This window comes from Myxocyprinus asiaticus, chromosome 26 (genome assembly GCF_019703515.2).
Source record: "Myxocyprinus asiaticus isolate MX2 ecotype Aquarium Trade chromosome 26, UBuf_Myxa_2, whole genome shotgun sequence".
In the NCBI taxonomy this organism is placed as follows: domain Eukaryota; kingdom Metazoa; phylum Chordata; class Actinopteri; order Cypriniformes; family Catostomidae; genus Myxocyprinus; species Myxocyprinus asiaticus.
The window spans coordinates 25659389-25947746 of NC_059369.1; the positions used below are offsets into that span (position 1 = coordinate 25659389).

Sequence of the window (288358 nt, forward strand, 5' to 3'; positions counted from 1 at the left end):
AGGTTGGGCATAAGTCATAATTTTACAAAAATATACAACATAAACTTTGACATGTTACTTTTATCTACTGAATCCCATCTGGCTAAGCGGGAACATGATCGTGGTCAAGCTAAAACTAGAGTGAACATCGGCAGGGCATTTGATTCCTGGAGGGAATTTTGTTTGGTTTTGGGGATCAAAACTGACCCTGAATTGGCATTCTTATTGGACAGGTAAGCTTACATAACTGAAAAGCATGTGAAATATAGTGCCATAAAGATTGATTGGTGTAATTTTAGCTAACTTGATCTTGCCTGCTAACGCTGACGAATTGCAAGCTACCTTGCTTCGTAACTTTCAAATAATTTCAACAATCTTCTCTTTATACTAAAAGTCAGGCAAACAGGATAAATTTAAGCAAATACGCTGGTTTGTTGATCGTAGTACAACATATGACATACAAAACATACAATAGTGCAGCATAATAGTGCAGCATAACAGTGCAGTGCAACAGTAAACTGTCTGGTATAGTTCGGTAGTATGTAGCTGTATGTGTGTATCAGTATGCTATGTTAGCTGATATGTAGTTTTAGTTTAGTCTCAAAGTTTGTAGTAAAACAATCATAACTGTGTAATTTTAATTATGCTACTTCATCTGTCAGCATGATGCCGGTGAATCACGTTCAGCCTCTTTCTACGTTACGTCATTGTTTTGGCCGATGCTCGCTCGCGTCCCTATGGAGTGTGTGCACGAGTGCGAGCATGAGCAACAGGTAGTTGGCTGCAGTTCACTTAATGGCCACAGGTGTCATTAATAACAAGGGTTTCTGAATCTTCCATACTGCACCTTTAAATGCAAAGTTACTTTTTCTATACATATACCATCTCATGTTAAAATAATAGGATCAGCTGCCTTAGAGCGAGAACGAGTGAACGTCATATATTTGGTCTTTTTTGAATTTAGAATCAGTTTTAATTTTAACAGTGAAAGCTGCAGTGAACGAAAAGCATCTTGCAAGAGCTCTGTGGCTTGATTCAAAGAGGGTGCCACTGAATAAGTGATTGTGTCATCAGCATACAAATGTATCTTAGCTGGATTTATTCCATGACCTAAGTCATTTATAAAAATAGAAACTAAAATGGGGGCTAAAATAGATCCTTGCAGGACACCTTTATTTACTGTAAGTGAGGCTGAGGTATAGTTTTCAACCGAGACACACAGAGTTCTTTTGGATACATAATTTTTAAACCAATTCAGAACCATTTCACTAAGGCCTATACAGCTAAGTCTCTTTAACAACATTTCATGATCTACAGAGTCAAAAACTTTAGACAAATCAACAAATAGAGCTGCACAGTGCTGTTTACTGTCTAAAGATTTGATGATATCATTAGTAACTAGCAAAGCTGCTGTTATAGTACTATGGCCTGATCTAAAGCCTGACTGAAATTCACTAAGAATATTATTATCAGATAAAAACTGTTTTATTGGTTACTTACAAAAGATTCAAATACTTTAGCCATAATAGACAGTCTGGAAATGGGACGGTAATTATTCACGTCAGAGGGGTCTCCACCCTTTTATACAGAGAGAACCATAGCTGATTTCTGTCAAGGGTTGAAGTAGAGGCAGGACCCAAACGCAGAGTAAAAACCAAAAAGGATTTATTAATACAGAAATAAACAAAAACCAACCTAAAATACCCTGTAGGAGAGAAACATAAAGTCCAGCACTGAAAACCAACTGAAGCTGGGCTGGGGCAGACGTACAGGAAGCAGGACCGACCGGACGGACTAGGGACGGGAACCAGAGACGAGACCGACATGAACATGAAACAAGATGAACTGGCACTGGACAGCACAAGTAGAATAAAATAGGGAGATAAATCAAATGGGTTTACAAGCAGGGCAGGTGTGACTAATTAACTAATAATAAGCAAGCAAGGGGGCTGGGTATGACGCAAGACTGAGAGACACGCGGCAATACAGAAACAAATCTCAGACTGACAGAGTGACAGGACCGTAACAATTTCCAGGTACTGGGTATGACGTTAGAGGATAAGCTCAGATTGAAGGCTTTGCAATAATATCTGCAGACATTTTTAAAAAGTAAGGTTCTATCTTATCAGGTCCAAAAGGTTTTTTACAATCTAGGCTCAACAGAGCTTTGTGAAATTGTGTGGCTGAGATAGGAGTAAAAGTGAACAGCTGAGTACTAGGGCCACATAGGACAGGCTCTAAGTTTTCTATGGCAACACGTTCCCCTACTGGGATCAAAGATTGAACCAGCAGAAACAAAATGACTATTGAAGGTATCTGCAATATTGGTTCTACCCTTGATTACATTCTGATTCACTTTTAGAAGATCAGGTAGACTGGTTGTAATTAAACCAGAGAACGATTTGGCTAATTTCCAGAACTTAGTAGAGTCATTCAAATTTTTATTTATCACGGTAAGATAGTAATTACATTTGGAATTTTTTATCAAATTTTATACATTTATTTCTTACTGTTCTGTAAAGAGTCCAATCCAAAAGGTTATTTGTTTTCTTTTCTTTGGCCCAGGCAGCATCTCTTTGTCTAATACAGTGGTCCTCAACCTTTTTTTGATGAACGCCCCCCTACTTCATTCCCTTACCCCAGCCGCCACACAAACAGTAGGCCTACTCTAAACACACTGTAAAAAATGTCTGTAATTTTAAAAGACTGCAAAAAGGCTACAGTAAAAAAAATGTTAATTGGTAAACGGGCAGTTACCTTATACAATATAATATACGGTAAACAATTATAATATATTTAAAAAGACAATACGTATACAGTACAACGTTGTAAAAATTTAATTTTTTACATGTAAAAAGTATGATATTACCATATAATTAATGGTAAAAATGTTTTTATTATGTTTAACAAGAGAGTACATGTACTTTGTACGGTAAATTATTGTTAAAATTACGGTTAAAAAACAACAATAATCGGGCATTCCCAGAATTCCCTGCGTTACCCATCACATTTCATTATATTTTATGGGAATAGTTGTTTCTTCTTATTTTTAATATCACTTATCTACATTGGGGTGTTCTGTGTTATATTTGATGTAGTTTAGTTAATGTTTACTGCATTATTTAAATTTCACATGTGTTACCCTGATGGTTTTAAGTGTTTGTGTGAGTGACACCGAGCACTGTCTCTACATGTTAATTGGTCATTGTCATCATGTGCCTTTCTGTAAATACTACAGTGAGTAACAATACATTATAAAGTGAAAGCAGATTTTTACAGTTTCAGAAGTTTAAAGTATTAAGTTTATATCATTTAATAATATAAACAGTAATGCACCATAAAATATACAGGCATCAGAATTACATCCCGTAAAGCCTGAAATGCGGTTACTGTATTTTTTACAGTGAATTTCTGGCAACCACAGCTGCCAGTTTTTTACCGTAATTTTAACAGGTTTTTATTTACAGTGCATGTTAAAACAATAAATACAAAATATAAACATTTAAAAGTTGTAACAAAAATGTATTATATTCCCTCACTCCCCTAATGTAGCCTATGACAAATTTAATAGAGCTGAAGTAGTGATATGATCACACGACGGAGTGGTGGTAGCGTAGTTGGCTAAAGCACATAACTGGTAATCCCCACAGCCATCACCATTGTGTCCTTGAGCAAGGCACTTAACTCCAGGTTGCTCCAGGGGGATTGTCCCTGTAATAAGTACACTGTAAATCGCTTTGGATAAAAGTGTCTGCCAAATGCATAAATGTAAATGTAAATATGTATTATGAATTTATTTCTGCCTAAAATACAGATAGTGTTGCTATAGTAAATTCAAGGGTGGTCATGTAGAATTCTGTGCTGAATTCAAATGGTTTCCACATCTCGTGCTGCACGTCTCACAGTGCTGCAATGATCAAAGGTGGGCGTTTAAGAGCTCGAGACCAGTGTGTGAGTAAAAACACACCTGCTTTGTGCTTGTGCTGCTCTGTTCATTGAGCCGTATCCACCTATACAGGTGCATTAGCGGAGGTTGTGACTTCGCCTGTCTATTTGATGCTGCTAAACCAGATACTTCAGATGCCTCGCTAGACTTCAGAATCAGATGAACCGCAGTACAAATGCATACCAACCCATATAATGGAGTCTAGATAAACATTTTAATACAAATAGGAATTTGACAGTAGATTAACATGATTGATAAACGCCACCCATTTGTAACCTAACGCCCTCCTCTCTACTAATTTGCTCTCAGCACCCCCTGGCACCTCCCATCAGACAATCATTGTATCAATTCAAATGTGTTTACCTTTTCCTGTGGCGTTAGAGCAGCCTCAGAGACATGGGTTCTGGTCCCATCCCACAGAAACCAGGAAGTAATTGCATTCATGTAATCAATGATGAATAATTCGGTTAGGGTGAATTAGGGTTGCAGTTTGGGTAAGGGTGTATGGTTTAAAAATATGCAGTACTGTTGACTGTATTACTATATCATTTACAACTAAAAACAAATTTTTGGCACCACTCTATTGACATTTCACCTGGAAACTGAAGCTTGCACATGCCCATAAGTTGATGGGCACAGTCTGTTTTCTGCTGAAGAACTTTTGACCTACTGCCGTCAAATTCACAGTGAGATCAGTCTGCTGGGGGACCAAGGAAAAATAAATTGGTTGTGAATAAGGAAATCTCATTGAATTTTTGCACTCAGCCTTTCAAGCTAGCTCCACCCCATTACCACAGGTAATATCATGTCCTTGTAGACCTGAATACGGAGCCCCCTATTCTTCCTTGAATACCTGCTGGATTTCTGTCACCTAATCTCCCATAATTAGCCTTTGCCACTGGGTCCAGGTCATTAATCCCGTCCCCTACAGTGAGTGACAATAATCTCTGCTCACTGGGCAGGGAAGCCAGCTCCATTTGTCATTCTGTCACACAGTGGCTCTCACATGGGAGAGGACAAGGACCATTTATCTAAGGAATGTGCTTCAGAAACTGCAGGGCCGGCTTTCTCCAGGATTGTACAATAATATGGAACAAAGATAAAGGGCTACTTTCTGATCCTTACTTAGCTACTTTCTGAACCTAATCTCTGTCACTATCAATCTTGTTAGCAGTCAATGAGAACTACTGTAGTTTTGTATGATACAGCATGGTAACATTTGATACCGTGATTGGTTTTTGTGTCCAGTGACACTATTTGTATACCTGTGCGAGTAATTTGTGTCATTCAATAAACCTCAAAGAGTGTGTCATACCAGGAAACAAATCATTATAAGCGTGATTGACTCAAGAGGTGTGAGAAGAGATTGTTATTTCTCTCTCTCTCGCTCTCTCTCTCTCTTCTCTCTCTCACTCTTCCTACCTCCTCCATGTGCTATACCTGAAGCAACAGAGCCTTGGCAGACTTTCAGATGAATACATTTGTATATTTTATAGCATATCCCTCTGTGGCCAAGAATTCTCTAGAGGCCTCTTCCTCTTCGCCCGTCTTTTCTCCGAAGTTTGCCTCACACCCTATGGAGTCATTAGTCTCCTTGCCGTATTGAATCTTTAATCATCTGTGTTTGAGGGAGAAAAAAGAGGGAATATTGCTCCTCAAAATGCACTTTAGCCACTTTAGCTTTGTTTTTTAAGTGTGCAGGCTGGTTGATCTATATATTTTCTGCTTCCTCTGAATTCAACATCTGCAAGATTGAGAAGTTACGCAATTGGAGCTGAGATTGATGTGTTCCCAAAGGTGAGTGGTGGTCTAGTGTGGGCTTGTAGTTTTCCTCCATGTTCTGAACAGCCAAACCCTGTGCTGTTTTCTCCAGGGAACAGTCATTTATCCACAGCTTTATATTGCCAGTGCTTCTCCAAAAGGACAACTGGCAGCAATTGTTTAACTCCTCTGACCAGATACTGGATACAGTTGCACCTTTTCCAGTTCACCCTCATATCACCTTGGAATATGAAAGGTACAGTATAGCACAGCTTACCCAGAAACAGTCTTCAGCACAATGTGTTTTTGAAATGTTTTCACATTGCTTAATCTCCTGGAATACTGTACATATAGACATTTAGTAAAAATTCAAACTGTTGATCTACGTAATTCTTTTCTGTGTTAAAATTCTTTCTCGTATCCCCGTTTAATATGTAGAGTCAACTCAAAGTATAGAGTTTTAAATTCAATAGTTCATAGTTAAACCATTTTTAAGGTTGAAGTTAATGTGTAATGCTGTGGCCCAATAAAAACATTTCTCTGCTTGTTTGAGAGTCCCATTTGTTAGTAAAATATTTTTTATACGATTTAATTTACGCAGTTAGAATATGGTACATTTCATGAATAACTTATTTACAATAATACACGTTTTCTCGAGATATTCCCCATTAATTTTCTCCATTGTCATTTCAACATTTAACAGACTGGGTAATTACATGAGGATGCATTTCAGTAAGTTGTACCATATCTTTCAACATACCCTCAGATGTTCATTCATGGTTTTTTTTTGTGCTATAAGTTGGAGAGAGTGAGCGAGCATTGTGCCTCGCTCTGTTTGAATGACCAGCTACTGCAATCTGTCACAAGTACCATTAAAGAGTATAAATACAACATTTATTGTTTGAATTTCGAGATAAGTGACATCATTGGAAAACTGAGACTAAAATCGTGTTTCTCCAAAAAACTATATCTGACTTAAATGATGGAGCATGTCACAATTTGTGCATATGTGTTACCAACTATTTCTCATGGGAGGTCGCCAAAGGCTCACTGAAATGTTGCTAAAAGTAGCTAAATCACGTGATGACGTAATATATTAAGACATTACATTTACATATGTAAATGATTGGGGTAAAGAGCTATGGCAATTCTTAAGGTGTAGAACCATTTTTTATTATGGAACTAATGATTTAACAAGTAGTATTTAACTACTAATCATTTAGCTATCACTAATTGAACTAGTCGAACATTCAGACAGTGGGGGATTTCTATTTATTATTTTGTAGTTTGTTAAATAATGTTTTGCTAGAACACAGTTTAGACATCATTAACGATAGAGCTGATGTTTTGTGACGCCAGATGTGGAAGGATGTTGTTAAAGCTGTGACGAGGAATGAGGATCTAAATGCAGCTTTTAATGAAACAAGGTAACTCAGAATAAAAAGGAAACAAAACACAGGGACCCACACACAGAACATAACACCACATGTGAAGACTGACAAAGAAACCAGGGGAAACAAGGATTTAAATACACAAGGGAAAACAAGGGAATGAGGAACACCTGGGGAAACAATCAGTGGAAACCCAATCATAAAAAGAAACTACAAAACTAACAGGAAACAGGAACGGGGAACTAAACAAGGATTTCAAAATAAAAGTCTAAGCACAGAAACAGGGAATACATGACAAAAGCAGACTACAAAAGTTGCTAAAATTGTCGCTAGTCACTAGATGGCTCTTTTACTCGCTAAGGGGGTCAAAAAGTTGCCAAATCTAGCGACAAAGTCACTAAGTTGGCAACAACTGATGTTTTCTTTTGCTGTCAAAATAAAAGTCTCACATTGAACGAACTCATTTTAAAAGTAATACAAACATGAATTACAACACAGATTATTTTAGGATATCCTACAATATAGTGAAATAAAGTTTTATATTAATACGCTTTACAGAAAAATACAAATAATTAAAGATTAATTTTAATATCTGCTACATAACTGTACATATCAAACACAGTCTATATGCAATTGGGAACAAAAGACAACTATGTTTGTGATTTCTGGATAAAATATATTTGATATATTTTGGAAGCGTTTTCCAACACTGAGGAACAGAGTATGTGAACGAATTGAAAAGGTCTTGAAAAGTGTATTAAAAAGTATTTCATCTGAAATGCTGATATCTGCAGATACCCTGACTTAAAGAAATAGTTCACCTAAAAATGACAATTCTCTCATCATTTACTCACCCTTATGCAATCCCAGATGTGCATGACGTTCTTTCATTTGCTGAACTCAAATGAAGATTTTTAGATTAATTTCTCAGCTGTTTGGTCCATACAATGCAAGTTAATGGGTGCCAAAATTTTGAAGCTCTAAAAATCTCTTAAGTCGGCATAAAGTAATCCACAAGACTCCAGAAGTTAAATCAGTGTCTTCAGAAGCGATTTGATAGGTGTGGGTGAGAAACAGATCAATATTTAAAGGTGCATTCTGGAATTTTTTTTCCCCATTAAAAAAGTTTTACTCCTAAAGAAATGAATTTTAATTTTGAAACATATGTATAAAATCATTCACCATTCAAACCCATAAAATTACTTTTGTCATTTTAATGTAGTCAGGTTGATTTCATCATATTTACTAATTTTTTTGACTTAAATAAAAAGCATTTAATTTAGATGTTATCACAAAATATAACCTCAAATACTTCACTGCTTTTTTAACCACAGATGTCAGGGATACACAAGCATAATGTTTAACCTCATTTGAGCCTTATCTTACAAAACAATGGCACCACAGAGGCGCAATCTAGGCATTCCCATTCTACAGACTAGTCTTTTTGACCTGCCCTAAATGTCACACACAGTTGCAAACATAAAAAAGGCTCTGCACAAAAGGTTTGAGGTCAAGAGCAGGAGCTGTGACAGGGAATTCCCAGCATACAAGAATAACCTGTAGTCATTTGATTCAGTTTGAAGTGGTTCACGTTGTACGCTTGTTCATGACAATGCGAGATGTTTTGTTTACAGTGCCCTCCTCTGCCATATTCTTCTCCCTCATGATTAATATTCACAGTCTATTATGTATTCAGCATTGCAATACAATTGTTCATTGATTATTTATGAAAAATATACCTCATTAGTATTGTTACCTGGGTGGTCTGAGAGAAAAATTTTGTTTGGGGAGATTAACATTTGGAGCTATCTTGAATAAAAGCGAAAGGAGTCCATCAGAAGTTAAAGCTACCTCTTTGTTAAAAATAATTAAGGAAATTTAGCTCAATTATATATTTTTATATTATAATTTTTATATTGCAGAACTGAATCACATCACGCCGTGACATTATCTGATTCCGTAGGTTATTGTAGTTATTGCCATGGAGACCCCGGCCCCGTCTCTCAGCGCTGTCCCTGTGACAATCCTATTTCCCTTATCTGTGTAGTTCTGCTCTCCTCATTACACACAGTGAGAGAGGGAGACACAGAGAGAAAAACCAAGAGCACACAATCCATTTTCAACACTTGTGCCCTGAGCTTGTTGAGCTTCAGACATGACATTTCTACTCTTGAACAGAAATTTAAGCCCAATTTTATTTACCACAGCACATTTGCACAGTTTAAAAATCTGCTTAAGGGACACAAGATGGGGTGAACTATTTATAAATGGCTTGTATGCCATATAAACTGCACGCACAAGTTACAGAGATGTCGCAGAATGTAACAAAACAACTCACAAGGCTATAATTGTGTATGCGCGTCTCAAATACCCACATTAATAGGCCCATCTTAATGCAGAAGCGCGGTCTACCAAACAACCCTGCTGGCTAACTCAAGACCCCACTTGCCCTCTGTGATAGTCCTAATTTAGCTTCCGAGTTTGATATAGCACTGTAAATATTTGCTTGCGCACACATTAAAACTGTTTGCCTGGGATTTTTTGACAAACAAACCGCAATGGCATATTAAATGAAGTAAATGTTCAACAGTGCTCGCAACTATGTAGATAGAACATATATCTGACCCTCCTCTGTGAAAGAGTGTCTTTGTGTTCTCTGGTCTTGTTTGGACAGATGGTTATTCTTCCAGTCTTGATGTTATGATAGTTTTCCTTGCGATAAAAGCCCTATATGTTTTTTTTTATTTAAACCCTGTCACGCTAACCTGTACAAAAAAGATTCCTGCGTTTATATCAGGATATATTTTAAGTTCTTTGAACTGCTGCTTCGGTTTCTGCTGTGCTAAAGATGCTCATTTTAGGAGGGTTTTCAAGCCTTCACCTAGGCAGAAAATGAGTTTCCTACCATTGTCACAGATTTCCTTCCTGCTCATATTCATCTTTACCAATCTATATTCATTTATTTCCTGCTCAGGGGTCTGCTATCAAGAGTTTCCGTGAAGTTCCTGTCTTCACCACAGGACAAAAGATGTGCTAATGGAAGTACTGGAGTTACAATTCATTTAGACTTTGAGTAACATGAGTAAGCATTTTCATGGTTCTGGAGTTATCTGAAACATTATTGTAAGTATTTGGACTTTTGTGATGTATGTGATGTTGCCCTCAAAATTTTCATCAAATAATGTCTTTTAATTTTAAAGAAAGGATAGTTTGTAGGATTTATGCAGGACTGTGTGTGATGTCGGAAGGAACCTACAGTATAACAAGCATTTTGCAGTCTGTGCTGATTAGAGCAATTCATAATTGTAATCTTTAGCATTTTAAAATCCACACTCAAAAATATTATATATATTATAATAAATATAAAATATTATATTTATATCTATTTAAATAAAAAAATACCCTTAAGATTTTCGCATTAACATTTCATAACAAAATTCCATCAAACTGAGTTTTGTTAGTTTTAACAAAATTTAATGAATGAAACTTTAAATGTTTCAGCTTTTTAATCTTTATTTTTTAATTTTTTAAAGATTACTCAATTCATTTTGACGGAATTTTGTTATAAAATTTGAATGTGTAAACCTTAATTTTTGTTAAAAAAAAAATTTTGAGTGCAGAAATGACATTTGTAAACAGTTTTGCTAAGTTCAGCCACAAAGTGATTTGTTCCATCTGAATATATTACAGGGATAATTTGCAATAGAAGACAGGCATGAAAAGTGAGGTAACAGATTTAAAAAGTGAAGTATCCTTTTAATGAGAATATAATTGAATATTTTTTAACAAATGTCAGCTTAGAGGAATCTACTAATATAATATAATATAATATAATATAATATAATATAATATAATATAATGCAATGCAATGCAATGTAATGTAATATAGTATAATACAGTTTAAGTAGTAGCTACATTTATTGTTTCATAGAGCACATTTAGGCCATGATACATGCATAGTAATACAATGCAACAACCAATAGCATTTCCAACTCAAGTGAAAACATTATCACTTCCAGAATCAAGTGACCATCATCTTGCCTCCACAGCATTCCTCCTAAAGTTTCCATGGTCCAGGGACATTCATTGACTGGGAAATACAAAGAAATACAAGCTAATGTGGGTTGCCAAGAACTTTTAAGTAATAATTCACCCAAAAATGTAAATTCTGGCATCATTTACTTACCTTCTTGTTGTTGGAACACAAAAAGAGATGTTAGGCAGAATAATAGCCTCAGTCAACATTCACTTTCATTGCATATTTTTCTACACAATGAAATACACTCAGAGGACTGAGGTTGTCATTCGGCCTATGTGCAAAATTCATACAGGTTTGTATGAAAATGAGAGTGAGTAAATGATGATAGAATTTTCATTTTTGGATGAACTATCCCTTTAAATGCTTTGAAATTATAAACCTTTGGTATTAAATATGGACGGTTATGCTAGCTCTTTAAAATAAAAACAATGTTTTCTCTATGTTTACTTTATTATTATTATTATTATTATTATTATTATTATTATTTTATAATAATAATACAAATAATTACCCAATTTTGTTCCCACATTTTAGACAAACATTAATTAAAAACCTGTTAATTTAAAAATAAATCAAAATAAGTAACTGTCAATGCAACATTTACAGCACAACTTAAAAATAGTATGATTGCCTTGGCTCCAGAATGATATAACATTAAAGCTTGGTTTTGTTGAGGTTTCATTAGATACAGTGTGTTACACACGAATAAGTAAAAGTTGTTTGCCAGCCAAAGTGGGGAGGGGTGGGTGGTTTTAAAAGACATGCCATTCATTATATAAAAAGCATGCTCATATCATAGTCATATGATGTCTGCCTCCTTTGTGGATTATGAACAATGTCAGCCTCAAGGACACCCTTCCAGCGTTCAAATCTCAGAAAACATAAGAGGAAATCTCGAGACACTCTAGTCTGGAAATACAGGAGTGCCTGAAACAAAAATGGCACTCACAGGAGAACTGGATACCAACCCATAGCTATTGGCTGCAATTGGTCAAATTATCTGAGTTTAAATATGACATACCTTGTGCTGATAACTCCTGCTGAGGCATGAGTTTGAGGAGAGAGTTTATTATTTTAATCTTGTGAAGCCAGGAGTCCCCTCACTGATGGAAGGCATACTGTAGATGGGACAACATGATACATTTGTGGGCGGCAATGCAAGTGTAGGGTTACCAACAGTCCGATATAAGCCAGGACATCTCGTACTTTGGCTGAAATTTAAATGAATGTCCCACTGGGGATACCTATTGTCCCGTATTTTAGCAGCAAGACGCTCGAAGGGGGAACACTCCCTCCTGCCTCCCCGTATTGAAACAGCCTGTAATCGAAAGTTGGCAACCTTAGGCATGGGTTATTATAGATTAGAATTTTTTTATTTAGTTTTTATTTCTATTTTACTTTCCATTTGCCATTTAGTTTCAGTTTATTGTCCATTAATTTCACTCTAGGACTGTTAGTTTTAGTTTAGTTTAGTTTTTTCAATGTTCTTTAGATTCAGTTTAGCTTTAGTTTTTCTGTATGTTTATTTTTTTATTTTAGCTTTAGTATTTAGTTATAATAAAGCATAAAATGTAAGAGTATGCATGTAAACGCACTCATTGTGTATCATAATTAATTTGTGGTCCTTTTTATTTTATTTATAAATCATGAAAATGCATTTTTATTTATTTTCTGTCTTTCCAATTATGTCCATTTTTATTTCAGTTAAAGAAAATGTTTTCAAATAGTTTTCATTTACATTTTTGTATAACACCAATAACACTACAGGTGAGGTTAGAGAAAGACATGTCTCTGCCATCGGCCAATTTGAAATATGAATCTAAGAGGTGGCATTGATTGGATTAAATCATGGCTGATTAATTTTTCAGGCCTAATTTACTCTCCCACACTGAGTGACAAATACTGGCAGATATTCTGAAAGCCGCTGGGCTGCCGTGAGTTGGGGAAAGCCCAGCGGGAGAGACTAGACTAGAGGGGCAGCTCTCTCTTGGCCTTGCCTCATCTCTGTTATTCTTGCTTACCTGGTGTTTGGAGAGAAAATACCCTAACCATCTTTAGCCGCCCCATCATGAGGGAGCAGTAAAGGGCTCCCAAATGCCCAAGAGGGCGAGACCAGACTGAAGACTTTGTTGCAGTTTCCAGGCAACATGTAGAATGAGCCTATGGAGAAAAGGTGGAGGAGGTGCAACACGGGCCCGGAGGCTTTCGCGTGATTAATGGCAGAGGTATGTGCTACAGCAGTCATCCTCCGAGAACCTACAGATCAGTCTTCTTGTAATACAAATCCGACATTAGCTCCCCTCCCCTCTCTCTTCCCTACCCCATCTGCTCCTGCAACACCATCATCAAAACTTCAGCTCCTCACTGCCAAGTGCATCACATTAATAAATCATTCCCAAACAAAACACGCTTAATCTGTGACGCGCAGGCCTGACACACAAATTTATTACCTGTGTGAGATACACAACAACATGTCCCAAGCACCTTCTATTTGTCTGAAAAAAATAAATAAATGGATGGATGGAGTGGGGTGGGGTGGGGGACAATTGCTGTCTAAAACTTTTCTATTAGCATGTGCATGCTAGCCAAATACGAGAGACAAAGCATTTATAAAATTTGTTAATTTCAAGGGTTTATTACAGCACAGACAGCGCTTTCTTGTGCAGTCATTGCTCTAGCCAAAGGATTTTCCTCAAGCACATTTGTAAGACATGAATGCATAAGTCCTATTCATGGATTAGGTTGGCAATGAGATCAAATTCAAAATGAGACAAATTGCCTGATTGCAACCGGGTGTTTTAAATGGCACCATAGGAGGTTAATGAAACAATACTGTACCTATCTGTAATCCCAGAACAAGGAAACAACAAATGTAAACTTGCTCTATGAGCTTATCATTCATATTTGGCACGTTTAGCAGCAAGCACTTTTCCATAGGAGCACACTAAACAAAAATATCAGGGGGAAAAAATTACTTGGGGAGGAAAGCAGGAAAAGTGAGACAGTGTCTTATGCTGTCACAATGGTATGCAAAACATAAATAAATAAATAAAAAGAGATATTTTTTAAATCATCACAAATGATATTTTAAATACCGAAAAGATCAAAACTGTTATTCCAACACTAAAATGTTATACCTCCTGAGATTTTATGTATAACTTCAGGGTTTAACATTTGGAGTAGATAAACTGTTCCACAGATTTTTACTTTACCCCACAAGCAACCTGCAGACAAAGGCACACTGATTACAGTCAGATTATAAGACCATGTAAAAATTACCTCTCATCCCCCCTTCATTTCACTTTAATGTACCTGACATGGTGCTGATTTTTGTCATCAACAAACACCAGACAAGAATCTACATGAATAAGCAGAATTACTGAATTGTTAGTATACAGAATTGTTTGTATGCTTTGTACTCAGAGTTCAATATGGCAATAATAATGGTACTCACTGAATATAGAAAACAATTATAGTTCAAGACAGTTTTTCTGATAAAAACATTAAAAAGCCTTGTCATGCAGGGACATTAAAAAAATTCAAAACTAGTCACTGTATGAATAGTTACACACCTGCTGTGTTCTACTGGACTAAGACTGAGGAAGTTCAAAAACGTGAAGGAGACCTGTCTTAATTTACTGTAAGTGTTAAGACAGCCGAAAACATGTAGGTCCTGTATGCAAAAGGCAAACATAACCATTGTAGGACAACCAATACATTATTGAAAAGAAATACATAATTTGGTAACACTTTACAATAAGGTTCTGTTTGTTAACATTAGTAAATTCATTAAACGTTATGAACTAACAATGAACAATCATTATTTATAACATTTGTTAATCTTAGTTAATGTTAATAAAAAATATACAATTGTTCATTGTTAGTTCATGTTAGTTCATAATGCATTAATTAACGTTAACATATACATTTTTTAATTAAAAGCAATGAATAATTAAATGTTAAAATGAACCTAGATTAATATGTGCTGTTAAAGTACTGCTCATTGTTAGTTAATTAGTTACTAATGTTAACAAATACAGTGTTACCCAAAATTCTTACACAAAAAAGGATTCAAATCCAACTCTTCATTTAATCCAGAAAAAAACATGCACCTTTAAATTAAAAATGATTTAGGCTCCTTGAAGCAAAGTTTCAGTATCTTTTCCCCAATCTGATTAATGTTTAAAGGAGAGATAAATGAGTGAACATCCGAAGTAAAAAAACAAAAACATTACAACACATAAAACATGTTGCACTTTCTAAAGGCTTGTCATGCCTTTTGTTTGAACTCAGGCTGAATCTGAAAAGAGAACACCTGCTGGATTATCCAGCCTGATTTCATTAATATACATAGCTATATGTACGTTAATATTCGTAACATTTAAACATACATGTCTGTACGTTTGGATAGGCACTAAAACGTAGATTATGAATGTTTGAAAGCATCTAAAACGTAAATATTTCTGTGTATTTACAGCTTTAGAAACGTAAAATAGTGACAAATCCATTACAAATATATTTTAATACACAAATTGATTATAAATAGATTTGTATATTTTTACAGTTTTATAGATATTTTAGATCCCTTAACCCAACCCCAACCTCTAAACATAACCATATTTCAACAATATAAAAACATGTATCAAGTAGATCAGAATCAGAAACAGAATGAGCTTTATTGCCAAGTGTTCTTCCGTATACAAGGATTTTCTTTTTTTTTTTTTTTTTTTTTTTGGTGATAGGAGAAACAAGTGGACACAGAACATTACAGTGAGACACAGAATATAAAACAAGGTAAGAGTATAAATAGACATACAAACAGTAGGACATATAACATAGACTGGCATATGTACATGTGCAAGTGGTAATGTATGTGCAAGGTAGGGGTATGTACAGTTATTGAATTAAATCTGAGTGAATTTACATATGTACATGAGATATTTATTTACATTATTGCACTTTGGGGGAGTCCTGAGGCAGTTTAATTGTTCATGTGGAAAATGGCCCGAGGGTAGAAACTGTTCTTCGGCCTGGATGTCCTGGCGCTCGCTCTTTAGCACCGGCCAGAGTGCAACAGTTCAGAGAGGGAGTGGGCAGGGTGTGTGGGGTCCAGAGTGATTCTACCTGCACGTTTCCTCACTCTGGATACGTACAGGTCTTGGAGGGTGGGCAGGGGTGCACCAATAATCCTCTCAGCAGTCCTGACTGTCCGTTGTAGTTTCCTTCTGTCTGATTTGGTGGCTGAACCAAACCAGACAGTTATAGATGTACACAGGACAGACTCAATGACAGCCAAGTAGAACTGTGTCAGTAGCTCCTGTGGCAGGTTGAACTTTGTCTATGTGGGACATATCTCTCAGGTCCTGAGGGATGGTAGAGCCCAGAAACCTGAATGGCTCCGCTGCTGCCACAGTGCTGTTCAGGATGGTGCGGGGGGATTTCTCCTGAAGTCCACTATCATCTCCACTGTTCTGAGCGTGTTCAGCTCAAGGTTGTTGCCAGCTGATCAACCTCCCATCTGTATGCAGACTCGTCATTGTCACGGATGAGGCTGATGACCGTGGTGTCGTCTACAAATTTCAGGAGCTTGACAGTGGGGTCTTATATATTGCAGTCATTCGTGTACAGGGAGAAGAGCAGTGGAGAGAGAATGCATCCCTGAGGAGCACCAGTGATAATAATGAGGGTCCCGGATGTGAGTTTCCCCAGTCTCACTAGCTGCTGCCTATCTGTCAGAAAGCTGGTGATCCATCGACAGATCGGGGTGGGCACGGAGAGCTGACTCAGTTTGGTTGAGAGAAGATCAGGCATGTTGTTATTGAAGGCTGAAATGAAGTCCACAAATAGGGATCCTTGCATAAGACCCAGGTCTGTCGAGGTGTTGAAGGAAATAATGCAGTCTCATGTTGACAGCATCATCCACAGACCTGTTTGGCAGGTAAGCAAACTGAAGGGAGTCCAGCAGGGGTCCAGTGATGTCCTTCAGGTAGGCTAAAACCAGTCTCTCAAACAAATTCATGACCACAGATGCGAGAGCGACAGGTCTGTAGTCATTGAGTCTTGTGATTTTGGGTTTTTTGGGGACCGGAATGATGATGGAGCATTTGAAGCAGCAGGGAACTTCACACTCCTTCCGTGATCTATTGAAGACCTGCATGAAGATGGGGGCCAGTTGGTCAGAGCAGACTTTCAGACAGGCAGGTGAAACACCGTCTGGGCCTGAAGCTTTAGATTAATGTACAGTAGCAATAACTTTTGATACAATATATTAATTTATATATATTATACAGCAGCTAATCCCACACCTACTCCTAAACCTCTCACTGTCCTAAAATCACTGGTCATAATGTTTTTTGAGGCGGCAATGTTTTAATTTTGAAAACAAAACCAACGCATGTTGACGGTTACAATGGGTGCGACGGCGCTGCGGCAAATGGAGATGGAGATCGTTGAATAAAAGGCTTGAATTTGGGTCTGTTCTTCACTGACAGTAATCTGAAGATTTGGATTATAGCTAACACATTTATGGATTAATTTAATATTATATATATATATATATATATATATATATATATATATATATGTATATTATTATTTTTTTTTTTTTGGGGGGCATATTATGAAAACTCATATTGTGTCCCATGGAAAACAAAAATAAAATGAAATGCTTAATAAACGATTAAACAATTTTTTAATTCATTTTAACATTTTAAAGTTTATTCTTGGTTAAAGTGATATAATCCTTTAAAACATTGTACCGGGCTGCAGAAATCACACAGAACTGAATGAAACCGTTAAAATGTCATATTATAATGTCAACTACATTATATAAATGTGATGGCATTTAACTATTCTCATTGATTATAAATTAAATGTAATTAACTGATTAATTCTATGAATTATTCAATATTAATCAATTCAAACAGTACACGTAAACATTTGTACGTTTCTATAGGTGTTAATACGTAAAATGATGACGTTTAGATGCTGTCAATACGTCAATATTGTATGTTTCAGTGTCTGTGCAAACGTAAGAGAATGTGCGTTTGCTTGAACCAAACTTTACGGAAGAATACATACAAATTCTCATGAGATCACGTTGCATTATCAGAGCAAAAGCTTGTGAGCTGATACACAATGTTATTTTGCCTTCATGTGTCATTTAAATACCACAGCACTCAGTAATCTAGTACTCCAGGAAAAATTGTGAGATGTGAATTACTCTGTATGATCTCGTGTTAGTTTATTTGTTCTTGACAAGCTTTTCAAGTAGCTACGCAGCACCATCTTTATGAAGCAGATGTACTATAATCCTCTATTTCTGATGCCCTATTTTATTCTATATTCCAGTCTTATAACAAACTGGATGAATCTTTTAGACAATAGGTTGCCATTGTTTAGAGATGCTTTCTTTGCATTCATAAATGCTCTTGCACACATGTGCTCACTCTCCATATATCTAATGTTCATATGCAATGACAGTTGTGCTTAGGAGTGATGTGGTTAAGCAGTACTTTGTCAGGTGTTCAATGAACATCTCTTCTGCAAACTCTTTGGTCATAATAGGTGTGTTAATGATTTCAGTACAAGGTCTTTTTGGACAAGAGCTTCTGTGTTTTAGTTCTGTTTTTGGCCTTATTGATCAAATGCTTTTTATGGTTTCTACCTTACTGTCCTAATTTAAGGTAATGTAAAGTGCACAAGGATATTGATTATTCATATTACTTCTCTCTCTCTCTCTCTCTCTCTCTCTCTCTCTCTCTCTCTCTCTCTCTCTCTCTTTAAAAGGAAGGTGTTCAATATTTGGTTGGTAACAGACTGCATTAGAAAGGGGGCACTTTAAGACAAGCAGATCAGGTTACATCCAGGCAAACAAGAATGATTTATTAAGTGTAGATGTAGTACATTACAGATTAGATGAGATCTCAAAATAACATAAACAAACAGTTTTATAATCCAGAAGACTGGTGTTTCTGTGGAAGTATAATTATTAGGCCCCTTGCTTTCAGTGTTATTGGATAAACCAAAGTAAATACAGTACTAGCATTGTTTGACCAATTTTAAATGATGACAGAATTTCCATTTTTGGGTAAATTATTAATTTTACTATTTGATTCAGAGCCTTAGAGCAATGTGGGCATCAAAACATGAGATAAATTCTGGAACCCTAGTTTAATCAGAGAACATTTCTGTTGATGCTCCTCAGTTTCAATCTTATTTATCAAGTGGATCTCTACTCATGCCACCTGACAGCTACTTGTCAAAGTGAATTAATTTGAGGCCATTTTACAAGATTAATTAAATGATTCTTGATATTAAGGAACAAATGAAAAATGGGAGGAAAAGTTTCATTTCTGACCTTGCTCAATTTTTAATGAACTCGCTATGGTTCATGCAAAATGGCTCTCTCTTATAAATGGTGCTGAACAGTAACTTCAACAAATGGTGAATAAATTAAAGAGCTTTTATTGTCTGAAGGAAGCAGCTGTGTGTAAGCTGTTGAAATAGTGTAGACACATTGAAGATGCCATCCCAGACTTTCTTTCTTCTGCTGAACACAGAGATTTTTAGAAGAATATTTCAGCTTTGTAGGTCCACACAACGCAAGTCAACATGGTCCAAAACTTTGAAGCTCCAAAAATTGCATAAAGGCAGAATAAAAGTATTTAGTCCAGTGGTTAAAGGGTCCAGTTGTTAAATGAATGTCTTCTGAAGCGATATGATAGGTGTGGGTGAGAAACCGACCAACATTTAAGCCCTTTTGGACTATAAAAAATCCTTCCTGCCTAGTAAGTGGCGATATGAAGAACGAAGAGCACTTAGGAGGGCTGTTTGAAAGTGGAGATTTATAGTAAAAAATAAAATAAAATAAAAAATATCCTAACAATTTAGTGTAAGGTCTTGAAGTGTTTAATATTTTCTATCAGTTGAGCAGGGTTGTGTGAAGTTTTAATTATGTGATTATTACTTATGTTCAGATCAGACTAAAAGAAAATAAAGAATGGAAAACATAAAGTTGAGAGTGTGTCAGCTGTATGATTACAATCTCAGGAAGTATAAACTACTTTAGAGCGAACAAAAGGAGAAAAAGTAATAGCTTGAAACTTCTGAGGTTTTGATTAGAAATGTTACACAGATGCATGGGTATGTGACAGTTGTGTGCGGTGCTACGTAATTCAGGGCTGGCAGGGCATACTCAGTGTTAATTGCACACGGTAATGAGAGAACAGAGCCAAAGTGTGAGATACAGGGTATTTTTAGAGCCTCTGCAAAGTTATCTAATGGACAGGCTCAATCTGCAGAGAGACAAACTACCATGCCTTCGCACTATTCCAGTTTCCATTTACCATTCTTACCTTTAGGCTCTGCTGTGGTAAAGATGATTTTGGCAAGTCTTTGTGCAAGTTTTTATTTTATTTATTTATTTTTTTTTTGTAATAAACTTCCCCTTTAAAACAAATGCTTCGCAAATATATCAAAATTCACATGTATTGAAGACGTAAGTGCAACTTACCACTTCAATACATGTGAATTTTGACATATAAACTATAAACAGAATATAGTATATATAGGCCTTACACATACGAAATACCATACATTATGTAGATTTGTTTCTATTGTATTTTGCAAATTCTGTGTATGTATGTTATGTGGTATTTTGTATGTGTAAGGCCTATATATACTATATTCTGTTTATAGTTTATATATCAGAATTCACATGTATTGAAGAGGTAAGTTGCACTTACGTGGAATTTGACATATAAACTATAAACAGAATATAGTATATATAGGCCTTACACATACGAAATACCACATAACATACATACACAGAATTTGCAAAATACAATAGAAACAAATCTACATAATGTATAATACAAAAATATACAAAACAATGTACAGTATACACATCCAGTGCACATGTGTGGTGTCTAATGGTGTACATGGGGAGTGCAAATGTAATGAGCTGGATAAATAGAGTAGATTGCTGTAATAAATTAAGAATAAATGACTTAGTGTTCAAAAAGGCAATAAAAGCGACAAATTCAATGCACTACACAACAGGTGCATGTCTTTTCTGTGTGGTGCATTTAAATTTTTGATTACATTTTTAAAGAATTAAGTTATTCTTTTACTCTGATTGTAATACATGAATAACTTATTGGTTTCAATGTTTTTGGAAGGCCAGATCATACTCAACACCAGGCTGGATGACAGAATCTACCTATAAGGAAATGATTTGATGCTCTGGTCTGACAGCTGGAAACTGTAGAAGATGAGAGAGACATTTGAATGTGTTTGGCTGGCTCTAATTGGCCCATGATAATGATGCATTAATCAAGAATCTGCTGTCAAAACAATGACCTTAAATGTGTTTATGAGTGCCCATGAGCCTGTTGTTCAGTTAAGACTCCCTTCTCTAACAAAGTTCAGATTGGAAATCTAACTTGACAATGGTGCTCTTATAGTCTGTTATATGAGAGATATTATAAAATATTTTATTTAATTGGTGGCAAAGTATCTCAGCAGTCTGGAGCTATTTGTGGTCTAGTACAATGTTGAAAATGCCAGCTGTCTTCTATTTGAGTGTTTTATAAATCCTCTCTGGGTCTTTATGACCTATCAATACTAAACACGAACTTCAGCTGGCAGGAGCAAGTTATTTAACTCTTTTTTTTGACCGGTTTTTTATGTAATTATTCTATTAAACCTGAAACTTCATGGCAATATACAACACAAGAAAGTGAGAAGCATTGAAATTATTCAATAATGTTGGCATCATGTTTAGATAACTGCTATTGTCAATTAAAATGGTACTTAAGCTGGTTTGCTCTCTTACTGGTTTAAGCTGGTCTCCCAGCCTGGCCAAGCTGGTTTTCAGCTGATCTAACTAGTCTCCCAGCTTGGTGCCCAAAATAAGTGCAGAGTGCCCAAAACTCCGGAACAACCAGCAAATAGACCAGCCTGCCCAGTTTACCAGTTTAGGTTGGTTTAAGCTGTTTTTGTTTGTTTTTCCAGCAGGATTGGTTATTGGTGGAGGAGCTGACATAGCTTTATATGAGAAAACAAACTGAGAGCAAGTTTTCTGATTTTGCGTCCTTCTCTCATGCATCTCTTGTGAACAATCAGGCAATGTCGTTCTCCGATCAGCACAATTTCCCACTTTTATTAATGATCGTAACACAAAACAAATACACATCCAACACCCTCAGTACTGGTGAGTGACAGCTGCGGCTGTCCACCACTCCCCTGAGCCAAGCCCTGTCACATACACGCATGCCCAGAATGTCAGCGTCCATCTGGGATCCTACCCTTCAAACTTCTGTCGCCTAGCTCCCTTCCGGCAGAAAGACCCAGGGACGTGAGTGTGAAGTCAGGCCTCACAGGGGCAAGAAGAAAGCCATCCAAAGCCAGCTGGTCTGGCTTTGAGGAAAGCAAGAGAGATAGAAAAGCAAAGAGGAAGAGAGAGGACGTGTGTGAGAGATAGAAAGAACAGGAAAGTAATAAAAGGACAATTAAGAAAGTAACAGTTCCACACCTGAGAGAGATACTTGAGGAAGGCCTCAGCAGCAGGTTCTGTGAAGGTGATCGTACAGCTCAAGAAACAGGTGAGATACACAGCCATTTACAAAGTGGGAGGGGCAAGAGGGCACTTGTATATAAAATATTAACATCATAGCATGACCTGACTGCTTGTGGATGGTAAAAGTAATGGACTATTGCAAATGGAAAAATCATAGCAGAACATAAAATTGGATGTTAAGAAAAGTTTTCTGATAAAAAAAAAAAAGAAAAAGAAAAAAAAAAAAGCTTTTGACTTCTTTTGGTGGAGTATTTCAGTATACAAAAATATTTCTGTGCCATTTGTCTACTATGATATTAAATTCAAGTCTATTAGAGCTCTGATATCTGATGACAATACAATCACGGATTAATTCTACATTTCATAAAAACAAGTACAATCTACTTACTGGGCAAGTTTTCAGTTACAGCTGATTAAATACTAAATTGGTTGGGAGAAGAATAAAATGTTTTCTCATTCTAGCTAATCTCTAGACCACAGGTGGCTGGGCATGCAGTGTGGTTTGTTAGGGTTCTGGTGCCAATGGGTGTTTGCACAGTGGGTCCACAGTGGGTCCACAGTATGTGCCTAGCCCTGATAGGACTATTTTTATATACAGCTCCAGCTTTACAAAGCTTCAAATAGAATCTGAAAAAATGTGAAGTCACAGAGGGCACATAATTTCATCCATATCCATAGCAATTTTCCAGGGATTAGTTACTAAATTGTGATAGAACAGATTTGTAACTGTTCTACGGTATCTTCTTTTAGCTTATTTTAGATGTTGTAAATTGGCACGAGTGAATTTCTTAAACATGAGAAATAGATCATAAACATATTTTACTTAGATATATGAGCTAGATGTTGAAATTGACATGCCGTTGTTTTTTGATCATGCTGATGTAGCTAAATGCAATATAAGGTTTACCTTTTTATCACTTTGACCCTGGAAAGCATGTAACTTCACACCCCTAAAATGTGTATGTGTGTCAAAAAAAGCTCCTGGTGAAATCTATATGCTTATTCTTTACAAAACTACTTTATAATTTTATTTTTTCAAGGGAAATTAACTGTGATGATAATTTTATTGATACTTTCAAATTAATGGTTGATATATCCTTTATTCAGTTCTGAAGAGATTCATACACTTTAAAATAGAGTAGGAGTTTTGAGTGACAGTGAAAGAAGGCCTGTAAACAAACAGAAATATGGGCCATTTCCATGTTTCATGGTAAAATATGAAATGTCACAACAGCTCTACCCACACAAACACATACATACAGTATTAGTACAATGGACTAGGGTAAAATAGGATAATATTTGTCAAATGTCAACCTAATGTGCCCTAAATTGTTGTATGATACTGTTTTTCTATATTTATCTATGCAGCTATATTTGTTGTTCAGAGTGGTGAGGTGTACTAATGAAAGAAAAGCTGCAGGTTGAAACACTCTAAGAAGTGGTTTTAGGAGCTATTACCGTTGTGCTTTTGACGTGAACTAGGCACCTAACTTCAGATTGCTCCATGTGGACTGTCCCTGTAATAGTTATAATATCATGCACTTTTGATAAAAGCATCAACTGAATAACAACTTTGTACTTGCATGAACGTGAACATGGTATTTACCATAAATATAATTCAATAAAAAAATGGAAACTGAAAACAATCAATGTATTACAAGTGTTTTACCAGTGTTGAATGCATTGAATACCACAGAGTCATATATGATGCAAACTCTCATATAATAATAATAATAATAATTATTTATTATTATTATTATTATTATTATTATTATATACTAGAGTGGCAGATTAAAAGACCCCTTCATGTAAAAATTATGTCAACCTATATGTACTCTATTTTGGTGAATGACACTATATTTCTGTGCTTCTATATTTAGCTATATTTGTTTTTCAGAGTGGTGAGAGAAGTTGCAGATTAAAACATACTAAAAAGTGGTTTAGGAGCTATTAATTGTGCTTTTGCCGTAAACTAGACCTCTAACCTAGTTTAGGCACCATGTGGACTGTCCCTGTAATGGGTACACTACCGGTCAAAAGTTCTGAAACACTCAATCTTTATTATAATTTTTTTTAACATTTTAGAATAATAGTAAAGTCATCAAAACTATGGAATAACATAAATGGAACTATGGGAATGATGTTATGACTAAACATAATCCAAAATAAATCAAAACTGTGTTATATTTTAGCATCTTCAAAGTAGTCACCCTTTGCCTAGAATTTGCAGACATGTACTCTTGACATTTTCTCAACCAGCTTCTTGAGGTATCACCCTGGGATGCTTTTTAAACAGTATTGAAGGAGTTCCCATCTATGTTGGGCACTTATTGGCTGCTTTTCTTTATTATTTGGTCCAAGTCATCAATTTCAAAAACTTCTTTTTTTATTTATTTTTTATTACATTTTAGTTTTATAATGAAATAAATTAATATGGTGGCACAATTATATTTTTGTCTACAAAACTAATTTCAAACATTTAAGCATACACCTTCAGTTCAAAAGATGTTTAAGATCATGAGAAACATTTCAGTCAAGTGACTTTTGACCGGTAGTGTATACTGCCATGCACAATGTCATATTGAAAAGTAACTTTAATTTTAATTTATGGCAATGAAGATATAATAATATATCTAATATATCTATGCATAGGCCAGACTGTTCCACATCCTTCACAAAAACTACTAAATATTGTTTTAGTAAATATACCATCAAACTAAGCTAACTACAGTTATTATGTTATTAGCAATGATCAGGGAGGAAAAATCAGATTTTTTTTTATTTTTATTTTTGCTGTGCAGTCAAGATCTATATAATCAAAGCATCTGAAAAAATGTGTTTGTAGCCAAATCATTTCGAACATATATAGTGTCTACTGTAGGCTGACAATTTTAAATAAATATTTAGCCTGTTGTGACCATCCATCATTCATGTTGTATAGTAAAGAGTTGCTTGAAATACCTAAAATCACATTTGTGTCAAGTCAAATCAAGTCACTTTTATTTGTATAGCGCCTTTCACAACACACATAGTTTCAAAGCAGCTTTACAGAAAATCATGCATTAACAGAAAATGAAACTGTAATATCTATAATGTCTTAGAGTCATCACTGTGTAGCTTGATATAATACGATTGTGAATTGTGTTTAAAAACAAGTAATTAATAATAATTGTATTTAGAACCCCAGTGAGCAAGCCGAAGAAGACTGTGGCAAGGAACACAAAACTCCATAAGATGTTGGTTAATGGAGAAAAATAACCTTGGGAGAAACCAGGCTCACTGTGGAGGCCAGTTCCCCTCTGGCTAACATCATGAATATAATGCCAATATTACTTATGTATAGTGCAAGAAATGGTTTAAAATTATTAAATTAAGTAAGTGTTAAGGGTCAGTGTTTAAACAAAGATTTTGTATGAACTGTAAGATTAATGACTAATGTCTTTGAAGTCCATCCTGGATTAACTGCAGAAGTTCACATAGATGCAATTGTCCTTGTTAGTTGGTTTATGAGGGCTTTTGTTGGCAATTAATTGATAGTCTATGTATTCCATTTCAAGAGTGTAGTCCATCATTAGACCAAGGTGATGCAGGCAGAGATCAGTTAGGTGCATCGCAGTTAAACCTAGCCGGTGATTTCGGATAAGAGTCCCGACGTTGAGACAGGGAAACAAATAAACTAATATTAGCATAGATGCCATTCAATTTATATTGGCATAGAGTTATAGATCGCGATCAATGTTTCTGGTTTCTGGTTCCGGCAGACCTAACTAAAGCAGCCTAATTGTGAGTTGAAGGATAAATTAGGTGTATGCCTGGCTAAATAGATGAGTTTTTAGTCTAGACTTAAACTGAGTGAGTGTGTCTGCATCTCGAACAGTGTTAGGGAGACCATTCCATAGTTTAGGAGCTAAATATGAAAAGGATCAACTTACTTTTGTGGATTTTGATATTCTAGGAACTATTAACAGTGATGAACGTGATGGAATATAGCGTGATAGAAGGTCACTTAGGTACTGCGAAGCTAGACCATTCAAAGGTTTGTACGTAGTTAACAGACGTACACACGTCCAGTTGCAATTACATGTTGACAGTGAAAGGTGCATTTTCCGGTCAGTCCCAGTAATCAACTGGGGCCGGTTGCACCAGCTGTGCGTAAGTTAAAACTTAGCCTAGCTGTGGCGTAAATGGCCACTAAGTCACAATTTATGCACTACTAAATATTTGAGCGTTGCACCATTAAACTTAGGTAGGACGTAACACTACATATAAACTAAATATTTACGGAAGCCTCCGACCAGGAGAACCGAATGGAATAAAAAAGCAGACTGATATTTTATGACATCAATGAGCTCATGTTTTGCGTGACAGGCATCAATCATTTCGACATACAGTATGATTTTGACATTTACACTCGTTTACATTTAGGAGAGAGAGAAATAAACGTACTTTAAGCGACTCTTCAGCATGAAACTGATCAAACGGTGCAGTTTTCAGGATGCGTCGCCCGGTGTCAAGTTTCAACACATTCAAAATATATATAGGATATTAAAATGAATAAATGTCTATTTTTCCAGCCTGTTGCATTCGTATTTATTTATCACCCCTTATTTATTTAAGATACAGTTCCTATATATTGTTATTTACACAGGGCAAATATATATATCAAATCTACTTTTATTACGTATCGTATTTTAATGGGGATATAATTTATTACAGCTGACAGTTACGTGAGCAGACATGGTTTGAACATCAACCGTAACTAGATAAAATTCAAATTCACGGCTTTTTAATACTTCTGTGAATAAATATGAAGGCTGCTTATTGGATAAATACAGGTAAACGTCATATTATTCGATTACGCATCACTTTACGGAGAGCTTACGACCTACTAGTTAAGTCTTGCATTAAGAACAGGTGGTGCAACCAAAATAAGCACTGACTAACTAGTAGTTACTAAGCCCTTAGTGTAAACTTTACGTCCTAACTTACACTATATTGCCAAAAGTATTCGCTCATCTGCCTTTAGACGCATATGAACTTGAGTGACATCCCATTCTTAATCCATAGGGTTTAATATGACATCAGCCCACCCTTTGCAGCTATAACAGCTTCAACTCTTCTGGGAAGGCTTTCCACAAGGTTTAGGAGTGTGTTTATGGGAATTTTTGACCATTCTTCCAGAAGTGCATTTGTGAGGTCAGACACTGATGTTGGACGAGAAGACCTGGCTCGCAGTCTTCGCTCTAATTCATCCCAAAGGTGCTCTATCGGGTTGAGGTCAGGACTCTGTGCAGGCCAGTCAAGTTCTTCCACACCAAACTCGTTCATCCATGTCTTTATGGACCTTGCTTTGTGCACTGGTGCGCAGTCATGTTGGAACAGGAAGGGGCCATCCCCAAACTGTTCCCACAAAGTTGGGAGCATGGAATTGTCCAAAATCTCTTGGTATGCTTAAGCATTCAGAGTTCCTTTCACTGGAACTAAGGGGCCAAGCCCAGCTCCTGAAAAACAACCCCACACCATAATCCCCCCTCCACCAAACTTCACAGTTGGCACAACGCAGTCAGACAAGTACCGTTCTCCTGGCAACCGCCAAACCCAGACTCATCCATCAGATTGCCAGATGGAGAAGCGTGATTCATCACTCCAGAGAACGCGTCTCCACTGCTCTAGAGTCCAGTGGCGGCGTGCTTTACACCACTGCATCCGACGCTTTGCATTGCACTTGGTGATGTATGGCTTGGCTGCAGCTGCTTGGCCATGGAAACCCATTCCATGAAGCTCTCTACGCACTGTTCTTGAGCTAATCTGAAGGCCACATGAACTTTGGAGGTCTGTAGCGATTGACTCTGCAGAAAGTTGGCGACCTCTGCGCACTATGCGCCTCAGCATCCGCTGACCCCGCTCTGTCATTTTACATGGCCTACCACTTCGTGGCTGAGTTGCTGTCATTCCCAATCGCTTCCACTTTGTTATAATACCACTGACAGTTGACTGTGGAATATTTAGTAGCGAGGAAATTTCACGACTGGACTTGTTGCACAGGGGGCATCCTATCACAGTACCACGCTGGAATTCACTGAGCTCCTGAGAGCGGCCCATTCTTTCACAAATGTTTGTAGAAGCAGTCTGCATGCCTAGGTGCTTCATTTTATACACCTGTGGCCATGGAAGTGATTGGAACACCTGAATTCAATTATTTGGATGGGTGAGCGAATACTTTAGGCAATATAGTGTACGTGAGAACTTACGCACAGCTGGTGCAGCCCTACCCTAGAGAATACTCTGTACCATTACACCAATTTAGATGTTAAATTGTACTTCTGAACTGTGCTGCCGATCTTTCAGAAAGTTGTTATAATGGTCAGAGCTGTGGTGCAGATTGTAGCACATGTATTTGTGATATTTAAGAGCTGATAGCTCACAGAAACATTGGTATGAGTCTGACCTGTGTTATAATCCCTCACTTTTCCTGTCTGTCTCTTGACAGTTCTATTAGTAAAGGCTGAACGTTCATAAATAAAGTCACAATGTAGTTTAGAATAAAAATAGGCCTAATAAAAACACATTTCCAAAGTATTTTTTTAAATTTTTATAAATGTAAATAAAAAATGTATAAAGCACCACAAACGAGTTCCCATTTGTCTTTCTTTGATTTTGCCATGCATTGAAATCGGTGAAATGTTGTCATTCCTTTGATATCCTGCTTATCCCATTTCCAATGAATACAAAAGTGGCAAGACAATTTCCATTTAATTCCCGGCAAAAAACAACCCACGTTCAGCACCACACCTCTTCCACAGATCCTACAACTACACGTGACACTGACACATGCAACGTAATACGCAGTTGGCCCCCTTTCTCTGATTGGTCACTGGCAAACGGCCGAGGAAACCAATTGGATCCGGAACTTGTCACTTCAATATCACCGACCCTATTGTTACTGTGGTTTTATAGAATTTACGTCAATCGTATCTAGAGGTAGTGCAAGTCCAACGACCACAATAAATATTAAAGTACTGTTAGGGACTTTACACAACAGTGACATCTTTAAGAACTTTTCGCAACAGTGCTTTAAATATCACTTCCTTGATTCGATGAAAAGCACATAGAGGTGACAATTCAGAATGATTTTGTTTCCTCGCTTTCCTCTAAGTTAAACACGGTGATGTCATGATGTGGCAGTCACGGAACCGTTTCATCTCCTTCTCTCCTCAAGAACCGCGAGCTTACTTCCCTTACACACACACACACACACACACACACACACGCACTCACTCTCTATCAAACTTATTTCTTGTTTTCCATCCCATTTAAGTCGCATTTTTGTGTGTGTGTTTTTCTTCATTTGTTTTTAAACTGGAGATGAGGCACGAGCAGAGAGGAGGAGGAGGAGGTTGAGGAGGCGGTTTAGACTCCGTCTGGTGTTCGTTAGAAAGGAGGAGGAGCTTATGCCCAGACAAGAGCCACTGCTGCCTATTCTGAGTTTGTCAGCTCAGCTCCCGAAAATAGAAGCCGTGTGTCAATGTGACTGAAAATACATTTATGTCACAGTGTATCCACGGGAGTCACTGATACACAGTATCTATATACAGCAAGGGGGACCACGAAGAAAAAAGGTGAGTAGCAAAAATAGCAGCAATGTTACACAGTAGAGAGCGAGAGAGGGAGAAAGCGCAAGAGGGAGTCGTGGAGTGATAGGCGACTGGAGAAGCGCAAATTAAAAGCGTTACAGTTCATGGAAAAGCTGAAGATGTTTGCCATATGTGTGTCTCAATAGCCGGCAACATAGATGGAAGTGTTTGGTGTTGAGTCACGAGCTTCAGAGAGGAGGACAACAGTATTTTTCGTGCTCGCGAGGAGCTCGAGCGTGGTTTTGGGTTCAGTCCACTTTGACACTTGGCAAATGTTGAGCTGTAGTCTCGTACTGCATGTGTCGATGAAGTTGGTCGTTATTCAGTCCTTTCAGGGCGGTGTTGAATATTTATTTAGGGGCGTTTGAAAATGACTGATATAGTGAACTGATATAGTGAAGTTTTAAAGTAAGAATGTGTGGCTACTGAAGTTTCCTAACTGTTCAGTTTTTGCTTCTGAATATAGAGGCAGTTGAAGAGGACCACCTGTCCCCCTTCAGAGAACTTAAGTTCTCGCGTTTGGTCATTTGAAGTTCTGAGCCCGACGTGTGCTGTCTGCGTGACATAACATTTCTGGACACGAGTGACTTAAGACGCTGGTTAAAGTTGCACTATATTTATTCTACTAGCTGCCTTTTTCTGGACGGAACAGTTGTTTAAAGTTGCACAGGCGCCTGGATATAATCATTTATCACAATTTTGACTATTTAGTCGATATAATTTGGAATTAGAAAAGGTTGAGGTTTTCAGACTTATTATTACACGGTCATTAATCAGGGTTAAAAAGTAGGAAATTTTCCTCTACAGCCCACCAAATCACGTCCGACCTCTCATGTTATTTATTTAGCCTTTTGCTGTCGCACTGTTACATACGACTAACATAGGGAAAGTTATTGGCATTTCATTATGCCTAACTTTGAGAATGGTGACTTCGAAAAATCAGGTGAAAGTCTTTCCAAAGATCTAGTTGGTGCTGTTCTCTTATGGAGCTTTGGAGTGTTGACACCAGTAACAGTATATGGTTGTGTGACAATAAAAGTGATTTGATTTTGGTAAAGCGTCCGCGTGCTTTATTGCAATCCCTCATGCTATTAAATGGAAACAGTTTGACACAAGTGTAAATTGATGTCATCAATTACTCTGTAATAAGATTTCCATTTCACTTTTGATTTAATGTTATTCGTGATGTCATGCTGTCTTTTTGACAAGATAGTGAGATGTCTCGCTATTGTGTGGTACATAGTTGTGAAGGTGATGAGTCAATACTGCAATGGAGTTATTCAATTAAATATATATTGTTCCTGTCTTTAGAAAATATAAAATGTTATGCCATACAGTCTCACTTTATGCTATATAAATACTGATACATTTGGATGAATAATTTGGTATTTGTCTTTTTTAGAAATGCTAGTTTTAAACAGATATTATTTGAAACTATTTTAATAATCATATGTACTTTGCTTATGGCCTGTGCAGAAAAATGCAAGATCAGGTTAGCTTGTGCTTTAGAATAATACCTTGCAACAAGTGTTTTATTGTAAATTAATACACTGTACATTTTTTGCTGTTGTGCTATGTGTCCTCTCAGAGCAGAGCAGCTGACTTTGAAATACCCAGTAGGGAACAGCCTAATCGTACACCGGCAATTAGTGGAGTACTTGTGCTTGTAAGATTACACATGTCTGTGTAAATGGCCCTGTATCCCGCCATTTAGTTATCAGTATAATATGCCTTAGACTCGCCATGGCGACTCTCCTTAAAGCTGACATGTCATTTTGACCTTCCCAAAATGTGTCAGTTTTAAATATTTCACATTGATAAAGATAAATAAAAAGTATGCCATGTTGTCTTCACCTGTTGTCAAAGGCTGAATAAGGGCAGTGCTTGTGTCTGACAAGCTTTAGTAATTTCAAGCCACATGAAGCAGGCAATCAGGTCATAGAACATCATCATGAAAATGACCTCAGGAAGAATGTTTGTCTGTCCCACTGATTGTTTGAATTTTACAACCAATGGTCAGGGGTTCAGCACACATTAGTTACATTGATTGGTTCAATATTTCAAGCTGCTCTGAGAGATGGTGTAATAGACAATTAAGTTTTTTGTTTTGTTCCAAAATGGAAAAAAAGGGACAAAAACAACAGTTTTTATGCAGAAGTGCTGATTATTTGGGCTGGAGCAGATGTATTCGACCCAATAGCTTCCTATTGATACTCTGGACAATGAATTAGTCAGCGAAGGAATTCTTTTAACATTCTGAATGTTGCTGATCAAATCCAACAAAGTATGACACTTTTGAAATAGCGTCTTGTTGTGTTCTGTTAATAAAACATATTTTTAATAAAGCATCAAAACAGACTTTATATGATGTATCATTTCTTTATCACAAGGCATTATGCTGCATTGTTAGTTTTAGACAAGTAAATACACAGGGTGATTTATGAGTGCAACAATGCCATTTCTAGTGCAGGCATCCTGGTATAAGTTTAAAGGGGAGCCTGTGTATTGAGCATCTATTTCTGATCCTTTCACATTTTTTTGTTCCTTACGTAGATTGTATTCACATCTCTCTTATTTGGCCCCAGTCTCTGCTAATTCAGTTGAATAAAGTCCCCTGATTTTTCTATTAGGGGAATCTAATAGGATTTCCAGGTTGGACCTCAACAGCACTGGGCCATAATTGCCATTTCCACTATCATGTGAAAGCTTGTGTCTTGCAGCTTAAGTAGTGATATCTAAGAGCAAATAGGTTATATAAGCCTACTTAGGCTAGCATCTTTGTATTACTCCCCTATGCAGTCTTATCAAATATTAGACTGTAGTTTATTGGGTTTATCATGTGATTTATAGCATGTGCTATACAGTGCACTTGCACCTCACTGTCAGTATGCTTCCTCCCATGGGCATCTGTCCATGCCTGTGCCGTTCTCATAAAATAAAGTCAGCTGTGGAGAAGTGGAGCTCCAGAGGTGGTGATTGGTGTTGTGCAGGGTGGGGATTAGAGCGTCTCCCACTGTGCTGTTCATAGCACTCCAATCTCACAGCCTGCTCTCAGCTCCTTCCAGGAGAGAGTGAATAGAGAGAGTCTGGAGTGTGTGGGCGAGTCTGTTCTGCAATTAACGCTGGTTGTCAGAAAGAGAAGGCTGGCGTTTACACCATGCTTCTGAATCATTGAGCGAAACACTTTTCCTCCCCTCCCTTCCCCCTCTTACAGGGCATTTTACCCAAGGAGGAGAAAGCACCAGGAAGCTCCAAGTAGAGAGAAGCATTGAAAGCAAAAGAAGAAAGAACAAAACTAAGACTTGATCAGGATATTGTGGGTCAAAGACTGAGGATTTGTTAGGTAAGCCCATCTCTTCTTCTCTTCCCAATATTGCATACTGTTGTTTAAAAATCAGTAGAGACAGGCTCACATTCTTGTATTAAGAAAGGAATAGGAATTATATGGCAGAACTCTGACAAGTTGTTTTCATATTCCAAATAGGAGTTACACTGGCCATATGCAAGTTTTCAGTTTGAAATAACAGTCCTCGTGTTAGCTGAATTTAAAGTGAAACACCCTGTTCTTAAGTGTCTTATTTGAGTCAGCTGCAGCTGGCAAAGGATGCATCGTTCAGTCACAAAGTTAGCCAAAAATGTTATTTAACAAGTGGAGGGTGGACTTTTTCAAAACAAGAGTATGTAATTTTGGTCTCTGTAGTGTCATGAAATGAATTTTATTCATTCATTAATAATCATGGCCAATAATGTGATGTTGTCTATTATTTATGCATCTACACTGTGGAAGTCTGTAAAAGTTTCAGTGAACAAATTGCTATTTGGTAGATAATGTTACAGGGTTAATTGGGCTTAAGGTTTCTTAAGGGATCTTAAGTGCAGTGTTTGGCTTTGGATTTGCTTTCATCCATTAGCAATACAAACCAAAACAAGCAAACAAAAATACCACTCAGCCCATCATTTACAAACTTCCTTTAATGAAACATTTGTGCAATCCTTACTGGAAACAAGCCATTGTCAAGGGATGTAATTAACTCCACATTTGACGCGTCATGCTCATTACTTGTACGAACGCCATCCTTGATCCAGAGTTGAGTGTGAAGGCACTTTAGCAGTTCTGTTCTAAATATTTTTCAGATCAGCCCTTAGGAATATGCCATACTTCTGCACCATGTCCATGAAATCACACTCGGTTTTCTTTTTGTTCAACGGCTCTCTTTCACGCTTGCTCAGAGCAGCATGATTCATTGTTTATTGGAACCCTATCATTGAGTTGGAGATTCCAGCATTCTCCCGTGAGACCTGGAGGCAGGATGCAGAATCTTGAGCACAGTAGATAATGTTTGAGCCATAGTTTGCTTGTGGGCACCTCAAGCCTTTTCCCCTCTTCTGGGAACATGTCTGAAGATTTTTTATTCAATAAAAGGCTTAAATGGAATGCTTTTATCACCATAAAGGGCAGAGTTATGAATATGCATTTGCATGCATATATTCAGTTGATTTAGTCTGTGCTGACTTCCCTCTCTATTATCTGTGGTTTTTGGATCAGCTCACTAACCCAACGGAATGTATGATGTCCCAGCGGGGTCATCCAGCAATCAGCCATAAGTAGCAGCTCCAAAACCAGAAACCTCTGGCTGCCTCCTGTCCCACCACCGCGCCACATTGCCACACGTTTGATTCTAAATAAGTTACCAAAGGATATGAGGGACGTGTTAGGCAAACAGAAAAACCATCATTTAAAATGTGTATCAAAATATTAGCTCCTCATTTAACCCTCACGCACACACAACTGCGCCTGTTACCAGCCATAAATAGTTTTCCATAGCTCTTGCCAAATAAAACTATCTATCAAGTTCTTAGACTCCTCAGTTTTAACTTTATTAGGTAGCTCTTTAATATGTAGCGATGATGACTTCCAAACCATTGGCCTGAGGATTAGCGTCCAGGTTGGCACAGACCACATGAAATTACTACTCACTTTCTGACAGGAGGATAAGATTTCAAAGTTAATATTTGTTAAATCTCATTTAAACACTTATATCCTGTGTTCACAGCATTCATGAATGTAAGAAAAAAAAAAAAGAGCATGCAAAAAATTATAATTGAATAAGAACATGTGAGGTACTGAAAACTTTTTTATTTGGCTAGATACACATCAGCTAAATGTATTGTTCCTCATGTATACTTGTTCCTCTTCAAATCCTTAGCTTTCTATTTGTGAATGTGCCAAAAAAACTTTATTCACTTTGTCAATAGTCTGCATTAAACTTCTGTGATTCATTAAAGTGTATTAACATTAATGTATGTCAGAAGTCTAATGCAGATAATGTAGTCTCAGAGAGCCACACTGTTTTAAATGTATATTAAAACAGCATAACAAAATAAAATAAAATAAAAATCTCATGCATTTAAAATATAGAGTGAGTTTTTATGGGAAAGAAGCCAAAGTCTCCATAGCATAAAATAACAACATCTCTTTATGATTTTCATTAGGAGGTATTGTAGTAATAATAAAATGCTCCACCACCACCACCACCACCACCACCAAAATTTGTAATTTTGAACATGATTCTTAATTAATTGTGTCATAATTTCCCTGCTATAGTGCTATTGTAACAAAATGTTGGCCAATGTAACAGCACCCATGAAAGCATTTGATGTCTGCTGTAAATGATCTACCATGTTAGTGCTGTGTGGTGGGAAGGCTGCATCTGCGTTGTCTAAAGAAACCTTTAAACTGCCCTGTCCTTGGCTGCGACCTCTGGTGGTAAGCCACCCCATATGGTCCACTCAGCACCTGTGCTGCTGAGCAGAGCGGCTTATGGATTGACAGCCTATTTCCCATCTCCTTCGCCCTTCCTGGAGACACGGTCATGTGCGAGGCCCTGGCTTCAGGTGTCCTTACCCCCTTCGCTCTATTGGCTGTGGCTGGGAACTCGGCATCACGGGTGTGAGCCTGGAGCCAGAGCAGCAGCAACAAAGCTGCTAATCCTCTTTCCCTACTGATCCTCTGCCTCCTCACCCTGCCGCCATGCCGCCCACTCAGGGTTAAGAGGGCAGCTTAGGCAAGAGTTCTATGTTACTCAACACTACACCAAAACAAAACAAAACAAAACAAAAACCTTCAAGTGCTGAGCACTAATCCGTGTAGTCCGTGGAGGGTAATTTACCGCAGATTATCTTGTTTTGTGGGTCAGCAAATAGCCTTAACGTGAGCTTCATTATGAACTTGATGAGTTCAAGTTTATCTTGAAGTACCACTGTGTTCAGGATTTTGTCTTTTATCTCTTGCGCTTATCATCAGAGTGAAAATTAACAATTCTTTTAAATGCTACTGAATGTATAATGTTCTATTTGACTTTTGTAAGTTTTGATGGGAAATGTTTTGCACACTTTTATCTAATAAAAGAAGTTATTTTCTTTAAAGGAATAGTTCACACAAAAATTTAAATGCTGTCATCATTTACTCACCCTCATGTTGTTCCAAACCTGTATGACTTTCTTACATGGAACATAAAAGGAGATGATTAACACTTTACAATAAGGTTGTATTTGTTTATATTAGTTAACGCAAAATATAAATTAAATGGAAAAAATAATTTTACCACATTTATTAATATTGGTTAATATAATATTAACATGTACTAATACATTTTATTAAATTAATGGTTGTATATGTTGACATTAGTTCATGCATTATGAACTAACATGAACTGACAATGAACATTTGTATTTTCATAAATTAACTGATTAAAAAATAGATTATTAGGATTTTAAATGCTGTAAAAAATATTGTTCATCATTCATTGTAAATACATGATACCTGATGCACCTAGTAATGTTAATAAATACAACCTTATTGTAAAGTGTTACCAGAAAATGTTAGGCAGTATGTAAGTCACCATTCACTTTTTATTGCATATTTGTTTCCATACAATAAAAGTGAACAGACATTCTGTCTTTTAATGTTGAAATTAAATTAGAGTGAGCACATGATGACATAATTTTCTTTTTTGGCTGTACTAAACCCTACAAGAAAACTTTCCTCCGGCATCCTGGCCAGATAGTTACTCTGAAATACGATAACGTGAGACAGAGCACATAGGAAAGAACAACTTTAAAGTCTGTGAAACTCTTCTCTCAGACCCCCATACAATGTCATGTGACATCAGCGAGTGTGGCTTCTGAGGTGGGCTTGTGAGAACGTGTGGTGGAGGCAGGCATGGCTGATAGCTGATGGCTTGGAGGAGTGACGCAGTCTGCACCTGTGTTCCGCCGACCCCCCCACAGTCTCTAATTACCTCTGCTCTGTGGGCATTGATATGTTTGCTTCGAACCACAGCCGCGTGTTGCTCTGCATGCTCAGGGTATCAGCATTGAATGCTATCATGGACACACCTTTGATTATAACGTTGTGCTTGTATTGTTTTAAAGCTTGCAGCCCTTCTAGCTTGTTGTTTTTCCCTTGTATCATAGTGGGTGGGTTTTGAATATGATGTTGTTTTCATGCCATATTATTACTTTGTATCATCGCTGTGTTTGTAGTCTTAAGGAATTGTTATACAGTAAGCGTAATGGCACATCATCTGTCATGCGTGACATTGCTTTAATCCTACATTATTTGTAATGATTTCACCTTTAAGACTCGCACTTCTTTTAATACAACCATTTGTTCTATCACTATTACTAGTTCTACTTCCTTCGCAACATATCATGGGAAAACATAAACAAACAAACAAACAAATGGAACAAACCAAAAATTACCATACAATTTGTTTTGCAGTTGCACAGTGGACCACAGTGAGATTTTATCAGTTGTCGGTGCGAGCTGGTGAGCTCTTAGATATTCCTGAATTGCAGGCTTATGTCACATTAAGCTAAAAGCATGTTTGGCACATAAATCATAATGACAAAACCATCAACTTGTCCTGGGTGTGTCACTTTTGTTTAACAAGACTTCCCCTATTGCCAGAAGCACAATTCTCTCTTTAAACTCATTGAACCTGACAGTAATAGCCTATAAGGCCAAAAGTAAAGAAACACACCTTTGAAGTAGGACTAGAATTTACTATTAAAACCCAAGTACTGTTTTTCCTTGAAACAGAATGACAATATGATAATACTAGACAGACTAATGCATACAGAAATGAACGACAAAACTTCCATGATTAATTACAAAATCACAAAGGAATGTTGCATTTTGTCACACTGTATCAGTTGATCATTTGTAAGCCAGTAATTGTGACTCTTGTCAAGTCAGAACCTGTGGCACAGTAGGAAAAGATGCAACTGTTCTCCATAAACAGGAAAAAGAAGGGCATGCATCCATGCTTTCCCCATGTTTTCAAAGATTCCCTGTTCTGAACTAGAGTTTGTGGCTGTTAAAGGTTGTACAAGATATGATACATACCTTTTGACAACGAGAATGCCATTCTAAAAATTGTTATTGGTGGACTTTTAATTATTGTTAGACTTCCCTTTAAATTTATTTAAGATTGAGGTGTTAGCACTTAGAATGGGCAGGATGGTCGATCACTCGATTACTGAAGTCGACTAATTTATCTAGATATTCTTTTTTTTTTTTAAATAAAAAACTAAATATAATAATATTCCATTCTGTTGGGCTCCATCTAGCTGCTTTTAAATGCAGTAACATGTCCCGCTTGAGCACCCCTGGGGAAATGTTGATAATCTGGTTGATAAAATGTTGATATATCCTAATTATTTTTGGGGTTCCTTAAGGCCAACTAGTCAACTAATTGTTTAAACAACAATACGACTTGTCATTTTTGAAAATATTTAGTTTTGCACATCCCTAGTTAGCGCTGACTTATTCTGATCATGAGCATCTGAGAGAAAAAAAGAGAAGCATACAGGAACCCATGCTGGTGATGAGGCCATTATATCATTGTAATGACAGGAAGATCGGTTCGGAATATGAAATGCTAAATTACTGTCTTTTGTAAAGTGTGATTCCTCTTTAACCCTGGAATACTTTCCATCTTTCCACTGTCTGCAGCATGCTGATAGCAGGATGTCCATGTAAAAAGCTCCATACTGGATGTAAATGGAGCTCTTTGTCTTAACTGTGCTGAGAGGGAAATTACCCGTACTCTTAGATCCATATTCAGCACAACACCGTTTCAATGGGGGCTTTTATTTTACCAGTGTTCAGCTGAAGAATTCAGCCATAGCTGGGCCCTCTTCCATCTAGATTTTTAATCTGTTGAACAATCTTAAGCTTCAGAGAGACATCAGCCTGTTTTCTCTTGTTAAGAGCAATTCAGTCCTGTTCTATTCAGTTACCCTAGTTATGAAAGTTGAATTCAGCACATTTCATTGCTTTGCGATGCTATGTGATGTCATTACCAATGAAAATATAATAAGCATAAATGTAGTCCCTGATCCTTCAGGTGCATTGGCTGTTGTTGTAGATTTTTTTCACTATAGGATTTTGCTCTGGTCTGAGAGTATCTAACAAAGACATAACTGAGTATCTTGGATAGTTAACTGCAGTAAATCGATGTAGCATGTACACATGTTTTATTACATTTCCCCTTGGTGTTGCACACCATTGATTTTGCACACATCACACACTGGGGCAGAGGCAGCATTTTAAGGCATCATAGGCACACTTCCGATGCAAGTACTGTTCCAAAATGTTAAGTATCTTATTTTTCCTGCCTCCTAGGATAGTCTACCTCATTCCAAATTCTCAGGTACCATCATATGTTTGGCCTGAGTAGGCTGTCCTAGAATGCTCTCTGATGAGCTCGGTAAAAAAAAAAAAAAAAATCCAAGATGGCGTATGATGCGAGAGAAATGTTTATTACAAATTTACTTACAATCCAATCAGTTTTGAAAAGTATATATATATATATATATATATATATATATATATATATATATATATATATATAAAATAGTTTAAAGTAACAGAAAACTGTAATATTGATCATTAGAGTATTGTGTCGTTCCTCTTGATTGTCCCGTTTGCTGTGCGTGTGGAGTGCTATCTGAATGATGCGAGGAGTTGCTTCCTATGTAGAGCTTTCCAAATCGCTTTCTTATTAGCCTCCATTTCAGTTAGGATGCTTCCTTAGCAGGAGACAGCGAAGCAGTTTACTGAGCTTTGGAATCTACCCATTGATCAGAGTAGTGATCACAGGTCAGCTTCTGTCTATTTATCTATTGGCTTGCCATGCCGATTCCTCGAAATCATAATAAAGCAGAGGAAGTGTGGTAAGAATGTCTTGTACGTTCGGGAACTGATATGTAGTTGACCTCTGCCATGTAAGGAGAAAGAAGTGGAAGCCAGGACAGGGAGGTATCAGTTTTACAGGCATGACATCACCCTCCCTCTGGTGCTGGCACTTTTTCAGTAAGGGAAAACATGACACCACTCCCTCAGTAAAAGTCCAAGCAATTTAAACACAGTGATGTACACTGGACAAGATGCACATGTGAATACTTTGTTTCCGTGAAGTGTTTTACAATATATTATATATACAAATACAGCATATATTGGCCTATTTGTAAATGTAATATTGGATTACTTTGTTAATTTCACTTGCATTGATGGTAATAAATTAAACATTAGTGAAGGAAAAAGTCAGAAAGGTTCTTAACTGAGGGCAAATTAAACTACCACACAAAAGCAAAACACAGTAAATACACCAAAGCTGAAACTGAGAAAAATGTTTTCAAAGTTACTTGTTTTTGTGTGGATCTTCTTTCCACTCTCCGTTTTCTTTGAATCTATGAATTGTTGATCCAAACCTGTCTGTCACTGGGACAGTGACAGCCTTAGAGACCCAATTTCAGTCAACTAAATTTTGACCGAAAGTTTAGTTATTGCATTTTGCCTTTGCACGGCAGTATACAAAACTGTACATTTATTGTACACTATATTGTGTAGTATATTCCTTTATTTTCACAATGGTATAATCGTATTTTGTTGTGTCACTATGTTCTCAATTTCTTTGGTTGTACTACACCCATACACTTACACATACATTAAAACCACCTGCCTAATATTGTGTAGGTCCCCCTCATGCCACCAAAACAGTGCCAACCTGCATCTCAGAATAGCATTCAACAAGGCGTTTCTGTTCGCAGAACTGCCGCTCACTGGATGTTTTTGGCACCATTCTGAGTAAATTCTAGAGACTGTTGTGCGTGAAAATCCCAGGAGATCTGCAGTTACAGAAATACTCAAACCCAGCCCGTCTGACACCAACAATCATCCATGCGATTATCTAATCAGCCAATCATGTGGCAGCAGTGCAGTGCATGAAATCATGCAGATACGGGTCAGGAGCTTCAGTTAATGTTCACATCAACCATCAGAATGGGGAAAAAATGATCTCAGTGATTTGGACTGTGGCATGCTTGTTGCTGCCAGATGGGCTGGTTTGAGTATTTCTGTAACTGCTGATCTCCTGGGATTTTCACGCACAACAGTCTCTAGAATTTACTTTGAATGGTTCCAAAAACAAAAAACTTCCAGTGAGCGGCAGTTCTGTGGACGGAAATGCCTTGTTGATGAGAGAGGTCAACAGAGAATGGCCAGACTGGTTCGAACTGACAAAGTCTATGGTAACTCAGATAACTGCTCTGTACAATTGTGGTGAGAAGAATAGGATCTCAGAATGCTATTCTGAGATGCGGGTTGGCGCTGTTTTGGCGGTACGAGGGGGACCTACACAATATTAGGCAGGTGGTTTTAATGTTGTGGCTGATCGGTGTATGAGCAAGTGCGTAAAATCAGATTGTTGCCAGCCTCTCTTTCTCTCTGCTGATCCAAGTGAAACAGTACTCGGAGCCTGGTATTTCAGCAGTTCTGTGGCCATACTTGGCCGGCGTCTCTGACTCACGGGGTCTTATGTCTCACTCGGCCACCCCCTCCTCCCCTTCTTCACTGATCATCTGTCTGGCTTAGCTGCTAGCCTGCTTCCAAGCACACATGGAAGGAGAGCTGGTCTGCCTTTAACCACCCAGTCAGGCCACAGGCTATCAGAGAACAGTTGGGCTGAAAAGATTCCTGGGAAGGCAAACTGCAGGGCCTCAGTCTTGCAAGCAGTCTCTCATTCCTGTCACAATGTAACACTTGGTCCCTTTGTCTCTATATTTTATAACATTTCTTTTGGTTTAATAAAATATTCAGACCCCTTCATTTTTTCCACATTTTGTTACGTTGCAGCCTTATGTAAAAATGTTTTTTATTTATTTATTTTTTTTACATCAATCTACACTCCATACCCCGTAAAGACAAAGCAAAAGCCAGATTTTTGATAACTTTAAAGCAAATTTATTAAAAAGAAAAAAAAGAATTCAGACCCTTTGCTATGACACTTGAAATATAGCTCAGGTGCATCCCATTTTTCTGGATCATCTTTGAGATGTTTCTACACTTTGATTGGAGTCCACCTGTGGCACATTCAATTGATTGGACATGATTTGGAAACGCACACACCTGTCTAGATAAGGTCTCACAGCTGAAAATGCATATCAGAGCAAAAACCAAGCCATGAGGACAAAGGAAATGCCTGAAGAGCTCAGAAACAGGATTGTGTCGAGGCACAGGTCTGGGGAAGGCTACAAAACATTTCGGCTGCATTGAAGGTTCCCAAGAGCACAGTGGCCTCCATAATTCTTAAATGGAAGTAATTTGGAACAACCAGGACTCTTTCTAGAGATGGCCGCCTGGCCAAACTGAGCAACTGGGGGAGAAGGGCCTTAGAAAGAGAGGTGACCAAGAACCCAGTGGCCACTCTGGTTGAGCTCCAGAGATCATGTGTGGAGATGGGAGAAACTTGTAGAAGGACAACCATCACTGCATCACTCCACCGATCTGGGCTTTATGGCAGAGTGGCCAGACGGAAACCTCTCCTTAGTGCAAGACACATGAAAGCCTGCTTGGAATTTGCAACTAAAGGACTCTCAGACTATGAGAAACAAGATTCTCTGGTCTGATGAAACAAATATTGAACTGTTTGGCCTCAATTCTAAGCATCATGTCTGTAGGAAACCAAGCACCGCTCATCACCTGTGCAATACCATTCCAACAGTGAAGCATGGTGGGGGTAGCATCATGCTGTGGGGGTATTTTTCAGCCTCAGGGACTGGGGGATTGGTCAGGGTTGAAAGAAAGCTGAATGCAGCAAAATACAGAGATATCCTTAATGAAAACCTGGTCCAGAGCGCTCAGGACCTCAGACTGGGCTGAAAGTTTACCTTCCAGCAGGACAATGACCCTAAGCACACAGCCAAGACAACACAAGTGTGGCTTTGGGACAACTCTGTGAATGTCCTTGAGTGGCCCAGCCAGAGCCCGGACTTGAACCCAATCGAACATCTCTGGAGAGACCTGAAAATGGCTGACCACCGACGGTCCCCATGCAACCTGTCAGACCTTGAGAGGATCTGCAAAGAAGAATGGCAGAAAATCCCCAAATCCAGGTGTGCAAAGCTGGTCACATCATACCCAAAAAGACTTGAGGCTGTAATTGCTGCCAAAGGTGCTTCAACTAAGTACTGAGTTAAGTGTCTGAATACTTATGTCAATGTGATATTTCAGTTTTTTCTTTTGAATACATTTTCAAAGTTATCAAAAATCAGTTTTTTGCTTTGTCATAATGGGGTATGGACTGTAGATTGATGTGAATTTTTTTTTTTTTAAAGCATTTTAGCATAAGGCTGCAACATAACAAAATGTGAAAAAAAAAATAAAATAAAAAATTAAGGGGTCTGAATACTTTATGAATGCACTGTATATTTCCTGTTCATTGTCTCCATTTTCTCCAGTCTCCAGTTTATATGTTATTGTTAAAAATAAATTTCTCTGCGGAGAACATTAACTGGATTTTTTACTTTGGGAACCCTACTGTTGTGCTCTACTGATAGTGAAAGCAAAGAGGTGAAAGGAAAATATTTTGATAGAGAAAGACAAAGGGATTGTGACACATTGCATGTCAGATTCAAACCTATTTTCCTTTGTGATCATCAGCGCGCAACACGGTGTATTTGGTGCTTAACACTAGGGAGTTTTTGATGGTTAGATTACCATCTAAGAAAAAAAAAATGACTGTTAACCTGTTTAACGATTATTTGCAAATTTCCTTTTTATGTAACAGCACTGCTGCAAAAAGTCATATCATATCACAATTGAACGTTTTAGTAGACATGTTTCTTAGGGATATATGGATGCTTAGCACAGCCTTACAATAGGAAAACTGATAAATATACCACAAATAAATAGGAAGAGACGCTTCAACAAAGGGCACATCAGCGCTCCCCGGGCGCAGAATGTAGCGATTCAATGTAACCGGAATGCTTGGAGTCATAGGGTGATTCTCGCTCTGCATTTGAAGTATTTCACGGCATCCAACTGTTTCTTTATTCTAAAGCAGTTCATTAAAGCAACCCATTGTCTGTCAGACACCCTACCATAAAGAATCAGCAACAGGCTCTATAAAAATACAATACTTTAATCTGTCCACACCTCACAAATAAACCTCTAGTCTATGCATAATAACAGGAACATTGTTTATAGCAGGTGATTTAAAGTCTGATAATGAATAAAATGGAAATTTATTGTTGAATGCTTTGAATTTGTACACAAGCAATGCTTTAAATAAAGCATTTACCACAATGATTGTAACTAGACACAAAAGTACTGCACTGTCAGCACGCTTAAACTTTCATAGAAGTTGCATTTCTCAACTTATCTCTTTAAAAGCACCACAGATAAAAATATTAAGCTCAAAATTTGGTTGTTGGATGACTAGTGGAACATCCTGTCCCATTTGTAGGATGTGTACCTTTATATGAATTCTGTCTGCATGTTTTACAGCCATTGTCTTCATGAACCCTCAGTCATTCAAATGCTCCCAAACAGCCAATTTAAGTCACTGGGTGGTGGTTATGAGCCTGGTAGATCGAATTCCTCTGTTAAATTTTGGAGTTCGAGTGTAGCCCTAGTTTCACATGGAATGAAAGTTCACATTCAGTCTGTATTCCGCTGTCATGATGAATTGAGTCAGCCCATAAAATAGAGGTAACGTTGTAATGACTGATCCAAACCCTATTGCGTTATCGCAACGGCTTTGAAACGATGTGTTATGAAAAGCACTATACATATGAACATGATTTGACTGACTTCACATTAAAAATAAACACATTATTTAAAAAAATAAACTAATAATGTGTTGAAGACATGTTTTAGGAAAGAAATTAAATGTACTCAAACCTGCTCAGGACACAATTATTTTTGCATCACAATTGCTGTTGTGTATATAAGATTGTAAGGTGTGTTAATTTGTAAAATATTTTGTAACGTGGTTCAGTAATTCTGTAGCAGATAACTTACCAAATGTAAGCTAACTGAAAAACACACAGAGCAATAACTGTTTAATTTCATGATCTATAGCTGTGGTAATATACTATTATGTGTAACAAATAATTTAAAATGTTGTATTTACAAAGTTATATTGACATACATCATAAAAGGATTTTGTAGGATTTCTACTCAGGCAGTGAATATAGTACTCAATAAAGGTTCTATGAGCCAGTGGAATCGCTATAACGTCAGATGCAGACAAATTTTCACGGGCGGACTAATTTCATCACAACACCGCAATACCTGGCCAAGCACCATGCGGACACCGTCCGTAACCATAGTAACAGCTGAAAAACCAGTCTGTCACAAACACAAAGATTTCACATTTAGGCTTATACTGAAAAACCTTTTATATTATATTATATATTTCTATATTATATATGTTATAGTTTTGCCACGTGTAAATAAACATTTCATTTCGGACAAATTAACTGTGACATCTTTTATCGCAGTTAATAGTGAAACTGTTTAATGACGACATCTCTACTAACCACTATGCCACAGCTCAGATGCATTCTCTCTCTATCATCCTCCTTGTAGACTGAACTTCAAGTGGCACATGAAGTCAGCAGTATGTAAATTCTGTCATATTCAGTGATTAATTACTCTTGTCAGCTACTCCCAGGAACCACAGTATCACTTTATTAAACAAATATTTACACATTGTCTTTCTGCATATTTGAGATCTCATTATATGTTCAGATCGAGGCAACCAAATGATTTGCCTTACCTAAAGAACTCATTGTTTGTTTTGCCCCAAAAGACCAAAGAATTCTTTGCTAACTGAAACCCCCACAAATGCAGACAAGGAATATCTGTGCAATTCAAACATTAGTTCATTGTGTTGAGTTAAGAGAGACTGCATGTAGAGTCCATTAGTTAAAGAGCAGCATTTTCTAAAGAAGTGCCTCTATTGTACGGTGCATTGCATAAACACCAGTGCAGCTTCAAGCAGACATTTATATAAGAGCATATCTAAACAGTATTTTACTGTTTTTTTTTTTTTTTTTGCTGAATGGATTAAGAAAAAAACATCATGGCAGGCTTGTTCAGATCCTCTCTGGAGCAGCGATGCTATGGTGACTTTCTTGTCGCTCATGAGGAGGTCTTGTACTGCAGAACAAAGAGTCTGTGGTTTGAACCATCCGAAAACTTAACAACATACTCTAGCTAATGGACACTAAGTGGATTGTACTGTTTCAGCCCATAATGAAATTAAAAGAATGGTTTGACTTGCCAAATAGATGTTGTTGTTTTTTTTTTCTTTTTTTTTTGTGACAGACTCTTGAAATTGTAGGGTACTTTTGCAATTGCATTTTTCTTCAAGGGCTCCAAAGAGAGATACTGTATGGCTTATGGGTTCGGTTGCCATCATGACATTTTGAAAAATCACGAAAGGTGAGCATTTTTATCTCGAACGGCTTTTTGTTTTACATTTCAAGCAAGTGACATACAGCTCCCATGGTGCTGCTTTCTTTCTTTCAATGAATGCCTTTTTTTATCCGCTACGCTGTCAGAGATTATTGTGCATCAGTCTTTATATAAAAAAAATATAAAAAAATCTCATCAGAACCTTTCCCAGTTTATGAGTCATTGGCATCTATGCTGCACGGATTGCATAAACCTTTTATATAATGGAGTATTGTTGAACAGTGGGCCTGAAGAGGATTGAAATGTCATGGGGGAAGAGCATAGTATCAAATATTTATTGTAAGCTTTTCTAAAGTTTTCCTGTAAAAAGCAGAAGTATCTCACAGGTCAGGCAGAGGCAAGCATTCGTTGTCTGCCGTGACAGTTGGAGCATTACAGAGAGGGCTTTTTTGAGTGAAGAGATTACCTTAGTCATCATAGCTGGTTTGCCGCAGAAAATATCGCTTCTAGTTGTCTTAGAAAGTGGGGTTTATGTCAGAAGATATCTGTTGTATCTATGGCACTGATTTAAATTTTCAAACATGCCTATATTGCCAAAAAATCCTATCTAGGTATGCAGCTCACTTGGTTTTGAGGCACAATCATAGTCTCGTCTCAATTTTCACTGATTTGTTTATCTAAAGGATTGTGTGTGTGTGTGTGTTGTGTAGTAACATATTAATGCATGGGATCTTTGATACACTCATGCGCCACAGTTCCCTCAGGAGGAAAACCTCAATTCATCTCCACTGTTTATCATTTTTGAGTTGAGATCTGTGCAACATCAAAAGACTGTCATGCCAGTTAACACAGCTCGCAGGATGGCTCTGGGCAAAATGGGGGTAGTTCTGGCTAGGGGCTGGCATTTTTCTGTGCATCAGTGGGATTCGTTTTCTCTAATGATGACTCTCTTTCTTTCTCGCTGTGCTGATGGACTGCCATGCAAAGAGAGCCAAGAACACATGCAATCACTTCAGACAACAAGTCTAAGAGAATGCTTTCATGCAAACATCTAGAGATCACACCGAATGTGTGCGTGTATGAAGCTGTTAGCGTGTGTGAGAGCGGATGAGAAAGAGAGAGGAAAGTCTCGAGTAAATATTTATTTTAATCTTGCAATTTAAACAAATCGATCTTAAGCACGTACGATGAATTTATTGACAGATTCATAAAAGCACTTGAAAGACTTATACGACTGAATCTGTAAGTTTTTGTGCCAAAGGCAAAGATTAATATAACCCAGTGAACTTCTTTGGTAAATTCACAGTTTGTGACCTGTTTCAGAAAGAAAAGTACAATCAGAGCGCACGTTTATAAAGTTTAACAAAAACTAGTCTTAAAGAGCTCAACCCATGTGGAAAAACAAAAACCAAAGGCTGAATTTTGTGTCGAGGCACTACGTGGGTACATTGACATACTGTCATATTACATTTTGGTGATTATATTATTTTACAGACTAGCTCACAGTTCTTTCTTTTTGAATTATCTTTTGATGGAGATGTTGAGTGAGCTGGTGTGGCCTCTGCTGTAGATATGATGTCAAAGACGATCACACATCTATCTTAGACGCTGATATTTTGGGGCTGAGCTTGGCTTAAAGTTATCCACTTAAATTCAACATGACATAGCAGTTGCAATCCATTTTGCTTCTTTAATGTCACATAGCCTATTTCTGAGTGAAACAGAATATTCAGCTACACAACAATATAGAGCGTGACTTGATTTTATCCATCAGGAATTGATTGGATCATGAAAAGTGGGTGTTCCACAAAAACTGTGAAACATAGCCTGCACTAGGGATGTGCGGAACAACTAATTTCACCGACGTTTAAACGAAAATTTTGGAGTCGACTAGTCAACTAGTCTGAAAAGAAACCAACCTTCAGAAAACATAAAAAAAAAAAAAAAAAATGTTTATGTGACCCATTTAAAATACTTAATATAATCCAAATCTGATGATAAATTCTGCTGAAAAAGGGGCATTTATCTGTGACGTACTCACCTTTGCATTGTCATCATTGTACATTAGAGAACATGACACACATTCACCTTTAGCGAATACAGGTTTATTTATTGAAAACAATTGAATGAATAATGCAGGACCAATATCGCAACCCTAATAGTCTGTTCTAAATGGAATTCACCAAGTAGAAGTTACTTAACATATTAAAACAGTCAGGACATTATTGAAAATAATTAACAGGTAGGCTAAGGCAAATCTACGAGAGAATGAAAAAATACGCTGAAAAATGTGCAGTCGTGCATTAGCCATTGATCTAATATGACAGCTGTTCTGTAAAGAACTTTTAACCAATAACAGTTATGATGTAAAAAAATTAACTATAGATAGAAGAAAATTGGCCTATGATGTAGCCTACAATAAACCTAATGTATTCTAAACATGACGTGTTGTGCACACAGAATAAAAGAGAGTTTAACCGTTAAGCAGTCGGCACCTCGTTGAAAATAGCCTTCATAATCAGCAGAATAAAAAATGGCATTCCTTGCCTAAAACAGTAATTTTCTAGGCTACTTACTCAAAAGCATAATTTTTTTGATAAGCAAAATTAACATGTCGACATGGTCCGGTGAAAGACAGGACTTGACTCACCTGAGGCGACTATCCTGCGCTTGAAAAATCCTGCTCGGCGGGAAAATAACTTACAAGCACGCACAGATTTAAAGAAGACTCAAATGTGAAAACATCCGACTTTCAAGCCAGCATTTCGGAAATCCACTTGCCGCACCACCACCGAAGTGATTTCATAGCTACTTTGCTGAGTTTTCTTGTCTAGTGAGAGGACATTTTTCTGTGTGCAAGAGAGAGAGGGAAGAAGCATGTGCAGCCTGAGGTGAAATTAAACTTTGTATCTGCTCCATCCTCTTTTTTAAATAATATTTGTATTATTAATTATACTTGAAATCTGTAACATTAATATGACAGTAATTTAAGTGCAGTCTCTGTAAAAATATAAAGCCAAATGTAAATGTGGACAAATTTTGTACAGTTTAATGCGGAAAAACTTTAACCAACTAGTAATTCCAGTGTCAACTAGCAGCATCAGAACCGTTTAGTCGACTAGTCTCACACATCCCTTGCCAGCATACACTTGCCAGCTAAAGGTGAAGTTCACATTTGAGAGCATCTTGACATCTGAACGGTAGCGCTTCTTTATCAAATTGAACATTATTTGCTATTATTGCCATAACCTTTGTATTAAATTAGTACACTAACTTCCTGTGTGAACTATGTGCAAGATTTTAGAAAGCCTGCATTATGAAAGTAGGGTAAAATAATGCCTAAATTGCAATTTGGCTGTTGGTTAACATTATTTTCCAGCCTCTGTGACATAAGCAATAAAGGATTGTTGTTTTAGAGGTGGGGGGAGTTATTACATTTTGATGAAAGATTACAAGGTCAGAAAAATAATATTAACCAATGCTACTGCAGCCAACATGCTAACATGTTACCTCCCCCTCTCAAATCAGTCAAACTCCAGTGAAAAAATAAAGTCCTGTCATATTACAAAGGTTAAATGAGTTGTGAATACCATTTCATGTTGTCGTTAGATTATGTTAATGGTAACATAAAAAACTCTCTTACACCTATCACTAGATTTCAAAAGGTTGACCACTATAGTTAAACCTTGAACTTTTTCAATGACACTGTCTTTCAATTATTGAATTGTTCAGCTGATACTCTGGCAAAGGCATTTGGACTAAAGTGATTGCAAGGAGTTCCATCACTTCTATTATAGACACCAAAATCCCTGATTAGCCTCAATTAACATGAGCAAATGTTCACCCACCCAGCGCTGTGGTCTCCCTACATGAAATGGATCTAACTGTTCAGAGAGGGTCATCGCTTTATCCTTGAGAAACTGAGAATCCATTCATTGGCTTGGCTTGGAAACCTGACTGACGCAAATGGATCACTGGGAATATGAGTGTCCCTGCAGTAATTATGGTGAAGAGAATAGTGATACTTCTCTTGTTTCATTACAAGTTGTTTTTTTTCTCCTCTTTTGTCCTTTTCTTATTGCCTGTCATATTCACATACTCACAACCTGTGCTTGCTATACATCAGTCATGACATTTACCATGTGCTGAAGAATAAACTTCAAAAAGTCACGTCACACCTTACATGCAATCAAAGGGCAGTTTTAAGTGAGGCTGGTCGCACTTTTTCTGGTTGATCTTTTCTGCTCATGACTTTATACTTTTGTGGATTTCAACCCCCACACCCCCAAAAAATAAATAAAAAATTAGCTAGGGCTGAAAAAAAAAGATATAATGGATGATCAAAGAGTAGACAGTGATTAAAAAACAAGAACCATATTGAAGTTTCCACCATGGCTTTTGCAGCATGGCCCCCAAGGGATCTTCTCTTGTCAAAGTCATTTTGTGTAGTTCGCCCCCTCTCCCAGCCCTCGACCTTGATAAAATCCCTGATTGATTGTGAGTGATTGTCTATTGTGTGCTTGGTCTTCAATAGACATTCTAATTATCTCTGTATTGGTGTATTGGTCTTAAAGTCCTAGTGAAATTGCTTCACAAGTGCACTGTCCGGTGTTGACATATTTCAGCCTTTAATATATGTCACAGCCATGGACATGATTTGCTACGTGCTATCGCTAGTCAGAGACAGGTGTTATTGCGGGGTGGGCATTCTCGCATTTGATTGGACAAAATGAATCGGTGCTACTCGAATAAAAATTTGTTTGAATTTAGGCCTTGTTCAGACTGCCACAAAAAATTCGATTTTTTTGCATATCCAGATTGTATCCAAATGAGTTTTTGATAGTCTGGACAGCAAAAAATGAAATCGGATTTTTCCGAATCTGATTCATACCACATCGGGAGGTGGTTTCAAATGCGATTGACATCTGATTTTTTCAGATGCATCTCAGTCCGGACGCTCTGGCTGCTCAAATCGGATTTCAAATGGTCTTTTGCGTCACTCTTAACGCGACACACAACGATAACGTCAAAAATCGGTAACTACAGCACGGAACATCACAGTATTTACCAGTCTCCTCCGTTGCTGAGTTTTTCTTGTGCGACGGAGGAGTTCTGCACCGCGAATGGACAGGGCGCTTGTTTGGAGGGTGAGATGATGCATCTCCATTTTTCCCGCATCTGTTTTGAAAGCATCATCACGTGGGTACACCTACGTCGTTACCAAAGCAACCCATGCAGATAGGTTGGTTATGTCTGAACGTGCAAATCTGATTTGATCACTTGCAATTAATAGTGCTAACAGTCTGCCTGAAAAGATCTGATTTGAGAAAAAATCAGATTTGCCTGCAGTCTAAACATAGCCTTAGTCATCGTTTAGGAATACACTGGCAAATAGATGGCTTCAAAGTTAACAGACATGAACTAAAAGCCACAAAAGTTTGATTTTGATTTCATGGGGTCTTTAAAGGGTGTTCACTGCTGTGACAAAGTGACCTGTCAGTCATTCATTTTAATGAGAGCTTGTTTGTGTGTGTGTGTGTGTGTGTGTGTGTGTACATATATATATATATATATATATATATATATATATATATATATATATATATATATATATATATATATATATATATATATGTTTTTTGTTATTGCCCCCCTTTTCTCCTGTGCTATTATGACTACTGTGCAAGCCCGTCAGAGGTTGATCCTGGGAGAGTTTGGATGTGGTGATGGCATTTTGGAGGTGAGAAGTGGTTTCCCTCACCTTAACGGCAATGACACCAGGTGCAAGGAGATCGGAAGATCGTCTCTGCTGGCATTGGTCTGTCCAGGGAATATAGCACGGTCAGGGGAGAGTTGCTGGACGGAACGTGCAGTCATTAGCAGAGATTAACCACCCAGTGCCTGCCTGCTCAGCAGTATCAGAGAGTCGCCCATCAAACAAACAGTATATGAACATCCATGTCACATACGCACACTTAAATCCTAGCTTCTGGTAGCTCTACATTTCAGAGATGCAGAGTCTGATACAGTGATAATGATTAGAATGATAAGAGACAAAGCTAATTTAGTCTCGGTGAACACTGGCAGAGTTCAACTTCATTGGTTTCATTGAGTGTATTGATATATATATATATATATATATATATATATATATATATATATATATATATATATATATAGGTCATATGCTCAGAATAATCTATTTTTTTGCCACACAGTCCTTTGATTTTCATTATTTCACTGTGCTTCAAGTTTTTCTTTAGAACAGCACATCCTTGTATCCCAGAAATGTACATATGTGTCAGCTAAGGACAGACAGAAAGTGCTCATGTTACACATATATTTACCATAAGCTCTTGCCTTTAGAACATATTCACACATATAGAATAGTATATAAAGTATATCCCCTATGAGGAACTATTCACCTAACCAGTGACACTGTTTGTTACACTTCGTTTAGTCACACGAAACTTGGTCATTTTTAATCACATCCGTGACTTTTTTATTTATTTTTGCAGGTGTTAAGTTTCCTGATCCAAACATGACATCAGTTTTCTGAATGACAACAAGAGTTCTGACATAGTCACATGTTTAAGAATGTCAGTCATTGACATAGATATAGTGGAGAGATCAAACATGTTTCAGTGTGCAAATGTGACTTTTGATCTTTTTTTGTGAGCTGATAAATGGTGAAATCTTTCAGATTTATCCAGTTGCCAATATAAATAGATAATATTTCTCCCAGGCTGTACGAGATTTTATGTAGAATCATAAAATTTTTCTCCTTTAGAATCATCCACAGCCAGCCCTATTCTTGTATTCTGTTCTCTTATTATATTGTGCATAATGAAATGCTTAAATATGGATGGAAAAGTTCTCTAGTTCATGCCTTTGTAAGATTCCTCATATTTCAGTCTACCCTCTGGGGCTCTTTTTTTGTTGTTGACATGTACATATGTATCATTTTCCTGAAATAGTACTCCTATCCTGATCATCCCAACATGTGAGGAATGTGTTACGAAATAATTTTTCCCCGTGTGTAACATCACCTTAAGATATGAATTAAAAAGTAAGTTAACAAGGTGTGAAAAGTTTGTTATGAGCAAATGCAGGCAGCCTAATGCGCTGTTCCATCTGCGCTCGCACACGCTCCCTCTCCAAGCCTCATTTTCAGGCAATTTTACACGCGCATCTCTTTGCTAGATCTTATTAATTATATCTCATTAGTTGCCTTGGAAACAGAGGTGAGGGAATGAAGAGTGGAGAGAGGAAATGGAGAGACTTAACAAGCGAAAGAATGAGAAGATGAGAGAAAGGAAGCAAGAAAAAAGTGTGAACTTGGAGAGGAATTGAGAATGTGGCGTTGTCAGATTAGCATCAGGAGACATTAACAGCAGTGGAGCTGCCAGGGCTGGACTCTTAACCCTGGGCTGCTGGAGAGGAAGATAAGCACAAGCTCACAAAGGCCGTTGGGGTAGCGGCAGACACCAGCATGCCTCCTCCCCTTCCAGGCCAGAGCTGCTACATCTGCAGGTACACAGCCACCCTTGAGAGCACAAGAACAAAAGCACCAGCTCTCTACCATCCTCTTTTCCCCTGTGTTGCCAACGCTTCTCACAAATGAACCTTAAAGTCCTCCCACCAGCCCTCAACTGCAACACAACACTACATGGAGGCAACTGAGTTCTTTTGTCTTTGTACATTTGTGGTCAGTTCAGTCTATCCATTTGTATTTCAAAGATCTACAGTGCACACCTAATGTGGATCTGTCTGTTTTACGGCTTCTTCCTTCTTCGGTGTGTTATCGAGTGGTGATTCATAGTTATGTAAGCTGGGAAGGTTTGAGCTCCTTATCAGTGGAGGCCAAAAAAAGGGAAGACTGGTGCTGCTTGTTTAAAATAAGCTAAAAGAATGGAAGGAATAGAAAGTGAGTGAGATTTTGGAAGAGCAGGTTGGAATCTTCTGAGAAATGGCCCTGGTTGTAAATATAATAAACATGCTGCGAGAATACACAGGAGATTGACTTGTGTGGTTGTTTAGTCTCCAGCAGACAGGAATATAACAAGGGGAAGGATCAGAGCAGATGCTTGTCCCAGTGGCTCCTTTTTTCCCTTTTCCACTCTCTGTCTTTCACTTTCTCTTCCCCACCCTGTCTAGCTTTTTCTCTCATGTCTCTGCCTGGCTGCTATTGGTCATCTGAAGGGGTCTGAAAAACAGGAAGTTGAGGAGCAGGATGTAGGGAGTGCACTCTGCCCACGGCTTGTTCTGGGACGTTGAGCCTTAATGGCGGCTGTACACAGGAAGTGACACTGTCATGTTGGTGCCCGAGATTCTGGACGCAGCCTGAACTTTGAAATATAATGACTTTTTCTTCCTTTTCAAGTGCCGTCACTTGGCTTCACCTTACATCTAAAGAATATTTCAAGTAAGGTAGGGAGTGTATTATTTTAAATGTTGATATTGAGTTCATGTTGGCAGATGAATTTTAATCCATAAGTGAAGTGCCAGCTATTCCAAAAAGTAATTGATGTAATTCAGATATACAGTATGTGTATAAGTGATTGGATTAAACCAGGACTCAACAATGAGGATTTTTTTTTTGGCCCGGTAGATTTTTACTTGCTCCTTTTTTAGTGGCATCACCACAAAAAATCTATTTTTAGTGTGAAGACGGACAGCGGAAATTTTCTATGTAAACTTTCCTCACAATAATTAATAATAATAAAAATAATACATCTGAAAAAATTTTTTTTATGTTTTGAATTTGCTGGAAATTGTGTGTGTGTGTGTGTGTGTGTGTATGTGTATATAATGTACAGGTGCATCTCAATAAATTAGAATGTCGTGGAAAAGTTCATTTATTTCAGTAATTCAACTCAAATTGTGAAACTCGTGTATTAAATAAATTCAGTGCACACAGACTGAAGTAGTTTAAGTCTTTGGTTCTTTTAATTGTGATGATTTTGGCTTACATTTAACAAAAACCCACCAATTCACTATCTCAAAAAATTAGAATATGGTGACATGCCAATCAGCTAATCAACTCAAAACACCTGCAAAGGTTTCCTGAGCCTTCAAAATGGTCTCTCAGTTTGGTTCACTAGGCTACACAATCATGGGGAAGACTGCTGATCTGACAGTTGTCCAGAAGACAATCATTGACACCCTTCACAAGGAGGGTAAGCCACAAACATTCATTGTCAAAGAAGCTGGCTGTTCACAGAGTGCTGTATCCAAACATGTTAACAAAAAGTTAAGTGGAAGGAAAAAGTGTGGAAGAAAAAGATGCACAACCAACCGAGAGAACCGCAGCCTTATGATTGTCAAGCAAAATCGATTCAAGAATTTGGGTGAACTTCACAAGAAATGGACTGAGGCTGGGGTCAAGGCATCAAGAGCCACCACACACAGACATGTCAAGGAATTTGGCTACAGTTGTCGTATTCCTCTTGTCAAGCCACTCCTGAACCACAGACAACATCAGAGGCGTCTTACCTGGGCTAAGGAGAAGAAGAACTGGACTGTTGCCCAGTGTTCCAAAGTCCTCTTTTCAGATGAGAGCAAGTTTTGTATTTCATTTGGAAACCAAGGTCCTAGAGTCTGGAGGAAGGGTGGAGAAGCTCATAGCCCAAGTTGCTTGAAGTCCAGTGTTAAGTTTCCACAGTCTGTGATGATTTGGGGTGCAATGTCATCTGCTGGTGTTGGTCCATTGTGTTTTTTGAAAACCAAAGTCACTGCACCCATTTACCAAGAAATTTTGGAGCACTTCAGGCTTCCTTCTGCTGACCAGCTTTTTAAAGATGCTGATTTCATTTTCCAGCAGGATTTGGCACCTGCCCACACTGCCAAAAGCACCAAAAGTTGGTTAAATGACCATGGTGTTGGTGTGCTTGACTGGCCAGCAAACTCACCAGACCTGAACCCCATAGAGAATCTATGGGGTATTGTCAAGAGGAAAATGAGAAACAAGAGACCAAAAAATGCAGATGAGCCGAAGGCCACTGTCAAAGAAACCTGGGCTTCCATACCACCTCAGCAGTGCCACAAACTGATCACCTCCATGCCACGCCGAATTGAGGCAGTAATTAAAGCAAAAGGAGCCCCTACCAAGTATTGAGTACATATACAGTAAATGAACATACTTTCCAGAAGGCCAACAATTCACAAAAAAATTTTTTTTTATTGGTCTTATGATGTATTCTGATTTTTTGAGATAGTGAATTGGTGGGTTTTTGTTAAATGTGAGCCAAAATCATCACAATTAAAAGAACCAAAGACTTAAACTACTTCAGTCTGTGTGCATTGAATTTATTTAATACACGAGTTTCACAATTTGAGTTGAATTACTGAAATAAATGAACTTTTCCACGACATTCTAATTTATTGAGACGCACCTGTATATATATATATATATACACACACATACACACACACACACACACACACACACACACACAGTATAATTAGTTTATTGTTTTATTTCCAGCCCATTGTAATGGATGCTTCTAGGATTACCACAAGTCATTCGTGCAATTTTGAAAAAAATTTATCAGCTAGGAAGCTTTACCTTGGTGATACATTTACTGTTAATTGGCGGAATTGACCCTTCTCTAATCAATTTTTAAACAATTAAAAATATATATTTTTTTTAAATTATTAGCTAATAACTTAATGTTAAATTAATTTAAGGATTGATTTAGGTCATGTAAAAGGGGATAGTAAAAAAAAGTTCACAGCATCATAGTGAGTGTGTTATAGACACGATATGAGCAGTTCAGTTGACTTACACCAGTGTTCTCAGTGTGTAATCTAGGGCTGTCAAATCGATTACTCGATTTAATTTGATTACTCGATTAAAAAAATTCCTCAATTACAAAATTGCAGAAATCGTCAAATCGGAAATAAGGCAGAAGTCCACGGACAAGGGTCCGAACACGTAATGACAAGAGGGGGCCAACTGTGTGAGAGCACTTCACTTTAGATTTGAAATACAATTTTATTAGCATGGCCTGTTTTCCCTTTGAGTTCTAAACTGAAATGGGTAGATTGCGTTTAACTAGTTAAAGAAAAAGTAGATTTTGCATTTAAAAAAAGTAGTAGCCAATCTCTTTCAGCTTGAATTATATACATTTTTTTAAATTATAGACCTGCTTTGGGTGTCTGCTGGCTTTAGATGTTGTTTGCACAATTGTTTTGTTGTTGTTATTGAATCATAGAGTGCATCAAAACTACGTGACTTCACCTTGACAACTTTATGCTATCTAAGTTATTAAAAAAAAACAATGGCTATGCAGATGACCTACAGTTACATTTGTCATTGAATCCCAATGATCTGTCTAGTTTAAATGTTCTTCAAGTGTGTATAGCAGATATAAAAAATTGGATGGCATGTCATTTTCTGCAGTTAAATTCTGATAAAACAGAAAAAAGTCAGCACTTAATCAAGTGGTCCCAAACATTCAACAGGTGGTGAGAAATTTGGGCATCTATTTTGACACAAATATAAATTTTGAATATCATGTCAGGGAGTTCGTTTTTTTAGTTTTTTATCAGTTGAATATTTCCAAGGTGAGATATGTTTTTAGTCTTAGGGATACAGAGAAGCTTATTCATGCTTTTATTTTGTCTCGCCTTGATTATTGTAATGCCCTGTTTTCAACTTTAAATCAACACACTTTAGCATGACTACAATCAGTGCAAAATGCTGCAGCTAGACTGTTGACACAGACTAGGGGCTGGTTGCATAACATTTTTTAGACTAATCTTACTACTTAGTCGTCTAAAATTTTGGTCTTAACTTTTTCAGTCAGATGCATAAAAACTTAGATCGGTCTAATTTAAGACCAAAATGTAAGACAGCACAGCACACCCCTAACCTCTGTTTACATTCTATGTTGCCATGGAAAATAACTGTCAGCTGATCCAGCAGGGGCTTCAGTTGAGACTTTGTAGAAGACATTGACTTCTACGATGGTAACAAAATACCTTGTGTTTTTTTATTATCTGGGTTAAAATCACTAAATGTGTTCATTAGAATACATTTTGAAGCATTTTTTCCTCTAATAAGCAAATATTTTCAGCGAACAAAAACTGCATTTAGTGTTCTCAGTCGGCCATCTTAATTTTCCCACAATACAATGCGAATTAGACTGTCTTACTAAAGACAACTGTGAGCTTGTTTTATGCAACAGGCTTTCTATGGCATCTTTAGCTAGTCAGACTAATTGTTAGACAAAGTCTTAAGTTAATGGCTATGTTTATGCAACCGGCCCTAGTCTTTTAAGCATATTATTGCAGTTGAAGTGAGTGGAAGGACTCTTTGCATTGGTTACCAATTCATTTTAGAGTTGATTTTAAGATTTCATTGATCACATATAAGGCATTACATGGTTTGGCGGCAGATTATTTAGCAGAACTTTTAAGACCTTACGAAACAGTTAGACCTCTTAGATCATGTCATAAACTGTTAGCAAAATCCAGATACAAAACAAAAGGTGATAGAGCTTTTGTAGTGAATGCCCCACGATTATGGAACAGCCTGCCCTGGGATATTAGATCTGCTGAATCTGTGTCTGTATTTAAGTCTCATTTAAAACTCATTAGTATAACCCTTGCTTTTAAACTTTGTAAATGTTTTTGTGAGGCACTTTGTGCTTGTTTTACTAATTGTGTTTTATATTTTGTGAAGCACTTTGTGCTAAATTGCTAAAAGGTGATATATAAATAAAGTTATTATTAAAGTTATTATTAAGTAATTTTTCAGATTATTTGATTAATCGTCAGAATAATCATTACATTACTCAATTGCCAAAATAATCAATAGTGACAGCCCTAGTGTAATTGCTTTGAATGATGCTTTTCTCTTTTCAGGTGACTGTGATAATCGTTTGCCTCAGTTCTGATTCACAGTCTCCACAATTTTTAATCACATTACTGTGTAATTTAACAATTTCAAAATGCACTTCAAAAAGCAATGTCACTCTTTAGTCCAGCCCACGTAAGAATAATATCCTTTCAGTTTATTACAAATCTTACAAACAAAACTTCCATTCATTCTTATGGTAAGTAATAAGTAATTAATATTTTTGAGCCTTATACCGGTATATACAGTATATGCAGTTTTCCATGTTCAGCTCGATTTGTTAATATGTTTTCAGTACAGTTAAGGAAACCCCAATTTATATGGTTATGGGATAAGAGGAGCACTCTCCAAAATGATGGATTTGTGTAAAAGTGAGGTAGTAAATGTTTGGCGGGCAGATGAGGGAAGGTAGTGTGTGAGTGTGTATATGTGTGTGGTAATTATAGTTGCAGTAGGGCATGTTTTATTGAGTGTGAAAAGGCCTGACCCCAGCACCAGCCCTCCCACTCTCACAATGGCACGTTCCAAAGGGGGGAGAGAGAGAGAGAGAGAGAGAGAGAGAGTGAGTGAGAGAGAGAGAGGCCTACTTACAAACACAAGACCTGTTTTTCTCACACACTTACACACCCACTCACACATGCACACACACACACACACACACACACACACACACACACACACACTGCAATCATTTACATTTATATAGAACCTCTCATCATGGGATCACCTCAGTTACAATACACAATCCTCCCTAGTAGCGCAAAGGACATGGGAGTTAACTTGTTTATAAGACAAGGGAGTGTCAGCATGTCAGGTGGGGCCTCAAATCTTCACATCTTCAGCTGCATGAGATAAATGCATGTTTCATATCTCACATAGAAAACAAACCTACATTACATTACACAAGAAAACGTTCCTAGAAGTTTTTTCTCTGATCCACATTGGTGTGTGTGTGTGAATGTGTTTGCGCATGTATGTGCACCTGTGTCATGAGTGAATGACCTATGCACAGTGGGTTCAGGGTCAGCTCAGTGAGCACATGGACATGTCTCACTAGAGATCTGCTTGGTATGCACATTCTGTGGGTCATGTACTCCTATTGATTTTCATGTCAGGCCCCTGCAGCCTCTCCTATAGAGACATATTCACTGCTTATTGATCATAGTGACTTCAAATGTTTGGTAAGCACTTTTAAAAATGCTGGACTGGTTTAAATCAAAGATACTGTTGACCAAGTGCACTGAATCAAGCACCGCATGTGGTATGCATTATTGCAAAGGCAGTATTGCATATTTTACTGAACCACTGTATATACTGTAAACTCTGACATGTGGCATAATTTGTGGCATCAACAGTAGTTTTTTTAATGTTCACTTAGTTTTAAAATTTTCTGCCGCTTATTGTCTGGGTTAGTAGCATGCTATGAAAGATAGTATAATATTCAGGAGCCATGATGTAGTCGATGGTGGTCTTGGACTGCTGGCTCTGCTGCTCATGTCCTGGAGCACTAGAGTGGTCCAACAGGCTCTTGATACCACCCACTGCCAACAAGCCACACTGCATTCACCCTACTTTTCTTTTTTAGAGAGGAGAGCCTTACCCATTCTCATGTCCACTTGCGGTTTCTTTGTGATTTTACCTTTTGAATTCATGTTAGAGCTCTCTTGTTTCAAGGTAAAGTTGATCACAGTTACATGCCACTTCAATGATTGATTGGTAAATTAAGGTAAACAGATATTTCTTGTCTGCATGGAGCCCCTGTTTATTCTCCATTATTTGAAATAAAGGTGGAGTTAACGTGGTTGAGAGATGGATTGTCATATTTAAGCAGCAGTTAATATATCATTACCTTTGTGATTGATAGCATTAAATGGTCATGCTTTTATAGAAATTGTGTTCTGAAAAACCAACCTCCATATTTGTTTGAAAACTAAAAAAAACCTAGTGCTGGTTTGACACATTTTGCTAGGTCACTGTGAAGGCCAAAAAATACTTAACACAAGTATGTGAACGCAGACGGTTCTATCTACACAAGCTTGATTTTGTGTGTAGTTGCATTGCAAGATGTGTCAGACTAGTTCATAACACAACGCAAATGTGTGTTGCATTCTCAACATTGCCACAAGGGCCGCTTTAGTGAACATTATTGTGAGCTGTCCGTTTCTACGGTGAGTATTCTCTTCAAGTCAACTACTGTCAAGGTGGAGCAACAGTTCAAAGAGAACATAGCCGATCAATTATGGTAAAGTCAGTGTATTTATAGTAAATTATCTGAATAATAGTGCTGCACAATTAATCGAAAAACTAATCGCGATTGCGATTACGGCTGTCACGATTATGCAATCCTGAAAACTGTTGATTATTCAATTTAAGTCTACTTTTGCGTTAATTGTTTCTATTTAGAACGTGTTTTTGCAGCGGTTGAGTTTCTAACCAATCCCAGACGTGTGCGTTGAGCAATGAAATGACAATGGCCAATCAGAAATGCAGTCTACAGTCCAATCAGTCATGACTATCAATCCTTATGTGCAAGTTTTAAATAGTCTGACGGCTTGCTTACAGTATGTTTAATCTCTATTTGCGATGGCACATGAAAATTAGTGCTAAAGAAACATCATATGACACTCGAAAAGAAGATGTCGAACAAAGGTGAGCAATTTTGAATTCTTTTCAATTTGTTGCATGTCGCGCCATTTTATTTACCATAGGTAAAAACTAAAACGATCCTGACCGTTATAATCAAGGTACAGACAGGGTTGAAATAACAGATTTATTGTGTTGTTTAAACAGTTATATTAATTATGTGAGTGCAGAACTCTGTGTCGTTGAGCTCGTGCTGAACTGCAGTGCTCAAACAGTGAGTGACAGCTTCAGTCATTATAATTGGAGAGTTTGAATATTGTTGCATTGCTCAATTTTTGCGTACAATTTATTAAAAAAGAATAACAGTTGTATTTATGTATTAAACAGCTATAAAGTGGCTTGATTTGAAGTCAGCTTGTTTTGGATGTTTTGGAATCCAATGTCATATTTCATGGACCATCTTCTTTGCTATCACGTCTGCTCAGATAAATACCTATTTGACCTACAACTGCTGTTGGTAGATTTAATAATTTTAACGAATCACACAAACTAACAAACTGGCTGATTTTACCTTTCAAAGTGCAACCACTGTGACAGATTTGAGGCCAAATATGATCTAACTACGATCTTATGTGAACAAGATCACAATACGGGATTTTAAATGCAGTAAGTAACTTCAGTCTAAATCGTCTGTTCAGTTTGACTGTTGATTACATCAAATATTATTATTTACTGTATGTGGGCCAATAATTTAAGCAGTAAAAACACATATTGCACATATTTTTATGCCACATTTTTCAGTCTTTGGAAGTGCTAAATGTGTGACAATGTGAATACATCTACATGATACATGACACACAGGCATATTGACTGAAATTAAAAATGGCTTTGTCAATAGTTCAAAAAGAACCTAGAAATATATACTTTAAACCATATATATACATATAATATCCTTTAGTAACATTAACAAACATCATTACAGTATGTAATGCTTAAAAGAAACTGCAGCGCAGCCCATAACCTGCTGTTCTGTAGAACCCTGAAGAGCGGTTGCCTGCTTAGTGACGTCACAGTAATTTCATCAAATAATTGTCACAAATAATCGTGATTACAATGTCAAGGCCAATATTCGACAATTATGATTTTTGTCATTATCCTGCAGCCCTACTGAATAATCACAAATCCAGGTTAATGGCTCAGACTAGGGCTGTCACGATTATGAAATTTGGCTGACGATTAATTATCTGTTGTAGGGCTGTGACGATTAATTGTCACGTTAAGGGCTTTCAAGATTAATTGTCAAATAAATTGTCATATTTTTAAGGTGTGCTTTTTTCTGCATGTGTGCTTCATACACCTTAAGAACAAGAAGTCATTTTTACATATTTAACTTCAAATATATAAATCAAATAATAAAATAGGGATAAACTATGATTACCTTTTAAGGCTTTAAAAACATATAAATTACATGAAAAATAATGTTTTAAATATTAAAATATTTCTAAATACTTTAGGTCAACTTTAGTTTTGGTCAGTTTTACATTTACACTTGTTTTTTGAACTCATATATTATGAAAAAATTATATATATATTTATATCAACTTTTGTTTTATATTATACAATATTAAAATATTTATTTCCTAATGTCTTCACTTTCATGTGTTATTTTAATGCTCTGATTAATCCCAGACTCACAAGCCCCTTGTTTGTCATGAAGCAAAACCTTTCAGATTTAGTTTCATCATTTTATCACTCCACAGAAAAAGAGTAAGCATGCGTCTCCTCCTCTTTGTCACTGGGTGTCATTAACACAGCATGTATAAACCAGAAACATTTGCCGTTACACGATCATTGAAAATGAAACCGGAGCAATCTGTGTTCACTATCAAAGTTTATACTTGAAAGTTTGGCACAAGCCTCTGCTGACAGCACGCATAACAGAGCGGATCACGCGCTCTTCCGGAGTTGCTGGTTGACCTCCGCGGTGCGCCTCATTGACACTCGGACACGGAGTCCAACTGATTGACATACAGATGCGCCGTTCATGTGATTTATACGTTATATTTGCTTATAATTCCCTTATTTGGTCTTATAAATGCCCATTATAAATGAGTAAAGAAAACACTATATCTATTAGATACACCCAGATGCATCCTTTCAGTCAAATATGATGGTAATAGATAGGCCATGTGCAATATATATTATTAACCATGAGATAATAGGAGAACAACTGTTCACTATAAACCAGAATGCACTAGACATCCGACAGTCTAAGAACAGTTAGTTAGTTACTGCTCTGTTTTTAACATCTCTACATACAGTACATTATAATCTTTTCTTACTCAACCTGACCTTGACTATGGGGGAGTTGCATATTGGATACATACTGTGAGAGTTTTCATAAAATTTTTGTCTAAAGCTGTCCAAAGTTTTTTAAGGAGGTATGGATGGATTCTGTATAATGGCTTTTCAAGTTTAGTCCGAGTGAAATCTAGGACCAAATGACATCCTTTCTCCTGTGCCTCCCTACAAGACACTACCATTCCACCTGGGTGGCAGAACATCTCAGGAAAACGCATAGAGACTCACAACCAACCAAACACATCGGCACTGTAATAGAGTCCTGTTATGGCTTGCGTGACACAAGTCATTCAGAGCTTCACCCAGGATGTCTGCTATGCAGGACCGCAGCTTGTCTATGTCTGTTAACTTGACAGAAATGTCATGACACAATGCATTACGCTTCTGGACCTGCAGTCTCCGAGACGGCCATGACAGCTCACAAATGCGATTTAGCCTGGATACGTGTAATTATGTCCTGCTATGTTTGGATAAGAAGAACAGGATTGTTATATGCACACAAACACAGATAAAGCCCTCAACTTCAACCATGTACATTTTCAATCAATGATCTTGTAAGCTTCGGATGGCTAGTCCCAATGTTTTCATTTCAGTTTGAGTGATTAAAAAGCAATCAAAAACTGGTTGGTTTTAATCTCTAGGTTTGAAATTGTTCATCTGCAGTGAATACAGTATAATGTGCTAGTTGTGTGGGTTTGAAGCACTCAGCCAAATTCAGCATTCAATCTGATTTTAGAGCATATTTGCTGGGGTTGGATATTAGTGCATTCTATACATAATCCCCCTGTCGATCCATATTTTAGCAACTCTCCACATACAGTAGTTTTACCGCAACATAAATCACCCCACAACATGCATTATTCTCATTGTTTTACAGTATTTCAAAGGCAGATGTAGTTTTCAAAACATATTTCCGAGATAAGGGTTTGAATATGCCCAGCACTCGAAGTAGACAATACGTGTATGTCGTGAGGGTGAACCGTGAAGGAAGAGCAGAGCATTTTTCCTTCCTGCTGGGGGACATGGTGGCTGAGAAAGGACAGTGTCACTCTTACAGGCCAGCAGTGATGCGTTATAAGGAAATGTCTCATTTTTCCTGCCTGTTGTCAGAGTTTCCTACTGTGGACAGACAGCGTGATCTCACTACTAATAGAGACCTGCAGACACCTAAACACTCGTTACTCTTTAGCCAGTAATTATAGTATTTATTTCCTGTGGGTCACTCGCAGCCTCCTGGTCATCAAGTTCCACATGTGGTGTGAGTTGCTGTCTTTTTTGCTGGCATCGTATGGCTACAAAGTTTGTCGTGCTCTTTCTGGCTCTCTGGAGGGGAGAGTTTCTGCCCTCCCTCAGTGTCTCTCAGATGTGAGATGTGGTTACATAGGCATTTTCTATTTACGTGTTCATCTGTATCCATGCTGGATGGAGATGATGAATGCTTCCTCTGAGAGGGAGCTGGCTCTTTGTGGGCAGGTTAGCAGGGGGAGATAGGGACAGAAGAGACAGAGGGGGTGACTCATGAGCTCCCGGGGGCAAACTGTGCTCTGAACACTTTTGGCTTGGCTTCCACGCTCTCTCTCACGTGTGAATTGCCTCATCTGGCCCAGAGGATTTAAACTAATGTCAGCTCAAGTCTGGGTGCACTCTTAATCATCTTAGGAGCAAGAGCTGGCAGCAACCTGGGTTACGAAAGGGAGAATGAGGCCTGCTTACTGTCTCCTGAGACATAGTGCAGAGGCAGGGTGTGTGTGTCTTGTGTCCTAGGTTGTGTCAGAGAGAGATGCAGACTGAGAGATATGTGGGAAGGAGGGAAACAGATTAAGAAAACAGGACGAGATGACCGAAGAGACATTATGCACTGCTTGCATTCTGAAACCAGACAGATGACTTAATGAGCTGCTTATTGGTGTCATATAGACTTATCTGCTAAAGCTTGCTTTACTTTAAGCCTGAAGTCAGCAGTAAAGGCCAAAGTATACTTCGCGCGGACTCGCAGACTTTTCTCAACTCACGGACGCGGCATCGTCTGTGCGCATCGTCTGCACATGCGCCAGCCACTGACTCTACTAAAAGAGTATCACAAAGAAGTTGTAGCAGGCATGCGTCAAAAACGTTCGTATTAGCTCACGGTCAGAAGTGTAAACTCACAAAGGCGCGAGCCGATCCGGAACACGCAAAGTCTAAGCATGCCTGGGCCTTAACCCACAATCATCTTTAATTATTAGTCTAGTCACTTTCATTCTGTTAACTGTCTATTACAGAGTCATTAATCATCTTTAAACATATATGTAGCTATGATCCCATTTACACCTGGTATTAAGATGCGTTTTTGGTGATAGATAAAAACTGGGTCTAAAACTTTTTGTGATCGGATCACAAAAACCACATACAAATGTGGTCAAAAACGCATGTAACCGCAACACATTTGAGGTGTAAACGCTAATCCGTCCTGTATGCGTCCCGGCAACAGCGAAACGCCACCCCTAACCTGTCAATCAGCTGCTGTGCTAAAACAAGAGTTTTACCTTTGTCGGTTACGAGAGGCTTTAAAAGGAAAATTTTGAAAATTGGAAAATTGCTAATAAAGTGGATATAAACACAAACACGAGAACTTCACGGATCTTCTTCAGTAAATCAACATGCACGGACTCTTATGAAAAGCACAAACATCTGAAGCTCTGGTTAATATGGGTAATTCATTAAAATAATGAAAATTCTGCTCGAAATGTTGCATTTGTGATTACATTTCAGCTGTATCAGGGAGAAATAGCATGCCATTTTTTTTGCACTTTCTTTGTCTTTTCTGATTTTGTTGTGGTTTATTATCATGCAGTAACACACTGATATACTGTAGTGATTGATGTATGTCATCATGAAACAGAGAACCTCCCCTCCAAATCCAATTAGAAGTGGTGACAGGAGACGCATTTAAGCGACCAGGTGTAAACAGTGATGTGTCTCACCTCAGAGCGTGCTGCAGCAAAACTTTCATTTTTCTCAACATATGGTCGCATGATGGAGTGTCACTTTCTCAAACCCTTGCGTTTTTTCTTCTATGTCTTTGTGCGCATCATCCTAACAGAAAGCAATGGATCTGCTGTGTTCTCTGATGCAGCGTAAACTCTAGTGTGTTGATGCATGTAGTCGTGGCCTTGCGGTTAGGACATATGTTCACGTGAGAGAAATGGGTTCGGATCCGGCCTCCATCGTGTTTATATCCATTCAACCCTGCATTTCCTGTCATTCGTCATGTTTTTTATCAATTCAAATAGCAAAAATCCCCTCAAAAATTGTGAGCTGTTTTAGTTTTTGAGGCTGATAATGAATGTCACGAGTGTGAGTGTGCTGATCTCCAGCTGTTGAAGAGAAGCAGGTGGGAAGAAAATAAATCATTGTGGTTCTCAGTCTTGTATCCTTCCTGCATGTATCAGGCAGTGGAACACAACACATTATGTTACTTTCATCTGCATCAGACCTCCTCCTTTTTTCACATTTTTAACATGCTTTTTTTTTTCTTTTTGTCTCTGTCTGTCTCTTGCATCCTCTGTCTTTCTATTCTCTCTTTCTCTCACTCTTCCTCTTTTTTCCCACAGATCGTGGTTTGGACACCTCAGGAGAAAGACACTCAAAGAAAGAGAACGAGAAAGAAAGACTCGAGAAGGAAGAGTGGACTATAATGTGCTAGGGGAGTGTAAGGATACAAACTCTGGTGTTTTTCTGATATTCTCGGGGTGTCAGAGAGACCAAGTAGGACGCAAAGATGGGACGGAAGAAGATACAGATCACACGGATCATGGATGAGAGGAACCGGCAGGTCAGTAGCTTTCCTACAGGGGCTTATTAAAGGGACAGTTCACACAAAAATGAAAATTCTGTCATCATTTCTCACCCTCACATTGTTCAAATCCTGTATGACTTTGTTCTGTGGAACACATAAGGAGATGCTAGGCAGAATGTTAGCCTTAGTCACCATTCATGTTCATTGTATGGAAAAAAGATGCAATGAAATTGAATGGTGACTGAGGCTGTCATTCTGCATAATATCTCCTTTTGTGTTCCACGGAAGAAAGTCATACGGGTTTTGGAACAACATTTTTATTACAGAATTGTAATTTTTTGGTGAACTATTCCTTTTAAAGGCTACGTCTCAAAACGTAAAGAGCTAGCCTCCTTAGTCAGCATTTTTTAGCAATAAGGGCACGTCTGGAACATTTGAACCCCAATGTTCTTGTCAAGGTAGGCAGCTTACTTGGTATTAAGGGTAATTTGATACATTAAGAGACCTGTACCTTCCAGCAAATGTCCAGCAAATGCCCAACTACAGTTATGAATTTTTTTTCATAAATATTTGATTTTCAGAACTATGTTGTGTTTCTGATTTCAATAAAATATGTCTGTAACATTATGCCACAAATGCTGTCAACTGAGCTCAACTAATGAACTATTATATTTCTTTAAGGAAGGACTTTTTGAGTGATGAATGCTAGATGCTGTAGAATTTGAATCCCTTAATGATTTCACAGACCATGGCAAACACTATGGGCTTTAAAGACTATTTGATTGTTGCTTTGCTTGGGCCATCTGTTCATTGGCTAAACATGTTGTCCCAGCATTCTTGGATAGAGACACTCTAAAAGCCATAAAAAGGGACCGGGACACATATCCAGCCATATTTACAGACGCTGTTCCCACACACCACCCTGCAATTTTAGTCCGGATAAGGTGATGAGGCAATCAGAGCTGGTGCGAGCCAGTCAGTGGCAGCAACACAGAGCAAGGGGTGTCTGGGGTGAACTTTGGGGACTATGGCCTCTCTCTTTTTTCCTCTCTCTCTCTTCACACTGGTGGGCTTGTATTGGGGTCTGGCGGGGGCCGTTGCTCCCTGCGGTTGCAACTGCTTGGTAGTAATTAAGAGCAGCCACTCCACCACAGCACCCTCTCATTATAGGGAGGGACAGTGGGACACACTGTGCCCTTGTCCTCTCTCTCTCTCTCTCTCTCTCTCTCTCTCTCACACCCTGTTTCTGTCTCTCTCTTTAATTCCCTGTCCTTTGCCCAGAAAAGTGCCAGTGCTCTGACCAGCGATAGAGACAGGCTGGAATTCACCCTTGTCTACTCATACTAAATATAGCACAACACAGCCCAGTCTGGTCGCTTTATGTGACACAGACATTTTTTACTTTTACTGTACCTAACATGAGAATAAGATACATCTGTACGTTGATACCAATCTTAAAATTTGTACACAACTTAAAGGAATTGTTCACCCAAAAATTAATATTTTGTCATCATTTACTCACCCTTAACAGATTGTTTTAAACCTGTTTCACAGCAGATTGTTAGCCTCAGTCACCATTCACTTTAATTGCATCCTTTTTCCAAGCAATGAAAGTGAATGGTGAGTCATTCCCTAACATTCTCCTTTTGGGTTAATTTTTTTTGGGTTCATCACACAAATAGATGAACAAAACAGATGAGTATACATCAGTTATGCTTGAATGCACATGGCATGCATAATCTCTGTTTGTAAGGGGTAGTCACTCAGTCGTTTCATGTTTAAGGATTTGATAATGAAAATGTATGCATCAGTCCACGTCTCTCTAGCTAGACTGGATGCACCCATTCACACCCGCTCAAAATATAATTTGCACTGTCTCGCTGGTGAAATAACTTTCTTGCCATGCTCACAGAAAGCTAATTGAGGTTTTGCTCACTCTCCTGAGGGTGATAACATAACAGCCTATGCCCTCCTCCCTCCTTGCCCCCAGCTCTCCTCCCACCTCTCTGACAGTTACTGTGGAGGTAGCAGTTCATCCGAGTGAGAAACTCAAATTTACAGGACAGGCCAATTATCAGCATAACACCAGGTCCGGGGTGGGATCCAAATAGGAAGGCAGGTAAAGAGAAGATGTCTACTAGAAACATGACCATCTGCACTATCTGCTCTAGCCTACAACATCAGCACAAATTGGCAAAAAAAAAAGGCATGGAGAGAGAGGAAGAAGAATTAATAAAAAAATAAATAAAATATAAAAATAATAAAACACACAAGAAAGTTACTGTAAAATCACTGGCTGACTGTTGACTTAATCCAATTTGTTGATAGATGACTATCTTAACATTCATAAATGACTTAACTGAAAGAGGAAAAGACTGTGGGGAGAATTCACAAAGAATTAATTGCGCATACTAAAAGCTTTGTTTGGCTCTTTAAAATGCAGAAAGTGTGCTTGACTACACCGCACATCTGGATATATGCCCTGTTAAAAATGCTCCTCTACATTATTGGACGAGTTACTGATGCAATGAGCAATAGAAAATGTACACAACCAACTCTTTTGAATGTATGTACATTTTTAATTCTGTACATTTAATAACAACGGACAAATAATGCAGAATTTTGTGAATTAAGCGCAATCTATAAAGAGCCAAGTTTTACATCAGGGTTCCCATAGTCATGAAAAACCTGGAAATATCAGGGGATTTTAAAATTGGGATTTCCAGCCCTGTAATGTAAATTTATAAAATCTCAAAAGTCATGGAATAGTCATTGAAATTTTATATAGTGAATACCCATTTTTCTAATTTTTCTTTGCTCTAAAATATCTCATAAGGTAGATGTTGCTCTTGTGTAGAGTTAAACTTGCTCGTAAGCCGTAATGATGTGAGTAAATAATTATTTTGAGTGAGTTCTTTTCAATTAATTAGTTGAAATGGTTCACAGATCGGTTTAAAATGATTAATTATCAGATCTGTCTAAAAAAAAAAAAAGGATTGTAAAAAATTTTTATCCAGTAATCACAAACGTCTGGAAAGGTCATGGAAAAGTAATGGAAGTTCAGTGGTCCAAAACACGGTGGGAACCCTGTTACATGAAAAGAGGCATGTTTGCGATGAAAAGAATGATTGTGGGTGGTTAGTCAACACTGTGAAAGTGGCGCAACTGTTTAGTGAATTTGCCCCTGTGAGTCTCAACCTCAAACGTGTAGCAACACCACTATTTCAGAGCCTTTTCTGTTCTCTGTTGTTATTGCCGTAGCTCGAGAGACAATACACCGTCTTGTAATTAATAGTGTTCTTGTTCGTCAGAATCTGAATTTAACTGAGCTCATTGCAGAGAATGGTTATCAGTGGCACACAGGCTCGGGCATGAGTGTGGCTTGGCTTGCTCAGCAAAGAATTCTCAGCGACAAATGGAGAAAGATTTAAGACGTACACCCTCCTGACATTTGTGTGCATTCGCACAAAGTTCTTCCCCCACATGCGTGAACCCGGTCTCCTGCCTGCTCTAGGATACTCTCCTCACCCATGGGAGATGGTGATTAGCATACTGGGCCCGTTGAAAGAAGACAATTAAAATCCTTAGCTGCACGGCTGTGCCGGGAGCTATCTTTATTCATTGCATTAGAATGAGAGAATGCCTTAAGTGGCCTTATTAAATACAGTGGCAGTACCGCACCCTGCACAGGCTTCAGCAGGGGCATCTCGTGTCATAATGAAAAGGGTTCTGGAAAGTCTGTTGACCTATCAGGATTTATTGAGGAGACCATAGCAGGGGTTTGGAGGTACATTATTTATCAGAATAATGGCTTCAGAAGCAAGCCACAGGACATTCATTGTGCTGCTTCTTCACACATTTCTCAACATTTTTCAACCCGGAGGGCTATGGAAGAGCTTCTGCTCTACCATCGATTCACCAAGAAATTTGCCAAAATAAGACTGAAGGCACAATAGACATTGATTAAAGCATTGATTGAGAACCATCAGCGAAAAAAGGTGTTGAGGACACATGCATTATTTTATAAAAATGAAGTTAGAGCTTCTCAAGCTCTTACTCTGCTGTGCTTGCTCACTCTATGAAATATTGAGGAGCTGGAGGTCTTGTCATGCATGAAGCCCCATCCTTCTGGAGCTCTCCACCAACATCCCCTTAAGTGCGGCCTGTTGGAGACAGAGGGGAGGAGGAGGAAGGAATGACAGCAAAAGGAGAAGAAGAGCCGAGGATTCAGTGAGCCTCACTGAACAGCTCAGGCTGACATGCTAATTGCAAAGCTGTGTAAGCGGGACGACTGCCATAATAGCGCAGGAGGACAGAATGATCCTGAACCCCCCCTCCCTCTCATTCCCCACCTGTCCATCGTCCACTCAGAACAAGCTCTGATTTCCACAACGGCTCTCCAATCCTGTAATTATTTGTCCTGATGATGTCGTATACCTGTCTCATTTGCAGTGTGTATGATAGTGGTAGTAACACATTCGAATAACTCCCCCTAGTAAAATTTTTTTAAATTATGGTGGTAGACTCAAAGGACCCTAATGAGAGTTGCCTATCTGTGTGAAAACAGCATCACTCCATTGTGGCTCTGATTGTGTTGTGACAGCTCTTTGATTCATGGAAGATGGAAAGTATTATCATAAACACTAAAGTAAAGATCCAAGGGAACATTTCTGCTGAAGCATTCAGATGAAAACTCTCTTTGTTAAGGGGGAGAGAGAGAGAGAGAGAGAGAGAGAGAGAGAGAGAGAGAGAGAATTTGTTGAATGTGATTTCATCAGTTACCTTTTGGCTTTGTTTCCATACAGTCGACATGCTTTTTCACAGCTGTGATTTTGTGCGAGTGTGTCTGTTTGTGTGTGTTAGGACCTCTGTGTCTAACGACGTCCGCTGTACACCATTAAGCAGGCTCACTAGGGGTAATTACCCAAGTCATTAAAAGTTTGATGATTTCACTGCTGGGTGGAGTGCCGCCCCCCCCTTGATTTGGCTTACTTTTGCATCCACATGTCACATGTTCATGAGCACAGAGTCTCTCGCTCCTTTTTTCATCTCTCTTATTTTTTTCAGCCGTAAAACTCTAAAGCGCATCTCTCCATTTTTATCAGACCCCTCTTCTCTCTCTCTCTCTCTCTCTCTCTCTTAAAAGGTTTTAAGCCATCGCTATTATTATTTAATGATTGAAAACATGGTTTAAAAAACAGGTAGTGAAAAAAGATTTCAGTAGAAAAGATTTTCACTCAGTGTGGCCTTTCCAATATTTGCCGTCCTTAAATCATACATTGTAATGGCAGCTAAAGTAGATTACTAAAGGAAAGGGAGTTTTGTTTTTGGTTTAAATGCATTAGAGGAGAGCTGTAGGTTTGCAAGGGGAAATATTGGGGGTGGTTTTCTGTCTGTAATTCATGTTTGATGACAACAACAATGAAATGCTCTGAACAATGAAAACTCCACCCACCTCCCTGCAGTTATTCATCATGGTGGCGGAATATCAACAACACAGAACGAAAGATCTTAGTAATGCACTTTATCTTTATATCCAAAAAAATTTGGTCATTGCTTCTTTTCCTGTCAAGCTAGTTGACCTCATGATTCATTCAAGAAACCAAATATGGAGTCATAGATCAAGAGTATTTACTTCAAAATTATAAACAGATTTTTTTGCACGTTTTGTCTGAATTGCTTTGATAGCTGACTTTGAATAGAATATAAGAGGCCAATTATCACAGGTAAAATTTATGTCATGATTGAAAGAAAGAGATAGATGCATAGAGATCAGTCTAATCACAAGGTCACATCGGCTCAGCCCCAGCTGGCTGGCCCAACCCTCGGGGTCCATGAAAGCTCAGGACCCAGCAGTGAACTGTGGACCCAGGGCTTCTTGTGTGTGCTGTATAAGCTGATCCAGCCGGACACGAGGAGGGACCACTGCCTGTCTCCCAGGCCTGAGTGCTCTTTGCTGGGAAGCAGAAGCCAGGGGGCTTGGGCCACTCTGCCAGCTGGTGCAATGGCAGAGACACTCTCTGGACCATACAAACCTCCTGCTGCTTGTTATCGAGATGCCTGAGAACATTACAGGCCCACATGGCTCTTTTTTTATGTTGCCTCCTCACCCTAAGGACAGCCTGTGATGAAGCCCTTGACTGACAAGCCAGACCTTGTCATTTTTCCGAGGTGAAAGACACACACAAGCAAACGTGTAGATGTTCATATACGCTCAAAGTACGTGGGTGCACTTCCTTATGGTTTAGCATGTCTCACCATGATCCACAGCAGCGAAATCTCAACATTCTGGTCACGTAAATGCATTACTCAACACTTTTTACCCTCACATATTGCCCATTTCCTCTTTTGTGGGAGCAAGGATTTATTTTTACATAGTTTTAAGTTACACACATCTGCATTTGCTTTGATTCTTTGGTATCTTGACATTTTTAGAAGCCGCGACTCCCAGTGGTATGCAAGTCGGCCCAGTGCAGTGCTCTGTTAGTAGAAAGAAGCCAAACTCACATTTGCAAAGGTGCTGCCATTACATAAGTATTGCTAGTTGCTACATCCACCATTAATTACAATTGTTTTATTAAGCCAGTATTGGGGCCAGGTAACCCCGCCCCTTCCATTACGCAAAAGATCCCGTATTTTCAGTTGAAGTAGTACGTCATTTTGGGTACTCGTATCAGTCTTCTTCCCGTTGCATTTTTCATTGTGTAGATGCTACTCGCACTTCTTGCACTACAAAATGGCACAGAATAGTGCAGAAGTATGCAATTTGGTATTTGGCTTGAGAAAAGTAAGAGATAATGCATAGAAGAGATGATGGCTGAGCAGAATTAGTACCCCAGCTACTAACCTGATATGCTGAAAAAGTTGTGAAAAGGTCAGTGTTCTTATTCCTGCTGTACAATTAGATGAGAAATGCTAATATAATTACAGGATGGCTGGGTTAGAATGACCTTATCAGAGGTTGTCACAAGTTGGAGGGAACAAAGAGAAGTTTGGAGCACAAAACATGACTCATAATATCACCTCTTCATGCAAGAACTTACTGTAGTTACTCTTAATGCTCCATTGAAGTGCTCCCAAGATTTGTTTGTGCTGGTTGATTCAAGGATGAATGTTCTCGTTAATATACTGTTACGCTATTATGCTATTACCAGGTATAGGATGAAATTCTTTTGTTTATGACTCATATGACAATAACTTGATCTGTAAATTACTGTAATATTGAACTGGAACGAAGTCTGAAATCAGTCACCCTCCACCTCAAAACTCAGTTGTTCCCCAGCCCTTAATCCACAACTGCTGTGTATTTCTCGATGAACTAGTGGAAACAAAACCCAGCAACCTCCCACGTGAACTCAGATCTCTCTGTGGCTTTCCACTGTATCAACATTGACCTGGGAGGCTAGGTTTGTTGTTTGGGGATTCACCCCAATAGCCCTTGACACAATTAGAGAGCTTTTTTTGAGGCGTTTTGATACTGTAGCTGGTACACCATCCTTAACGTGCAGATGACGTACTGAATTTGTCATCAGTGCAGCCACAGACGTGCATAGGGGTGTAACGATCCATTGATCTGGATCGATGCATCGATCCATAAACCAACGAGGCAATGTCATCGATACAACACGTAAAGATCGATGTATATATTTTTTAAGAAGCACCTTTATATTAACGTTGTAATGCCAGCCATGCCTGTATGCATTTCTGTCATGCGATGCAACCTTATGATGATATTCATCTCGCTTTATAAGTGCTAAATATGCTTCTCATGTGGGACATGGATGTGCGCAGAGTGATTTAAGTTGCACTCTGCTCCATCCATGTGAGCGCACGTCAACAGGTCTACGAACTCTGGTGACAGAATAGCACATGCACAATTTAATTAGGCTTCCCTCAATATGGTGGCTCAGGCAACACATTTGAATTCTACAGGACAATTTTCACTTTTAAAGCGATTTGGAGCAATTCAGCCATGCCAAATGGCTAAAGAGCCCCAATATTCTGAACAGCGCTGACGAGGGAAAGAGAAAGTGCCTGCCCTGCTGCACAAACATCAATAACCAGACATTTCACATCTACACATCAACACCCTTACAAACATTTATCACAGTAAACTGTAACAGAATTTTTCAATACAACCGTGGAAGATGTAGCCAAGAAAAAAACACGGATAGCACATACTCTCCTGTCGTGGGTATGCAAGTATTTTGCATTGAAAGACTTTTTTGACTGTTGTAGAGATGACAAATTGTCACTGTAATGTTTATCTCATTCCACAGGATTGATGATAACTTGTATGTGATTGTATGACTTTATTTTTTATATAATTGTTTTCTGTGTTAACTGAAGTACCTTATTTTGTTGTGAATGTCCCAATATGGATACTGGATTTGCACTTTTCAGAGAGTTAAATGAAATATTGAAATAATATTTGAAATTGATTGTGTAAAATAGGCCCCTGAATCGAATTTAATCGAAATCATATTATGGCAGACTTCGAGATATCAGCAAACATTGCATCACTGGCTAAGAGAATCGATACAAGATTGTATTGTGATGAAACTAGCAAATTACACCCCTTGTGCATTATGCTAACCATTGCAGAGAAGAGTGTAATTGCTCTTTATGTGCTGAGTTATTAAGCTAAAATTGAGCTAAAGGGATAGTTCACCCCAAAATTAAAATTCAGGCATCATATACTCATGTTGTTCCAAACCTGTATGATGAGATATTAGGCAGAATGTTCAGGACTGACTGAATGGTTATATTTGTGTATATGTGAAAACATGCACACATACTGCACTTTTTAGCTCTGCAGCTGGAATAAATCGCTGCTCTTGGTCAGCAAACAACTGATCTGAGTGCCCTGAACAGCAGTGAGGTGGAACAGTGTCATAGCACACACCATTCAGCAGGGCCTATCCTGCACGAAAGGTGACATTTTCTCGTGCTGCCTCAGAGGTCAACTCTATATTAAACCATGACAAGTTCTTGGACTATGGCTCCTGTCTTGTTTTCCTCTAGTAAAGGGATAGTTCACCAAACATTTATATTCTTTCATCATTTACTGTTCCTCATGTTGTTTCAAACCCAAATTACATTCTTTCTTGTGTGGAACACAACAGGAGGTGTTAGGCAGAATGTTATCCTCACACACAATTCACTGTCTTCGTAAGGGAAAAAGATGCAATTAAAAAGTGAATGTTGATTGAAGCTCACATTTTGCCTAACCTCTCCTTTTGTATCCCTTTATGTTGCACAGTTTATGGTGGGAAGGAACATGGTATACCAAGTATACCAATAGGGATGGTATACTTGGAAAAGGTTTGTCAAAAGAGATTTTGGGCTGTGCTTCACCTTGTGTTTGCACTGCAAGAGAGGCAAGAGGAGTCTAATGACAGCTGTGAGGGAGCTTCTCTCTATGGCTCTGGGAATTCATACTGCTGCCTGAGCTCAGCTTACTACTCTCCCTGGACTGCTCAGGTATACAGTCATTTTCCACTGCCACACTCTATTTGCTTCCTGTTTATTGATAATGAGAGCTGCAGTGTCATTGCCCCATGTCATTTGAGTTTGTATGCATTAAGATGAATATCTGTGTCAACGTAACGTATGTCTTCTGCAGTTTGATTTGGCTCATCAGAGATCAACAGATATGAGGGACATATGATGGTAATCAGGATTTTCTTTGGTCTTTTGATATTAAATGATTCAGTCTACTTCTATGTAGACATAGTCTCCCAGAACATTTATGGAAGCTAAGCTGTAAAAATGGTTCATCCAGAAATTGCCGTCACATCCATGAGCACATTAACTTATGATTGCACATTTTCATATCAACACCTCTTCAGTCTTCAGCAACTTGTCCTTCTCTGATTAACAACATTGATAGTGTTCACATGCAAAGAGGTTAGCCAATCATAGCAGTGGTCATTTACAGGCAGATCTTAACATCTACATGAATCACTATTCAGAACCAATTTTACTTCCGTAACCTGATGTATTTTAGAGTGAGGATATACAATGAGAAAAAATACAGGGCAGGGCTTGATAGTATCCATCAGGAATTGATTGTGAAAAATGAATTGGATTGTGAAAAATGGTTGTTACATATCAGAATGAAGTCAGGTGGTTAAAGGGAGGGGTTGACAAGTAAGAGGTATTTGTTCCACTAGCCGAAATGGATTGAGCAATGAGCAAATGGAGGTTGAGCAAGTTATTACATATGGTGCCTCGTCCCAACCATGGAGCAAAAAAATCAAATAAAAAAATCAAATAACAATATTCTGATTTAATATCTCTCAATTGTAACTTTGTTTCTCGCAATTTGTGACTTTGTCTTATTATTGGTGAGCTATGTCTTGGAATTTTGAGTTTATATAAACTCACACTTGCGACTTTATTTCTTATAGTTGTGAGTTTACTGTATATGCAACTAAAGTCACAATTGTGAAACAAAAAGTCAGATTTAAATTGTATATGTAATGTCAGATTTTTTTTTATTTTTTATGAAATAACACCAATTAACCATGCACAATACGCCCAGGAATGTGCATTAATTAACTAAATGGGGTCAGTTTTTTTTTCTCTGCGTTCAATTTAAAAGGTACTGTCACTAAAACAGCCTGTTCAGAGAGATGATAGAACATATTAAAGTAAATGATGACTGCTTTGGTGCAAAAAACTTGTTGAAACAGTATAAGTGGACTGCTGGGAAAAATAAAATGCTTGAAAAGAGTACAATATGGCCCCTATTGGTTTCAATTTGATTGAACATGTATAGTATTCAGCTGAAAACACAATTAAGCTCTGTAATCACCTGTAATGTGAAACATGTGAAGCTCCCCCTGCACAGCTGGACAGAAGACAGTATGGATTCAGAGATACTGTGCTGCTCATTGGATTATATAGCATTATACCATTTGAAATGAGGGTCCCTGCAAGCTGTGACCAATTAAAGTTGAACAAAGCCAGCTCATCTGCTCAGCTCTGCTTAGTAGGTCAGTGAAATTGGCGGAAGTAATCATGCAGCCCTTTCTTGCTTTCTCTTTCTCTCCCTCTCTCTTGCGCATTCACATTCTCTCTGACTTCTTTTAGCCTCCAGCACAGCTTTCCATGGCATCGCTGTAAATTTTGCCATGTGCACAACACATCCTGCTCATCTTAAGTGTTCATTTGCTCATCCATGATGTTGTTCTGACACTCCTATATTATGAAAGTAAATCTGCTACTTGCTTACACTTGTTAAACATGAGAGCTGAACAAATGCAGAATTCGTTTTCAGGCTTTTGAAGGCTCTTGAATGAGCTTCTTTCGGATAATGGAGCACATGCTTGGCTCACTGTATAGTCACATCAGAAGCAAAGTCTCTGAGACGTACCATACAGCCAAGTCCAGTGCATAATAGCCAGCCATCTCTTGAAAAGTCTGGTTGTTATAGGTGTGTACGTATGACCTGCAGAAGTGTACAGCCCGGCTCGTGTTACAGCAGTGGCCCTGCAGGAAGAGGCTGTCAGAGGATGCAGGCAGGAGTGATGGAGCCCGCTGTCTCCTTAATGGGCTGATTGCACAGGCTGTGGAGCCGCTGTTGCGTTCCTCCTGCTGACCTTCTGTCTAACCTGCCATGACACCAGTGTGGCAACTCTGCCATCTGCCTGACTCATTATTTCTGTAACATGGCCCAGGATAGATAGAGACCACTCAAACAATTAGACTTTATCAGATCCTGATGGACAGTCACAAATCATTGTGATGGTCTAACTCTCTACAGTAGAAATATTATGATTTATGGGTACTAGATTCAAGGTATAGTTTAAATAAGATTTCCTTTCCTTAGAAAGAAGTGTTGAGCTAAAAAATTTGGGCAGTAGGAAGTTTCTATTGGTCATCTGTTGGCCTTCTTAAAAAGTAATATGAAGGCGATGATTCTAGTCTGTCTGTGTTACATTTTACCAAACATGTTGTCTTCTTGTTTCCCCTGTTTTCCCACAGGTTACCTTTACAAAGCGGAAGTTTGGCTTGATGAAGAAAGCTTACGAGCTGAGCGTATTGTGCGACTGTGAGATTGCCCTGATCATATTCAACAGCTCGAACAAACTTTTTCAGTACGCAAGCACTGACATGGACAAAGTCCTGCTTAAATACACAGAGTACAATGAGCCCCACGAGAGCAGAACCAATTCCGACATCGTAGAGGTGAGTGGGGGCTGCTTCATTGATGAATCAAAACAATGACTGCTTGACGCTTTGTGTCCATTGCAATTTATAATTATGTTTGAAATGGAATACAAGCTTGCTTACTGATTACTGAGTAGTATACACTGTACATTGCCTACAGTTTATTTATTTTTAAATGATAAGTGATACATAGGCATTATGCAGCAATAAAAGTGGAAAGCTGTTGTCACAAGACCACTCCATGTTTCAAGTGAGTGGTGTCCAGTTATCATCTTAGAAATAGATATAGTTAATTTGCATTTCTAATTCAATTTAGTGTAAAAATATCTTTAATTTTTGGTTGTTCGATCAAGTAATGACTGTAATTATTCCATGCATACTGAAAATGTGCATACTGTGTTTCATATACATACTATATACTGCAAAAATAGTAAAAGTATTATGCTATTCTGAACATAGCCTATGTTATGGGTTGATATAAATATAAGTTATATTTAATGTTTACACGTTGAATACCTCCCATCAAATATTTAGCCATTGTTCTTAGTAAATTAAAAATACTAATATACTAAACAGTTTATTAGTATATTGATAGCTGAAGCACAGAAATGATCAACACACAAATGTTCAGCAAGAGTGTTCCATAATTCCATAGGGGATAAGCTGATGTCTGGATGTCATGTAACAGTTTCCTTCTCATGCGAGCATAGATAGGGCTCAGTCTGTTGTCCCTGATAAGTCCAGTTGCACTTAAATACCGCAACTGAAAAAGGGGCACATATCATTGAACAGGCACATGGCACAGAGGATCCATTTTCTTTGTTCACCATTCATGTGTGGCTTAATTAATGAGTGTGTAAAAGTTTCCCTTTATACACTTTGCATAAAATTGTTTACTCATCATAAAGCCTCCCCAGATGGCCATATGAGTGCTCTGCAAAACACAACCATACCACTATAGTGCTCAACACACAGGAAGCAGGATTTGCCAGGCACGCACTGTCCTCATTTGTCAAAGCAACATTCCAGTTATATAGGCCAAGACCATCGGTGAGCAGAGAACAAGAATGGATTAAAAACTTTTGCTGAGACATTGTTTAGATTTATTTATGAATTCCTGCAGCTAGTGTGCATACTGACTGACTAGCTGACAAATAGAAAGCAAGCATGTTAGTCTGGAAATTCTGGCAATAGAAATTGTTTGCTAATACAAATTAGCACATAATGCATAAATAATTTTTTATTCTTTCCATTTTTCTCAGCTGCTGTATAGTTTCGTCTGCACTCCGGAAAGCATTCACATTTACATGCACTTCTTAAATCATTGTATGTTGTAAAGCCTGATTTGACAAAATAACTGACATAAGCTCTTGAGTGAGATGCACAAATTTTTGTGCCACTGCCTAAAAGTCTTTTACTAAAATGGTTAAAACTGCATAAAAGGAGTCAGCTGGGCCGAGTTATCTTTTATTCATGCTGTTAAGACTGCTGGTGAATTACCTCCATGGTAGAGCTGCAGAAGAATGCACAGCCATCCATGGGCCTGAGCTCTCCATCAGCATCCCATCTGCTCTGTTCCCTACACCTATAGGGCCCTCACCTGCATTAAAAATGAATGGACACATTCTCCTCTTATGTAACAAACACACTATGTCAGCTTTGCCTCATTTTAACAGCTTTTAAAGATGATGCTTTGCCCCCTCTCAAAGGCTTTGTGTCTTTCCCTCTGTGATTTAAAGAACTGGGAAATCGCAGTGTTCTGTGTTGCAAAACATTATCATGCTGTACTAAATAGCCTCTCTACTGCTGTAGTTCACCCAAATATGCAATTTCTGTCATCATTTACTCATCCTCATGTTTTTACAAACCACTGTGGTTTTCCTTTTTCTTTTGAAAAAGAGAAAAGACAGAATGACAGCCTCAGTCACCATTCACATTCATTGTAAAGAAAATGGAAAAGGAAGAAAGAAAGTCATATTGATTTGGAATAACATGAGAGATTAAATTACTGAATTTTCCTTTTTGGGTGAACTATCCCTTTAAGGAAAGCATAGCATCTTGAAGTGTGTTGTAGGACAACCACAAACACATGCAGAGACAAATACGTCCACGCAATCACCATGTTGCTGGTGTCAGCAGATATCCTTGTGTTGCTTACTGATATGGAGCGCAAGCCAGTGGCAATCTGCCGCTTTTCCCACGTCAGCCCTCCAGCCACTCTGGAGGAGTCTGACCCAGTGCATGAAGGGCCCCAACAAAGCAGCCATGTCCTTGCTCAGTGGGGCAGCATCTACTCTAGCTGCAGAGATTGCCCACAGTCAGCTTCTTTTTTTGTGGCCATGATTCTGAAGTAAAGAAGCAGAGCAGAAATAAGTTATACAAGCCTCTCACTCTCTTTTTCTTCCCAGCCACATCCAAACCAGTAGCAGAGAGATCAGCCCTGGACTTCCATCAGTAGGGCTGGAGACTTTGATTCTGGCTGAAGGCAGTATTGCAGTATGACTTCATTGAGACACAATGTAAAGATCTGTGTAGGAGTTATACAGTACACCAATATAGCCAAAGGATATCAGTATTCAGCAATATGATTTTATCCATAAAAACGCAGGCCTGTGTTCTCATATGATATAGTGTACCACTCTGAAAGAGGATACTATATTGAGATATTATTAATAAAAATCTATGTACAGAGAGGAAGTAACCCAAAGTCCCTTTAAGGCAAGACAGTCCATTAGCCGGCCATCTAGGGCTAGGCAGTGCTCCGTGCAGCTATTGTCTGTCTACACAATAGGCATGCAAGTACTATCAGGATCCTGTCATTTTCAGTCTGGGTTTTTGCTGTGACAGGATCCTGACACTCTTGTTCTGTGTCAGTGTTGTGATTAGTTTTTTATCTCTGTGTGAGCGCACTGCTTTGGGTTGTGGTTTCCCTGCTGTGCGCTCTTCGGTCGGTCTTGTGTTTCATGTTCGGAGCATGGTATCTGGATCCTGTCTCTCCTGTCTGGTTCGATTTCGGTTCTGGTGTCGGGATCTGGACACTCATACTCCATGTCTTATCTTTTATTGGCATGAGTGCATTGCTTTTATGTCGTCTTGGCAGCATGCACTCAAATCAGTTGTTTTTGTCAGTCACTCATGACCACAGGGGTGCGTTGCTCTCACTTTGCGCTGTGCGTCCGGGTCGCTAACCGTCTTCTTGTTGTGCTGGGGTTCGGTCACTTCTGTCTTAGATGTCAGTTTTATTTGTGGCCGAACTCTTGCACAGGTGTCTCGTTTTGATGCCTGTTGCGTGCATCGCATGGTGCTTGCCTTACGATGTACGCTCAGGCTTTGTTATTACCGCCCTTGACCTTGTTTTTTCCCCTACTGGGCAGTTTGTGATTTTTGCTTTTTTGGTATTAATAAACTCTTTTTTTCACTCTGCATTTGGGTCCTGCCTCTGCTAATCGTGACAATTACAGCTCCAATCTACTTGAATGGGGAAATACCGTAATATCCAAAACCTCAGATCACCAATAAAATCTGACAAAAATAGTATATTATTTAACCAGAATAACCTCTCTGAGATTAAAAATCTCTTTTACAGGAGTGTTCTGGCCAAGATGGACAGCAAATAAGTAAAAAAAGAAATACACAGCCTAATTTAAATTAAAAAACTACAAACAGAAAACAGACATTTACAATACTAAAAACACTTACAAATCATTGATTCATCTTCAAGCTGATGAATGCTAAATTTAAAATGTTCCATAGACACCAAGTTTTGTAATTTCAGTTTCATTTGAAGAGAATTCCAGTCAAACGGAGCTGCATACCTAAAAGCCTTTTTACCTAATTCAATTCGAACATGGGGAACAGAAAGAATAACATTTCTGAGAGCGAAGGGAATATTTCCCAACACTGTTCCGTTAACAGAGATACGAAGGCAAGAACCCCAAAATAGCCTTGTAAATATTTGTATATCAATGCATTTCTCTTCTAGTAGACAAAGGCCAAGCTACTCTATTATACTATGTACAATGATGTGTTGAGGGTTTGCAATTCCATATAAATCTTAAAGCACCATTCTTTCTTACATTAAATGAAAAACAGAGCTTGTTTCTGAAATAAAACCCTATCTTTGTTTTCAATTTTTTCTTTAGCTGAGTAATGTGAGAACTAAAAGATAGTGTATCATCGATAATAATACCAAGGTATTTATACTCTTGCACTAACTCAATCACATTTCGTTTCAAAGACTGAAGTAAGATTATTTACTATTTTCTTTGAACTTGAAAATAACGTTTAGATTTACCAACATTCAACCAAAGTTTTAAATTGTAAAGTAACTGAATGACATCAAAAGCTAATTGTAGATTATGCAAGGCTTGCTGCTTAGAGGAAGCACTACAATACATAATAGTAAATAAAAGGGGCCCCAACACAGATCCTTGGGGGACACTCTTAGCAATCTCTAATGACTCCAATTGTTTACCTTCTATCTGTACATATTGTATTCTTCCGCTTAAATCATTTAAAACCAAAATATAGCGTGATTTGATAAACCAACACTTTTAAGTCTATACAACAGTATTTCATGATCCACTGTGTCGAAACCTTTGATAGATCAATAAAAAGAGATGCACAGTAACCTCCCTTATCTAAAGATTACGCAGTATCGTTTAGAACATTCAAAACAACAGTTGTGGTACTATGTTTTTTGCAAAATCCTGATTGATTACTAGATAAAACTTTATTTGTATTAAGATAACATATCAGCTGTTCACTAATAAGGCTTTCTAGAATTTTTGATAGAACACAAAGCTTTGAAATTGGTCTATAATTATCTAAGATAGTAGGATCTCCCCCTTTCAATGAAGGAAATACAAAAGCTAATTTCCAAATTTCTGGGATGGCGTTAGTGTTTAATGAGAGATTAAAAAGATAAATTAAGGGAGATGAAATAATATCAGCTGCCATTTTTAAAAACACAGGTTCTACACAATCAGAGTCTGGTGATTTATTTATCTCAAGTGATTTGAGTGATTACTGACATCAGAACTCATTATCTGTCCAAAACTAAACTCCTCCTCCTTTAGATTACTTTCTGCATAAATAAAATCAGAGTTTGAACAAGTAACATTACATGATTCAAATAGTGACCCTGAAGCAATAAAATGCTTGTTAAAACAATTAAGCACATGCACTTTTTCAGAAATATTGATAGAATAGATAGTTATACATGAAGGAAAATTAGAAGTATTTTTATTACCAACCATAGACAATGTTCTTCCAAAATTTCTTTGGATTATTTATATTTGTTGATGTTTTAACAATAAAATAGTCAGCTTTTGCCTGTTCTAATTGCAACTGTGCCTTTATTCCAGAGCTGTCTAAAATAAATCCAGTCAGAGTTTAAATTAGATTGCCTGGCTTTTGCCCAAGCAACATCCCGCTCATGTATAAGGGCTGATAATGAGGCAGAAAACCAAGGATTGTCCCTGCCTTTAACTCTGAATTTTTTAAAAGGTGCATGCCTATTGATAATTGAGATAACCATCATAAAAATATTTCCATGCATACTCAACATCAGGTATAAGAGAAATCCTATCCCAATCGTATTGGGCGAGGTCACAAAGAAAACCTTGTTCACTAAAGTGTCTCATACACCATCTAGCAATAATACGGGGTTTCTGCTTAGGTAATTTAGTATTTCTAACTACGGCAACAACACAGTGATCACTAACATCATTTGCATATACAGAAGCCGATGAATACTTATGGGGAGCATTTGTAAAGATAAGATCAATTAATGTAGATTTTTTTTATTGTCTTTTAAATTGGGTCTAGTGGGTGTTTTCGACTAACTGAAAAAGATTAAGTGTATCACATTGTTTTAAATCCATCAGATGCCGACTGCAACCAGTTCAAATTAAAATCTCCCAGTAGGACGAGTTCCTTATAATTCAGGGATGTCAAAGTGCACATTAAGGATGGAAGAGCGTCATTGTTCGCTGATGGAGGTCTATAACAACCAACTATAGTAAAATGTAAAGTCTTAGACACAATTAGAATGCTAATAATTCATATTGTTTGACCATTGATTCAGAAAGCAACACAGTAACCTCAAATCTATCCTTAATATAAACTGCTACCCCGCCTCCCCTTTTTGGGCAATCGATCCTATAAACAGTATAACCATCAATACTTATGGCTTTGTCTGAGACCGTTTTATTGAGCCATGTCTCAGATATTACTATAACATCTGCATCAGTGTTGTTTGCCCAAATACGCACCATATCCAACTTAGGAAGCAAGCATCTGACATCTGGATTTGGTAAAATATTTCCAGATATCAATAACATAAGAACTATAAAACTCCGTCGCCTTACTGTTTTACTTGATAAGTCATTTCTAACAGGTGAATGAGCGAAAAGAGTAATTGACAATGTTGTAGTTTTCTTAGTTAACACAGACCTTATCCTCATGCACAAAATTAGGAAAATAACTTCAATCGATATTCATTAAAAACAAGAGTGTTTGTATATACCCCAATATATGTCTAGTTTGTCCACTTTGCAGCTGCAGGAATATCATGATGCAGTGGAAAAGAAACTGAATCATACCTGCCACTGATGTTTTCAAGGCTGAAAATCAAAAATAGTAATGCCACCAAAGTCATACGTTCAGAAGTTACATACAGCATTGTCAATTTGAGATCCACAACCGTAGAAATCAAGTAAATGCATAGGTCACAAGAAGGAGGACTCCGTAGATCCACAAGAAGGGAGACTCGGCGAGATCATTGAGCTGGAACTGATGGCCGAAAGAGCACGTGCAAATACTACAAAGATCACAACCGGAGTCCACCACACATGCCTGGCCCAACGAAACAGCCAGCCGAGTCAGCCAGAGCAGCCAGAAACAGCACAATCCGCAGAAGACTCCCACGCGATCCACCGAAACGCCGCAACACCGGCAGCAATCGCGCACACACTCAGCCCCAGTTAGAAGCCACAGCTGAAAAACAACTGCAGGACTTGGTCCACAGAACAAATCCAATTCCTAAATTGAACTCAAGGTCACAATGACTATGTCGTCAAAGTTTAGTTCACAAACATGCCCGAGTTTGGAAACATTAATGTCATAATGAGTGCAGCATCTCCGTCAGGCCGCAAACAAGCTCAAGTTGGAAAGCTCGAGTTCGATGACATTGTGGATACGGTGTTAATTTAATTCTAAATCATAAAATAAATAAACATTGGTGTCTGTCAAACTTCCTAATAGGTTTGATGTTGCAAAATGAGACGTAAAATGCACAAAGTGCTAAATCAATTAAAATAGACAAGACAAACACCAACAGAATTATGAGCAGCCATCTTGGATATATATTGTGTCTTTAGCTAAAACCAGGCAATTTTTTTTAGGTTGGTCCAGCTAATGAGCACACATGATCCAGAGCAATAAAAGATGCATTGCCTTTACATGTAAGGCAATTGGCTCATTTGACTGAAATTCTACAAGTGGTCTGTCTATTTTTTCTTACACTGTCTCTGTATTTAAATAACCTCAGCAGACTGTCTGTCTGGCTGTGTAAAAAGCTGCTTGCCTGTAGATCTAATGTTATTTGAATCCTTGCTTTTTTGCTTTTGCTCTGTACTTAACATAACTTGTCTTAAAAAGAGACAATTCCTGGTGAATTGTGCTTCACATGGGGACACCTTCACATGCACTTATCTAAATAAATTGTACTAAAGCAATATCTGCTCCACAAACAATTGCCCATTTTCTCACTTTCACCTTTCACCACCCTCTAGTAGATCAAACACATCCTATGCTGCTTTTTCATTGGGCAGCATAAATTTACGTTCCAAGTGAGAAGCCAAATCAAGTCACATTCCTACTTGCCACCACAATCTGTAGAGAAAGGCCCGGCCTTGCTGTTTCAGGGGAACAGATGTATTGCTTTCCACAGATGGATGTGCGACTGGGGCACAGTTTGATGACCAAGCTCAGGGCTATGGTCTTTGTCTCAAGTCTGGCCCACAGTCGGTACCAGTACACTAGACTGAGACCACTTCGCCTGAGCGAAGAGAAGCATGTGCACTTTTGGTGTGTGTGTGCCTGGTACTCATTGGTTCAACTTCAATAACACTCCAGGCGACAGGTGAAGCATTGCGTGAAATCTCCCTTTGTGGATCCTGTCCACTTCTCTGTCTGATTAAAAGTGGCTGAGATCCCATCTGTGTCTCTAATTTCAGAGGCTGTGGGTTTGAAGCAAGCCCTTTTATTTACCGAGTAGCAGCGCAGGATTGATGGAGCGTCTCCTCAATGGTTACTGCACGTCCATTCAGCAACTTGCAGGGGTCTTTAAGGACAACTGTTCCACAGTATCAGGTCTCCACCAGCACGCTTTGTCCTTTTCACCTTTTGCATTGCTCAAAGAATGTGAAAGTAGAGATGAAAAGCTTGTTCATGTATGATGGACCTCAGTTCAGGAATTGTGTGTAATGGCACAGCCACACACGTTTCAATTCTAATAGATTGTTATTAGTTCCAGTCTAGGGTTGGGAAAACCATAACAAGATTTTGGTTCCCCTTTTCCGTCCCAGCACTCAAATAGTCTAGTTTTTGGAAAGCAAAATAAGGCATTTATTTCATATTAAATGAGAAGGGAGGCAAAAAGGCTTCAGGAGGGAGCAAAGGCCAAAATAACAAACTCCTAATTGGGGAGTCAACTAACTTTCCTAGAAAAGAAAATTGAAATAAACAAACATACTTGAACTCTCTTTCTACCCAAAAACAAGAGAAAACATATTGAAACAAAAATAGCACCCACTTCCCTACAAATGCTCCCAATGTAATCAGTCCAAGGCACACTTGACTTAGTGTACATTGTACCTTTTAATGCCTTTTAACATCAGTTCACTCAATAGGCACGAGTGCAATCTCAAGCGATACACAACAAATTCACAAGAGACCATAACAACACATCTGAGCCAGGAAAAGGGAGATGGAGACTGAAGCTTTCCAGCAGCTTTTATCCTCCATCAGCTCACAGCCAGACCAATCAGGAGAACTCCTCATTAGTGCTCTCACCTGGTAGTGATTCGAGTGAGAGGGAGAACGAGAGAGAGGAGAAAAGACAGGGGAAAAACATGCAAAACTAAACATTCCCACCCCAAAATACACAACCAAAACAAATACAGTTACCACATTAAATACGTCTTACGACGTAACACCTCCCCAACAAAAAGATACAAACAAATGATCACAAATAAAAATACACTTAAAATACGTCCAGGGACGTAACAACTGAAAGTTCTCTCACTTTTTTCAAAAGCATAGGTTAGGATATAGATAGATTTTAAGGTGTATTTGCTGTGTTTATGTTTATACTGTTGGGAAAAAGTTGTTTAACGGAATGTTCAATGTACAAAACAAGTTAAGCTCTAATGACAGCATACAAAATGTGGTATGCTGTCTGATACCACTGACAATTTTTTTTAAAAATGAACAACAAAGTTTGTTTACAGTAAGCACTATATGCAGCTTGTATTTTTGTGCTTAATAATTTTTTTTTTTTTTACATTAGTATTTTTATTTTTGTTTTTATTAGAGCTTTAAAGTTGTCTAAATAATTTTTCAGAGATGGGACTTCTGTTCTAGGTGGATGAACTTTGGGTTATTTCCATTGGTCCATTGTTTAAACAGTCCCTTTCAGGTATCCTTGTGCATATCATGTGAAAGTTGCAGCATTTATTGGCTTTACATAGTTATGACAGGAGTTGAAAGATTATAACTTTGAATAGATAAGTAAGTGACGCTATTACACTAGTCTCATGTTAACATGTAGTTACTGTAATACTGTCATTTTATAAACTAAAGGACAGGTCTAAGGCATTTTCTGTGGTAATCGGCAACATGTCACAGATGCTAGAGCGATAGAGCTTAACTTGTATTGAACTCTGAGCATTCCTTTAATTCCTTTAAATTTGATTTGTTATGGCATTTCCTCTTGTACGTCAAAATCAATTAAAATAAAGGTAGACAAACAAAGGCAATAGTTTGGACGAATGAAGATCTGTATTTACAGTTGTCCTGCATGAAGAAAGTCCTAATAGTTCCTGTTGTGTTTCAAATTTAATTCTATTTGTGCTCAAAATGAAAAAGCTGCTGCAGGTAATTAAAATAATTAAATCATTCTTTCTCTTCTTCCTCTCCAACTGGAGGTAATGAAATCTTACAAAGTGACCCTACACTGGTGTTCTGAATACAGGCCTCTCAGTGTGCATGTAAGGATTCCTTGAAATCAGATATCACCTTCACAGCAGATATGTGGCATCCATTTGTCCCATACCCCCCGCCCCCGCCCCCGCCCCCGCCCCCCGCCCCCGTCTTAGATGCTCTCAACAGCATCACTCAGCCATGCTGATATCAGTCCATTCTCATTATCCCAAATTATCATGGTTTGAACTCATTAGCAGGCCCAGCTAACGGCTATTCTATTGAATGCTGGTAGAAGTGTTTAGGCTACAGACTTTCATTGACATGGCAAATACTTGCTTTAATTAGATTTACATGTATAATCTACACTCTCACTGTGTTGCAAATGACTGAACCGGTGAGTGTGCTGGTGTCAATGGCTGGCTGACCTTTTGCAATACACTGGTTGTTGTCTGATGTCATTTACCTGGCTCAAATATTAAGCAAATCAGGGAATGATTCAGGCAAATGTTGTCTGCTTTCAGGCCTCCATAAGAGGCTTGCATTGTTGTGTGTGTGGTTTTTAAAAGCAAATGATTTTTTCTTCCCTGAAAAAGTATTCAGAGGCATAACAGTGCAGTAGACAGAGCTCTGGAACCATAGGGACACCATAACTGGGGCAGGGGGTCCATTGCCACCTCTTTTACCTACTCAACTGTACTTGGTCTACTTTTATTAAAATATGTAATTCTTTTGACTTGCATTAAAAATGCATTTCTGATTTACATGATAATTCACTGTAGTTTTAGCACCTGATATTTCAAAGTAGCCTTTTTTCTTGACAAAATAAAAAATAGAGTTATCCATACATATATCCACTCAGTACGTTTCCATGCACTTTAAAAGTTAGATTTCATTTGGACTAAAACAAACATTTGTATTTTTAGAACGTCATGTAAATGCTTTAGTCTGAAGTCTGACTTCTATAGTCCAGTTTTTGCGAAGATAGATTAAAAGATCCAGATAATGCCATTGTAGCTTGGCTTTGTCCAGCATATACTCTATACACCAGGGCTAGTCAACTGGCGGCCCACGGGCCAAATCCGGCCCGGCAATCATCTTTGTCTGGCCCTCTAACTGATTTCTGATCAAATTGTCTCGCTATCTGAAATACCAGAGTGCTCTCTGTGCAAAACTCAGCATTCATAGGCGTGAGCCTCAGCAATCTGCGGTGAGTTTAACAATGCTTATTGGCATGTGCAACAGCGGCAACTAGGAGGCTCTCCGCTCCCCTGCAGTGCTCCGGCGAACATCACTCCGCCTCGCCACTTGACGCTTTTGCTGGTGAACGGGCCGCTGTTGCCCCAGTTATGGTGTCCCTATGGTTCACATTTCTGCCCAGCAAGTAGCAGGGTGTGGAACTCGCACCCCGTTCATCTTTCTAAGCCATGTTGACTAACGTCCGCACTGGCTGGAAGTGCATACTCAGCGGCGGGCCAAACTGGTTCAGCACTCCACGCGATGACAGTGCTCCAAGTTTTCCAAGCAAAGCTCCTCAAACAAATGGACGAGCAAGGAATGTGTTATGCAGGAAAAGCCACTCTATTTGATGCTCCAGTGTCTCCAGCTGGCCTTTTCGGAAGCTCTGTGAATAGAATTGCTGAGCGCTATGCCACGACTCAACAACAATCACAGGCTATGAGACATTTTATGCCAAAACGGAGCAGTACTTCATCACAACCGGCTTGCTCCTGCTCTGTCTTGGTCCAGCGCCGGGCTAAAAACCCTGCACCAGCTGCCTTAGCGCTGCCAAATGTTGCCACCGAGCTGCTGGTAAAGCCACGGAAGCTGTGGCCAAAACGAAGGCAGCTGCCTCAGCGCAAGCCCTGGACCGAAGGGAAAACCCCCTGTGCAGCAAAGCGCTCCTGACACACAGTGCTGTTCCCCTCTTACCCACTGCTGTTTGTCGGGAAAGATATATTGTTGTTCAAAATGTTGTTCAATATGTTGCTTTCTGTCTCACATTAATCACATGCAATAAAGTTTGCACATTATGCACAACCGCTTCCCAATGGTGAGCGGCCCATTATATCACATATGAACATACAAAGACTGTAAAAAAGAGCACAACGCTCGCACGAGACACTCACACTTTTCCAGTAAAGGGCTTTCCCACTTCAAAGCCCACATATATTGCACAACTGCATTATATCTTGTATTGAATTACAAAGATTGCAAAAAGAGTTCAGCGCTCATTGCACATTTTCGAGACGCTCACACTTTTTCAATAAAGAGCTTTCCCTCTTCAAAACCTCACATTATGCGCAACCACTTCCCAATGGTGAGTGGCTCATTATATCATGTTATGAACATACCAAATTACCCTCTGTCCCATTATGCAGATGCGTGGTGAGCTCTTACTGGCATTCCTACTGGGTGCTAAAAAACTATCGAACATGGTTTTATGATCCAATTTGCACGTCGGCCGCCCCGTTTCAATGTTGTTCTGTCTTCCATGGTTCTATCCGAAGACCCGCCAGTGTTATGAGCTGAAATACAATCTTGTCGCAAAGAACACGATAGAGGTTGTTTCATATGAATCAATAAACCTACTGTCCCGCATGGCAAGTCCTCACAGGCGTGTCAGAGCTGTCAAAAGATTAAAGTCTCCTCCCAATATTATATCATGAGGGTTGCCAGCGGCTTGCAGAATCCCTTCAAGATCTATAAAAAAAGCCCTGATCATCAGCGTTAGGTGCGTAAATATTAGCCAAAATCAACCTTTGCCCCTGAATTTCTGCTAAAACAATAATGACTCTTCCTAATTTATCTTTAATCTGTTTGAGACATTTGAATTGCAGATGCTTACTTATCAATGTAATGACTCCCCTGCTCTTACTTGAGCCAGCATTAAAGAAAATATGTCCACCCCATATCTTCCCAAATTTTTCAGCTTCCTGCGGGGAAAGATGTGTTTCTTAAAGAAACACTATATCATATTTCTTATGTTTAAGAAAAGAAATAACCTTCCTTCTTTTTATGGGGTGCCCCAACCCATTCACATTCCACATGGAGAGAGACAATCCACTCATATTAACATTTGACATTTTGACATATTAGAAAAAATATATTGTGTGGCAAAAACACAATTATAAAGACCACATTCCATCATTAGAGCAACAAACAAACCCTGAACTTCCCCCAGAAAAAAAAAAAAAAAAAAAAAAAAAAACAGAAAAAAGAAAAACGTGCGCCAACTGGCGTCCATCTCTCTAAACTCAAACAGTCCATGTATGCCTATGAGAGCCCCCGTGGCACTTTTGCCATTGGATTGCTCAAGTCTGGTGCTTCTATACAAATTTTGTGAGACAGAATTACACAACAGAAAATAATCTGTTAAACAAACTCCAGCCAATATGAGGCATAATCACAAAGAACGTGTAGATTCATCCAGTTTATGGCCTGTTATGTCGAGCAGACTCGGGAAGATTTCGTCTAGGAATTTCACCATATCTCGGCCTTCTTCGTTCTCCGAAATTCCAACAATTTGGACATTGTTTCGCCGGTTATGATTCTCAAGGTCTTCCAACTTTTCCCAAACGTGCTACAAGTCCGTCTTGGTCGCTAGCGGGTTAGCAGCTAATTCCCTCTCTGATGATTCCAGATAATGAATCCGTTTCTCGTAACCAACTCAGAGAATTTCTTCTCCATGGCAGTGATCGAACGACGTATTACAGCAAGATCCTCCAAGTCAGCAACGACATTCGCCAGCATTGCCGACATGCTCGACAGTTGATGCTGAATCTCTCCCACCGCACCGTCCAAACTGAGTGCCCGGTCTGCGGCTCTGTCAGGGGTATCAGCTTGAGCATGTAAGTGTCTTTTAATGTCTCCAGAGCCGGAGGATTTTGAATTCTTTGACATATTGTCTTCATAGAACATTTATGGAACAGGGTGTATCGAATCTCACTGATTTATGACACAAAAAGTATTAAAAACTAGCAAAGTGCGCAGAGCTCGCCGTTCACATGTCCAACCCTCGCATGGCACCATGTGACTCCCAATTTAAATGCATTCTTAAGTAAACATGACATTTTTATATCACCATTGTTTTCATATCTGGGTTGATACTGTGAGAGGGCTTTAGCAGGTCTAAATGTTTCTCCTCAGTTTTAATCATTTGTAAACAATAGCCCTAAAATGTTAAAATGATTATTATGTTTGTTTGTTTTTTTGTTTTGTTTTGTTTTTTAAAGTAAAGATCGAAAATTATTTGTTGGTTAAGAGTATAAGTCATGTTTGTTTTTCAGCCAGATCTAATGAAGGAATTTATGGCCAGACCTTAAAAAAATATCATTTAATATACAGGATACCCTGTGACTATTTTAATATGAATAAATGCACAGTATTAAGGGTGTTTTTTAAATAACATGTTACTTGCGATGAAAGTGTTAGTGAAGATAAATACGGAAAACATTTTGGCCCCTGCCAAGTTTTCATCTGAATAAGAAAGTAGTTGAAGAGCCCTGCTATATACGTTCGTCAGACCGCAACTTGCCTCAGCATTACAAGCTCTTTCTCAACTGATGTTTTTCCTTTATATAGTCAACTATGCATTGTGTCATGCATACTCGGACAGACAGATGAAGACAATTGCTCAAATACACAAAAACCTGCTGTAGCTCGACTATAACTGTGCTGAATTTCAAAATTCCCAGACTAACAGGCTGCCAGCTGGTCAGAAATGAATAAAAGAGCTGCCCACAGTTAACATACTGATGCCAACAATATAATTGAGTTTGCATATTCTGGAAGGTTTGATGTCACTCATGCCCTTGAATTGAGTAGAAATAGTTTTTGCTCATATACTTAAACAGAGTTTTAAGATATTATTCTCATAAAGAAACTCATAGCAGGTCTTGAGAAATTATTTTATGAATAATTTGCTGGCAAAGAAATAATCGACAGTTTGCTGGATATGTAAATCTTGACCATTCTGAAATGTCAGTCCTTCTTCAGTCCTTTTTCCATGAGATTCCTGTTTTGTTCCATGTGAATAACATCATTCTTATCACAAGCACAGGAAAAAAGCAGTTACTTTGCCTTTCATCTGAAACTTTGAAGCTTCACGCATATGAGCGCTTCCAAACAGCCGTGCAACTGTATTAGCTATGCTATGTATTTTCATGTTCATACAAAAGCACTTGTGCTCATAACAAGTGCTCGATCACAGTTTCTATTGGCCCTGAATGTGGAAGTAGTAAGGAGCTGGTGTCTGGGGTGGAGAGGAAGGAAATGAGGCTATGCTGTAGAACTGGGGGAGGGAGATATTTTTTGATAAGGGACTCTTATTCATCACTCTGGTTGAGGGGAAGGGGGGCAAGAGGGGACAGCTGATGTCATTTGGTCTGGGGATTTTTGGAACATTCACCACAATAAACTGCACACATCAATGTCTTATGTGTGTAATGTAGACAGTACTGTTAAAGAGATATTTCACCCAAAAGTTTAAAAAAAGATGCTTGGCAGAATGACCGCCTCAGTCACCATTCACTCTTATTGCATCTTTTTCCATATAGTGAAAGTGAATCATGTCTGAGGCTTTCATTCTGATCAACATCTTAATTTGTGCTCCACAGAAGAAAGTCATGTGGGTTTGGAACAACCTGCAAGCGAGCAAATGATGACAGAATTTAAATTTTGGGGTGAATTATCCTTTTAAATCACTCACTATTTTAAATGAGCACTTTGGTAGCAGTGCTTCAACACCTCTGCAAAACGTTTTGTATTTCAGTAAAAACAATGCACACCTTTTCTGAAGGTAATTGCATTTATTTTTATAGCTGTGAAGCTGAATTTTACTGTTTTGTTGGGAGGCTTTGCATTGAATTGTTTGTGCCGTCAATCAGTGATCGCTCAGTGATTAAGACCTGACTCTGTCTTAATGAATGCAAATTGGCACATCTGCTTGTGTGAGCTAGCTGGCCAGGCTATACAATTAGTGTGATTGATCAATTATCCTCCTCCTGATGATGCAAGGATAGAGGGAGAGCAGTGGAAACAAAGAAGAGCAACAGTGCGAGAAGGAATAGATGCTTCGGTCCAAATACCCCTTAGTCTTCCTAATAAAATATGTTTTTTAGATTTGGTTATACTAAACTGATAGTAATGGAATGATTTAAGTCATGCTTACACTTCAAATGGCACAGTTGACAAATAGACTTTGACATGAGCAATTGAAATCATGGCTGTTTTTCAGGAAAACTACTGTATGATCATTTTACACTGCAGGAAAAAACAAAAACAAACAAAAAAAAAACATATATATTGGCTTTCAGTGCCCAGATGTTGATGTAATTTCATTACATTGAACATGCCAATTTGTGAATGGAATTTGCATTTTTGGCTCATTTTAGAAATTAAAAACCTGTTGATGTGCATGCCAAAATGTTAAAATATACTGTTTACTCACTTTCCTGCAGCAATAAAAAACATGCAACTTGGAAATATTAATTCTTTGTATTGAGCAAAGAGGTCAGTGTGTGACGATTTGTTCTTCTTTTGGTCACACGACTTCTTGTCATCTGAGATTCGCTGGTCAGAGTTTACCAAACTGTCCTGTACACCAAACTTTCCTGTGCAGCGGAAGGCTAAATTTCTTCGTATGAGCTTGTTTTTCTGGTCTCCTGCATTTGGATGGGAGTGAAAGGAGTCTAGGGTGACTGCACCTTTACAGTAATTAGAATGGGGTGGGTGAAATGTGCTCAAGTGTCCCGAAATTAATGTCAAAATGCAAAACTAATTGTAGGCTTCATTTTCTTTAAGCAAGATATTATTTTATTTATTTATTTATTTTATTGATTTGGGGTTAAACATGACCAGGACATTTTCTTGACATGTTTTATGAGAATCACCCAAAGATGTTGTGAGGCAGCATTGATGTTAGTCCCTGACATCTAAATAATAATAGAACGTTATTCTGTGTGTGCTGTGCAGTGAAATACAAAGTAGCTAGGTGAGTAGGTGTTTCGTGGCATAGCTGTACTATATTGTGAATCCAGAACTGGAACCTTCATATTTTACATTGAAGTTTAAGAAGATTTGTTTACATTCTAGCCTGCTTCAACAAAGTGAATGCTCAGTTGTCTTCTATCTAGTATGTGCTATTAATACCATGAAAATGACAAATTTATCCCTCTCTTAGCAGGCTTAGGTGGCAGTCTAATGGGAGTATAATTTATATGGCTCTGTTGATTAAGACTTAGCTGCTAAGCTCATTTTTCCAAACATTAGCAGCAGCATGTCTCAGAGGGGGCCTGTCTGGGCTGTGTCAAAGACAGATCAGGGCTGGAGAGCAAGTATCTTTAACAGTGACATACCCAGATAAAAGAGCCCTGCTAACATGGTGTCAGGACAGGAACCATATTCAGCCCAGAGTGTTCTTCCTTATCACACTTTCACTTTATACTATTCACTTTCATTGTATTTTTTTTTCATACATTAAAATTGAATGGAGGCTGAGGCTTTCAAACCTTAACATTTAGTCTAGCAGGTTTGGAACAACATGAGTAAATGTTGACAAAATGTGTTTTTTCTACAGTACATTGATGGACACACTTTTGGGACCAAGGTGACAAGATGGTATCTCTTTTTATTATTTGAAAGACACACAAAACCTTATACACTATAACTAATCTTGTTTTGTCCTACTTTGACCTAGACCAGCTTTTTAATTTGATCATGCCATTGTTTCAGCAGTGTCATGTAAATGAGGTCACTTTCAGAGTTCGTGCTCATCTTAAATGCCATGATAGGGCAAAATCTCCAGCTGAAAGCAGTCCTTCCTTGAGGTTTTGGCAGGCTTTGAACTAGGGATCACTCACTCACGCATACTGACGCCACTCACCTCACTCTCTGGCATGGCCAACGACCCCTACAATTCTGGACTATTAACCTAGTCTGCGAGGATTAATCTAAAAGGGGTCAGGGGCTTAATTTGTGTTTGATATGCACAGACGACAACACCAAAGAAAACGATTGATTTTAATTGGAGTGTCCTTAATTTAGTGGCTTGACTTTGGGATGGCCAGGGGCCAGATAGACTGTGTGATCTGCTACAGCCGTGTTTGACATTTGAAAAGGCTGAAGGGGGGTGCATGATTAGTTACACTGCTTGGCTCATCCTGGGTGGCTCTTTAAAAGAAACAGACATCGTCCTCAGCTTTTCATGAAATACATTGCAAATGATGGCATTGATTTTTAAAACTGTTGGTTACTATTAAAGATTAGACTCTTGAGGTTTTTCAAAAATGCTATGTTCTTGTATCTCTCAATTTAAGCAGACTACTTTTTTTTTTTTTTTTTGGCAAGTTAGTAATTTTACTTCATTGTCCCTATTTAGCAGCTGTCAGTTCTGTTCAGATCTGATTTTTACTCTGTTTTCATAAACTACATATTAAATGTGGTCTAATTTCCCTCATTTCTTTTCATCAATCTCTGTTCCTCCATATTCTCAATTTCCATTGCTCGCTCTTTAATGTCTCATCTCTTGCCACTCTCTTTCTTCCCCTCATACTTTTTTATCTTTATACTTTCTTTTCATTATGCTGCTTGCTCTTAAGTTGAGCTGTCTTCATATTAAAGTGCTTATTAGGTCAAATCAAATGTCAGCAGTATTGACATAATAAAGGTGTCTTCTTTAGGATATTCTGATATATGTGAAGTATACCTCCAATAAGATTCTTAATATTGCGATGAAACCATACTTGTCTATTTTAACAGTCTGTCATTTTTGATTTTCTCATAATTTTCATACATCCTCAACATGATGCGGTCACCCCCAAACTTCATTGTTGATATGTTCTTTTTTGAGGTGTGAACAACCTCAAAGCTCTACCTTGGTCTCATCTGACCACAGCATATTTGCCGACATTGCATCTGGGTCGCTATCATGCTATTTAGCTAACTCTAGTTGTGTTTTGACACGGTTCTTTTTGAGTAATGGTCAGTGAGGTGCAGAGCTCTTGAGATAGTTGACAGATGCACCTTTAATCTGTTCTCAGCCACTGAACTGTGGAGGTCCTTCAGAATGATCATTGGTGCCATGTTGTTCATATAGAGCTTTAAAGGGGCATTTTCCAGGCAGCTTTAGGGTGGTTTGAAGTACTGTACTTTATACTTGCTGATAATTGAATCAACAGTTTTGTTTTGAACAATTTTTCCTTCAGTTTATTTAATCTACATTTTAACAGCTGTCCGTTAGATTCACAACCTGAATAATGGTTTAACTGTGTGTTTTGTCCCGATAATGTGGTATTTATTCTAATGTTTCACAGGTAGAGGCAACTGTAGGGCAATTTTTTCCATACGTGTAAATTGACAGCTTTTGTAACACAGGTATTGTATACTCATGCAAACAAATTATTTTTGGTTAAGAATGGTTTCTAACATGAAGCCACATTAAAATAACATTAAAATATGTCACATTTAGATAGAGAGATGATTTTTAATATAAGGTTTGTTATTAAAATCAGACAATCGGGTCAAATACGCAATATATAAATGTGCTGCTTCTATTTATTTCACATGGTAGTGTAGTTCTGCCTGCTATAGGCCTACTTCTGTCTGTGTAACAGCTGATTTATATACAGACCATTAGGTTATTATATATTTTTCAAAACAAGATATATTTTATAGTTGTGCATGCATTTCAACTGTTAGGTGTCTAACAATGATAGTAATGTACATATTCTTTAATGCATTAACATAGCATAAGTCTGTTCGTGACAAGGAATGCCTAATGCATTTTGACCTTGTAAATGAACATTTTATAAGCACTGTTTGCCCTCATCTTAAACAGACAGTTAACCTAAGAAATAGTACAAGTTGAATTGTTTCCTTATCGCTGGGGTAAATCAATGACCAAACTGTGGCAACAGTTAACCTCCTTCATTGCTCGTTTGAGTACCATATTTTGTCAATCTACACACTAAAAACAAACAATCCTCTGAGTAAGTTTTGGAGGAAAGTACAGTCATTTCTGCTAATTATAATAAAAGGAATCAGAACTGTAGATGCCAGAACAGAAACACTGTTTAAAATGTGCAATAATAATACCAGTGATCCTATGGATGTGTGTACCTCTACTGTGTGAAAATTTACTGTAAAGTTCAAAGTAAACATTTGATGCCTAAGAGTGATTGATTTCACCAGAGCAACATTTTTATTGAGTGTGATCATTATCTAAGGGTGCTTTCACTCTAGGACTTTTGGTGCACGCCCAGGTTCGAATGACGTCAAAGTTCGGGTTGTTTGGGTGATGTGAACGCTGTTTTCCAAACTTGGGTGCTCACCTGCAAACCACAACTGTTTAAAAAGGTGGTCTGGGGTTCATGACATGTTAACTCTAGTACGGTTTGCTGCTGATATGAGTGCAACCATACCAAATCGCAGAAGTGAACCGCTTGTGATGATGTTTAAATCACGGCTTTGCAGGCTCCCAGTCGCAGTTGTTATGGTATAATGCATTTCTCATTTCTGCTTGTGTCCAAATAAATCGACTTCAGAGAGCAGCTCACTTTCTTCATTTCTCTTGCCGTGCATCTGTGGGCTCGCAGCAGACAAACACTAACATTCATCACATTATTGCACATTTAATGCATCTGACATCTGTGCGTGTTAAGTTTTGGTGGTATATCCAAAGAGATGAATACTTTAAGAACACAGCAAAGCTGATATCTTCTTGACTTGTCACCTAGTTAAAGTGGTAAACAGTTGCCACTCGTACTCACATTTAGCACTCAGTCGGACCGCGGTTCGGACCCAAAATAATAGGATGTAAACAGAGAACAGCAGGGGGAGGGGGAAGAAACAAACTCTGGTTTGGTGCAAGCAATCGAACCAAGTGTGAAAGCACCCTAATAAAAAGAAGATTTATTCACTTAACAATTACATTTGTTCATTTGTCAGATGAATGAGAATAATACAATGAATTCAGAGAAAACAATGTATTGTAAAAATAGTGCTACCATACCAAAGTATCTTACCTATTATACAGTACCATACCAATAAGTGTCCTTCCAGCACTGTGTAATATGTATTTACCTAATTACCCTTGTCCGCAATGCTTTGTGTGAGTTTGTGCAAGTTTAAAATTGTATCATTATGCACATATTATATATGATCATTTATTCTTTGAATGCCTGGTGAAGAAGTCACATTTTGTAAATGAATGGACTATACTTGTTCTCTTGTTCCTGGGTGAAGTACATATGTCAGGTCTTAATATACCACACTGAGTGCTGCAACACTAATGGTGTAGAATCAAGCCTCCTGCAACTTTTCAAAGTGCCCTTTTTATAGGACAAGGACTCCCTTTCCTCTGGGCTTTCAGTCTAGAACAGGAGCACAGCCCCTCATTGGAACATGGCATTTTTTCTCATTTCTCTTCTTTCTGCTGAAACAAAGAGCTACATTTGATTCATTCTTTCAATAGCCACTTTATTAGACCTTGTATCTCTGACAGCTCTCTAGATGCAAGGTCTGAATTTGTGGTAATTGTTGTTCTTTTCTCTCTCACATGTTAAGTGTGACTGGGTTGCTGTGGAAACACTGTTTGGTGTTTACCTCACAACAGAGACCAGAAGGAATTGACAGAAACAGTATATTTTTATTTTACAAAGTATCACAGCAAAAAAATCCCTCCTAAAGGCTAATGTACAAGAAGCACAAAGGACGGACAGCATTAAAGGAGTTAAAGTATGTTGCGTGCTTGCAATGTCAGACCAAACTTTATGCTACCAAGCAACCACATAAGTGGAAAATGGACTGCACACAACCGTATTATCTATGACGCATCAGTTAGGAGAGTACATTTTAAAAGACCTTGGGCGGCACTTGGGGTCATGTGTGCGCTGTATGTGTTGATGAGCATGAAACATTGAAGCTTGTCTCTCTCGTAGCCACTCTTGCTGTGCTCTTTGAGAACGTCCCTGCTCCCTTTGAGAATGATGCTTGTTACCTGGTTACTGCCAAGAGATCCTTGTTTTCAGCACATGTCGTGCCTCATTGACGTCAGAACCTCTTTTTCACCCCCCGCACTTTCTCGCTCTTTGTCTGTCGCATTTTCTAGCAAGACTGATATTTTTAATTTCAAAACCAACTCTTCTTCAAGAGGCTGAAATAAAAAGGAGACAAAGCAACAAAAGGCCCAGAGCGAGGTGGGTCTTTGGTAAACATTAGCCTCCAATGAGACTAATGAGGCAGGCTCTAATCTCAAGTGCTTGAATATAGACGCGCTGACTCTGAGCAAATAACCCGGGTGCTCATTCACAGAGGAAACAAGAGGGGGACGATTCATACCACAAATGAATGACTAATTCTGAACTATAATTTTCGCTGGATAAATACACTTTTTCTCATCAGCATCTCAACATTTTCCAGTAAATTTGTGCCTCATGTATACACCTTTTACGAATGCTTGAAGTATCTGGGGCCAGATTCACGAAATGTTCTTAAGAAGAAATTTCTTCTTAACTACCATTTTCTTCTTAATTTCTAACTTAAGAAAAAAGTTAAGAATATTTTGTATTTCTGAAAAAAACTTCTTAAGAAAGTCTTTTTTCTTAAGATTGTTCTAGAAGAAATATTCAAATTCTCTCTCTAAAAATTTTTATTCTTAAAAATCATTGTAAATAACAACTTAAAGTTAGGATATCCTCACAGTTGTCTTAAATTCTAAATGGTAAGATATTTAATGAATTAAGTGGGTTGTTTTAAATGTGATACGTTATCATGTTGAGTCTGAAGTCGCAATGGGCTGTTTATGTAGCAATGTGATTTTAGACCAAAACACGTTTCTGACTGTTTTGTGATTAATGATATTTTAATTTTCAGCTTTCAAACAATGTAAAATGTTATCACCAAATTCAAACAATAAATGTTGTTTTGAAGCTTCTTAATGTGGTGACCAATCATGCTTATTCAAACGGATGTGCTGCATTTAGCGCGCTCTCTCTGCGATCTTTTGAGTTCATAGAAGCATAATAATTATAACATTAGAAAGCTGAGACTTTCTTTTTCTCCCCCTATCCACATCCCTATTGGAGTTGGCCACAGCAGAGACTGCCTCTGCCACCTTTAACATTTATTATGAATTTGTTGTAGGCTATTAGACAAGGCAACTCCATGAGCAGGCTGATCAGACAATGACAAAGCCGGTCTTTTTATTCTTAAGAAAACAATTAAGATGTTCTTAAGAAAATATTTGAGAACTTCTTAAGAATTTTTCAAGAATTGCACTTAGGAATGTACTTACGAACTTCTTATAATTTATCCTAAGAAATGTCTTCATTTTTTTCTTAAGAACATTTTCGTGAATCCGGCCCCAGGTGACTTTATCCCCTTTTGTTTACTGCGTTTACTGTCCCCACAAAGGTATAATTTATGTTACAATCCAAGAGGTCGGATTCTTCCAAAAAACATGTAGGTAGCCGAAAGCGTCTTTTAGGCTTTCAATAATATCGTCACCAAGGAACATTAAGCAAATTGGTGCCCACGATATTTCCGTCGCAGCAACATGAAAGCCGCAAGTGCCCAGTTGCCCACCTATGCTAACTACTGAACTGATTAAAAAGAGGTAAGCGGTATTACACTCATAACATGGAAACAATTTTAGGATTAATATCATTTCAAAATCGGAACAGAGCTCTTATCATTTATTAAAGGCCGATTTCTCAACTGAGCTAATTATTCACTTTAATCTGCTAATAGCTCAGTATAATGAACAAATCAATAGGGCCATGTTTCCAGTCTAGGGAAATTAACAGGCTACCAACCCTATATCTTAGTGGTTAATTCTTTATACACTGAAAGTGTTTTTCAGGAAAGTAAAATGCATATTTGAGTGAGTGTAAGGGAAAAAGATTATTGTTGTTCTTTGAGACAAATTTTCATTGGTTTATCAGATTTTGTGGTAGCACTTTACAATTAGGTTCCATTCGTTAACATTAGTTAATGCATTATGTATCTTAGGTATCAAATGCTGTAAAAGTATTGTTCATTATTAGTTCATGTTAACTAATGTTAACAAATGGAACCTTATTGTAAAGTGTTGCTGATTTTGTGTTTTGTCAAACCTCAGATGTCATGGTGTAGAATAGAAGAACTGTATGAGGGAGAGTGTTTGAATAGGCACATCTGGCTGCTGTCTTCACCCTTGTGATAGGTGTGCTCATGACAGATCACTGCCTGCCCTCTCCTCTCTAGGTCTTCTCCTGTGTTGGTCCAGACTGTTGCTGTATTGCTGAGGAAAAGTCTGGAGAAAAAGAACCATGCTGACTGATTGTATTTCTCATTCAAGACTTTGCCTTTGTTGTGAGAGAAATAGGCATTATGAAATTGTAAGATTCCAATGATAACAAGTAGAAATGGGAATTGTGAGGAATAGATTCTGTTTCAGATTCCACTTAATGATTTCAGTACCTTAATGGTTCTGTTAAATTTTCTTTACGTAATTTTGAGGAAGAAAAAATGGACAGTGTTTGGAACATTATTTTTATTGCATCACTATCTCTGAAGTCTGCTGACAAATTATGAGATAATTTCAGATTTCAACAAGACATTAATAACAAATTAGAAGACAAAAAAACGTTCCCATTTATTGTAAGCACATCACAACATTATCACTGTAGCAATCAATCACTCTTAGTGTCAAGTCTATGAAGTGGCATATATACCTCGGAAAGTTGTGTTTCCATAGACCTTTTAATTGCAAGAAACAATGAACAGAACTTGTACATGCTCCAAAGTTGATTGTTGATTCATGTGCACAACTGACAGAAAATAAGAAATGCGATAATTGTCATGACAACGGCTCTGATGCACATATTGCCTATTTTTTTGTGAATGCTAACATCCCACAACTGTTAACTGAACTGAATGTCATGACAATCATTTTATAAAAAAAAAAAGATATATATATTTTAATGGAACTGGTTCTTATTCAGAATTTCTGAACTCGATTTCCAACCCTTATAAAAAGCAACAATTCCCAAATATGGTACTTGCAGTGTTTCTCGACACTTTGAGAGCAAGGCTGTAATGGAATCGATAAAGCTTTGCATGGCATTGGTACTTGAGTCTCCCAACTGTCTCAAGGAAGAGCATTTCAGTTATTTTCAACACTTTGATACGGAGCATAGTAGTGTAATGGAAACAATAAAGGGCCCTGCTCCACACGCCATTCCACTTGAACTTAACAAACCTCTCTCCTTTCCTTTTCCTGGTTACCATCAGAACCAGTCCCTAGATAGCAGGCACAAAAGCTAATGGAAGTGTCCTCTTTGGCTATTGATTATACGCTCCAATGGGAGGGGGGAGCCTCACTGAGACAGGCAAACACGATTGAATGTAATTCAATAAGAGCAAGAACGGGGCCCTCTTCTCTCTCCTTCTTCTCTCTACCTCAGATACTATTTCACGGCTCCCTGCTCAGAGATCTGGCACATGTTTCAGACTTGAATTATTCTCAGATGACGTAAGCCCAAATAGCCTCTGTAATGATTTCAACACTGATTTAAAAGACCATGTTTACTTGCTCAGACTTGATTTGTAATATAGAGGCAACAGGGTTTGGTGAAATTATTATTCTGCCATTCATGAACTGGCACTTACAGCTACTTTATGCTTTCAATTAAAATTCTTTCACTTTCAACGATGCATTGTTTGTTCTTTGCAGGAGTGGGTTGAATTGATCTCAGTGGTAATGTGGACCGCCTGAGGAAGGATTTTAAATCAGTTGACACTGCTTATGGTTTGGTTTTTGCATATGCTTTGATTCACAGTGAAAACTTGGCAGCTCACCATGGACCTGACTTCAAAGAAAGTTTTATGTATAACACATACCCAAATGCCTCAAACATGTTAGGGTTATGTGTACCTAATTTTACAAACTAATTCACAATTGCAAAACAAGAAATGAGTTATGTGCATACAGGCACACTTGAGCAAAATAATTCACACTTGTGCACACCATTCATTTCCACTTGAATTTGTGCAGAACAGCAACAGAGTACAGAATAGAGGAGTTATCTCTCCCATTGAGCCCTCCCTTTTCATGGAAACCAAGAGTTTTTCTTTTTCTTAGTCATGTGTAGGAGGGCTTATCTTCTTCTTTCCATGAAAGACAACCATGCATTCAAAGTAAAGTTTCACTACAGTACTGGGCAAACTTCAGATTAGCCAAAACAATCATTACACACTTCAATTCAACACGCTTCACTTGTCACGACTTGTCAGGATCAGAAACACATGTACTTACATTATGCATATCTTTTAAATCAAATCAGGTGCATTTGATATTTTTGCATGTCAGCTTTCAAAGTCATTGCCAACCTAATTTGATTTTAAACCATAGTGGCAATCATTCATGTCCAAGCAATTATTCTTCATTGTGTTTATCTGCACAACAGTATGCTCATAACTATCAATGAAAACCCAACAGCTCAAGCAACCCATTGTGGTTTTGCTCTAGTTTTCTAAATGCAAACAGATATGCACACATTGAATAAGCCACCAGAATGCTGGAACATGCTTAAACAGTTTGTGACCTTTTCCCCGGAAAAAGAAAACTGTTTAAGGGGTTTGCATGGCCTTGCACGTCATAGGGTTATTAAGTATAATCATTGCAAGACTATGCATGTAAGCACATTTAATGTTGATATCCTGAAAAGGTAAAACCACCTAGCAATTTTATATGTATATGTGTGTGTGTGTGTATATATATATATATATATATATATATATATATATATATATATATATATATATATACACACACACACACACACACACACACACACACACACACACACACACACATACAGGGTTGGGGAGTAACGGAATACATGTAACGGGATTATGTATTTAAAATACAAAATATAAATAACTGTATTCCACTACAGTTACATTTTAAATAATTGGTAATTAGGATACAGTTACATTCAAAAAGTATTTTGATTACTGAAGAGATTACTTTGCATTTTATTGTCATTTGTTTCATTTAATATTTAGTCCTTTCAGGTGGAAAACATTTATACATATAAATGATGCGATCCAAAGTGCATTTGAACAGTGGTGAAACACTTTCTTGTGATGTGTTACATTCATACGAGCAGACAGAGAAGTACGTTTGAAGTAAGTTTGGAACAGAAGAAATAGAAATAAACCTTGTGTAAATTGTCAGCTTTACGCTAAGCTAAAATGCTATTTCTAGCCATTTTACATGCACACGTTACCAGGCACGATCATATTTTTTTAATCAAGAAAATTCACGTTGGATCATAATTTCTTCTTTTCTAGTAAAACTTTTGATATTAGAGCAAAAATCTTATTCTTGATAATCAATTTTGTATTGTTTTCCTGTAAAAATATCTTAAAATCCTTAAAACAAGATCAGTTTGATTAATCTTGTTATAGAAACAACTCTGCATAAGTTATTTAGGTTCTTCAGAGAATGTATTTTTAACATGAGTATTTTGTCTTAATGTACTGGCAGAGTTTTTATAGCAAAACAAGTGAATAAATCTACCAGTGTTGAAGAAGTAATCCAAAGTATTTAGAATACGTTACTGACCTTGAGTAATCTAACAGAATACGTTACAAATTATATTTTACAGCATGTATTCTGTAATCTGTAGTGGAATACATTTCAAAAGTAACCCTCCCAACGTTGTGTATATATATATATTTATGCAGTTGTGCTCAAAAGTTTGCATACCCTTGGAGAATTGGTAATATATGTACCATTTTTAAAGAAAACATGAGTGAGCAGGCAAAACACATTTCTTTTATTTCTTATGGGATTCATATTCAACTGTAGGTTATAACAGAATGGCACAATCATAAAACAAAACATGGCAAGAAAGAAAAAAATTAAATGACCCCTGTTCAAAAGTCTGCATACCCTTAGTTCTTAATGCTGTGTATTGCCCCCTTTAGCATCAGTGGCAGCGTGCAGACTTTTGAAATAGTTGTCTATGAGGCCCCAGATTCTTGCAGGTGGTATAGCTGTCTTGGCAAAATCCCTCCAGGTCATTGCAAAGTCTTTGGTCGTCTTGCATGAACCGCACGTTTGAGATCTCCCCAGAGTGGCTCGATGATATTAAGGTCAGGAGACTGTGATGGCCACTCCAGAACCTTCACCTTTTTCTGCTGTAACCACTGGAAGGTCAACTTGGCCTTGTGCTTAGGGTCATTGTCGTGCTGGAAAGTCCAAGAGCGTCCCATGCGCAGCTTTCGTGCAGAAGAATGCAAATTGTCTGCCAGTATTTTCTGATAACATGCTGCATTCATCTTGCCATCAATTTTCACAAGATTCCCCATGCCTTTAGAGCTCACACCCCCCCAAAACATCAGTGAGCCACCACCATGCTTCACAGTGGGGATGGTATTCTTTTCACTATAGGCCTTGTTGACCCTTCTCCAAACATAGCGCTTATGGTTGTGACCATAAAGCTCTATTTTGGTCTCGTCACTCCAAATTACAGTGTGCCAGAGGCCTGTCAAGGTGTTGTCGGGCATATTGTTACCGGGCTTTTTTGTGGCATTGGCGCAGTAAAGGCTTCTTTCTGGCAACTCGACCATGCAGCTCATTTTTGTTCAAGTATCGTTGTATCGTGCTCCTTGAAACAACCACACCGTCTTTTTCCAGAGCAGCCTGTATTTCTCCTGAGGTTACCTGTGGGTTTTTCTTTGTATACCGAACAATTCTTCTGGCAGTTGTGGCTGAAATCGTTCTTGGTCTACCTGACCTTGGCTTGGTATCAAGAGATCCCCGAATTTTACACTTCTTAATAAGTGATTGAACAGTACTGACTGGCATTTTCAAGGCTTTGGATATCTTTTTATATCCTTTTCCATCTTTATAAAGTTCCATTACCTTGTTACACAGGTCTTTTGACAGTTCTTTTCTGCTCCTCATGGCTCAGTATCTAGCCTGCTCAGTGCATCCACGTGAGAGCTAACAAACTCATTGACTAATTATACACAGGCACTAATTGCAATTTAAAAAGCCACAGGTGTGGGAAATTAACCTTTATTCGCCATTTAGACCTGCGTGTCACCTCGTGTGTCTGTAACAAGGCCAAACATTCAAGGGTATGTAAACTTTTGATCAGGGCCATTTTGGTGATTTCTGTTATCATCATGATTTAACAAGGAGCCAAACAACTATGTGATAATAAATGGCTTCATATGATCACTATCCTTAAATAAAAGACAGTTTTTTTTTTTGCATGATCAGTCATATTTTCAAAATCAATGCCAAAATGTCACAATTTCTGCCAGGGTATGCAAACTTTTGAGCACAACTGTATACACTGGTGGCCAAAAGTTTGGAATAATGTACAGATTTTGATCTTATGGAAATAAATTGTTACTTTTATTTACCAAAGTGGCATTCAACTGATCACAATGTATAGGCAGGACATTAATAATGTGAAAAATTACTATTACAATTTGGAAACTTCTTAAACTAGAGTTCTCATCAAAAAATCCTCCACATGCAGCAGTGACAGCTTTGCAGATCTCTGACATTCTAGCTGTCAGTTTGTCAAGATACTCAGGTGACATTTCACCCCATGCTTCCTGTAGCACTTGCCATAGATGTGGCTGTTTTGTTGGGCAATTCTCACGCACCTTACAGTCTAGCTGATCCCACAAATCCTCAATGGGGTTAAGATCCATAACACTCTTTTCCAGTTATCTGTTGCTCACTCTAATCTTTTCTTTTTGTTTTTCTGTTTCAAAAGTGGCTTTTTCTTTGGAATTCTTCCCATAATGCCTGCACCCCTGAGTCTTCTCTGTACTGTTGTACATGAAACTGGTGTTGAGTGGGTAGAATTCATTGAAGCTGTCAGCTGAGGACATGTGAGGCGTCTATTTCTCAAATTAGAGACTCTGATGTACTTATCCTCTTGTTTAGTTGTACATCTAGCCATTCACATCTCTTTCTGTCCTTGTTAGAGACAGTTGCCCTTTGTCTTTGAAGACTGTAGTGTACACCTTTGTATGAAATCTTCAGTTTTTTTTTGGCAATTTCAAGCACTGTGTAGCCTTCATTCCTCAAAACAATGATTGACTGATGAGTTTCTAGAGAAAGCTGTTTCTTTTTTTGCCATTTCTGACCTAATATTGACCTTAAGACATGCCAGTCTATTGCATATTGTGGCAACTCAAAAACAAACACAAAGACAATGTTAAGCTTCATTTAACGAACAAAATACCTTTTAGCAGTGTTTGATATAATGGCAAGTAATTTTCTAGTACCAAATTAGCAATTTAGCATGATTTCTCAAGGATAAGGTGTTGGAGTGATGGCTGCTGGAAATGGGGCCTGTCTAGATTTGATAAAAAATTACTTTTTTCAAATAGTGATGGTGCTGTTTTTTTAACATCAGTAATGTCCTGACTATACTTTGTGATTAGTTGAATGCCACTTTGGTGAATTAAAGTACAAATTTCCTTCCGAAATAGCAAAATCTTTGCATTATTCCAAACTTTTGGCCTCCATTTTGTGTGTGTGTGTGTGTATATATTTGTGTGTGTGTGTGTGTCTGTATATATATATATATTAGGGATGTGCGCTACGACTAATTTGACTGTCGTTTAAACTGATGTTTTGTAACCGACTAGTCGACTTGTCTAAAGAGAAACCAACCTTCAGAAAACAGTAAAAAAAAATATATGTTTTATGCGACCCATTTAAAATACTTAATCTATTCCAAATCCGACGCTAAATTCCACTGAAAAGGGGCATTTTCTGAGACGTGCTCGCCTTGAATTGTGATCATTGTACATTAAATATAGAACATGACATGCATTCACTTTGGATAAAAGCGTCTGCCAAATGAATAAATGTAAATGTAAATGTAAATCAATGTTAGCAAATATTTAATAGACATATTTATTGAAAAGAATTGAATGAATAGTGCAGGATCAGTGGAACAACCCTAAATGCCTGTTCTAAATGGAAATCACCAAGTAAAAGTTACTTAACATATTAAAACAGTCAGGACATTTTTGGAAATAATTAACAGGAAATAATTTGGCCACTAAGCCAAATCTATGAGAGAAAAAATATGCTGAAAAGTTGCGCGTATTTCACGACGTGCAGTCGAGCATTAACCTTTGAATGTTAACCAATATCAGTTACGATGTAAAAAAAAAAAAAAAAAGTAGCTATAGGATAGAAAAATAGGCCTGTGATGTAGCCCGCAATAAACCTAATGCATTCGAATCATGATGTGCACACAGAATAAAAGATAGTTTAACACGTTAAGCAGTAGGCACCTCGTTGAAAATAGCCTTCTTAAACAGCAGATTAAAAAAATGGCATACCTAGTCTAAAACAGTTATTTTCTAGGCTACTTACTCAAAAGCATACATTTTTTGATGAGTAAAATTAACACGTCGACATGGGCCGGTGAAAGACGGGACTTGACTCACCTGATGCGGCCATCCTGCGCTTGAAAAAACCTGCTCAGCGGAAAAATAACATCCAAGAATGCACAGATGTAAAGAAGACTCAAATGTGAAAACATCCTTAGGGACTTTCAAACAATTGGAAAGCCGATTCCCGCACCACCAAAGTGATTTCATAACTACTTTGCTGAGTTTGCTTGTCTAGCGAGAGGACATTTTCCTCTCAGTGAGAGAGGGAAGACGTGTGTGCAGCCTGAGGTGAAATTAAACTCTGTATCTGCTCCAGAAATCCTCTTTTTTTTAAATAATATTTGTATTATTAATTCTATTTAAAATATGTTACATTAATACTATAACAGTAATTTAAGTGCAGCCTCTGTAAAAATATAAAGCCAAACGTAAATGTGTAAAAATTATTATCAGTTTAATGGGGGGAAATATTAACCGACAAGTAATTCCAGTGTCGACTAGTAGCATCAGAACCGTTTATTCGACTAGTCGACTAGTCTCGCACATCCCTAATATATATATATATATATATATATATATATATATATATATATATATATATATATATATATACAGTTGTGGCCAAAAATATTGGCACCCTTGGTAAATATAAGCAAAGAAGGCTGTGAAAAAATATGTCTTTATTGTTTATCCTTTTGATCTTTCATTCAAAATATTCACAGAAATCTATCCTTTAATTGAAGTAAACTAATTGAAAGGGGGAAAAAAGCAAATAATTAAATAAATATTTTTCTCCAAAACATGTTTGCCACAATTATTGGCACCCAAAGAAATTCTTATGAGTAAAATATATCTGAAGTATATTCCAATTCACATTTTAAATTTCTTGGTACTCCTGGGTGAGTAGGAACATGAAATTGTTCAGCCATGGCTTCCTGTTTCACAGGTGTATAAATATGAGGTAACACACAAGCCAAATTCCCTTAGTCACACATAACAATGGGTAAGACCAAAGAATAAAGTTATGATGTGCGGCAAAATGTTGCTGAGCTTCACAAAATGGGAAGTGGCTGTAAGAAAATAGCTAAAGCATTGAAAATGCCCATTTCCGTTATCAGGGCAATAATTAAGAAGTTCTAATCAACTGGAGAATCGGCCTGGAAGAGGATGTGTGTCTATATTGCCTCCACGCATGGCAAGGAGGATGGTTCGATTGTCCAAAAATTCTCCAAGGATCACAGCTGGAGAATTGCAGAAATGAGTTGGGTCTTGGGGTCAGAAAGTCTCCAAAACTACAATCAGACATCACCTACATCACAGCAAGTTGTTTGGGAGGGTTTAAAGAAAAGCCTCTGCTCTCATCCAACAGCAAACTCAAGCGTCTTCAGTTTGCCAGACACTACTGGAATTTCAAATGGGGCCGGGTTCTATGGTCAAATAAAACAAAAATAGAAATTTGTGGCAGAAAACACCAGAGATGGGTTTGGCACACACAGAGAGGTAGCCATATGGAAAAGTACGTCATGCCCATAGTTGCATATGGTGGTGGATCTTTAACATTGTGGGGCTGTTTTTATGCCAGAGTTCCTGGACATCTTGTTCGTATACATGGCATCATGGACTCTATCAAACACCAACAAATAACAAATCAAATCCTGACTGGCTCTGCCCTGGTTTGATCTTCCAGCTGGACAATGATCCAAAACACACATCATAATCAACACAAAAATGGTTCACTGACCACAAAATCAACGCTCTGCCATGGCCATCCCAGTCCCCTCACCTGAACCCCATATAATACCTGCGGGGTGGACTGAAGAGGAGAGACCACCAGTGTGAACCTTGGAATTTGAAGGATCTGGAGAGATTCTGTATGGAGGAATGGTCTCAGATCCCTTGCCATGTGTTCTCCAACATCATTAGGCATTATAGGAGAAGACTCAAGAGCTGTTATCTTGGCAAAGGGAGGTTGCACAAAGTATTGAATAAAAGGGTGACAATATTTGTGTCACACATATATTTGACAAACATATATGTTTTTTGATAAAACTTTTGTTGTTTTAGTAATTATTTGATATCCATTAGAGGATAGATTTTTGTGAATATGTTGAATGAAAAATCAAAATGACAAACAATAAAGACAAATTTTTCACAGACTTCTTTGCTCATATTTACCAAGGGTGTCAATATTTTGGCCACAAAGATATATATATATATATATATATATATATATATATATATATATATATATATATATATATATATATATATATAATGCCCCTTTGAAGCAGTCCACCACAAGCCCATTGGGTTGTTTGTTAAATATGTTTTCCAACTTAGTTGCCACCTTTGTGTCTCATCCTTTGACCAAACACACCACACAGTGTGGGTATCAAGGCCATGGTCAAGGCACGTGGTTTTCAGGGTGGTTGGCAGGAGGCCGGAAGGCTGGCGAGGTGTGTGAGAAAAGATGCGCTCTCTCACAGATTGATGAGGTGTGCGCAGTGGCAGGGGTATAGTGTGTTACAGAACAGACGTCCTGCTGGCACGACCTACCCTCTCTGCTTTCTCCTCTTTGCCTTATCGGAACTCCTAATTGTCCTTATGAATATTTTAGAGGAGAGCAGGAATGGGGGGGTTCGGGGGGGGGGGTGCTATTGTTTCAAGGGCACTGATGGCTAATGATCCAGTCTCTGGGTCAAGATGGGTAGGAGTGAAAGACAGTTAGGAGGGCGAGAAAGACTAACGAGTCTGTGAGGAAATGGGTTTAGGGAAGAAGCATGTGAAAAACGATATATTTGTCTCATCTAAATATCCCACTTCTTCCTCCCTTTAAGGGATAGGTCGCCTAAATATGAAATTTCTGTCATCGTTTACTCCTTCAAATACCCTCATTCGTACCAAATAGGGATGGACATGAGTACTCGGGTACCCGGACGTGGCAGCAATGATCGATCATGAAAACGATGATCGATGATGATAATGCATGATGTGACTTATAACTTAATTCGAAATTCAGTGACAATTACCTGACAACTAAACACAAATGTGTCAAAGAGGGAGCGTATTTCTAATTTTGAGATTGATTTCGTTGTGATTATGAGGGGTACATTGATTGTCAGAGACGTCTCATAGCAACCAAACTGATATATGATGCTGCAATGCTATCGTTACGATCATCAAAAGAGAGTGTAATTTACCGTGTTTTAAACCCCTGTCTCTGCAAAACGTTTGCTAAACACGTTTTATTATCATTTAATGTAAGAACTTTGACTCGTTAATGGATATTACTGAATAAAAGTGAATGTTTGTCACTGACTGTAAACCTCCCTGCCCTGGGTGCCAACATGTTTGCATGAAGTTACACACCTGAATCTCGACGAAATGGGAGATGAAGATTTCCGCAGGAGTTTCCAAGTTAGAAGTCTGGCATAGTGTCATTTCATTGCACTTTCCCCTGTTGAAAGGTGGAAATTCCGACTCTCCGAATCGAATTGAATGCTTCATGAATCATCACAGAAACAACAATACGGAGCATCGCGGCTTTCCCCACAGGAGCGAACACTTGGGGAGACACACACACACCAGTCACGTGTGGCAGTGGACTCAACGCTCTGTGTTTCAAACAGCTAGACAGAGCACAGCTAAATGGAACAAAATGCAGCGTCTTTAAAATTGAACTTCAACTTAGTGACTCAGCATAGTGCATAGTGCTCAGCATAGTGACTCGCCTCAATCCGGGTGGCAGTGGATGAATCTCAGTTGCGTCAGCGTCTGAGACGTCAGTCCACGCGTCTTATGACATGGCTTGTTGAGCGCATTACCGCGGAGACCTAGCGCATGTGGAGGCTCATGCTATTCTCTGCGGCATCCACGCACAACTCACCATGCACCCCACCGAGAGCGAGAACCACATTATAGCGACCACGAGGAGGTTAACCCAACGTGACTCTACCCTCCCTAGCAACCGGGCCAATTGGTTGCTTAGGAAGCCTGACTGGTGTCACTCAGCATGCCCTGGATTTGAACTTGCGACTCCAGGTGTGGTATTCAGCGTCTTTACTTGCTGAGCTACCCAGGCCCCCAATTAACATACATATTAAAAACAGCTAGACAGCAGAGCACAGCTAAATGGAACAGAATGCAGCGTCTTCAAAACTGAACTTCAACTTACACACATTAAAAACGCGATGGTTATGGCATCTCCTGTTAAGACATCTGCGATTTGAAAATAGACAGTTCAAACAGTCACTAAAAAACTGGTGCGCGCTTACTAAGATTACTATGGTAACCTGAAGGAAGAACAGACAGACGCGCATTGTGCACATTCTTTCATTGAGTTGGGCGGCGAATCTTCACATAATGACAAAATATGTTGCATTATATTTTGATTATGCAATCTTTTGTACATCTTGTAACAGATTATTTTATAACAGCCTATAATAATGAATAGACGATACACTGGAACAATAAGACGCAATGCAGCAGCCAAAGTCATTTGTCAGACATGTTATTATATATACAATTATGTACACGTCATTGCCCCTCGAGAACTCGATGAGTACTTAGTCCGAGTACTCGAGTAGACAAAATGACCAAAATGCCCATACCTAGTACCAAACCTGTATGACTTTCTTCTGTGGAACCCAAAAGGAGATACTAGGCAGAATTACAACCTCCATTAATTTTCATTGTATTGAAAAAAGCTGCAATGAAAGTGAATTATGATTAAGGCTAACATTCTGCCTGACTTCTTGTGTTTCATAGAAGAAAGAAAGTCATGCAGGTTTGGAACAACATGACAGAGTGAGTAAATGATGACAGAATTTTCATTTATGGGTGAACTATACTTTAAACTGTAACAGCTTTACAGTAGATTTCAATGTTAATTATAATATTTAGGCCAGTGGGACTGGAGAGCAACATCAGTTCATTGGAAGGAAACTTTAGCGATGACTTTGAAATGCCTTCACCTCAATTTTAGTTTCAATTCCCAATCTGCTCTTGTGTCTCAAAATACCCTTGATTGTGAAAGCGTTCCTTCACTTGCTGTGACAGCTAATAGCTTGATCAAGCCCACCAGTGTACAGTCTGCAAACATCTGCCTGTCTTTGTGGGGAAACTATTGCTCCTGGATGTGTAACACACTCTTACCAGCTAGTATGAAATGTCACATTTATATAAAAGCAGCAATCTCAGCGGTCGACCAGTGGTAATTAACTGTGATACATGGCTAAACTGAGATGCATCCGGTGCTGAAACTACTGCCGTTGTTTACAGTTGAAGTCAGAAGTTTACATACACTTAGGTTGAAGTCATTAAAACACATTTTTTAACAACTCAACAAATTTAATATTAGCAAACTATAGTTTTGGCAAGTCGTTTAGGACATCTACTTTGTGCATGACACAAGTAATTTTTCCAACAATTGTTTACAGACAGATTGTTTCACTTTTAATTGAGTATATCACAATTCCAGTGGGTCAGAAGTTTACTCTTTAAGCAGCTTGGAAAATTCCAGAAAATCAAGCCTTTAGACAAATAGCCAATTAGCTTCTGATAGGAGGTGTACTGAATTGGAGGTGTACCTGTGGATGTATTTTAAGGCCTACCTTCAAACTCAGTGCCTCATTGCTTGACATCATGGGAAAATCAAAAGAAATCAGCCAAGACCTCAGAAAAAATGTCTGTTCATCCTTGGGAGCAATTTCCAAACGCCTGAAGGTACCACATTCATCTGTACAAACAATAGTACGCAAGTATAAACATCATGAGACCATGCAGCCATCATACCGCTCAGGAAGGAGATGCATTCTGTCTCCTAGAGATGAACGTAGTTTGGTGCGAAAAGTGCAAATCAATCCCAGAACAATAGCAAAGGACCTTGTGAAGATGCTGGAGAAAACAGGTAGACAAGTATGCATATCCACAGTAAAATGAGCCGTATATCAACATAACCTGAAAGGCTGCTCAGCAAGGAAGAAGCCACTGCTCCAAAACCGGCATAAAAAAGTCAGACTACAGTTTTCAAGTGCACATGGGGACAAAGCTCTTACTTTTTGGAGAAATGTCCTCTGGTTTAATGAAACAAAATTGAACTGTTTGGCCATAATGACCATCGTTATGTTCGGAGGAAAAAGGGTGAAGCTTGCAAGCCGAAGAACACCATACCAACTGTGAATCATGGGGGTGGCAGCATCATGTTGTGGGGGTCATTTGCTGCAGGAGGGACTGGTGCACTTCACAAAATAGATGGCATCATGAGGAAGGAAAGTTATGTGGATATATTGAAGCAACATCTCAAGACATCAACCAGGAAGTTAAAGCTTGGTCGCAAATTGGTCTTCCAAATGGACAATGACCCCAAGCATACCTCCAAAGTTGTGGCAAAATGGCTTAAGGACAACAAAGTCAAGGTATTGGAGTGGCCATCACAAAGCCCTGACCTCATTCCGATAGAAAATTTGTGGGCAGAACTGAAAAAGTGTATGCGAGCAAAGAGGCCTACAAACCTGCCTCAGTTACACCAGTTCTGTCTGGAGGAATGGGCCAAAATTCCAGCAACTTATTGTGAGAAGCTTGTGGAAGGCTACCCAAAATGTTTGACCCAAGTTAAACAATTTAAAAGCAATGCTTCCAAATACTAAAAAAGTGTATGTAAACTTCTGACCCACTTTATTCTCTACTGTTATTCTGAAATTTCACATTCTTAAAATAAAGTAGTGATCCTAACTGACCTAAGACAGGGAATGTTTTCTAAGATTAAATGTCAGGAATTGTGAAAAACTGAGATAAAATGTATTTGGCTACGGTGTATGTAAACTTCTGACTTCAAATCTATGTGGCCTGCATTGGTGGCAGCGTTTGTCTTGTTCGGGCGGGGGAGGGGTGGGGGCTTAGATTTCACTGTATATTGTTTTTCTAAAAAGCTGCACAAGTATCATAATTACCGAACGTTTAACCAGACTCATTTGCTGAAAACGAGCCCCTGCAGTCTAGCTTCCTCTGAGAGGAGCACTCAGACAATAGCACAGAGGCAGGAAGGACACGCATGAGGTCACATCCTGCTTTTTGGCTCAATAGACCATGGTATGAGATCTGAGAAAGAGCTAAAGAAAGTGTTAGAGTGAGCGATTTCTTAGTATAGCTACTTCCATAACGCATAGACATTTATGATATCGGCCATTGGTCAGCTTGAACTGGCATAAACAGCAGTCATTCATTTCTCTAAGAGCTAGTGAGGGAGTGAAAGAATGTTAGAAAGACAGAAAGAGGGAGAGGAGTGCCTTGAAATGTTGAAAAGCCATCTCTAAAATGTTATATAAGTGCAAATGTGGTCCTCAACAGATAAAAGTACTGCTCGTGCTCAAAAGCCCCTTTTTATAATCACACTAAACAGAATGCTCTGGACACAGTGATGATGTCATAAGGATTAGCACGCTGACTTACTCATTGTTGCAACTGGCACAGCAGCTGCCTCACAACTCTGCAGGGCCAGAGGAGATTCCTGCTGGAAATGAGGTTAGGACAGATTACAGCAGCCACCCAGAGAGGAAGCATGCCTCCATTTTGAACACAAGTACAGCAATGTGTGTTTGAATGCTTAAGCAGCTGCCTTGCTTACTGCCCCTCACTGCGCAGTCATACAAAGACTTCACAGCCAGCACTTGTGTATGAAGATGTCTCGCAGTTTCCATGTCTGGTACCTTGTGAGGTACTACCATAACACCATTCCAGTGAGCTTTAGAGAGAACCAATCAACGATATAGTAGCTTCAGTGCTGATTTCTTGGTAGAAATGGAGTCATAAGTTGAAAATATAGGAAAAACTGGAGATTTATAAACTATTTTACTGCTTTCTACTGCTCCATCAGATGCCATTTTTTTGTTAAAATAAAGTTTGATTTTGACGTTCCTTCCTCTGGATACAGCCTGCATTCTTCAGCTTTCTGACACATCCAATATATTGCTGAACATGCAAGCAATACAACATATAAATATTTCTACCTAGTTGCACAATTTTATGCAGCTTTATGACCTGGATCGGTATCGGCTCCGATACTGAAGCTTTTAGACAGATCGGGTATCGGTCCGACGAGCCAGATCCAAATTCGATACTGTGTGTTAGTCATGTTCGTTACTGTCAAGCTCAAAAAATGACATAAAAGAACTATAAAAACACAATTAAAGTAGTTCATATGACTCGTGCATTTTATTCAAAGCCACTTGAAGACGTGCAATAGTTCTGTGAATCACAAAAGGCTGTGTTTTATAAGTAAATATATAAAATGCACACGCAGCTCCAGCGCGTCAGTGAATGGCGCTGCTCTGTTTACACACACACGCTCGCAGCTATTTTAAGCCTTCACGTGGTGCGCAATATTTGAGCGCTCCTCACGAACAACATCTCAGATGTAGATGCTCAATAGTTCGGTTCACTTATAATATGCATTTAGAATGGCACTGGAGGTGCTTTTTTTTTTGCCTACAAACAGACACATACAGGACTTCCTGGAGAGTTCAGAATGTCAAAATAAAAGCATGAGGGTTTAAAAGTTAAAGGTGCAAAATTGAGATCTATTACTATATATTACTATTATAATATTATTATTATCATTTGTTTACAAATTATAATAAAATTTAAGTTGAATGGGTTCCAAAAAATAACTGTGTGAATGAAAAGTGGACTGATGTCTTACAATTAAATTGAACAAAAAAGAGATCTAAATCCTTTAAAGTCCAGATACAAGTTGAAAAAAATTTGCAAAAAAAACAAAACAAAAAACATGACTTCTTTTCTACTGATGACTTATACTGCAATTACTGTTACTTTTGCTGCTACATTATCCAGTAACTAGTTAACAATAAAGTTTTTCTTAATAAGCTATACATTTATATTGAAATAATGTGCAGTTAGAGGTTTGTGTTTCTTTACATATTAAAGAGCACACCCAATTAGTTCCACACAATAATGTAAACATATTCTAAACTGATTATGCAAAAACAACAACACTGGTATCGGATCGGGATCGGTATTGGCCGATACTGAGACTTCCGATATCGGAATCGGATCGGAAGAGACAAAGTGGTATTGGTGCACCCCTACTTTATGATAGCTAAATGAAAGCTAATCTTTCTTCTCCTTATTTGTTTTTATTTTCCTTTCTTCTCTCTCTCCACACACACACACACACACACACACACAGCTGCGTCACTGTACTATATAATTTAATCAGAAAAGGAGGACAAGCTCTCCACCCTCACTCCACCCATTACACAGCTCGCACTCTGTCATCATCCTCCATTCTTTCTTCTTCTTTTTTTTTTCAAGCTCCTGCTTTATTTTGAATGCTGGGCTTTTAGGCCTACAATTTTCCATTAATATTTGAATCTTCCTTTTATCCACATGCAGCACATGAATAAGTCAAATACAAAATACCTTTGACAGATTGGGGGGTATGAGTGAAATGTTGTTTTTTTTTTTTAGGTATACTGTAAAGTACTTGAGCCATTTCACTGTTGTGTACTTTGATTTGTAATGTGGAATAAGTAAGAAAACTTATGCAACTTATGTGTTTTTTTTATGTATTTTTTTTATTTTTTATATACCATACTTAGATAACTATCTGCGATAAACACTTTTTTTTTTGTTTTTTGCAGTCTTATATTCCTTATATATCAGGTCTGTTTTTATGTTTTGCATTCAATTACTCCAGTTCTGCATTCTTATGCAAGCTGTTGAATGTGTGTGTGTGTGTGTGTGTGTGTGTGTGTGTGTGTGAGCATATGAGTTGGTACTTAGCCATAAAAGAGCTACAATATACTTCGCTAAATGTGACTAAAAGTCTCCCTTCGGGGAAGTACTCTATTGCAATGTTGATTAAAAAAATACAGCAAATGCAGTTGTCTTTTTTTTTTTTTTTTTTTATCCTAAAATTGCAAAAAGCTTTTTTAGGGGTAAGATTACATTGTTAGTTAGGGTTAGTCTACAGTAAATCGTAATGAGCTTTATATGAAAACAAGGGAAGTCTATGGTATGTCTCCATTTCAATTTTCAGTAATCTAATTCTGTAATTCTCAGTAATATTGGCTGTTTGAGGGATTTCAAAGAGAGGGAAGTACTGTTCCATAGAAGAGGAGAATTTTTTTTTAAGCTGTCTGGTTTCTAAGTATTTGTCTCTCTATTCCTCTCTTACTCTTTCACATGTTATTCAGTTCTCATTTTATCTTACATACAAGCACTCAAATGCTCTCACTACACAGTTATGATGTGCTGGCTTGACGTCAGTCTCTCAGTTTTTGTGTGCAATGCCAAAGTTTTATCAATACAGGTCTGGCGAGCCTTCTTTTTTTAAAAAGTGAATATCAGCATGATTATTGGCAGCAGTCCCACTGTCCTGTCTCTGAGCCACACAGAGTATGCTGAACACATTACACAATATTAGTTTTTAGCTCCCTCTCCAGAACTGCTTATGCCAGCACTGCCCACTCTCCCTCTTTTACACACTTGCAATCCTGTCGCATGTAACACGGCCAACTCCACGCTCTGATAACAATAACACTCCATTTCCCTGATGACAAGTGAACTCACAATATTAGACCAGCAGTTATGGAAGAATGTTGAATCAAGAAAACATTCATTTAACCTGGACGTTTATGCAGCTGGGTTTATGAATTTTTAGTATTAGTTGTTTCAGTGTTTTCTTGTTACAGTTTAATTTTAGTTTTTCATATTTTAAAGCATCATCATCTACTATTAATTCAAATTTAGTATGTTTTAGAGTCATGAATACGTATTTTAGTTTCAGTTTTATTTTCTGGCAATATTTTAATTTTATTTTTATTTATTTTTAGTTTTAATTTTCTTTAACAATAATAACACTAGTTCAGACATTCTAAATGCACCTATGATGCCCAGAAATGCTGTCTAGGTAGGCTCAGGTTATGAGACACGGCCATCACCTTTTCTGATGTTGTCTTAACAACAAACCCTCAACATATAGTTCAGTTGAACAGAGGATGGATTCTTCAAACTCTACAGTTGCCACTGATGAGAAAGCATGACAGCCATGCACTTAAATGTGTAATTAAGAATGCAGTGGATCTGGTTTAATCAAACTTGTTGTAATCAACCTGATGCCCCCACCTGTGCTTGTATTTAAAGGATTCACATCCATCCAAGTACATGATGCATTGGTAATATTGTATAGGAATGCAGCATTTGCAAATTTGAACACACTGCATAACATGCCTTTCAATGGCCACGTTGATGTGCAGAGACTCCTTATTGGCTACTTTGTGAGGTGAAGGGGCTGACAGGTGTTGGAGACTGGGACACCTGTTTGGACATGTGCTGATTTAGTGATCCATTTACTAGAGCTGCGGGCAGTGTCTGTGGGACACCCAAAACATGCCAAGTCATTTAAGAAGGACTTACCAATGTGTCATCCTAGCCCTTCTTTATTTTAAAGCACTTTGGGGCATGGCACAGTCTGGGAATCTGCAAATGTTAACTATTTCCCAAGACAAAGGGCCACAATAATTTAATATACTGTACTGTATTTCCATCTCACAAATTATTTGTACATTCACACAGCTACAGACTTAGACTGACTACTTTGTTTGGGTATGTTATTGTGCTCATCAGCAGCAATGTGTGCCTAGGAGGAGGCCGTCCTGGCAGCCATGCTTTCCACAGGGGCCCCTCCCTGCCGACTCAGGCCCCAGCGGACGGGTGTGTCTCTGGGGTTACTGTGAAAGTCAGCAGCCCTGCCCTGCTCACACAGACCTCGCTGCCCAGCTCCAGCCACAGCACTTTCCACATAATGAGCAGGTTGGGACTATAATTTGCAGGTCCTGATGGAATCTATGGCACTCTGGGGGAGAAAGTGCATAGTTTCACTGGTAAACACAGTGTTTCAGAGAGCCACATAGGGCCCTGTAAACAGGAAATGACCCGGGAAGGCGTTGCTCAGAACGAGAGAGAGAGAGCCACCTTCAGCAGTGTATTAAAAAGCTTTATGGTTGTATAAGGTCCCAGAAAAGCCATATATCTGTAGCCATAATCTGGATCCAGCTTTTGCATGTGTTTCACTGAGACATTAAAAGATATTTGTTGAATACAGTGCAGAGCACTGTACATTTGATTGTTCCTGTGCACATGTGCGAATGTGTTATGATGGTAGAGTTCACAGACAAAGTGCAGAGCCCGGTTGCAGATGTTGTTAGATAAAGATCAACAAAGATCTCACTCTACAGCCTCAGAAATACCAGAGGACAGCAGCTGCATTGCAAATGCACTCTCACCTGCACCCACACTCATATCTACACACTCACACACATCATTATAGATACAGAGACTAAGGGTCTTATTAGTGTAGATGTGCTGTGCTTCACTTCTATCAAAACATGACTTTTTCATCTGTAAGAACATGTGACCTCTGCTGCCAAAGCACCCAGAGGTAGTCTTATTACAGGAGCTCCATAAAACAAATAAACAGACCAGCGCATCAAATGAAGATTTCCCATTTTCAAGCCCTGGCACCCTTTGCTGTCATCTTGTTAATACTGTCAGTCTGAAGGGTAATGAATAATATGAAAAATAAAAACTATGATAAATAACAATGAATAGGTAAGCATTGTTACTGTATGTATAACTGTGGTTTCAATGATTCCCAGGAACATACAACTGATTAAATAAGTGTATAATACAAAATTATTAATGTATTACAATGCATTAAGAATATCTCTATGGCTATAAGGTATATATAGGCTTTAAGTAAATTGTTACAAGGAAATCCCTTGTTTTCACAGACTGTATTTATTAAAAACTAAAATGGTTTTGCTCTTTTAGGGTAAAATATGGGTAATATTGCACTGGTTGATGTGCTCCTTGCCCTTTGCTCTTAAAATAACCAGTTCTCTCCACACTTAAATGAGCATTAATGACCGTTTATGATAATCCATTCAATTTGTACATTGCATCCTGTGAGTGGCAGGCGTGCTGAATTACAGTGAGAGAGCTTCAAAAGCACTGCACTGTGGGATCCTCTTATGTGTGTGTGTCTTCCAGCTGGGTGGCTTATGATAACTGAAAGATAATGAATTATACATTGCAACACACATGTTGAGGGAAATGTATGTTCTTAAGAAAAAGAGCAAAGAGGAGGGAGGGGAAAAACACACACACAGAGAGAAATATGTTTTGGTTTCTCCAAAGCCTAAAGTTTTTAAGGGAAAGGATAAGGAGTGACAATTCAATTTCCTCCCCAGGGACAAATGCAATAGGCATGCTGCAGCCATCAGTGTATTAGCTCTTAAGGTTTTGCCAAATTATCCATCGAACTGTTACCAGTGCAATTTCAACATCCAGATCGCAGCTCTATTGTGCTCTCTAAGCAGATGTCACAGCAACACACAATTACAGTAAATTGTTACAAAATTCAATATGTTCTTTAAGCTGTGTATGTACAGTATGTATGCATTTAATCAAAATGTAATTTTCTAGGTTATTTAGATGGTTAACAAGTTTTACTCATCAATCAATTGTCTGCTTTCTACCAGAGCCTGTGTCTTGTATTGCTAATTTACAGTAACTAGCTATTTGGGGTTTAGTTTAATCTATAGTGGGGTCCAAAAACCTAAGACCAATTTTAACATAAGGGATTCAAAATTATATTTAAAGAATAAACTGAAAGTAAAGCTAAGAAAAAAAAAAAAAAAAGTAAAACAAAGAATTGTAATTATGTAAAATAATAATAATAATAATTAAAAAAAAGTAAATCTTTAAGTTTCTGCACTATTTCTAGGTCAGTAATATGTAAGCAATATTTGTGACATTGAACATGTTAAAGTCAGATCTTTGCTTTTATTAAAGCACACAAGATGCTTTTTGGAAGCTTTTCTCAAATAATACTGGGATAATATGGTCAGGTCATCAGGTTTTACACATGTTTGTGGAGCACATGCAAAAGGGGCAAATATTAAAAAATAAGAAATTCTGCAATTAAAGTGAACATTTCAGTTCATCTTTTCACTCAAATTGTTATTCTGATTATATAATTTGTCATGCTTTTTTTTAATTTAATTAGTTAAGTGCAAAATTAAAGCAATTTGGACCCCACTGTATGTCTATGTATGTGTGAATTTTCCAATTTTATTTTCAGAAATTAAGAAACAAAGGCCATAATGACTGTGCCAGTCCTGATCCAGATGACTGTTTCGGTCACAGTCCCCTCATGGACGAGCGCTTCGGCAAACTAAATGAAGAGAGTGATTTAATGTACAAGCGCTGTGCTGTAAGTACTTCCTCCTCTCCCTGCCTCTTTGTGTTCATCCCTCTTTTTATGTTGATGTTCACTACAGGCGCTTAACAAGAAAGAGCACAGAGGCTGTGATAGCCCGGACCCTGACGCATCATATGTCCTCACCCCTCACACAGAAGAAAAATATAAAAAAATTAATGAAGAGTTTGATAATATGATGCGAAATCATAAAATCGTAAGTAAATGCAATGTTTTTGCTTGGCTTTGTGGCAGAAAGGACACCCCCCCACCCCCCACCCCCCCTCTCTATTTCATTGCCTCACCCTGCAAACTCTCTCAACAGTTAAGGACTTTTTTTTACAGCATAATCTTTGTTTTTTGTTTTTGTCTGTTTAAAGTGCATTTGTTTTTCTTTTTTATTAATTTTGCTACTTTTTCCTCTCTCAACCTAATAAGATCACATTGTTTAGGGGTATTAAACCTTTTTTTCAAAAACTGTTTCATGGCAGCATTAAATATTACATAATACAAAATTTCAGATCAGTTTCTCAAAGGAAAAGATAGCTCAAAAAGGACAACTCTGTCATAATTTACTCACCCTAATGTCACTCCAAACCCGTATTACATTCTTTCTTCTGTGGAACACAAAAGGTGCTTTTTTAAAAAGTCTAAAGAGTCTAAAGTCTAAAACATTTATATAGTTTATTTACCAAAGAATGCAAGTGAAAAGTGATTCTGTCAAACTTGAAAAATTACAAAAAACACTATAAAAGCACAGAAAAAGTAATCAATACAACTCATGCACGGTATTCCAAGTCTTCTGAGTGAATAATGACTTAAATTTCACTTTGATCGTGAGGCTTCAGAAGGCTTGGACTATACAGTACAATAGTGCATGAGTGGTACTGTGGTTTTAGTATTTTAGGAAGGGCTTTTATGGGTTTGTCAGTGCTGACTCACTATTCCCATGCATTATTTGGCAAATACACCCTGTGAAGTCTTACAATTCACCTTTTGAATTCCATGAAATAAAGTACAGGTTTTGAGCGACATTAGGGTGAATAAATAATGGCAGAATTTCCAGTTTTGGTTAAGCTATTTATTTAATTATGTGACAAAAAAAAAAAAAAGGAAAAAAGATTCTTCTGAGAGAATGCTTCCAGGTCCACCTACTGGCTGGAATACTGACAGATTCATTGGTTGAGGTAATTGATGTGTTCTTCCCAGCACTCACCTCAACCGATCTGGAAATTGAATCTTTTTTTCTCAGTGCTGCAATTTTACAGGTCATGTGATGAAAAAGATTTGCCGTTGTGTAAAGGCAGAGAGTCCCTCTCTCTCACCATTTCTCTTCTACTCATTAGAAAAAAAAAACACGAAAAAAAAAAACATTTTGTTTCCTTCTGGTGGGTGGTAACACCTGGGTTTGTTTGTTCATCTCCCTGGACAATTTCTTTAGTCTTTCCAGAGTCCAGAATCCCAGCACAATCAGACAAGTTAAAAAATGTTCAAGACAGAAGAGTAAAAAACAAAGCTGGAGGCTTTTAATCACACAATATCATAGCTAAATCTTTTTTTGTGTGTATTTTTATACCAAGACAATAGTGATCTTATTGGGTTATGACCATAACATTGTGCACCTGATAGCGGGTGCCAGGCGATTGTTTTCATTGCACCAAATGGACATGAACAATGCTCCAGTTCTTTATGTCATTAACACACTAATATTAACTTCTCACTAACTGGCACACCGCACTGTTACATGAATGGAGTGGCCTCTCACTGTCCTAACTCACACTCACTCTGTGGATAACTGTGTGGAAAGTCAGCAATGCACTGCCTGTTGATCTGATTAAGATGCTACTGATGCAGTCACATGAATACCTGAAGTTATTTCAACTTATTACACCAGAATGGGCTTTTTGTCCATATAGAAACATACATACATTGATTTGACTTGATAGGTAAACACTGCAAAGCTGTCTTCTTGATAAAAAAAAAAAAAAAAATTAAATTAAAAAACATCACCATTTTTTTTTTTTTTTTTTTTTTTTCATGTTTTGTTTGTTTTGTGAAAAGGGCCAAGTGCAGTGCTGGCTATAGCCATGCTTGACTGGAGAGCTGTTTCAAGATATTGCCCAGATTTGCATGCCTTTGTAATATATCTCATGTCATGTATCTCAGATGTTGTTTTATGTATTGAACCTGGGTCAAAATTGGTGTTTCCAGCACAATTAAAATGACTCCCAGTAGGAGAATTGTTTTCCAGGAGTATTTCTCACTTTATGCTGGGCTTTTTTTGGACAGCTCAAGGTGATCCGGAGATCTCCCTTCTGAGATTAAATTTTTCCACCTGGCAATCTATCTCCTGTTTTACTCCATTGTATGATAAAAGCACCAAAGCTCAGGGGTCATCTTTCACTCCTGTAAGAGACCTGAAGATATGTGCAACGCACCATTATGGGCCATTCAGCCTGAATATCCAGGCTAAATGAATTCGAGCACTGCAAAGAACCAACTCACCACCTTTTTATGATTGCGTTGTTTCTTTTATGTAGTCGTTGTCGAGTTTTTAATCAGTTGTCTGTGTGAATGTAAATTTTGATAATGGGATATTTTGATTAAAACATGGCCTCAAAAGGTATTTGGATAATTAAGCCACACTAAACATGTTTGGATGTCTTTGCATTATTTATCACAATATAAAGTGGCATTTATTTTAAAGAAATAGCACAAACACAGGTTTTAACCAAAATATTTCACAAAAAGTCATTTGTTAGGTTTTAAATAGCAGAATTAAGACACTTAAGACACTTTCTGGTTGTCAAACCTTAGTGCATATAGAGAGTAACTTATTTCATACATCCACTAAAAATGACCGTGCAGCCAGTTAAAAGTAATTGAAAAAATGGCCTGAAAAAATGGTAATTGAAAAGAAAGGTCTAGCATCATTTGTTTACTGATACCACTTGATTTTATATTTTGTATCTAATGCAATGAAATTAAATTGTTCAAAAGTGTATAAATACTTTCTGATGCCACTGTATATCAACATGATAATTTGCTTTAAGATTATTTGATCTCTCCTACATAAAGGTGTGTATGTGTTTTCTCTCTTCCAGCCTACAGGCTTGCCTCAGCAGAACTTCTCCATGCATGTGGCTGTGCCAGTGACAAACCCCAACGCCATGTCCTACAACCCCGGGGCCTCTCTGGGCAGCCAGAGTCTGTCGGTCGCCACTGCCTCTCTGAGTGATGGTGCCATGCTGTCTCCTCCTCAGGGTTCCCTGCACAGAAACGTTGTGCCTGCCGGGCCCCCACAGAGGCCTCCCAGTACAGGCAGTGCAGGTTAGTGTGATTCCCTTGATGTACTTAAAAGGGATAGTTCTCCAAAAAATTAAATTCTGACATAATTTACTTGCTGTCATGTTTTTCCAAACCCCTTATTACTTTATTTTCTCTGTGGAACACAAAAGGAGATGATAGGCAGAATTTCAGCCTCATGCAGGGAAAGTGAATGGTGACTGAAGCCAACATTCTACAATAAGAAGTGGGGCAGATTCAGTACTGTCACAGCCTGGAATATTTTAGTGGCTAATGTTATGTGTTCTCTGTCTTAATGCTCTGTTTTCAAAATTCAATACAGATGATGCTTTTCTGTCTCAAATTGAGAGATCTCTGTTAGAGGAAAAGAAACAATAGTGTCCCCCCCCCAGCTGCTGTGCACAGACATCTATATGTTGCTTGTTATGCTTTATGTTTCACACCTTCTCAGCACTGGCATGAGTTGAACGGAAGTGAGATCAATTAGTAGTCTCCTGGAAGTGGTCTCCATGACGACAGAAGGCTCTAATGCTGTCTGATCTGCTCTTTAAGCTGGTCTGACAGCAGTGGGCTACACCAGCTCTAGTGTGAAGTGTTAGACAGACAGACAGATATAACAGAATAACTGTTAAACAAATAGTGAATACATTTAAGTTTAAGTTCTTCGTTGTCACATGCATGTACTGTAGCAGGTTATACTGTAACCAGTTAGAAATATCAAAATGAATTTTAGAAAAAAGAACAGACATCTTCTAAAATTAGAAGAAAATGGAGAAAATGTAACTAAATGTATGTACATCTCCATTTTTGTTTGCTATACACAGGTGGTGAGGTAGTGTGGTGGTGTTTTTTAATGTGTGTTTCAACATTTTCTTATACAGTATAAATAAATTAATATGCAATGGGAAGATACAGAAAATTAAATCATTTTAGCTTCGTACTGAACTTTATATATAAAGTTCTATAAAGAACCTTGCAACCTTAAACCAAAAAATCCATAAATAGCTGATTTGAATTTGCCCCTTATGTGACTTATACATCTTCAAGTTATAACACGAATGTGTAATGCATGTTTTTCCTGCACTGGCACATTAGTCATCCTTTTATCTCTGTTGCTATGTAGGAGGGAGGCATGATCGTAGTAGAGTGCAAAAACGCTGCATTGCTGCAAAACAGCGTTTGATGTTCCAACGTTACCCATTACTGACCTCATCAATACCCGATGTTTACCCTTCACAGGCCTGCACATGCTCTGTGGAGTTTATACTCAGCAGTACAAATGCTGCTTGAAATTATGATGGCAAGATTCGAAGAAAGATGTGCAAGATTAAAGATGCGATTCAGATTGGATTGGATGTAAATTTTATACTTTGATGTTAGTTTGCTGTGATCACCTCCCTTTTGATTGATTAGGAGATAAACAAGATGTGAAATATATTTAATCTAACAAATGTTTATAGTGCAAAAACAAAAAACAAAAACAAAAAAAAAAATGCTATCTGCCTCAAAATAAGAAGTAAAACTAGATTTCTACATTTCAAGAAGAAAATGTGAATGGTGCATGCCCTTTGTCTTGCAAAAGTCTCTTCCACAGTGCAAGAGTGTTGTGGGTGGTTGCCAGGGCATTGCTGTGTGATTACTAAGATGTTCTGAGTGGTTTTAACACCTTGCGGTGCATCTTCTTGGGTTTTCTGGGCGATTGCAAGGTGGTTGCTTAATGGCCCAAGTCAAGACCTATCTCCAAACATCTGTGATGTTCTGGTCCCTAGATATGGCTCGGGTCCCTCCTTAGGTTAATGTTTATGGGTTTATTTCATCCATTTTTATTCCCACTTGGTAAAAAAGTCCAATCTTTTAAAAAAGGAACAGCATACCTCTCTCCGAAGAGTTCTGCATGGGCCTTAAAATGAAACCCGACCCATTCCCGAGACCGCGTGACCCGACCTGAATGGTACCATCAGATTTTAAGCTTGAACCCAAAGATTCAAAATGTAAAATCTTTGTGACACCTGCACTAAAAGGCAAGCTAGACACAACGCAACAAATTAAACAGAACGCCATTGTGATGAGGAGGAGGGCGGGGCCGGGCCGTGACTGCGCACGCCCGGCCCCCAATCGGGCTAATCAGCCGAGGAGAGGGATAAAGGCAGCCGGATGCGGCAGTTCAGGAGAGAGAGAGAGCCACACACAGCTGCAATGTGTGTGTTTATGTTTGTGTCTTTGTTTCATTAAATATTACTTTGACTGTTCAGCCGGTTCCCGCCTCCTCTTTTCCCATTTTAAACCTGTTACATTGGTTCCGAAACCCGGGAAGGAGGAGGGATGCGCTGTCATGGAGTCCTCGCCACTGCCGTCTGCCCAAAGGAGCAGCCGCTGCCGGGGGACGGAGGAGTCGCTGCTGGCCGCCTGGACGTGGAGGAAAGGCCGCCGTCCGCGAGGGGAGGAGGGGCTCGCTGCCGGCCGCCTGGAGCAGTGGGGCCACTGCCAGATCGCGGAGGGGCATTCCATCCGCCAGGGGTCAGAGGACTCGCAGCTGTCTGTCTGGGGAGGAGCAGCTGTCGTCTGCCAGGGTGTGGAGGAGTGGTCGAGGACCAGGCGACAGCGTGTCTGAGATCCGGCGAGCAATTTTTTCTCTCTCTCCTCTCTCTCTTAATGTCGCCCCACCTCGCCCTTTCCCTCCCTTCTTTTTTTTTTTCCCTCCCCTTGTCCCCCTCCCAAGCTCTAGAGAGGTGGGAAAAAGCCTGCCGGCAGGCACACCCAAAAGGGCAAAGCCGGAGGCAAAGGAAGGAGGAGTGTGATGAGGAGGAGATTATGCACACCCGGCCACCAATCGGGCTAATCAGCCGAGGAGAGGGATAAAGGCAGCCGGATGCGTCAGTTCAAGAGAGAGAGAGAGCCACACACAGCTGCCGTCTTTTTGTTTTAATTTTACATTAAATATTACTTTGAATGTTCAGCCGGTTCCCGCCTCCTCCTTTCGCATTTTAAACCCTGTTACAGCCATGTCTTAACATGCGGGTTTTAAACTTGAAGTTCTTTTTAACTTAAGACGGTGTCTCAAAAATGTGGCATTCCTACACGAGATGCTGAAGAAACAGCGAGATGAGGTGCAACATTCAAAGACATCTATCCAGCACGTGTTTGCATTGGAAAACAGTGGAAAAACATAGCAGAGCAGCAAAAATGCATTCTTTGTTAACTCATCCATTCGCGCGTCTGTGAGTAAGAGCACATGCTTGAAACAAGTTAGATAGACCTGTTTATTTTTTCATTAATTAGAAACCAGAACACAAAGTCATACTTGAACCTAAACTCGGCCCAAAACCTGCTGGTTTCTCTGGTTCCATCAGGCCCTGGTCGAGTTGCAGACCTCTACAAACCACATTATTTGAGGCGAAGAGTTTCGCGCCATAGTTTAATACATAAGTGTGTTCAAATCCCTAAGCGTGAGCAAAATTGCCTTATCAAACACCATTTATAATACAGGTTTATACTTAAAACAAGTGAAAAGAATCAACATAATAACTGTTTGTATTTTGTAACAAAACAGAATACCCTTGAAGATACTTTATCCAAAATCTAGTCTTAATACCTTAAGGCTTTTTGCAGTGTATACTGATTACACCGCACACATCAGGGCACCAACTTGAACTACTTGCTGGATTTGTTTTGTACAAATCAGAACTCCAAGGCTTATCATGTTTACTCCTAAAAATGCTGGAAAATTTACATTTGTTTGACACACTAAAGGGAGTACAGCGCTGCATGTGAGGGCTGGCATGTCGCACACATACTCTCACTCAGAGACGAAAGATGCAGATGGTTAATCATCTCATTTTGTGCATCTCATTTGGCAACACGCTGGGTACCCCAGAGCTCGCAGTGCCAAACGGTGTAGGCTCCAGCCCCGCGGGTAAGTCCTCTGGGGTGTCTGAACTCCTGTGTCAATAAATGTTGTGCTTTGGTGGGGTTTCTGGATCCAGTTTTGAAGTTTCTCTTTTAATGATTAAATGATTGATAGTTTGATTTGTAATAGGGACACCAGTCCCAAGACATAAACAGAGCACCACCATCTTTTCCCCTGCTTCTCATGTGATCATATATTCGAGTCTCTCCTGGTTTTTCTACTCTGCTTAAAGAATTCTGGTGTGTTACAGTAGAGCACACCACCCCCTCCTCTCTCTTGATATTTGGAAATCTAGGCCAAACTGTTATGAGCCAGTGATGGATGTTGAAGTGACTCTGCCCTTTATGAGGACATCAGAAGGATATTATCAAGGGTTTTTCTATGGCTTCTCATGGAAATAAAATAAAAAATGCATCCCAGCTGGAAAATCTATCTCAAGTTGGTAGCTGTTTTATGGAACATGGTAGCTGGTTTTTAGCTAATCCAAGCTGGTTATTAGCTTGTCTAGGTTATATGTGTTCCAAAACAACAAAAAAGCAGCTTAAATGGATAGTTCACCCAGAGCTGTAGCTAATGGGGAGAAAGGGAGTAAATGGGAGTAAGGAGGACCCACAACAAATTTAAAGTGTATTTTTAATGTGAAAGAGGCCCAGACTAATATACTGTTAGGGGACCAGAATTCCTTGCTATGGCCCTAAGTTCACCCAAAAATGTTGTTCCATAGCTGTATTTCTTTCTTTTTTTCATGAAACCCAAAAAAAGTCTCGGTCACCATTCACTTTCACTGGATCTTTTTTCTATAAAATGAAAATGAATGGTGAATGATGTTGAAGAAATAATGATGTTTTTTTTATTATTTTTTCCAGCAGTGATATTACGATTTTATTCAAAGAAAACGTCAGAAGTTGTGAAACAGGCCTCTGAGCTCCATTTCCAATGCAGATGGACGAGTTTTAAGCTGTTTTAGTGGTGTTGTGTCAGTACTGACTGGTTCGGGGGTGATGGGAGGCGTTTGATTGAGCGAGTGTAAACAGTCATGTGATGACGGAAAATGGCGGCAGCTGCAAGCGTCTCTGCCCTGCTGCTTGTGTGTACACACACTGTCAAGTCACCAAGGACACACAAGGTCATGTGTCCAACTGTTCCTCCCTGACAGTTACAAATATAAGGGTTGCCTCCATTCTCTAGTGGGCCGCTCTGTCTATGTCAGCAATGTAGCAGGGCTACTTTTTCAACATTACGAAGCACCCCAGCACAAGAGCATGACTGCTGGAACAACAGGCCATGCGATTCATGCTCTCTTACTCTCACTTGAACTTGAAGGCTCCTCCTGCCCTCACTTGCTGTTTTTTCCTGGAAAACTTAGAACATTTCTCCTGTGATTTGCATGTAGATGACTTGGTCTGTTTCACACCCAATGCGTAAGCGACGTACACCTATAGAGTTTCTGCTGCGTAACAGAGTAAAAAATAAGTGTCCTGGGATAACTTACTGGTCTCTGTGACAGCACTAAACTGTGAACACAGAAAAGAAAAATGTGACCGCGTGCTGTAGACACATTTTCTGATCAGCCAAGAAGTCTTTGATGTGTCAAGTCATTTTTATTTGTATAGCGCTTTTCACAACACACATTGTTTCAAAGCAGCTTTACAGAAAATCATGCATTAACAAAAAAATGAAACTGTAATATCTATCAAGTCTTAGAGTGATCATTATGTAGTTTGATTAAATATGATTGTAAATTGTGTATAAACTTAAAAAATTAAATAATAATTGTATTTACAAACCCTGTGAGCAAGCTGAAGGTTAATGGATGTTGGTTAATGGAGAAAAATAACCTTGGGAGAAACCAGGCTCACTGTGGGGGCCAGTTCCCCTCTGGCTAAACAACATGAATATAATGACAATATTAGTTATTTGTGTGCAGTGCAAGTCATGGTTTTAAATTTGTAAATTAAGTGCTTAATGTGCTTAAAAATATTTATTTTTTTATGAACTTTAAGATTAATGACTAATGTCTTTGAAGTCCATCCTGGATTAATTGCAGATTGACATGTGCTTTCTGCATGTCAATCATTTTGCACATTAGTAGTTGGATCATTCAGGTGTAATGCTATATCCAGATTCAAAACAGTTGTCAGCTGAGGGCGCTATTTTGCTACTGTTGTGTTTGACAACCGAGAGTCGACGCACTGCTGCTCACCTGTTTGATGATGGATCTTTGGAGGGCGGTGATTTGGAAATGGGGGCATGTCTATTTCAATGGTTCAGTCTCATGAAATTTCCAGAACGGCTAAAATCGTTTACAGCACCTTTAACAAAATAGCTAACCCAAAAATGACTGGAGACCCTAAACTGGTTATTATAAACTTTATCGTGAAATCTAATTTTGGAGGTCAGGAGGTCGATCAAATTTACATCCAATTAGTAATTAATACAGATTGTTCATCAGATTTCATACAGACTTACTGAATAGAAGGTGCTATTTGCATGTATAACTTGCATCAAGATCGACAGATGTCTTTTTTTACATTTACATTTAGTCACTTAGCAGACGCTTTTAAGTGACTTAGAAATTAGGAACATAAACAATTTGTCATACCCATATTTACAGTATTATGGAGTAGTTAACTCCATTTTTATGTTGTTTTACAAAAGCCTATAATGCATTAAAGCCTATAATGAATATTGATAAATAGGTTAATATTGCATTTTCTTAGTGTTTTACTCAGTTCAGAATGCTAAAAATGGGCTCAGAGCTCTTTTTACTTTACTATGATTCTGCTATGCATATGCACACAATGTGTATGCTCCAACCTGTAAATATGGGTGGTGAACTAAACATGTGTGGTATGAAACAGGCCTTAGTCTTAATGTAGGTGCAGATTTGAGTAGTTTTGTGCTACAAGCAGCTCAGCGAGAGGTTCCTTTGTGTCTCTGTATTTGAGTTGCCTGGTGTACGAAACAGTTAACTGTGTTCCAGCAGCTGATTCAGACAGGCAGGTAAATAAACTCAGCATTTCCTTTAAGACCTTGGCCCCCTGCCTCCATCCCTCCCACCCCCCTAGAGTTTCCTTCCCCCTATTGACAGGTGCATCTGTTTTCCTGGTACTGTGGTAGTCCTTATATGGCTGGTGTAAGCCTGCTAAATGCCTAACCCAGCAGAACCCTGGAAGCATTTGGACCATGACATCCCTCTAAGACTGTTGTGCACAATGACCAGGCAACCTGTCATAAGCATTCTGTGGTGGTGAGAGGCAGAAACAGGTGGGATTTAACCATCTTTTTGCCAGTTACACTTACACACACACATAGACATTTGGCTTACTGAGTGCGAAGTGACTGACTCACTTGATTGAATGCGCACCACGAGACACAATATTGGCTTTTGAGTCTCATGAGATAATGTATAAAGCTCTATGGTAATCCATACTGTACCTCAGTGTATATTTTCATAGGCACAGTAACATTGTGAATATTTTGCTGATTTTAATGGACTTTTTATTTGGCTATTAAGTTTCCTAAAGGAGGTGTCGTTAGACTATTTTCAAGACTGATATTAACAACAGTAGTAAAAATACAGTTAGAGTTGGTAATATAGATACATTTTCTTGAATCAGTTAAAACTGTTTCAGTTTTGAATGAATCTATTGTTATATTGTTGCATATAAAAATTGTTGTTGTTGTTGTGAAAAACAGTGGAAAACATTCCATGAGTATTTTAATAAGGTTTTTTATTAGGGATGCACAGATGTATTGGTACAGATGTATATATATATATATATATATATATATATATATATATATATATATATATATATATATATATATATATTTCTGGTTGTAATCTAAATAAATACCTACCAAAATAAATGAAATCTACAGTAAATCATGTCAAACATACACCAATCAGCCACAACATTAAAACCACCTGCCTAATATTGTGTAGGTTCCCCTCATGCTGCCAAAACAGCGCCAACCCGCATCTCAGAATAGCATTCTCTGAGCTGCTATTCTTCTCACCACAATTGTAAAGAGCGGTTATCTGAGTTACTGAAAACTTTGTCAGTTCGAACCAGTCTGGCCATTCTCTGTTGACCTCTCTCATCAACATGGCATTTCCATCCGCAGAACTGCCGCTCAATGGATGTTTTTTGTTTTTGGCGCCATTCTGAGTCAATTCTAGAGACTGTTGTGTGTGAAAATCCCAGGAGATCAGCAGTTACAGAAATACTCAAACCAGCCCGTTTGGCACCAACAATCGTCCATATGAATATCTAAACAGCCAATCGTGTGGCAGCAGTGCAGTGCATAAAATAATGCAGCTATGGGTCAGGAGCTTCAGTTAATGTTCACATCAACCATCAGAATGTGGAAAAATGTGGCCTCAGTGATTTTAACGTGGCATGATTGTTGGTGCCAGATGGACTGGTGTGAGTATTTCTGTAACAGCTGATCTCCTGGGATTTTCATGCACAACAGTCTCTAGAATTTACTCAGAATGGTGCCAAAAACAAAAAACATCCAGTGAGCGACAGTTCAGTAGACGGAAATGCCTTGTTGATGAGAGAGGTCAACAGAGAACGGCCAGACTGGTTTGAACTGACAAAGTCTACGGTAACTCAGATAACCGCTCTGTACAATTGCAGTGAGAAGAATATCATCTCAGAATGCTATTCTGATATGTGGGTTGGTGCTGTTTTGGTGGCACAAAGGGGACCTACACAATATTAGGCAGGTTGTTTTTATGTTGTGGCTGATCGGTGTATGCATGCAATATGAATTTGTAATGTTCTGTCATATTATGTAAAAAAGTTATTTTGCTTAGAACTGCAAAAACCTTTTAGAAGTGCAAAATAACCTCTTTTGTTTTTTAATCAATTGTAATGTTGTGATATTTGTATTTATTTAGCCACGCTTTCATTGTGGCTCTCTTAAAATTTGGCCTGTCACATGATCTACAGATCCAATATATCTTCAATTAAAATAATTTATTGTTAGAGCTATGAAATTATTCCTCTTTGTAATTTTTTTAAAACCATAATTCCTAAGCAAAACAGTTGTCCGATGACAAAATAAGATGAGTAAGTGGAAAAATATCAGTATCATATTGGCCTGTAGTTTTTGGTTAAAATTGGTACAAGGCAAAGAATTTCATTTCGGTGCATCCCTTGTTTTCACTTTGGGTGTTTGGTTGAAAGCATGGTTTCTCTAATTGGATAAAAAATAATAAAAAAAAAGATATTTATTCAATGTTGTGAAAAGGCTGAAAAATATCAAGAATTTTATTTTCTAGGTATATCTCCCAGCCCTATACAGTAGTGCATCTTTTTAGAATCAAAGTTTGGAGTGCTGGAATAAGAAGGCACATTAGCCTAGTGTGAGTGTGAATGGGGGTGGGGTGTATTTAAGGAAATGGATGTACAGTTCTTAGTTGACAGTGGTATTAAAGGGTATGGTCAGGAGCGTGTGCCCATGGGGTCTCAGGCCTTTGGCTCCCTGGTCACATAGTGCAGCTGTTGTTTGTTCCAAACAGCCAGGACCAGCGTGGCTGCCTTGGAGAGGAACCACTTCAGTGCTGCTGTCAGATGGCCATTCCTTGCATACCTCTGATTTTTCACAAGCAGAAGGCACTAGGAGAGCATGGACATCTCAGAGCAGAGCCGGTAGGAATGTAGCTTGCAGCACTCTTTTTCTGCTCTCTCCCCTGTGTACAGCGACCTCATACTGGCCTGTTCGATGGAATGCTCTGATCACCAGTTAAGCCAAAGGAATGGTGAAGAGCATCCAAGTGTTAATTCAAGCACACACCGGCTCTCCACTTCAGGGAAAGAACGATTCTTCTTCATGTTGACATGCCCAGCTGGGGTGCAAATGAATCTTTTTGTTCGTGAAATATTAGGCTCTTGTTGAAGCATGATTTGTTTCTCTTTCAAAGCAGTTCGGTGTGTTACCTAACCATGTACAGTTGCTGCAGGTCAAAATGAATCATCAGCACTCTGGAAAAAAATGGCTTAGTTCTCCTGATATGGTAGAACAGCACAGTTCCAACAGAATGTTTGGTTTTGGATCATCTTTGTTTCAGATTATATTTTGTTGAATTGTGTGGGGACCAGCAGGCCCAGTTTCTGTCAAATCAGTCAGATCCCATTGTTGAATAACAAATCATGGCACGGTAACAAAGTCTCCTCCCACATGATACATTTTTCAAACCAAACCTAGCCTTTAGCAGTGATTATACAAATTATAACACTTAAGTAGTCCAGATGCTTACAGCTGTACTTACATAGATACTAGCCCCAGCATTTGTTTGTATATTTGCTATGAAGTTGGATGAATGCCTTTCTGATATCTGAAAGGTTAAAAGTTTTGTACATACTAGGTCCGAATGAGGCACAAACTACTTATGGCTGAAGAGCTCACAGCTCCAGAATGTGAACCAGTCCTTGATGCTTTGTGTCTCAATCTCCTTTGATCCAAGATATTTTTTTCGATCATCTCTATCTTAACAGCACCACTTCTAAGGTCTGTCTCAGTGTTTGTACTTCAGGATTGTAGCATGTGAACGGTGGAGAAACTGTGGTGATGTAGGGCCTCAAAAATAATATTTTTATTTCTGTGGTCATTTTGGGACTTTTTAATTAAGCATTGAATAGGTCAGTTCCCATATACTGTATATGTTCAAGCAACAAATTTACTAGCTACTGTCTTTATTCAATTAAAATTGAAACAATGTCAAGTTTTGTAAACTTAGAGGTGGTTTTGTCATGGGATTGCTGAGGTGTGGCTGAAATCTTGGAAGAGTAGATCCCACACATTCAGTTAGTGAATTACAATAACATTGGCACTACAAGTTGACGTGAAAAGACACCTTATTCAAGCTGACAAGAGCAGACTCTAAACTTTGCAGATTACTCCAAAGTTTACAATGTGAGATCGTGCACAAAGAGGAAGTGATGCAAACTTAATTGTTCCAGAAATACATCATTTGTGTTTTGATGAGCATCAATTAGCACTCTAATGATCCAATCTTTCAAATTCAGTTTTGAGTATGATGCAGCGTGCACAGATGTGCTTTTTGGCTGTTCAGCACCTTCCCGATTTTGCATTAAAACGAGGGGATTGTTGGAGAGAGTTGTCGATCCGTTATGCAATGTGCCTAGAAGCTGCACAGCTTCCTTCTTTAATACTGAAGAATTATAGGATGTTGAGGAGCTATTACAAACCCTGTTTGTGTGTCAGAATTTTTGTTTTTGAAAGAGCATTTAAGTGCCAGTTACTTCACCATATGTTCAGGTCCATGCCATTCCCCTCCAGTGCTCCCAAAGGAGACTCCTTTTTTGAGTCCTCATAGAGGCATTATAAATTATATTTATTTTTTGTACAAAAGGGCTGTCCAAGTAAAATATGAATTGGAATTTCTTGGCACCAGCAGTTGGAACTCTCTTCCCAGCTCACATTGTTCCTGTTCATGGTTTACGAAGCCAAAACAATAGGGCTGCACCCGTTAAAGAGGTACTGTTGAGCCTCATTAATTAAGGCTATAATTAGAATTTGGACTCCGTTCCTCTTAATCTATTAGGGAGGCAAAGCTTTGATTTTGAAATCCATTAGTCTTTCCTCATTTATGCGTACCTAGCCTCGTCAAAGACACTACGGTTGCCCAAGGTAGCAATGACTTGTTAATCTTTGAGACTTATCTGGTGCTTTTTGTCAAAATAGCCTTCCTCTAAAAGAAAACATATATATATATATATTTTTTTTTTATTATTATTTTTTCATATAAGCAGGTCATTATGTAACAGAGCTCCCAAAGGATTATGTATTATTCTGAGGTAATATGGCATCAGTTTCAATTCTGTATTTTGATCATGTAGCAGTTTAGCACATTTTTATGCTTTTGTCATTTTGTCAGGTATGAAAAGATGTGGGACTTACACATGATCTTTCAAGTGCGAGAGGGTGGGGGGAGGCTGCTAACAGCTCAGAAACAGAACAGCTTATGTCTCAGTAGGGCCTCAGTTACACATTCCGGCTCAGAACAGGCACCTTTTTCAGAAGTAGGGAGCATTTCAACTTAATGATATCAAACCCACTCCTACATTAACATTATCAGAGTAATGTACTGCTGCTGTGCCTTTTTACAGTAATTAGAACATATTTCCTTCCCTCTCGCTAGTAGTGCACACTCCAGTGCTCACATTCATGTTATATTTCCTGTTAATCAAATAAACTTTTACAGTTCCAGTCAAAAGACACATCTACTCATTATTAATTATTACTTTATTCTATTGGAGTAAAGTCATCAAAACTATGAAATAGCACAATTGAAAATATTGGTATTTTGCAGTAACCAAAAAAAACAAAAAACAAAAAGAAAATTAAACACAAAACATATATTTTAGACACTTCAAACTAACCACTTTTTGATCATGCTCTTGGCATACTCTTAACTAACTTCATAAGATACTACTTGGAATACTTTTTTAGCTGCCTTGAAGGAGTTCCTATATTCAGTTGGCAATTTTCAGCTGCTTTTCTTTCATTATCTGGTGCAGCTCATCTACTGAAAAAAAAAAAAAAAAAAGAAAGATAAAAATGTTTTTAATTACAGCCCACAAACAGTTTGTTTTAATTTTTATGTGTTGATCCAAGTCATATGGATGAATGAAAGTTAGTTAACATGCACAACTACTACACTGAGATTTAGCTACAGCTGAGATGAAAATTTTGATTGTGTCAGAGACTTGGTCTGGTTGGTAGTGCACTTGCTTTGCCATGCTGTGCGGTGCGGTGGCACACTACAACTACTGTTCAACTACAACTACTCTAACAATATCTCTGTCCATTAAAAATGCATAATGGCCAAAAAAACAAAACAAGAAATAATAAAAAAATAGATAGTTTAACCTGAACTGTGAGAGTTACAGTACATGTATGTGGCACTCTCTGCAGAGGCATTTAGGCAGAAACACAGTAAGGGCAGCACTCTGATGATGGCCTTCTCTCTCTTTCTGTCCCACAGCAAGCCCCCACAGGAAATGAGCACTGGGTGGGGGGCAGAAAGAGCCCCATGACTAGCATTTAATCAAGCTGCTATTATGTAGAAAAACACACGGAAATGACATTGCACTTTCCTGTATGCACATTTCCAAGCAAATGGAAATGAAATAGACCTTTTTTCAAAACCAGAGCAGTTTGGACTAGAAAGCTACTTTTTGTTTGTTGCTCAGCATTTTTCATACTGACGAGAGAAAACATTGAAACCGAGACTTTAGGAGCGATCGTGCTTTCGGGTTTGAACACTGGCCAATTGTAATTCCTGTTTGTCTATGGAGGTTAAACCCGCTATACACTGTAGGATTTTTACAGTACTTTAAGATTGTTGCTTGTCAGACTGTACGATATGAATGCATTGATATTCCCATGGCACACCGTGCGGCATTATGTCAGACTTTATGATACACATCGTAGCCGACTGTGGTCACTGTTGCCAGATTTGTTCGACATTTTCCAGGCCAATTATTGCTCAAAACCCGCCCGAATGCATAAAAAAAAAAAAAAAAAAAAAAACGGCCAAATAGTGTATATGAAAATGAAATGTACATTAACCATAATACTACAGCATTGCCTTTACAACCTTGACAACAATTAAGCGATGCAAAGATAAAGTTTCCAAAAACCTTTCCATTAATTCATTTTTCTTTAATCACATGTATAAACAAACACACACGCACAGAAAATGAACAAATATGCTGCCCTGGTTTTTCAAGAAGCCAAATAATGAAAGTATGCCATTGTGCTATGATTGCAGTTATGTTTTTGCCATTCAGTAGGCCTATTTTTTAATTAATATGTCATATAAAGGTTAGATATAAATTGTCCTTTTTACGCTGTTATGGCTCATTCCAAATTCCAAGAAAACTGTAAATCTTTGTAGTCATTTAAGTAAGGAGAATTCACTAATACACAGAACAGTCAAAGTTCCTAGACAGCTGTCATCGTGGATGTAACACAGCTGATTTTCATTCATTCCGTGTTCCTGTGCGCACATCCATGAGTCAAGTAAGAGCAGCAAATTCAAGAGTCACTTTTAAGTCGTGTTACTTTATGATACTGCTGTGATCACCATGGGTGCCAACTTCACAATATATCCTGCAGTGTTCTCAACAGCATTAAACTTCTAGCCAAAAGACATCAGTGGCCTGGTCATTGGAGAAACTCAGAAGTGCAATTTCTCCAAGAAAAACTCCACAGAAAAGTTCTGGCATTAACCACCACTTGATATCAGGGTCATTTCCCCATTTTCGATATGTTCGCTTACATTTTTACCACTTTGTCATTGTTAAGATAATTTCTGCCTAATGCCTATTTTCTATCACAAACATCAACGAGCAACACCTGCAGATCGCTCACATTCAGAACTTACTGGTGTGGCAGCTCGTAGCTCCTCTGAACAGGATTAAACACATTTTCTGTCAATCAGTGTTCTGGCTATTTGAAAAATCTGGCTATTATTGTGTTTGGAGATGTTTTCTTTATTTTAGTTGCATGGGCAATGGAAATTCTTAATTTTATCATTTTAAAAACCCACCAAAATCATTCCAAAGTAGCCCAAATTTTGACCACACGCCCAAGCACATTTTTACCCACACAAATCTATTGAAAGTAGCCCAGTTTGGCGCGAACCATCCCTATCTGGCAACACTGACTGTGGTCTCAATCGTTTTGATCAGTGAACGTGACTCACGTTATGGGAGCATTGCAGAGTAGAAGCAAAACGGTGAGATTTGCCCGCCATGGAGGAACATTTTTTTCTGAAAGTCAGGACATCAGATTTCCGTTGCCCCAATACCACTCCATCAGGAGCAAAGGCTAACATGTATAAAGAAAGATGGATTTTGTCAAATAGGCCTATACAGCCTGATCACAAATACAAAAAATAACAGATGTTGAGAATGAACATGAGTGCGGTAGGTAGCTTTCAGTAATAATTATCTACCACAAGCAAAGATTCATTGTGGAAATAAAAAGACTTGTGGCCTGAAAAATGACAAACTTTTCTGTTCACATAGGGGAAAACAAACAAGGTGGGTTATATTATTTCTTTCTCCTCTTTTAGATTAGTAACCTGTAGGCCACGCAAAATTTTGAAAATTAATTTAGTCTAATAATGCACAAACATGACATAGATTTCTATAATTGTATCCAACTGTATCTGCTGATTTGGATTAAAACATCCCATAAATACTTACCAATATACAGTAAATTGTTCAAACTTTTTGTGAATCTTAACTAAAGAAGTTTACAGACGTTTAAAGTAAATTTATTAAAAGTAAAATAGTAATTTAAAGAAAGTTGTAAAGAAAATGCATGATAAATGTAAAGAAAAAAAGTGTTAAGAATATGCAATCATTTATTTATTTTCGTTTTGTAAGCTGTATATTTATTTAATTCAGGGAATAATGCTTTCATACTGCTGAAGTGTTACACTTTTCTCCAAGTATTTTCTGCTTATTTATTTGTTAAAACTTTTTATATAAAATGAAAAGAAGAAAAAACTTTGAAAGAGCTTGAGTAGAGTGATAACTGGGCACAAATGTAGGTGTCTCTCCAAGTGAATTGGGATGCAAGAGAGGAGCAGAATATCTCATCTGGCCGTCGTAATAGCAGTCACACTATATGGCTGTGATGCAAAATTTCTGACACAGCCAGAACTTCCTCGGAGGCTAAAGATCTTCACAAAGGCTATTAATCGGCTGTCGGTGAACATGTCACACTGAACGTTGTAAGATTGCCGATTTTACCCTACGATGACAGAAATCTTTTAGGATTCCTGAAATTTGTCTCAGATGGCAGAATCGTGGCCAAAATCGCACAGTGTGTACCGGGCTTTACACATTGTGTTGGTAAAAGACCCATGATTGTTTTAGAATATTTCAGATGGTTGTGTAAAGGAACTTGCTAACAGTATGCGGCAGCAGATGGTAGAAAGACCTCTTTGTAATCCGCTGGCGTTCACATGAAACCAGAGACCCACAATAAACAGTATATAATATACTGGTGTGAGGTCAGTCAGATGCAGTCTTGATGGATTGGTCTGTTCTTTCTCACATGATGACATCATTCTTACACACGCTTTTCAGAATTTGTTGTTGATGTTCTGCAGACTGATGTATAGATGTTTACAATACATTGTGTTCCTCTCGCTGAACGTTTTTGGGCCATTGCAGAAATTGCTAACATTTAGCATGCTGTTTTTTTAATGTTTTCTGTTTGCTCTATATTCAGTAAACCAAATTAAGTAAACCAGATGTTAACATACAATTGACACCCCACCAAAGTTTTTGGATTTGTTCCCCAAAATGGTAATTTAATTGTCTTTGATAGCAGTGAATGGCTGCACTCAGTTGTAATGACTTTAGCCATTCCCCTCTTAAAGAGCTCAAGTCACACTACATTTGTTAAACTGAATTGCTTTCCTCATCCTGGGACGCAGATAGACAGCTTTGATGCAACTGTACACCAACACAACCAAAGGCTCATCAATTTTAATATTTATGTTTTATTTTTGTCAGTGTGCGTGATGATTACCAGAGTCTTATTATAACTTTCCCAGAGGGTTGGGAACACTTAACGTTGCGTGCTATGAAATGCTATGACTGCTGCTGGGAAATGGCATGTCGTCAAATCGACTGATGGCTGTTGGGGATTGGTCGATTAGAGCGCAATCCCATGATGCTTTCTGCCTGTATGTGTGTCTCAGCAGGAAATGGCTTTGTTAATCCGAGGGGCTCACCGGGGCTTCTGGGTACACCCAGCGGGAATGGACTGGGTAAAGTCATGCCTGCCAAGTCACCACCACCACCGGGGGGCAACATGGGTATCGGCAGCCGCAAACCAGACTTGAGAGTTGTCATTCCCCCATCCAGCAAGGGCATGATGCCACCCCTGGTGAGTTTGAAAGACTACACCTTCATACACACATCCTTAGAAGACACATACACTCAAACACATCCTCATAAAACTGTCTCTAAATCATATTGATTATTCATTTGCCCCAAATCTACTAACACAGGTGAAATAATGGTCATTAGTTGTTTGGCAGTATATGAAGTGAAATTTGATGCCGATACCAAAGCAATATTCAATAGCAACTAATGTGCAATTGAACACACTCTTTATTAACAGAACAGTTTTTCAAGAAATAAGGTCTATTAGGCTGCGTTTATTCTGCAAAGCCTAAAGGCCAACACGTACTCTTCGTAAGTATGTGAACGTTGATTTTTCTTGTGACAGTCTCTTTTGTGCGTTCCAAAATGTGACAGCAATTCATAACACATCCCAAGTACTTGTTAATTTTTACCTTAACAATGTTGCCGCAAGGGGTGTTATAGTGAAATTTAGTGTGAACTGTCCACTTCTATGGGTAGTTTTCGCTCACATCTGCGTACACGTATTTGCATAATGTATGTTTCTGGCCTAATACACAGATTTTATACAAATCTGATTCTGCTTGCATTCACTTACATTCACATATCAATGGTGTTTACATAAATCCCTTGCCAAGATGGGCATTTTGGCCAAAATGTTGACATCCCTATTAGAGAAATTGATAACTGACAGTGAAATTAAGCTGAAAACAGTCAGTTACACAACAAGCAAAATAGTGAAGTGAAATATCTCAGAGATCTAGGTACCCTCACTCCCTCTATTATTCATATTGAAATTAGTGGGCCTCTCAAATGATTATAATTAAGGTGCAGAGGGCTCTGGCCACATTCAGCACCTCAGGCTACACCCAGCTGTCAGCCTCATAAATCACTAAAATATAAAACAGGTAGCAGAAAAAGGAATATTATTATTATATTTAAAAATAGTCAATAATTTGTTCATTTTAACTGTAGAGTCTGTTCACCTTCCACACTAGGGCCGTGTACAGTGCACAGACTGTCTTACTTTTTTGGTAAATAATGTTGGAGTTACACAGGTAATAATAATATTATACTGAGTATCAGAGTATGGAATACCATGCCAGCATCTGAAAGTGGTACACTTTCTTACCCATCATAAATCAAAACCAATTCCACATGACAAACTAGTGGCATCACCAGTAAGCCCCGAGGATTATTCTTTTGTGTATATTTGCATATAGCGAGTGTCCTTTTGTGTGTGTGCGTGTGTGAATGAACTGCCTCAGACAGACAGACTGAGGCAGAGCCTGTGAGTGTGCATGCAGACAGGCTGTCATTAGAACATAATGGTATTAAATTAATCACATCGCAGTGTGACAGAGTGGGGATGAAGGCTTAATCAGAAGCCCAGAATGTGAGCCAGATAATATCTTGTCGCCCTTGTCGTGTCTCCCCACTGTTATTGATTGAGTGCCGGTTTAAGGCAGCACTGGCCCAGCACCACTGAGAAGAGAACTTGCTGTCTTCAATATTGTACAACGCTGCACAGTCAGCTAGATATGAATGAAGCATATACTGTATGCTTATGATAAGAGACTATTAAGACCCTTAAAATCCAAATGATCAAATTTCTCTGACATCCAAATGATCTCATTTCTCTGAAATTGAAAGAAAACTGAGAACAGCTGGTTCTCTATGGAATTAGATTTGTGCCAAAAGTATTGCACATAACTTTTAGATATAGAACAAACATATAAACTGAGAGGGAATAAAGAGGAAAAAAAAAACTTTAAAAACTTTACACTTCTTCTAACAAAAAGTATCAATTTTTTTCTTTTTTTTTTTTTTTTACTTACAAATTTTTTGTTTGAAACACTGATAAAAAACTCATGTGGTGGCGCTTAGAGGCAAAAGTTAACATTGGTGAGTGCATTTTGGAGTGAGAGCTCAATGTCCTGGAAATAGGTAGTATATGTCCCTCAATTTAAATTTCTGTTTGATATTTGAAAAACGACCTAAATTTCACAACAACAACAAAAAAGTAACGTTATGCATAAATCTAATCCTAAAGTTCCTTGTTAAATTTTCAACCTCTCATAAAGTCTAGTGTTTACAATCCCCTTTTTTGTAAATAACCAATTAAAGCAGAAGGACTGTGCCAATGAAAGCAAAATGATTGATGGAGCTATTGGACACACAAGCTCATGATGAGTCTCTGTGGTTAAAGTTAAGCACTTCTTTGCTGTGAGGTCAAGCTCAATGATATAGAAATCTCAATATTATTCTCCTCTACTGTCAGTTTGTTTAACATTTTGCACTGGAAGTAGTTTAACATTTACCTAATTGCTGTGTGTCAGACAGAGCACATGGCCATGAGAAATGAAAATGGTGAGCGCATTTAGTGGCTGTGAATTTGACTTTTCATTTGAATTTGACTCTCTGAATTTGAATTTTCAATTTTGTTTCAAGTAACCTAAGGCAGCGTTTGGTTCACGCTTCAGTCTCTGAATTTGAATAAGTTAGTTTAAAGGCACGTTCTGGTGAGAATGGTGGATTGACCGCACTGAACTTTAGTTGTGCCACCTGGCTGTCTACTGACAGTGACATCATCATGTTTTTTTTTGTTTTTTGTTTTTTCTGTTGGAAGCAGTCAGAGGAGGAAGAGATGGAGTTGGTGAGTTTTAATAAATGCCTTTGAAAGGCAATGGCTGATAAGCTTTAAGTCTGGTTTTAAAATCACACTGCTTTTGACTAGCAGATGCGCACTAAGCTTACAGAGATGATTCTGAAGCAAGCCACCTCTTGAGCTGAAAATCGACTAAACCCAAGATGAACTAGATGAACTCATGAGTGTTGTGTGGAAGTCTGGTCTGACTTGAGTGTGACTCACACTGCATGTTCTAAACCTTTTTTTGGAGAAGTTCTAAAGAGCCACAGTGTGTTTCTACATGTGTGTTTGTAATAAAGAAAGAATAGTGTGGGTGTCTTTGATGAAGAAAAAGACAATGACAGAATCTCCAGAATCTCTCAGTAATTATGTAATACTTCCATGAGATCTCACTGATAAATCTGGTTTTAGGTTCTGGACTGTATACTAAGTGAAGTAACATAAATGTTTAGAACAATCAAAGCAGCATGTTCAGAAACAAAATCCACAGAAAACATCTAGTTTTGTCAGCATATTTGAGTATCTCTAAAATTCTTATCCTCTTTTTTTTTTTTTTTTTTTTTGGCCCATACAGGGATTATTTTGCTTATGGTGATGTCATTGAGCTACAGTTGAGTCCAGAATGATATCATTAGTTGAGGAGAATGGCCATTTACAGTGAGAGAGAATGTTGGAAAGTTTCTATTAGCAGAAAGAATCTAAAGAGATCTGAAGGAATTTAACAACGTTGAATCGAAGGGGGTAGCTCAGCAAGTAAAGACGCAGACTACCACACCTGGAGTCACGAGTTTGAATCCAGGGCATGCTGAGTGACTCCAGTCAGGCTTCCTTAGCAACCAATTGGCCCGGTGGCTAGGGTGGGTAGAGTCACGTTGGGTTAACCTCCTCGTGGTCGCTATAACATGTGGTTCTCGCTCTCGGTGTGGTGCATGGTGAGTTGTTTGTGGATGCTGCGGAGAATAACGTGAAGCCTCCACATGCGCTAGGTCTCCACGGTAATGCGCTCAACAAGCCACGTGATAAGATGCACGGATTGACGGCCTCAGACGCGGAGGCAACTAAGATCCGTCCTCTGCCACCTGGATTGAGGCGAGTCACTACGCCACCATGAGGAATTAGAGCGCATTGGGAATTGGGCATTCCAAATTGCGGAGAAAACAAACAAACAAACAAACAAACAAAAAAACAATGTTGAATCAAATCCAGGGATAAACTAGTACTTGAGAATGACCCACTGGTCTTCAATATAAGTATGAAGTTTATTTATTTAGATGTGTTTATTTATTACTATTTATTTATTTTTTATTTTAATGTATTTTTTTTTTTTTTTTAAAAGTACTTCAAATAGAGCAAATGTATTTCAAATGTTTTTGAATAATGAAAGTTTTATTTTATTTAATGGTTTAATTAATGCTCTTTAGTATAAACAGGGTTACACCCAACCTGATATTTGAGAGATTTGTAAATAATGTCCCTCTTGAACATAAGTGCTTTGAATTGAATTTTTTTATTTATTTTTTTTATGAATTAGCCTTTCTGAGAGTGTGTGCAAACGTGTGTGTATGTGTACTGCATGTACACCAGGCTTGACGTGACTATGTATTTGAACTGCATGCTGGTTGCTACAATGTTAAGAGATTTACCTAAATTAGTAAAGTTTTAATACAGTAGACAATGCTTAATCAGACTGTTTTATGGGAGTTTTATAGGTTAGGTTAGGTTTTACTTGTCTGTGTTTTGCTTGTCAACAGGTCAACAGGGTGTATTCCTTAACCGAAGATAACAGTGACATTATATGGACAATATTTCACTTACTGTATATGCCACTTATTTAGAAGGCATTCTGAAGTGTGCCAGTTTTAATTGTCGAAGAGCTTCAAAAAATTAAAGCTGTTACTCTCACGGCAACCTGCAAAGCAATGAGAATGAATCTAGAATGAATCTGCAGCACCCCTTATTGGTACTAAAATGGTATTACTGCACAATTTCTACCAAATCAGACTATTCTAATTGTAATGTTTCACGTGGTAGTGTGTATATGTGTGTTTGTGGTGGGATTTCTCTTTTATTAACTTGGAATTCGATCCTCTGTACAGAACCCCCATAGGATAAGCAGTTCCCAATCCACCCAGCCTCTGGCCACACCGGTGGTCTCTGTCACCACCCCCAGTCTGCCACCACAAAGCCTGGTCTACTCCGGCATGCCCACTGCCTACAATTCTGGTAAGTATAAAACAGACACTCATTAAGTAATTCATTTCATTATCATGTCATTCATTCATTTTTAGATTTCATTTTTTTACATGAGTGTCAAATTAGGAGGAAGATCTGACAGTTCATGGCACAATCCAGTTTACCAGACACTTAGACTCATATCAGATGTACTTTTTGACTCATAAACTCTTGTTGTTGTGTTGTTTTGCTCCAGAATACTCACTGAGCAGTGCTGAGCTCTCTTCTCTGCAAGGCTTTTGCTCTCCAGGCCTCTCCATTGGCTCAGTGTCGGCATGGCAACAGCATCAGCTGGGCCAGGCAGCTCTCAACTCGCTGGTGTGAGTAACAAAGATGTGTGCAGGCACACAAGCATGCATGTAAACACAGGTCTGCAGAACATTCAGGGTCATCTAAGCATTCTTAGTTGTCATACCGTTTCATTCTTTTATTTTGTAGTATGTGGTGAAAGATGCCTGAAACTCACAAAACCTGTCATGAACCTGCCCGGGTCATATTTCACCCCAAAAGTCAAAAGAAAGAAATTCAATTTTGGTTAAAGAAAATGAAACCTATTTTTGAACATTTTGATTATTTTTAATGATAGGTCATTTAAATTATAGTTTTTATTTAGTATTTATATGTATATCATGGTAGTACAAAAAAGTCGATTTGTTACAGTAATGAGAATCAACATCAAGAATATTCAGAATTACAAATGGGAGGGATTAATTGTTATGAGAATTATGCAAATGCAATGACAAAAATCTTATTGGCATAAATATGCTTTATTTCCTTTATCCAAAATGTATTTTATTTCATTTTATTTTTGGGGTGAAATGCAACCGAGACATTTTGTGAGATTCACCCAGCTGGATAGCTAGATTGATTTGATCTGGCAAAAGCAAGTTATAGAGCTCTGTATGTTCTTATAACTGTAACATGTTTGTATAAAAGCAGAGAACATATTGATTCTAAAAAAATAAAAAGATACTAAAAGGTTCTTTTTCCTGAGTCAGTCACCATTCCAGGGTTCGTACAAGGTGCTTGAAGTGCTTGAAGTACTTGAATTTGGCTTTTTGAAATTTAAGTCTTGTTTAAAAGTTCTTGAATTATAGAAAATCTTAAAATACTTTGCTTAAATTTTAATTTAATAAATTAAATGTATTTATTTATTTTCGGAAAAACACGACAACAGACCACTAGACCACTGCTAAAGCAGGCAGCGTATAGACGGCGCTGTCACGTGGCACCTGTTACTTTTGGCAGCGCTGTTCAGAATGGGCCAATCACAATTAAGTGTTACTGGAGGATTTAAATATATATATATATATATATATATATATATATATATATATATATATATATATATATTATAGATACTGCTGTTGCGGATTTAACAAGTATGAAACCTTGCAACTATCAGTTTTAATTACAATTTACTCTCCAGAGTGAAAAAATGATATGAGATGTAAAACGTTTTGAATGATTTGAATGCAGATCAATGGAGAATTCAGTTTTGTGAGTTGTCTAGTGCCCCCTTCTGTAAAGCAAGCTTTGGTTATTTGGGTCAATATCAAAATATGTTGACAAACATGTCCCTTGACTTTTTTAGTCATGAAAAAGCTTTCAAATAGTGAATATATATATATATATATATATATATATATATATATATATATATATATATATATATATATATATTTTTTATTTTTATATAACCTAACCTTTAATGATATGAAATGGCTTGACTCTGTTTTGCAAATGTTTAGAAAATATATTTAAAATTGTTAATTGCCTGAAAAAAAAACCTTGTTCCCTTTTTCTGGTACACCACTTATATGACATGTAAAGTTATTTGTGTATTTATTTTGTACTTATTTTTAATAAAAGCATTAGTGCAAGGCCAAACAAGTGTGCAAAAAAGCAAAACAAAATTATTATTAATAATTTTAATAATTTAAAAAGTTTGTTTGTCCCTTGATTTCAAAAAGTTGTAGAAAATAATTTTTAAGGTTTAAGTTCAGAGGCTGCTTAAATATGCATATAGTGATTTTTCCCAGCATGTTAAAAAGTTATTCACATTTTAACTAATATTTTCACACAAAAATATTTGCCGTTGTACCCCATTGAACCCTCAAAATGTGGTGTTGTAACCCATTTAACCCTCGTTAGTGTTAACTTAGTGCTAACTTGCTTCGTTCGTGAAACAAAATTAAATAATAAAAGAAAGAACAACAGCCAAGTTGTCCTTTATGAATAAAAATTAATGTCAACATGTTTACCCTCAGCATTTATAGGCAAAAACTGAACTAAATGGAAAATTTCAATATTTTGTAAGTTGGAAAGTCAGCATTTTTGAGAATGACCATTTGCAATTTTGGTCAGTTCCTCACATAAATCTGTTGTGTGACTTTAGAAAACATGGAACGCAGCACGAGTCATATGGACTACTGTTTACAGACCCAGTTATTCACTTTTGTTGGAAAGCGAAGTGTGTTTTAAGAGAGCACACAACAATTGCACATCAATTTCATCATGAATGAACCAAGAATTGTTACTGTGAGAATATGTAGTTAAAGATGCTCATTGTTGTACTCGTAATAAGTGGTGTTTTATAAAAATAAATTAACTGAATGGTTAAAATAGTTTTAATGACATCTCGAGCATAGTCCTTGAAAACAAATAAAAATGTGCTTGAAAAGTCCTTGAAAGTCCTTGAATTTAACTTTGAAGCATCTGTACAAACCCTGCTATTCACTTTCATTGTGTAGGGAAAAAAGATGCAATGAAAGTGAATTGTGATGCTTGTCTCTATGTTAGCATCACAACACAATCCGTGCATCTTATCGCTGCTGAGGTAGCGCTTTGGAATATTAGTGATCCATAAACACTTGTTCTTGTTAGTACTAATAGGGGCCGTTCACCCCAAATGCACCCTTGTGCTAAAATAAAAAAAAAAATTTAGGCACATCACCACGAATAGAGCATAACCAAAGTCTTTCTAGCAAGTCAGTCCACTGTCGGTCATCTTTGGAACGCTCCCGGGAGGCTATTTCCAGTCATGCCAATTCAGCTCCTATCTACTTGAATGGAGAAAGACCAAAATCTCAAAAATGGTTGGTCAAGATTACAATCAAAGTGCATATTTTAAATCAGCAGTAAAATCTGATAAAACTGGTATCATAAATTGTGCTTCTTTATCTCATATTACGCTAAAAATGTAATTTTCCCGGCTTGCATAGCTAATGCACATGCGTGTTCTCAAATTGACTGACAGGCAATGTCTGTATCTAAAAGATGATTGGCTTTTTTACCTGTAAGGTGGGACTTCCTTTCTACATCCGCTGGGCGCAAGCTCCTTGGTTGGGTGTTCCAATTTCTCCCATTTATTTTAACAAAAGTGGCCTGTCTCTGCTAAATAGTCTCTGGCATAACACAGGTGTCTCTAGACATGTTTTTAACAGTTGAAGTTCTTTTTAACTTAAGCCGATTAAGTAAAAACTAGCCGATTTTTTGAATGATTTTCAGGTGTGAGCTTCATTATCATAATCACCGGCCAGTAGGTGAGAGACAGAGCGCACATTAGCATCTCTAAGTGGGAGGATGGTATCCACTTGACCATCGGAACTCCCTGCTGAGTTAAAGGTGGAGTAAGCGATTCCTGAGAAAGACTGTTGATATTTGAGCTCAACAGCCAAATAAACACACTCCTCCCTTCAGTGCTCCTTCAGAAGCTCCACCCCCCAAATTCATGCACGGCACCTGCAATAGTGTTGTGTGTATCGGTCCAGTCCACTTTGTTTATTTTCCCATTTACAGAGTCAGGGCTGTGTACAAACACCGGATTTTTTTCAGCACACACACAGAACGGACAGCTAACGGACCGTGCAGAGATAAGTTTATTGGATTAAAATGACTTACTCCACCTTTAGTGGTTCCTGCAATGGAAAAGCACATCAAAACTGTTAGAAAAAATCGTTCTGTTGCCGAGGCCGACTCTTGTGTTCTCGTCAAGTGAAGAATGAGCTTCTTCTTTTACTGAAGAACTGACAGGACGTCAAGCTGATCTGAACGTTTTCATCGCACTCAGCTGCATATCATCACAAACACTGATTGTAATCCATAGTGATTATGTCACAAGCATTTGTTCTGCCTTTTTTCCTACACTAAAATTACATCAGAAAGCAGAGCCATAACAGTCTGTTTTTATTGAATGTATTTTCTTCACTCACTGAAAGCTGCACATGGACATACGCATTCTACGGCAAGCCTCGAGGGGATAAACACACAATCACGCACTTTTACAATAGGTTACTCCATGAATCGCTCACCTACTTTTAACACCATCACTTCTCTCTTGTAGATAGCGGCAGAACAGACACAGGTAGGACAGCGTCAGCAACTTTATGACAGAAATATACGTGGCTTCACTCTTTCAGTGTGTTTGTGTGTGTGCGTTTGTGTGTGTGCGAGATAGAGAGATTTCCATGACCACAGGTACTTTTCAGTGCAGAAATAATGCAAAAGCAACTAATGACAGATAAAAATAACCACAACGGAATTTTTACAACTCATACTCATTCGTGTGTCATATAATGTTTATTTGCAGTGCAACCTCTGACTGGAACACGCATTCTGTACCATGGCGTGAAGTTTTGCATAACCGTGACATAAACAATACCCAAGTATTTGTGCCTCGTGACACATTTTTACAGGTGTATCATTTTAACTGGTATATTGATGTATGAGCCAAATCTTCTAAATGAAGAAAGTGCAACATTGTAACTATTTTAGCCCGTTTCAGAACAACTCAAGCAAACTGCAGGTCTGAAAATGCCCTAAATCACTCTTTTACAATTGTTTATGCTCACGTGGTACTCCTATTGCTATTTTGGCGATCTCCACGTGACAGAGAATAAGACAGAGTTGCGGTGAGTTTGTATGTTTGTCACCCCTCCACCATTTTGCCCCAGCTGAAGAGAGCGAGATCTCAGCAAAACAGTCCGCTTGTGTGACACCCTTGGCCAAAATCGAATTGTTTTGAGTCTGCTAGCGTGGTGCCAGCTTTAGCAGCACATTGTCTAAAATCAGGGCACTCCTGCATGAGACACTAAAAACACAGCGAGATGTGGTGCAATGGTCAAAGATTTCAATTTAGTGCATGGTTACATAGGAAAACAGCTGAAAAACAGCCATATACTGTATTCATTTTTTACTTATAAATTAAATAACTGTATTTGGTGGAGCAGTGGTTAATGTCTCTCTTCCCTCTTCCTTTATCAGAAGTGGCGGTCACTTACCTCAGGGCTCGAATCTCTCTATCAACACCAACCAGAATGTCCACATTAAATCCGAGCCCATCTCTCCTCCACGCGAGCGCTTAACCCCATCTGGCTTCCCGCCCCAGCAGCAGCAGCCTTCCTCCGGCCGCCCAGATATGGGCCGCTCGCCTGTCGACAGCCTCAGCTCCTCCTGCTCCTCCTATGATGGCAGCGACCGAGAGGATCACCGGCCCGATTTCCACTCCCCCCTCGGCCTTGGTCGTCCCCCCACCACTGGGGCTGAAGAGAGAGAGAGCCCCACGGTCAAGCGCATGCGCATGGACACCTGGGTGACATAAAGCTCTTTGGAGCCCGACCGCCAGTCAGTCACTCGCAGGGCTGGGCAGGGGAAAAAGAGAGAGGAGAGACAGCAGGGAGGGTCATTATTGTTATTCTGTTGTTATTATTTAACATCAATTCACTTTTTTTGTAAGTAGGTGGATGTTGACAGAAATTTAAGATGTCCAGACATATTGAAATTAAGCAACTGAGTGGAGGGAGAGAAAAGTAATCTCAAGTCAAGCAGTCAGACTCAATGGTGTACACAAAACAGGTGTTATCAGGTACTTGATGCAAATTGCATTGTGTGAGAGTCCAGTGTTTTAAAGACGACAAGACTTTTGTAGATTAATGTAGTCACTGGTGCAGTTTGACAGTTGTAGCTGTTTCCTCTGTTCAATTTGCAAGTTTCAAACAATCAAAGAAAGATTAGGGGCGGCTTTCTGCTTGAAGGCTCCTGCCTACTGGGTTCATGTATTAACAATCTGTATCTGCACTCGCTCTTATGAAGTATGTCACTTATTAATTTATTTATGCTAATTGACCATAGACCGTAGGTTTGGAGCAGTTTTTATGAGGTAGGGCTTGTATCTACAGTAAATGAGAACACATTCCACCTCAGTTAAGACATTAAGTTAAAAAAAATGTCTCTAAATTTAATGTGTTCTTTTTAATCAAAGAATTGGAAGTTATTGGTGACAAATCAGAGTTTTTATTTAATGGGACTTGAAAAGGTAGCCCAGTCAATTTAGAGACGATAGCTGGTCATTGTATATTCATGCAGCTCCAACAACTCAATGGTAACGTAAGCCAAAGCCTCTCTGTCAATTTTCAGCATTTCTCTCTCGATGTTGGTTTGATATTAGTTCTGTCATAGTGTGCGTTGTTACAAACATTGGAAAACTATAAACATGCAAAGCAGATCTTGAAACAATATCTTAAGCCATGAACACTTGCTGTTCTGTTTGTAAATTAAAGATTTGAGCCAAACCTTTTCTTTTGTTATGTATATAGCAACTTTAATATATATCACTTTTGGTGTAAGTACTTATGTATTGTACCTTCACCAGATTCAAGAAAAAAAAAATATATTTTTGTGGATTACTGCCAAGTTTAAAAGGCGAGATCCTTATTAAGTAGAGTATTCACTGGTTAATATTTACTATTTTGTTAACTATACTGTACTTTCTTCAAATCTGACTTTTATTGGTAATAATCAAAGTGTTTTTTTTTTGTTTTTTTTTTCAAGAAGGTAGTTTTTTGGGTCGTTTTCCCTTTAATGGTGGTGAATGTCTGTCCATAAGAAATTGTAACAACAGAGCTGTATGATTCAAGCTCAAATGTCTTTTCTTTCTTGTTTTGTAAAATGATCGTCATGCTAAGAAAAGAAAAAAAGGTTGCTTCTCTTACAACTGTTTTGTGAGGGATTAGCCTGCAGCTGCTGAATACACTGCCTACTTTGAATCCCAGTTTAGATGCACTATTCATTCATTTCCAGTCAAAGACACATTTCTCTTTAGAGATATTGCCACAGATTGTGTAGAGTTAATTATGTCGAATCCCTATTACTAAATTAATTCTATTTGAATCCCTCTTCAAATGCACTCATGCACATGTTAATACAGATATTGTAAATATCATAACTTTAAGTAACCCTAATACATATATACATGCATACTACATATAGAACACCTCCCCTTACCACTTATTTTGTAAATTGACTCATCTACAGATTTCCTTATGTAAAGGAGAGACCTTTGGAGATATCAGTCGCAATTCTCTGTATTGCTGGACAGGGGAGGGCGCTATAGCTCTCTCTCTGCTGTTGCTTTTCTCTCTGTGTGTGCATCCCTCCATTGCTGGGCTGTTCATGTATGGCTGTTTGTGCAGCGCAAACGTCTGGTAGCAGCAGTGGCCTCCAGCTTGCATCACACCTAACCGCCCCTCAGGTGGCAAAGCTTCAGGGGATTCAGCAGCTAAATATGGAAATACTAGACAATGCAAACAAACTTGAACTTGATCTCTCTGCTGGATTGCACAAAAGTTTATATGTTCAAGTTTGCCATTGGAAAAAGGATGCTTTCCTCTTTAGATTTGTTATGTATTTGGTCGATGTGTACACCAGTCACTTTTAGATACCTCCTGGCCCTTTGAGCAACATAACAGCTGGTAATAAGCTGATATTAATCTATGCAGTCCCCAACCCACACATAGCCAGTAACACAAAGCATTCACATTGAGAGTTTCACTGATAAATTAAGTGAAAAAACATACATACATACTTTATCACGCAAATGTTGCCTAGTTCATGAGTAAAGTGCTCTTTATTGAGCAGGTGAGAAATTGACTGTTAACCCTTTGTCTTTAAATGCTTGCATATTAAGGATTTGTCCAAAGGCACTGACTAAATAGAGCCATGAAGACAATGCTTTAGGTATAGCTTTAGATTTAATCTCGGATGTGCAGGCTTTGTTGTCTCAGCTAAATTTTAAAACCTATAAGAAAGTTGTATGATGTCTGTTGAAAAGTGTTCATCATTTGAAGGTGATCACAATCAAAGCTTTTCAGGGTAGACAAAGCAATAATGCCAGCCCAGTGCTTTAATTGTGCTGTGGATGTAAGACATGCAGGATGTTCATACTGCAGTACACACACACACACACACACACACACAACAATAGTGCATGATTAGGAATCAGGGAATTTTTTGAGTTTCACTGCTACATGCACAATTAGAGCATTATTCCAAAGAGTTGCTGGTGTTCTAAATCAAATATGATATCATTCATCACATTTTGACCTCACTGAAATGAAATCACCCTCTCATCAGAAGTTGGATGAAGTGTAGCTTTGTCCATTGGCCTTTACAATGCACAGAAGAAATACATAGGAAATCTAAAGGGAGGGAGCTGTTCCTTTGATCCAGAGTGCTGTGTCTGAAATAACAAACTGTTGAATGTGAAAGGAAGGGATAAAAAGGTAACAACAATTATTTGTTGCGTACTTTCTTCACTTTGCTGCGCAATAGTACACTGCTTTGCTTTATGGCTTTTATAAACCAGAGTTATGTATTTGGTAATTGTTTGTAGTTACTAGTTCACTTCAAGAAGCTGTTTGCGGTTTGGATACTCGAACCGTTTGGCGGCACAAGCTGGACTTTGTTGCCATAAATGAAACGAGATATTTCAAAAAAGAAAAACATGAGATAGAAATTTAAGTTAATCTGCAGTATATTTCCCTTGAATGTGTTGTTTTATCTTGATTATACAATAAATATTCTAGTGAACTTTTTATTGAATGACTAAAATATTATGCTAGAGATTGTTGTACAAATTTGTATTCTGCATTCACTTAAGTAAAGATATTGGCTTTTATTGTGTAACATAGGTTCTCTCGCTTATTCTGTGCAAAGTGAAGTGAACAATTCTCTGAATTTGAGTAAACTTTGTCCTCATGTGAAGTCCCAAACATTAGAATCTGTCCACTTTATTAAAAACCTCAATGTACCCTGAAATACTCACTTTATGTGCCTTCATACTGCATCACTGAGAAACACCAGCATACACGAGACAGCATAGTTTAGATGTAGGTTATTTTTCACAGACCTTCTAGTTTGAACAGGGTATAATAGCATGTTATAAAAAAGGGTCCTATATATATATATATATATATATATATATATATATATATATATATATATATATATATATATATATATATATATAAACAGAACATGAGCTTACAGAGATTATAAATAATCATAATTATCTCATGTTTACCATATTTATTTTATAAAGTCACTTGTCACCGAGTAGGGAGTAACCAGAAAGAAGCTTCTGTAGGTTTGCAGGTTCATGCAATATGTAATGCTGCCGGCAGGTGGCACTGAATATGCATGTGAACGAAAGCCCTGATGGTTCAATTTTAGCAATACATTAGCAGTAAAAACAGTTCTGGTTGTATTGGTTAGGCTCTGGACAAATGATACCAACGTCTAATAAAATATTATATATATATATTGCAACATTTTATTGCAGTCTAATAAAAAAGCATTTGCTGATGACAGGTAACCTAGACAGTATTTTAACAATTAATTAGTCTATGGCCCGTTGTGAAAAGGTGCCTCAGTTTGTTCTTGGGAGGGAGCAGATGTCCTAATCCTAACCATACGAAGTTTGAGTAGCTTGCCAGGAACAACGGATAGCATCTTTCTGCCATCGCGGAAATTATGCCTTGAAAGGAAACTCCAACTGAAAAGTTAGAACAAAGAAAGTCAAACTACTCAGGAAGGTAAGTATAAAATAGCAGCATTCAGTTATAAAACTTAATACCGAGACAAATCCCAAAATATAGCCATAATATTTACATATAGACATTTAAGCAAAACTAAACTCATGCATCAAATTAATCACAAAAACTATTGCAGAGATGTGAACAGGTAAATGAGGGACCCTCCTTCATGACCAAAATGGTTTAGTCAAATTTCCTGTTGGAATGGTATAAATGTTTATTTATTTATTTATTTATTTATTATTATTATTATTATTATTAATGCTTTATTATAATAGTGTGCATAACAGAAGAATGGAAGGAAAAAAGAAATAAGCAAAGAAAGAGAAAAACAAAAACACATATATAACTATGTACAAAGGGGAACCACTACTTCCACATTTTTATCAATTATATCCGGGAATGCTGCACTCAGTCACGCTGTTTTGGACTCCAATAGCTAAACAGGTATAAAAAGAGAAGTGTGCACCCTTCAGTACTAGTTCTTAATAAACGCTGTTTAAATCTGCCTCGTCCTTTTTGATTATTTGAAACTGTTTCAAGTTACATATATTGACATAACTTTAAAGCTAAAATTAACAGAAGAAAACAGAAGCAGAGACAGTCTTTAACATTAAAAGGTCCGTCACGCACAGTGAAACTCTTGAAATTGTTTAACTGATGATACTCATTCTCACCCCGCCCAACAAAGACAAACCGGTCCAAGCAGAAAGATCTCGACAGGAATGACTAATGTTGCTTACAGGTGGAAGTAAAACGTTCACTGCAGTTGTCAGTCATCATGTCGTCTACAAGAAAAAACGTCCAGTAATTTGTTCGGAAAGAGGTAAGTCCACACTCTTGTCGTTGAATTCTTTGCTAGGTTGAGCTAAAGTTTCTGTCAAAATATCATATTATAGAATTTCTTAATTGTAAATGGGCTGTGTAACATTAGTGTACCAAGCACACACACACACACACACCCCTTGGGTGTTCATGTTTTATGAGGACTCTCCATAGATGGTAATCCATAATGGTTTTTATACTGTACAAACTTTATATTCCATCCCCTAACCCTCACAGAAAACTTTCTGCATTTTTACATTTTCAAAAAACATTATTTAGTATGATTTATTAAGCAGTTTTCCTCATGGGGACTGACTGATTGTCCCCACAACGTCAAACATTTCAGGTTTTACTATCCTTGTGGGGACATTTGGTCCACAAGGTAGGGAATACCTGGGAATCTCTCTCTCTCTCTCTCTCTCTCTCTCTCTCTCTCTCTCTCTCTCTCTCTCTCTCTCTCTCTCTTTTCAATTCAATTCAGCTTTATTGGCATGACAGTTGGAAAATAGTATTGCCAAGCATTTTAACTGTTTTAAATAAGATAATAATACAATAATAAATACAACAATTAGTAGTAATGGGAAAAAAATTTAAACATTTAAATTTAAGAATGATTAAATAGAATAAAGTTTTAGGCACTTGTGAAAAATGTTGCATAGTGAGGATGTCTTCAAAAATAATGACATAAATAGTTTTCATTTATCACTTAATGTCATACAAAGTCCAGTAAACATAAAAAAGCTAAATCAATATTCGGTGTGACCACCATTGCATTTAAAACGGCACCAGTTCTCCTAGGTACACCTGGATACAGTTTTTCTTGGTTGTTGGCAGATAGGATGTTCCAAGCTTCTTGGAGAATTTGCCACAGTTCTTCTATCTATTTAAGCTGTCTCAATTGCTTCTGTCTCTTTATTTAATCTCAGACTGACACGATGTTCAGTGGGGGGCTTTGTGGGGGCCATGACATCTGTTGCAGGGCTCCCTGTTCTTCTATTATAATCGTTTCTATTTGCAAAATAATGTTTGGGAGTCTAACATTTATATTTCCTATTGACACACTAAAGCTGAAGATATAAATAACCATCTCAGGACAAATGCTTTTGTGAAACATCTTATGTGCCTAAGACTTTTGCACTGTACTGTGTGTGTGTGTATATATATATATATGCCACACACATATATGCTATGTATATAGGTCGCAGTGTCTGCATATTCTCTGCCCTCTCGGTGTCCAGGCTTTCTTATGTCTTCCTCTCTCTATTCCTAGATCATGATCACTTAATCTGTATTTTGAGAGGATCTTTCTCTCTTTATATTGTTTAATTGATAAGCAGTTTGCCAATTTTGTGGTTCTATTTAGGGCCGAATAACACTGAAGTTTGTTTTGGAGGTTAAATTGAGTTCTTAATGTTTTATCATGAGCATCTTTTAGATTTTTCTCAATGTCTTTAATAATGATTTTAGAGTTGTACCTGGACTCAATCACAGGTTGAGTTTCATTAGCTAGTTTAAGAGCCAGTGTATTTAGAGGATGAGGCACTGGTGGGATCTCACTGGCGAGGAGGGCTTTATATTTTATACACTCGGGATCAGACTGATGGAGGTGTTGCCAGAATTGAACAGATCTCTTCTGTATTTCAGTGTTTAGGGGATATAAGCCTAATTCAGTCCTGCAGCCGGTATTGGAAGTGCCTCTATGTACCCCCAAAATATTCTTTGCAAATTCCAACTTTTTTTGTACTGCAGTTTTATCCCAATTTTGAAAATTTAAGACTGATCCCCAAATTTCACATCCATATAATAAAATTGCTTTAATGATTGAGGTGTATAATTTGATCCATATTTTAATTGGTAATTTCATATGGCCAAATCGTGATGTAACTGCATAAAATGCCCTCCGAGCCTTTTCACTCATGCATTTACAGCCAGACTGAAACCCCCAGATGCACTGATCTCAATGCCCAGATAACTGGCCCATTCCTGACAGTACTCCAGCAGGGACAAGCTCTGCTGTGGGAGACAGCAACACTAAATCATATGCATACAGCAGACATTTGACCTCAGTGTCATGCAGAGCAAGGCCAGGGATACAGGATTGCTCCAGATCTGCTGCAAAATCATGTATATAGATGTTAAATAGGGTTGGACTGCATCCCTGTCTCACTCCACATCCCTGCTGGAAGAATACTGTACTGTGATTTCTCATTTTGATTGCGCATTTACAGTTTGTGCACAGGGATTGTATAATATCAAATGTTTTTCTGCCAGTGCCAATTTGAAGAAGTTTTTAAAATAAACCATCATGCCAAATTGAATCGAATGCTTTTTTTAAAAAAATCTATAAAACGTGCAAATATTTTTCTTTGTTTGTCATTGATGTTTTTGTTAATTAGAGTATGAAGAGAATAAATGTGGTCAGATGTGCGCTGTTTTGGTAAAAAGCCAATTTGTTATTTATTTAGGATGTTGTGTTTTGAAATGAATATGACTATGCGGCTGTTTATTATACTGCAGAATAACTTCCCTAGGGCACTGCCCAGGCAAATGCCGTGATAATTATTGGGGTCAAATTTATCTCCTTTTTTAAATATGGGGTGTTCTGTCCTTCAGACCAGATCTCAGGGAAGATACCAGACCACAAAACCAGACTGAATATTTTGACTAAAGATTTGATTATGTTGGGGCTGCTGAGTTTAAGCATTTCGTTGCCAATGTTGTCTTGTCCACATGCTTTCTTTTATTTTAGATTTTTTATATGCTCTTTTATTTCTGACATTGTTATAAAGGTAAAGACACTAAATACACCTTTCTACTGACTCTGAAAAACACCAAAAGAAAGGTGCCCAAGGTCCCTGCTTATCTGCGTGAACGTGCCTTAGGCATGCTGCATGGAGGCATGAGGACTGCAGATGTGGCCAGGGCAATAAATTGCAATGTCCGTACTGTGAGACGCCTAAGACAGCGCTACAGGGAGACAGGAAGGACAGCTGATCATCCTCGCAGTGGCAGACCACGTGTAAAAACACCTGCACAGGATCGGTACATCCGTATATCACACCTGCGGGACAGGCACAGGATGTCAACAGCAACTGCCCGAGTTACACCAGGAACGCATAATCCCTCCATCAGTGCTCAGACTGTCCACAATAGGCTGAGAGAGGCTGGACTGAGGGCTTGTAGGCCTGTTGTAAGGCAGGTCCTTACCAGACATCACCGGCAACAACGTCGCCTATGGGCACAAACCCACCTTTGCTGGACCAGACAGGACTTGCAAAAAGTGCTCTTCACTGACGAGTCACGGTTTTGTCTCACCAGGGGTGATGGTCGGACTCGCGTTTATCGTCGAAGCAATGAGCATTACACCGAGGCCTGTACTCTGGATCGGATCGATTTGGAGGTGGAGGGTCATTGCAGGCAATCTCAATGCTGTGCGTTACAGGGAAGACATCCTCCTCCCTCATGTGGTACCCTTTCTGCAGGCTCATCCTGACAAGACCCTCCAGCATGACAATGCCACCAGCCATACTGCTCCTTCTGTGCATGATTTCCTGCAAGACAGGAATGTCAGTGTTCTGCCATGGCCAGCGAAGAGCCCGGATCTCAATCCCATTGAGCACATATGGGACCAGTTGGATCGTAGGGTGAGGGCTAGGGCCATTCCCCCCAGAAATGTCCGGGAACTTGCAAGTGCCTTGGTGGAAGAGTGGGCTAACATCTCACTGCAAGAACTGGCAAATCTGGTGCAGTCCATGAGGTGGAGATGCACTGCAGTACTTAATGCATCTGGTGGCCACACCAGATACTGACTGTCAGTTACTGACCCCCCCCCCTTTGTTCAGAGACACATTATTCCATTTCTGTTAGTCACATATCTGTGAAACTTGTTCAGTTTATGTCTTAGCTGTTGAATCTTTTTATGTTCATACAAATATTTACACGTTATGTTGAACAACTGCTGAAAATAAAAGCAGTTGAAAGTGAGAGGATGTTTTTTGTTTTTTTTTTGCTGAGTTTAGGTGTAAAGTGAGCAAGGCTTGATGGGATCTGTTGTCTGTTTGGTCTCCCTTTGTTTGATTTTGGAGCCGTTGTGTTATCAGGCTTTATGACTGTGTGTAGGCCTGCCTTTGTCTCCTATCTGAGCACATGAGACCCAGCAACTATTTGTATGGGAGAGGCATTAATATTCAAGTCTTTGTTGCCATCTCGAATGGGATCTTCATCAGACAGTGTCGGTGTTTTATTTGTTCAAAATCTTCTATGAAAACTTTTGAGAGCAGGACCATTATAGTGCCATTTTGATACAGTTTCAAAGTCAAAATTCTTGCTTCTTTTTTTTCTGCATCTTCAAATACCAAGATCTGTCTGCCTTTACAGATGCCTCTTTTCGTGGTAAAGGTGAAGTGTTGTCAGAAGGGGGTGTGTCATAAAGGACTTTTTTCAGTGTAAAAGAGCAGGTTGGTTAGGACACTGTGATCATGGCCAGCAAACAGTGTTTCAGGCTTTTCCTTCAACTGCTTCTGTCTGTGGAGCTGTCTGGAGTGTTCAGAGCTCTTCTGAGGGTAAACAAAGGGGCAGGGCCAAGCTGCTGCACTCGCCATAGTTGATTTTGGAATGTAAACAAACAACTGAATAAAATGCCTTTTTTTTAGTTTATTTTTGATAGTACACTCAGTGAGTGTACTGAATGTATAAAAAGGTATAAAAATGAATAAATAAGCCCAAATAGGAAAAAAAAGACCACTTTCACTGGCTTTGTTGCTTAAAAAATGTCCAGTTGTGTCCAAAATGACTCTCTATGCTGCTCCTTTCAAAGAGAAATATGATTCAGCACTGTCTGCTCCTGAAGCGAAGATCACTAACACTGATCTCTTTTCCTGTGAGTTTTTTCTTCTTAGTTGCTGTTGCTTGATGTTGTTTTCCAACATGAATATCCTCTTCTGCAGAGGTTATCCTGTGATTAGCTGATCTCAGACTTCACTCAGACTCAGTTGTGACAGGATAAAAAAAAAGAAAAAGAAAAAAAGAATAACAAATCTGTCGAATATCGACAAAAACTACTTCCTAGATGTTGTTTGGATGTGATCTATGCTAAATGTTCTCATTTTTATTGATATTTGTAGCAATTTATCTGGAGCTCATCTCAAGGATTACTGTTCAGTATCACCGGAACACACACTCTCTCTCTCTCTCTCTCTCTCTCTCTCTCTCTCTCTCTCTCATCAGTGCAATGCAATAAAATGCACCTGTCAGATTTCTCTCTCCGTGTTAATTCATAATAATATTTTATCAATATGATTTGTTATTTTTATTTTGAGTTGGAGTTCTTGCATTTGAAAATAAATTTGCAATGAAGAAAAAAAAAGTGATTGATAGGCAGTAATACACTACATTATCTCAAACTGAAACTACGATTCACTTGTATACGGGTTAGTATGAAAATATTTACTTTTGAATTATGAGGTAATTGGTAAACATGTTGTGTCATTAGATCTAACCACTAATCCTTTGAGCAGCCAAAAATTACAAAACCAGGAACCAGTCCAACACACCTCCTTGAAAAATGCACCTTGAGTCTGTAAACAGTAGCTTTTGTTGTAGTGGTGGTTTAATGGAGTTTGAATAGACATGATGCATTGAAATGTTTGCTATATTGCATGGCACAACAGAAGTCCACTGCTGCAGAGCAAGTGAAACTTATACTGACATACTGTATATGTAATTTCAGAACAAAAATACACATGGCTTTTTAAAAGCCAGTAATGTCTTGCTGTGGAATGGTATAGATTTTTATTCTGAAAGCAACAGTAGTCTGAATGGTCTTGTTTGGTAAGTTGCAAAGTATTTATATCTCAACTGCTCAAAACATATATGTTGTATTTGCTAGTTACATTGTGTTTGTGCTGAATTAGTAAATGTATTCAGCACACCAGAATAAATTCACTAGCGTTTTTGAGCAATATCACAGTTCCACCACAAAGACAAACACGTGGTCTAAAATGTGAAAATGTAACTAGCATTTTTCCTGCTTACTCTGCAGTCGATGTGTGCCGTTGTACTCAATGCATGCACTGTTACATATCAAAAGTGTAAACCCTTTGAAATGATCTGTGTTTTTGCTTGAATGGCTCCTAAATTGTAATACACATTTTGTCTAAATCATTACAATGCACACCTTTATTACATCAAACAAGCATCACACAAAAAAGACCTGTTTTGTGGCTTTTTTTTTTTTTCAAGATAAATTAGTCAAGAACAACAGAGATTCCATATGCTCAAAAAGAACTGCTGAATTTTATAGGACTAAAAGGGATTCTGTAAGATGGCTAAAGATGGTCTTAGATACAGCAATGCGACTTCTTTTGACCTTCAACAGATTTAAAACCTGACATTCTGTGGTCATTTTTCCTTATTTAAATTTGATGTCTGAAGAATTATACACAGTCTAGGTCTTTAGGCAGAAAATAAGTTTTAAAAACACAACTCATGTTCATGTGTATGTTTTTCTGACACTAATTAACACTGGTGTTAACACTTATGTTATCAGGCACAAGAGATATACACAGCCTTTAAAACAGTCATCCTAGTGTTTTGAGTCACTTTTTAAGATTTCTACACACTGATCTTGAAATGACACCCACTTTTCAGAAACAAATGTTATGTACACTTCTATAATGCCATATGTTGGACTAAGAGAGAAAAGCACAGTTATCAAAGAAAAAACAGTGGCTTCAGCAGAAGAGGTTTTGTAACTACGATGTAAAAATATGTGTCTGCATCGCAGTGCATTTATCTGACAATGAAAATTCTGTGCATTGATAACAGATGTTTAAAATCAATGAATGCATTTAATAATCAGTTAACCTTATGTAAAAATTAAGTAATACCAAAATAACTGAATCAAAACATTTCAGATGACATAAAATCATTCATAATATGTAATCATTTTCAGAGCACACATTTACACTGCTTCTCAGATTTAAGTAATTGGTCAAAAATGTCTCCTAACTGTTATGTAGGTCAGAAAGTTTTTGGAAATGTTCACTGTTTAACACAGTTTGTTTGCCTTTTGTTTGGCAGTTGTTTTAAATTCAGCTGAAGTTTAGCATCTTCTGCTATCACAATGGAACACAAGAAGAGAGTATGGCCCAAGCTGAAGATAGGGAAGATGGGTCTAGGGAAGAAGAAGAAGACTCCTTTAAAATACAGGAGGAGTATGTCGGTACCAGACCTCAGGTTCACTCCGCACAATATGCCAGCTTTGGAGGATGATTCCAGGACACCTGTTCAAGGCACCATTTTCTTTGGAAACCTGATAGTTCCTGATGATATAGATGGAATGTGTGCCTTTTCTGATCAGTTTACGGCCACTGACACACCATATTCATGCAGCCCAGCGCCATCAGAGAGATCAATGCCTGCAGACTTTCCAGTTTCAGTCGAGACTACAGTGGATAAAAACTCAGACCAGCCAAGAAACACCACATGGTACATAGAGGATTTAGATGCAGCTCCCACACCTACAAACTGGGCCTCTGTGCCAGCGGAGAGAACATCGCCTGCTCTAAGACCAAAAGATCCCAAACTGGTTGCAGCCTTTTGTAGAGCCAATGCAGGAAGACAAACACCTACTGCCCATGCCTCAGAGAGTGAAATCTCAGCACTGGCCTCCACAGAGTCAGTCAGCACTACTTCTGAGAAGCAGGTTTGGCATACTGACCAAGAGACATCTCCATCAGAAATGTTCATTATCGGGTCGGCTGAAGACATGGAAGATGTAAGTAATCACAAAGTTCTCTATTCATTCTGTAGTCAAAAATACCACATAGTTAAGCAGTTTTCTTTGAATATGGCATGGTGCCAAAGGTTTTAATTTAATAGCGTATCATTATCTGTTACATTGGACACACATGATGAAATAAAGGCAATGGTCTTACAGTTATTATATTCATCTCCAAGAAGTGGATTTGGGATTTGGGATAAAATGTTGACGCAGATAATGATGCCGATTAGGGTGATTTGGGCAAGGCTTTCTATTGTTTTTTTTTGTTTTGTTTGTTTTTTGTTGTTTTTTACCAATTTCATATGGCGGGAGACTTTGGGAAACCTGTTTAAAACAATCAGTATTTTTGCAATTCTGTTTGGTGCCTCTAAGGGCACAGAAATGACACACTTCACCTGTAATAATTCAAGAATACTCAACTCCATATTCAAAAGAAATCATAAAATATTCTATTATTAGGCATCAAAAATGCCTTCAGACCATCAATATTAATGCATGACTGATAAATGGTAAACATTACTTTGCCTCTGCTATACACAAAAGCAGTCCTACTATAGTGTGGACAGAGTGATGTAAAACTTTCTTATTCAAGGCATCTTAATCTCTCCCTTCAGGACATTCCTAATGAAACCAGTGACTTTGATACCCTTTCCCTTCCAGAAGAAGAACAGAATGTGAGTAAAGTATTATAAAAAAATAAAATAAATAAAATGTTGTCTTAATGTAGGGGGAAATGGGTTTGTCAGTTCTGTCTAAAGATTGATCAGTTTTTATGTTTTTATTTCCATCATGTACAGTAGTTTCTCCACAAGAACTTTACTCCTGAATAATATCCATCCAGCTTTACCCCAGTCTTTTCACCTGCCCTGTCTCTTGCTTTCTAGAATTTTGTCTCTCTCCCCCTTTTCTGTTGTTCTGTTTAATTCACATACTGTATATCATTATACAGTGTTCACACAGTCCCTCAAACACATGAACAAACTAAAGTCATTACACTACTTTTCAGATCATCTCAGGAGGATTAAGCGACAGTCAGATTTCTCTAGCACTGCAGAAGGTCCAGTATCTCCTCACTATCAAGCTAAAGGAAGGCAGGAACCTGGTTGTCAGAGACCGCTCAGGTATTGGCTTCTGAAACACTTTCTAATACAGATGATTGAACTATTGTAACACTGGGTGGTGTCATTTACTCAGTGGCATTTTAAGGTCATCTAGGCATTGAATACATTTCTCCTATTAAAGGCAGCAGTCATGCAATTAAAAAAATAAATAAGTAATGTTATTAGTAGATGGAAACTTTTAGTGTAGCATACACCTGATTCAACACTACACATCGTTTTAGAATTGTAGGTAACACTTTATTTTAAGGATCAGAAATTTGACAGTAATTAATGGCTAATAATTGGACTTGTAAGGGACAAGTTGCAGACTTGGAATTATAAGGTATATATTAGGCCTTTGTTCGTTGATTTTTTTTTTACCCTTGCCTAATAGCCTCTTTACATTTGTTTTTTTGTTTTTCTAACAATGAACTTATTAGGTAAAAACAAAAGATACCAATAGCTAGTAAGGTGCAAAATACAAATTGTGTTAGATGCTATTTGCACCCCTAATTAAGTACTACCTTACAGTATAGGGGCATCACTGCAGCACGTTTATTGTGTTTATTTAGAGTCCCACAAACACCCTACACCAATCCATACCCCTAAACCTAACCTTAACCTTCCCTGCTTTGTTGAAATACTATATGCATTCTACATGTATTTCATACTTATAAGCCGCACATTCACACAGAGTACTGAGAACCATTAAAGGATGTATTTTGCATCATACTAGCTATTGATATGTTTTGTAGTTAGTTCATTAAGAAATGAATTGTTATGACAAAAGCAAATATAAAGGGGCTATAAAGCAAGAATAAGAAATCAGCCAATAAAGGCATAATAATATTTTATAATGCCAAAAAAGTCCATAACTAGTCACTTACAAGTATAATTATTAGTCATGAATTACTGTCTAATTTCAGACCCCTAAACTAAAGTCTTACCAAATTGGATAGATTATTTTGACCACTGAGAACCAGATGTCTGATTTGTGATGGTTACTGTTGTTTGTTCTGGTAGATTAAAATGATTTACTCTTTGGGTCTTCTGCCAAAATGCATTAGTGTTAGGTGCTGAACCTCCCCCATGTATTGTTCAAGTATTGTTCCCCCATTCTCCCACCGAACCTAGTGCTACATTGACGTTTGCTACCACTAGCATACTGTGGCAAGTGGTAGCTAGTTGTCTGTAGATGTCAACTGCTACCATAAAAAAGTATGAAAAGTCATTACGATTTCCACATTTAGTACTCAACTGGGGGGCAAGTTGTAATTGCTGAATTTTGTCAAATAATTTTCTTTTGTCCATTGTGTTCCAGGTGTAAGCTAAGCATAACAGTATGCTGATGATCTTGTATAACAACATTCTTTTCGAAAAGTTTTTACAATCAGATAAAACCTTTCCAGGTATCACAGCTTATTCTATTTAAACTGTGATTACTGATTTGATTCTAGAATAAATTCAATTCTGCATGTGACTAAAACTAACTATTGTTCTGCTTCAAAACCATCGAACAAGAATCTCATCTAGGTTCAGGAACTAGTGTATTATAACCATCATAAACCATGTGAATGTAACTACTATATTGGAAGTAAGCAACACATTTGTTGAACAGATGAACACATTTATCTAGGTTTGGTATCCTTGTGAATTCTACATTCTTCAGATTGTAAAGGTTGTTCAAGTTGTTAATTCTTTAGTCTAAATTGAAAGAATTCACTAACATGACATGAGAAGTTATTAGCTTGTACAGAATGAAAGCTAAAATGTATCGTGACACAACACAATCACAGCAAATTATGACATATTTGATGTTTAATATACAGTTACATGAGAGAGATGTGGACAGCTACAGCTACGATAACAGCTTTATGTATGTGGACAGGGATCGAGAAGGTTTTGGTTTGAATTAGAATAATGCAGCATTAAATGAAAGACAATTTGACTCTATCCCTCACATGTGAGCTCATTCACAAAACAGATCACTAACACCTTCTTTGTTTGTGGTTCTTATGAATGGACTGAAGCGGGAAGAACTAAACCCATTAATATAGGAATGTTTCTGAGTTACTCCAGCTTGCCTGGTCTTACCAAAGCAGTAGAATGTGGTCAGACCAGAATGTCTTTCTTTCTCTGTAACATGTCTGACATACTCCTTTCCACAACATTGTAACGTTGAAGAAAACAGGAAGGTTTAATTTAGGAAGGATTGTTTGGATTCATCATTGCTGACATTTGCAATCTTCAATTCAAATGTTGTGGTAGTACCTAGATACAGTAGACACACAGACAATACTTCTATCACGCAAGCACTGAGAAACAAATGTGCTGTTGGTGTTTTTTTCCTACCATGGTGCCAATGCAAATAGAGTTGTAGTGAGGTGTTGTTTCCTAGAAGTTTTACAGAATTACTGATGTCATGTTGCACAATGACTTAATGGGTGTTTTCTGTTGTATTCCTTAACATTTGTTTGAGAGAGAGAGAGAGAGAGAGAGAGAGAGAGAGAAATTTAATCTACCAAGATTTTTCTGAAATCCTACAGGCAAATGGTTTTACTAAATTTCCATTTGATACCCAGAGAAGTTCTTTAGACGTAGTGCCAGTGTATTTGGCAGGCCTGAGGAAGCTGATTGGGCAGCTCATTCTGATGTTCAAAGTCACAGGTGTATGCCCAGAGGCTAATAATTACCATCTCTACCTCATTATTTTTCATAATTAGAATATATGCCGGTGATATTCCTTTCTGCCAACTGAATCTGATAAAATGTTCATGCACGATATAGACTGAGAAAGCCTGTTGGAGACAAAAAGCAGACCAGATATTGTGCATTGAATGCGAACATTTACTTTCTCAAAACCGTCAACATATCCAAGTCGCAAAACTCAACATTTCCAAGCCCATTGTCTTCAGCAGAAGTCATTTTTCCTCTTTAAAGTTTGTTTAAAATTGATTCTCTTTGCAATGCAGTTATCTTCGTAGAGTAAATGGAATATCTCGCCACCTGCTGGAATGAGCATCAAATAGCCTTCAAGTAGTGAATGTCAATGTGGTTGATTTTTAACTAGGTACTCCAGTACTCGGGTACTCAGACGTGGCAGCAATGATCTATCATGAAAACGATGATCGATGGTGATTATGCATGATGTGACAACTAAACACAAACGTGTCAAAGAGGGAGCTTATTTTTAATTTTGAGATTGATTACATTGTGATTTTGAGGGGTACATTGATTGTCAGAGACGTTTCTTAGCAACCAAACTGATGTACGACGCTACAATGCTATCATTACGATTATCAAAAGAGAGTGTAATTAACCGTGTTTTGAACACCTGTCCTGCAAAACGTTTGCTAAACACATTTTATTATCGTTTAATGTAAGAACTTTGACTCGTTAATGGATATTCTTTAATAAAAGTGAATGTTTGTCACTGACTGTAAACCTCCCTGCTCTGGGTGCTGAAATGTTTGCGTGACATAACACACACCTGTATCTCGACGAAATGGGAGTTGAAGATTTCCGCACAAGTTTCCAAGTTAGAAGTCTGACATAAATTGCTATTCCGTTACACTTTCCCCAGTTGAAAGGTGGAAATTCCGACTCTCTGAGTTGAATGGAACGCTTCATGAATCAACACAGCAACAACAGTATGGAGCATTGCGGCTTTCCCCACAGGAGCGAACACTTGGGGAGACACACACACACACACACACACACATACCAGGCGTGTGGCAGTGGACTCAAAGCGCTGAAGCAGAGCATATACAGCAGCCGAGTGTTTCAAACAGCTAGACAGAGCACAGCTAAATGGAACAGAATGCGAAGGCGCGATGAGAAAGTGCGAGCGTGAGGCGATCGACTGTGTTCCGTGAATGCTGCAGGGTCCTTGAATAATGTATCCACCTTTTTCCTGGGGGTCTTACTGGGGAAACGAATGTGGGTGGGATTTCCACCGGAAGCCGCTCTAAAGCATTCCCTAGGTCTGGCTGCAATCATTTTAGACCCTGTTTTTTACAGCTTGTAATAAGATGATACGATCGCAAATGGTCAGTGCTAAATATAGTTGTAATGGGGTGCAAAATGTTTTGTGATTGGATCACAAAAACACATACAGAGGTAGTCAAAAACCACATTTCATTTGAGGTTTAAATGCTGTCCTGATGCGTCCTGGATGGCAGCGAAGCACCACCTCTCACCTGTCAATCACCCGCCGAACAAAAGTTTAAACTTACGTGTGGATTTAAAAGGAAATAACCATCCCATTGGACAACTTGAAAAAGTGATTACATACACAAGGATGAGAACTTCACAGCTTTCCTCAGTGTGTCTGTCTGATTTGAACATGCAGGGTGACAAGATGACAAGCACACCCATCTGAAGCTGAACTAACACAGGTACTCCACTAAAACAACCGATAATTTTCTCAAAATGTTGCATTTGTGCTTAGCTTAAATCTCAGCTGCATCTGGGAGAAACAGCGCACTGGTTTTGTTTACGCTTTCTTTGTCTTTATGACTTTTTTTTCAGTTTATTATCATTCAGTAACACACTGATATAGTGACTGATGTATGTCCTCATGGAATCATACACGCTCTCCTCAAAATTCCAACAGGGCAATGAAAGAATGAATGGACGAACATCGCAACAACAGCTGTGTTTACTTGACAACGGAAGTAACGGCCACATTTAGTGCTAAGCATCACGGGACGTAGGAAATAGGTGGATAACATGTGAGTAAGGGCAGCCGGTGAAGTTTCTGGTGCACCCTAGGGTATGATGGTTGCCCCCCTAGGGAGTTGGTGCCCTACGCAGACTGCGTAATATGCTTTTAGGGAGCGGCGGTACTGTGGTATCCTAATGGTATTTTTCTGAAAGTGATTAGTCTAATGGCTTATTAGTTTCAACAAAACCAATCTGGCTATGGCTGAACGAGACAGCTCCTTCAGTTTATGTCAATATTCTGTAAATGACGAATTTAATTTATATCACTGAAAGCAATGCGACCGCTCCCATTATAATTAATAAATTAGGTCTTGGCTGATTTCTTTTGATTTTCGCATGATGTCAAGCAAAGAGTCACTGAGTTTGAAGGTAGGCCTTAAAATACATCCACAGGTACACCAAAAGGGCACCTTTAGATTTGTGAACGAAATGGGCAGGCTTGCATACCTGCTGCTCACGTTCTGTGCACGTCAGTGACACTCGGTCGATATTATAGTACAAAAGTAAGTATGGGGAAAAGCTACCATTATTAATAATATTATTTATGTGGGTGTGTGTATATTGTGTGGCTATTTGGAATGCCAAAATGAAAATATCTGAAGTTAATGTTGAGAAATATGAAAGGTTGGTGTTGATCTAAACTCCAATCAGAGCACATCACACTCTATCCACATGAAGTCTTGTTTATGCTGTGAGGTGTTACTGTATGTTACTGTACCTTGGCCAACTTAAGTGGAAACACTGTTTCAGGATAGATGCAAAAATTTAATGAATACATTTCTGAATAAAAATCACTGACAGACATCTGAATAGAAGCCCAAGCAAAGACTTAAAGAGCCATGTCAAGCCTTTGAACTATGTAGTCAAACAGTCTATCTTTGTGACTGTGTGGGGAAAACGTTTAATGATGTGGGTTAATATAATTGTAAGATAACTATTCAGAGTTCACATATCATTCATAAAGATATACAGTAGGCCTATATTATATATAGGGCTGCACAATTAATGAAAAATATATTGAGATTACAATTACAATTGCAACAATTAACTATTTGTGAAGAGTGTCAATTATAGCATTCTTTGTAGGTCTGCTCAAGTTGTATCACAGTGTATTATTTGTAATGTGATCTATTGAAGTGACTGAGCATTGGAACTAATCTTAGATTTCTGTGTATTATTCGTTCAGAATTTGAAGAACAGTTTATTTTTTTCCTGCTGCTAAAAGTACCAATGTGAAGTTGACTGATTAGGCAATGTCTTGATTTACTAATGTATATAAAAATAATAATAATAATAATAAAAAAAATAAATTCAGTAATTCAGTGACACTGTTCTAAGTTTGTTTTGTATGTGTAGTCTACATAAATAATATTTTAGCCTACAAATGCCCAAAACAAAAGAAGCATTTTAATGTAAATTCTATAAGCTAACTTAATGAATAACAATATGAAGTGGAATAATTGGCCATTCTTATTTTTCTCATAATCATGCAGCCCTACTAATGTGGCTCATCAATTTAAGGTGCACACTTCATGAGCTCTGTTTCTTTACCATGTCAAAAAAATAAATAAAAAAAATATTGATTTTATTTCGGAGAATTTGCGACCTGGTGTGGAGTTTATTGGATAATTACACATACCCTTTTCTGCAGCTCATCTGCAATGTGATATAGAGTGCTGCTCTATGCATTCAGAAATAAAATGAATACACCTTTTGAATAGTTTTTTTTTTTTATTAATCTATAGTCCGTTTTAAAGTGTGTGTGTATGTGTGTGTATATATATATATATATATATATATATATATGTAAAGTTGAAGTCAGAAGTTTACATACAGTGCATCCGGAAAGTATTCACAGCGCTTCACTTTTTCCACATTTTGTTATGTTACAGCCTTATTCCAAAATGGATTAAATTCATTATTTTCCTCAAAATTCTACAAATAATACCCCATAATGACAACGTGAAAGAAGTTTGTTTGAAGTCTTTGCAAATTTATCAAAAATAAAAATTGATGAAAAAAAAATCACATGTACATAAGTATTCACAGCCTTTGCTCAATACTTTGTTGAAGCACTTTTGGCACCAATTACAGCCACAAGTCTTTTTGAGTATGATGCTACAAGCTTGGCACACCTATTTTTGGGCAGTTTCTCCCATTCTTCTTTGCAGGACCTCTCAAGCTCCATCAGGTTGGATGGGGAGCATCGGTGCACAGCCATTTTCAGATCTCTCCAGAGATGTTCAATCGGGTTCAAGTCTGGGCTCTGGCTGGGCCACTCAAGGACATTCACAGAGTTGTCCCAGAGCCACTCCTTTGTTGTCTTGGCTGTGTGCTTAGGGTCGTTGTCCTGTTGGAAGATGAACCTTCGCCCCAGTCTGAGGTCCAGAGCGCTCTGTAGCAGGTTTTCATCAAGGATGTCTCTGTACATTGCTGCATTCATCTTTCCCTCGATCCTGACTAGTCTCCCAGTTCCTGCCACTGAAAAACATCCCCGCAGCATGATGCTCCCACCACCATGCTTCACTGTAGGGATGGTATTGGCCAGGTGATGAGCCGTGCCTGGTTTCCTCCAGACATGACGCTTGCCATTCAGGCCAAAGAGTTCAATCTTAGTTTCTCATGGTCTGAGAGTCCTTCAGGTGCCTTTTGACAAACTCCAGGTGGGCTGTCATGTGCCTTTAATTGAGGAGTGGCTTCCGTCTGGCCAATCTACCATACAGGTCTGATTGGTGGAGTGCTGCAGAGATGGTTGTTCTTCTGGAAGGTTCTCCTCTCTCCACAGAGAAATGCTGGAGCTCTGTCAGAGTGACCATCGGGTTCTTGGTCACCTCCCTGACTAAGGCCCTTCTCCCCCGATCGCTCAGTTTGGCCAGGCGGCCAGCTCTAGGAAGAGTCCTAGTGGTTCCAAACTTCTTCCATTTACGGATGATGGAGGCCACTTTGCTCATTGGGACCTTCAATCCTGCAGAAATTTTTCTGTACCCTTCCCCAGATCTGTGCCTTGATACAATCCTGTCTCTGAGTTCTACAGACAATTCCTTGGACTTCATGGCTTGGTTTGTGCTCTGACATGCACTGTTAACTGTGGGACCTTATATAGACAGGTGTGCGCTTTTCCAAATCATGTCCAATCAACTGAATTTACCACAGGTGGACTCCAATCAAGTTATAGAAACATCTCAAGGATGATCAGTGGAAACAGGATGCACCTGAGCTCAGTTTTGATTTCAAACAAACTCCTTTCATGTTGTCATTATGGGGTATTGTTTGTAGAATTTTGAGGAAAATAATGAATTTAATCAATTTTGGAATAAGGCTGTAACATAACAAAATGTGGAAAAAGTGAAGCGCTGTGAATACTTTAAATTTAAATTCAGTTTTTTACAATTCTTGACATTTAATCGTAGAAAACATTCCCTGTCTTAGGTCAGTTAGGATCACTACTTTATTTTAAGAGTGTGAAATGTCAGAAGAATTATTTATTTCAGCTTTTATTTCTTTCATCACATTCCCATTGGGTCAGAAGTTTACATACACTTGGTTAGTATTTGGTAGCATTGCCTTTAAATTGTTTAACTTGGGTCAAACATTTTGGGTAGCCTTCCACAAGCTTCTCACAATAAGTTACAAGAATTTTGGCCCATTCCTCCAGACAGAACTGGTGTAACTGAGTCAGGTTTGTAGGCCTCCTTGCTTGCACACACTTTTCAGTTCTGCCCGCAAATTTTCTATCAGATTGAGGTCAGGGCTTTGTGATGGCCACTCCAATACCTTGAATTTATTGTCCTTAAGCCATTTTGCCACAACTTTGGAGGTATGCTTGGGGTCATTGTCCATTTGGAAGACCAATTTGCAACCAAGCTTTAACTTCCTGACTGATGTCTTAAGATGTTGCTTCAATATATCTACATACTTTTCCTTCCTCATGATGCCATCTATTTTGTGAAGTGCACCAGTCCCTCCTGCAGCAAAGCACCCCCACAACATGATGCTGCCACCCCCATGCTTCTCGGTTTGGATGGTGTTCTTCGGCTTGAAAGCCTCACCATTTTTCCTGCAAACATAATGATGGTCATTATGGCCAAACAGTTTTAGTTTCATCAGACCAGAGGACATTTCACCAAAAACTAAGATCTTTGTCCCCATGTGCACTTGTCTGGCTTTTTTATGGCAGTTTTGGAGCATTGGCTTCTTCCTTGCTGAGCAGCCTTTCAGGTTATGTCGATGTAGGACTCGTTTTATTGTGGATATAGATACTTGTCTACCTGTTTCCTCCAACATCTTCACAAGGTCCTTTGCTGTTGTTCTGGGATTGATTTGCACTTTTTGCACCAAACTAAGTCTATCTCTAGGAGACAGAATGTGACAGTCTCCTTCCTGAGTGGTATGATGGCTGCGTGGTCCCATAGTGTTTACACTTGCGTACTATTGTTTGTACAAATGAACGTGGTACCTTCAGGTATTTGAAAATTGCTCCCAAGGATGAACCAGACTTGTGGAGAAAAACGAATAGTTTTTCTGAGGTCTTGGCTGATTTCTTTTGATTTTCCCATGATGTCAAGCAAAGAGGCACTGAGTTTGAAGGTAGGCCTTAAAATACATCCACAGGTCCAATTCAGTACACTTCCTATCAGAAGCTAATTGATTAATTGTCTAAAGGCTTGACATCGTTTTCTGGAATTTTCCAAGCTGCTTAAAAGCACAGTTAACTTTGTGTATGTAAACTTCTGACCCACTGGAATTGTGATATAGTCAGTTAAAAGTAAAACAATCTGTATATAAACAATTGCTGGAAAAATTACTCATGTCATGCACAAAGTACATGTCCTAAACTACTTGCCAAAACTATAGTTTACTAATACTAAATCTGTGGAGTGGTTAAAAAAAAAAAAAGAGTTTTAAAGATTTCAACCTAAGTGTATGTAAACTTCTGACTTCAACTGTGTATATGTGTGTGTGTGTGTGTGTGTGTATATATATATATAAACAAAATTAAAAAAGAACTTAATTTATTAAGCATGCTAGGATTTACTCTTTTATTCTCCCTATTTTCATCTGATATTGTCTGAATTAAAGGGATATTTCACCCAAATGTTGACAAATAATGTCATCATTTACAGTACTTGCCCTCTTGCTGTTCCAAACCTGGTGGAACACAAAAGGAGATTTGAGGAAGAATGATGGTCTCAGTCAACATTCACTTTTATTGTATGAAAAAAGATGCAAAGACAGTGAATGGTGACAAGTATTCCAAGGAAAAAGAATGTCATGGAACAGCATGAGGGTAAGTACATAATGACAGAATTTTAATTTTTGGGTGGACTATCCCTTTAAGTCCCCACTGGTCTGAAGCCATTTGCATTCTCCCTTCTTCTTACTAGTTGAATCCTCAATGTGTCTGACAGGACAGCATTATGGCGATGATGCAGTCCCCCTCTTGTGCCTGTTCCACCACCTATATTTGCCTAACAATTAACGCCCAGCCCGCTCCCTGACTGACACTACATCCGAAAATCTGCCGTAATTCCCTCCCTCCCGTTTTGCGCTATCCTCCATTTTCCTTCTGTTAATTTCCGCCGTCACCGTTCTCAGTCATGCCGGAGCTCTTCTCCTGGCTGCTTGAGCCCCTTTCCTCCTGTCAAGCTGCCTGGAGGTTTCCTTGTCAGCTGCTGGCAGGGAGGAGCTGCCTCCTGGAGATGTTCATTTGGAAAGGCGAGCTGACAGGCCTGACAGCCCGTCCCCACAGGGCTTTTGTCATGTGATTCCAGGCCCCCTGCAGGTTCTATCAAGCACTCCTTTATCCATCCAAACAAATGAAGCGATGGACTCTTTTTCTCTCATATGTTTTTTTCCTTCTTACCAGCCAATCTGCATACCACAGCATAGACAAAGACAGACCGCTCTCCCTCCCTCTCGCACAGACAGACACAAGGCAGACTTTCTTAACAGGCTTTGGAGATTAACACTGCTTGCTCTCGGTTTCTGGGGTTTTAATGCACCAGCTTTAAATTAACAGATTCACGCTGGCCATAATTTTTACTCTTTCACCATCAGCCAGCTTAAATCACTCTGTGTCTAAAGAAATGCGCTGGCCCTCCCTGTGCTCCCTACAAAGTTCCCTAAATTATGAGCATTTTAGATTATTCAGTGTCTGAAAGATGTGCACTGTGTTTTAATATATCTGTGTTCATACAGATTGGGTGAGAAGTTTTGATGATCTAAGCCAGTTTCTACTGCACACTTTGTCATTTGCAATGGCAATTTGATTTTCTTGAAATGTGTTGCACTGCAAAAAAAAAAAAAAAAAAAAAAAAAAAATTGCATCATTATTTTATAACAACATCTTTGTTTCCATTCATTTAATTTGTCACATTCATTTCTGTCATTTTTTTCTTGATTTTCTTATTCATCAGTTGTTGAATTCAAAGTGGTGCAGTGAACTTTAAATTTGGCACCACTTTGATTAAAGGCAGCAATTAAAATTGCGTTTTCAATTTTATTGGTTTGAAATTTGGTCATTAATGCTAGGTTTTTCAAATATGGACTTGAGGATTAACTTGCAGCACAGTAAAAATCTTTTCATAATCATATTATAACAGCTTGTTTGTTTCTATCCATTGAACTTGTCACAATAAATTCTGTAATTTTTATTCTTTCTTTCTTTCTTTCTTTCTTTATTCAACAGGAACAAGTGACCCATTTGTCAAATTTAAATTAGGTGGTAAGAACATCTACAAAAGCAAAGTTGTTAACAAGAATCTGAACCCCACCTGGAACGAATCATTTTCCTTTCCTGTCAGAGACCTTGATCAGACTGTTCATATCAAGGTTTGAGAAATATTTTAATAAATGATACAAATTATAAGATAAATAATACTAATTGTTTAATAATAAACTGTTAATAACAACAGCAACACTAATAGTCATCATCTCACAATTATGATTGATGCAGGTGTACGATCGTGACATAAGATCTAACGACTTTATGGGATCAAGCAGCTTTGCTCTCTATAAACTGGAATTGGACAAGTGAGAAAAGCTTTTAGTAAATAGTTTGCCATTTCATGGTTCCAATTGCATTGCACTATCTAATAACCCCCTCTTATAATCAAATCAATGTCTTTCTTCATTATTCAAAAGGTAACACTTTACAGTAATGTTGTATATGTTAAAACCTTTAACACAATAATTAACACGAATTAACAATGAACACTACTTTTCCAGCATTTTTTTTTTCTTGGTTCGTTTTAATTTCTACATATAACAATACATTATAAACAAAATGTTAACATATTAGTTAATGCAGTATGAACTAACATGAACAATAGTTTATGTATAAAATAACAAAGATTAAAAAAATAATGCTCTAAAAATATTGGTCATTATAAGTTAATTATAGCTATTGCATTATCTAATGTTAACATACACATTTATTGTAAAGTGTTACCATTCAAAGTTATTGCTTCGAAAACCAAAGTATTTTTGTGGATAAAAGGATTGTGAATTTTCTCTCTCTGCAGAACGATTCCATTGACACTGTGTTTGGAGGATCCCAACAGTGTAGAGGAAGATATGGGAGTGATCATTATAGAGGCCTCTCTGTCCATACGGGAGGAACCTGCCAAAAGAAATGTATGGCTCCTGAATACAAGCTTTTTAGTGGGAACATGCAATTAGACAATATATCAACATACAAGTCTTTTTTTTTTTTAACATAATTTCCATTTGGCACACATTTTTCAGAAATGGCTACTGAGGAGAAAGGGAAGCTTCAATAAGGTATGTCATTAAATTCTCTGCCTTTATATTTCCACGGACAAATAATTGATTGATTTAAAAAAAAAACAACATCAAAAAAAAAAAAAAAAAAAAAAAAAAACAGCCACACAGTACATACCCCATGTTATTGTTTTTTTTTTTCAAATGCACTATAATCCACAAAATTTGTGTATTTTTAATTATATAGTATATCGTAGCAATAACTTTATTCACGTATATCACGTATATGTCCATTGGAGGGCAGTAGATCCCCACCACCTTTCGCACATAGACACATATTATGTACAACATTTCTGCAAGTCTCTTGACTTTACCTTTATATCCACCTTCACTTATAGTGAGTAAATTCCAGAACTTTAACAGAGAGACTATCTTTTGTTTATGCCTGTGATTGTCTGATGTGATTCACCAATCCTTTAAATCATTATCTAACAAAGCATGCAGTCTTCCTTACATTCTGTGTAGGTCAATTTATAATTGAGTTTATATACCACCTTGTAGGAAATAGTTTTAATTCTTCAAGGCCGCAGAAGCTTATAATCTGTGCTTTCGAATAAAAGCTCTGTTGCTTAGTAGAGTGGCATGCCAGTACAGTGTAAATACGTTTTGTTTGATGTTATTAAGTTTGGCAATGAACTTCAAGTCAAAGTTAGAGTAAAGTAGTAAGAATGCAAGGCAAAGCTGCGTATTTAAGGTATAGCTGGTTTGGAACATCCATGTTGAGTAAAAAAAAATAAGTGGATAAAACTGAGATAAAATCATTAACAAGAACTCTTTTTACAAGTTTAGATATGGCTATTGTTATATTCGTAGATTGTCTTTAATGGGTGAATCTCTCAAAGAAATGTCTATGTCACTTTCACCTCAAAATCAAATGGAAAATGTATAGAATATACAGTAAAATGTATGTAAGAATATTTAAGAATTTATACATAAAGAAAAAGAAGCCTGTTTTATGACCATGGTGACATTATTTCAATGACAAGTAAGCACATTTTCACCTCAAAATTATCATTGTTGTAATAAATAAATATATTAAAAAAAAATTTAGTATATTTTTTTATTTTTTTTATGTAATATGGAAATAAAAATTATCCTCTCTGGGCACAATGTTTTTAATTATATATATAAAAAAAATAATCTAAGTTAATTACATTCAATACAACAATACCAGGATTTATACTTACAGTTGTATTTTACAAATGTGCTTAAAATATTGTAATCTTTTTTTTTTTTTTTTTTTTTTTTTTTTTTTTTACTACATTCATCTGTAATAAAAATGAGATTGTTTTCCTTAAAAATCCCTTTGTAATGAAAATAATGTCATAATGCAACAATCCTAGTTAGGCTTCATTTTCTTTTTGCAAAATATACATTTCTTTCTTTTGATTTTTGGAGTGAAATACAACCCGGACATTTCCTGACAGTTTTCTTGACACCCAAATAGACACCTGCTATATTATGTGATCAGGTATAGATCAGTATGTGTTTTTGGAGTGCTGGTGTTGGTGTTTACACTATAGTGTGTATCCACCACCCAAACAACTGAGACCTAGTTCTGATTGACACCTATCAGTAGAGGCAGAACATCTCCCAATTCTTACCTCTCCTCCTCTCTCACACTCCCTCCATCACAGCCATGATACTTCGTCTTTGAGATGGAGTTGGGCAGCAGTATTGGCACATAGCATGTGGTTCCTTTGCTTTCTTATGGAGTCTTACGTGTGTGTGTGTGTGTGTGTGTGTGTGCTCTTTGAGGCACTATGCCAGTGTAAGATGCTGAGGATATGTGCGATGGCTCATTCCCAGACATGGTGAGCTATAACCCAGATGTTAGGATGTAATATCACAGCTGTGGATGGACAGAACTGAAGATCTAGCCAAATAGGTACGGCTTTGGGCTCGTCCCTATGTCCCCATGCTGCTTCACCATATGGAGGCAATCCCCTAGCTCTTTTAGCACCAAGAATAGCCTCTCTTTAGGGGCCACTTACTCTTAAGCGGAATTGTTTTATTGGCCATGCTGATCACAAATTTGTCCAAAATAAACACTTGGGAGGATTTGGCTCAGATGAATATTATATGTCTCTCTCCACTCCCTCTGTAACTATCCCCCTTATCCCCCTCACTTTCTCTTTTTAAAGAGGCTTGTTTATGGAGATGTTGCCATTACATTAAATGTTAATGCTGGTTTGTCTGCTGTGCCGTGTGTGTGTGTGTGTGTGTATGTGTGTGTGTGTGTGTGTGTGTGTGTGTGTGTGTGAGATTCTAATGGAGCAAATGCTCACTCACACTCTCTGAGCAGCCAGGTGGGAAAACAGCTCTCTGGTCTGTGATTACTGGCAGAACAGACCAGCTTCTTCCTGATGCTGTGTTTTTTGAAAGTGCAGGGCTATCAACCCACAAGTCATATCTGTACTGTGTACTTATCCATCTGCAGTCTTGTTGTTGGACCTGTTTTCTCTCTCTGAGGTGCCAGAATCACCTGCACATTTCAACTGGTGTGTTTTGGAAGCTCTCCATTCCATAATATATTTTGTTACAAACACAGAAATAGACTTTTCATTTAAGATTTGAATTTCTTTTCTTAAAGGAGCCATATTCTTATATAATATATGAATTATATGATACTTTTATATTTTATAATATTGAATTATATATGATACTCACCAGCTTAACCAGCACTAACTAACAAAGACCAGGCTGGGCCAGCATGGGAATCTGGTTTAATCTAGTTACAGATAGTTCACCCAAAAGTGAAAATTTGTCATAATTTACTCACCCTCATGTTGTTCCAAACCCATATGACTTGAAAGTGAATGGTGACTGAAACTAGCATCTTGCCTAACATCTTCTTTTGTGTTCCACGTAAGAAAGAAAGTCATACAGGTTTGGAACAACATGATGGTGAGTAACTTTCACACCATCTCTCTGGCACTGCTTTGGTTTGATTGCTTGGTCTGAACTCAAGTTCGATTCCACCCTCTGCCCCTACAGGCCTCTTTTGACATAGTATATTTGATTCAACTGCTGTATGTATACATCGTGAACGTGAGTACTAAGCGGCAGCCACTGTAGCTAGGTGACGACTCTGGAAGAGAAGGCGCCACCTTCACTGTTTTATTCATGTTTTGTGCTTTTATACAATACCAAACACTTTACCTGTCTGTCACGGATGTATTGCAAGAGATACAAAGAATGTGTTTCTGAGGAGACGAGAAGTAATGAGAAAGGCATTATATAGGATCATTTTAGAGGTTCTCTTTCACAAGTTAGGCCATATTGCTTTTCTTACCAAAAGTGAACTGTACTGGAGTCCACATGAACCGTAGCCCAGAGCACCATTTCAAACATAAACAGGTGTGGTTTGTAGTATGCACCCAAGTTCAGAAAAAAACAGCTTCCCCACCAACCAAACAATCCGGATTCACTGTCAAACAGACACGGGGGTGCACCAAAACTTTAGTGTTTTGATACTGTAGATTTATATAGGTAAATGTGAAGGATCTCTGTTTTAATTGTTTAACCTCTTCACACACGAAAGTTGCTGAGTACTAGGTGTGAAAATGTAAACTTGAGGTGGCTTGGAAATATGTTAATCATGCTCAGCGTGTCACAATTTCGAATAACCCATTTTTAGAGCGGGTGCATTGACATTAGAGTATATGTACATATCGTGTACTCTCGCAGTCTCATTTCAAAAGTGCAAGTAAAATCATGGTATCTTTTACATGTCACAGCACTGTTTTTCTTCATCACACCAGCTTAGTTTATAAGTGAAAATAGTCATGCAACAATGTCTCATGCACAAATGTCTATGTTCCGGCTGTTCCAGGGTCAGCCGATAAGCCAGGCGCAGGTTGCGCGACTCATGGGAGGACAGAAGTGTCAGGTGTGGAGTGGAGTTTACTCTGTCATCCTGGTCGAAGGCCAAGACATGCCTGACTGTGGTCAGGGAGACATCTATGTACGCTTTAGAGTGGGAGACCAGAGAGTCAGGAGCAAGGTGAGATCATTACCCGGCATTCTTTTCTTACCATGCTTTCTCTATTTCATGTACTTATTACATCATCACAGATTCAACATTTTTTTTCTTTGTTTCTAAACCTCCGTCCTCTGTTTTTCACAGTACCTCATTATACCCCCCCCCCCCATACTATCTTTCTTTTATATATATATTTTTAATTAGTTGAAATGAAATTCTCTCATAATTTACTGACCCTCATGTCATCCCAGATGTGTATGACTTTCTTTCTTCTGCAGAACACAAATGACATTTTTATTTTAATATCTCAGCTCTGTAGGTCCATACAGCACAAGTGAACTGTGACCAGAACGCAGAAGGTCCAAAAATGACATAAAGGCAGCATAAAAGTAATCCATATGACTCCAGTGATTAAATCTATATCTTCTGTAGTGATATGATAGGTGTGGGTGAGAAACAAATCAATATTAAAGTACTTTTTTACTGTCAATCTCCACCTTTGACCAGCCCCAACCAGTAGGTGGCTGAATGTGAAAGTGAAAGTCACTTCAATATCAGAATGTGAAAGTGAAAGTGTAGATTTACATTTAAAAAAGGACTTAAATGTTGATCTGTTTCTCACCCACACCTATCATATCACTACAGAAGATATAGATTTAAATACTGTAGTCATATGGATTACTTTTATACTGCATTTTGGGCCTTAAAAGTTCTGGTCTTCATTCACTTGCATTTTATTGACATACAGACCTGAGAGATTCTTTTAAAAATCATAATTTGTGTTCTGCAGAAGAACAAATGTCATATACATCTGAGATGGCATGAGGGTGAGTAAATCTTGAGAGAATTTTCATTTTGGGGTGAACTATCCCTTTATGGGAGTTCTCATTTAAGTATGCACTTAATCTCATATGTTTCTCCTAAAATCCATTAGGAAAAATAAAAGACACAAAGTAGTCAATTGCTGAAATACAGTAACAGTTACAATCTATAAAATTAATGTGAATAACATAGCTCAGATAATTTGGTTTTGCAGAATTTGAGGAGAAACTCTACATTTTGAAATCTCTGACTTTTGATTGCAGACTTTGGGATCTAGTGTTGTCACGGTACCAAAATTCAGTAGTCGGTACCGATACCAGTGAAATTTCGATACCACAACAAAAATATGATAATATGATAATGTGCTACTGAACACACCAGTTTAGTTATTTATAATAATTTAATAATAATTTTAATAATTATAGTTTAATAATTATTATTATTTTCCAGAACTTATTTTCCAGTTTTATTTAATTTCATCATCAAAATGTTGTCTAATCAATAAATTCGTAAAAATTTTAACAAGTGAAAATTGAACTTTTCAACAGGTTATTGCATTTTATATTTATTTTTTTACTTTTATTCAACAGCCGTCTTGCTTTTGATATGTTGCTTGATTATTATTATTATTATTATTATTATTATTATTATTATTATTATTATTATAACAGTGAATTTTACATTTTACTATACAGTTGTTATATATTTATTTCACAATTTCTTCAAATTGAGGCATCTAGCTTTTATTTTGAATTGTGCTTTAATTATGACTTGTGTTTTTTGCCAGAAGATTCCAGATAAACAGTTCGTGTCTCGACGCAGTGCGATCATTGAAGACTTTTAAGTCACGTCTCTTTACACTGGCCTTTGAGTCTGACAAATGAAATTTAGGACACAGTTTTGGAGTGTTTGTATTTTAGATTACTGGTGTTTGTGTATGTGGTAATTTTGAAATGTGATGTTTAAAATGTTATTACTGTGAAGCACTTTGGTCAACTCTGTTGTTTTAAATGCCATATAAATAAAGTTTGAGTTGAGATTAAAGTGCAAATGATGTGATTTAATTACATAAATATGTAGTTTACATGTGCTGCGTGGTTCACAGTGGATAAGTGCTCTGCTCTGTCATCTGATACAACGTGGATGATTCTCAATGTCTGATGCGTTTCCAGTGTTTGAGCGGTCGGATTTATTTAAAGTACGCAGCTCTTCCACAGTAAGATTGCGGCCTTTGGCGGTTTAATAAATCACACTAGGACATGTCACGATTATAACTTGATTAATTGTCCATTTCAGTGTAAAAGGAGTAACAGAGCACACATTCAAAATAAGCCTGTGAGCATTTTAAAGCAGTCATGTGTCAGTCATACTGCACACTGGTACCGGATTGAGTTGGTGCTCAGTACTGCAGAAACACTGGTATCGTTACATCTTTTTATTTTAGTATCGAATTGGTACCGAAGGACCGGTACTTTTGACAACACTATTGGGATCTTAACAAGTCTGAGCACAGTGTGAGACATTGTTGAGATCTCTTTTAAAACTCTAGAGACCTGTGTGAGATTACTAGGGTGTATTTCACAGGAGACCATTCTGTAATCATTTAGTCACTCTCATGTTGTTCAAAACCTGTATGACTTACTTTCTTCTGAAAGACAAAGGTAGATACCAGGCAGAATTTTAGGAACTAACAGCCTCAGTCACCATTTACCTATTTTTTATTTTTTATTTTTATTTTTTTTTGGAGGGGGAAAAAGATACAATGAGATTGAATTTTGACTGAAGCTGTCAGTCCCTATCATTTTGTGTTCTCTTGTGTCCCATACATGAATGAAAGCCATACAGGTTTGGAACAACAAGAGGTTTTAATTTTTGGGTGAACAATCTGTTTAAGCAAAAGTCTCCATTTGCCCTCCATTTAATCTCATTGCTTTCTAGGGGAAACAATTGAGACTATAAAGAGAGCTCCTTTTGTGTCATCTTTTGCTTATGTGCTTACCTTTTCTCTCTTTCTCTCTTCTGCTTTAGATTTTCCTGTCCGCTTTATATACCTCTTTCCCCCACCTTGCTCTCTCCTCCCCCTCTCATAGATCACTTCTCTCAGGCTTCACTGCTCTGCTGACAGAAAAGGCTACTCATTAGATCGGCGGTGTCTGTCAGGGCGGCTCTCCTGATGCCTCTGTTACTGTGTCTTGTTCAGCTAATTTGCATACTCAGAATACCTTGCTCATCTACCTCTGTGAGCCACCCCCTCCTTCCCCCTCAACGGCTCCTTGCATTCTCATGTCATCTTTTTTATAGAGCCCCTCTGGCTCTGTTTGGGCATGTTTGCTTGTTGAACAAAACTAGTTCTAATTGGATGCTGTCAGAGTTTATAATCCCAGCGAGAAGAGACGATATGTTCTCCAGAAAGACAGTCACCCCTCCTCCAACACGTATTATTGAAGTCTTACTGAATAAGGCTTAATACACTTGTCATGTTAGCTGTCACTATTTTGAGATTCCTTTAAAACTGTCACGACTTACTCTTTCTCTTTCTGTCTCCTGTGTGACTGTCTCCTCTCTCTCTCTGTCTCAGAATCTGTGTATTAAGGCAAACCCGCAGTGGAAAGAGTCTTTCGACTTTAACCAGTTCCAAGATGCACATGAGAGTTTGGTGGTAGAAGTTTGTTGCAAGAGGGGTAGGAAGTCAGAGGAGTGCTGGGGAGTGTAAGTCTGCTTGAGTGACATCACATGCCATCCTAACTGAAACTAGGAAAAGTAATACAGTGATCTAGAGCAGTGGTTCTCAACTGGTTTTGCTTCAGGACTCAGATTTTACATTGGACATCAAGTAACGACCAATCACACTACCAAACTTATCATGTACAATGTTTTGTTCATGATTTACCTCTCCATATGGGCATCTGCTTAATTTAGCTAGTTTCTACAAAGTGACAGATTAAATTGCGGCAAAGTACTGTAGAGTTTGACTGGACACTTAGCTTTTCTTATCAACAACAAAAGATATGGGAAGTGTTTTCTCTTTGCTTTTAAAAGTTGATAAGCCTATTTATTTTGCTATCCTAGCTATGCTCAATTATATGATCATTTTAATTTTATTATTTACAGTATATTTTAGCATTGCTTTTTCCCTGCTGTCTGTGACCCAATCAGAACAGACCAGTGACCCATTTTGGGGCGTGAGTAACCCACCAGTTGAGAGCTACTGATCTACAGAACGTAACCTAAAGTTAGCAATGTTGCTCAATACCACAAATTAAAGTTGTGTTATAACTTCTACCATTCTTAGGCTGGAAATTGACCTGACCAAGCTTCCTGTTAATCAAAGGCAGTTATATACTCGTGTGCTGGACCCAGGCAAGGGCCGACTGGTTTTCTTGGTCACACTGACCCCCTGTTCTGGTGTGTCCATCTCAGACATGCAGTCTGCTCCATTAGAGAATCCCAGGACCTATGAGAAGATGCTGGAACAATATGTCAGTATGCCATTTTGCTTCTTCTTCTTTTTTGCTTGTTCTTTTGTTATTTGTTGTTACCCAACAGCACCCTGTGGATTACTAGTAATTTGTATGGCTTGTAATTTTTTTAATTAAATATTTGTATGAATTAGTATGGATTGTTGGTTTTATGATTTTGGCTTAGTTCACACCACAGTCCAAATAGCTAATCCACCCAAAATAGGTTTGACATAATTTTCTTATTTTTTGAGTAAATAATGTAAACTCAGAACTAACCTTTATATCTACAAATGTTTACAAGAAAAAAAAAAAGAAAAAAAAAGATTAAAAAAGTGATTTTTAATGCTTTTTATTGACCAAAAAAATATTACAATTATGTCTGGGTGGAGTATTCACAAAACAAAAACAAACCAAAAAAGCATTAATTTTGACATGACCTGGAGTTATATTGCAAAAAAAAAAAAAAAAAAAAAATCAGATATGTATCCAATGTATTTATACAAAGGAAAATGGCCCATATTAGAATTAAAAATGCCACACCGAACTGTGGTATGAATGTTGCTTTAGTTTCTAAAGATAGAAGATCTTATATTTGCAGAGACTGAGCAACTCTCTGGGAGACTTGAAGGAAGTCGGCTATCTTCAAATCAAGTTAATAAAGGCCACAGATCTTTCATCAGCAGATATAAGTGGTACATCAACCTTAAATCCAGCATGGTAATATATTGATAATAAATATCTATTCAGTAATATCAAACTATCTAATTTCAACAGGTAAAAGTGACCCCTTCTGTACACTTGAGCTTGGTAATAGCAAACTGCAAACCCACACAGTATCCAAAACCTTGAATCCTGAGTGGAAGACAGCCTTAACATTGTAAGTAACACAGATGAAGACAGATGTAGATGTCTCTGTCTAACACTATGCATGCTTGATATCACATTCATTTTGACATGTCTGTAGCCCCATTAAGGACATCCATGATGTCTTGGTGCTGACAGTCTATCACGATGATGGAGACAAAGCTCCTGACTTCTTGGGGAAAGTTGCCATTCCTTTACTGAGTGTAAGTACCACACAATGAATATACATTTTAATATATATGGGATGCCACTTGCCATTGGAGAGACCTGGAAATCCAAGAACTTTTGTGACTTCCAGGCCGGGAAAAATTATAGAGATTACTGAAATATTAAGATGAGCCATGGCTCATTTTAGTTAAGCTCTGCAAGTGTTTTTCATTGGCTAGAAATTGCTCTTGGTAATTGCATCTCTATAAAATGAATCACAGACTACTGGAATTCTCTATTCAATGAATCACAGACTACTGGAAAAACCATGGAAACTACTGGACTACTGGAACAATACTCATGCTATTGTTGTCTAGTTTTCATCAGTGCCAATTCAACTTTACCTTAGGTTTCCAATGGCCAGCAAATAACCAGAATGTTGAAGAATAATAACCTATCCAGGGCAGCTAAAGGAAGCATCACACTGGAGCTGGATGTGATCTACAACCCTGTAAGTGCACAGAGAGAATTGCATGAGAGACTGCTTACAATTTTTACAATGTGAATGATAAAGAATTTGGCAGATTCAACAACCTATTCAACTTAAGAGTCCTTCACTGAAAAAAAAAAAAAAAGAAAAAGATCAAATGAATACAAACCATATTGAACTTCATATTAGGACTACATGCATGTTCTTAAAAGCTTAAAAGTGTAAGTATAATCTGTGAGAGTGTTGATTTTTTTGTCTTTCTCAGATCAGAGCAAGCATCAAAACATTCCAACCTAAAGAAACAAAGTTTGCAGAGGACAACCCAAAGTTTAACAAAAAGGTGAGCTTTATTGACAACTATTACAGCATACTTTGGCACCCGTCTCCACGTTCTTTTAATATTAGGTTTGTTGTTGGCACCTTTAGAGACTCATTATGCTCCTCCAGCACCACCTAAAGCTCTTTAGACTTGTCTTATTAATATTTATCACCAATGAACCTTCAGTTTAAAAGCCTCTTTACACCTTAGTGAATGTCATGTTGTGAGCATTACGTCCTCAGGCACATCTTGCTAACTACTGCTTTGTCCCCATTAGCTCTTAGCATGTAATATCTATCGAGTGAGGAAGATCAGCATGGCCATCCTCTATACGCTGCAGTATATTAAAAGCTGCTTCCACTGGGAGAACACACAGAGGAGTATTACAGCTTTCCTGGTAAGTCTTTGTACTTTTGTTTACATGACTTCAACTCTGCGGCCCTTTTAGTAACCTGAGGTCAGCGAATGCCATCTGAATCTGTGCACTCCCTCTTTGAAGAAAACACTCTGCTCCTTAATTGCAACTTTTCACAAGATGGAAAACAGTTTGCGTTCATGTGGCTCTGCCCTGTCAAGGTGCAACTACAAGGTGTTGTGAGTCAATACATTTTTTTTTTTTTAAATCGATAAATATTGTTGAATACCCACCACGACTTAATCCACAAAATGATAATTGTTCGTCTTTTTTAAAGATTTCCTAAAAAATAGTCTGCTATACCACAATTATGTCCGTGTATTTGGAGCTGTCGCTTAGGGATCAGAGCTTGTGATTTACAAGTTAACCAGCCTAAAAAAGCAACAGGATACCAGTGACAATGAATTTTCTGTCTACATTCAAATTACAAATGTGATGTAAAAAAATCACAGCAAATCAAAACAGTGATGGCCAATTCTTTCTGCGCGTTCTCTCACACTCGAAATGCACTGCACAGCTGAATACCACAAAAACTAAGAATAGATACCTTGTATTTTTTTGACTTCCGTAGTGGTTCTCCAGACGGCATCGACTTTTATGGTTTTCCTTGACAAAATTTGTCATGTAATTTCCAGAGTTTGTGAAGTATGACATCTCTCATCCCTATTTGATCTTTATTACACATGAGGAGCAGGATTTTGGTCCAAAGAGTTTTTGGTGTTGGTGGGCAGTGTTGAGTAAGTTACTAAAAAGTAATCCATTACAAATTACTTCTGTAAAATTCTAATCAGATTACCGACTTTACTGTTTACTTCATTGAAAAGTAATCACATTACTAATTACTTCTACATTAACTTTTAACTTTCTAAAACACTTAACAGAAAAGGTTTTATTTTGAATTTATTAAGTGGAAAAAATCTGTATTTCCTCCACTGTCACACAAGTTACTGTACACTCAGCACATGTTTTTCAATTACAGTAAATCGTTATTGGGTGCACACTCTTCAGCTGTCACATAAATACAAACAGACATGCAAATGAACATAATAATAATTCCACATAAATAACATTATTTTAGATATGTGTAAAATATGCAAACCAAGTAATGTTCTTAGAAGTAATTAAGCTCCTTGAAAGCCAGTAAATAATTAATTACAAGAATTTAAAATGTAATATACTGTATTACACTACTTTTTGTAATAAAAAGCAACTGGATTACAGTAACTATTTACTTTGTAATCATATTACGCAAAACAATGTTGGCGGGGCAACCGACATGAAGCTGCAAAAATAGAATCGACTGACTGAAATGTCAAATCACTTGCTGTATGTTGCTGTTGTGGCTGGATGTGAAAGAAACTTGGATTAACTTGTATCGCTTATCGCTGTGGTGCTTGGGAGATGTGCTGTGGGAAATGCAGGCTCGGGTTTGGTCTGGGACATGTCGGAGTCCCATTTCTCAATCTCTCCAATCATTTCCTGTTTTTTTTTTTTTTCAATTGTCAATTAAAAAGTGACAAAAAGTCCAGAAAAGTTGATGATGTAGAATCAGTTTTGCTCATGCCTGTTTTCACTTGATGTTTGGTGAGTTTCATATACTATCTTGCACACCAGCAAAAAATTGCATAAACAAAAATACTTGAGCCCTTCCAGTGTGTGTTCCATTATACTGCGCTGTGTTTTATTGTAGCCAAGTAGAGTGCATTATAAGCTCTGCTGTATAACACAAGTAGTTATTTTTAGAGGTCGCACTTTCTGGGCGCCATAGCATAATACACAGTCTCCCGCACCACTGCGGCAATGAGCAGTGCCCCCTGAAAGGGAGGACTTGGAAGTGTGCACGGCCATCCACCTGAGAAGAAGAGGTGTCAGGCTGGGGAGAGGTGTAGGATGTCCTATTGCCGGCGCTAACGCTGTCTGCACATGCAGGGTCGAGAATGGAAAGAATAGCAGCTAGCATGTGGCCTGTTTACACACCACTGCATTGAGAACTGCGCAGGTGATGCTAAGATATGGATATGACAGGAGAAATGAAAATGGGGCACCTGTGTAAGTCGTGCAGGCTTTGAAACATAAGGCTGGTTGGGTGAATCTCAACCATAAAGTGTTGTTCTGTTTAATGGATTTTAAGACCAGCTGCATCCGTTCTTGTACAGTCTCATAATATGTAATTATCATACATGTTGCACAGCGTCTGTAAAACAGCATGTAACCCTCAAGGGTTTACAAACACATATCTCTCTCTCTCTTGCTTTCGGGGTGTAGGTATATCTGTAGGATGTGGTAATAAGGTAACCAAGTTAGAAATTGACAGATGCATGAAGAGCATCAGAAGAGCATAATTAGATGAGGCCATGCCTTCCTTTAAGTTTTCTTTACCGATTCATGTCATTGTAATCTTCTGTAATATGTCACCCATTTAATTTATAATGTAGGCCTGTGCACTTTGTATATGGTATATAAAGTAGAGCGTGGAGAGAGGATACTATTTACTTTACAAACATATGTCTAAAATACATTACTATACATTATTCATGGAGTTAGTGAAGTCTCCGTCCTTGAGCTTTTACACTTTGTGCAACTTATAATGCATTTTGTGGCGCTGCGGTTTCTTTGTCCAGGTCTGTAGGTTGCCCAGGCAGCGCCTGTTCCCGGAACGCACGCCCACCCCAGTGCTGGAAATCCCGGAGGTCAGAACCCTGACCTGCACAAAGCAGACTGCTTATACACTCTCTCTCTCTCTCTCTCTCTCTCTCTATCAAAACACAGCTTTTATCTGTAGAGAGAGGGAAATAAGTGTGTGGGTGCATATGTTTTAGTTTGTGTGCTCTGCTTTATGTGTATGCACAAAAACTTTTCTGTATTGTGTAGTCGTTTATGCCTTCTCACAAAACCTGTCAATAAAATCTTCTGGTCCTATTTTACTCCAAAACCAAAAGAAGTAAATAAGATATTTTATTTTGCATATAGAAAATGAAGGCTAATTTTATGGCCATTAAGGTTTAGTTTTACATACTGTATGTGAAATGATTTTATACAGTTATGCGCATTTTACCATCCATTTCTCATTACCGCAATGCAAAAAAAAAAAAAAAAGGTCATTATAATATTCCCTTTACCCCAATGTGAAAAAAAAAATATATTATTTAAATTGTTGTATAAAAATTATTTATACTGTACATCATAGTAGTACTCCCTTGGTACTGACATACATTTTCGCTGATTTTAATTTAAAACATCATTGTAAAACAGCATCTTTCTGTGAGGAAAAAAGTGTTATGGTAATAAGAATCATCATTGAAAACAATTGGAATAATAAAAGTAAAACTTCAAGATGCTTTAAGGAAATAAGTATTGGGAGGTAAAATGTGCTGAAGTGTCCTCAAAATAATGTAACAATGCAAAAAAATCTTAATGGTCCTAAATGTAAGCTTAATTTTCTTGCAAATTCAAACAAGAATTTCACATATTATAAATGTGAAATGTGGGGCTGGGGTTGGGGGTTAATATGACCAAGATATTTTCTTGACAAGTTTTGGGAGAAACACTGTGCTATATGAGGAACTATAATTGGTTGGACTATGAAAATACTTTTACAGCTTTATGTAAAGCTACACTATACTGTATTTGGATAAGTTCACCTGTAAAGTCAGCCTCAGTTGATTAATTGGTCTTAATTGGCATTTTTCTTTGGCACTTCCTTAGTTGGAGGTTGTCTTTGCACTGGACCATAATGTTCAAAATCACCAACCATGCATCAGCAAGCTGAAACTCAAAAGTTAAAAGTGGTGCGTCTTTGTTTCTCATTGCAAAATCTTCCCTATAAGTGGTTCTTTGAAGTTTCCATTCACATGCACACAAGGCACTGTTTTTAAGACCACCCCTCTTATTAGGGGGATCTTCATATGCATTTAAGGAGAAACTCATGATATATGTGCTTTTGTAACTAGCCTGAGAGCTTACATACTTGGATATTTTTTATTGCTTGTTTATGCAACAGTAATGAGGTCAGAAACAGCACTTACAAAGTCTTACAACTGCATTGCGTCCAAGAGAAGGGCTGCGACAGATAAAATCTTTATAAAATACCACCTTTTAGATGTGGCTTGCACTTAGACTGAGAAAGATGAATGTGATGTACATCAGTGGAGACTGCAGAAGGGGTCACACAAAGTTCTCTGCTGCATGTCTCGCTTCAACCTGTAGATGGAGCTATAGCACTGTCGAAACACACCTAAACACACACTCGGAGGGGCCGTGGACAAAAACAGGCATTTGTTGAGAGAAGACCAACAAAAAATCTTATGATAAGCATTTAAGCTAAAGTACTTTCTTACACTGCATTACACAGAACAAAACAGACTCCTAAAAGTTTCATAGGAGCATTACCTAGCCTCCTATTAACTGGCCAAAGTTACTGTGGTTCTGAACCCTGCAGTTTCAAGCATTTTCAATAAAGATGAAAGGGATTGAAGGGTGAGGAAAATAAGAGATGATTTACACATGAAAGCTGATTTGGAGCTTTGCTGTCGTTAGAGTGTTTTAAGTATTAAAGTAGAATTAATATTTTAGCATATGAATTTGCCTCGTCTGCCAGTAGTCTGGACTAAAAAGGAGAACCGGTGTGTGTTTGTGCGTGTGAGTGTGTGTGTTTGAGCTTTTTTCACCTCCTTTTTGACACTGCCAGGTAGCAAGCGGTTTCGACATCATTTGACAGCCTGTGAAATGCTGATTGCTTCACATCACAGACTGTAAAGATGGCATCTGATGAATGTTTGATGCTGTGCAGCTGTAAACACAGTTGGCAGCTGTGACGGAGTGTTCTCTGTCTCTCTCTCATTCTCTCTCTTCTCATTTCTGTCTAGCAGAATGGCCAGCACCACATGATAGCAGGACGGGGTCTGCGCTGGTTTCTGGGTCCTTGGGAAATGTTATAAAGTGTCGGACACAGTCTAAGCTATTAACTGGCTTACCTAGACTGATTATATGCATTCCCACTACCTGATTCGCTATTCTAGTTAACTTGTGTAATGTACTCTGGAAAACGTGATAACATTGATTCCCTTGATGTTTATTTTTTTTAATTTTTTTTTATTTATTTTTTTTTTATATTCCGGGTTCAATACAAGTTAAGCTAGATCAACAGCATTTGTAGCATAATGTTGTACCAGAAATGTTGTACCACAAAATGTACCAAAAATAATTTAGACTCATCCCTCATTTTAAAAAAAAAAAAAAAGAGGTAGAAATCAATATTATTACAATGAATTAATGTGAATGTGGCCAATAGAGGGTTTAAAGGCAGAAATGTGAAGCTTATAATTTTATAAAAGCACTTCATTTGAGCTGTAAAGTTGTTTAAATTGCCATTTACCGGGATGACAGGGTTTATGGCAATACAGTATATTGTCATGGCAACAAAGTTGTCAAATATTAACACACATTGTTTCCATCTTGTGGGTATACTTTTGAAACTTACATTGTAAGTGCCTCACTGTAACCCAGATTTTTTCTTTTTTTTAAATTAAGGATTTATTTATTTTGGGTAATAAACATTATGCCACAAATGCTATGTCGATTGAGCTTAACTTGTATTAAACCTAAAATACTCCTTTAATTTTTTATTAGATATTAGTTTACTGTTGAAACACTAGCATTGCTGGTCACCAACATATGTTGTGTTTTGGGTGCTTAGTCCCCGCATGCCATGCTGGTGTCCCTACTAAGCTTCTTAAAGGAATAGTCCACCCAAAAATGAAAATTCTGTCATTATTTAAATCACACTCATAATGTCATGTTGCACATCTGGTCATGAGACACAATGAGAATCAATGAGGGTTAATGTTATTGACATTTTTTATTTAAGCACTTTATTAATATGATTTAATTTGAGAGTGATTCACATCTTAAATTTCATTCTGAACATCACACAATTTGATTGTAACGCTTCAGAAGACTTGGAATATATTGCATGTGTCGTATCGATTAATTGTACTTTTACTGTGTGGTTTTTTGGTGTTTTTTTTTTTTTATTATTATTTTATCCTTTTTTAAGCTTGACAGACCAGAGTCAATATTCACTTACATTATTAGCAAATAAACACTCTGAAGACTTAAAAACCAACCATTTGTTTTCTACTGAATAAAGAAAGACATTTTACAGGTTTACAGCAACATTAGGGTGAGAAAATAATCAAAGAATTTTCATTTTAGGGTGAACTATTCCTTTATAATCTAGCTTCACCAGCAAGATTGCCTTGGTCAGCTAGCTTCACCAGAAGCTGGTTAACAAACATGTTTTTGTTTACTTTTACATCAGCACAGCTGTGCTGGTCTACAAGCAAAACCCCTTCCAAACCACCATGAACCACCAAACCAGCTTATAAATTCATATTGAGCTAGTCTTTTCAGTAGGGGTCTGAGTTTCTTTTGCCTCACCTTTATTTCACTTCAGTCTGAAAGTTTCCTTGGACAACTACATTGAAACCATTGTGTGTATGTGTGTGTGAGTCCCTCTGTTTACATTGTGGGCTTTAAGGAACTGTCAAGGAGATTTTGCTGTGAATATGACAGGAGGACGAACCCTTGAGAGTGATATATGTGCATGGGCTCTTCCTGGAACTCTTGAGGAAAGGATTAATAATTAAATAGGTGGATTTGAGCGGCCACTAACAGTGAAGTGATGGCTGGAGTTTTGATAGTGTCAATGTTGTTATTCAGATGTGTATGCTCTGTGTCATTGTAGCGCTCCTGAGGCTCAATGCTGAGTCTGCCGTGACCTTGCACAACGCCCTCTTATCCTTCACACTGACAGTACTGCCACTGACAGCTCCTCCATTCACACAATCCTCCCTTCACTCAGTGTCCATTTACCACTTAATATTTTCACATAAGCATACATGTGTTTTACATATATTTTGATCTCCCTTTATAAATGTATTGATATTAGAAATATATATTGTTTTTTATGGACAAAAACAATTATTTTTAAATACCAACATATCCAGTGTTGGCTGTAATTTAATTACAAAGTAATCTAATTACGTTTTTAGTACAAAAAGGAGTGTAGTGCATTGCATTTCAAGGTATTGTAATCAAAATACAGTTACTGACTTCCAATTAAGTTGATTAATTTTATTTAATTAATATTTCTAAAACAATATTATATATTATGTTCTATGAAGAATACATTTAAAACATAAAATATGTTAATATGCACATCTGTAAGCGTTTTATGACAGCTGAAGGGTGTGTGCCTCCTAACATGCCAATCAACAAGGAGAAAATAAAGACATTACGTTTAATTTGTTTAGTAGAAAAACAAAAGCTTTCTGTAAAAAGTGTTTTAGAAAGTAACTTAATAGTAATGAGTAATGTGATTACTTTTCTGATGAAGTAATCAGTAAAGTCAGTAATCTGATTACAATATTAGAGTAGTAATAAGTCATTTGAAATTAATTACTTTTGAGTCACTTACCCAACACGGAATATGCAAAAAACAATTATTTGTAGCACTTTCTAATTGTGGATAGTTTTAAACTACCAATTATTTTTATTTTTGATTGTCCGATAATCAATTTGCAGAATTTTAATTATTGTTTTATGTCTGCAATTTCTATAATATAAATATATATATATATAAAAAAAAAAAAAAAATGATATATTACTAAACCAACATGGTCTCATGAAATTTATGTGAACATTTTTCAAAACTGAAATTACATTCTTCATTCCACATTTGGCTGCAGTTTCAAAGTGAAATGTCCAGCGGAGGGCACCAAAACCGAGAGGAACGAGGTTGTAATCAGAAGAGGTTTTTAGGTTTTAATGAGTAAAATTTACCTGCCTGACCTAAAACTATACCCTAAACCTAACCAATAGTGTCCGAAAAGATAAATGAGAGTTTAACAAAACAGACATCCTTAACCAACAGCTACCCCTAACCGATAATGTTTTAAAATGTAAATTCAAAGAAAAAACAAACAAACCATGTAATTCCATTTTCCATGTCTTTGACTGGATTCGAACCATGGCTGTCAAGCTCAAAATTCAATGCTCTATCAGATGAGCTACCAAGCGAGCTAATAATATAAAAAATACGTGTGTATATGTAGGTGGGTCTGTAATACAAGTCTTAAAATATTTCGTTTTTCAAATCATGCATTAAAGGAAAAGTGTTCTGATATCATAACATAGTGGGGGGAGAGTAATAGAGTAAAAAATAAAGTTTTATAAAGTCATAATCAGCAATTTTACTTGTGATTTCTGTAAAACTTAATAAAACACACAGTTGTTGTAGTGCCTCTAGTGCTCATTTCACCAGGAAACTGCAGCGAAATGTAACGGCATGTAAAAGTCAGTTTGCAAAAATGTACTGTATATAATGTTCATTCTAAGAGACCAGGTTGCACTAAACTCTGAAGGTGAACAGCCTGCTGTGCAAAACCAATTTTGGGTTGAATAATTATAAAAAGTAATACATTAAAATAAAATAATTTAAGTAGATACATTTTAAAATATATAAAAAATATTTAACAAAAAGTTCATTAAAATAAAATAATTACAAGATCTGCAAGAGATACTTTAAAATATTACGTTTACCTGTGAGCACTGTTGTTTGATGCTAAGTACGCAGGAGTGTAATTCCGTTGTTGGGGGCTATTTACAGAAACCTACCAGATGGCGCTATTTCTCAGTAGGCTAAATATATATTTGAGAATTGATAACCGATTAAGTGCAAAAGAGTGACAATCAGTTAAAGTTTTTGGTCAGTGTGATTAACTGCCATACAGTACAGTACATATCGGTCAACCTGATTATCGGTAGCTTTCTAATGAATATATACAGTATGTACTGTTTGTATACAGTTTATTTCTTATTTGTGCAGTTCACATGTTTACATATGCATTGTTTTTTTCTTTTGCATATTTTGTATATATTTCAATATCCTTTTTCTATCAGTGCATAATTTGCTGTAAACATCCTTTTCCATAAACATCTTGCATTCCACTCTCGTTCTTTACCCATTACTTCCACTGAACAAACACACACTGCGTGGTTGTAATGACCAGCACTAACACGCTCACCACCTCCCCAGTCACAGTGGACAGCTCTCCCCGGGCACCCGTGGCCACAGCCTCGTCCACTGGCCGTGACGTATGTGTGTGTATGGGTGTTTGAGCGTCTGTGAGCTGAGCTGACACTCGGAGTGCTGCCTGCCTTGGGGGTGAAGGCTCGCATGGCAGATCTGTCACCCAGGAGGTCGCTGAATGTTAACGCTCCCAACATGGACTAAACACTGGTGGCCAGTGCGGCAGGGTGGGGTCGGTATGCCAGCCGCTGACAGGCACCACAGGGCTCAGTACACTGCCCTCGACACCGCCGGTGACAGAGAGAATTTTATCTCTCCCTCTCTCACTTTCTCTCTCTCTCTCTCTCCCTCCCTCTGGGTGCATAGTTCACTCTAGCATTGCTCTGATAAAAGACACATTACGCAGTTCTGCCGCTGAGAATCACAAACACAGATCATACACTCACAGCCTGCAGCTTCACAATCAGAAAACACATTCCAACACACACACACACACACACACACACACACACACACACACACACACACACACACACCAGCGACAGTTGATCTGTTTCAATAGGATCACATTGAGAATTATTAGTTTTAAGAAGCAATACAACAGAAAAAAAAAATCGTAATCAGTATTTTGTCTTGTTTCCCTGTAAAAATATCTTTTTATCTTCATTTAGAAGCTAAATGATACAATTTGAATTAAGTTTATATTTCTTAACCCAATGACAAATTGTTTTTTTCCTCTCTGTTTTAAGAATAAATCTAACTTAGTGAGGCTTATGCTTAAAACATATAGTTGTCTTTCAATTTTAGATTTTCTTCTTTTTATTCCTATTACAAATGTTACATTTGGCTTATACAATCCATTATCTAAAATGACAATTTTTAAATAATTTATTTAAAACATTCATTATCATGTTTAGGAGAGTTCACACATTCATAATGTGTTTATGAATTAATAAGCTATAATTTAATTAGTAAGATGCTAAACTATTCAGCATTGCAGTTAATCAACTTTAGAAAATAATTATAAAATGTAAAAAAGTTTAAATGTTAAAATAAAATAAATGCTTATATGAATAAATTAATTAATTAAAAATAAAACATTACTGACAGACTTTCAGTTTTTGAGGAATGTTATTTCTTGTGTCGAACCTGCAACGGTGTATATATCAGTGAATAATGGAGATATTCTTTAAATCTGATTTTACTTTGTTGCCTTTGCATCATTCGTATTTGCACTCTCTCTCTGTTCATTCAGCATTAGCCTGGTTGCCCACCTGCTCTACCTATACTTTTATAGGCTCTACCTATACCTATAAAAAAATTAAAAAAATAATATATATATATATATATATATATATATATATATATATATATATATATATATTATTTTTTTTATTTTTTGCCCACTCTGACCTTTTCTTTTTTTTTCTGTTTCAAAAGTGTCTTTTTCTTTGCAATTCTTCCCATAAGGCCTGCACCCCTGAGTCTTCTCTTTACTGTTGTACATGAAACTGGTGTTGAGCGGGTAGAATTCAATGAAGCTGTAAGCTGAGGACATGTGAGGCATCTAATTCTCAAACTAGAGACTCTGATGTACTTGTCCTCTTGTTTAGTTGTACATCTAGCCACTCACATCTCTTTCTGTCCTTGTTAGAGCAAGTTGTCCTTTGTCTTTGAAGACTGTAGTGTACACCTTTGTATGAAATCTTCAGTTTTTTTTTGGCAATTTCAAGCATTGTATAGCCTTCATTCCTGACATCTGTTGCAGGGCTCCCTGTTCTTCTATTCTAATCTTTTCTATTTGGAAAAATAATGTTTTGGAGTCTAACATTTATAATTCCTATTGACACACTAAAGCTGAAGATATAAATAACCATCTTAAGACAAATGCTTTTGTGAAACATCTTATGTGCCTAAGATTTTGCACAGTACTATATATATACTGTATATAAGCCTGACCCTCACACCCTCTAAACTTCTGAAAGCCTACAACTTGCAACATGTTTCATTGGTCTACATTTTCAACAGTTTTGAAGCATGACACTTCCAACCTTCCCCAATAAGCTCATGCTCTCTTTTTATCCCCATTTCTCTCTCTGTCTCTCGCTGTTGCCTATTACAGACATGCCTGATTGTAACATCCACTGGGGCCTTTGATTCACTATAAATATTGTGTCATTTTTTCTGTATTTTAATGAAGATACCAATGTAGGTTACTCACATTGCCCTCCATTTCACCTTGGAAAAAAGCCAGAGAAAGAGGGAAAAGTGTGGCAACGCTGTAAGGATCCTCCTCTTTTCATATTAAAGTTGCCCCGTTTCATCGAAACTCTCTCACACATACACATTAAGCCTGCAGCCAACAGTCAGTCTTGTTAGATTCGCACAGATATGTTCATGTAATCTGGCATCCATACACAGCTTCTGTCTGACCTTCATAAGGCAGACTGGCACTGCTGTCGCTGTTTGCGTCTCTCTGCAAGTGCTGCGGAAGATAAATGCATGTGAGGGACTCGAACTCCCCCTCATGGTCTAGTTAGTGCTTACATTCTCTGAGAGGGTATGCACACATAATAGATTTTCTTCTGTCAAAATGCACAAATCTGATATGTTAATGCTCTGAGTGGCATAACAAAGTTAACCATGTAAAGTGTTTCTTAAATATGTGTTCATCAGAGGAGATCACTTAATATGTTTTAATTTGCTTCAAATTCAAATTGTTGCAAAGCACAGTGAGATTTGGTCTGGCGTCATGATAAATCAAAACAGTGTTGCATTTTTAATGCATGTCTTCTTTCTGTGTCCCAGTCTTACACCAGTCCTTTTTCTTGAATGCTTAATGTTATCTCACTAATTCTCCCCTTCCAGCAGTGGTTCTCAAGTATTTATGGACTCCCGACTGCTTAATATTCAAACTCCTTTACAGGACATGCTCCCTACTCAGTTTGTCTTTCTCTCCATGTTTATTAACACACTGAATGAATTTATAGAGCTCTTATGAAAATGCTTTTAGCTAAACTAATCCCCCTTTATGAACTCTGGGTTATTTCAGCCTGTCAGCGTTGTGTCCTTTTGTATACGTAAGGTAGTTGATATACCGTACAGTGGGGTCCAAGAGTCTGAGACCACATTGAAAATCTGGGATTCAAAATCTAATATAACCTGGTAATATACAGGAAGTTTAGGATTTTAAACATTTCTAAAACAAAGAAACATTGTGATATAAAATTACTAAGTATATTATATTAAGTATATTAACTTGTGAATAATAAGTTATATAATAGAAATAATTATAAATAAAGTAAGATACTGCACCATTCTTGGTCACTAGTCAAATGTAAGCAAATTTGTTACATTTTTGGAACTAAATGATATGTACAGAATGTATGTTTGTAATGAAGATAAAGGGTGTGAGAAAAATATAAGCATTTTTAGCAGTAGTCTCACTTAAAGGTTTAGTTCACCCAAAAATTACAATTCTCTCATCATTTACACAACCTCATGTCATCCCAGATGTGTATGACTTTCTTTCATCTGCTGAACACAAAGATTTTAGCAGAATTTCTCAGCTCTGTAGGCCACACAATGCAAGTGAATGGGTGCCAAAATTTTGAAGCTCCAAAATCCACATAAAGGCAACATAAAAATACTCCAGATGACACTGGTGGTTAAATCCATATCTTCTGAAGCGATATGATAGGTGTAGGTGAGAAACAGATCAATATTTAAGTCCTTTTCCCCTCACTTTTTGGTGATTCACATTCTTCGTGCATATCGCCCCCTGCTTGGCAGGGAGGAGAATATATGACAAAAAAATGACTTAAATATTGATCTTTTTCTCACCCACATGTCATGTCAGAACACATGGATTTAACCACCGGAGTCATATGGATTACTTTTATGCTCCCTCTATGTGGTTTTTGGCACCCATTCACTTGCATTGTGAGGACTTACAGAGCTGAAATATTCTTCAAAAATCTTAATTTATGTTCTGCAGAATCAAGAAAGTCATACACATCTGGGATGGCATGAGGCACTCTTTTTATTATCTTGATTCTCACTTTTTATATGGATGGAGGTTATTGTACTCCCACAGTTAAGCATGTTTACATTTAGCAGTAGCTGTGGAGTGTTTTTTCCAGCCCTCCACACCACTTGTGTTTAGTCTGTCAGTAAGTAGTCTGGATTGGTAGCCTCTCTCCACCCCTTTGCCGTTTAATCAATTTGCAGGATTGTATAAACTCTTAGTGAGGGCGTCTTTGTCCTTTTGTTCCTTCTGTGGCTCTCCTCTCCCCCCTCACAGGAGAGCGTGGGTGGCGTACTGCTGCCAGCCTGGCTTCAGCTTCAGGACTTATTTTATTAACACTTTTAATCACTGAGTGCTTTATTATTAGGTATAGGAATTTCTGACATGGGGATCTTCTCGAGAAGCCTCAGAAATTAATTTAGTGGAATCATATTAGCTGCATGGTAAAACAAATCCATCAGGTAGTTCTTAACCCTGCTGGTGGAGTCACCCTGCTTAGGGCTGGGCTGGTCTTCTGATGATCCTTACAGGTGCCTGAGGAGAGTGTATGTCCATCACCTAGTCCACTCCATCACACACTGTTAGTTTTTATTAATACAAATCATCTTGCTAACACTTTAAAATAAGGCTCCATCTGTTACATTAGTAAATGCATTAGGTATCAGCATTTTTACAGCACTAGCTAATGTAAATTTTATCAAAATGTTGTATTGTTAGTTCATGTTAGTTCAACAGAATTAACTTTAATGCTGTGTATACAAGTTAATGTACACCGATCAGCCACAACATTAAAACCACCTGCCTAATATTGTGTAGGTCTCCCTCGTGCCGCCAATACAGTGCCAACCCGCATCTCAGAATAGCATTCTGAGATGCTATTCTTCTCACCAAAATTGTACAGAGTGGTTATCTGAGTTACCATAGACTTTGTCAGTTGAACCGGTCTGGCCATTCTCTGTTGACTTCTCTCATCAACAAGGCATTTCCGTCCACAGAACTGCTGCTCACTGGATGTTTTTTGGCACCATTCTGAGTAAATTCTAGAGACTGTTGTGTATGAAAATCCCAGGAGATCAGCAGTTACAGAAATATTCAAACCAGCCCATCATGGTATTCACAACAGTAAGGTTATCTGTAACATCTATAAAACAAAAGTTAACATAATTTATGTGGCTAAATTATTCTGACATGACTGAGTTTGAAGTCCTTTCATCAGGTTCTTGTTGATTTAAATTCAGTCATCTCTTGGAATTTCTGTAGGCAAACAAAACCAGTTATATTTTCTTACACTCCAAAAATATATTTTAGCTTAAATGTTTTTTAAGCTAAAGGACTGACACATTTAGGAATGACTTGATTTCTATTTCATCTTTAAAAAGGTGTATTTTGCATTTGCCCTTATGATAATTTAAATGTATGTATTCATAAATTAGTTTTAACAGTGGTGTTTGTAGACCATAGTAAGCACATGGAAGCATGGATTTTCACTACCATGGTTAGATGTAACATAATTTCTATAAAACAAACTATGGCAGTTTTGTAATTATAAACAGTAGGCCTACTCTAAACACATTTAAAAACAATTTATACAAAATATAAGTTGTAACAAAAATTTATTATGTTCTCTCACTGATACATTGTGTTTTAATGCACTTGATGAGCAGTAAAACATCACTGCTCACCTGTGATGTCTACAAGGAAAACCATTTTTATAGCTGGATTTACGTTTCAGTGTAAATTAACTCTAAGGTCTGGCAGGTTTCACTTTGTCCTCTGTGTCCTTTAATCACTGCGCTGCGCTAATAAACCATAAACCACTTAGCAAAGAATTAGTCAAGTCTGTTTAGCAGGAGCAGTGCTGTATATGAGGAGACAGAAAGGAAGAACGCTAACTCTGCTTATTACCATGCTGTCTGGAATACTGGAAGTCATTACACCATTCTGTACTCAAATCTTTTTGTGTAATGACTTCTTACTGTATATTTTAACTTTGTACCTGGCAACCAATCTCCTACACTGTGCTTGAATGAGACACATAACATGTGAGATAATAAAATAACTTCAACTCAACTCAATTCAGTATTCCATATCCATTTATTTACTTATTTGTTAGTAGCCATATACTGCAATAAGTGAGATAACGTACAGTCAGTCAATCATTATAGCAAAATAAACGTATGCATGACATAAGACCTCTTTGCTTCGCATTGGGATCCTGATCACCCTACAGCTGACTGTACATTTTCCTTGTTACTTATTAACTAGAGGCTATCGGAAGTCTTGGGAACCATCTTTATGTCTGAATGAAGGATTCAGAACAGCTTTCCAGGATGTACACTGTTACATTTTATTAGCACTGGGAAAAACGGCATTTACAGTAAACCCATCACACTTTGACACACTCTCACACACTGATGGGGACAAAGTGAAGACATTTCTGGCAGTGTTTTGTTTATCCAGTCATTTACTTGCTACATTTAGACAAAAGGCATTATATTTCCATGCACTTTTATCTTGTCCACCAAGCCTGTGAGCAGTTGAGCAGCAATTTGCATTAGTGGATGATAATGAATACCTGTGACAGATTCTCTCTCTAGACTCTGCAAATGAATGGTCCTACTGTTGACTCACATGGGAAGACAGAGACCAGGCAATTAGACTTTAGTAGTTAATGTAGAAGCTTCTGCAGGCAGGGCAAATGGGTTCAACATTCCTGCTGGGCTCTTGCCAGGTTTTCTAGTCTCTATCTCGTTCAGACTTACTCGCTCAATTTCTAACTCTTCTATTATTAAAAGGTAGGCTATCACTAATAACAGCTAACCTGTTGATGAGCCTGTAGAGTTTATCTGATGGTTAGTATGGAAAGGGGTAGTGGGCCCTCAGCAAGGGGTCCCAGAAGTGGAAGTGACAACAGTATAATGCCATTAACTCCCAGACAGAGTATTCATATTGGCTTTATTCACTCAGTCAGTGTTTGAGATTGACAGTTGGTATTTACTAATAGGTATGACTCTCAAATTGTCCTGTTCATACGAATAACCAAAGTCAAGACCCTGTTCTATTCTTGTGATAGCTTTGAACAACAACTAACCATAGAGTACATATCAAAGATCATAGCACCAGAAAGTCTTATTACAAAAGGCCAAAGGCTTATTGCAGCTTAAACTGGCAAAGAACCACCCACATAGACAGGAAGATCCATCTGACTGGCATGCAAAGCAATCAATCACAGTTCATTTTGTTACCATGTATCATTTAGGGGCAGGTTCTCTGAGATATTGTATACCTTAATATAAACCAGTGTGGAAAAATAAATAATTTAAATAATGGTGCGTCAACCTTCACGAGCAATTGCACAGATAACAAATGGTGGAAAATGTGTCTTGGTACAGTCATTTCAGACTCTTTCAGAGACAACTAAGAAAACAAAGCAGAATATGAAGTTCTGCATGTCGATATCGAATTGACTTGCTACTGTGTTCTGAATATCTGTAAAATATTGTCACTTACCAGCCAAATTTTGGCAAATGCAATGATTGTTTTATCCTCAAAAGTGCTCGTTGTATCAACCTGGTGCTTTATAAACACAACTCTGTTTCCAGGCATACTAATAAAAAGGTCCGGTATCCTTTTACTCTTGCATCAAACCAGCCAATCAGTTTAGTGTTTTTAATATTTGTGAGCGATATGCATCAGACAGTTAGTGCACAGACAGTGGGCAGACTTTATCACAATTGACACAATGTTATTTAATTTATTTAACTTGTCAAATTGAGCAACAGTTCATCTGTGTGCAGAATAGACACACTGTATGACATGCCGCAACTAGTTCTCCAGTGCGGTTCCGTACACATAGCACAGGCTAACCAAACTCACTCTTAAAATGTTTACATTTGTCACTTCGGTTATAGAAAGCGGTTGTCACTCTTGTTCATAACCGAATTGTATCTGAACAGAACTGTATTTAGCACTCTAAAACAGGAATGACAGCCTTATTCTGCTGCAGATTGTAAACATTCATATTTATCCTTCATGGGTGCTGGCTTGACTGTAAGTATTCACTTTGAATCTTTACACTTTTCACTTCGAATCTTTAATCTAGAACAGAATAAATAAGGAATTAAAGAGATTCAGCCATCTCCTTTTATAATACAGTGTGTCTAAATTTGTAATGAATTATTAAAGAAAGACCCAGATGTGTACACTGTTGTTGTTGTTCTGCCTAGGGGAGGTTGTTGTCCAAGTGCTCTGTGCATTAAGCACGATTCACATATCTCTGGTGGCTCTGTTTTGTGTGTGTGTGTGTGTGTGTTTGTGTGTGTGTGGGCAAGCATGTGTGAAAGTGAACCTAGCATGGAAGTGGTGGTAGGTAGACTGTCCCCAGAGCAGGATGTCTGGCCACTGGCTGATGTGACAAGGACATGCTGGTACTGTACTGGAGCTAAAGTAAGGCCTGCAGACCCAGTCTAATTTAAGCTTGTCACAGACTTAAGTCAAACATATTGTCTCAAACAAGCCTTTAGCTTGCCACGTAACGTTCTGAGTAGAGGTGCAATGGTACAAGTCCTTTTCTATGAGCTTATATTGACAAATTAAAATTAAAAAAGTTCTAGGATTTGGATTTATTTATTTATACTCTTGTTGCATACATGCTGTGCATTGAACCAGTATTTTATTATGGAAATACCCTAATGAAATGCAATCATATATTAATTGGTTGGCAGGTGATAGATACTGTTCAGATTACATTAGCCAGACCTACTAAATGGCTGATATTTGGCCATTTTGGGATTATTAAGCAGGCATGATAACAGTGCAGACTGTGTCAGTTCCAGTCTACTGGCAGCTTTGTCAGAGGATAATGCACATTTGTGTACATCACATTTCCTATTATTAAGTTGCCATTATAGCACCCATCCTGCTCTCTAGATATCGTCATCAGCCTTTGAGAAATAGAATACTTGTGCTAATAATTTATTTATTTATTTTTAGTTACAACACAAATTCAAAATATCTGACAAAAGTGATGAAGCACCAAGTACCTTTGGAATATCTACCTTTATTTCCTATTCCAGATGTTCCAGACAAAAAAATACAAATAAATGTATCAATTTAATAATAAGGTCTAAGGAACACTTTTATTCTGCCACTTAAGTATTTGCTGCAGTTTACTTTCCATAGCTTACAATACATTTGTCCAATGTAATTCATCTTTAGTGTGCCTATTTGTAATTAAATAATAATGCAACTTTCACATATATTTTACAGTTATTTAAACAAAACTATTTTATGCATAATTTTAATACTTATTATACATTTAAATGTTTATAGTTTTTAGAAAAAGAGAAATAGGCTACAGTATAGTACAGTAGGCATACAATAATAACTCATTGTGGGGGTGTATGTGGTCATTGGAAGGTTGTGTATGCACATGCAGCCTTTCTCCAGTTCTCAAACACCTCAGATAATGATACAATCTATTACATTTTCTACTCAGGGAGAGATCCTAATTTATTATAGCATGTTATAACAATGTCATAACTGTTCTGAACTGTAAAAGTTCATACAGTTGTAAGTTGTAAATTATAGTTTATGGTTTAAAAATAATTCAATTCGTGGCACAAAAGGAGACGGGAGTAAATGATGACAGAATTTTTATTTTTGGTACAGTTGACTAACCCAGAGTTTTTTTTTTTTTTTTTTTTTTAGAAATGCATGCTAGAGGAAATGCATACTGTATGTGTGTGTATGGGCAGCATTGCCAAGTGTGCTGTTTGTGATTCTCATACCCTGTTTGTTACCCTCTCTCTCTGTCTGTCTTTCTTAGATATTTGTGGTGACAGTATGGCTCTGGGAGCTGTTCATGTTGCCTCTCTTTCTCCTCCTGCTCATTGGCTGGAACTACTTCCACATCACACCAGGCATGGCCAGCTACAGTCAGGACCTGGTGAGTGCTGCAATCTCGCCCACTCAGCTGCACGGAAAATGGTCCCTTATAACTCACAGGATTTAGAAATGACAAGTGTCAGTTTTAAACCTCACAGATTCTTTTGAAGAATAATTGGGAATTATCAGATAGACAACAGTCTGCTGATATCTAATATAATTTCGATAAAAAAAAAAAAATTGAATAAATAAATGGCCATAACATAGTAATCTGAGTTGAAATAATTGCATTAGATGTAAGAGACCGCAGATTGAAAAAAACAGTACAGACATCTTTACTTTTTTTTAAAACAATATTTTAAGTTTATGTGGTTTAGGGTTGCAACAACTAATCCATAATAATCAGTAATTAAAACAATTGACTACAAATTTCATTCTCAGTTAGTTGGATATGCACTGTGGCACAGAGAACCTCCAAAAGTGACATCACAGTAGTGTAAAACACATTTGTATTATAAAACTTATTTGAAACATGGTGAAGGTGAGCTAAAGTGGAAAGAGCACAACTCAAATTGTCCAAAGCATGTGAGCACTTTATATTAAGTGCTTCAAAGAAGGTCTAAAGCATATAGTTTAAAGGGTTATTTCACCCAAAAATGAAAATTCTCTCATCATTTACTCACCCTCATGCCATCCCAGATGTGTCTGACTTTCTTTCTTCTGCAGAACACAAATTATGATTTTTAGATGAATATTTCAGCTCTGTAGGTCCATACAATGCAAGTGAATGATGCTCCAAAAAGCACATAAAGGCACCATAAAAGTAATCCATACGACTCCAGTGTTTTAATCCATATCTTCAGAAGTGATATGATAGGTGTGGTTGAGAAACAGATCAATATTTAAGCATTTTATTTTTTTTTTGCTTGAAATTCTTCTCCCTGCCCAGTAGGAGGCGACATGCATGAAGAATGTGAATTACCAAAAACACAAGAAGGAGAATGTGAAAGTGAAAGATAAAAAGGAGATTGACTGAGCATGGAGGAGAATTTAAAGTAAAAAAGGAATTAAATATTGATCTGTTTCTCACCCACACTTATTGCTTCTGAAGACATTAATTTAACCACTGGAGTCTTATGGATGACTTTTTTGCTGACTTATGTGACTTTTGGAGCTTTAAAATTTTGGCACCAATTCACTTGCATTGTCTGGACCAAAAGAGCTGAGATATTCTTCTAAAAATCTTCATTTGAGTTTAGCAGATGAAAGAAAGTCATACACATCTGGGATGGCATATGGGTGAGTGAATAATGAGAGAATTTTCATTTTTAGGTAAATTCATTCCTTTCATTTGGGTTGACCACAGAGTGATACGAGAGACATGAAAGCTATGTTGGAAATTGGTAGGACAACAGTCAATTATACAGTTTTGCATCATTATGCAAAAATATTTCACTGATGAATGTACGGATTGATCAGAATCAAGTATTCAAAAGAGCCATGTAATAAATTGATATAATGTATCCCACATCATCTATTTTACACAACCAAACACAGGTAATATCATAAAAGGGATAGTTCACCCAAAAATGAAAATTCTCTCATGATTTACTATTTTTACGATTTACCCTCATGCCATCCCTGATGTGAATGACTTTCTTTCTTCTGCAGAACACAAATTAATATATTTAGAAGAATATTTCAGCTCTGTAGGTCCTCATAATGCAAGTGAATGGGTGCCAAAATAATAAATAAATAAAATCCAAAATCCACATAAAAGCAGCATAAATGTAATCCAGTAGTTAAATCCATGTGTTCAGACATGATATGATAGGTGTGGGTGAGAAACAGATCAATATTTCAGTCATTTGTTATCATAAATTCTACTCTCTGCCCAGTAGGGGGTGATATGCACGAATAATTTGAATCACCAAAAACAGAAGAATTAAAATGGGAAAGTGAAAGTGAAGTTGAGATTGACTGAGCAGAGATGAGAATTTACTGTAAAAAAAAAAAAAGACTTAAATGTTGATCTGATTCTCACCCACACCTATCATATCGCTTCTGAAGACATTGATTTAACCACTGGAGTCTTATGGATTACTTTTTTGCTGACTTATGTGATTTTTGGAGCTTCCAAATTTTTGCACCCATTCACTTGCATTGTATGGACCTACAGAGCTGAGAAATTCTTGCAAAATTCTTCATTTGTGTTCAGCAGATGAAAGAAAGTCATACACATCTGGGAAGGCATGAGGGTAAGTAAACGATTAGAGAATTTTTCTTTTTGGGTGAACTAACCCTTTAATGTGCATTTTATGCACAAACTTTTTCTACAGTATTATTAAAGAGCATTAATTTGGTAATTAGATCCATATTGCCTATGAATTCAACATTTACAAAGATTAAAGTTTTGGTGATGCTCCTATCACCTCTTTTAGTGAAAGTTAACATTGCAGTCGCAGTTTGAGTGACCTCCATCTCTACTGGGTTTTATAAACCACATTTGTCGCCAAAGTCCTTACACAAAATACATCAGCTCTTTGTGCACCAATAGCATCTCACTGCCATGTTTCAGGCTTGGGGCGGGGCTGTTCTCTCTGGCAATTTTAAAGTTTGCATCACCTTGTGCTCACCCCATGGCCTAGCTAAAACAGAGTGCTGCTCCATGCCAGAGCTACAATCAATACCCAGAAAGGGTCATGGATGACTTGGTAGGAAGTGATCTAGGCACCCGAACAGCCGAGATTAAATGTTTTCCTTTGGTTTCAGGTGCATATGTAAGTGTGTGTTTGTGTTTATGTTGGGTAGAAATGAGATTGCTTGGTTGTGACATTGCTCTTGTGAGAAAGGCCCCTCTCATTCACCTCTTCTTTTTGTGCTAGGTCACCCGAGAGGCAGTTGCTACGGCAACAGGGCCTCTCCCAATGGGGGTGTATATGTACAAGTGAAGGTTTCATTACGAGGTGTTTGTTAAAAAAAACAAATGCTCCATTGCCCACGTGTGTCTCAATCTAACCCTCTCTCTAACTTTTGCAGGAGAGCATGTCCATGGTGGAGGACGAGGACGAGGATGAAAAGGTATTTTACTTTTATAGAGCTCCCTGTGCTGCAACTCAGGACTGCAACTTAAATACGTTCAAAATGAGGACAGACAATTCAGCAAGCACATCTTCCCCCTAGTACTTTCACACCAGTCCTGTGGGAATTCTCTCTCATACGACAAATTGATTTGGTTGCTTTGCTCTGGTCCTTTGAAAACAGAAATAAGCACAGAACGGCATCATTAATTGAAGTTTGCCTTCCACTGGGGAATAGAGGCATTGTAAGGATTTTGCAGCAGGCATTGCTAAATAGGGAGGATGGACTGTAGTTGAACTCCCACTTTTAGCTTTAAATTTTTTAATGCTTAAGATGAGTCATTAGACTAATTACAAATTCTCACAAATCTGCTTAGATCCATTTATTCAAAAAATATTCAGGCATTAGGAAAAAAAAAAAGCAGTACAGACATCTTTACTTTTTTTAAAACAATATTTTAAGTTTATGTGGTTTAGCGTTGCAACAACTAATCCATAATAATCAGTAATTAAAATAACTGACTACAGATTTCATTCTCAATTAGTTGGATATGCACTGTGGCACAGAGAACCTCCAAAAGTGACATCACAGTAGTGTAAAACACATTTGTATTATAAAACTTATTTGAAACATGGTGAAGGTGAGCTAAAGTGGAAAGAGCACAACTCAAGTTGTCCAAAGCATGTGAGCACTTTATATTAAGTGCTTCAAAGAAGGTCTAAAGCATATAGTTTAAAGGGTTATTTCACCCAAAAATGAAAATTCTCTCATCATTTACTCACCCTCATGCCATCCCAGATGTGTCTGACTTTCTTTCTTCTGCAGAACACAAATTATGATTTTTAGACGAATATTTCAGCTCTGTAGGTCCATACAATGCAAGTGAATGATGCTCCAAAAAGCACATAAAGGCATCATAAAAGTAATCCATATGACTCCAGTGTTTTAATCCATATCTTCAGAAGTGATATGATAGGTGTGGTTGAGAAACAGATCAATATTTAAGCATTTTTTTTTTTTTTTGCTTGAAATTCTTCTCCCTGCCCAGTAGGAGGCGACATGCATGAAGAATATGAATTACCAAAAACACAAGAAAGAGAATGTGAAAGTGAAAGATAAAAAGGAGATTGACTGAGCAGGGAGGAGAATTTAAAGTAAAAAAAGGACTTAAATATTGATCTGTTTCTCACCCACACTTATTGCTTCTGAAGACATTAATTTAACCACTGGAGTCTTATGGATGACTTTTTTGCTGACTTATGTGACTTTTGGAGCTTTAAAATTTTGGCACCCATTCACTTGCATTGTCTGGACCAAAAGAGCTGAGATATTCTTCTAAAAATCTTCATTTGAGTTTAGCAGATGAAAGAAAGTCATACACATCTGGGATGGCATACGGGTGAGTGAATTATGAGAGAATTTTCATTTTTAGGTGAATTCATTCCTTTCATTTGGGTCGATTGCCACATCAGGTGCTGATAGATTGCGTGTGCTGTTTTATGCACTCAAGATAGCAAATAACCCCAGCTTTCTCCCATTTATATTTGCTTTTTAATAATAAAATATTGATATTTTCTGGCAAATACAGGCCTTTTATTGGCCAATTAACTGATTTATCGAAGATGTGTGTGCATGTGCATGTGAATGGTTCCCTGACAGCAGTCACAATGGTCAAACACTGAATGCTGAGTGTTGAATAAATTTATAATGAGGCAGGACAGGCTCATAATCATTTTAGTCTACGCTGTCTGGTCCAGACAAGAATGGGTTAACAGGAAGATAATGTGATATTTCTTTCTGACTCGGATGTGCGGAAGTGCGGAGCTCTGAGCCTCAAAGCGCTGACCCCTGAGCTATATGGCAGGGCCTAGGATTCATATCCATAATGTGCTCAGTATATTCAGCGATGATGACCGCAGGCTAGCTTCATCTGTTGCGAGGAACCCCTCTGTTAAAAACAGCTCCCTCTTCCAAATCCTGTCCAAGCCAAGCACATAATTCATGGATGAAACACATGATATGTGTGTGCAAGCACATTAGCTTACGCCCAGCAGCTAAACAATTGTAATATATCTTGGAGGGAGAAAGAACTTCGAAGTCAAAGGAAATAAAAGCAATGATTAGACAATTACATATGAGTCTTATAAATATATGCATTGTGAATGCCTGCGATAAAATTAAGCTAATGTCATAAAAATTATATTTGTTTCATTTAAATAATTCTCCTGTATAATCAGTTGTATTTGTATAATTAGCTTGGAATTTTGAATTTTAAGCAGTAAGGTTGCAGTAAGCCCATTCTTGGACTGCGTGTGCATTTATTTTTTACTTTTATTTATTTTTATGATTATTATGATATAAATTTGATAATGAAAAATGTTATTAAAATGATTATGATAATATTTATTTTATAGTTTATTTCCATATAAACATATCACATTTGTATTTATTTATATTTTTTCACAAATAGAAATAACAATATATTTTATTACATGTATTTTGTTTTGAATTTCACGCCTCATGTAAATATCTCCTTTAATTTACTTAATTAACCAGATGTCCATGTTTATTTTAAGTTGTCAGCTCTAATTTAAAGTTGCTTGTTTCAAAGCCCTGCTATGTTTTTTCACTTTGACTTTAGAATTCGGTATCATGCAGACTGATCAAACGGTGTAGCTCTACACTTCCTATCAAAGTAATCTCGGCTAATGTTTTGGGTTTGAAGAATGATCTATGTTAAATATGATAACTTCAAAGGCTGTGTTATTTTCCTAGTCTTTGGTTAACATGAGGATAAAGGCTGCCCCCTCTGAGGAGGTTACCATTACTGCCCGTTTTCTGTGTATTTTCCCCTGGAGGAAGAGAATATGTAAACCTGTAGCTGAGCGGCGTGTATGCGATGGAATGAAGCTAAAGAAAGCCGATAGCAAGGCCGTGATACAGCAGAAATAATACACAACAGATCTGCTCTATGAGCACGAATCTGTCCTGAGGGAGAAAGAGAACTTTACAAATCATGCATTGCGATGTAATGTCCCATTGGCCTTCGGTTTCAATTGTGTCGAGCACAGACGCTGGTTTAATCACATCAGAAAAGGAGAAGATAGAATAGAGAAAACAACCCCCTGGAACTGTGTCCCATATGAACGGGAGGCCCTGTTCATTTGGCCCTGGACACAGGGTCACCTAACACTCTGGTTTGGAGAGAGACCTCATGCTATGGGTAAACATGCAGAGAGCTGACCCTCTCCTTTCACTGTACCCTAGGGTACCATCAGTGAAGTCCTCTAACCCTCAACTCTGTCCCCCCATATCAAACGTATAACGTGTCACCTTCAGCACATACCACAAGGACAGAGTGTTGATGTCATAATCATTTTGATATTCAAATTGCACAAACCCGTGACATATTCACTCAGGATCGTTGAATGTTTCACTTGTTTGTACTGCGCATTTGCTGCACATTTTGCCAATAACGCAGGTGTTTTATTTAAGTGCATTACTCTGGTTATGCTGTTGTGGAATAAGTGAGTCGCGAATGTTTGCACCAGCTTTGAATGAATATTCAAATTTGACGCAATTTACTGAATTAAAGGAATGTTAAATGAACTCTGCCATTGCAGAATTTTGATTGTGCCGAGCATCCCTGTGAAACTACATTTTCTGTTTACCTTTGTGCAATCTGTTCCCTATTATGCCAACATAAAAGTTAGGTGACAATTTCGTCTGAATTGAGAATATGATCTGACATGGGTTTCCTAATCAGTAGACATGTAGCTAGGACTGTTTATTTCTGCTAAAATTGGTTTCCACCTCAGAGGAGATGAATCGCAATAATCCAGAGAATGGCCATTTTTTTTATTTATTTTTTTTTATGCATGATATCAGAGTTTAAAGGAATATTACGGGTTCAATACAAGTTAAGCTCAATCGACTGAATTTGTGGCATAATACTGATTGCCACAAAAATGTACTTTGACTCGTCCCTCCTTTTAGTTAAAAAAAGCAAAAATCTTGGCCCTACAATGGAAGTGAATGGGGGCAAATTTTTTAACATTAAAATACTCACTTTTTCAAAAGTATAGCCACAAGATATAAAGGATATGCATGTTAACATGCTTTTAGTGTGATAAAATAATTTACTAACCTTTTCCGTGTAAAGTTATCGCCAAATTTTACAACTTTGTTACCATGACAATATAATGTCAACAAACCCTAAAACCCGTAAATGACTGTAAAAATGACAATTTAAACAATTTTACAGCTACAAGTTTTAACAGAAGAATTAATGCAAGTGCTCTTATAAAATTATAAGCTTCACATTTCTGTGTTTAAACCCTCCAAAAATTGGCCACATTCACCTTCATTGTCCCCATTCACTTCTGTTGTAAGTGCCCCACTGTAACCTCGATTTTTGCTTTTTTAAAGAAAAGAAGGGACGAGTCGAAATTAATTTTTGTGGTAATCAACATTATGCTGTCGATAGAGCTTAACTAGTATTGAACCCGGAATATTTCTTTAAGGAAGTTTACATAGAGATAAGATGGGTAATGAGGACGATAATTCTAATAATCCATTAAAAGTTCCCCAGCATACACACACACAGTTGGTAGGCAGTCACGCTGTTCATTGAACAAAGAAGCACTAAGGATATTTGAGCTAAAATCAAACACAGTTGATACACTGAAATAATCATTCTTCTTCTGTACTTTATCCTCCTTTGACACTTTCTTCTCAAAGCAGGGATTTGAACTGACTCATAACAGGAGGCATGTTGATTTTCGCTTGATTGATTTCCTAGTCTCTGTGTTAGGACATGCTGCACAGTGCTGGATTAGACAGGTTGTGCTGAGCGGAGGAATGACTGGTTTCCTATGGTTTCCTGTGTCTGGGGCCGAATGGAGAGTGACAGTGGGGAGTCTGGGCCGAGCTTTTCCAGGAGCAGACTCACCAGGGTCTCTCAGCCTGCCGTCTGGGGACGGTCGCTTACACAAACATATACACCACTCTATCACACATTTCTCTCTTTCTCTCCACCCCCCCCCCATACTGCCTTTCTGTCATTATTCCTGTCATTATTCCCTCATTTTGATGTAAGTGCTTCTTGTCTCTCTCTCTCTCTCTCCCTCTTTTTCTCTCTCTCCTCTTCCCCCTTTTGGAGAACTGTACTCCTGGGCTCTTATGCCGGAGGAATCTCTGATGTGATCATGTTGCTTTGGATGTTAGATTACCCTAGCAATCTTCTTTAAATAAAATGGAATAGAATATCTCTTTTTTTTTTTTTCATAGAATGTCCATTTAGCCCTTTTCTCTGAATTACAAGGCAAACTAATACTGTGTGATGCATCAAATACAAAAAGACAATGGGATTTCCCAACTCACAAGAAGTAAAAACATTGCTTGGCATAACATGATTACAGTCAGTAAATGCAAGATTTCTCCCACGAGCTTGGATATAGAAAATTATAAATCCAATGATTTCAAGCATGCACTCAATCTTGCCACAAGGTGGGCAACTCTTAGCTTTCATACGGCAAGAAGTGGTACTCAAAAAAGCTTGCACCCCAGGAAATGAGCCAAGACTCGTCCAGCACAGTTTTGCTGATCAGACGACCTCGCAACTTGCCGTCTCACATCATCTGTGTTCTCAAAGTCCTCAGTCCCCCTCTCTCTCTGTGCTTTCTGATTGCCATTTTTGCATCTTTTTCCCCCTCCGCTTAATCTTTGATTGTGATGCACCTTTATTGTTTGTGCCTGACAAATGCTGCAATATTCTAAGCTCTGTGACAGCTCTGGAGGAAAAGCTGACACATTTTGAAGTCTGGGGAGATGTTACAGAAGCTCATTACAGCCCATTGACTAGATGAAATACTGGTGATGGCACTCTGGAAATAAACTGCTCTTCCTTTGTCGTCTTCCAGCAGCTGTCTTCCCTCATTAGTCTCTGTCATTTTTTTTCCCCTCCCTTTTCTATTCAGGAATCAGAGAAAAGAGGACTGATGGAAAAAATCCACATGGTTCAGGAAATTGTGCTTACAGTTCAAAACACTTTAGATGAAGTGGCTTGCATTGGGGAAAGAGTAAAAAAGTAAGAGCAAAGCATTTTATACCTCTTGCCAAGCTACTCGTGTATACAATCTATATTCACATACAGTGGCCCCAAAAAGTAGTTGGACAATTTAGTGGGATTTTTATTGCATTAAATATACCAAGCAATAAACCAAGTGGAATCTGTATAATGCTAGACCTTTTCTGAGAACTAATTACATTTTCTGCCATTTTTTTAAATTACGTTTAACAAACTGGTCCCAATTGTATTTTTAACGGATTTATATAATCAGTTTCTTTTAAGTTTACATGGGTTTCCTAGCAGAGAAACCATGTAGTTGCATTAACTATGTTTCACTATGTTTGACAGCCAAAAAGTGTCCAAAAACTTTTTTGTCTTAATTTTGAATAATATCTGTTGTTTTATCATTTAAAACCTTATTTTTATGAAATGTTTTGTTTGAAATGTGTGCTTGTGCTATCTTTCTTTAAAATTAAAGTCACTTGGTTTGATATTTTGTTATATAATGCAAAGACATTCATGCATTTTTAAATGTGGCTTTGTAACGCAGACTTCGGAGAACAGATGTTAAGATCCATATGCGGTTTAATAGTAAATGTGCAACTCATAAACAGACAGGCAGGGTAAATCACCAGTAAAGGAACAGCATAGGCAGATGAGAGACGTGGTAATAAACAGGCAATGGTCAGGGCAGGCAGCAAACAATCACAGTAAGAGTCCAGGTAAACAATGGGTAAACAAGGCAGGCAGCAGAGTATCAAACGGTGGGTAACAGGCAGAAGTCGAACACAGGCAGACAGAATAAACAGAGGTAAATGCTCAGAAATGTTAGCAGGAGCAAAACAAGACTTTGCATTGACTATTGTTAGAACAGGGCATAAATAGTCTATGAAATAGGGAACAGGTGTAAATGTAATCAGTCCAGGTAGGCATGCTGGGATGTGTAGTTCAAGGTGCCCTCAGAACAAGGGTGAGGGGGATGTCTGGTGATGAGTAGGAGGAGTCCTTGAGTTCGTGACAGGCTTGAAGGGATAGTTCACACTAAATGGTGTCTCACCCTCATGTTGTCCCAAACCTGTATGAAGAGATGAAGAATGACAGCCTTAGTCACTATTCACTTTCATTGCATCTTTTTCTTTTCACACAATAAAAGTGAATGGTAACTGTGGCTCTCAGTCTCCCTAACATCTTTTGTGAAAAAAAAAAAAAAAAAAAGAAAGATTTGAAACAACATGAGGGTGACAGAATTTTTTTATTTTGCATGAATAGTTCCTTTAATTGTTACTTTTTGGGGCAACTAATGTTTATGTTCATTAACTGGCACTGTGTCTTTATTGACAGCACATTCAACTGGTCCATACCATTCTTGTCCTTCCTGGCCTGCCTGGTTTTGTTTCTGGCCACTATAGCCTTGTACTTCATCCCACTGCGGTACATCATTTTACTGTGGGGTAAGTAAGTGTGACACCATGTGTAGCCCTTTCACCCAATCACACGTGATACTCCAATGCTGCTATTAAGCTGTCTGCACTTTCCTTTAAATGGAAGTCATGCAGAGGTATTTTAGATAGTCACACTTTACTCTCTCTGAGCTTTGAGCTTCAACTCCTTTACTGATGCCTGACGAAAGCTATTTAAAAAGTGATCCATTTCCACAGTTCTACCTATGACAGCTGATCAGAATCATGAACATGATCTGCTATTGGGGGGTGGGAGTAGGGGCAGCTGCACCTTCCCTGTCTGAGGCTATTTGAAGGTTTTATATTGTTGCATGGAAGAAAGTGAGAAAGAGAGAGTGTGCGATCAAAAGCATTTTCAGCAGTGTTAATGCCCCTAAGGTAAATTAGTGGTTAATGATAAATGCTAAAAAAAAAAAAAAAAAAAAAAGAAATGACCTGTATTAAGTCAAATATAATATCTTATATTCCTATGAATATTTGAATTGAATTACTTGATGAATTAAAACCTTTTACATTGTCATAAATTATTTTAAATAAGGTCCCACACAAAAGCTTTTGACTACAAGTGCAGTGTGCAAATGACATAACATAAAATGAATTGAATTTATTTTGTCTTCATACAAACAAATGTTTCTTGCCTCTTAAATGACAAATTTAAAAAAGTTAATAACTTATCGCCCTACGCAGATGCAATCAGTGGACATTTTTCCACATTCTCTGCACTGATTTTAGGGAAAAATCTGCAGAATGGATATAAGTATGGGAAAATGTGTTACACAAAGATGGAAATACTACACTCTCATTGGTAGCAGAAAGCAAACTCATTTTAGCCAGAGTATCTCATAAATGAACACAACAGAGGCATTGAACATGCAGAACTTTGTAAAAGACAGGAGTTTGAATTCTGCAGAAATTTGCAGAGCTTTCTTTGGAGTTCTGCGGGCGTAAATTCTGCTATCACTAATGATCTTCAAACCAAATGCTGTTGGCTGTCCCTCGGTCCAAGCAAAAATCTAAGGGGGATCAAGCTTTTTCGGTAGTTCCCCTAAACTATGGAATAATCTTCCCCTTCATATACGTTTGGCAGAGATGCAAAGTGCTATGATTTTGCCATAATATATATACGTTATATAACGTTATATATAAAAATATATACGTATAGCCTATAAATATACATACAAACCATAGTTTCAACAGGCTACCATGTGTGTGTTTTCCTGTCTATTTATATATACATATTATTCTTAATAATATATTTCACTGCCATTTTACCTAACGTACTAGTAGCGGTGAGCCGGGTTGCTTAGCAACCGGTGCAGGGGGTCCTTGAGGAACTGCCGTGCAAATGTTGCCTTATACAGTCATTCAGGTTTCATCACCAGCCAGATATAAAAAAAAATGTCCTACTCTCCTCCATCTAAAAGAAGTCGACTATCCTGCCAGAAATATAGACAGGAATACACTACAGAATGGCCTTTTATTAAAACAAGTCAAACCTCTGACTCGCATGCCTACTGTGAATATTGCCAGACTGACTTCTCAGTGAAACACGGTGGATGTCACGATTGCATCGTTCAAAAAAAAAAACATCAACAATTTGCAAAATCTATTGGAAATCATAAATCTATGCATGAATTTGTAGTGAGTACAGGCAAAGTAGTGATAAAGGCAGAGACACTTTTTGCAAACTTTATTGTTGACCACAATCTTCCAATTGCTGTTTCGGATCATATCGGTCCACTTTGCAAAGCTGCATTTCCGGACTCGAACATCGCCAACAAGCACGGATCAGGCCTCACAAAAACCACTGCCATAATCAAAACCCTTTCAAATGACACGTCAAAGTCTTTAGCTTTGGAATTATCACTGGGTTATTTTTCATTGAGCATGGACGGCAGCAGTGACACAACAACCAGTCAACTGTATCCAGTTGTAGTGAGATATTATGAGGGGTCTCTTGGAAAAATCGCCACGCAATTACTATCGCTACCAGCAATGCAAGAAGTTTCGAGTACTGGAGAGAACATATTTAATTTACTCAACAGAAATTTGGAGAAATTTAACTTAAAAGACTTTTAAGTTGGAAATGTTAAAAGTTGGTAATGATGCAAATTGTACCAATGTTTTTGTATACCAATGCAATAGATTAATATCTGTTGTATGGAAGAGTATTTTAAATGCATTTGGTAAACTCAGTTGCATTTCAAATACTTTTCCATACAATAGACATTTAATTAAATTGAAATCCAAAGTACTGGTAGTTCAGAATACAAATATCAAGTGAAATGAAAATAATTCAAAATAAATACAAATTGTTAAATCTTTCCTGAGATGTTATTTTGTTAGTTATTTTTGATAAAGTTTGGAGGTCAAATATTTCAGTCCAGAATTGATTCTTCCTTAGGTGAGCACCTAGCAGCACCTGATCATGAAAAAAAAAAATTACCGCCTCACTGCTCTCACCAGGTAATCTTTTTACTGGTCAGGTGCTACTATTTTTTATGGCAAGTGCTACTATTTTCCACTTTCAGAATCTAGGGAATCTTAAACTGGAGTAATATGCACATACACTGTCCTTTTTTAATATATAGTTTTTCCTGTTGAATTTATATTGTTTATATGTATGTAATGTGTGGTGATGTTTCCATCATTCTTAATCTCTTAACTGTTTCTAGATTCTTGATTGTGAAGCACTTTGGTCAACAAAGTTGTTTTTAAATGTGCTATATAAAAATAACTGATTGATTGATTGAATGTTACTGCAATGTTACCAATAGGCATGGGAACTGTAAGGAATTAATGATTCCGATTCCTCTTAACGATTCTGTTTCCATTTCCTTCCTAAGGGTTCCAATAACAATCCTTTAATTACTTTTGTGAAAAAATAAATAAAAATGTGGAAATAAGAAATGCAGTTCTTATTAGCAGCCCTTTACCGAATGCTGAGATAAAATTTTAACAGAAAATATATATTTTTTTAAAGGTGTGTTTAAACAGACTTTTCATTTAAAGTTATTATGTTATTAATTCATTATTTCTTATAAAATGACTAGAATAACTTGTGGTTCAATAAGTTTTCATTCACTAAAAAGAACTGGTTCATAGAAGTAATTTGTTTTGGAGGTAGCGCTGTAAGTTTTGTGGTGTGGATTCAAATGAACTGACTCATTAGAGTCATTTGTTTGGGAATGCGGTGACACTGGTCGTGCTCTATGTTTTACACTGTAGATTCAAAAGATCTGGATCATAAGAGTCGTCCGTTTGGGAATCAGACTGGCCATGCTGTATGTTTCATGCTTATTCAATAGCGGTATTGCAGTGCCGCTGAATGGAGTATTTTAGCATTGTATCCCATCTGCATCGACAGAAGAATCCATGTTTGAGAACCATTAGCTGAACCAAAAGTTATGAAAATCATCTGGTTTCGTTTTTTATTTTATTTTTTTATGGAAGAACCGGTTCTTTGTTCCCAACCCTAGTTACCAATGTGTCCTCAATGCTATCTTGTTGCAGTTTAGGTTATGGTAAAGTATCATAAAGTATAGTGGTAGTGTGTTCCGTATTTATCGTATAGGAGTAGTGTATTTACAGTTGTGCTCAAAAGTTTGCATACCCTGGCAGAAATTGTGAAATTTTGGCATTGATTTTGAAAATATGACTGATCATGCAAAAAAAAAAACTGTCTTTTATTTAAGGATAGTGATAATATGAAGCCATTTATTATCACATAGTTGTTTGGCTCCTTTATAAATCATAATGATAACAGAAATCACCCAAATGGCCCTGATAAAAAGTTTACATACCCTTGAATGTTTGGCCTTGTTACAGACACACAAGGTGACAAACACAGGTTTAAATGGCAATTAAAGGTTAATTTCCCACACCTGTGGCTTTTTAAATTGCAATTAGTGTTTGTGTATAAATAGTCAATGAGTTTGTTAGCTCTCACGTGGATGCACTGAGCAGGCTAGATACTGAGCCATGGGGAGCAGAAAAGAACTGTCAAAAGACCTGCGTAACAAGGTAATGGAACTTTATAAAGATGGAAAAGGATATAAAAAGATATCCAAAGCCTTGAAAATGCCAGTCAGTACTGTTCAATCACTTATTAAGAAGTGAAAAATTCGGGGATCTCTTGATACCAAGCCAAGGTCAGGCAGACCAAGAAAGATTTCAGCCACAACTGTCAGAAGAATTGTTCGGGATACAAAGAAAAACCCACAGGTAACCTCAGGAGAAATACAGGCTGCTCTGGAAAAAGACGGTGCGGCTGTTTCAAGGAGCACAATATGACGATACTTGAACAAAAATGAGCTGCATGGTCAAGTTGCCAGAAAGAAGCCAATGTCACAAAAAAGCCGGGTTACAAAATGCCCGACAACACCTTGACACGCCTCACAGCTTCTGGCACACTGTAATTTGGAGTGACGAGACCAAAATAGAGCTTTATGGTCACAACCATAAGCGCTATGTTTGGAGAGGAGTCAGCAAGTATTGTGCTCCTTGAAACAACCACACCGTCTTTTTCCAGACGGTTTGTAAAAAACAGTTAGCCATAACTGTTTTTCTTCTGGCAGTTATGGCTGAAATCTTTCTTGGTCTACCTGACCTTGGCTTGGTATCAAGAGATCCCCGAATTTTCCACTTCTTAATAAGTGATTGAACAGTACTGACTGGCATTTTCAAGGCTTTGGATATCTTTTTATATCCTTTTCCATCTTTATAAAGTTCCATTACCTTGTTATGCAGGTCTTTTGACAGTTCTTTTCTGCTCCCCATGGCTCAGTATCTAGCCTGCTCAGTGCATCCACGTGAGAGCTAACAAACTCATTGACTATTTATACACAAACACTAATTGCAATTTAAAAAGCCACAGATGTGGGAAATTAACCTTTAATTGCCATTTAAACCTGCGTATCACCTTGTGTGTCTGTACAAGGCCAAACATTCAAGGGTATGTAAACTTTTGATCAGGGCCATTTGGGTGATTTCTGTTATCATTATGATTTAAAAAGGAGCCAAACAACTATGTGATAATAAATGGTTTCATATGATCACTATCATTAAATAAAAGACAGTTTTTTTGCATGATCAGTCATATTTTCAAAATCAATGCCAAAATGTCACAATTTCTGCCAGGGTATGCAAACTTTTGAGCACAACTGTATATGCTGTTATAATTACATACTAAAACACATTTTATGCAACAGGTAAAGGTGACAAATGCTTGATGGGTCAAGGTTCTGGTTCTGTGTTGTCAGTAAGATACCTGCAGTTGCGGTGGATACCTTTATTTATTAATGCACGCTTGTTTTCACAGGTGTTAACAAATTTACCAAGAAGCTTCGCAACCCATATGCCATTGACAATAATGAAATCCTGGATTTTCTCAAGAGGGTGCCTTCTGATATTCAAAAGGTAAGGGTCCAATTTTACATTTCGAGAGAGAGGGAGGGACGGAGACAAGGACAGAATTACCTGAAGATGTCTGCATTATTTGCTCTAACAGAATTCCCAAGTGTTTGCCAGGATATTTCCTCTGGCTGTGTTTGATTATTAATGAACTTGCGCCTTTAAAGGCGGCCCAAGGCCCAATTATTTCCTAGCATGTCTTGATGGAGTCACCTGGCTGCCTGGATTGGGTCTGCTCTGATCTGTCCTCAGCCGTATCGCTTCAGCCTTGTTTCTGATTATCAGTTTTGTCGGCCTGTGATAAAAGAAGAGTGCTGTTTAGGGTTCAGGGATTGGCTAAGGGGTCGGTGTCTGCACACTGGCAGTGTGGCGGCCCCCATCACATCAGGTTGGAGGACTCGATTAATGAAGTGTTGAGCCAACGCCGTCCTGCTGGGCGCCATATGTGATAAAACATTATCCATGACTGGTATGTCATTCAGGGTTACATCACAAGCCTGCGAATGTGCAGCCAAATACTGAGAGTCTTTCGGACCCTGAACGAGATCATGAATTCAGGGTACAAAGAAGGGCCTGAAGTCGTGGAGATTTTTGTGTAGAATGCTGGTCTTCAGACATATTTCTCAACATCAACAAGGCTATTTAAAGAGATAGTTCACCCAAAAATTTATTCACCATAATTTTGTTCAAAACCTTTATGACTTTCTTTTTTTTTCCATGGAACACAAAAAGGCAGAATGACAGACTCAGTCACCATTTACTTTTATTGTATTTAAAGATGCAATGAAAGTTAATAGGACTCAGACTAACATACTGCTGCCTTTTGTGTTTTTGGTTGATATATCCCTTTAACTTTAGTCAATACATCCTGTCCTGCTCAAAGACTTCAGTTCAGATATCAGAGAGCTTGAATGATTGGCTCAGACGAACCTCCTGGGAAGAACCTCTGCAACGTTACGTTAACATATGTCAGTGTGGTTGGATGAAGCCAGCATGACATTTTGGTTTTGGCATGTGGAGCAACAAGTTGGCAAAACAAGATGGAAACCATTGCTGAGTTTTTAAGCCTTTTGAAATATGTTTTCGTGGTTGGATGAACTGCCTGCTGTTGGAAAATGGAAAGACAAAATGATCTTTTGCAAAAATGTATGCCACTTTTAAAAAACAAAATGCCAGTAATGCAGTACAGTAATTGTTCCCTCTGTCATTAACCATACCAATAAAGACTAAAAAGGTAAGCAAATCCACTGCAGAGCTAAAGCCTTTTGCCGTTAAGTTTGTCATGTCCAAACCTTTATGCTAAAAATGGACTGACCAAATAAAGAGCACGCTAAAAAGCTCAAATTGACTCTTGTCTCACGGTTCCGTAAACGACTTAGCAATTAGTACCCGAGCACTTCTTCAAACGCAAACCCTCAAAACTGGACTTCATACAATGGCCCTCTGTCCTAAAATAAGCAACATCTGTCAGTTCTGAGGACAGTTTCATGTTCTGAGGCAGCCGCATCTCGCTTTGTTCCCTCATGCTCCATCTCCCATTCTCATAATCAGGGCCTGGTAATTAGTGTGCAGTCACTGTATTACAGATACACCTCCAGGTTATTGTTTGGGGGAGAAACAAACAAGGAAAAATAATCTGGACACATTCTCCACACTTTCAAGTCCCATGCGCCTCATACCGTATTTAATTGTTTGTCAAAGCTGTACATAGTTTGGACTAAATGGTGGCCTTGACTACAGAAGTTGCCTGTAATGACATGTTCAGAGCCTTGTTGCTCTTAGCTGTGAAAAAGAAAATCAAAGGGAATGGTTTTGGAAGTTATTGCAGTCCAGGAGCCCTGTAGTGATTTGTGTACTGAGCAATATCACAAGCAAGAAAGTAAAATATTGTCTTACTCGGTACGAAAATATTCGCTTTTAATGCAATGGAGACACATTTACAGAAAATATTCCTATAGAATTTATATAGGAATATAGATGTGCATCAAAAAAGTCATGTGACTTTGTCTGAACAAGCCATGTGAATACATAATTTGCTAAGAGAATTACCTCAATATCATCAATATCATCGGATTGCATGTCAAATGTTACGCTGGTTATTCTGAAATGCCAGACACAAGGCCTATCATCAAACTGATTAGCTACTCTTGCCTCCCAAAACTGTGTAACAGCCTTTCACTCCCAGCTATAAGGCATCTACAGCTAAATGTGAGCCAACATGGAGTTTGACAGAATGTTTTGTGAAGTAATTTATTGCATTTTAAAAAAAGAGCCACAGTGCCTTCAACTTCCATTAGTGTTTCTATTTTGCCAGAAGTGATGTTTTTGTTTGCTTAATTGCTGCTTTATTCGCAAATAGTTTTCGTGATATTCCAATTTTTGCCGCATAAATCACATTTTCTAAATTAGTAGCAAACATGACTACAGAGGCAGGAAATAAGCCTACAAATGTTTTTCTTATAGCTGTCTCTGCATATGAAGGTGAGATAAAAGAAAGTATTTTAACTTTGAAAAATACACGCTTCACACTAGTAATTTATGCACAAAACACAAAAACACAAAAAAAGCAGAGTGATACAAACTAGAGATATGTAAGATAACCGTTTGCTATTTGGTTATCCATTGGGAGTTGGGACCAAAAAAACCTTTATTGCAATGGATACGTGCCAAACACTACTCAAAATAGCAAGGAATAGTGAGCTATGAGCCTAAATAGCACAATACATATTTCTTCAAATTATAAAATTACTCACAATAAAGTAAAATAGAAATAATCAAATTGTCACTGCCTGCAACATAGTATTAACAAATGGAAAAGAAAATGCCAAACCTGAAATGTCCTCTGCCCGGGCAGGTTTACAATTCCGTGAGGCAGCCAACACTATTGTCATGTGCATGAGTTACATTGCTTTGATTTTTAAATGGTTAAGCATTTAACTTGTGGAATTAAATGAAAGAATGAAACGCAGGTGTCTCAAGATGCATTTATAATTGAAGTTCTTTTTAACTTGACACAGTGTCTAAAAAATGTGGCGGTCCTGCACAAGGCACTTGTAGAATAACTGAATATTGATTTTGATATTTAAATACAGGTGCATAGAACGGTTTACGAATAACGACTATCCGTGCACATCCATACAAACATTGAAACTTCCCCAATGCTGTTGCGCTAAATATCATCTCTCTTGGAATGCTGCTAAATCAGGACATCAACTCATATATTACATTTATTGCATTCATAGGTAAAAAATCAAAGAAGTGTCCTTTTAACACACTAAAATTTCAAATTGTGACTTAATCCTGTGCTGCAAGAGAGTGATCAACTATTCATTTGTGCTTCTAAATGGATATATTTAGAGTTGTTATGGAGCAATTTCATATCGCGCTGCCCCAAAAATATAATTTAACTCCTATATCAGAGGACTTTGAATGCTAGGTTTGAATGTTTAATTGCGTTCTACTAGTTGTACATGAATATGCTGTGAGCTTGCCTGGAAAAAAAAAGGAGGATATTTATTCAGTTTCTCATATCACAGTGAAACTCTACTTAAAGCAGGGGGTGAACTTGTGTCGAAGGTGAAGGTCATCCTGATGAAAGTAAAGTAAACAGCATGAAGTGTGTGATCATCTGTAACCGCAGCGCCCCAGTCAGAGCCGTACAGGCACATACTCCTGCCTACAAGCTGCTATAATTAGTCTCAAACAAACTTTTCTCAGGAAGGACACAACTTTCAACTTCTCAGTTTGCGAGGACCAAAGACAGCGCCTTAGCTCAACCAATCCATGTGTGCTTCCAGTAGGGGTTGGGGGGGGGGGGGGGTGTAGTCACCACTGTGTGGGTAAGGAACCCTTGACTTTTCAAATCTTTCCTCCTTGTGATTAATCCCCTCTGCTCCTGTGTTTAAAAAATGATTCATTACAGCCGCGCCCGTCTGGCTTTCCCGCAGCACCAGCTCTCCTCAGGGGAGCCATTACCATGAGCAGGCCTCAGCTCCGATTACCTGTCTCTGACCAAAGAGCTGTTTGTTTTTACAGGTGCAGTACAGCGAGCTGAGAGCCGAGCTCAGCAACCAGGGCCTGGTGAAAAAGAAACGCTTGCGCTGAAACCCATCGGACATGTCGGATGAAAGGGAAGGACGACGTTTGAAGACACGGTGTGTTTAAGTCATTACGGCCCATGTGAGAGGAGGAAACCCCTTGTGCCATGCCATCTGCGTTTCCAACAAGGTGTATTCACTGTCCACTCTGTGCTAGTGTGTGTATATATTTGTATCCGTGTGTGTGTTTGTGTGTGTGTGTGTGTGTGTGTGTGTGTGAGAGAGAGTCAAAGAGAAAGCGGGGCCCCTCTTGACAAGGCCTTTGGCTCTCACTGACTCTCATGTTCACAGTGTGTGAGCATATGAAGGTAAAGTCGGGCTCCAACAGACTCTGCATGTGGCCACACTGAAATTCGCTGAAATACGACACAGCCAGCAAACAAATGACTTATGCCTTGCAATTCATCTATTAATGTCTTTTTAGGGACCACATTCTGCTTCATTTAACAAAAGATAAATTGCAAAACAACATGCTCCCTATTGTTTGTGTTTACTGCAAATTATTCAAATGAGGGTAAAATATTTGTAATATACTGTATTTCACTCAATAGTTTATCAAACTATGGGAAATATTCAAGCAACTTTAAATGCCATTTAACATGAATTCTCCTTATTGTAAATGCAGCTACTTTTTAAGAATCTATAATGTATGTTTTGTTTGGTTTTTAAAGGTATAGTTCACCCCCCAAAAAATATTCTTTTTCTTTCTTCATAATTGACAGACCCTGATGTAGTTGCAAACCCTTATGATTTTCTTTCTTGAATATGGAACACAAAAGAAGATTTTGTGACCTCAGTCACCATTCACTTTCATTGCACCTTTTCATATAGATTTGGAACATCATGAGGGTGAATAAATGCTCACAGAATTTTCATTTTTGGGTGAACTATCCCTTTAACTTACTGTTTCCTGCCAATCTTTTTGTATATTTATGCAGCAGATAAAGATAATATGAAGATGATAACTAAATGTTTGACTTCTTGAATGTGTTTTTCTTCTCCTGCGTCCTTAACACTGTATTACTTGTGAAGGACGCCCTCTATGTGAATACATGGCCGCATTATTTCACAGAAGAGTATACTGGTCACTGTTTAGCTCTGCTCATGTAGAACACATCAAAGTCTGTGTGTGTCCAGAGCAGTCAGCTAATGCACTGCTTTTGTAATACACTGGCAATAACAAGGTCCATATGAGAGAGCTCATCTCACATAAAGAGGTAGAGAGAAAGAGAGAGAGAGAGTATATACACTCCATACCCCGCACTTAGTGTCTCCCATTTTCATTAAAATCACCTCCAGTGCCTAATGGCTCTCTACTAGACCCATCTCTCTGTAGTGTTGCTACCAGTGATGGGGCCTCGAGTAGAGCAAATGGAGATTTCCTGCCTCATCAACTTATTTATTCATCTTACAGTCATATTCCAGCCTCTCCTCCATCAGAGAGTATTTTTATAGATAGCAATATTTCCAAAGTGACACATCTCGAATTTGGGCATTCAAAGCATTGAAATGATGGTTAACTGATTATTAATTAACTTCATAATAAGTGCTGTTAATTTGCACCTTTTTTTTAATTTTATTTTTACAGTGATGATTTTTATTGTACTTCATTATAATTTTCAGACTTTATCCGAGACAGATGAAGTTAAAGTTTCTTTCATAGAAATGCAAAGCTGAACAGAAAAAGAAAACTTCCTCAGAAGTCATCTTGTTGCCTGCTCTCCCTTAATTTACTGAGCGAGGTAAATAACAGAGCAAATGCTTTGTAAAAATAGCCGTGCTCGGGCTGAGTTCTGTCTGGTTCTCGCCATACAGTTGAGCCCGAGACCCCAGTTCAGGGAGTTTGCTCAGACTGATTGGAGGGCTCAGCATACTAGTCTGGCCCCCTCCTTCTCTCTCTCCCTCCCTTCACTCCTCTGCAGTTTGGAGCTGGTGAAAGAGCATCAGTTGGTGCAGCGTTTGATTGGCTCTAAGGGACCTGCTGGAGCCTGGGGCTATCTCTTTTGGCAGTCTGATAGAGACATCACTGCACTCTCCCAGGAGCTGCCACCAGGGGTCCGATTCAAAGCGAGGGGGAGTGGAGGTGACCCACAGCCCTCTGACAAGAGAAATCCCACACACAAACTCCATGCCTTCTTCCTGTGCCGACTCCACTGGGGGGCCACAGAGAGAGCGAGAGCGGGGAGGGGAGGGCCAGTGTCCATTAGCTTAGTAAATGAGACCCCATCAGATGTCTGCGTGAGGTGAAACCAATTAAACAATGCTTGCAGGAAAGCTCTAGTCTTGGGGTTAACACCAAAACTTGAAAGCAAGCCTTTAAGTGGATGTGAAGTGTTTGTGCTGGAGGAGAGTAATGATCTTCAAAAATTCAACACCATCTCGATAACCCAGATGAAATGAGAGGCTGTCGATTGTAGTCTCTCTTAAAGAGGGGGGCGACGCAGCATTCATCACTGAGAGCTTGTATTGACAAGTGTATTTTGATTATTGTAAACTGCCTAAAGGAAAATCCTATGCTTTGAAGTTTCAGCAATAAAAAGATTTGGCAAATAGAAAAAAATAAATAAATGTACAAAATCATTAACAGTGCTCACTTCTGAGAAAATTCAGATTGTCAGCTCTAATATTGCCACACTGTAAACCCTAATGTTGTCATTACTGGAAAAACCAAGTTGTCTTGATTAAACGTTACTTGAAATGTCAAGTTTAGCAAATTCCTTAAACTTTTTTTTCAAAAACATAATAAAGAAATAAATAAAGAATAGACTAAAGATGTTAAGTGTTAACACCTCAAACTATTGAGGACAAAATTGAGGCTTTGGAGAATACCCACAATGCATTGCAGCTTAAATTATTTAATTATATCTCCTTGGTCAAAAGGAACATATGGGGGCATTTAAATGGTTGTTATTAAGACTTTATAGAGGTATTATCTCTTTCGTAATATTATTTATATTGTTTTTTTGCAAATAGTTGTTTCATGTTATGTCACCATTATGGTGATCTGTGTCCCCTTTGGTCAAGTTGGACACTGTTAAATTAATTGCAGCTCAGCTTGTGCATGTATAACTAAAATACAGGTGTCTGCACTTATGTGGAAATTTGTTTTTTTAATGACTGATCTAGAATAAGTTATAATCTACATTATTTTTAATGTGTATGACGGTGACCTAAAGTTATGTCCTAACCCATTCAATAAAAAACACACCTAAAAGAAAAAGTTGAAACAACAACATTTATATAGCAAACCTGATTTAAGTCTATTTGCATCTTAAATCGTTAAGTTCATTCTATATGAACACCAAGTGATGTGAATTTAATTACACAAGTTTTGGATATGCCATTACTCAGTTCAACTGAGGGAATGTGTTTAATAGCAAAAGACTATTTCTTAAGTTATGACTATGTACAGTTAACGAAATATTATTAATATTGCATTATCGCAAAATGACCAGAATTGTGACATGAAGCATAGGGTACTTTTATCACCATGAAGCAGTTTATTTGGTGACATTATGCCACTTACCACATGGACATTTATCAAATATATAAATGGACATGAAACATTTGGTTTGAGAGGAATTTATGTGAAGAGACTGCAGAGTGATATAAACGAAAGACATGAAACTAGCACAGCTTTGAAGAAAATCAGTCAATTACAGGGTTTAGCTGTCATTATGTGAAAATGACAGATCTCATGAAAATGACATGACTGTGGTGACATTTTCGTAAAATTATATTACATGTATCGATGCAGTTAAATGTTCTCCCAAACAGATTAGGGTTTTAAGGTTAATGCCTTATCAAGTTTTAAATAAAACTTACCTCCCTTCTCTAAACCTTAAACCTGAATATAACTGAGAGTGTCAGTAAAAGTGAATGTGACATGAAAAATGCAATTGCTAAAGCAACCATCATTTTGTTGTGTGTTTGACACCTTGGACTCTTGTGTTGACTCGCAGGCTCTTCAGGTTTTAAAACACATGCAACGCGCTGTTAGCCGTGCAATTTGATCACGCTGGATGCGTATATAATTAGTAGATGGTTATGTAATGCAAACATGAAAAATTATTGCATTACAAATTCATGCTCTATGGTAGTTGAAGTTTTGTAAAGAACAGTAAGTGTTAAAGAACTAACAGGATAATCTGCGGTATTACTTATGTCTTATGACAATAAATTGTTGTTGAAGTGCCTCTAGTGTTCATTTCACTGGGATACTGCCACGATATGTACAAAGAGCCACATCATTTTCATTTTGCAAAACCTTATGCATAGTAACATGATTCTATGAGACCAGTTTGAAAAATGCAGAATGCCGTGGTTGACTGATCAAAATCAAGTAAATAAGTAAATACGTCTTGTTTTAGTACATGCTGTGATAGAGAAGACAATGTCAGTGCATCAGGAAATCACTTTGTTGACTATAATTTCTTCACGTTGTCTATTTAAAAACTATTCATAAACAAAGTCACGTTTAAAAAATTATTTACCATTTTGCATTTGTCTCTTGGGATTCAGCACTTAAATCTCTAGTGAGTACAAAATGGGAAATATGGTCCCTAAATACAGTGCTGTATGTTCCACAAGCTCACTAATGAACATTTCAGCCACAAAGCAGTTAACACTGCTTGCATCATTCTCTCTCTCTTTTTTTCTCCCTCAATAGTTGTTGTTTTGCTCAGCATGAAGCTGATGTCTTCATCAGCCTGTCAGAAAGGAAACGCCTGCAGCTGTGGCAGGTCCCCCCAGAGCCTGTCGCACTTCTTGTTTCCATGGTAGTCCTTCAGGCAGCACCATAGGCAGACTGTGTGCAAGAACCCCTACAACCTGTTTTTTTATTTTTTATTATCAGGTACTGCTCTGATATGTAGCCCGAAGCGAGCGTCAAACTACAACGTGCCAAATACTGAGCGAGAGTGCCGCAATACTTCCTTTGCAGATGTGCCATGTGCTCTTTCAGAAAGAATGCCAGACAAGTCTCATTTGAATAAGATGCCCCTGTTCAACACCTCTTCCTCAATTATTGTTGTACTTTTGTTTTGATTAAAGTGAGATGACCCTCCCTCGCCGCAGACGTGTATTGCTGCAAAGCAGTAAAAAGCTTCTTGTTAGATTTTGGTTTCAATTTGTTTTTCTTCGTTGCAAGTCAAAATAAAAGCACTGCAGAGACTTGTCATTTTTTTGCGGGGAGGCTCAACTTCACCGTACTGAGACTCAGGTCTGAGACTGAGAGAGAGAGAGTTCTGACACCAATAAGTGGAGGGCTTTACTGGATTCATACACTAATGAGATCCAAATGACAAAGCTGATTGTTTTTGCTTTGCTCATGGTGGGTAGCACCAACTAAGGACCTTAACCTATGTGCTTAGCCTGCCGAAGACAATCACGCATAAAAGTTGTTTCTACTCCCACAGTTTTTTTTTTTAAACAAAACACAGCTAAGCAATTCTGAAGGAAGACCGCTGTGGATATCAGTCAACACAAGGACGAGTCAACATGTAGAACAAAGGCAAAGAATACTGACAGTTGCGGGTAAAAATATTAATTACATTATGAACTCATGACTGCAATTCCGCCTAAGGGTGCTTGCCACCATTCTCAGAAGTCATAGTTTACGTGTTATTTATACAGTGGGCGTATTACTCTCAACATCACCGAGCTATAATTTCTTGCAATACATCAATTGCGCAGGGGTAACCTTTAAGAGCTTTAATTAAGTCACTGGCCTTTAAAAGTATCTCTCTTAGGGGCATGTCTGCATTAATAATTTCAAGTGATTTGGCTTTAATATTATTCGAAGTGCATTAGAACGAAGCTAACAGCTGGGGTGGTGGCCAGTCTCATGGGCATTGGTAGGGGCTAGGAGTGGCACTAAGATACAGAGTGCGAGTCTGAGGGCAGGCGGGCATGCGAGCAGCGCAGGGCGAGAGGTCCCTCCATTACAGGTGCAGCCCTGACAGGCTCAGCTCTAGGATCAGAAAGGCCAGGCATAGATGAAAAGATGATGAGGAGGGCCGCTGACTGCCTCAGAAACAAAGTCACCCCATTCAGCCGAATACACCAAACAAGCCCTCAGTACTGACTGGATGCACAGACATCCATCCTTTTCTTTCCCTTTTATCATCAAACTGAGGAAATGTTAAACAATGTTAATAGAAAAGGACAGCCCTCTTGGTGACACATTATAACAATAATTAAAAAAAATGTTGCTCAATAAACATGGGAAATGTTTTCATTCCATGACTGAATTGCCTTGTGTACCCTTGAGGTAGAACCTTGAGAAAAGTGTGCTACAGAGGTGGAAATTGGCAAATTTTAGAATGAGAGATATAGGGATTGAAAGCATGAGAGAGAGAGAGAGAGAGAGAGAGAGAGAGAGAGAGAGAGAGAGAGAGAGAGAGAGAGAGAGAGAAAAACCTTTGTTAGCTATCTGTTGTTGTCTCAATGGTCTGCATTTAGCATGTGTGCACCCCATCAGGCAACAATACACAGAATAATTTAACCGCATATTTCATTTTAATTAACAGTGATATAATGCAATGTGACTCTCAGCCTCCAGAGGGAAGAACACAATATTTGGCTTGATGAATCTACTGGAGCCACTCGCAGTGTCTTTTCTCACCTCATGGGATTCAGGTATCATTAGAGATAAACAGAGATCTGCTTTTTGTCTCACGGTGAAAAAAAAAAGTGCAGACACATGGGTGACTGCAGAAGTGTTCAATATTAATAGCCTTTCATCAAGGACACAATTAGGACACCTCTATTTGACACATTCTATAGGTCTCTGATGAATATGTATATCTGGTGTTCTGGAATGTGCCATAGCACAAAAGCTATTGGGTAAAATTACAAGATGGCAGAGCAAGTGTTTTCACAAAAGACGAAAAATCCTTTTTATTTTCCTTTTTTGTTATGGTACGGTACACACATATACATACACATATACATACATACACATATATGCATATATACACACACATACACACACACATACATACACACATACACATACATAGTACAATCAAGGGAATGGAATGGCAGAAGAGGTTGGATGTGTTGGATAAATATAAAAAGACTAAGCTGTGTATTGCACATAATTATTGCTCAATGGGGCAGTTTTAACTGTTCATGAGATGGATAGCCTGAGGGGGAAAAAAATTGTTCCTGTGACTGACGGTTCTGGTGCTCAGAGCTCTGAAGTGTCGGCCAGAAGGCAACAGTTCAAAAAGGTAGTGGGCTGTGTGAGTGGGGTCCAGAGAGATTTTTCCAGCCTTTTTCCTCACTCTGGAAGTGTATAGTTCTTCAAGGGAGGGCAGGGGGCAACCAATAATCTTCTCAGCAGTCCGAACTGTCCTTTGTAGTCTTCTGACGTCTGATTTCGTAGCTGAACCAAACCAGACAGTTATAGAAGTGCAGAGGACACATTGAGTGATTTCACATTTCATCAAGTGGAGACCCAACACAGTCCTAAAATTGTCTTTAAAATCAATTGCATAGTTTTGTTCATGGTTTGGGATTGTGAGGTCATGCCAATCAACATGTTGCCATCTGGCTAATTTGGATAGTGTCTACCTAGTGACAGATGAACTTACTCAAAAACACTGTAGAGTCTGATTGGATGCACAGCCTTGCCCCACGGACATACGCCCCACTGGTTCAGAATCACTGCCTTCGTTTTCTTTAGTCTTTTATGCTACCAATATAATCATATAAAAACACGCATTCACTCTCACCAACAATTACTGTAGGGCTTGGTCTCATTTCCTATCACCTCTGATCAAAATATTTGTTACATTCATCTTTTTTTTGAGTGTAAAATTTGACAGCATTTGTGGTTAAACCAAAAAATCTACTTTGAATTATTTAAATCACCCTACGTATCAATTTTAATTGGAAACTGAAGTTTATGGAGGTTATCGCCCACTGCCATAGACAGCGCAGTCAATTTACCGGCATGGTTTCGATTTCATTAACAAGGCCTGCTAATTACAGCCATATGAACTGTCCTCCAGATCTAAAGCGTGCCACAGCGCACATCATAATTGAACACACACACACACACACACACAAATAATTTAACTTCATTTAAAGCTCCTGTCTCAGATTAATTAGATGTGGTCTTGCATTGGAACCACTTTGCTCTGTGATCATGGTTTAAAGAGTCTAGTTGTGGCTATATTGAAATTATGTTTGTTTTGCTCATGAGCCTGCGATGTCAGCCACCGGGTCCCAATTAGCCAGCAAACTGAAGCTTCTGTTAGTTTCTCCTCTTTAGCTTTGTCAAGCAGTGGAGGCATGTGGTTATATTTCCCTACTTACCCCTATACTACAGCCTCACACCCTTACATGCAATGACTGTACATGCAATGAAATGATAATTCCTGAATTACAAACATATCTGTCTCTTTTTAGTTCAGTGCTGCAGGAACATTGTAACTTGAAATAGATGAATGTTAAGATGACACACAACTATGATATATCTATTACTTATTATTTATGTGACATACTAAAATGACAGTTTTATGGCTTGTTTTATTAGTGAATTAATTTAATGAAAAACACAGTGTGATTTTTGTTCAATTAGTGGGAATTCCAATTTGTATGGAGGGCAACTTTAGTGATTTATTTGTATTCCGTTTTTCGAGAATTGCGAATCTACTATATATATATATATATATATATATATACACACACACATATACATACACATAAACATACACATATACATACATACACATATATGCATATATACACACACATAGACACATACACATACGTAGTACAATCAAGGGAATGGAATGGCAGAAGAGTTTGGATGTGTTGGATAAATATAAAAAGACTCACAACAATAATTCACAACACAGTGTCATTTCCACCACATTCAAAATTGTGTTTAAAAGAAATGAAATGTTTGACTCTTTTGTCTTTCTATATCTAATTTCACAGCTCACATTTTATGTTCTGTAAATACACAAATAATATTTCCACACTTCTTGCATAATTTTGCAAAATTATAGCTTGATTGGAAATGGCCTCCAATAAAAATATTCTGATATTTAAGTCATATTTATCATGAATTTTCTTTGTTTTCTTTAAACATCACTTACAGTATACAGTTGTGCTCAAAAGTTTGCATACCCTGGCAGAAATTGTGACATTTTGGCATTGATTTTGAAAATATGACTGATCATGCAAAAATGATCTTTTATTTAAGGATAGTGATCATATGAAGCCATTTATTATCACATAGTTGTTTGGCTCCTTTATAAATCATAATGATAACAGAAATCACCCAAATGGCCCTGATCAAAAGTTTACATACCCTTGAATGTTTGGCCTTGTTACAGACACACAAGGTGACACACACAGGTTTAAATGGTAATTAAAGGTTAATTTCCCACACCTGTGGCTTTTTAAATTGCAATTAGTGCCTGTGTCTAAATAGTCAATGAGTTTGTTAGCTCTCACGTGGATGCACTGTGCAGGCTAGATACTGAGCCATGGGGAGCAGAAAAGAACTGTCAAAAGACCTGCGTAACAAGGTAATGGAACTTTATAAAGATGGAAAAGGATATAAAAAAGATATCCAAAACCTTGAAAGTGCCAGTCAGTACTGTTCAATCACTTATTAAGAAGTGGAAAATTCGGGGATCTCTTGATACCAAGCCAAGGTCAGGCAGACCAAGAAAGAATTCAGCCACAACTGCCAGAAGAATTGTTCGGGATACAAAGAAAAACCCACAGGTAACCTCAGGAGAAATACAGGCTGCTCTGGAAAAAGACGGTGTGGTTGTTTCAAGGAACACAATACGACGATACTTGAACAAAAATGAGCTGCATGGTCGAGTTGCCAGAAAGAAGCCTTTACTGCACCAATGCCACAAAAAAGCCCAGTTACAATATGCCTGACAACACTTTGACACGCCTCACAGCTTCTGGCACACTGTAATATGGAGTGACAAGACCAAAATAGAGCTTTATGGTCACAACCATAAGCGCTATGTTTGGAGAGGGGTCAACAAGGCCTATAGTGAAAAGAATACCATCCCCACTGTGAAGCATGGTGGTGGCTCACTGATGTTTTGGGGGTGTGTGAGCTCTAAAATCACGGGGAATCTTGTGAAAATTGATGGCAAGATGAATGCAGCATGTTATCAGAAAATACTGGCAGACAATTTGCATTCTTCTGCACGAAAGCTGCACATAGGACGCTCTTGGACTTTCCAGCATGACAATGACCCTAAGCACAAGGCCAAGTTGACCCTCCAGTGGTTACAGCAGAAAAAGGTGAAGGTTCTGGAGTGGCCATCACAGTCTCCTGACCTTAATATCATCGAGCCACTCTGGGGAGATCTCAAACGTGCGGTTCATGCAAGACGACCAAAGACTTTGCATGACCTGGAGGCATTTTGCCAAGACGAATGGGCAGCTATACCACCTGCAAGAATTTGGGGCCTCATAGACAACTATTACAAAAGACTGCACTCTGTCACTGATGCTAAAGGGGGCAATACACAGTATTAAGAACTAAGGGTATGCAGACTTTTGAACAGGGGTCATTTCATTTGTTTTCTTTGTTGCCACGTTTTGTTTTATGATTGTGCCATTCTGTTATAACCTACAGTTAAATATGAATCCCATAATAAATAAAAGAAATGTGTTTTGCCTGCTCATCCATGTTTTCTTTAAAAATGGTACATATATTTCTAATTCTCCAAGGCTATGCAAAATTTTGAGCACAACTGTGTTTCATCTCAAGCATGTTCTTCACTGACACGTTTGTCGACAGTTAACTTGTACACTAACATTTGAAAAAAAAACATATTAGGGACAAAATTGTTGAAGAAAAGTTGTTGTAATTTTGGAAAAATTTATATAAATAATTTTCACACAATAAATATTGAAATGGTTTATGTTTATTGTACTCTTCAGATTATTATAGTTATATATATAATATATATCTAATCATTTGTAATTTTGCAATCAATTATTTTAAAGGATTAATATTGAAATTCTGGGTCTGAAATTAGGCTAAAATCTGTACATAAAAGGTATTTGAAAAGTACCAAAACCATATAATGAAGCCATAGTAAAAAAAAGTTTTAATGTTTTAATGTGAAAAAAATAAATAAATCTGTTTTAATAAAAATCAAGCCCTGGGACATGAAATTGCCAAAAGTTGAAGAAACACTCATTTAAAAGAAAGTCCTCTTAACTAACATCATAAAAGAAACATGAATCCATTGTTTTCACTTGATTATAAATAATAATAATTATTATTATTATTTATTTTTTTCTCAACTTCTACACTGAGGGATAGAAGCTTGTGAGTGTGCATGTGTTAGAGAGGGTATAGAGTGGGTGATGGCAGGGGAGGGGGAGGAGTCTAGGCATCTGACAGACAAGGGGAAACAAAGCCATCATCTCCCTGTGCTTGCCCTTCTCTCCCCTCTCCTCCACTGCACCAGTTACTGCCTCCCCTGCTCACCCATCAGTATGCAGCAGGGCTCACTCTCAGCACCACTCGCCCCAGGCCATTGAATATGTTACCTCTGCTATGGGGTGAGGGGCTCCAGGGCAGTGTGCCCCGTAATCCTGCGGATAATTTGGGATTCCTGCTCCCCACTGACGAGGGAGTAAAGGAGAGGGAAAAAGAGAAAACAAATAAAGAGCCACATAGAAATAAAGAAATAAGGTTTGTCCAGGCACCTACCCAGAGATCTACTGATTTATTGATTCCCCCATACTTTTATTTTATTTATTTATTTATTATTTTTTTTGTGTGTGTAAAATTGTAATTAAGCTACCTATGTCTGAGTCCTCCATGTCAAGACTAAACACAGCAACAGACAGAGCCATCACCAATACATAATTAACTATCACTTTAATGTGTTCACTGTGGAATAACAAGAGGGAAGTACTTGGAACAGTCTTATGCAATGAGAACGACCCATACTAGAATTAATTTTTTAGTGTTTGATTTAAGATGAGAGGATGCTTTTGGTTTGAATGACAGACATGTAGAAGACAAAGAAGAAAAACATCTCAGACACTGAAAAGTTGCCTAGTCTCTTTCTGCAGTCACATAGGATGTAAAATAAAGTTTTATTCCACCACTCGACTCTAAATACACCAGTTTTATTCCATTCCAAAGACCCCTTAGTGAATGGAAAGCTGGACCAGTTACAGTTGAAGTCAGAAGTTTACATACACCTTAGCCAAATACATTTAAACTCAGTTTTTCACAATTACTGACATTTAACCGTAGAAAACATTCCCTGTCTTAGGTCATTTAGGATCACTACTTTATTTTAAGTATGTGAAATGTCAGAATAATAGTAGAGAGAATGATTTATATCACATTCCCATTGGGTCATAAATTTACATAGACTTTGTTAGTATTTGGTAGCATTGCCTTTAAATTGTTTAACTTGGGTCAAACATTTTGGGTAGCCTTCCACAAGCTTCTCACAATAAGTTACAAGAATTTTGGCCCATTCCTCCAGACAGAACTGGTGTAACTGAGTCAGGTTTGTAGGCCTCTTTGCTTGCACACACTTTTTCTGTTCTGCCCACAAATGTTCTATCAGATTGAGGTCAGGGCTTTGTGATGGCCACTCCAGTAACTTGATTTTGTTGTCCTTAAGCCATTTTGCCACAACTTTGGTGGTATGCTTTGGGTCATTGTCCATTTGGAAGACCCATTTGCAACCAAGATTTAACTTCCTGGCTGATGTCTTGATATGTTGCTTCAATATATCCACATACTTTTCCTTCCTCATGATGCCATCTATTTTGTGAAGTGCACCAGTCCCTCCTGCAGCAAAGCACCCCCACAACATGATGCTGTCACCCCCGTGCTTCGCGGCTGAACAGGGAGCCCTGCAACAGATGTCATGGCCCTCACAAAGCCACCCATTGAACATCGTGTCAGTCTGAGATTAAATAAAGAGACAGAAGCAATTGAGACTAAATAGATAAAAGAACTGTGGCGAATTCTCCAAGAAGCTTGGAACATCCTATCTGCCAACAACCAAGAAAAACTGTGTCCAGGTGTACCTAGGAGAACTGGTGCTGTTTTAAACACAATGGTGGTCACACTGAATATTAATTTAGCTTTTTTATGTTTACTGGACTTTGTATGACATTAAGTGATAAATGAAAACTAATTATGTCAATATTTTTGAAGACATCCTCACTATGCAACATTTTTCACAAGTGCCTAAAACTTTTGCACAGTACTGTATATATATATATATATATATATATATATATATATATATATATATATATATATATATATATATACACTACCGGTCAAAAGTTTTGAAACACACTCATTCTTTATTATAATTTTTTCACATTTTAGAATTATAGTAAAGTCATCAGAACTATGGAATAACATAAATGGAACTATGGGAATTATGTTGTGACTAAACATAATCCAAAATAAATCAAAACTGTGTTATATTTTAGCATCTTCAAAGTAGTCACCCTTTGCCTAGAATTTGCAGACATGTACTCTTGACATTTTCTCAACCAACTTCTTGAGGTATCACCCTGGGATGCTTTTTAAACAGTATTGAAGGAGTTCCCATCTATGTTGGGCACTTATTGGCTGATTTTCTTTATTATTTGGTCCAAGTCATCAATTTCAAAAACCTTTTTTTATTTTTTATTAAATTTTAGATTTATAATGAAATAAATTAATATGGTGGCACAATTATATTTTAGTCTACAAAACTAATTTCAAACATTTAAGCATATGCCTTCAGATCGAAAGATTTTTAAGATCATGAGAAACATTTCAGTCAAGTGTTTCAAAACTTTTGTATATATATATGTGTATAGCCAGTAGGTTGTAAATAATCAACACTGGATACAAAACTATTTTGGGGGGGGCTTAATCTGAACAAAACTGGGAGCTCTCTTGTGCAATATATGTTCTCACGTTTCTAACCAGCCAACCCGAAGAGTTGGCTATTTCGTATGGTCTTGTACGAAGTGCAAATTCACGGATGTCTAATGCGGAAGCAAGTGTGAGTTCCGCGCACGAGGCGTTACTTGTTAATATTATGCCCTTAACCAAACCCCTTATCTAAACATAACCAATCAGTAGAGTGTGTAAACATGTTAGTAACCTGTTGTGTGTGACATAAGCAAGTAATTGTCGCGTATTAGATGGAAAGGATGTCCAGTGACACCATTGGCTGTTGTGTAAGTCGTAGGAATTCAAACGAGTGCATCATACGAATTAGCCAAATTTAGAAAAGTTGTACGAATCCTGATGATTTCGCTGTGAGAGTGTGTGCAACACGAGAGAGTGCTGGGAAGCAGGTGTCACAAAACTCTTCTTAAAGGGGCCATGTCCAATTTATGTCTAAAGTTAAATTTCATGAAATGTCTCCACTTGGCTACATATATATAAATAATAATAATAATAATAATAATAATAATAATAATAATACATTTGAAAAATATGTTTCTGATTAAAACAATGATTGCCGAACCCCCTGTTGAAAACCCCTGCCATAATATGATTGTCAATCCCACAGAATACAGTATTTAAGAAAGCAGATAACACTGGCAAAGATTCCTCAATAAATTTAATTCAGAACCATAAAGAATTGAAGTTGTTTGCAGAAACTGCTTTGCATAGCCTCTATATGTAAGTTGTACAAATGCTCAGTCACTTTAGATGAACATGTATTTGAGTTGCGGCTGACTCCTACATGCTGGCCTTCAAGCCAGGGCTCTTCCCACTTGCCAGCCAACAGATGCATGGAAACAAATGCCGCCCCACAGAGATGCTTTCTTGTCATGTCGAAATAAATGGTGGGATGAAATTCTGCAAAATGAGAAAAAAAGAGAGCCAGGGAAACTTTCCACTTCAGTGTGCTGCCTAACTAAGTTACCAACAGAACGGGAAAAAGGAGAAGGAAGGAAAAAAATTGCTGGAAGCGCTTATCATCAGACACAGCTCACATTGCACCCAAAACATTTTATAAGTGAGCAGCTGACATAAATGCCTTTTTAATATGCCTCCGTTTCTCCCTCCAAAAACAGTTGAAATAACTGATTATTACATTAGTTAATGTAGCGATGAATCAATTATCAAAAGTGTCAGTCCTCGCTGGGTAAACAAGTGGGGACAAGAAGATGGTAGACAGTGAATTTTTTAGAGCCATAGGACTACTCAAAATGCTGTATTCATTGGCTGCTTGATAAATTTTCTCTCTGCACGCTTTGGTTTCAGTTGGGGAAGGGCAAACCGAGGACAGTAAATCAACAGGCCAAGAAATCTCACAGCATGATTGCTTCAAATAAATCTCAAACAATTAATTGATACGGTAAAGTGAGATGAGGTAATCCACTTTGCATAATTTAATAGCCAGCATGATACTGTATGTTTCATAAATGTGGCCCAAAATGTGGTCTAGAACATCACAGGTTAAAACAAACACAATCATAAAATGTAGCTTCTCTAATTCAAATCACAAACCGCCTAAAGATAACTGATGCCAGGCGCATACAATGTTGTAGTAAATACTTGACACAGCTAATAAATCAAGCAATAATTTCAGAAGATTTGTATTATGTTTTAAAAACTTAACATTAACATTTTTAATTACTCATGTGCATTCCTTCTTGTGTGGTTGGGATAAACTGTTGGTTTGTCAAGCCAAATGATTTAAAGTGAAGCAAAAACTTTGACATGAATCATTTTCCAGGTTGTCTCTCAATGAGTCATAGAGCAGCATGACAGTAGGTAGTGTAAACATTGTTGGTCTGTGGTTAGACGTGTAGGAGAAGCTCTCTCCAGCAGAGGGGCACCTGCTTCTCAAAACCTGGCTGCTTAATCACTTTCATCTGGGACCCCTGCTGCCTCACTAACCTGGTCTTACTTTAGAAAGCAGATCTGTCTTTCACATCCCCACACACGCCGCCCCTCCTTTTCTCTTTCAGCCTCGCTTGTTTTACCTTTCTAATTCAGCCCAGATGTGACGGCCCACTCTGCCACCCCTCTCCCTCTCACACCCACCTGCTCGCTGACCTGCAGACCCCACAGCCAGACTCTCATTTGATTTCCCTTCTCTGGAGTGAAAGGGCTGTTTTGTAGCTCATCGCAGTCGCTCTTTTTGCTTCGCCCCGTACTGCATGGAGGGTCTGTGTTGAGCGCCGGTGCCCAGAAGCGTTAGCGGACCCCTACCTTAGTCGCAAGCCTTCATGGCTTTTGTTACTCCTTCAACGTCTCAATCTGAAGCTTCGTGTCTGTGGCCTCTGAATAACCAACCTCCCATGTAGATGGCTCTAGACCAAGGACTCATACACGCACTCTATGAGGACACAACAGATAGCAGTGCTGCTATATTTTACTAAAATTGTACTAAATAGTACACTATCCATAAAAAAATAAAATAAAAATAAAAATAAAAAAAGACAAGTTCACATCTTTTCCATCCATTTAGCTTGTAACAATAATGTTTGATATTTCTACTTGATTTTAGGAGTTTTCAGATATTCAGTTCGATTTCCATCATCAGTGGAATTGACCATTATTCAAAGTGTTCAAAATAATGCAATGATTTTACTTAAGAATTTAAAGCAGTATTTAAACATACAATTTTCACAGTCAAATGAAACAACCTCAGTGAGGTTTGATGTTATTGATATGTTGCCATATTTGATTTATGGAGATTAATAATGATCTGATTTGAGAGTGAATAATTACAGTAATTTCGGCCTGTTCATCATATAAAGTCAGTCAGTCAGTCAGTCACTTTTATTTATATAGCACATTTAAAAACAACGACAGTTGGCCAAAGTACTGTACAATATCAATAATTACAAAATACATAGCAAAACACAAGGACAACATGAAAGACACAATGACAATAAAAGAGTACCACTAAACCTGCATATTTCCATAAGCTACAGAAAACAAATGGATTTTAAAAAGAGATTTAAAACCATCAAAAGTTGGGAAAGACCTTATATAGGGAGGTAAATTATTTCAAAGTCGTGGGGCTGCAATTGATCATATGCTTTCTGAAGACTTGGAATATGATGCAAGAGTTGCATGGACTACTTGTACAACACTATTGGGTGCTTTTTTAAGCTTTAGAAAAATATTTTGGGTTCAATACAAGTTAAGCTCAATCGACAGCATTTGTGGCATAATGTTGATTACCACAAAAAAAAAAAAAAAACCTGGGTTACACTGAGGCACATAAAGTACAATGGAAGTGAATGGAGCCAATCCGTGAATGTTAAAATTCTCACTGTTTTAAAAGTATAGCCACAAGACGTAGACAAAAAGCACGTTAACATGATTTTTGTGTGATAAAATCGCTTGCTAACATTTTCTGTGTAAAGTTGTATCCAATTTTACGACTTTGTTGCCATGACTATGTAACTAACCACTGCTATTTAGAAATCAGTGATCATGGTATTCTTTAAAATATATGTTTCTTTAAAACCTTATGTGTTCCTCAGGAGAAAGAAAGTCATATGGGTTTGAAACAACATTAGACTGAGTAAATAATGACTAATACTCCTTTAAGTTTTCAATGTTATTTTTCTTTTTCTTTTGTTTTTAACAGTGTAGAACTATTAAATATACAAAAAAGAGAAGGATTTCAAAACATTTAGGCATTTGTCTTTGGCCAATTATCATTTGAAGGAATTTAATTATAAGAGAGAAAAGGCTGGTTTATGGAATTATCTTGGATTTAATTGGATTGGTCCAGTTGGACATCCCTATTTGATGGGCAGCCCAGATCTCTCTAGACCGGCACAAGTCTGTGTCTGCCTCTGTTGGACAGGCCCCAGTAAATAATCTCTCACTGCTAAATGATCACTGTTAATTATGTTTTCTTTTTTACCAGATAATTAAGACAACACCTCTGAGCCTCAACTTGAAGGACACACTCCACCAGGGCCTAAGCAAGTGCCTCTTACTGACTGAAATAGCTGTCAATCACAGGTAAAGAACTCTCCACTTTCCTTCAGCTGTACGCTGCGATATTCCCTTTTGTCAGTTTATACCAAACACGAAATGAAAAAGCTGGTGCTTAACCAGGTAGCAAACGGGCCCCAGACTCTCAAAGGGAATTAGAGCGAGCATGTCTGCTTCTCTCCACTCTATCTGTAAGGTACTTGCCGAGCCATTGCTCGCACATGATAAGGGCTTTTACTTATGGGACCTACAGTGATTAAGAGTCCCCAGGTAACAGAGCCTTGCTTTACTGCTGCTTTTACAATCATCAATGAAATTTCCATTGCCATCTTTTCAATTACAGACATTTTTCTTATACAAGAAGGACAACCAAGTACTTAAGAAGGATGCAGTGTGGTATTTCTGGGTCAAAAACAAAACAAAACAAAAAACAACGACTGGTGAATAGCATTTAGGCAACCACACAAATAAGTGTCCCAGAACTCACCAATATGCCTTTTAAAAGAATAGTTCACACAAAATGTGCTCACTCTCATATCAGTCCAAACTGGTATGACTTTCTTCTGTGAAACACCATGCAGTTACAATGAATTGGTACTGGAGCTTTAAAGCTTCAAAAAGCAATTACAAAAGCAACATAAAAGTATCATAAAAGTAGTCCATACGACTTGTGCGCTAAATATAAACTCTTCTAAAACCATACAATAGCTTTGTTTGTGGAACAGACTGAATAGTATCAACAATATAAAACAAAGGAAGTCATATGGGTATGGGATGACTAAAAAATGTGTATTGTTACGTGAATTATTCCTTTAAGAGTTCATAATCCACATGTCCCTCTAATCAACCCAGCTCTGTTTGCCATTTCAGTATACAAACAGTGGTAAAATGGAAGCCAGAGATGTAATCAGTCAAAAAGTATTTGTGCTTTACATGCTTTCCATCTCTTTGCTGTGCACTTTCCACTCTCCAATATCTTCCACAAAGATCATTTGCATGGCCACAATCAAGCATACTAATATAACAATCTAGTCCCCGCCTTTGAGAAAGATGGAATGAGGCACCCCTATTTTTATTCTTATACCTGACACAGAGGGCACTGTCACGCTGTGCTGAAACAGCCGGCCTCTCAGGAGAGCATAATAAACAAACCTAATCATATATGGGCACGCTGGTGTGGCCTGGCACTCCTAACACTGGTCCTTGATCAGTCAGACAAGCCATAGAGACGGAGAACCACTGGCCATTCGTGCAGAGGTGGTTGTGGCTGAGCGGGAAAGCAGGTCAGAGAGTCAGGGTCGCTAAGAACCACTGCGCTATAGAGTGTCTCTGACAGGACAGGGCCAAGAAGGAGAGGCCAAGAGAGCAACTACAGTTTTTTATTTAGTAGCGATAAGTGCTACTTGGTACAATGGACATGCGTTATGTGTAAGACTTGCTATAATATGTGTTTGGAGAACAAAGATAAAGTGTAGGGAACTGTGAATACATATAAAAAAATGTCTCAAAATGTTATTTATTTTAATATGGGCTTAAAAGTGGTAAAGGAGCAAGTCTTACAGTATAATCATAACACACTGAAATTAATTCGCAAATGGGTAGTTGATATGACTTTTGGGAAGATGACGTCCTGATAAACTTCTTCTAAACTTTAACAATGTTTCTTTTAGAGTTATTATGCATGCCTTTTTTCTGAGTATATAAATTTAGAGACTAAATAGAATTTTTGTACTTTTAAAATTCATTTCTTACAGTGCAGGACTATTTCAAATGCACCAAGGAAGGCAAAAAGGGGATTATAGCACCTGTCATAGCACCTAAAGTATATGCTTTATATACACATTCATATACAGTACATTTTAATGTAAGTTTATAATGAAAAATGTGCCAACCACCTGTACATGTATTTCTAAATGTATGCTGAGAAAATGCCACAGATGCCACAATATGTTTCATTAAGTCCAACATTTGCCATGCCAACTGTTAACCTGAAATGTACTTTTTTAAATGTATTATTTACCAGAAATTAAGCTTATAATATTGTGATATACAATTAGAAATACTTGAACTTGTCACTTAAACATTACGTGGGCATTACTGGCTTGTGCCCGTATGTGCGCCATATGTGCAATCTCTTTAAATCTAAGTATTTAATAAGAGGTCAGCTTTTTAGATTCTAAATATCATCAAACAGAAATTGATAATCCATTCATTCAACCTATGCAAGAAATGTTCCTTTACGAAGCCATCTCTGACATACAGTACACACCACAACTCTAGAGAGATTCCGAGCTCTCTCCGCAACCTAGCAACCCGTCACACACAGACATGATCTAGACAGGCACTTTGGGGGAATTCAATTCACTTGTCCACAGTGAATAAGATTGAATCACTTAGACATGTGAGGTGATTTAATGGTGTTAACATACATAGCGCCTCAGCACAATGACACTGGCTCTTAGGATTATTACATTCAGTGAAAAATAAGTCACTTTCCTGGGTTCGCAAATATCATTTTTCTGCAAGACATTTCCTGGATAATAGCAGATGAATGAAGAAATGAAAATTTTTTCATGTACTTTTCCTCAGCCTATTGGACATACTGTATACTACATGTTAAACAAAGCACTTAAAGCTAATGTACTTACACCTGTTACCAGGTCTTGTAGAAGAATATTGAGATACAGTACAGTGAAGCGGAAAATTCCTGGCCCAAATTGAAATGTAATTGCAAAGAGCAAAGTCCTGCTTTAGGGGTCTATGTAGACAATGAGGATTTGATGTGTCCTCTTCGACCCACAGATCAAGCAGAGATTGAGTATTGACGTTACACATCCTGTAGTCAATGCAGCTCTCTCTGCAGACAGCAGTTCTTTTACTTGCCACAAAGTATTCAATCCTAAATGGCAAATGTTTATGGTCTTTGTGGTGCTCAGGTTTGTGCATCTAACTTTTACAAAACAAGAATAACTTGAGTTATTTTCTAATAATATATCTTTTGTAAAAGTTTCATATAGTAAGAAAATTCATGTTGCAGCACAAATGAAAAAACAAAAAATAACATCTGCGATGAAGCCATCAAAAGTTCGACAGTTCCTTAAACACCTGGGGAGCGGGACAGCAGCCACATGACATCTCTGAAACAGACGAATGAATAAACAAATGATTGAAAAACAGCGGCAGAGATGAGAGAGGATGTGAAAAGCGTAGGTGGCCTGGCCAAGACTTCTTTACAGTCACTGTTCTGACCGTGGGAGGATAAAAATCTGGAAACATACTTTTTTTTATATTTCATCATCATCTCTCCCAGTCTTACTCTCTCTCTTATTCTTGCTCTCTCTTTTTCTTTAATGCTCAAGCAGTTGCTGGCCTGATATGGCAGCCACGTACACATCCTTGGAAGATTTCACTAGATAAATAATTGAAGTGGCAATAACCCAGTGCACCCTTCTGCAGCTGCTCTCCGCTCACCACTTCCTTTATTTTGGGAATGTGGAGAGGCCCATCTCAAATGAATGATAGGTACATAAAAATTTAACAAAACAGATTCGTTTTTCTCTCCTAAAAACTGTATCAATATATGCACAAAAAATACAAGTCTAGCAAAAATATGATTACTTAATAAAAATGTTTTTTTTTGTTTTTTTTTTTTTTTTTTTTTTTTGCAATATTTGTTATTTTTGTGAATATATTATTTTATATTTAATTCTGCAAGTAATGCAATGATGCTCTCCCTCTATTGGTACTTCAGTCGTTTACGTTTTAACCCATAGGTGGCAGTATACCACCACAAAACAACCTGCAAGCGTTTCTCTGCACCACATGGCAGAAGCAAATCTGAGCCTCCTTCACAGATTTAATTAGACAGAAACAAATACTTGCATGTTCAGTCTTCAGCTGCCATTCCTTATTATTATTTTTATTTTTATTTTATCGACTGCTGGGAGGGGGAAAAAGTGAATCCTCTTTTGGTAACTTTTAAAACAATCATAAAAAATAAAGTTGAGCTTTTTAATGCAGAAAGCCTAGTGTAATTTTTTCCCCCCCAGATATTAATATTAATATTATTTACATTAATAAAGATATTAAAGATATTAATAATCATTATTTGTTTTTTTATTGAAAATTATTATCAATAAATGGTAAGAACTTCTATTTTAAAGATGCATTCAGTAACTTTTGTCTTTGTGTCATCTTGGACTTACACTGACACCTAGTGGTTTGGATGTAGCATCATTTAAATTCAATAGTTTTCAGTTTTCAGTTTCAGATGCCATTGTAGAAATGTAATATTCACAGTCAGCCACGATTACTTTAATCAATGAGTTATGTGTGTAAAATAACAGGACGGTTACTGAGATTAAGCTAGTAGTATTTGGCTGGTTACGTGATTCTAACATGGCAGCCCCCATGTGCAAACCCTCTCCATGTAGAATAAAACAGCTTTTATAAGGTTACTGATATGACTGGAGTCTTCATTTGAATGTGAGTGCTCATGATTTCCTACATATATTGCAAAATTACAATTCATGTCTTTAGGAGTTAAACTTTTTTAATGAGGAAAAAATTGCTGAGTGCACCTTTAAGCAGCCACAGGCCAGGCCAAAACAACACAGATACAGTTAGGCAAACAGCATTCACAGTCATACAAAGATGACAGATCGATGGGCTAATAAAAAATAGAAAATAAAAATAAAAATTCTGGAAATAGCCCTTTACAATTTACTACACTCTAAAATTATTTAATTGCTTATACATTGAGTTTATCTGCCAGTTAAATAGTTTTCTGAGAAAATTTGGGCATGGTTTTAAATAATGCTTCATTTGTTTTAAAAGGATGTGATACAGTAAAAGCAAATGCCTAGATTTTGAACAGGAAGTAATATAATTTTCTCTTATGCTTCTTTTAGTGGAAGGCTTAAAAGGCCAAGCAAAAGAAAACAAGGGTATCAGAGAGAAAATAACTGTGTTATCCCACGCACCCTTATTTGAGGCATAAGACAACTGCATGCAAATGAAAAAGACCTGGTTAATGAACCCAGATAATCTACAGAACAAACATATGTATGGTTTCACAAAGAAGTGTACCAAAAGTAGTCCTCCAGCCTAGAAGGCACAGACAGAGAGCTTCAGACATGCAGTAGGCTGGGGTTTGATTGTGTTATGACAGACAGAGAGGACACGCAGACAGTACAGAGATACGGCCTTCCTCTTTCCACATTAATTAAAGAAAGGATCAATTACCAGCGATGAAACCCACTGCAGCATACTGACTAGCTGGTAGTCCAATCAAGCCTTGAAATGCAGAGCAGTTGGCATGTCTGGTGTTTCTTTCCTTTTTTATCTATTCAAACTTAATTGTGATTTTCCAGCGTAGAGTGACGTAATGAAATGACCGGGCGAAATTAACATCATATGAATAACTATTTACAAGCTACTGACAAAACACTTGCATTTGCTCATTTGTGATTTAGACATTAAAGTGTGTCCAACGCTGTGGTCTGTGCTCGCAAAAAGAAACATTATGCGGGCCTCTTCATTCTGCGACTATTCTTCTTCCCCTTTTTCCATCTTTGTGTCCACCTTTATCATGGAAATTCAGAGCAGAGCTGGGCTATTACCGACATCAGCATTAGCTTTTGCTGACTCGTGAAACATCTTGAGCCGAAGACAATTTTGCCCTCACAGTCGTGCTGGATAAATACAATATGAGCACAATGTGGGAAATGTGTTTGCAAATTGAGACTAGATATTGACAGCTCTTATGAAAAATCTCACCTATATATGGAATAAAAATGATGACCTTCAGATGTGCACAAGAACAGATAAAAACGATACTCCAATGAATTCACGGCACAGGGGAATAAAAATAAATACTCAGCATTTGTATAAAAAACTTTAAGTCACATTGGTGATGGATATAAAGCTGTACATTTCTGAAGGCCAGTCATTTTCTCAGTACAAGCACGTAATGCAGATAGCTGTCTAGTCTGTGTTAATGTAGTAAACTTAAATGTTAAACTGCAATAAATAGAACAATACAGACAGTACATCTCACACATAAATATACTTTTACTTAAATGTATTTGCATTGTTAGACCAAGTCCCATTTAAATGCAATAGTAGTCTGCATTAAGCTCAACACACACACACAATGGGAAAACATGGTAGTACAACGTTCACACAGCTTCTCCGCACACTGGTGGTTTAAGGATTAAGTAGTCATATATTTGCTTGTTTTTAATAATTCATCCAGTTACTATAACAATATTAGAAAAGATTAAACACAGGGGCGTTGCTCATTACGTTGGGAACACAGCACACCAAAAGCTCATTTCCTGTGAAAGAAGCCTGACTAACCCTGACTGACCCCTAGATATTCTTATTACCATGTTCCAATGTGTAAGGCTAGCCTTACTAAACAGAGAGAGAGAACAGAAAAATCCTCCTCTTTCTTTCTTTCTTTCTTTCTTTTTCAATTTCAAAACATTAGCAAGGAAATTATGAAAAACATAACATCAGTAGTTATATAATTACTAATAGAAGCAATGAACCTTGTGGGTTGTCGTCCTCTTCTTTTTTTTTTTTTTTTAGTTAGAATTTCCAGACAGATGGGCAGGACCAAAGCATTAGTAAAATCCTTTTAATAGTATGAGTTTTGAGGAAAGTGCTTATCTTCTGAGGGATTTGTATCATCGGTGTCTTGAATATTTGGTGCAGATCATGCTTACAAAGTAGTGTCAAAAAGGTAGCTTCACTTTGAGGTATGTGACTCATTTATTTAATCTGTTTTTCTTTGAAAGCCCTTCCCTGGGGGAACATTTATATCCACCTGTCAATACAGCTCTGCAATACCGATTTAGTATGGGGCTTTATCCATCCACATGGTCTTTAAAATAATATTATGTTTTTCAGGCTACATGATGGGGAAATATAAGTCAGCCAAGACTGTGAGGTTACATAGTGCATGTCTTGTCTTGATGTGCTGTACTTCCGTGCACCAAAATCAAACCTTCAATTACCAACCATTAGTGAATTCAGCATACAAACACTGTACTGAAGATCTTTCAACTTCATTGGATGCTGTAAAAATTGTTAGTCTTTTAAGATCTCCCAACACATCAACCACCACTTTTGGAACAGCAGGATATTATCTGTACTATGTTTACATTTTCACATTTGCAAAATGACAGCAATAACTGAAGTCTCTATACCAGGGGGATACTTGAAATCAAAAGGAACTATTAGGCCTATTTTTCTTGTCAGTATTCATTCTCTCTCTCTCTCTCTCTCTCTCTCTCTCTCTCTGTCCTCCTTGAAACTGTTGACAGTTGTTGAGGAAGTATGATGCATTCTTAAAATATAACAAATAATCACTGGAAAATTATATATAGCGCTTATCACATTCAATTAAGTGAATTCTGACAAGGAAGGGACAGTCATATCCATGGAACTACTGTAGCACTTAACAAACATGTGACCTGCCCAAAAATACTGTCAATCCATCAGTGCATTGAGATATGCTAGAGACAATTATCTCAAGTCAGTGAGACACCTGAGACGTACAAGCAGAGAGACAAGCACGCCGCTGACACAGGAATTAGGCAATGACACTAATGGGTTTGTCCAAGCTCCTGCAACTAGGCTGAACCAGAATGCAGTCATTTATTTCAAAATGGTAACATAATGCAATAATGGTAAGAAGCGGTTGTTTTGATTGGGGAAAGGATACCCACTAAAACCGCAGTTAGAGCGTGAGAACATAATATTAGCGTCTGTCATCGAAAGGAGCTAACCGGGTTTCAGTTTCAGCTCTTTCGGAAATCAAATTAGTCAGCCAGACATCCAATTAGTGTTTTTGTTTAGTTACATGTCGGAGCTGCTCAGTAGACTGTTAAAGGAGTGTGGTGTGGGTGGTGGTAGGCCCGTGTGGGGCTCTATCCTCTTATCCAAGCTTTGGGGTTACATAAACTTAAAACTTACCGTTTTACCGCAACACGTGAGGAAAAGTCTGGCAACAGCCGACCATGCAGTCTTTCAGTGATTTAAATGCAGGCACCATTACAGCCCTCGGTATGCATCCACTAAAGTCATTAGTCGTAAGAGAACAGAATAGATGCAGTTCATCAGGAGATTTGAGGCCACAATTAAGGCGAGTCCCTGGTTTCTTAACAGCTAAATCATATCAGATAGACTATCAGCAGCCTACTGTCAGTGAGTGAGCCCTCTGAGAGCTAGCTGTTTACACATTGACTGATTGACTGTTTTTTAATAGACACATAATTGGTGACAAAGACCTTCAAATGGAGTTTCATTTGCCAGAACATTTGCGATAATTCACAGTCAGTCTAATTTTAGAGTGGACACAGTCCCAATGACAGGGCTGCAGAGATGGCTTTATAGCAGTGACATGAGCCCAGGGAAGTGTTAAAGCTGGAATGGAGGAAGCCTTGAGGAGCAATTGGAGGGGAAAAAAGAGGATGCTCTGAGGATGTTTTTAACATCTTTTAATGCTGAATTATTCCAATTACAAGCTTTCTTTACACCCAGGCCCCCTTACCTAGCCCATACGAAATGGCATCCACCTCCAGGAGCCAATCACAACCGGCCCCAACCACCAGCAGCAGATGTAAGCAATTTACTTCTGATTTCTTCATATTCAGTGTGAGATGAGCTCCTAATGACCTGCGACCCTGAAGCCTGCAGGATTCTAACCCTATCAAATTAAAGCTCTCTGCTCACTTATACCCCAGCGCTCCTCTGCTGCTAAGCAGCCATCTCGCTGCATAGCAACGCCGGGCCGGGCGTGCTGGCTCATACACCCTGCCTCATCAGCTGCTATTAGGGAAAATATACAGTGGTCTAATTGGATAAGATTCAGCTAAGGAAGTGCAGTTAAAGGTTGCAGAGCCGCCGTGTGTCTTCTGCTCTTCAGAATAATTTCCAGTGTCCTCTGTCTTAGGGAGCTGTTAAACAATAGGGCCAAAGTTGCAAGCTCTCTCATTCTCTGCATCTCTCTTAGCTCCTGTAGGAGGAGCGGCGTGGCAGCCATGGTGAAAAGAGAGAGCCAGGAATCATGTAAACAACATGGCTGGGACCTGACTGTTGTGCTTGGTGCCACCTGCATGTTCGCCCACTCTGAGCATCCAGGCGCCCATGCCACGGCCTTGACGTTAGCCAATTTCATACATTTAGATATGATTTGTGAGGCCACATCCTTTCTTTGTTCCGTCATTCTTTCGTGGAAAATCCTTCATCCGCGGTTCTAATTCTCAAGACTAGGCTCTTCCAAAGATATTTTCATTCACTTCCTGATTTAGGAAGTAACTGCATTGGGCACAGAGGAGCTTGATGCTTATAAGAGCTTAACAAACACATACGAGTTTAATGACATGTTTGTGCTCAATAACTTTTAACTGTGAGATATCTAGCCAGACAATGTGATGGCTATTTTAAGAATTCACAGGTATAAACCAATTATAAGGCAACTTTGAATATTGTCCTCATTAGGGCAATTGTTTTTTTCATCTATATCTTTTGCAACACAGTGACTGAATACTTATGCAAACAGATATATATATATATATATATATTTTTATATCACAGAGAACAAACATTTCTATGTCATGAGGACTTAATTGTCATGATGACGTAACACAGGTAAACCCTGTGTTACGTCATAAAATAGATTTACCATCATTACGGAGTTTATCAGATTGCAGGGTTTATCACAATAAAATCAACGAGAATTATTTTTTGTGGTAATAAATATTGTTCCACAAATGCTGTTGATTAACTTGCATTGAAACTGGAACTTTTCTTTAATTCCATCAGATGATACAGTAAATATTTATGGCTGCAGCATGAGAAGTAGAAAAATAAAGAGCATGAATGTGCAAAACAAGATTTAGACGAGAATTTAGGAAATTTAGGAAACGTTACCTAAAAAAGGAATACTCTGCATTAGCATTCATTAGTAAGGGGCATTCCTGAGGATGAGTTTCAGCCATGTAACTGCTATATAGTACAACTGAACTTCTCACTTGAACTCTACTTATTCTTGCAGTCCTTGAATACAGTATACTGTAAATAGCCTAGTTCTGAATACCAAGCTTTGCGAGTTTGCAAATATTGTTATGGCATTGTCAGAAACAGCAAAAACACGCTAGAACCTACTGCAAATCCCAGTGTTTTGCAACAAACACAACCTTAGGCTGTTGTTTCTTGTGCAATCTCCATTTATGAGATAATGGTTGAGGTTTGGGGAAAAGGCATGCTTGCTTAAGGGGACAATCAGGCCTAGTAAATGCTGCAGTTGAGTGTAAAGCCTTCCAAGAGTAGGCTTTAGAGTCTTGCTGCCAGCCAATTTTACAGCTGGAAGGGCAGGGGCCTGTGGAGCTGGCCAGCTGAACTGAGTGGCATAGAGAGCTGGCAGAGTGGGCAGCAACCACTCTCCTACACCCTCTCCCTATCTTTTGTTCCCCCAGAGAAAAGCTCCTCCGCCCCACAACGCTTCACTAACCACTATGTGTTTGCTGTTGGAAAAACCTGATTAAAGTGGGCAAGACACACACACTGATGAACACACACACGCCTCCGACAACACAAACACAAACATAGACTAAGCCTATCAATGACTCCCAGCTTCCCCTCATTCTTTCCCCACTCCCAGAAGACCTGGTATTGGTCCTTGCAGCGCAGGAGCTCCAGGAGAATGCCGGCATCCATTGATCTGTGCCTGATAAAGCCCTCAGCATGGTGTGCATGCCGCTTCATGTGCTTAATTCCGCTCAGCCGAGTCCATTTCAGGGAGTTGTGTGAGAGCTAATGTGGGCTGGGCCGCACTAGGCACAGCCTTTGGGATTTGGCCTAAGTGCTGTTTGCTCTAACACTTAGCTATGAGAGTCTATGGGACCGTGTAGGAGTACTTTCACACTTCCCTTCGGTCTCCTTCACTCTTTAAGATGTCTGCACTCACCTGGGAAGGCAAAAATTGGAAGAAAAATCGAAACTTTTTTTTCTTTTTTTGTTAAGAATGCTATACGCAACATCAAGACTACAGGTACCTGTATCATAGCTTAAAAAGGTACAGATATTTATTTATGTATGTATTTGATTTGAAGACCTCATGAAATCAAATTAGGAGTTTTGTGGCTTTTAGTCCATGTCTAATTGCTTTGAAGCCATCCATATTTTAGTGTATTTTTTTTAAATTTGGCACAACTGACCGTATAATTTGATATAGGGTACTGTACTACAGAGGTAAATGCACCCCTTAAAGAACTGTTATCTTTTTCTGGTGATAAAGTATATCAAGATTGAAAAAATCAATTATTTTTCTTGAATATTGATGAAGCGACATAATTTGTGTGAAAATAAATAATATCAGAAATTTGTTTTTATTAAAATTTATTAGGTCTAGGAAATTTAACAGTTTAATTTCTGTGATCAATAGTAGAGATCGACCGATATGGTTTTTTTTTTTTAACCGATTATCTTTGTTTACATATCCGATACCGGATATGCAGAACCGATATTTGTATAAATGTAATTATTTTTTATTTCATCTTTATTTTATAGAAAAAATATTCAACAGAGAAAAAAAAGAGATTACAATAATAAATAGTTGACTGTTTAACGCGTACATTTCTTTTTTTTACGCAATTAATGTAATATGTTTGTTTGTTTTTTTCACTTCCTGAAACTTCCCTAATGTCTTTTTCCCAACTTCCTTTGGCTAAAATTGGCAAATATACATTTTCAGGAGGTACACACTTGAACAGAAACGCACAGAAACATTATGTGCAACGCATGTTCCGGGCATAATAAACACGGGAGAGGATTTACTGTATGGAGACTTCACCCGCAAGTGTTGAGCAGGGTGAGGGAGAGATATGTGCAAGCTGCTGTATGTCTTCGCATCACCCGAAAATGTTCACTCACTGTCACCAGTGTCAAATACAAAATGCACAAAAGCGACCCATCATGTGCATGATAGAAACTGAATGGCAGTCAGAGAAAATAATAGTTATGATAATTTAAACTTCAGCAAATTAAACTTGAGTATTCAATTTGTTTAATATCTGTATATATAGTGTTGTATATATAGTGTTTAATAATGCATTGGCGATGTACACATAAGTTTCTCTTGCCAAGAAAGCTAGATAACTTTAAAACGGCAGAAGATTTTGTTCTTTTGTATGTAACTTTTAAAGCTGAAGTAGGTAATTTCTGTGCCACTAGTGTCACCAAATGGAACTGAAAAAATAAACATTGTTTTCAAAACAGCTTTTCAAATACACCCCCTTCTACCATTGGTCAAACAAAGAAACAGTCCTGCCCCCAGCTCCCGCCACTGGTCAAGTCAATGTCATTGTGTTTGTATAGACGGGTCGCACAAAACAGAGGATTTTGCACCACAGAGACAAAGTGCTTTCAGTTTTTGAGACAATTAACCTATGAATGGCTTAATTATAGTTGTCTCTGCATATTAAGGTTGGACAGGAGAAAGTATTTTAAAACAGAAAAAGTTATATACTTCAGCTTTAATTACAGCATGTTCACTGATTTTATGTCATGTATACATATACTTGTATCTCAGAGATTTATACCTGTAAAAATGTGTCTAATTAACTCTATCCGCAAATAACGTAACATTTTAACATATGTATATTGTACAGTTTTAAATAATTCAAATAAAATTTTAGACAAAGTATAAAGTAAATATATTTTTGATTATATTAAAATGTTTGTTTTGATGTACCATATACCATGATTAATCATGATTAATCCCAAAACTGTGTGATAAATTAATAAATTTTTTGTCAATTCACAGCTCTAAAATGTATTTAACAAAAAAAGATGGTGAGGGTCCCTATATATATATATATATATATATATATATATATATATATATATATATATATATATATATATACAGTATAAAGGTCACAGTGTGATCCAGTCCCAGTCCAAGCATCTTAAAGACATGAACTACTCTATGAATGCTGAGCAAACAATCTTGTCTGGCTGATGTGACAGATGCTCAGTGGTCTCTATTGGCTCTGCTTTCTCCTTTCACATCTCAGTGCTACGGAGGTGACCCTCACCGTGCCCTCCAGCTCCATACGTTATCGGCACTAACCCAATCGAACACAGATTTCTGCTGAGGGGGTGGGAGCAGAGGGCGAGCCCCCGAGCACAAAGAGAGCCAACCGCCACAACCTCTGTGACCTCCCACCACCTGAAGCGTGACCCTCATTTACAAGTGGGTCACCTTTGTAACAACTGCATTTGCACAGGTCAGCTTAAGCATTGTGTCCTCAAAGGAGGCCTGACCAGAGGAAAGGTCTTAATTATGAAGGGCTCCCTGAGAGCCAGGCCTGGCCTGCATATGGGCACTCTGTGAGAGCCACTGCATGACCCTGATTGAGCTGAAATTATAGTTATTTAGAGCTAGGCTCATCACGCTTAACTCAAGGTACCTGAAGTTGCATTGTTGCAACTCATGGAGGTATAACTCTGAACTTTCCATTAATGCCATGTGGCCGTACAAATGTTTCAAAAGCAATAATCTAATTGGGCAGCACACATGCTGTACATTTTTCTATTAGCCCAACAATTTGTATGCCTTATTGATGCTTTCATTTTTTTAGATGAAATGTCCAGATGCAGATGAAAATCTACTGTAGCAACACTTCCAACTGTTGGCCAAAACACCATCAATCTATTCACAAATCCACGCAGTATCATGACTCATGTCAAAATTACTATCAAACTATCAAAACATTGCCGATCCAACACAAATGAAAGTTCTCTTATGCAAAGTACATGATTTTAGCCTCTGCCAACATTCCTCTTTTTTCGAGCATGGTCACATCACAGACTCCTCTGAACAAAGTGCAAGGAGAGAGAAGAAAGGAACGCATAGAGGTTCATTGTGATAGTCGAAGCTCTCCTGGATTACAGCTGTTCTGAAACAGAGCCCTTATTGCTGAGACGTCTCAATAAAAGTGAAGATGGGATCCTTTTTGTACTGACCTTCTGGCAACACTAAATAGCCCTAATAGGCCCATAAATAGTTTTATGGTTAATCAAATTCCCACGGAGTTCAAGAGCTGCACATCAGCCCCTACAGTTGGAACAAAGCAGATGTTGGGGAGTGTTCATCTGCTTCACATTAAATAGATACTGACTCATTATGCCAAAGTATTTGAATGTTCATTTCCACTGGTATTGCGATGGAGTGCCAAGGCAGAGCCATAAGTGGGAAAATGAAGTAACATTGTTGCAGCTCTAATAGAGTTATCAGTCTCCTCTACATTTGTTAATGAATGTTGCAAACATAAGATTTGGTTGTTGTTTGTGTAGTAGTGAGGGTTACAAACAGGTGATGAATTTGGGCTAGCGCCATGACAACATTAATAATGGTTAAATGGCTAAAAGAATTCAGATTTGGCACTGGATACAGGGGGATTTTTTTTTAGGGATATTTAAACAATACATGCAATGTCTGTTGTCATTTTCTGTTGTTTTCAAAACCCCATCTTTGTCCCATGGTTGTTGTTTTTTCCATCCATCAAATCCTCTTTGATTTTTTAAAATATTTTTTTTAATGTTTTTATTTTTTTATTTTTATGTTTTTATTATTTATTTAAGAGAGCATTAAAAGGGATAGTTCACCCAAAAATTAAAATTCTCTCATCATGTACTCACCCTTGCCATCCCAGATGTGTATGACTTTCTTTCATCTGCTGAACTAAAATTAAGATTTTTAGAAGAATTGCTCAGCTCTTTTGGTCCATACAATGTAAGTGAATGGGTGCCAAAATTTTGATGCTCCAAAAATCACATAAGTCAGCATAAAAGTAATCCATAAGATTCCAGTGGTTAAATAAATGTCTTCAGAAGCAATATGATAGGTGTGGGTGAGAAACAGATTAATATGTAAGTACTTATTTACAATAAATTCTCCTCACTGCTCAGTCAATCTCCACTTTAACTTTCACATTCTTTTTCCTGTGCTTTTGGTTATTCACACACTTCATGAATATGCCCCCTACGAGAAGAGACTTAAATATTGATCTGTTTCTCACCCACATTTATCATATTACCTCTGAAGACATAGATTAAAACACTGGAGTCATATGGATTACTTTTATGATGCCTTTATGTGCTTTTTGGAGTGTTTTTTCTGAGCACCATTGTGGCACCCATTCATTTACATTGTATATACCTACAGAGCTGAAATGTTCTTCTAAAAATCATAATTTGTGTTCTGCAGAAGAAAGAAAGTCATACACATCTGGGATGGCATGAGGGTGAGTAAATGATGGGAGAATTTTCATTTTTGGGTGAACTATCCCTTTAAGCATCGTTTTCCCTTGAACTGATCAATATAGAAGCAAAACACTACAATGCATAACCCAAAAAGAGATGTTGGGCAGATTGACAGTCTCAGTCACCATTCACCTCCATTTCACCTTTTTTTTTTCTCTCTCAATACAGTGATAGTGAATGGTGACTGAACATTCTCGCTCTGTATTCCAAACAGAAAAAAGTCTTAAGGGTTTGAAATAACATGAGGGTTTGAGAACTTTCATTTTTGGGTGAACTATCCCTTTAAGATTGCATCAAGAAATTTGTCTTAAACCAATAGCCATTGTTCTAAAATACAACAAATGTTTATATTTTCTGAATGATGGAGACTGAAAACCTTCAAATTCAAGTGCAAAAAAGGAGACATACACACAGCCAACCCACACACACATACACATTTACACAGACTAAGTGACAGAGAGTGAATGAAACAGACAGAGAGAGAGAAAAAACAGGGGGGGGGAGAGAGAGAGAGAGAGAGAGAGAGAGAGAGAGAGAGAGAGAGAGAGAGAGAGAGAGAGAGAGAGAGAGGTCACGGCGATCGTGTGATGGTGGCTGACACAGAAGTTCACAGTGCGGTCAGGGTACACAGTTGAGGCTGGATCTGGAAGCACAGGCCAGGCTCTGTGTGCAGGTGCCCTCTCACTGCCCCGCTCACTTTCATCACTCCTCTACTCCCACACTGCCCCAGCCGCCCGCCTGCCTTCCACCAATCAGATTGCGAGGGGGTGGCGGTCCAGCGGGGCTACATCAAAGGCCCAGAGCAGTGAGAGGCTCAGGGCCTGATGCTGGCACACAACAAAGTCTCACACAAGAGCGGGAGTAGAGACAGACAGTTTAAAAAAAGCAGTCCGAATGCATCCTTTCTCAGAGAAGGGCATCAGCAGAACAAAACATTTAATTCTCCTCCCCAAACCAGCATTATGCCAGCCTTGCATCCCACAACCCAAACACGATTCTTTTCTCCCCCTCCTCATCTTCTTCTTTCAGCACCTACAGCCAATGGACCCCTTGAGTGTGTGAACAAGAGAGATAATTTAATAAAGAAAATCCAATCTTCCAGTTTGGGGAACAAAGTTAGATTTGAAAAGGGTGCAATATGTTCCCCCTTTTTCCTACCACCCCCAATCTTGAATTATAATTTCATTTTGATCATATCAAAGAAATGTTGAAGCTCCTTCATCTTTTAAAATACTAACCTGAAACCGCACCACATTCAGTGGCTTTTTAATCATAAAATGTATTCAAAATCTTGAAGTGCCACAGGGCCAGTTTATGTGTCTGTTTATTGAATATAAGCCTAACCATGATGAGTCATACATAAATGCATTCCCTTCACATAATGAAATTCTCCCATTATTAACTGTATATTATCATATGATAATATCTGTTGGATCAGATTTCAAGTTTAATATTGAAAGGACTCCTTGCATTTTGTAATATTAAATATGGATGTTTATACTCTAAAAATAGAAGAAATCTCTGCCAAACCTCAATGAATAATTAAGACTAATGAACATATATCCCAATGCTTAGGAGACCCATGTTTTGCCATAATAGAACAAGGAACCCATAGTCTTGTAAACAGACTGCTAGCTTTTTAAATTACAGACATTAAATCAACTGACTCACTTCTCGTGATGTTTTCCTCTTCTCCTCAGACTACCCCCTTAGCAAACTTTGAATGACTTTCAATGTAAATCATTTCAGAAAACAGAGAACTTTGTAAGTATGAAGCACCCTCACAGATGTCAGTTAGCAGTCAAGCAGAGTCATAAGAAGTGGGCTGCTGAATGAAAGTGTGTCAAGTCCTGAATTGATTATGCTGTAAAATCTGGTGCTCTCTTACATATATATACAGTATGTACAGCATAACAATGGGTTCCTATGGTAAAATTTGACAAAATCCTGAAATCGAGTTTGACAAGAGACAGATCAGAATCAGACACAATAGCTTCCATGGCCAGCTCAAAAAACAGAGAAATAAAACAAAATACCATATTACACGACATTTTCATTCATGCAGATGCTTTTTGGCATATTTGGTAGATGCTTTTCTCCATGATATACAATTATAAGTAGGTGTGATTCCTGGAAATCAAACTCATGGCTTTAATGCTGGTAAAAGCATGCTCAACCAGTTGAGCTACATAACACAACCAAGGGATCAAGGTTTGGGTGGTTAGCATGGAACTTGCTGTAACTACAACATCTTTCACCATGGCCAGTCAAAAGTAGTATATTCTGCCTATATATACCTGTATAAATATATTCCACCAAGCAACACATTGTTAAAATTTCATTATAGTATAGCCGATATTTTAGTGTGAAAGAGACCTAAATATTTCACTTTCTACTGCCTCGATGTCACAGCTTAGTATAGTCACTAATAAATGGCTTGGGATTGTGTGCGTTTTCACAACATTTTCCTGTTGCACCAGAATGATTATTCACATGGCATTATAGATCATGAGATTGCTAAAAAAAAAAAGAATGGATGCGGAAGTGAGTCCCCATGAGCAAAGACATCAGAACTCAAATTTTGTACTTCCGTGTGGGTCCTGTGCCAGATGAGCAACTGTTTTTGAGATTAATGGGAACACTAGGGAATGATGGTTCCTGTATAAGAGACATTCCTGGACACAACTGGAAGGCAAATTACATTGTTTTCTCAATTGCAACTCTCAAAGTAATTGCCACAAAAGCACCACTCTGGTAAGTGAGAAGGTAAAAAGGAAGCGATAAAGGTGCTTTTTTGATTTAAGAGAAAATGTAAGTACTGTTTTTCCCTAAACTGATCTCTACAAAAGCAAAACACCACAGAAGCAAAACACTACAATAAACCAGCACTCTGGTAACTGGAAATCTTTGTGAGATGGCAAGGAGAGTAATTGCTTTCTGCATTCTGCATTTCAACTCTTTCATTTCTGCATATGTTATATATACTCAAAGCACAACACACACTCTCACACCGACGTCTGAAAATAACCATTCTGCAAAGAAGAGTCCACCAAGCATGATCGTTTCAAGGGTCACCATGATCATTAAAGCCACCTAATGTCAGAAAAACAAACAAACAAAAACAGGCATAAAGGTGTTATGCCCCAGATGACCATCATTTGTATCAACTCGTAGGTGACCAGATGATCATTACCCCTATATTAGAGACTACAACGTCAACTCTATCTGTCAAGGCAGCACTTGAGGTGCTAAACCTACAAGAGTGGAAAAGTGAGTCCTTATTGATGGATGTCAAAAATTTGAGATAGCAGCAGAAACCCTCAAGTAGCACTGCTTCGTAATGGTGCTGCTGGACACCATAAGGAATAATATAGACAGAGAAGCATGCCATAATGAAGACTAATTGATAGCCTGTGCAGTTGAAATGATGGTATTGACTAAATGTACACAGCTGTTACTGTATTTGTATTTCTTCAACAGCCGTAGGTGTGAATGTGGAATGAGTAGCCATCTTGACACATGTCAGTCAAATAGCAAAACGGAACATTGTAGTTTTTTTTTGTTTTCTTTTTTTGGTCTGGTGGAAATCACAGTTGAATGTTTCACAGTTCTTAATATGTTCTAATTTCTTTGTAGCATTATTTATTGCTGTGTGTACTTTTTTGATGTTAAAATATTAATATCAGAGGCAACTATACTGTAAGTAAGCTATTTGTAGGCTAATTCCCTTAACACTGTGGCTCTGCAGTGCTATCAAAACATTGCTCTGTTTGTTTGAGCTCCCCAAGCAATTTTACTTGGATCAACCAATAGCGTGCATTTGGGGTGGGATCTGTTGAGCTAGCAAATGGAAGATGGGGGTGTGGGGTGTTCAGGAAATCTCTTAGAAAACAGCCAATACTTTTTCTATTCCATTTTGTGACACTAGTGATGCAGATATTACACAAATCAGCTTTAAATAAAGAATAACTATGAAATGGTTTCCCTAATGACTGATAACAATACAATAATACTGTATTTTGAGGTGCCTTGTTTTGGTAAGTAAACACATTTTTATGGTGATATTATTATAATGTCATTTATGTGATTTTCTTACTAATATATTTGAGGTTCTTTATTATCCCATAAAAGCAAAAGACTACAAATCAGTCTAACCACAACATATTTTTTGTTGGCAACTGTGTATACGGTCCATGATGAATGCATGCTGTACAAACAACCAGTGCGTAGTTTCAAAAAGAAACTTCAACCGCATTTTACTGCAGAAACCACAAGAGGAAGAAGCCCCTTATCAAGCACAAGCTGTTTAGTAGTGTGAACTTGTTCTGAAGCTGCTGACTTGCATTGGGTTGGAATTGGACACTACAATGAAAACATTTCCTGTGTTCATTGGGCTGGGCCCTATTTGCTTCTCCTCATGAACATACAATATATGTGTCTACTGTCTTTCTTGTCAACGGTTGCATGCACCCTATCTATCTTCCCATTTTCTGCATTAAGGTGACAGCTGGCATTCAGCTGTTCGTAAAAAGCCCTTTAAAAATACACACAGGGGCCTTCGTCCTCAGCTACATTAAAGTAATTAGCTGCCAAGCAAGTCCAAAGCACCCCCCGCCAAGTGCCAGTAAGACTACCGATTGAAGCAGGCATCCTGTTTGACACATCTGGGCAAGGGAGAGTAATGAAAACAGCTGCTTCTGCCCATATGGCTTCCAAAGGCTGGCAGAGTGGCAGAGCACTGTGCCAACCATAGGCAAATTATCCATCATTAATCCCGGGATCTGACCAGCATACGAGTCGCTGCAAATCAAAACATCTGGGGGTGGAGGCATAAGAAGGGGGAGGTCTCACTTGAAAGAGCTATATTTTGCAGCTGAAGGGGATGCAAGATGACTGCTCAACAAAAGGTCTAAGAAAATATTAAAAATTTGGGAGTCTGTGAATCCCTGCAAAACCTCCAGGCACATGTGTGAGGAGAGAAGGAGAGTGCAGGTGATAACTTCAAACTGTTAGCTATTGATGAATTACATGATCACTGGCAGTAACCAAATTACTGTGAGGACTTCAAAGGATAAAATAAATAATAAATGCTGCTACTAAAAGCAAACTGTAATAAAAAAAAGTGTACTTGAATAAGTCTACAAACAAACAAACAAACAAACAAACAAACAGCATGTGCCCTTTAGATAATAGGTAGCATAACCAACAAGCACAACATATGAAATTGGTGTGGAGGATGAAGCAAAGTGAGAAAGTTGTATGTAATGGAAAGATTACGTCAAACTAAAAACTTATTCTGGAATGCCATCTCTTGCCATCTCTGACTTCTTCCAAGTCATAAATAATAGCACACCCCTTCCTGCCCACATGGCGCAGTTTACAGGATTAACCACGGGAACATAACATTTGACTTTTAAATGCCGTCAGCTTTTGAAATCCAAGCACGGTAAACTTTTACTTGTAAAAAAAAAAAAAAAAAATCAATGCTCAGACACAATTTGATTAGCTGCAAATTGCCCTCACATTTGTTTCTGCGTTTGTCTATTGCGTGTCCTTTTCGCTCATAGGCTGGCCTGTTCAAACCTGGGCGTCAAATTCCCTCAGAAAGCCGGTGACATTAAAATGTCCTTTGATGTGCCTTCCCTAAGCAGGGAATATGAACAGTAATAGTGATTCTTCAACCTAATGCTTTTCCGGGGATCAATAGCTCTTAAATGCTACAGAGGGACAATTAAAAATAAAAGGGGGGTTGCAGGAGTTGGAATCAGATTATACGCTGTTGCCCCTAGCTGGCCCTCAAAAGCACAGTATGGTTTCATCACTAGTCACCCACACGGCACTCCTGGTCTGTGTGCTGCACATGCATATGCAAGTGGGGCTGCCTTTAAGAGCTGTCAGATCTTTGATATGCCTTTGCCTTGTATCTGAAGGGGGTTTACAGTCTCAAACATTGAGACATTCTCAAAGACACCATGAAATCAAAACTGAAGTTTTGTGGCTTTTAATTCACTTCTATTAGCTTTGAAGTCATCTGTATGGTAATATGCTTCTAAGAATTAACCTTTACCAGAAATATGTATTTGAAATTTTACATAGTTTTTTTCTACTGGGAAAACGGACGAAACATATTAATGGCTCATCTTGAACTCTACAGATTTTTGTCCAATCAGATGCACTCTCGAATGAGAATGTCCCTCCCCTAATAGTACCTTCAGCCGATTAAACTAAACCCTTTTGGCAATTCAGAAAATAACAAAACCATAGATATGTCCTGCCCAAACTTCCTGTTTCAAAAGGAAATATGTCAATACAGGAAATAAAATTGCTCATGACTCTTTAAATAAAGACACTACAGATAGAATGTGCTGTCTCTGCATGCATATTCAAAGAAATAAAATGTACTAATTTGCTTTCTTCAGGCTTTATTCTCAGTGATTTCTCTGAATGACATCAACATAAACCTCAACATATGTGAAACATTCCATGCCCAATTTAATGCTAGCTCTCTTTTTGAGACAGTATAAATTTCTCCCTCATTCTTCGCCGCCGCTGGCTTTTTGGAAGCAGATCTTCCTGGATAGGTGGTGGAAAGGGTCGTGAGGTGGCCCGAACCCCCCTCCCCCACCCATAACTGGGGTAATAATACAGCTGTAACTGGAGGCTGGAGCATGATGAGCGCCAGCTCCTGACAGACATGGGCAAATCCAACACAATTAGCCTGGTGACAGCAGGTGCTGCCTGCCTCTGCCGCGTTAGCACATCTCAGGTTTCCCTCTTTAATGGCCACAAAGTGATCCTAACTTTCAATTAACACATTACCCCAGCCTACATGGTCCTCGCCTGCCTCTCATTTCCCCACCCAGACCATTACCTTACATGCATGGAGAGGAGTTAGGCAGAATGGACTCATTCTGCGTGTGGGTGTGTGTATGTGTGTCCTTTCAAGTCATCATAGGATGTAAGCTGTCACAACATTGTTAATAACTAGAGTTAAAATGACCTTTATGAGATTCAACAACTGAACACGTAGGAAATTACGGTAAACCTGCTATGTATATTGGGCTAAATGATTGATGAGATGAGATGGTTTCTGGAGAAAATATAAAGGGATTGGACATATATTGCTAATTGTGAACAGATCATTTTCAGAAAATTCTGGGACAAGATAAAGTTTGTCCTACTATCAGCTGCTTTGTACCAGTACCCAAACACAATACAAAAATGGTTAATTCCAACATGTGCGTAATTATGACAAGGTTTTCGACCATGGGGGCAACAGTTAGTAAAGTTGCTGCAAGATGCATGAAAATTAGGGAGAAATGCTTACATTGCTAAAAATAATGTTACAGTAACTTATAGAGAAAGCAATAATCAGAATTTTCTTTCGTAAAGAAAAAGTTATGCTATTTCTTGAATAAACTTTGGAATGTTTTTTTTTTTTTTTTTTTTTTTTCAGAGCTCTAATTCAGGCCACAATTTTCAATGCAGAATGTATCCCTGGCAACATTTCCAACAAATTGAATGATTTATTCTAGACTGTAGACTTAATCAACTCTCAGTCAGTCTAGAACAACTAAAAAGGCCTTTTCACTGGCCTTTAAATGAAAGAAGTACTACAGTGCTGAACCCAGGGGATGAAAATGGACCAACAACTACTAAAGACAAGGATGAAGCTAAATGTAACATTTTGGAAACTATGATGATATATATGTTGTTTTGTTTTCTCACAATGTCACAATGTGTAGTCGGATCCTCTGTGGGTTGGGGGCACTGAATTGGCACATAAACTGTCTGGAGATTCTGTTGGCTTTGAGGTTTTTCCTTCTGGATATTCGGGGCAGTCAAGTCCTCATCCGGTCGGACTATAGGATGGTGGTTGATTACATCAACCATCAGGTAGGGGTGCGCTCTCGTGCTATGCTCAAGCTTGCATGTCGCATTCTTCTGTGGGCATGGGACAATGTCTCTACGAGCAGTACATGTTCTGGGTCAGTTGAATTTGGGGGTGGGTCTCCTGTCCAGACAGGTTCTGATGTCTGAAGAATGGACATTACACCCACAAATTGTAGAACAAATCCGGATGAGGTTCGGCAGAGCAGAAGTGGATCTGTTTGCATCAAGCAAGATGTCACACTATCCCCTCTGGTTTTCTCTCTCGCCCCTGGCACCGCTGGGCATTCTGTTAATGGTGCTGTATTGGCCATCTCAGATATAGTTTTCGACTCTGGTCTCTCTCCTGGAAGGAATGCCTTGGGAGATTCCAGTCAAAATGGACATGTTGTCTCAGGCACGGGGCAGCATTTGGCATCCCCGGCCCGAGTTATGGAAATTGTGATGATGGTTTATCCCCCACGGTGGTTGATGCCTTCTTAAATGCTAGCGCTCCATCAACAAGAAAGGTATATACATGTAAATGGCATATTTTCACCTCTTCATGTGCAGCCCAGAGTGAGGATCCAGTCCACTGCCCAGTTGGTTCAGTGCTTCATTTTTTTTGCAACAGTGTTTTGGGGCCGGGGTTACCCCAGCAACGCTTAAAGTATATGTAGCTGCTATAATGGCTGAACAGATGCTGGTGAATGGAGTTTCTATTGGAAAACATCCTCTTGTCACTCGTTTTATGCGGGGAGCACGCATCCTTAGACCTTTTCGTCCCATCCGCGTCCCTTTATGGGATTTATCTGTGGTATTAGAGTTACTCTCGGCTGCTCCGTTCGAGCCTTTAGCATCAGAATATGATACATTTCTGTCCTTTAAAATGGCCTGTTATTAGCACTGGCATCATTTAAGTGGGTTGGTGATTTGTATGCCCTGTCGATCAATCCTTTGTGTATGGAATTTGCACCAGGGTTATCTAAGGTCGTACTAAGACCTCGTTTGGGCTATTTTCCTAAAGTCATCTCAACGTCTGTTCGTTCGCATTTGGAGTCCTTATCTCCTCCATCATTTTATTGGAAGAGCAGAACATTTTGCATATGCTGTGCCTAGTGCAGGCTCTGCAGGCTTATATTGACCTTACTAGCCAATGGTGTAAGTCTGGGCAGTTGTTTGTATGCCACAACATGTGTGTTTCGGTGTCTTATTGGATTGTGGATGCAATCTTGAGTGCTTACAAGGCGCATGGTTTGCCTTCACCTCTGGGTATTTGAGCCCATTCTACGAGGAGCATGGCATCTCTTGGGCATTGGCTAGAGGTGTGTCTTTGGAAGACATTTATATGGTGGCAGGATGGTCCTCTCTGCATTCTTTTGTCAGGTTTTATAATTTGGACAAAAGTTTGACTCCTGCTTCCCAAGTTCTTTCTGTTGGATCAAGAGTAAGTTTTTGAGATTTCTATTTCTTTAGCTCGCTTGTGTGCCTTTAAGCTTGCCACACGGGCTTAGAGAGTTGGCAGCTACTGTTCGTATGGCCTGATTGTACCTCATTCCATTTGCATAATTACACTACATCGATGTTTCATCGAAAGGGAACGTATCGGTTACGAACATAACCTCGTAAGACATTGTGTAGCAAACCATACTCTCTAGTTGATGCAAGGTTTGTGCCTCTTGCAGAAAATCTGGTGAAATGGCTCAGGGAACCAAGGTTACATTCGTAACCGAGACGTTTTCATGAAGCAGTAAGCAAGAAATACCCGAATGACCTAATTTTTCCGGCGAGATTCTGAACTGCTGATTGACTGGACATTTAACGATCCCATAATCCCATGGGAATGGGGGAATGTCATGTTTATAACAGTGGATTTAAAAAAACGGCGCTGAACCTTGAGTTGGACGACCCTTCTCAACTATAAGTGATACCTATATATCCCAAGAAATTATTTTATTTCAATGATTGTTGATCTTACATCACATATTCATGTCACAGGTCAATACCCACTTCCCCGGATAAAGTATGTCCAAATTCTGTTCATACTATTTGCATGCATACCTAAAAGAATGTACTGTTTTACTGGCCAAGAAGTGCATCCTTGTGACGAATCAGGCTTAGACACAGAGGTAAGATTCATTAGCAGAGTTTTAATCAGAAGAGTAGTCGAGTCAGGCAATGGCCATAACCAGGTAAGCAGTCAATACACAGTACAAACAAATCCAAATCGATGGGCAATAGAGAATAATCCAAGAAAACAGGCAATGGTAACACACAGGAATACAGGCTGGTGATAAACACTCAGAATGGACAACTGCTATGAGATTGGCAAAACTTCGCAAAGATGTGCAGATGTGACAGTACCCCCCCTTTTATGCCTCCCCAGGCGTACAAGAGGCCTGGGAGGTGACCACAGGGCAGGGACTGGGTCAAGAGGCCTGGGAGGTGGCCACAGGGCAGGGACTGGGTCAGGAGGCCTGGGAGGCAGCCACAGGGCTGGGAGTGGGTCAGGAGGAGCAGCGAATTGAGTTCCAGGAGGAGGATCTGGAGGCAGAGCCGCAGGAGGAGCAGGGAATTGAGTTCCAGGAGGAGGATCCAGAGGCGGAGTGGGCAGAGCTGCTGGAAGAGCAGGGAATGGAATCCCAGGAGGAGGATCTGGAGGCGAAGCAGGCGGAGCCATGGAAGACTCTGAGGGCGGGGCCGTGGAAGGCTCTGGGACGGGCGAGGCTTGCAACGCTGGCTCTGGGATGGATGAGGCTTGCAATGCTGGCTCGTTGGCCGTGGCAGGCGTGGGCATTGGCTCGTTGGCTGTGGCAGGTTTGGAGCAAGGAGCCGTGGAAGGCTTGGAGCAAGGAGCTGTGGAAGGCTTGGAGCAAGGAGCCGTGGCGACCATATTAACGTTCCGAGGTTAACTGACTTTATACAAGATGCAAAGCACGTGGGTCCCCATTTTATAATCTCACCATCAGTCCAAGAAATACTGGGGTTGTGTTTGACCAGCCACGGATAGCCAAGAACCACTGGGTTGTTGGGTGCTTGTGTGATCAGAAAGTGGAGATTTTCATGGTGAAGGACTTCCACATGTAAAGTGAGTTCTTGTGTGACTTGTTGTATGGGTCCAGAGTGTAATGGTCTCCTATCTAGAGCTACCACAGAAATAGAGGACACACAGGGGGAAGTCCGGATGGACAACTTATCAACAAGGTGAGAATCAATAAAATTTATAGTCAATGAGAGCTTCAACAGTGATATTACATGCAGCTGAGCTAAGAGTCACAGACACAAACATATGATGGTTTTCAATAGGATGAATAGGATAATCACTTATTGAATCAAGTTGGGGCAATCCATGTGGCCGAGTAGGACAGGAAGACAGAAAGTGACTATTATCCCCACAGTACAGGCAAAGCCGGTTGGTAATGCATCACTGACGTTCCTCTCTCGTCAGTCTGGCATAACCCAGTTGCATAGGTTCAGAAAAAGAGTTAAGAGGAGTAACAGAAGGAGTATTGAATACCTGGGGAACTGGGGAGTGAGAGCGCCTCAAATTATCTAACTTAATGGAGAGAGAGGTGATCTGTTCTAGTGAGATCAGTCTCTCTGGTCTTGTAATTGGTGACTCAGTCCATTGCGGTATATAGTCTTTAATGGTGCATCAGTCTATCCAGCTTGTGCTGCCAAAGTGCGAAAAGTGAGTGCATAGTCTGCTGCTGTAGACTTTCCCTGAACAATATGAATAATGCGGTCTTCCACATCTCTTCCGTCAACTGGATGCTGAAAAACACTCGTAAAGTGGGAGATAAACAGTTCAACTGAGTTACGAATTTCCTCATTACGATTCCAAACGGCAGTGGCCCACCCTAAAGCTCTGCCTGTGAGCAATGAGGTAATAAATGCTACATTAGCCTCCTCAGTGGGATAAATCTGAGGTAACTGAGCCATGTAGATCTTGCATTGTAATAAAAAACCAGCACACTGACCTGGTGCACCGCTGAACTTCTCTGGGAAAGCGAGATCGGGAGAGCAAAAGTTTGAGCGGCTTTGTGAATTCTTCGGATGTGAGGATGCAGCAGGCGAAACCAAAATTGCTGACTGCCTCTGTGAGCTAGCCGATAGCAGATAGCTTAAAACCTCTTCCATGGTGGTGGAAAGCTTACCAATTTGTCTGTGATGATCATCGAGTAGACTGGCTTGAGAAGCAAATGCCGCATGAATTGACGAAATCTCCGCTGGAACTATGGGTGGTGAAGTCTTCTATGACAAATCAGGCTTAGACACAGAGGTATGATCCATTAGCAGAGTTTTAATCGGAAGAGTAGTCGAGTCAGGCAATGGTCATAATCAGGTAAGCAGTCAATACACAGTACAAACAAATCCAAATCGATGGGCAATAAAGAATAATCCAAGAAAACAGGCAATGGTAATACACAGGAATACAGGCTGGTGATAAACTCTCAGAACTGACAACTGCTATGAGATGGGCAAGACTTCACAAATATACACAGCATGAGTGGAGTATAAATAGCCAGGGAGAGTAATCAGCATGATAGTGAACAGGTGTGTAGTGAGAGTCAATAATCAGGTGAGGAGGACCTCTGGTAGTGGAGAGCAGAACTGGGTGCAGATGTGACAGTCCTTCATAAAATACAGTATATACTGTAACAGTCTGCATTTTCGGATGCAGAGCTCAACTTTTCTGATGCTCTCGTTTGATCCACATGCTTGCTCCCCACCATTGTAATTCCCGCAATCCACCTTGCGTGCATGGCGCTCAACTACCATAGGAATTCATTTAAAATGCTTGCTCACCTTCACTCACCACGAGCCAGTAGACTCGTATTGTTAAGCATTTTACATTTTGATTAAGCAGTTGAGACAGGAGACAAATTTTAATATTCTCTTGGACACTGGGGGACCTCGAAACAGGGCAGTTCAATGTTGCATCCTACCCATTTCTGATAAAATTAGTGCCTCACAAATTAAAGTATGTTGAATATAATATGTGAAAGGCCCCCGAATGGTATACTATGTCTTGATTTTTGAAGAAGCATATTTTAGGGCCAATATTTCCATCAACCCTCTTGCACTACAGAAGAGCAGGAAGTTTTAACAATACTATTTTTTAATTCTGTAAATTTAAGTTTTTACTCGAAAATGCAGACGAATGCAGGGCTGAAGCTACCACAACTGTTTTTAAATATATTGACCTAAAAGTTAAGAAACAATGTATTTTAAGGTTGATGAATTTAGCTAGATCCCAATGCTTATACATACATGCTTACAATATGCATCAAAGGGATCTGTTGTATCAAGATGCTATTTTATGATAATGTAGTATGTCCCAAAACTGGGATAATGTCCTACTACAGTACATCCTCAAAAGTATACAGTATCCTTTTCCCATCAACAGCAGATTATGTACTTTATGGGCCCTATATTAAGAGAGCTAGAGCTAAGCGTAGCACTATGCCATAAATCATACACTCAAAATCAATGGGCATGGCTATGATGTTTTGGTATTTTCGTGCAAGCATGCGCTAAGTCTATGCGCAGGTGGGTTTGGTGAAACTGCGCGCTCAAAAGGGTTGGGTCAAACGTGATTTAACTCTTAGGTTCTTGTCCGGTTATTGCACCATCTAATTCTATAGTCCATTCCCTCAAACACAAGCGATATAAACAAAGACAGCATTTATAAGAAGTTGGTAGTGTGAATGGACTGTACGCAATGAATTAGAAGAATGAAAATACAGACTTACGTTCATTTGTGCATTAACTGTGTCCTTGTTTAATGTCAGGTATGTTTCTATGACACACTCCTTTAATACACATGGAAAATGTGGTTCTCGTCAGGATTTGGATTTATGCTCCGTTAAATTATACAGAATGTAAGTATTATTAATCATTTTCATCTAATGACACACAAAACATGGCTAGTGTTAACAGTGATTGTATCGGAATGCACTTCACTTCTACCGGTTGAATTTGATTTTGAAATTTAAATTAATTTATTGAAACACAAAAAATTGTAAACAGCTCTAAATTCCAATTACACTTCAAACTAAATGAATATATATATATATATATATATATATATATATATATATATATATATATATATATATATATATATATATAATAAAATAATAATAATAATTACACGGTCATCAAAAAGATCACACCAAATCCAAATATTTTACCCTTTCCAACTTCTTCCACTGGCCCCTTTTGCAGTGACTTAAAAATCACTCTATGACAATCGGTGGAAAAATACCAATAAAAATAGTATTATTAATACAGTTGTAAATACAAAACATAATAGGCCTTACAGTTGAAAAATAAACCATGACCTATAGATAGTTAAACACTAATCTCATAAAATGTTGTTTCATAAGACACAACAGTGATTGTCAGGGACATAATTTGATGTACCACTATATTTACAGAGTTTGGACATGAACTTTATTACCTGCTGGTGGAATCTACAAACTGCAAATGTAGGAATTGAATTTTGACCACTACATTAACAGACAATTAGAGATTGTTTAGCAGAGATGGGCCACTTCTATTAAAATGAATGGGAGAATTTGGAACGTTCAACCAAGGAGTTCTGAGAGCCCAACGGTCAACAGATGTAGAAAGGAAGTCCTGCCTTACAGTTAAAAGAGCCAATCACCGTTTAGAAACATGACATCACCTGTCAATCAACTCTAGAACACACATGCACATTAGCTATACAAGCCAGGAAAATTGCATTTTTTAAGTGTAATATGAGGTAAAGAATAACAATTTACGATACCAGTATTGTCAGATTTTATTGCTGATTTGAAATACAGTATGTTCTTTGATCGTAATCTTGATGAACCATTTTTGAGATTTTGGTTTTTCTCCATTCAAGTAGATAAGAGCTGCACTGGCATGACTGGAAATAGCCTCCTGAGAGCATTCCAAAGATGGTCCACAGTGGACTGACTTGCTAGAGAGACCTTGAATACAATAAACCCACGGTTTGCGAGCATACACGCAAACACTCCCACCCACTTGGAATTAGCGCTGTCATGAAAATTGGATAAGAAGTAGTGCATAGATGAAGGCTGCGCTTTGTGCGCTCATGAAAATAGAGCCCTAAATGTTGAACAGAAGAATGCAAATTGGGATTCAGTAATAAGGTAGGCAAGCAATGCTAATTAGCAGCTAACTGCTTAAATAGGGTGACCATACATCCTCTTTTTCCCGAACATGTCCTCTTTTTCGGACCTTAAAAAAGTGTCCGGCCGGGATTTCTAAATTTGCGAAAATGTCCGGGCTTTAGTTGCATTATTATGTGCATCTGGTCTAATACTCCATTGTGTGTGCGCGCATATTTGCATTGCTTTAACCCCTCTTTGTAAGTCCCGCCTTCTCGCACACCAATTGGTCGATTATAAGAGGCTTGCAGCAACTATTGGCCAAATTCCTGCCTGTCAATCTCTCCGCGAAAGCGCAAAGCGCTGTTGTGTTCGGCATCAAACAGTTGCTTGACAGTAGAAGCAAATGACAGCTGAGTGGAAACAATGCCCAAACGAAAGTGCAAATTTACAGAAGATTTGCACAAAACATTCCCATGCTTTCATCCAGGTCGAGATCTGTGGGAAGCAGAATGTATGACATGTAAAGCTGGCACTTATGTGTCAGTTGCTAATAAAGGTGCAAGTGATTTAGAAGCACACATTAGCTCTGCAAAGTATAAAGGGTCAGCAAAAGGTGACAAAGTTCATCAGGTAAATTAACGGACTACTTTTTGCGACCAGGTAAAATTGTTATCACATTGCTTCATTTTCCGTGGCCATTCAAAATAATAGTAATAGTAAATGAAGGTACACTCATGGCATCAAATATTTTATTTTAGTACATGGACATTCAAAAGAATGTTGGAAATTTGTATTTATTTATATATATATTTATGTTATGCTAATAGAGTGTCTTTTTCACTGTATTAAAGTTTGCATTCATAGTAACACTGTTTTGAACCCTACTATTCCACCCCCACAGGCGGAAAAAAAAAAGGTGTCTGCTTTTTGGAAAACCAGAATATGGTCACCCTAGCTTAACTCTGTGTTGAAACAGATTGTTTATTCAAGTAAAATTATGTCTTATCCCTTTTGTGTTGCTCTCTACCACATTCTGATCCTGATCATTTACATATGACATCACATGTCGCAGCAGTGTGTTTCATTAATATCCTTTTGTAGTGTAAACACAAAAGCAGTCACCATCAGTTGTGCTGTTCTGAAGTTAAAGCAGGTTGACAGTGGTTTGATAAAACTCCTGAGCAATAGTTTCTGTTACTGATTTAATTGGCAGCATGAGTAAAACTGTATTACTTCATAGGTTTGTTTATTAAACAAACCAGACAAGGTTAGAGGTCAGCACAGAGGGGTTATTATGCCTGCTTTTCAGATTATCATATACACTGCCAAGACTGATTTACAGCGGTGAGATCACACTCGATCAGAGCTTTAAATTTAGCCCACTTAAAACAACACAACATGGGGTTTGTGAGCAAGACTCATCTTAGAATCTTGAACAAAAGTTGTAGAATAATTCCTTCATTGAAAATACTGAAAGCTTTAAAGTCATTCAGCTAACTAATTTATTTTAATTTACCAGCACATCTTCATATCTGTATCTTTCTAAGCCTATGTCTTTTCCCCTACAGGTAGTTATTAAAAGATATGCCAGAAAGGACTGTCTAGTTATGAGAGCTTATTCAAGTTATCTTCCATATTTATACATTTCATCATTGCTGTGATGGTCCATATGAGAGCAGATAATAATAATCAAAAGTACCAAAGGGTAAAATCAATGACCCTCCAAAGCTCTGCAGAGTGAAAACACTGCACTGACAGCCACGCATATATTACACACTACTTATCTCCTCCCACAAAATTAGTTTCTATGTTTGCTATGTAATCAGAGAAAGAATTATCTGGCTTTCCTATGCGTGGTCCACTTTTGAAACACCCTGCTCTTGCCAGAACATACTGCACACTTTGAATATTCTCTGTTCTCAGGGGATACCCACTCACAAGTAGGGGCCGTTCATACTGAACACACTAGACACAGAACAGCAAATAGAGTGGAATGCAGGTGTTTCGAAACTCGCTTTTAAAAGTTGTAGTTCTTTTAAATCTGACATCTAAAAAATGTGATGCTCCTGCATGAGATGCAAAGAAAATGTGATGCCGTGCAGCGCTCAAATGTGTCGGTCAAGCACGTTTACATAGAAAAACAATTGAAAAAATATTACAGATGGATGCAAAAACACATTTGGCACAAACCACCCTGCTCTATGTTCTTTATAACTCAACATGGCATCTAAAAAATTTGGCTCCTGCATGAACCGCAAAAACACAGCAAGACATGGTCATAGATGTCTGTCCACCATGTGAATTTTCAAAATGTATGATGGCAGTGGAAGAGTCGGACGAATCAGTAACATTCCTCATCAAAGCACTACCTGACTGGTCAGAGAAACTACAACCCAACCCAAACACTACCCCTAAACCTGGGATGTGCATGTGCACAGACATTTTGAGGGGCAGGGGCTGAATACCTTTTTGAGAGGCAGTGACTCCCATCGACGGGGGTGAGGACAGGATGGTTGATTAGAGGTGTATGATCTTAAAAGGTGCTGTAAGCGATTTTTTTCATGGAAAAGTATGCAAAAAAATGTCCTACTCCCTTAAAGAAATTAATGAAATAAGTGTCCTGAGATATCTCTGTGACAATTGTAGACTTTGTACACAGCAAACAAAAATGTGACGCTTTTCACCTATCAATCATTTTGCACATTCTCATTTGTAGTGGATCATTGGAGGAGGGTATAGCTGCAGGCATTGCTCCAAAAAGTGGCGGTCGCTCCAAATCGCCACTGAAGATATAGGGAGACCCATACCTAACCCTTTCCCTAACCTTAACCCTGAGTGGAAGTAACGACCCCTTTTGAGGTTGGTGCAATCCCCTTTTGGAGTAACCTCTGCCCCCATTTGGAGGTCTCCTGCAGCTATACTTACTTGGATCATTGAGGCTATGATTCATAATGCTTGTCAGTTGAGGGCGCTATTGTGCCACTGTTGAATTTGACAGCCACAGGAATGAATAATGTTGCTCTTTCACTTGGTTTTGGTCTCAAAATTATCTTTGGAGGGCAGGGTTTTTGAATGAGGGGGCATGGCTAATTCAACGACTCAGTCATGTGAAAGCTTCAGAATGCTAAAATCGCTTACAGCGCCATTAAACAAATTATGCTAAATACGAAAATATCGTCTAAATTGTGGATAAGAAAAATATCAGATCACCTGTGTAATCTGAGACAGACTTTGTATCACAATGAGTAATATTATACTCATTATAATTGATAATTATATCCTGTAATCGATGCATCACAGTTTCAGTATAATATTGATGCATTTTTCACCCCTACATTTATTAAGCGTAAAAAAATTATTTCATTTGGGTGTGCAAGCTTTCATTTTGAGTGGCTTTAGCACACCCATGGTTATGCCACTGCTCCGTCGGAGGTCCAAAAGTGCAGGGGCTTGAGCCCCTAGAGCTACCTCCTCTGCATGTGCCTGCTCTAAACCTAACCCCAACCAACCAGGTAGCACTTTTCTAATAAGTCTTCACCTGCCATCCTTAATTTTGGAAATCCGCATCCATTGCATATTTACACAGAAAAAAAATAAAATAAAATTATAATAATAAAAATAAACAAATAGCACAGATGGATGCAAAAACTTTGGTGAATCACCCCATCTCAAAATTCTTTCTCTATACTGATGTTGTGTGAGGGGCAATTATATTGCTAGTACCCTTTCCTCATTTCCTGGGAGCAGGATAAAAATTACAGGTCCCTGCAGTGCCTGGATAAACATGTGCTCTAATGAAAGTTGGGTGCAATTTGTTCTTTGCCATCTTAACTGTAGCTATTACTGTTTTGAATGGATACATCTGTCTGTGTGAAGTTTTTCATTACCTTCACTCATTATGGGGAACAGCGTATGTCTCCCCAAGGACACGCCTTTTACATGCTCATCTGCCAAAATGCACATTCATTCAGCAGCCTACCTCAAAACAAATGTGTCTGAGGCAATTAAAAATATCAATATAGGATACAACTCCTCATTAAACAAGTTTCAAGAAATCTATTTTACCTCACCCTTCTCTATATTTGAAGATAGTAACTGAATGGTATTCTATAAATACTACTGTATTGGAGAGCAGTATTTACATAGTAATAACAAAATCTGAACTAGACTAAACTAACAGACATTAAAGGCACTGCAGAAGCACCTGATTTTCCCAAGACATATTCCTGGATCAACACCTTTTGTTGTTCCCGGAACAACATTCCAGGCTTAGAAACTAAGTCTTAATGGGATAAAATTCTGTTATTATTCTCTCACCATCATTTTGTTCCAAATGCGTATTACTTTTTTTATTCTGTGGAACACAAAAGGAGATGTTAAACAAAATGTACACCTCAGAAACCATTTATTTTCATTGCATCTTTATTTTTTCATATAGGCTAATAAAAGGTAAATAGTGACTAAGGATAACATTCAGCTAAACATCTTTTGAATTCCACAGAAGAAAGTCACACAAGTTTGGAACAACATGAGGGTAAGAGAATGATGACATAAATTTCATTTTTGGGTGGACTATCCCTTTAACCATTTCCCTAACTAAAATCTCCCCTAGAATAAGAGGTAAATTATATGTTGATAAGAGTGGTGTACAAGCTCCTAGCCCTAGCTCTAATTCTAACCCTTACCCTAACCTTAAAAATTGATTACCTTATAGGAATGTTGTTCTAGGACCAAAATGGTCCTTTGGATATTGATATAGGAACATGTCCTATTTGGTAAGATCACGGTTGCTGACAAACCATAACATCTGCTAATCATAGAAAACACCTATAAAAGTAAAAAGTAAAAGTAAAAGTAAAGTAAAATCCAACAGTAAGAAAGAAAAATTATAGTAGATAGAGAAACTATAATTTTGTGGGATATCAATCATCTATAATTAAATCTGACAGACATGCGTGGCAGGCTAAAGGAAGTGTGGGAATATTATGTAGAGTGAGGTCTTAGATGATTGAAGGATATCTGTGAGGGTCTCCTGTGTCTAAGGGCTGAAGTTAATTTAACTTTCACTCATGATCAGAGGTGATGGCCCACTGACATTTGCCTTTACTTGCGAGCACTTCATGACATCATGGAGCTAAATGCTTGCATGTGCGTTTTGCCCTACACTTGGCTTTTCTTTATGTTCAATGAAATCCAGGTGAACCAAATGCCACTAGAGACGGTGAGCACAATAATAGCATAAGACATGCAACACATCATGAATGAAACGATTCAGCATTCCTGTGCAATTGTAATGATGATGATATCACTTTGTTCCAGACCTCAGTAAGAGTTCAGAGTGCATTGGAATGGTAGTTCGACTGAATGGACTCAAAATTCTACACATGCCTACACTTATGGTAATTTGGCTTTAATGCTCATTTCACTGTATCCATGTTTGTGTTTGAAAGAGCCGCAGGGGCACAGTGCCAAAGCAACGGCAATTAACTAACCTGCCCGAAACAGAATGCTGGAAGTGATCTGGAGAAGGTCATTTATGACCTGTGTCTTCCCTTCAAACCTTTCCCCCTCCATTATTTCACTGAATTATTAGCTTCCTTTTGAAAATATTGGCCACATTTATTTAATAATGTTTGTACAGCTGTGCTGTTAAGCTGTGCATACTCACTGACGGACTCATGGTTCCATGTCCAGCCTGATCTGCGGGACCCTGGTAGCCAGGCACGTAGATGAAGCTTTGATCTGTGTTCTAAGACACACAGTCACACACATAAAAACACACCAAAACAGTTTCAAAAGAGAGGATCTGTATTCTGATACACTGTATATATACATTTATATTAATTATATACTGTATATACTCTCACCAACCACTTTATTATGAACACTATGGTCCTAATAAAGTGCCCAATGTGGTCTTCTGTTATTTTAGCCCATCTGCCTCAAGGTTCGTGTTGTGCATTCTGAGATTCTATTCTGCTCACTAGAATTGTAGAGTGGTTAACTGAGTAACCATAGTCTTTCTGTCAGCTCGAACCAGTCTGGCCATTTTCCGTTGACCTATCTCATCAACAAGGCATTTCTGTCAGCAGAACTGCCGCAAACTTAATGTTTTTTAGTTTCTGGCACCATTCTGAGTAAACTCTAGAGACTGTTGTTCCTGAAAATCCTAGGAGATCAGCAGTTACAGAAATACTCAAACCAGCCCGTCTGGCACCAACAATCATGCCACGGTCTAAATAACTGAGATCACATTTTTCCCCATTCTGATGGTTGATGTGAATATAACTGAAGCTCCTGACCCGTATCTGCATGATTTTATGCATTGCACTGCTTCCACATGATTGGCTGATTAAATAATCACATGAATAGTACAATTGTTCCTAAGAAAGTAGTCGGTGAGTGTACATTTTTATTTTGGGTGGAAAAAATTATAATTCTATAATCTTTATAGTAATAGTATCTGGGTTTCAATGTTTAACTTTACAAAAGCTAACATGCAATGCACTAAAATGCACTATAATTTGCACAAGTCCAG

At 38.0% G+C, this 288358-nt stretch overlaps 2 protein-coding genes across 10 annotated transcripts; both read left to right on the forward strand.

The window, feature by feature from the left end:
* Window positions 1-30125: 30125 nt before the first annotated feature.
* Window positions 30126-160902, forward strand: LOC127417141 (myocyte-specific enhancer factor 2A-like). Of its 8 annotated transcripts, XM_051656865.1 has the most exons (12): window positions 30126-30316; window positions 33546-33674; window positions 68502-68722; window positions 80678-80881; window positions 126663-126794; window positions 126862-126996; window positions 129884-130109; window positions 146759-146946; window positions 149557-149580; window positions 151671-151797; window positions 152003-152126; window positions 157072-160902. In XM_051656865.1, the coding sequence occupies exons 3-12, from the start codon at window positions 68669-68671 to the stop codon at window positions 157406-157408; spliced, it is 1551 nt and encodes a 516-aa protein (XP_051512825.1). In that variant the 5' UTR covers window positions 30126-30316; window positions 33546-33674; window positions 68502-68668; the 3' UTR covers window positions 157409-160902. The 8 variants fall into 8 exon arrangements, with proteins under 8 accessions (XP_051512825.1, XP_051512818.1, XP_051512820.1 ...); XM_051656858.1 differs by lacking the exon at window positions 126663-126794 and having other exon boundaries at window positions 30127-30316; XM_051656860.1 differs by lacking the exon at window positions 126663-126794 and having other exon boundaries at window positions 30127-30316; window positions 146762-146946.
* Window positions 160903-161584: 682 nt separating this feature from the next.
* Window positions 161585-236346, forward strand: LOC127417137 (multiple C2 and transmembrane domain-containing protein 2-like). Of its 2 annotated transcripts, none has more exons than XM_051656848.1 (23): window positions 161585-161678; window positions 169584-170280; window positions 170901-170960; window positions 171293-171407; window positions 182800-182942; window positions 183067-183143; window positions 183635-183746; window positions 183858-183893; window positions 187729-187899; window positions 191279-191409; window positions 191993-192179; window positions 192760-192853; window positions 192936-193038; window positions 193126-193228; window positions 193582-193683; window positions 193928-194002; window positions 194259-194378; window positions 213342-213461; window positions 216440-216481; window positions 222460-222569; window positions 223893-224002; window positions 229332-229429; window positions 233459-236346. In XM_051656848.1, the coding sequence occupies exons 2-23, from the start codon at window positions 169627-169629 to the stop codon at window positions 233525-233527; spliced, it is 2832 nt and encodes a 943-aa protein (XP_051512808.1). In that variant the 5' UTR covers window positions 161585-161678; window positions 169584-169626; the 3' UTR covers window positions 233528-236346. The 2 variants fall into 2 exon arrangements, with proteins under 2 accessions (XP_051512808.1, XP_051512806.1); XM_051656846.1 differs by lacking the exon at window positions 161585-161678 and adding an exon at window positions 162155-162504.
* Window positions 236347-288358: the final 52012 nt, after the last annotated feature.

Coding starts and splice junctions, on each gene's coding strand:
- LOC127417141 (XM_051656865.1), top strand. CDS start 68,669: ATGGGACGGAAGAAGATACAGATCACACGGATCATGGATGAGAGGAAC. Junction 80,882..126,662: donor CCAATTCCGACATCGTAGAG/GTGAGTGGGGGC, acceptor TTTTATTTTCAG/AAATTAAGAAACAAAGGCCA. Junction 151,798..152,002: donor GCCCACTGCCTACAATTCTG/GTAAGTATAAAA, acceptor GTTTTGCTCCAG/AATACTCACTGAGCAGTGCT.
- LOC127417137 (XM_051656848.1), top strand. CDS start 169,627: ATGGAACACAAGAAGAGAGTATGGCCCAAGCTGAAGATAGGGAAGATG. Junction 192,854..192,935: donor TTCATCAGCAGATATAAGTG/GTACATCAACCT, acceptor TAATTTCAACAG/GTAAAAGTGACCCCTTCTGT. Junction 213,462..216,439: donor CCAGCTACAGTCAGGACCTG/GTGAGTGCTGCA, acceptor TAACTTTTGCAG/GAGAGCATGTCCATGGTGGA.